This window comes from Pteronotus mesoamericanus, unplaced genomic scaffold, assembly GCF_021234165.1.
Source record: "Pteronotus mesoamericanus isolate MK-2021 breed Mesoamerican mustached bat unplaced genomic scaffold, CSHL_Meso_final contig_272, whole genome shotgun sequence".
NCBI lineage: Eukaryota > Metazoa > Chordata > Mammalia > Chiroptera > Mormoopidae > Pteronotus > Pteronotus mesoamericanus.
In genome coordinates, this window is record NW_026555116.1 from 1,399 (window position 1) to 268,350 (window position 266,952).

Sequence of the window (266,952 nt, forward strand, 5' to 3'; positions counted from 1 at the left end):
TTCAATCTCCGGTCAGGGTACATACAGGAATTAATCAATGAATGTATAAATAAGTGAAACAACGAATCGATATTTCTCTCTCCCTGCCACCCCTTGCCTTCTCTCTCTCTCAAATCAATAAATTTTGAAAAGTCAGTAAAAAAAGTTTAAAAAGAAAAAAGAACTCCTTATGATTAACTGGGCCCAAATTTATAATCAGGGTCTAGCAGCTCCTGTTTACAGGGGGCCTCTTATGTACTCTGTACTGCATTTCAGGGAAAAGCCACAGACTGGGTTGCCACACCTCCGGCACTGTATTCCTACCATCTGAGCTGACCCTTACAAAGAAACTCCTAGTAATATATCAGATCAATGAGATTAAGATCGCAGTCCAATTGGAGCTTCATAGCTATTCTCTTACTTGCATCAAAACAGATACAAATAAGATACAGATCTGAGAAGCTCAATAAGGCCAATGAGAATGGACAACTCTAATCAATCACAAATAGTGTTCTTTGGACCATTCTAACTGTTTAAATTTGTAGTCCTCATCTGCGTAGAAATGGATCAATCAGGGTCCACAGGCAGGAACTTCACTCCATATAAGCCAGCCTTCCCAGGGTCTTTGTGGAACACACTTTCAACTGTATTTCCCCTGCACTGGCTGTAACACAGAAGCTGTAACACTTGAGCTGCTTCACTTGCATAAACTTCCCCTTCACCACACCCCAAATGTGGGCATCCTGTTGGCATTTGGGTTGGTGGCAGTGAACTTGGTTAACGTTTTCAGTTGTATGCCTTTCCATGCTGTTTTTTTTTTCTCTCACATGCATGCATGTATTGCTTTAGGCTAAATAAATAGCAAAAATGAAAAGCATGTAAGAAAAAATATACTAAAATGTTAATAATGGTTCTCTCCCGATGGAGAAATCGCATATGATTTTTTTCCCTTGTGCTTTTATTTATTTTCCAAATTGTTAACTTTGAATAAGTAATCAGAGGGAAAATATCCTTAACATGCTTAATGCTCAGCTCAATTGCCACATTGCAGTTTATTTAAAAAGTACTTCATATGCCCTGGCCAGTGTGGCTCAGTTGGTAGGAGCATTTTCCCATAGACCGAAAGGTAATAGGTTTGAGTCCCAGTAGAGGCACATACCTAGGTTGCAAGTTTGATCCCCATTTGGTCAGGATGCTTACAGGAGAGCAACCAATTGTTGCTTCTCTCTCACATCAATGTTTCTGTCTCTCCCTTCCTCTCTCCCTTTCTCTCGCTCTACAAGCAGTGAAAACAATTTTCTCAGATGAAGATAAAAAATAATATAAATAAATAAATAGTTAAAGAAATTTAAAAATTTAAAAAATAAAAACCAATTCTCAATGGTTGCTTTGAGTTTTTCACTATTGTCTTATTAAAGAGAAAACCACAGCCTTTTCACCACCAACACTTATGTTTTGTATAACTCCTAAGAACAGTTTTCTGATTACTAGATGGGATGTTCTCCAATTAATGAAACATTTGATAAAACCATTTGGATCTTTAAAAATAAAGTAAAAGAAAAGAACCACAAAGACCTAAAATGATGTCACTCATGTTAAAAGCCCCTGATACCAAACCTAGAATTAATCCTTCCCCCGCACCGCCCCGAAGATTTTATTTATTTATTTTTAGAGGGGGGAGGGAAACATCAATGTGTGGTTGCCTATGGAGCGCCCCCTACTGGGGACCCAGCCTGCATCCCAGGCATGTGCCATGACTGGGAATCAAACCGGCGACCCTCTGATTTGCAGGCCACTGCTCAGTCCACTGAGCCACACCAGTCAGGGCATGATACTTGATCTAAATGCAATTTCAGCCTCTCGAAGCAACACATTTAATCATCCAGTATGGAATATCCTGGTCAAGTACTGGTAAAGTAATTTGTCACATGGTTCCTCTCCATCCCCATAAAAAGGAGAGGCAATCTGCATGATAAAAACCCTTCCAGGTTTCTTCCCCCAAAGAAAAGATGTTCCAGCATACGTATTATCCTTTCTTTTCTTTTGGTTAATAACTTCCTTGCCCCAGCCTTTTTCCTATAAAAGCTTCAATTTTGTACAACCCCTCTATAAGCCCTTCTAGTTGTTATGTGGGAGGCACTGCCTAATTTATTGAACAAAGCCAATTAGATATTACTTAGTTGAATTTTGTTTTTTAACAACAGCAGTGACTTTTAAATGAAATGTAAACTCCTTCCTGGAAGTATTAAGTTTTTCTATCAACTGATAATTTGCAAGACAGTGATCTATACAGGGCTCTATAACTGTACCTGTGAATGCTAAAAATTAACTAGATGTTATCAGAGTTTCTCTGAACATTGATATCCTTCAATGAGACATAAGAGCTTTAGACAATATTAGCATCCATCTCTTTCTTAATGACCAAAACTCTGAGCTTAAAAACTAAAAGTTTACCCTGAACGGAGTGGCTCAGTGGGTTGGGCGATGCTCTGCAAACTGAAAGGTAATAGATTCAATTCCCAGTCAGGGCACATGCCTGGATTTCAGACCAGGTCCCTTGTTGGGGGGCAATCAATCAATGTTTCTCTCACGTATAAATTTTTCTCTCCCTCCTTTCCCTTCTCTCTAAAAATAAATAAGATCTTTTTTAAAACAACTAAAAATTAAACAAGCAAAAAAATCTTTATCTACAAAGCTTAAAAAAATTAGAGTGATTAAAAAAATCTGAATCATGACATCTGCCTAGTGGTTTTGAGGTTGAGTACTATTTGATTTTAAGTATTATTGACCACCTCATATTTATAATAATAAAGATAATGGATAACTTTCATTAAGGAAATATCATGTGTGAAGCACTTTTCTAAAAGTTTGATATAAATCAGTTTATTTGGGAATTTTATTATCTCCATTTTACTTTAAAAAAAATTTATTGTTGTTCAATTACAGTTGTCCCCATTTTTCCCTTATTGCTCTCCCCTCCCACATTCATTCTTTCCCTGCTCCTCAACCCCGACCCTCCCCACCTTGTCCTTGTCCATGGGTTCTTTATGCATTTTCATGTTCCTTGACTTGACCCTTCCCCTTCTTCCCCTTTTTATCCCCATTTCCCCCCTCTGATCATTGTCACTTTGTTCTTTATTTCCATGTCTCTGGTTCTATTTTGCTCGTTTGTTTTGTTGATTAGGTTCCACTTACAGGTGAGATCATATGGTATTTATCTTTCACTGCCTAGCTAATTTCACGTAGCATAATACTCTCCAATTCCATCCATGCTGTCGTGAAAGGTAGGAGTTCCTTTTTTCTGCTGTGTAGTGTTCTATTGTGTAAATGTACCACAGCTTTTTGATCCATTCATTTACTGATGGGCACTTAGGCTATTTCCAGCACTTGGCTATTATAAATAATGCTGCTATGAACATTGGGGCGCATAGGTTCTTTTGAGTTGGTGTTTCAGGATTCTTAGGGTATAATCCCAGCAGGGGAATTGCTGGGTCAAAAGGCAGTTCCATTTTTAGTTTTTGAGGAAATTCCAAACTGTTTTCCACAGTGGCTGCACCAGTCTGCATTCCCACCAACAGTGTCCTAGGGTTCCCTTTTCTCCACAGCCTCGCCAGCACCTGTTGTTTGTTGATTGTTTTAAGATGGCCATTCTGACCGGTGCGAGGTGGTATCTCACTGTGGTTTTAATTTGCTTCTTTCTTATGGCCAGTGCTTATCATTCTTTCATATATCTCTGGGCCCTCTGTATGTCCTCCTCGAAGAAGGGTCTGTTCAGGTCTTTTGCCCACTTTTTAATTGGGTAGTTTGTCTTCCTGGTGTAAAGTTGTGTGAGTTTTTCATATATTTCAGAGGTCAAACCCTTGTCCAAGGTATCATTGGCAAATATGTTTTCCACATGGTTGGTTCCCTTTTCATTTTGCTGATGTTTTCTTTAGCCATGCAGAAGCTTTTTAATTTGATGTAGTACCACTTGTTTATTCTTTCCTTTATGTCCCTTGCTCTATGGGACATGTCAGTGAAACTATTGCTGCAGTGGTATATCTGAAATTTTCCTGCCAATATTCTCCTCTAGGACTTTCATGGTGTCACAACTTATATTTAAGCCTTATTATCCCCATTTTAAAGATAAGGAAACTAAAGCACAGTGAAGTTAAGTAATTTGCGTAAGGTCAGTGCATCTAGTGGACTTAAATAGTCTGACACTAGGAGGTCTGATTTTAGAGTGTACATATAACCATTACACAATTATTAATAATATCAGGTTTTCCTGAGTGGAAAAATCCTACTTTTTTTTCCCCATGGTTAAAATTGTTTTTCATTTCATAAGCACTTACATATACAATGTTCTCTGGCACAAGCAAATAGTTGTATTCAGGATAGATAGGAACAAAATGTTTTCAATTGCTTAGTTAAAAACTAATGGAAAAATCAAATGTATTTTTTACTTACGTGTTTGGGTATGAGGGTTTCACCAATAGCTAAGTGTATATGAAATCAACTATTGTAAAAAAATGCCTTCTGCCTGACTGGTGTGGCTCAGTGGGTTGAGTGTCAGCCTGTGAACCAAAAGGTTGCCAGTCTGATTCCTGGTCAAGGCAGATGCCTGGGTTGTGGGCCAGGTCCCCAGGGGGGGGCATGTGAGAGGCAACTGATCTATGCTTTTCACGCACATTGATGTTTCTCTTCTTTCCCTCTCTCTAAAAAATAAATAAAGCCCTGGATGGTGTGGCTCAGTGGATCGAGTGTGACCTGCAGGTCAGAGGGTGGCTGGCTCAATTTCTGGTCAAGGCACATGCCTGAGTTGCAGGCCTGGTCCCTGGTTGAGGGCGTGGGAGAGACAACAACACACCATATTTCTTTCCTCTCTTTCTCTCTCCCTCCCCCTCTCTCTAAAGATAAGTAAATACAATCTTTAAAAAAATAAAACCTCTTTTAAAAATGCCTTCCTTAGTCAGCAATTAAACAACTTTAATGTAACATCCACATTACATTAAGTCAATACATATTATACATATATGTATTAAATTTACATATGTATGTATTAAATTTAGTTATTGTCTGTAACTAATCTTTCTCCTACTTGATTATCAGACCAGGCAGAAGAACTTTGTGGGTAGAGGAAATTTTGTTCCTCTCCCACGGGGCTTTGAGACATGTAATACAGACTCCAGTCCCTTCAAAGAGATATTGTAAATATAAGTCACTTAAAAAGAGTTTCTATTTCTTTATTTCCTCAATTTCTTTTTACCCCTTCCTACTGTGGATGGAAAACTGGGCCACATACTAAATCTGACAAGCTCAGGGGAGGCATGCATGGCAGGCCTTACGAACTCAGAGACCTAAAGTAGCAACAGAGGATGGTCTGAAATTGAAACTTCCTAACAAAAGCAGGTCCTGGCAGGCAGTCTGTCCTGGGTCTGTATCTTCTTTGACAATCGTCAGTCTTTACATTAACTGAACCTAGTGTCTTTTGCATCTAAGATAACATACCTTTAGAATGTCAAAGTAACCCCCTTTTTCAGACCCTTCAAGGCACAACCTCCCACCAAAACCAAGGACCACAGGACTCCTCACTACTTTCTTATTCTCCCTCATACAATTTATGCTTGGTAAATTTTTAAAATATTTTTAATTTATTGATTGTAGAGAGAGAAAGAAGGGAGAGAAGAAGAAACATCAATTGTTCCACTTACTTATGCATTCTTTGGTTGATTCTTTTTAAAAAAAGAAAAGATTTTATTTAATTTTTAGAGAGAGGGGAAGAGGAGAAAGAGAGGAGGAGAAATATCAATCATTTGCCCTGGCAGGGAATTGAACTGGTGACCTTTCAGGTTTCAGGCTGGCACTCAGTCCGCTAATCTGCACCAGCCAGGGCTCATTGGTTGACTTTTGTATACGACTGACAGGAGATAGAAGCCACAACCCCGGCATATTAGGATGACATTATAACCAACTGACCTACTAGGCCAGGGCTATATGCTATAAATGTTCATTGTTAACTATCCTGTATTCACCATTGTAAAAGGGGTGAGTGTCTATTAATTTTTTATCCAATCCTATAGATTTCCCTTTCTCCTTTGCTTTCTCCTGCCTCTCTGATCTATCACCAATGAATTTCATTAAACCCCCTTACATACTCTCTTCTGATTCTAATGTATAAAATAAGTGGTAAATGCCACTTTCAGGAGCATTTTCAAAATCTGTTAAGATTTTGCTTCCCAGGATATGTCAGTTTGGCTCAAAGAAACTCCTAAAAATTCTTACAGGCTTGGACAATTCTTAGGTCAACACTGCTACATTTTCTCCATCCTTTCCTTTGTCTCTTTGCTCACCTTTCAATTATCATCCTAGTAATGACCTAAATCTGGTTTCTTATAGGTTAAGCCTTCTTAAACACACTTGCCATCTGTTCTCCTTCTGACTTTGAAGCACAAGATTTTATCCTGTGGTAATTTTTCATTATGCTAATCTTTGTACAGGTTACAAAGTGCTTTTCAGTTGACAAGTCTTACATTTCATAATTAGTGCTAATTTTACTATTATGGAAGAAATTGACCTTTTGAGAAAATATCTAAATGTAATAAAAATACCATATAAAATGGCTGGTTCAGATCCTGTCAAATATGAAATTACATTTCATATAGTAATTATCTTTCACATTACTGCTAATTGTACAATTTACTCAGAGACGTTTTTATATGTAATTTTGGAGACACGTCTTAACGTTTGAGAAACACTTCCAATAACTCCATCTTTTATTAAAAGATGAGAATAACTCATCTTTTGTTACTATCTGTTCCGCAACTCCACCCCAGAATACTGCCATTTTGTCTTTTCAATGCACATTCAGATGCTTAAAACCCCAGAACTTACTTTCTCGCTCACTACCTCATGTCCAAAGAACCCTGGCTACCATTCCCTTCTGGTAAAGCAAAAGGTCAAAAGGTGGTGAACTTTGGGCATGTACAGAAATGCAGAATTTGGGACAATAATATCACAAAGAAAGGTAAACCACGTCATAGCCTGCATTTCAATTGGCAGATTCAAGGAATGAGAAAAGACCATTTAAGTCCCTTTCCTTCTAATGAGTCCCAAAGAGCAAAAGAAAGCCTCATTAAACTTCTGTGAGTAAAAGTTTTCAATAACTGAATCAATTATCAGTTTTCAAATTTAAATTCTTAAAATAATGCAATGGTAGAAAGGTTTTATTCTTTAAAATTTTTATTGTATTTATTGGGGTAACACTGGTTAATAAAATTATATAGGTTTTAAGTGTACAATAATACATCGTCTGTATATTGTATTGTGTGTTCACCACCCGACGTCAAGATTCCTTCAGTCACTATTTATCCTCCCTTTACCCTCTTCTATCTCTCCCTACCTCCCTTTCAAATTTAAGGTTAAAGCAAATAAAATTTGGGATAAAAATGTCTGAAAACTAAATTATGGTGATGGTTACATTAGTCAGTGAGGTTACTAAAAAAAATTTTGTATTTTACACTTGAAATGGGTATGTTTAAAATATACGCTAACAAAGTTGTCTTTTAAAACGGCAAGAAAAGATGAAAAGGAAATAACATTAAGAATGCAGTCTTTTAGTTATACTAGCTACATATCAAGTGTCTAATAACCACATGTGGCTAATGGCTATTGTTTTGGACAGCATAGGTCTATGACACAAAATTCTCCATGCTGTTTTAAAATACTTACAGCATATAGCCCTGGCTGGTATGGCTCAGTTGGTTGGAGTATTGTCCCCTAACTGAAAGGTTGCAGGTTTAATTCCTGGACAGGGCACAAAGGTAGATGGCAGGTTTGATCCCCAGTCTAGGCATGCATGGGAGACAACCAACTGATGCTTCTCTCTCGGTGGTTCTCTTTCCGCTTCCTCTTTCCCTTCCTTTTTGTCTAAAAGCAATGGGAAAAAAAGGTCTTCAGATGAGGATAAAAATAAATAAATTTTAAAAATACAGCATATATAACAAGCAAAATAGAAATCATGCAAACATTTAATGTCTTCAACATATCAAGGACTCTTTCTTTTTTTAATTTTTATATATTAATTTTAGAGAAAGAAAGAAAAGAGGGGGGAGAGAGAGAAAGAGAGGAAGAGAGAGGCATTGATTTGTTGTTCGACTGATTTACATATTCTTTGGTTGATTATTGTCTGTGCCCTGACCGGGGATCAAACCTGCAACCTGGACATACCAGGATGACACTTTAACCAACTGAGCAACCCAGTGAGAGTGACATCAGGGAACTATAAAAAATGCAATAATAGATATGTTTTTAATATATATTTTTAAGATTTTATTTATTTATTTTCAGAGAGAAGGGAAGGGAAGGAGAAAGAGAGGGAGAAAAACATCAATGTATGGTTGCCTGTTGCGCGCCCCCCCTGGGGACCTGGCCTGCAAGCCAGGCATGTGTCCTGACTGGGAATCGAGCCGGAGACCCTTTGGTTTGCAGGCTGGCACTCAATCCACTGAGTCACAGCAGCCAGGGACAAGAATAAATATTTTTTAAAGAGTTTATTTGTTTTTATTTTTAAAAAATAGTTCATTTTTATTGTATTTTTTTCATTACCATTTACCCCCACTAAATGTCTTCCACCTCCACCCACCTGCCTCCTCCAACCCCACAATCACCACATGGTTGAATTTTTTGGAATAGTTTGAGGAGAGGCATTAGTACTTCTCAGAATGTTTAATAAACCTCACCCATGAAGACATCCAGGCCACAGCTTTTGTTTGTTGGGAGTTTTTTGATTAGTTCTTCGATTTCACTAGTTGTAACCTGTTTATAACTGAGCCACCTGGGGTCTGGCTGCTTGCCACCATGTATAAGCATAACATGAATTTTGTGGAGAAGGACAGAAGTTTTTATTAACAGAGTTTCCTATTTGAGGGGCCTGGGAGCATTCCTGCTCCCAGTAGTCCTCTTTCGCAAAGCACAGAAATTCCCTTGTTCCAAAAAAGGTAGAAATCCAAAACCAAACCCAGAAGTTCCCCCATGATTCCTTATCTATAGCCCAAGGTTGTTACTCGAATGGGTCTCTGTCTGTCTAGCTCCAGGCTCTTTCTCTCCAGTGCCAGAATCGCCTTCTCCTCATGGCAGCTTTCTCTTTCTCTCAGGGCCTGGGGTTGGCTGCCAAATCACTCCAGGCTGTTGTGCAGGGAAAGCTCCATCCATGGGGCCCCAGTGCCTGAGGCTGCCTGTGCCCCTGGGGCTGGGGAATGTTTCCAGCTCACACCTCTGTGTGCTGCCCCCAGCTTCCATGTGGGGCAAAGAAAGAGACGGAGGCTCCTGCCTGTGTTCGGTTTTAAAGTCCCCTCCCAAAATTCTATGCACATTGGAAGCCAGTGGGCGTGTCCAGCTTTTCAACTAATGTGAGCTTATGTCAGCTATGCTTACCTTTGCCCCTCTTCCAGCTGCCATGTTGCACAAAGGGCAGAGTTCCTGGTAATGTGCAAAGGGGCACAAACGTCTTGGCCCAAGGTGGGCACCTGGCCCCTTTGCAGCTTGCTGACTTCCACCAGACACTGTGTTTTGACCTTCTCAGCTCCTCACAGTCTCAGTGCAAGCTCCCTCCAGCTAGGTTACCAGCTGCTCGCTGCTAGGCACACTAGCTAACTGAGAGTTGCCTCAGGCAATCTCCCTTTTCCAGAAGCCCCTCCTTTCAGAGAAAGCAGGTTACTTCAATCTGCTACCTCAGCAGCAGTTTCAATCCACCCTTCTGAGGAGAAGTGCTAGCTCTGGTGGATTGGGGTTCCCCTAGACTGGGATCTCCCTCACGTCCCAGCAACTTGGGTAGACGACCCCCCACCATTCCCCCCACCTCCCGGTTACATATTGAGATTCTTTCATTCTTCCTGATTTAGTGTTGGAAGACTGTATGTTTCTAGGAATTTATCCATTTCTTGCAGGTCATTCAATTTGTTGGCATATAGTTGTTTGTTACATTAATAAGTATTTTTAAAATTCAAGGCAAATGGCAATCAAAGAAATACAAATTAAAAGGAAAGTGAATTCATTTTTTATCTGTAAAATTATACTTTTTAAAATAATGCTCCTGATATTAAGATGAGAAAAAATGGATACACTGTTAAGAGTGTAAACTGGTATAAACTTTCTGTAATTTGGTTGAAAAACTTGGAAATAAGTAACACAGACCTTAAAAATGGGCATTCTCATCCTGGCAGGGAGCTCAGTTAGTCAGAGTGGCATCCCCATTCGCCAAAGTTGTGGGTTTGATCTCCAATCATGGCACATGCAAGAATCAACCAATGAATGCAAGATGAGTGAAAAAATAAATTGATGTTTCTCTCTCTCTCTAATCAATAAATTAAATAAAATACATACATATGTATGGGAACCCCACATACATGAGAGAGTCAAAGACCTCGCTTGCCGAGAGGTTCAGAGATAGAAAGGGAGCATGGGTATCATGAGACATCCTGAGCTAAGGATGAGGTAAGGTGACTTGGGGGCTTCAAAAGGTGATTGCAGATTATAAGATCAGAACTTTAACAGATAGAACTTTGCTCTGCCTTATAGATAGGTCAAAAGATATTATCGCAGGTTATAGCTTATTATGGATAAAGCCCCTAATTCAAGTTCTCCTAGGTAGTTAAATAGAGGAGTAAAATGTTCTTTTGAGCCTGTGGCTAAAGTTGCCTTTAGCTCAAAGTAACCTGCATACCACTGAGGCGCATATTGTGGTGGCTCATTCTAAACTCCCACAATGTCTACCATGAACATGTATTATTTTTCTAATCAGAAAAATGTTATATTTCCAATTCCTTATTGATGACCAAAATTCCTTTAACATGGATCAAAGCCTACGTTCCACATTCAGAAGTAGTGGGGGAAAGGAGCATTCTCTCCCTTCCCATCTTGGTTCTTATGGCTGGTCGAATAATTAAAATGACATAAGGCAGATTAACAGGAGAAAAATAAAGTTTGAATATACACACATGCACTAGAAATTCACATAAGCATGAAAATTCTAAAACTGTAAGGTAAAGTGAGGTGTGTATGTCATTCTGGATTAAGGAGAAGGAGTTAACAGTCTGGGACTTCAAAAGGAAATAAGGCAATTCATAGGGAGTTGAAAAAAGTTAATGTTTAGTAAACAAATATTTGGTGGGCCAAATAGAAACAACAGGTCAAAGACAGGACTTTGATTCAGAGGAGCCTGCTAGGTTTCTCCCCATCTACCATACCTAGCTGTTATTCTACTGTGGTTATCTACGGTGGTAGTTCTTCCTGGAACATGCCATCTATCTTAAATTCTTTTATGTAGTTTGGGGGAAGGTCAATTATTCTTCCTGAGTTTTTTTGTTTCTTAGTAATAAAATAATCCTCAAACTTCCAGCAAAGATGGAGGTGTAGGTAGATACAATTTTCTTCCTTGCACAACCAAAAGAAGGACAACAAATTTAAAAACAAAAAACAACCAGAACCGCCAGAAAACCAAACTGTACAATAGTCCAACAACCAAGGAGTTAAAGAAGAAACATTCATCCAGAGAGGTAGGAGGGGTGGAGACAGGCATCCAGGACAAAAAGGATGCACAGCAAGATGGCAGCTGGGGAACTGGGTGGTGCCACATTTGTGTGCAGATAAACTGGGAGGACCAACAGGGTGGTAAGACAGACCGCACAACCAAGGGTTCCAGCATGGGGAACTAATGTCTCAAAACCTCTGGCTGTAAAACTTTGTGGGGGTTGTGGCAGCAGGAGAAACTCCCAGCCTCACAAGAGAGTCCACTGGAGGGACACATGGTGTCCTAGAATGTACACGGACCCACCTACCCAGGAAACAGCACCAGAAGGGCCCAATTCACTTGTGGGTAACGCGGGAAGTGACTGAAAGTAGGCTGAGAGCTGAGTAAGCAGTGTTGTTCCTTTTCAGACCCCTCCTCCACATACAGCACCACAACCCAGTGAATTGTGTTGTCCTGCCCTGGTGAATACCAAAGGCTCTGCCCCTTATAACATAATGGTTGCACAAAGACAAAGAAATATGGCCCAAATGAAAGAACAGATCAAAGTTCCAGAAATAGAACTAAACGATAAACAGACAGCCAACCTATCAGGTGCACAGTTCAAAACAATGGTCATCAGGATGCTCACAGAAATGATTGAGTATGGTTGCACAATAAAGGAACAAGTGAACGCTATGCAAAGTGAAACAAAGAAAAATATACAGGGAACCAAGTGTGAAGGGAAGGAAACCAGGACCCAAATCAACAATTGGGAGCAGAAGGAAGAGATAAACATTCAACTAGAACAGAATGAAGAAACACGAATTCAGAAAAAATGAGGAGAGGCTTGGGAACCTCTGGGACAACCTTAAACAATCCAACATCCGAATCGTAGGGGTGCCAGAAGGAGGAGAGGAAGAGCAAGAAATTGGAAACTTATTTGAAAAAATAATGAAGGAGAACTTCCCCAATCTGGCCAAGGAAATAGACTTCCAGGAGGTCCAGGAGGCTCAGAGAGTCCCAAAGAAGTTGGACCCAAGGAAGCACACACCAAGGCACATCCCTAATTACGTTACCCAAGATTAAAGATGAGGAGAGAATCTTCAAAGCAGCAAGAGAAAAGGAGACAGTTACCTACAAAGGAGTTCTCATAAGACTATCAGCTGATTCCTCAAAAGAAACCTCGCAGGCCAGAAGGGGCTGGCAAGAAGTATTCAAAGTCATGAAAGGCAAGGACCCACATCCAAGAGTACTCTATCCTGCAAAGCTGTCATTTAGAATGGAAGGGCAGATAAAGTGCTTCCCAGATAAGGTCAAGTTAAAGGAGGTTCATCATCACCAAGCCCTTATTATGTGAAATGTTAAAAGGACTTAGCTAAGAAAAAGAAAAAGATCAAAACTATGAACAGTAAATTAATGACAACAAACTTACAACTATCAACAACTGAACCTAAAAAACAAAGTGAACAACTAGAACAGGAACTGAATCACAGAAATGGAGATCACATGGAGGGTTATCAGTGGGGAGGGGTGGGTGGAGAATGGGGGAAAAGATACAGGGAATAAGAAGCATAATTGGTAGGTACAAAATAGACAGGAGAAGTTAAGAATAGTATAGGAAATGGAGAAGCCAAAGAACTTACATGTATGATCCATTGACATGAACTAAGTTGGGGGAATGCTGGAAGGAGAGAGGTGGAGGGCAGAGGGGGAGAAAGGGGAGAAAAAAATGGGACAAGTGTAATAGCATAATGAATAAAATATACTTAAAAATAAAAAAGTAAATAAATAATTTTTTTAAATAAATAAATAAATAAAATAATCCTCATGCCAGACAGATATATTTTGGTGTGGCAAATTTTGCTTCCCTATAAAGTACATTAGGCCTCGTGGAAAAAATATGAAATAGTCTACACTCATTCTAAGATGTGATGACAATGTCAAGTATAAAAATAGGAAGTAGCTGGTTGCCTGTAAAAGGTAAAAGGAAATATTTTTAAAAATAAACAATAATCAGAGATTCAGAAAAGAGAGAGCAAGATTACCAAACACAAACTTGGCCTACTTCAAAATTTTGGCCAGCACTGTTGTCAGGGTGTTCAGAGGATATTCCCCATAAACCCGGCTTGGGGGATGGGAGAAGTAGAGCAGGAGGATTGGAATATTTTGCATATCTACAGCAACTTGGCTATATTCAGATTTATGTTAAATAACTGTGCCTGCCAGGCTCTGAGCCAGGCAGATGGGTGTGACTGACTTTAAACTGTGTGTAGCTGGGGGCTTGCTGCACCTGCCCAGATCTTGGAGACAGTCACTCTGCTTCATGGGGCCACACCTGTCCAGACTAATAATGGCAGATGGAAAAAGGTAGAAGACACAGGGAACAGACAGAGGTAGCCCATTGTGGGAGGAATTGGAAACGGGGTGGAGGTAGAAGCTCCAGGCCTGGATTTAAACTAGGTGCGGCAGTCATGTGCTCTCTTTGCCATGCTAGGAGCGGCGAGGGAGGAGGCACGCTGTCTGTAGTAAAGGGTTGGTGCCATGCTGCTTGGAAGGGAGTAGGAGAGCCATGAGGGAGGGATGATGTAGCAGCCGCAAGGCTCTCTCACTCTCTCTTGCTCTGCCACAGGGCTTGGGAAGGAGAAGGGGAGTTGACCATGCCATTTGAAAGAGAGAAGTGAGAAGTAAGCATGCAGCTATGTACTTTACAGTGAGGAAGGGGGCCATGTGGCCTGGGCTAATAAGAAAAGAGATGTTGCTGCGATGCTCATTCCTGCTGTAGCTAACTCTGAGGCTGCAAAGGGCCTCCTTACAAGATCCTGCTACTCCTGAATTTTACCTGGACTTTGGGGACTTGTGCCTTTTCTGGACTATTACACAGAGGCTGATGACCACACACCCCAGATCCTAAAGGAGAGAGCTGCTGTGTGAGGATGGTGATTTTGGTTCCTCCCAGAGGGACTGGAGAACTGTTTGTGCAGCTGGACTAAGACCAGATAGGAATAGGGGAAATTTGGGGGATGTTTTTGGCCGGTAGCCTGGTGGAGAGCATGGGAAGTGCTGGGTCTCGTGGGATAGGAGGGCTCTGAACTGAGGTGCTCGAAGCTCTCCCAAGGCTGGAATGTTATAAATAAAGACCTGCTCCTTCCAGCATTAATTGTTGGGTCTTATACCAAGGTGACATGTGAATGGGCCCAGTCTGCTCAGTAACACTATCTCTGCTTAGCTCATCCAATAAAGGAAAGAAGACCCAAGATTCATTGAGAAATAGCTTCAGCAAGAAACAATCTTGGGTTCAAAAAAGGCCAGTTTTGCCGTAACTGGTGTGGCTCAGTGGGTTAGACAAAAGTTTGCTGATTCGATTCCTGGCCAGGGCACATGCCTGGGTTGTCAGCCAGGTCGCCAATTGTGGGTGTGCAAAAGGCAACTGATCGATGTTTCTCTCACAATTTATGTTCCTCTTTCTCTCCCTCCCAACCTTCTCTCTCTCTAAAAATAAATAAATCTTTTTTAGAAAGGCCAGTTTTTATAACTCTGTCACTTCAACTTCGGAAAATATGATGTTGAGTTTTCCTGTTTTCTTTGGGAAATTTGTGTTCTGGATGATTTCTATACTTTCTAATAGTTTCCTCCACTTTTTTAAAAAGAGAATTTATTTGCTTATTTTTAGAGAAAGGAGAAGGGAGGAAGAAAGAGAGGGAGAGAAACACCTATGTGTGATTGGTTGCCTCTCGCACGCCCCCAACTGGGGACTTGGCTTGTAACCACGGCATGTGCCCTGACTGGAAATGAAACTGGCGACCTTTTGGTTCGCAGGTCGGCACTCAATCCACTGAGCCACACTAGCCAGAGCATTGCCTCCACTTTTATTTTATGTTGTTATTTGACACGGTATAGGGAAGTCACACAGGGCCCATTAAATATTTGTTCACCTTCCTGGGAAGCCCTGCATTTCATGTCAATAAGCAGAATGAAAACTTTCCCAATGCACACAATGAGTGCATGAAAGAGAGAATTTCATGTAACAGTTGAGACCATATTCCACTTAGTATATAATATGAATGCAGTGACTAGCCATGTGGGATTTTTAAGAACATCTAATTTTCAAATATCAAGTCCCATTGTTGCCTAATTACATCCCAATGTTTGGTTTAGAAACTATAATCACAGTAAAATGGGACACACACATTCTTTTACTTGAGAGAGCACATGTGGACTGAACAGACCCATTGATCCCACCGATGGAGCAGGGTTTGTTCTCTTCAAGGATATCTTAGGGCTCCAGAAAAATCTCGCCCTGTTATTATCCTTCAGGGAGAGATTTAAAGATCATTCTCCTGCCCTGGCCATGTTGCTCAGTTGGTTGGAGCATCATCCCACACACCAAAATATTGTGGGTTCGATTCCCAGTCAGGGCACATCCCCAGGTTGTGGAGCCCTGGTCGGGGTGCATGCAGGAGGCAATTGATTGATGCTTCTCTCTTTCTCTCCCTTTCTCTCTCTCTAAAATCAATAAACACATCCTTGGATAAGGTTTTAAAAAAGTGAAGATCATTTCCCCAACATCGACAAATTTCTATTAATCTCAAATGAAACAAATCTATTTTCAGCTTTAGTTTTACTTGAGAAGTTGGTATGTTAAGGAATCTTTTAGCTACTCTTTCTCCAACTACAACATACATAGAGAAAAGGCAGAGCCTTCAAGCTCTGATCTACAAAGAGTTAACATCTTAAGAGCTAAACAGAACTGTATTAACTCCTCTCTTAACAAGCCAGGCAGAAAAGAGGATTCTATAGTACTGGAGGACACCACAAAAGCCAGAGGAAAGAATTACAGAGAGTTCTCTGGAAGAGGCAAAAAACTGTAAGTCTGTATCTAATACATATTTATGGTCTCTCATTTCTTACAATGGGGTGTTTTTCGAGAACAGTGAAATAACTGTATTCATTTTGTATTGTACCACCAGTCTCCCAGGCAGCAAGCACATTACTAGGTCATCTTTAATCCTGTCGCCATCTTTACTCCATCCCACATCAAACAAATTGTACAGTCTTCTGATTCTCCTTCCTCGTGGTCTTTGTGATCCACCGCACTCTGCCATTCACCAGCCACTATCCTTTCTAGTTAAAGCCTCTTGCCTGAATTATGGAATATCCTCTTAACACTCCTCCTCTGTGCCAGTCTTTCTAACTCATTAATAGCAGATGAATCTTCCCGAAGCTCTTCTGCAGCTTTAATTTTAATGTTCTTGTGCTCAAAATGTATAAATTGCTGGCCATTTTGACAGAATAAATAAAACACCTCTATTTTAAATGCAAGGCCTTCCAAAACATGCACTTAAATTCTCACAACTCTTTCTCAAACTCATCACGCCTACATGCTATTATGCAAGACTATCCTGCTTTTTGCCCAGCCCTGACTCCATTCAAACTGTCCCCTTTATACAGAACACTCTGTATTTCTACAAGCCAGTCTTTCCCAGACTACAACAACCATCCCTCCATAATGCTTTATCTGATCCTTCAAGTGAATGTGAATCTCAGTCTTTCTTTCCATTCTCACTTTGTTTTGTTCTTCTTTGATTGACGTCATATGTTTTACTTTACAGTTAAACGTGTGCTTTTCTCATTTTTTCTCTTAAATATTTAGTTTCTGAGCGCAAGGGCTCTGTTTTTCTTCTTGTAGCAACTGAACAAAATGAATACACAATAATATTTGTCAAATTAAGTTCAATCCAAATTCCAGGAGTTCTTATCATCCTTTCTGAGCATTCACACAATGCACGCTGTAATTATAGAGCCTACTCTATTCTCCACAGCTTCTCTTCAGGACTGCTCCAAGTTTCTTCCTCAGTGCTTAGCTAAGTCCCTTTAACATTTCACATAATAAGGACTTGGTGATGATGAACTCCTTTAACTTGACCTTATCTGGGAAGCACTTTATCTGCCCTTCCATTCTAAATGACAGCTTTGCTGGATAGAGTACTCTTGGATGTGGGACCTTGCCTTTCATGACTTTGAATACTTCTTGCCAGCCCCTTCTGGCCTGCGAGGTTTCTTTTGAGGAATCAGCTGATAGTCTTATGAGAACTCCTTTGTAGGTAACTGTCTCCTTTTCTCTTGCTGCTTTGAAGATTCTCTCCTCATCTTTAATCTTGGGTAACGTAATTAGGGATGTGCCTTGGTGTGTGCTTCCTTGGGTCCAACTTCTTTGGGACTCTCTGAGCCTCCTGGACCTCCTGGAAGTCTATTTCCTTGGCCAGATTGGGGAAGTTCTCCTTCATTATTTTTTCAAATAAGTTTCCAATTTCTTGCTCTTCCTCTCCTCCTTCTGGCCCCCCTACGATTCGGATGTTGGATTGTTTAAGGTTGTCCCAGAGGTTCCCAAGCCTCTCCTCATTTTTTCTGAATTCGTGTTTCTTCATTCTGTTCTAGTTGAATGTTTATCTCTTCCTTCTGCTCCCAATTGTTGATTTGGGTCCTGGTTTCCTTCCCTTCACAGTTGGTTCCCTGTATATTTTTCTTTGTTTCACTTTGCATAGCGTTCACTTGTTCCTTTATTGTGCAACCATACTCAATCATTTCTGTGAGCATCCTGATGACCATTGTTTTGAACTGTGCACCTGATAGGTTGGCTGTCTGTTTATCGTTTAGTTCTATTTCTGGAACTTTGATCTGTTCTTTCATTTGGGCCATATTTCTTTGTCTCAATAGGCCTGTTACTTTGGACGGGGCAGAGCCTTAGGTGTTCACCAGGGCGGGGCACCTCACAGTAATGTGTTGTGTCACTGTATGTGGGAGAGGTGTCCCAAAGGGAACAATGACCCTTGCTCGGCTCTCAGCCAGCTTTCAGTCACTTCCCCCGCTACCCACGAGCAAATCTGGCCTTTTTGGTGCTGATTCTCAGGTGGGTGGGTTTGTGTACATTCTAGGCTCCCATGGGTCTCTCCAATGGACTCTCCTATGAGGCTGGCAATTTCTCTGGCTATGTAACCCCCACAAGTTTTTGCCTCCAGAGGTTTTGAGGCTTTCTTTTTCCCCACTGCAACCTTGGATTGCGTGGTCTGTCTCACTCCCCAGCTGTTCCTCCAGTTTATCCGCACACAAATGTGGGACCACCCGGTCTGCTAGCTGCCGCCTCGCCACCTGGTTCTCCAGTTGCCACCGTGCTGGGCATCCTCTCCTCCCTTGCTGCCCGTCTCCGCCCCTCCTACTGGTCTGGATGTTTCTTCTTTAGCTCTTTGGTTGTTGGACTTCCATACAGTTCAATTTTCCTGCAGTTCTGATTATTTTTTGTTTTTAAATTTGTTGTTTTCCTTTTTTTTGTTTGTGTGAGGAGGCAAAGGGTGTCACCTACACCTCCACCTTGGCCAGAAGTCACCTTTTTCTCTTCCTCAGTGCTTACGACTTATTTCCCTCTATCCTCTTATATAAGGTGAGCTCCACCCAAGTTCCCTGGCTCACTGGAAAACCATGTTCTTTAAGGATCTCTTCATAATTTGTTGCTTTCTTCCCCCAGAACTTTAACTCAAAGGAGCCCAACTGCAGTTCTTTCAGAAACTTGAGTACTTACCGGAACTTTTAAAATTAATTCCTTGTACAGGAAAAATTGATTTCCTAATCCATATTAAATTGAAATGTTAAAACCCTACTTCTATATTTTGTCACACAGGCCTACTTAACCCTTGAATTTTTAAAGGATAGGAATTTTTTTTTTTGCAGCATTATTTCCTATACTCCGTTAAAATGCTACTGACATTCCTTTAAGCAGATTTATCACCTGATTTTTGAATTTTTTTTCTTCTCTCTCCTACTCAAATCTGTGTTCTGGGGGGGGGGGGGGGGATTGATAAAAAACTTTGTAAAATAATTAAAACCAGCAGTCCTTCGTTTCATAGGCCAGCACTCAATCCACTGAGCCACACCAGCCAGGGCCCATTCTGTTTTAATTCTAGGGTTATTGTCTAACATTTGGAAGTACATTAACTTTTGGGTGATTGTTCAGCTTCTTTAAAATAGGCACATTATGAAATCTGTATAGACCCATTTAAAATTATGTCACTGGAAAGATGTTCTCCACTTACTGTGATTTAAAAAAAGGAAACTGCCCTGACTGGTGTGGCTCAGTGGACTGGGTGCCGGCCTGCGAACCGGAGGATCGCTGGTTCGGTGCCCAGTTGAGGTGCCTGCCTGAGTTGCAGGCCGGGTCCTCGGTGGGGGGTACGTGAGAGGCAACCAAACAGTGATGTTTCTGTCCCTTTCTTTCTCCCTCTATTCCCCCCTCTCTAAAAATTAATAAATAAAATCTTTAAAAAAATGAAACATTAGAGAACAGAATATGAATGACTCAATTCAAGTTAAATTATTTAGAAAGTAGATCAACAAAATGTTAATGTTTTCTCCCAGTCATAGAATATCATGTTTTTTTACATTCTTTTCCATATTTCTCTGTTTAAAACAAGCTTGTGAACAAACTTCTCAGTTTACAAGTCAAGCTAGCTTCAGAAGAAGGGGAGCATGTGTTGGACACAGGACTTTCCTGTAGAACCTAAGGAAAGGAACAGAGACAGGCCTTGGAAAAGGCTGAAAACAAAAACAGAAAACTTCCAGCACTTTTTGACTCATCTCAGCCACTCACTATCATTCTTTCTTGATTTGTTTATTTATTTGCTTATTCATGTGTTCAACATATATTTGCTGGGTGCCTAATATGTTCTAGGAGCTGTTCAGGTACTGGGAGAAAGAGGTAAACAATATAAAACAATTTTCTGCTTCCAAAGTCCTTATGTTTTTGTGAGACAGACAGTAAACATGTGTAAAAAAAAAAATGAAGGTTGTTTCTAAGTATGGTAACTGTTACAAGGGAAATAAATAGGACAGCATGACAGTAAGACTGAAGAAGGGCTTACTTAGCTATGAAGGTCAGAGAAAGTCCTCTTGGCAGAAGAACAGATGCTGAGAGACTGGACCAGCCCTGTAAAGAGCAAGGAAAGCACATTCTAGCAAGGTACAGAGGACCTGAGGCAAGAAGGAGCTTGATGGGGGGCGGGGGTGGCATGGGGGCAGAGCAAGGAGGCCAGTGGCCATGGAGTGCCAGGAGCTAGAAGAGGAGAGGTGCAAGGTGTGTGATCTGAGAAACAGAAGGAGGTTCCGGTGGAGGGCTCTGTAGGCTACAGTAAGAAGTTTAGATTTTATTTTAAAATAAAGAAAATCCATTGGAGAATTTTAAGCAGGAACTGCAATGATCTAGTTGTTTTATAAAGATCAATCTGGTGTTTCAGGGAGAATTGCTGGGAGAGGGATAGGAACAGAAAATGGGGAGAGCATTAGGAAAACATGGTATTGAAATTGAAGTGAGAGACACAGATGGCTGGAATTATAGCGATAGCGATGGAAACAAGGTGATATTTTTTAGAAAGTACATGGAGGATTTGGTAATGTTTGACAGAAGGGAGAAATCAAGGCTTTGGGAACTGGTAGGATGGTAGTGCCATTTATAAAGATAAAGAAAGTCTAGGAGATCATGTTTGAGAGAGAAATCAAACTTCCTGTGTGAGACAGGTGACTTTGAAATACCTAGTAGTCATGCAAGAGGAAATATTTAAAACACAGGAAGATCAACAAATCTGAAAGACAGGCCTGGAGATAAAAACTTTGGAAGCAAGAGCAAATATACACATAGCATTTAAAGCCAGGAGATTGGGTACAATAATCCAGAAAAAGAGTGTTGACCAAGGTGTCAGGTGACTCTACAGATAGGATTTCCTTGGTTAGCCAGGCTACAAAGCTGAATATTACCATCTTAGAACTCCCAATTTTATGTAATAGTTCTAATCATCCACTGAGACTAATTTAACTTTCTCGGTCCCATTTCCAGCCAACTAAGATATAGAATCTGCCCTGGCTGGTGTGGCTCAGTGGATTGAGCGCTTGCCTCTGTACCAAAGGGCCACCAGTTCAATTCCCAGTCAGGGCATATGCCTGGGTTGCAGGCCAGGTACCCAGTAGGGGGTGCATAAGAGGCGACCACACATTGATGTTTCTCTCCTCTTTCTTCTCCCTTTCCCTCTGTCTAAAAATAAATAAATAAATGAAATTTAAAAATCTTTTTAAAAAGCCATTTAAAAAAGAAATATCTGATTGGCCCAGCTTGTGTCACTTGTTTACCCATGGTCCAATGAACAATGACTGTGGGGACTGGATCACAGAATATAAACTGGTTACTGGGCATTGAGTCCCTGTGAATGGAGAGGGAATGAGAGGTCAGAGGCTCATTTCCCAAAGTAAGGGTACGGTTGTTGGCTTCCAGGATGACCAGACACTTAAAGAATGATCCAAATTGATATACATCAATTCAATAATCAGAAAAAATTGATTTCATTTTAAAAAGTGATGTCATTATTACTGAAGCCTTGGTCTTATTCTTTGGTATAGAGTGATCCCATACTATCACTGAAAGGCTATGATGCGTCATATAACATCATAAAAGTGTTGAGAAATTCCTGATACAACCTAAGTATAACCTGAAGACGGTATTCTAAAATTGCATGTAGTTGGCTGGAGTTGTTTTTTTTTTTATTTCAGTATCTTCTGGGATCGCTTACAGCTTGTGAACTGAGATGACTTCATATCTCTTGGTGAAGAACACATTAAAGAGCCTGTTAAGGACATAGATTCAATACCTTCAATGGTACCACCATTGAAAGGTAAATACAGTGCCTGAGGGTGGTTGCTTTTAGAATTAAAACAACTCCGTCTGTTGCTGTGAGAACATGTTGAACATGCAACTTTACTTCTGGGTACAAAAGTTGCAGAAATTTAAAGATCATTTATTCATTCATTCATTTATTTATTTATTTTTAGAGAGAGGGAAAGGGAGTGAGAAACAGAGGAAGAGAAACATCCATGTGAGAGAGAAACAACAATCAACTGCTTCTCGCACGCGCCCTGACTGTTGGACAGAACCTGCAACCCAGCCTTGCGCTCTGACCAGGAATCCAACCGGCAATCTTTCGCTTTGCAGGATGATGCCCAACCAACTGAGCCACACTGGTCAGGGAAAAATTTGCAGAAATTAAAAATATTTTCTTTAAATTAATTTTAGAGAGACAGAGGAAGGGAGTGGGGAAGAGGGAGTGGAGGGGGAGAGAGAGGGAGAGAGAGAAACATTGATTTGTCGTTCCACTTATTTATGCATTCCTTGGTTGATCCTTGTATGTGCCCTGACTGGAGAGTGAACCCACAACTTTGGCTTATGAGGGGAATGACACTATAACCAACCTGGCCAGCACAGAAATTTTTTCATATGTGTACCAGGAGACATATACCAAAATGTTCATAGCAGCATCATTTATAGTAGTAAAAGATGGAAACAATATATATGTCCATTGATCAGAAAGTGACTATGCATTGATATGTAGTCATACAATAAATAATAAATTTATTTTCCTTATAATAAATTTGACTTTTTTTACAAACTCATAGACAATATAAAGCAGTTAATAATACAACATTCAAAATGGTGGTCACCTCTCAGGGAAAAGGGGGTAGTATGGGTGAAGAACTTACAGGGAGCGTTCTTAGTGTACTAGTAATGTTTTTGTTTCTTAAGCTGGTATTTGTTTGTGTACACTTCCTTCTTCATATGTTTTATTTCCTCATTTATATGTGTGAAATAAGTATAATAACATATAAAGGAACATGATTATATAACACATATATAATTTATGTTGTACATAATACAGAAAGTATCCAGCCATGTAATATGGAAAATAGAAACATTTATTAAAGGAGATACAAGACACAAGAAACATTGTACATAGGACAATGGCAACTCAGTCCTCTTCAAAGTAAGCTCCATGGGACCTCACACAGCTCTCCCATCTTTGTTGATTGCAGCCCACACACATTCAACGTTCTCAGGTGTTCTGCCTGTTGCAGGCCTCCTAGAACGTGGATCACTTTCAGTAGATTCTCAACTATCTTTGCAGCATTTATGCCACACTTTTATTTGTGCTGCAGTCATTGCACCATTCCCGAAAACTTTCTGAATCATCTGAATAGTTTTCGTGGAAGAATGTTTAAGTTTAACACAAAATTTAATGCAGATTCCTTGCTCTACTCATTCAGTCATTTTGAGTGTAACAGCCACACAGTACACATGCTCACTCAATGGTGTCTACTGCCCACGCTGACTAGTACATGAAGCCATCATTGTCCATGCACGCACATTCCAGTCCATTCCCATTGGCTGCCAGGTTACGTCAATGTCACACAAATTATTCTCGTTACACTAACAATGGCTGGACTTTTCTGGACAAACCTTGTATATTATAAATAACTTTTATTAGGAATAATTTACATATCATAATATTCACTTGTTAAATACATACAATTCAGTAATTTTTACTATATTACAGAGTTGTACATTTGTCCCTGCTATCTAATTTTAGAACATTTAATTACCCCAGAAAGAAACCCTGTAGAAGACTTTCCCAATGTCTCCATATCCTGCCCCTGATAATGTCTAGTCTGCTCTCACTCTCTACAGATTTGTTTATGCTGAATATTTTATATAAATAAAATCATATAATATATGGGGTTTTTTTTAGTCTAGCTTCTTTCATTGAGCATTCTGTTTTCAAATTTCATCTATGTTGTAGCATTTACCTTCCTTTTCATTGCTGAATAAAATATCATTGTATGGATGGGCATGCCACATTTTGTTTATACATTGATCGATTGATGGACATCTGGGTTGTTTTCAATTTCTGAACAATGCTGCTATGAACATCTATGTACAAGTTTTTGTATGGACATATGTTTTTATTTCTCTTAGGTGTATACTTACAAGAAATTGCTGGGTCATATGGTAGCTATATGTTTATGTTTTTTATTTTTTAATTATATTTTATTGATTATGCTATTACTGTTGTCCCAATTTTTCCCCCCTTGCCCCCCTTCACCAAGCACATCCTACTCACTCAGGCAATTCCCACACCATTGTTCATGTCCATGGGTCATGCATAGGTTCTTTGGCCACTGCATTTCCTATACTGTACTTTATGCTCCCATGGCTATTCTGTAACTACCTATTTGTACCTTTTGTTAAAAGATTTTATTTATTTATTTATTTATTTATTTATAGAGTGAGAGGAAGGATGGGAGAAAGAGAGGGAAAGGAACATCAGGTGTGAGAGAAACACCGACCAGTTACCTCCGAGGACCTAGTCTGCAAACCAGGCATGTGGCCTGACTAGGCATCGAACTGGCCACCGTTTGGTTCACAGGCTGGTGCTCATCCACTGAGCCACACCAGCCAGGGCTCTATTTGTACTTCTTAATCCCCTCACTTCTTCACCCATTCCCCCAAACCCTGCTCCCATCTGGCAATCATCAAAATGCTCTCCGTATACATAATTCCATCTGTGTTCTTGTTTGCTTAGTTTGATTTTTAGATTCAATTGTTCATAGATAGGTATTTGTTGTCATTGTATTGTTCATAGTTCTGATCTTCTTTTTCTTAAATAAGTCCCTTTAATGTTTCATGTAATAATGGTTTGGTGATGATGAACTCCTTTAGATTTTTCTTGTCTGGGACACTCTTTATCTGCCCTTCAATTCTAAATGATGTTTGCTGGAGAGATCAATCTTGGCTGTAGGTCCATGCTTTTCATGACCTTGAATGTTTCTTGCCAATCTTTTCTAGCCTGCAGTTTCTTTTGAGAAATCAGCTGATAGCCTTATGGGGATTCCCCTGTGGGTAACTAACTGCTTTTCTCTTGCCACATTTAAGATTACCTCTTCATCTTTAGCTTTTGGTGTTTTAATTATGATGTGTCTTAGAGTGGGCCTCTTTGCATCCATCTTGTTTGGAACTCTCTGTGCTTCCTGGACTTGCATGTCTATTTCTTTTGCCAAATTAGGAAAGTTTTCTTTCATTATTCTTTAAAATAGATTTCCAATTTCTTGCTCTTTCTATTCTCCTTCTGGTGCCCCTATGATGTGAATGTTGGACCTCTTGGAATTGTCCCAGAGGCTGCTTATACTATCTGCATTTTTTTGGATACTTTTTTCTTCTTCTTGTTCTCACTGGTTGTTTTTTTGTTTTTTTGCTTCCTTATGTTTCAAATCACTGATTTGATTCTCAGCTTCACCCACTCTATTGTTGTTTCCCTGTAAATTTCTCTTCATTTCAATTAGTGTATCCTCCATTTCGGACTGGATCTTTTTTATACTGTTGAGGTCCTCACTGAGTTCTTTGAGCATCCTTATAACCAGTGTTTTGAGCTCTGCATCTGAGAGCTTGCTTATCTCCACTCCATTTTGTTCTGTTCCTTCATTTGGGCCATGTTTCTTTATCTCTTTGCTTTGGCAGCCTCCTTATGTTTGTTTCTATATATATACGTATATGAAGAACTCATATAATTCCACGCCAGGAAGACAAGCAATCCAATTCAAAAATGGGCAAGGACCTGAATAGACACTTCTCTAAGGAGGACATACAGATGGCCCATAGACATATGAAAAGATGCTCAACATCATTCACCATCAGAGAGATGCAAATTAAAACCACAATGAGATATCACTACATTTCTGTCAAAATGGCTATCATTAATAAATCAACAAATGCTGGCAGAGATGTGGAGAAAGGGAATCTTAGCACACTGTTGGTGGGAATGAAGATTGGTGCAGCTACTGTGGAAAACAGTATAGAATTTCCTCAAAAAATTAAAAATGGAACTGCTTTTGATCCAGCAATTCATGCAGAAAATATACCCTAAGAATCCAGAAACACCAATTCAAAAGAACTTACACACACTTATGTTCATAGCAGCGCTATTTACAATAGCCAATAGTTGGAAATGGCCTAAGTGCCGACCAGTAGATGAGTGGATCAAAAAACTGTGGTACATTTACACACTGGAATAGTACAGAGCAGAAAGAAAGAAGTCCTACTTTGTGTAACAACATGGATGGAACTGGAGAATATTATACTAAGTGAAATAAGCCAGTCAGTGAAAGACAAATACCATGTGATCTCACTTAAAAGAGGATTCTAGTGAACAAAATAAACTAACAAGCAAAATAGAACCAGAGACATGGAAACATGGAACAGAATAACAGAGGCCAAAAGGTAGTGGGGAGGGGAATAATGGTGGAAAGAAGGGAAAAGGGCTAGTCAAAAAACATACGAATGACCTATGGACATAGACAATGGTATGGGGATTGACTGTGGGAGCAGGTTGTGTGCTGGGCAGAGGAGGAGAAAGAGGGAAAATTGGGACAGCTCTAATAGAATAACAATTAAAAAAAAGGAAATGCTTTTATCCTTTTTCTTATGGAAGATTTAAAGACAGTTATGGGCATAATTCTTGTCTAGGTCTAATTATACAATAAGGAGAAAAAAATAGAAGAATAAATTAAAAAGACAAATTAGGTAGACTAACAGCCCCATTTGATATTTTTTGAGAATGTACTTTCTAGACAGGAAGTTGAGTTATACCTCATACTGGAATAGTATGGAATGATATTCTTTATGCAAGAGTGATATGGTTTGATAAAGAGGTCCATTAGCACATGTTTCATATACTTCTTCATTTCTTCTTAAATACTTGACTCAAGAAAGACTTAAGCCTTCTGGACAAAATGTGATGACAAACCTGATGGGTTTTTTAAAATTTCATGTAAAAATAATCTCTATTTACTCTCTCCTGGAACTTTAGGTAAGAATATAAAAATTCCACCAACTTTTAGCAAGATGAGCCAGGAAGAATTAGAGGACAGTTTGTTTCGTCTTCGTGAAGAGCACATGCTGCTGAAGGAGCTTTCTTGGAAACAACAAGATGAGATCAAAAGGTACGTCAATTACCTACATCTTTAAAAGCTCTATCTACATCAGGCCTACACCACACTAAACCAAAAAGAATACATTTTCCTGAGTTGTCTTCACCAGAAAATAATTCAAATGTCAAAAATGGTTAACTGCAAGAATAACTTTTGAAAGCAATATTGCTTTATTTGGTTTTCTTGCCAAGTAGGTCGATAGACTGTGGCCATTGGCCAGGAAGCATCATCAAGAGCTATTTTCACTCACAGAGTAAGATCCTGAGCAGGATCCTGCTCTAGTCACCAAAGAGGGAGTAGGGACAGGGGGAATGGTCAAAGTCTCGAGGAACAAAGACTATGGGATTAAGTAAGAGAAGAGGTTTTTTATTTTTAATTTGTAAAACAAAACCAAAAATTATATTGATCATTTACTATATGGAGGTATGTTGTAAGTGCTTTATATGTATTAACTAACCAAGAGGTTAAGCAACATGCCCAAAGTCACAGCTAGTGAGTGGCAGAACTGAAAGCTCTTAAGTCAAAAACCTATATACAGTGACCTTAAGGTATTGGCTTTTAAAAGTGCACCGGGGACCTGGAGAGGACTCTGAGATGTAGTATGGGTACATAGACAAATGGGAAGAATGAAAGTTACAGGATTATCTCTAGGACATATTTTGAAGATATTGCTGTCAGTGACTTCCAGCCAAAGATCAACAGGAACACGCCTATAGGTGAGCAAGTTGAGTTTACCACTCATTGCAGCTAGAAAAAAATGCACACCATGGGGAACTAAAGGCATCTAGGAATGTTTTAAATTTTTAAAAAAGATTTTATTTATTATTTTTAGGGAGAGAGGAAGGGAGGGAGAAAGAGAGGGAGAGAAGCATCAATGTGGGGTTGCCTCTCACATGCTCCCAACTGGGGAGCAGCCCACAACCCAGGCATGTGCCCTGATTGGGAAGCTAACTGGCAATCCTATAGTTCGCAGGCTGGTACTCAATCCACTCAGGGCTCAGTAGGAATGCTTTAGAAAGAACCTTTTATAGGATTTGAGCTTCAGTTGGGTGATTTGGAGAAGAGTCCAAGGTAACAGGAATTTGCTCCAGATTTGGAAATTTCAGGAAGTAGAGACACTTTTATGTTTGCATATCTCAAAAATCTTATCTATAGGGTGGGTAGACTATAGTGAGGCTATACCTGTAATAGGTAAAGAAGTAGTGGTCACTAATATTAGCCAGGAGAGAAGGATGTTGCATATTTTGTGGTGGCACAGTGACCTCGCTTTTTGTCTGTGCTTAGACAATATTATGCAGTAGACTTATTTTGTATCATTCTATCTTGGTCTCAAGTGGCCTTGTCTGATGTTTGTATTCTGTGAGATTGTGTCCAACAGGACAATAGCAGGACCTAGTTGTAAATACCAGGAAAACTTCAAACAACACTGAGGACTAGCTATGTCAGACCAATTCTCTCATGTCAAAAGCAGCTTTTTGATTTTTTATGGTAATGCCCAACAGCGGTCAGAACTTCATTTAGAATCTACAAGATCAAAAGCTTCTACTGTAAGCCAGTGCTATTCAGAGCTGGAGATTCTTTTATATTGTGGAGAACTCAAGAATCTGAAGTCAGAATGTTGCATGGGTCAAAAAATCTTGCTTCTTGGTTGGTAACCAAAAAGTCCTTGAGATTATAGATATTAAGTGGCTAAACTGGGTTCTATCCCCCGTCCCTGGCTTTGGGCAGGTTACCTAGCTACTTTATGCCTTGATTTCTTTATCTAGATATAATAATAGCTATCTCATACAATGCTTAAAGTGTACCACCACTGTCCTATGCACTCTATATATATAAACTTATTTAATCCTCATAACAATCTAATGAAGCAAGTGCAGTTTTTGTCTTTATTTATAGATTAGGAAATTGAGCACAAAATGTTAATGACAGGCCCAAGGACACATGGTCAGTAAATGCCAGAGCTGGCAGGCAGAGGGACCACAAAATCTGATGGTAATAGTAAAAAGCATGATTTTAGGTCAAGACAATAAGCAATGATTGACTATCCACTGTAGACAAAGCTCAGTGTGTACTAGGGGCTGTAAAATAGTAATCCTTAAAGTTGGGCACATATATGCAGGTGTGCAGACAATTGGAATGGGGAAAGTAAGTATTAAAATTTCTACTTACATTTAATTATTTCCCCTTTAAAATTAGTATTTTGTTTATGTTTTATAATGGCCATAATTTATTAGTACAGAAGTAAATGTATATGATTTAAAACTAAATATATACACAAATATATTGTGATTGCTACAACAGAATGGACAAAGATGGAACGAATCACTATGTCCCTGGCCTCAAAGTGTTACAGTGCATTCAGGACAGAATTTTTTTTCAATAAAAATTTTAAGTGTAAATAATGGACTATAGTAGATAAATTTATATCACAGATCAATTCAGGTTATTTGCCACCGAATAAACTGTAGAAATACCCATCACAGATGTCACATACCACGAATTCTATTGTTGCCCGTAGGATGAGGACAGCCTTGCTGCGGTTGACCGCTGTGCGTCGGGACCCAATAGCAGAGGTGGCGACCTTGAAGCAGCTCTCCGAGCCCGCTAGGCGGCGGCAGAACACGGGGTGGCCGCAGCGTCCCCCTAAGCACCGGCGTCCCCTAACGCTTGGGCCACCACAGCAATTCCAGCGCGAAGGCAGCCCTGTTTCCCGCCGCATGCAGCCGCGGGCCCACGTGGGACAGAGACAGCCCCGCAGCGCCGGGGCGCCAGGGCCGGAGAAACCCAGCAGGGGTGAGGCTCAGGCAGGGGCGTGTCCCCGACAGGGCTGGAACCCTGGGGAAAGGCTGATTTGACGCCCGCATTCTCCTCCTCACTGCTTTTATTCTGTCCACCATCCCATTTTGTTACTTGTTCTCTTATTCTCATTCCTTTCTACCTCCGCAAAAGGTTGGGGGGTTCTTTTCCCTTCTGGGTGGGATGTCAAGTTCAAAATTCTCAGTTCACCCTGAAATACTGCAAAGAGGAGAATCCGACAAAGGCAGCGGGAATTTGCTGGTGAAGTCCTGCAGCAGGCCTATAAAACAGACGTAGAGATAACATTGATGTCCCTCCCACTCAGGTGTAAGCCGCAGTGATCTTAAAGATAGGTCCCTCTTCTGGGACTCTGGGACTCTGGGACTCTGGGCCAAGTGACTGTGCCTCTAAAACTGGGGTTCGGAGCCTCTTGGGGGAGGTGAACTCCTTTGAAACCATGATCAACCAAAGCGAGGCCTCCTCCCAAGAAAAATACACAACACATAGACAAAACTTTGTGTGCAATTCCATGGGTTCAGAGATTCCCAAAGCCCATTCCTGAAGCCCAGTCTAAAAGTCAAGCTGTGAGTGAGGAGCTGCAATTTCTCCTCTTCCTGTATTCCAAGAGGCTAAGAGTTTCTGCCTGTTGTGAAACACAACATTAAATTAAGTAAAACTTTGTGTGTAAATTTCCTTCTCTTAGACTACTCAGCCCTGATTTAGATCCATAGGAATGGAGTGTCTTTACCCTGGGGATTCAATGTTAGGTTTTGTTTAATATGCTCCTCTATTCCTAAGCTCCCTTCTTGAGCCAACCAAATCTTTGCAAAAACAGCTAAAAGTAGAAAAACTAAATAATTCTAAATTTTAGTTCAATTTAACTTCAGCATTATTGAATATCAATTATACACCAGGCACTAGAAATAAAGATGTATTAGAATTAGACATAAAGTCTCTGCCCTGGACAAGCTTGTATTTTCTCCCGTTTTATACTCACTTGAGACTCTGTAGTCCAGTTGACTTAAAAATCTGTAGTTGCCTATCTCTGCAAGGGTAGAGACCAAGAACCTCTTCTCTGGGATCAGTGGTCACATAAAGATTTCCTCAGTCGCAGGGCTCCCTATTTCCAGGGCTTGGTGCCCCAGCGGTATTCTAGAGAAGTCTGCTGCCAGAGTCTGCATCCTCTGTCTCAACTTTCAGAGCCAAGGGACAGACCGAGCTACACAGCCCCTCCTACCTTAAAGGAGCGTGTGACAAATGAGAAAACCAGAGGGGAAATATCCAGTGAACCCAGCGAAGTGTGAGTGTTTTCCATTCAACCCGCATGGTACTCTTTCAGCTTTAATTGAAAATACATCATTAGGGAACAAGTAAATGTTGGTATTTTTTAGTCTTTTGAGCATAATCAGAGAAGATGAAAGTCAACCATAGGTCAAATTCTAACTTCATTGCTTAAAAATGGAAGTTAAGCATTTCTCCTCTTCCAAGGAAAGAAAACTAAAGGCCTTGCCTTAATTGAAGCTATTCCCTCTTTTTCTCTTTATTTTCTTGTCCCTTAGGCTGTAATTCATTTACATTTTTTGGCACTTAAAAGCTATATTTAGTCAGATTATCTTCCACACATACCAAGATTACTAAATCCTCTAACTTCTTTTTATATATTGAGAGCCCAATTCTCCATCTCTGTACAGCAAATTCTATTTCTTCTTTTTGTGTTTAATGTTCCGAATTCTAAAAGTATGATTTATTTCAGCAAAGTCATAATTATGAGTAAATTTATTGGTTTATGCATGCTTGACAGTGCCCACGTCATGACCAGCAATACCACGCAAGCAGAAGAACCATCCAAGTCTCCTGAGGAAATATGGTCCAGAGATGAAGATTTTAAACAGAGAGGCTCTTTGGAGTATGCTCAGAAGGCCACAGAGCTTCGGTAAGAGTGTGGCCTTCCATGCCTTAAGCCATAATAAACTGAAAAAGCAAGAGATTCTTTAAAAAAAAATTGTATTTATTTATTTTTAGAGAGAGGGAAAGGGAGGCAGAAAAAGAGGGAGAGAAACATTGATGTGTCAGAGAAACATTGGTTGCATCTCATATGTGCCCTAACCTTTTGCTTTGCGGGACCATGCCCAACTGAGCCACACCAACAAGGGCAAGAGATTCTTATTTGCATTTTTCCTCAGTCTCAGAGGAAAAGAGAATGCTTGAGATTAACTTCAATTTTAAAAGTAGACCTGGACCCCCAAGTCAGTTAAGAAGTGGATTAACCTAAAAGGGATGCTTATGTACAATAGAAGATTTGCTGCTTCACTTCATTGAAGAAAAACATTTTTATCCTCATCACTGTGCATCAATTCCTAGAGAACTTTTTTTTTAAAAAAATAGACTTTATGCCTTGGCTGGTGTGGCACAGTAGATTGAGTGCCAGCCTGCAAACCAAAGGGTCACTACTGGTTCAATTCCCAGTCAGGGCACATGCCTGTATTGTGGGCCAGGTCCCCAGTAAGGGTTGCATGAGAGGCGCCTACACATTGATGTTTCTCTCCCTCTCTTTCTCCCTCCCTTCCCCTTTCTCTAAAAATAAATAAACAAAAGCTTTAAAAAAGTAAAATAAAATAAACTTTATTTTTTAGGATAGTTTTAGGTTCACAACAAAATTGAGCAGAAAGTACAGATTATTTCCCATTAACATTAACCCCCCTCTGTCACCTCCACACAGCCTTCCCCACTGTCAACAGCCACACCAGAGTGGCACATTTGTTATAATGGATGAACTTGTGCTGACATATCACTATCACCCAAAGGCCATAGTTTGCCTTAGGGTTCACTCTTTGTGTTGTACATTCCATAGGACAAATGCATTATGGCTTATATCTGCCATTATAATATTATACAGAGTAGTTTCACTGCCCTAAAAATCCTCTGTGCTCTGCCTATTCATTCCTTTCTATCCCCTTACCCCTGAAGCCACAGATCTTTTTACTGTCTGATTTTGTAATTGTCAGAATGTCATATAGTTGGAAACACAGTATGTAGCCTGTTCAGGTTGGCTTCTTTCACTGAACAATATGCATTTAAGTTTCCTCCATGCATTTTCATGGCTTGATAGCTCATTTCTTTATTTTTATTATTATTTTCATTAAATTTATTGGGATGACATTGGTTGGTAATTCATTTCTCTTTAGTACCAAATAATGTTCCATTGTCTGGATGGACCACAATTTGTATACCTATTCAGTTTCTGAAGGACAAGTTGGTTGTTTCCAAATTTTTGGAGATTATGAATGAAACTGCCGTAACATCTATGTACAGGTTTTTGTGTGGCCGTAAGTTTTCAACCTGGAGACTTTTTCAAACTGCGTATGCCTGGGCCCCACCCCAGAGATTCCCTTTCAGTTATTTTGGGGTGGACTAGCAGCGGTCCCCAGCCTTTCTTTGCACGAAGGACCAGTTTCATGGAAGACAGTTTTTCCAGGGACCAGGGTAGGAGTTAGGGGGAGACAGGAGGTAGAGCTCAGATAGTAATGCATCTGCCTCCACGGATGAGGAGGAGGGAGGTTGGAGACCACTGGACTACAGACAGTGTAATTTTAAAGATTTTTCCAAATGATTCTAATAAGCAGCTAGAATTGGGGATCACTGAGATAGTCTAGTGGGCCCAAATTCTCCCAATACTTTCCAAACAATCAAGAAACCATGATCTCCTAGGATCAGAAAGTACAATCTTCCCTTGTGTCTCCCATCCATAGCCACACTTTTTTTGTTTCTTTTAGGAAACACTGCTCAAACTTGGTAAGTTTTTGCAAGGCTTATTGGAAACTGTGAGCACCATAATTTTTAAAAACAGCTGTTATGTTTTCTCAGAACACAGAATTTAAAGTTGGTAGTCTCTCAAATCTCAGCTGGTGTGAGTGGAAATGGGATAAAAGAGATTATTACAGGAGTGTGTATACACTTCCTGTTTCTGGTGTGTTGTGGGGGAGATAGGCAAGAAGCAAGAAGAAGAGATTCTTATCACTGCAAAATCATGGGGAAAATCATTTTGTCAGTTCTCAGACATAATATTTTAGCACTGTCTTCTTTCTCTAGAGCTTCCATTAAGGAGAACATTGAGCTGATTCGGCTTAAGAAGCTCTTACATGAAAGGAATATCACACTGGTAGCCACAAAAGCTCAATTAACGGAAGTTCAAAAGGTGAGTTGCCATCATTAGCTCTGCTTTTGGGGAGAAAAAACAATCAGTCAAATGATGAGTATTGCCCTGACCAGATCGTTCCGTTGGTTGGAGCATTGTCCTGTACACCAAAAAGTCACTGGTTCGATTCCTAGTCAGGGCACATACCTGAGTTTCGAGTTCAATCCCCAGTTGCGGTGGATAAGGGAGGCAACCCATTGAAACTTCTCTCTCACATCAATGTTTCTCTCTCTCCCTTCCTTTCTCTCTAAAGTCAATTTAGAAAATATCCTTGGGTGAGCATAAAAAAAAGAAATAGGAGTATTATTGTCTCCGTTTTATACATGGGAGACCACAACTGAGAGAAATCAGGTTACTTGTCTAAGATCACAAAACTTATAGGTGACATCCAAATCCAAGCTTTGCAACTCAGAGTCCATTCTTTTACCATGGCTTCCCATTGTCTCTCTATTAGGAAGAAGGCTCAAGCCCTACCCGATAAGATGGAATTAAATGGGATTAATTTGTATCAGGGTTAATGTTCCAGCCAAGAGCCACAAGCAGAATGTACTTAAGTTAGGAAGCCAAGAGCCGTGGCAGGGAAAGAGAAGGAAAGCAGTTTTAAGTGAGTGCTCTAAATACTGGACCCTACACTAGATACTTACAGGCATAATCTGATTTAAGCCTGACAACCCTCAAGGAAAGTACATTTAACAGATAAAGGCACTGAGCCTCAAAGAAGCTCAGTAACTTGCTCAAGTCATGTAGGTGGTAAGGGGCAGAACAGGCTCTGAGTCCAGGTTTATCTGGCACAAATGCTTATGCTCTTTTCTCATTAGCACACAACAGACACTCCTATCTGAATGGTGGAAGTAGGGCATCGAGGGTCTAAGTGATAGGCTGGCACCATTCTTTTATTGAATAAAAGGGAAGAAAAGACAAGGGTCCCAACCAAGGTGGTTAGAGAGGCTCACAGAGAAAAGAATGTACCGGGAGACGTCCAGGAAGTAAAATATGGACTTTATCACCAAAAGAGAGTGGATGAGGGAAAAGCAGAAATGAAACATGAGCCTGGGTTTCTGGCTTGGGTGGTTAGAGGGTGGTGGTGCTATGGATTGAGAGTGATGACAGTTAGGACTACCCTTGGTGTGTCTGTTCTGATGGAGACTAAAAGCATCTCTGCAAGGCCAGCGTCCAAATCTATGTGTTGTAGAGAACAATGCACACATATGTTTGTATTCTTTTGATTTGGTTAATTTTGGTAACACTTAAAGGATGTAGAAATATGGGAGGGAAGATAATTTCAAATTGTATGGGTAAATAGTTGCATAGGTTCTCCTGCTATCTGAAAGTAGAGCATTCTTATAAGGCTTTTAGAAGCTGAAATGGCCTAAAGCAAAGAGGCAATTACTATTAATTTGTATAGAAAAATTTTCGAGAGTTCCAAGACCCCCAAAATAACCTACCAAATCATACCAAGTAACACTAACATCCCAGCGAACGTTAGTATATACCCTGAAATCCAGGATGAATTGTGCTAATTCAAGGCACCTATATGTTGAATCTATACACTACTCCTTGTTACTTTCTGGGATTTGTGCCCTTCAAATAAATACCAACACCTTGTACAAAATAAAGTAAAATAAAATTAATTAATTTGAAAAATAAATAACTAACATATTAATGCAAGAATGCTATGATACACACCGCTTTTTACACACCCATCAAGCCACTCAAGCAACAGACTGCATTTTATTTCTTATTGGATGCTGACTAATAGAGACCACTTTGCAGCTAGCAGAACCAATAGTAACTTTTGCAGCTTTCAAGATTCTTCCTCTTTGCCTGTAAACAGTACGAATGGTGGATGCAGGCACAGTCAAAGCAAGCACAATATCTTTATTTTATTCACCACCATTGAAACGTTTAAATTACATCCAGTTTTACACTGTGTAACACACTGGTGAGCTCTCTTAGGCCTTTCTGATACCTTAGGACGCATTTTGCTAACAGATGCACAAAACAAATCAAGATAAAGCACAGATGCACACAAACACAGTTCAAGCTCTGGCAGCTCGATGCTGAGACGCTGAGGACCATTCTAGGGAAGGAGCCTGGCTGTGCCACTCTTGCTGTGTGCTGCTTCTGTAAAGACTCATTGCAAAACAAACGCTGAATGCTATTCTTGATATTCATCATTCTTTCTAAAAGAGAAAATCCTCTTTGGATTTCTATCAGTTAGTGAAAACAGGTACTGGTGCATAATACCACTTTTGTAAATGCTATGTGGCAGAATATGAACTTTCAAAAGGCAGAGGATACCTGTCCATGTGGGATTAGATTTCAATAACATTTACCTATTCTTCTGTTGCATTAAAAGAAAAGAGGAAGAAAGCCATTCTAAAATGAATGTCCTTATCCATGTCCGTGGTAATAGTAGAGATGACCTAAAATGGTGAATAATCATCCACAGTTTTTTAAAATGTAGGTTTTACAATTTGTTTTTCTTTAACAATTTACCTTTGAGTCATACTTTCATACACATGTACTAAAACAAGTTTCATTCTCTTAATGCCTTAGCAGTAAAATATAATGGTCAATAGTGCAGAGCCTGGAGTCTGAGCAAAGTGACTTAGCTCTCTGAGCTTTGGGTTACTCATTTTTCAAGTGTAGGCAGTACTACCTACCTCTCAGACTTGCTATAAGGATTAAATGAGATAATATACGTGAAACAATTATAATGATCATAACGTAACATATAATGGAGCACATAGTAACATGCTCAACCAATAGCAGCTGTTGTTAGTTTGGCTATTATTATTTTTTCCTATTTCTAAAACTGGAAAGAGACCTTTCTGAAACATGCTAAGTAATAATGCCTAGTCTGAAAATAAGTATTTTTCTTGGATAAACCACCAGGTGCAAGGCAAATTTGAATAAAAGACCCTTTCTTTTTTTTTTTTTTTTTTCCTTTTTAAGAAATGGTGTGGTCTATTACATTCACAGACTATCTGGCAAGCTACCACAAAGGAATAGTAGCAGCAATTAATTAGTAAACAGGTATTCAAGTTGAGTTGATTTATGGGAATTTTTAATAATGTCTTTTAAAATAAATATTTATCCCTGGCTGGGTTGCTCAGTTGGTTAGAATGTCATCCTGTACATACAAAAGTTGTGGGTTCAATTCCTGGCCAGGGTCTGTATGGGAGGCAACTGATTGATATTTCTCTCTCACATCAATGTTTCTTTCTCTCTCTCTCCCTGCCTCTCTCTCTAAAATCAATGAACATATGTTTGGATGAAGATTATAAAAATAAATAAACAAAATAAATATTTAAACATTTGTGTTATAAATATCAAAATAATAAAATGACATTTCAATAGAGTAATGTTTATTTTTTTCTTTCAGGCTTATGAAACTCTGCTCCAGAAGGTACTTAATAAGAATCTCTCTTTCTGATTAATCAGAGTAATGAAACCAAAAATATTCAGATTCATCTTCAAGTAATGTGACACCAGAATTTAGCCAACTAAATCAAAGTTATTATCTCATATTTTCTATTAAGACAAATGACACTACTACTATTATCAGAAGCTACTTGTTATATTGTTTTCATAAAAATTGAAATATGAGATCTGAGCTGAAAAATATTTAGAATAGTATTTTTCAACACATTGCTAGAGAGAATTACAGCCTTGGCTCAAAAATCCCTAAGAGTATTCTTCTAGCATGTGTGAGATGATGAGCTATAACAATGTTGTTGCAAATCTTCTCTGGTGTTATATATTCAGCCCTACTCACCCCTGTGAGTGGGGTACTGGTGAAGCTGGATCAATGTTCATTATTAAGAATCACTAAAGCAGAGTTCAGTCACTGTAGTTCCTCACCATAGGTGTCCACCAGAAAAATGCCACTTAACTTGTCATTTTGCTGGGTCATTATATGTCATTATAAAAAGCATTCAAATAGCTTAGAAAGTAAAGGCACTGTGAAAGGTGGCACTTCACTTAGAGCCAGGGTTTAATTTGAACCTCGGGAAGATTAAGGCTCGAATTATGAGTTAGAGTTTCTCAGAGTGGGAAAACGTCACTAACAGGGAAACAAGAATTTCTGAGAAATTCTTGGGTGGAAAACAAGGTCAATTTACAGTGCAAATGCAACCTGCTATTAATCAAAGCCATTCTTTGTAACATCCACTAATGAGAGCTAGGGTGGCTGGTGTCTTGAGTCCTGCCCTGGTCGGTGATGCGACCATTCTCAGAGCAATTTTCCTTTTGTCCCAGAATCAGGGAATCCAGAGTGCAGCCCATGATGCCCTCCTCAGCCAAGTGAATGAGCTCAGGGCAGAGCTGCAGGAGGAGAGCAGGAAAGCTGTGAGCTTGAAGAGCCAGCTGGAGGATGTGGCCATTCTGCAGATAACGCTGAAGGAGGTAATTAATGAGAATGGAAAGATACCATCAATTGTAAGTTACATTCTAATTTTAAGGTTGTTAAAGAGTGTGTCTTAACAACACTATGGTTGTTTTATTTTTTCAAATGAGAAAAATGAGGCTGCAAGTGGTTAGATAATTTGCTTAAATTATACTATTAGGAGAAAAACTGGGATTTATATTTACATCTGTTCTCCAAAGTCTTTGCTCTCTTTTGGTGTTCTGCTTCCTTAACAGCAGAAACTCAGACACCATGTTAATTTACTTCAAAGAATCCTCATTAATTCCAAGAAAAGTTTCTATCCCTCTTTTAATTGGTTCAAGTCTTCGAGTTGACTGGCCCCTTGTAGACGGGGAGATGGATGTAGAAAACCTCCCACCCAAGCCCCACTTTGCAACAGAAAAGGGAAATCTTGTGCAAGACAATAGATTTTCAAATTTTATCTCAATCACTCTATTATCATTCTTAGTTTCAGGAAAGAGTTGCAGATTTGGAAAAAGAACGAAAATTGCTCAATGACAATTATGACAAACTCTTAGAAAAGTGAGTACCAAGTTTGCATACCAAAGCTTTGTTTGTTATAAAAGGTGATGATAAAAAAGTGCCTTTCCATTTTAAAAAATAATATATAGTGTTGATAAGGATGTGGGGAAATTGCTATTCAATACTGTTAGATAGAACATAAAAATTGGCACAGTCTTTTTGGAAGAGAATTTGACACTATCTATCAAAATGTTAAATCATTGTATATATTTTGTGCCAGGAATTCCATTTTTTTGTAATCAGAACTAAAGAAATCTTATTGTATATATGCAAAGATATTGTAAAATAACGGTGTTAATTACTGCATTGTTAGTAATAATAAACAATAATTAGAAGGCATCCAAATTTCCTTTGATAGGGATTGACTAAATAAAATCATGCTGCATTCCCACAATAAAATAAAATGAAGGTGTTAAAAATGAGATAGATCTCTATGCCTATTGTTAAATAAAAAATTAAGTTGCAGAAGAATACATTAACTCTGACTTAAAATGATTAGAGTAGGGTAAAGAGGCACCTTTATTTCTGTTCTACACACTTCCACATCATTTTAATTTTTTATAACACACCTACATTCATGTATTATCTTTGAAATTAAAAATACCAAGAATTTTTAAAAACTTAAACGTGCCTTCTTACTCAGTTGTAGGCAGCAGAGGGTAGATTGGGGAGGCTGTATGAGAGCATCCTAGAAACAGCTGATGTTTTTCAACTCTGTGAAATGTATTAGTCTGGGGGTTATCCACGTTGAAGCGCCCCTGTTATAAACACTATTATTGGCCTCTTGCCTCTATCATTCAGAACGTATCTTCTTGGATCATCATGTAATGTATGACCCAGACATGCCAAGAAATCTCTATATTAGCCTAAGTAAATTATTTTTACACCACATTTATTCAAATGATAAGGGGGAAAAAAAGACATAAGCAGAAATAATAGTTCGATTATCTATATCGCTTCACTTGTGTAAACAATCAAGGACTGCCTTTGTGTGTTTTACTTTCAAAATGGGTCTCCCCTGACAGCTAGATAAAATGCGTGCAGGGTACAGTTACTGTAAAGTTGAAGCTTTTGGTTCCTGCCCTTTAGTGTAATAATCTATCATGTAATTCAAAGGCAAGTGCTCTCTATACCAGCCATTGATGATGGTAGGCAGAGGAATGAAGTAAGGAAAAGAGGAACATTTCACTCCCCATTTCTAATCCAGCAGGCCTGAGACTGTCTTGTTGCACAACTCCCGCACTGAAGAAAGCCATCATGGTGGAGAAAGTCCTTGGGAAATAGATATGACTTCGTTGTTTGTTCAGTGGGCTATTTGAGACCTAAATAGAAGGGATACTAAAGAACTCAACAGGACCCCAGAATTCCAAGGCAGTTGGTAAATGACAGTTAGAGTTAAAGCAGGGGCAGAAAAAACATGTAGGGGAGTGAATGATGAACTAGGCCCAGGAGATGCTGAAACTGTATAATAAAGACATTTTATCAAACACTTTCGAGTATCCATCTGATAAGACCCCGCTCCCTCCTTACATGCTTTCCGTGGTCAGCATGCTGGACAGCAGTAATCAGCCTCACTGGAGCAATGAGCTTGTAGAGGAACAACTGCAGCAGAAAGTCTCTCAGTTGCAAGATCAGCTGGATGCTGAGCGGGAGGAGAAGAGAAAAGTCTCACTTCAGCTGTCCAGGGAGAAAGGTAAGTGGGGTCTTGAAGAGCTGTCTCAGTTGGTTTGGGAGAAGGGAACATGGGTTCCTGCAAACCCCCACTTGGCCGCGGATAACTGAAATAAGAGCGCTGACAGTCAGATCAGGCTTCCAGTCTAGAAATCATGATTCCCTACCTCGCATGTCTACTTGTTTCTACATAATGGGTTTCCACTGGAAAGGATGCCAATTCTTAACTTACTATGTTTTTAAACATTTATTTATTGAAAGTATTGAAAATGAAGTTGTCTGCCTTTTATTCTTATTAATCATTTTAGAGGTGATTGAGAGCCTTTTTTTTTTTTTTTCCTTTTTAAACATCTGATACCTGAAATAGAGAAGCAAGTTACTGCTCTTTGTTCCCACTACCATTTCCCCCATCCGAACTCTTGGGTCACAGTAGACAGTTATGCCAAAGATTCTTAGGGGCTTACCGCACTGAGAACAGCACGTTCTGTGTTTCCTGGCTGAGGAGGCAATTGGCAGGCAGGGTAGTGGCCCAGCATTTTGTCCTTTTGGCTGAGTTGTTTTAGTTGCTTAGTTTGTATAAGCTGCATCAGAGGCCACATGTCAAAATATTAAAGCCAAAAAATTAAAGCTGATTAATCCCCACATTAAGATTCGCATGGAAAATAGCCATACTGGACTTCTGGAGCACAGACTTTAACTTTGTTGTATTAAGCCATAGAGATGTAGCACACATTTGTTACTGCAGCATACACATTTTAGTGTATCTTAAAAGTGAAACAAATATAAAGTTTGAAAAAAAGACCCTAAAATTTTTAACTACTATCAAAAAGACTTTTGTAACACTTCTTTTTGCTAGCCTAGACCTTGCTATTTAGTCTTATCAAACTTCTGTTTCATCATATTCTAGTATATTCACATAGGAGAGTGAAGAAAGAGAACTATCATGTCAAGAAAAATAGAGACAGTCCCAGGGATTTAAAGCACAGCACAAGGAGTTAGTCAATAATACTGTAATAATTATATGGTGCCGTTCGGTTACTGGAAATATCAGGGGGATCACTTTGTAAAGTATGTGATTGTCTAACCACCATGCTGTACACCTAAAACTAATACAAAATAATATTGACTATAAACTATGATTGAAAGAAATAAAAATAATTTTAAAAAAAAATAGAGGCAGGAACCATGAAAGGATAAAGCTGGGAGAACATGTTGAGGACCTTGTAGTAGGTATGAAGTACAAGTGAAATCTAACAAAGACCTTAGAGTGCTCTGGCTGCGTGGCTCAGTGGATTGAGTGCCAGCCTGACCTAAAGGTAGCTGGTTTGATTCCTAGTCCAGGCACATGCCAGGGTTTGGGCCAGGTTCCTAGTTGGGGGCATGTGAGAGGCAACCAGTCGATGTACCTCTCACGCATTGATGTCCTCTCCCACTCTTTCTGCCTCCTTTCCCCTCTCTCTAAAAGTAAATAAGTAAAATCTTTAAAAAGAAAAAAAAAGACCTTATAATAATATAATATAACCCCTTGCTTAATGCATGATAATGGAATAATCACCTTTCTTCCCTAAAGCACACACTCACACATACACAGGTGCCCAAATGCCCACCCTCCCTCCATAGGGTGGGTGTGGAGTGGGTGCCATAGAGAGTCAGTACCATATAAGTCCAAATGGATTTGGAGAAGAGTTGTTGCAATACTGATTTGGGTGGTGCTCTCAAAAAGTTTGAACTGTCCCATTCAGTCAACTGGTTCTGTTTTTGTTTGTTGTTGTTCTCCCTTTCACTCTACAGTTCTGCGGGTGTTTTTGTTTTGTTTTTGTTTGGAGTCCAAAAGTCAACTACATTTACTGGGTTAATAAGCTAGAACTCCTTAGTAGAAATAAGAGAGAACTGCTACTCTAAGGACAAATTTATATACTAAATTAAAAATTAGTGGGAAATTTTTATTTATACTTGGTCCAGCTTTAACCACGGTTACTGATAACTGCAGAGTTTCAACTTTCCATATTACCTTTCCTCCAGATCAAAACAAGGATCTGAAGCTTGAAGTCACCAACCTGCTTCAGAAACATAAACAGGAAGTAGAGATCCTCCAAAACAAAGACACGATTTCCCAATCTCCTGACAGTCCCTCTGAACCAGCCACACACTCAGCTCTATTCCAAGAGGCCACTCCAATAGAGGTATGTGCATCTTTAATCAAGCAAGCCCCCTCCAGAGAGGGACCTCTGAAAAATATCCCTAGAAAAGATGAAGGGATCAGAACACTAACTGAATAATATTTTGTCTTGATTGAGGACAGTATTTGGAAGAATATGAGAAGACTGAGAACAGAGATAGCTTCATGAGCTCCACACGTTTCCCTACCCTTCACAGCTTAATTTTTTTAAATCTTTTGCAGATGAGGACTTGAAATGATTTGCTGCAGAGCAAACAGCCATTAGAGACTGTATAGAGACTGTATGCCTTCCTCACTGCTGTTACTGAGCCTGAGGATCTAGGAGAGAAAGAGAGCACTTGCGAATTGACACAAATCCTCTTTTACATTTTGGAGTAGATTCTGCAGCTAGTATTTTACTATTACCAACCACTGCTTTATGGAGAATATGTATTGCTGTACCTATTATATTTATGCGCCCTTCTATCAATGCTTTTCCCTCTCTAGCTCTGTGAACCAAAAAACCAAGAAGAAAAGAAACTGTCCCAGATGTTAAGTGAGTTGCAAGTATCGCATGCAGAGATCACATTGGAACTAGAAAAGACCAGAGAAATGCTTATTCTGCAGCACAAGATCAACGTGTGTTATCAGGTGCAAGAAAAGGTGGTACAGGAAGGGGATAGATAAATAAGCACATGGGAACCAATTACAGGCCTGGGAATGAAGCAAGACCTGAGATTCCAGGGCTAATGCAAGGTGATATACACTGTCCTGTGCAAACACAGAAAGTGCTGTCCTTTGAAAAACCTGAGGTCTCACACATGCCCATGGCACCCTGGCAACAGGAGCCAGTGAAGGGGCCAGCTAATGAAAATGGCAGGTGTGAACCTTCTGGGTGTAAATTTTGCCAGTCCCAGAAAAATTCTACCCTACTAGCAGTACCCGTCCTGGAGGGGTCTGTGAGGAATCCAAGGTTTTCCTAATGGATGAATTTGCTCTGTTAAGGAGGGAGTCTCCTTCACACAGCAGGTATCAGCTTTTATCTAGGTTCTTTATTTTTGGGCCACTGAGATAGAAAAGTTTAGACATTATCTTGTTTCAGGAAGAACTGGAGGCAATGATGACAAAAGCTGATAATGAAAACAAAGATCACAGAGAAAAACTGGAGAGGTTGAATCAACTCCTAGACCTCAAGAACAAACGTATCAAGCAGCTGGAAGGTATTTTAAGAAGTCATGGCCTCCCACTATCCGGCAAGTCTTAGTATTTTGTTCTCCTCACTCTGGGACCTGTCACACGGCTAATGTCTGTGCTGTTCTCTGTGTATGTGTCTGGAAAGCCACCTCTTATGTCCTTGGCATATAATTTATCTCTCCTGTTCTTTATCCTTTGTGTTTCGATACATGGTTAACAGCTTCTTTTGCTCCATCACATCATGGTTAACAGCTTCCTTTGCTCCATCACATCAGCCTCTTTCTGATGTTTCTGGAGAGTTTCAGCAGGGCCCAGCAATTGCTAAATCTATTTTGAGAATGAGAGCGGATCACTGTTGGTCCGCAGGGTGGTATAAACACTACCTCTGTCAGGACTGATTTCCTCAACCCAGGACTATACAGAAGTTTTTGTGAGATTATACAGCTTCATCACTCATCTCTCATCATGCTTTTAGGCGATTTCTCTCTAAAAGTCTCTAAACTCTTTGCTGTGGTTTGAGGATGTCGGCATAACAGGGCAGCTAGCTGGCACTTAATGCAAATCTCATAATGTGGACCTTCCTATATTTAGTACAATCACTACTGACCAGGATCTGGTCTCAGCCTCCCATGTCAAGAAAATTGGTTTTGTTATTATAACCAGTGGTGAGAGATCTGACTAAGCAAAATTCACCAAAGACTGATACTGAAGTCAGAATGTTCATTTGCTATTTTAGGGATAGAGGCTGTTTCATTGATGCCATGAGAATATTTGGAACCATTGTTCAGGGCAGCCCTCTCCCTGGAATGCAGAGCCAGTGAGCAGGTTACTTAGTGAAGATGGAACTAGAGTAAAGGGAAGTGGGACATTCTGTGGCATGACTTATCCATGCCAGGGTGAGTCTGTTATAAGGTCACTGACATATAACAAAGGCTATCCGGCCTGGGATTGAAATTCTCATGTCTTTCAGACTCAGGGTCTTTCTCTTGGGACAGTGCAGAATAAATTCCCTTATCTACTTCTGAAGATTCATTTGCTTTAACTTTATAATTCTTTCATTGTTGTTAAGGCTAAAGAGTTTTTCATATGTTTACCAGTTATTTTATTATTTCTTTTTAAAATTTTAAATATTGTTTACATTATTTTTATTGTATTTTTGTATTATTACTTTTGAGAGTTGCCTGTTTCTGTCCTTTATCTGTTTCTTAATGGTATTTTAGTGATTTGTAGAATTTCTTTATATGCTAAGATTGTTAACCCTGTTTCATGTAACGCAAAATTGAAAATTTATTTTATTGAATTACATTAATCTTATCAATTAAGACACCAGTGTCAATTTCTGTATTCCACTTATTTAGGGCAGGAAGAAATTCTAATGTATCCAAAATATTTTTATTCTGCCACTGTAACTCTTTAAATGAGACCTTCAGCATCAACATACTGAAGACTCAAATACTCCTCATATGAAAGTTTCTGATTGGTTGAACATGGGAGGTAATGCACAGATTCGGTAGACGGTCTTACATATCTCTGCATTCCATTGCCAATATTTCCAACCTCTTTCCAATGTGTCCTCCTCCACGTTTTAGCTCCATTGCTCTTTAGCTTAAACTGGATTTTGTTTTTTTGCCTTCTTATAACGAAATCAAATTCTTAACAGAAGGAAGATTTGTGACTGACCTGGCTGAAGAAGGGGATTCATTTCTTGGTGGGGTCCAATGTAATGTAATAGGCATCGTGCCTATAACTTCTATTCTTTCTGTGGCCAGTATCCCAAACTTTTGGAAATACATTTTCTGTTTCTAGCGCCTCTCTGAAGGAATTACCAATTAATTCATAGGACCTTGCCGTAAGCCAAAACATCATTTGTAGAAAAAATTGTGCCTCCCATGTTTTCCTAAGCTTAATATTTACTTTCCAATCACTCGTTTTGAACCATATCTCTAAAGGAGACATTGGATTATTTAGCCACCAGAATTAAAAGTTCCTGGTTGTCACTCTGCTGCTTTTCCTTTTGAATCCCATAGTTTCGTAAATAATCACAACTTGGACTTTCAGCATGATTCCTATTCTCCTTCTGTCCACCTTCCTTTATTCTGAGAGAGCTCCCTGCCCTTTAATGGATAGGCAGTTTTCTTTCCCCTCTAGAACAGCTCAAAGATGTGGCTTATGGTACCCGACAGATGTCACTGTGTCTGGAAACACTGCCAGCCCACAAAGATGAGGATAATGTGGACATTCCTCTGCGGCATCAGAGTGAGAATCTTTTTGAGCTGCACATCCACCAGGCCTTCCTGACATCTGCTGCTCTGGCTCAGGCTGAAGACCCTCAACTTACTACTTTCTGCACCTATTCCTTCTATGATTTTGAAACCCACTGTACCCCGCTAGCTGTGGGGCCACAGCCGCTCTATGACTTCACCTCCCAGTATGTGGTAGAGACAGATTCCTTTTTCTTGCACTACCTTCAAGGGGCTTCAGCCCGGCTTGATCTTTACCAGGCGCTAGCCAGTGAGCACCACACCCTTGCAGCTGGATGGATTTGCTTTGACAGGGTGCTGGAGACTGTGGAGAGAGTCCATGGCTCTGCCACACTTACTGGTAAGTGCTGTCGGCTTCCCACAGCTCCTGGGACTAATGCAGAATTTCCCAAAGTTGATAGTTGCTTTTCTAGTGCTTTCCCATTTCCTCTGCCTTTATTCTTAATCTTTGCCACACCATCTATATTCTCCGTGCCTTTCATACTTTCTGCTACCCAGGAGCTGGTGGAGAAGACTTCGGGGTGCTAGAATACTGGATGAGGCTGCACTTCCCCATAAGATCCAGCCTACAGGCATGCAATAAGCGAAAGAAAGCCCAGGCCTACCTGTCAGCCAATGTGCTTGGAGCCTGGAGGGCCCAGGAGGATGAGGTGAGAAAAAGGATGAGCCCATGCATCTCAAAGGAGCCTCAGTAAAGCAGCTCGTAAAAACAGCTCATTCTCCCTTTCTCGCATTGAATGTGAATGAAAGAGAAAAATTGTCACACCGCAACTAGTTCAGATTCTTTCCTTGGTCAAGCCTGAATTTGAAATGAAACCATGCCCTTGAAACTAGCTACCTCTCCCTGCTGTGAACAAAATAGCTTCTCTGTTCCATTCTCTGAGATAAGGCCTGAGTGCCAGCACTGCCCTCAGATAACCATCTGCCAGAGCCAGTTTGCAGACAGGTGAAAGTCATTAGGTTTCTCTGTGACCTAGTCAGGATTCACAGTTTCTCTGGATCATAGATCTTGCTTGTCAGGGTGCTGGGTTTCACCTACAACAAGTCTCTCAGGCTGCCCTTTTCCTCCATCCAAGACCCTCATCTCTCCAGTCCAGATTGGAGACCTGGAAGCATCAGAATGAGCTGCGGGTGGAAATCACCAGATGCTGTGGCCTCCAGAGTCCAAGACTGGGAAGCCAACCCAGTCCCTACGCCATGTACCGCTTTTTCACTTTCTCTGACCACGACACTGCCATCATTCCAGCCAGTAACAATCCCTACTTTAGAGACCAGGCCCGATTCCCAGTGCTTTCAAGCTCTGACCTGGATCAATATCTGAGGCGAGAGGCCCTGTTTATTTACGTTTTTGATGAAGAAGACCCAGAGCCTGGCTCCTACCTTGGCAAAGTTCAAGTGCCCTTGCTGCCTCTTGCACAAAACAAATCCATTAAAGGTGGGAGTTCCAGATTACTGCATCTTTAAAGTCTCTGCCCAGTGCTGTCTTTCTGTCCTAATTCTGTCCTTTTCTTTGATTACTTGCTTGGAACAGTCTCTCTTAAAACCTGCTGAAAGTATTCTAGCATATTGCCAAGAGCAACAGAGCAGACTTAGAACCTCGCTAATCACATGGAATCATTGGTTTCTTCTGCTTCTTTTCAAAAACGAAAGCAAGATTCCCAGGTTGGTAGACCCACCAGCCTGAACAAACATTTTGAGATTGTGTAGTGCTTGCCAGTATTTGTCTTTACTTAAGGCCTATTGTATCTTAGCACATGACTAGATATCAGTTATAAACGGTGTCCTTAATGTTCCTCCATCATTTTCTTGCTTCCTTTACATTAGACACGTGTTAGCAAGATTTCCATGCCATACCACGACTAAGGGAAATTTCTTGAAATTTTTTTTCCTTCAATATGGAGCTCATCTTCCTACATTACTTTCATACACAGGGTTGTGAGGCACACCCGGGAAGGGTAAACACTCTGGAAGGTGATGCAGGGGTATCCATGCTCTCATTAGGAAATGTGGATGGGGACAGCCAGTATACCAACCATGTTTAACAAGCATCTGGATGTTCCAGGAAGCGTGTGAGGCCTCTCTCCTCACAATACCACAGTGCTTAAAAAAAAAACAAACCAACAAAAAACGCTGGCACTTCTCACAACCCTTCTTTTGCCAAAGAGGAGACACAACATGAATCGTCTGTTACATTAATCAGTGTTACAAATCAAAAGTCTGGCATTTGGGAAAAGCCATGTTGCTTAAATTTTCTTGGCTTTCATTATTTTAGAAATAGGGACCACTTGAGCAAAGACCATGGTTTTCTTGGTATGCCTAAGACATAGCAAGTATTAGTAATAGTATTGTGATTTTGTTTATTGACTGGGTGACTGATGACAAGCAAGCTATACCTCTCCATAGATCCTATCCCCTCCTGAAACCTGGAGATACCCATCATTTCCTACAAATATTTTAAGATAATAATAGAAGTAAATATTCTATGGGGACATAAATATGCAAGGCCATTCTCTGTTAATTCTGAATGTATTATCATCATGATTATGTGATGAATGTTAATTAATTACAAACAAAATATGGTGAAATTCAAAAGTGGGGGAATAGATAACGTGCTAATAAATGCTCACTTGCTTATTTTATTTGATCAGCTCTCATTAACATCTGTGTGTCTCTCAGGTGATTTTAACCTCACCGACCCTGCAGGGAAACCCAATGGGTCTATTCAGGTACAACTGGATTGGAAGTCTTGCTACCGACCTCCAGAGAGCGTCCTGAAACCAGAAGCTCAGACTGAGGAGAACAGCGCCAACCACAGTTTAGAGACCTCGTCTGATGAGGAAAAGGCTCCCTTTCCTCCCCAGGTAGCAGAACTCCCCCAGTCCTGTGGAACATATTTGAAGAAAACAGCATTGAAACTGGAGCAAAAGAAGTTTTCTGTGAATGTCACATGTTATGAAGACTTAATCAGCATCCCTCGTAATGCCATGAGGCTTTTGATGGAACCAATCTCTGGGTTTTATTGTGGGGAGAAGAGAGAGATGGCATCTCTCAGCTCTGTGGCAGGAGAGAATTAAAGTCTAATGCTAGCCTATAAATTCCTATCTGAAGTATCAAGGCTGTAAAACTATCATCTTATGAGGTTGTCTCTGATCCTTGTATTTAGGACCAGCGGGTATCTGCTGAGATTCCCATTGAAGCTGACCAGTATCCAGCTAAGAGAAAACTTCCTCATGTGGGAGAAAGGAAGGAAAGGGAACACCAGGTTGCAAGTTACTCAAGAAGAAAGCATGGCAGAAGAACAGGCGTCCAAGGAAAGAACAGGATGGAGTATCTCAGTCGTAACATCTTAAATGGAAATACACTACAGGTAAGGCCTTAGAAACCCTGAGGAACTAAAATGCTGGTTGTAGTATCCCCAAATATGTTACTCTCAGGGGAAGAAATAGAAGCAGACACACGAGATAAGCAATAGTCATGGCTTTTTGTGGTTACTGTGTGTTTCCACAAACACAAGTAGTTAATTGCACCTCTAGACTGTTAGTTTCAATATAATTTAAGTCAAGAGATTATGTAATCTGCAATTTATATTTAGAACTTTAGTGCCACAGTTTTAACTCATTCACTTCAACTGTAATCAAAAGAAATTAAAGAACATGTATTTATTGAACACCTGAGCTTCTGGTTTCAGGATGCTCTCTGGAGGTCGGTAGCAAGACTTCCAATCCAGTTGTACCTGAATAGACCCATTGGGTTTCCCTGCAGGGTCGGTGAGGTTAAAATCACCTGAGAGACACACAGATGTTAATGAGAGCTGATCAAATAAAATAAGCAAGTGAGCATTTATTAGCACGTTATCTGTTCCCCCACTTTTGAATTTCACCATATTTTGTTTGTAATTAATTAACATTCATCACATAATCATGATGTTAATACATTCAGAATGAACAGAGAATGGCCTTGCACCTTTATACCCCCATAGAATATTTAATTCTACATGCTTGATATTGCTTTTTCTTCATAAGAAACTGGATTAAAGTTACTGTGTAGAAGCTAAAATTATGTATGTATGAGATTATAAACATGTACTGTATGTTATATAATTATATATTACATTATTGTTATAATTTGTATTATATATTAATGTGTAATTTTATGTGATTATTAATTTTGTTAAGTTATTATAATTATACACTATAATTACATGTACTTTTATTTGTTGTTTCTATTCTGAAGCAGGTGAACTACACTGAATGGAAGTTCTCGGGGATTAAGATCCCCGCAGATGATGATTTAGCAAATCGGCAAAAGGAAGAGGAAATGACATCATCGGTTTCAGCACTGATACAAAATGAAGCCCTACATCCTGTAAATGGTATTGTCTTATTAAAATCTAATTTTCCTATTTAATCATTGAATTATTTTATCAAGACAGTTACTTTATTTACTCATCTTCATTGCTAAACTTTTCATGGAAAATTAGTACTGGAGACCCTAGGCTCTGTGTGCTGGTTAGGCCAATTAAGGCTGGAATTCTCAAAGACAGTAGCTTTCTACGTATTTAAAGCTAGCTATAACAAGTTTAGTTACCTAGCAATTATAAGATGTTAATTCATTCCAGGGTCTTTGTGATTGTGAATTATGGTCACAAAGAAATAGGAGGAGTATGATTGGCTCCTTTGTAATGTTAATCCAAATTTCTTTTAAATTAAAGCAAGGCTTTTGTGTTACAATGAGAAGTAGACATGATTTCAGGTTATAGTTAGAGCAAACTAGGCCATTCAGACCAACAGTCCCACTGATGACAACTAAAAAGCAGAAGTTAAGATCCTGGCTGGTGTGGCTCAGTGGAGTAAATGCTAGCCTGTGAACCAAAGGGTCACTGGTTCGATTCCCACTCAGAGCACATGCCTGTATTGCTAGCCAGGTCCCCAGTAGAGTGTGCATGAGAAGCAACCACACAGTGATCTTCCTGTCTCTCTCTCTGCCTTCCCTTCTGTCTAAAAGTAAATAAATAAAATGTTAAATAAAATAAGAAGCTAAAGTTAATATATTTTTTAAAATCTTAATATTTCTTAAAAGCATTAAAGAGCCAATAAAAGGGAAGAATTACCAAACCTAGATCAAGGAATGATTGGAACTCTGAGAGAGTGAGCTGGAACTGCCTCAGCCCTGGGACATTGCTGGCCTGGAAGAAGTTCGGGAGAGATAGAACCATGCTTTTTGGTGGGCCTCGGGTTAGGGAAATAGGATGTAGTCTGACTCTGGTGTCTGCCCCAGGCAGAATTTCCCATCCTCTGGTCTGGGACCTCAGAAGGCAGCCCCATTCCGAGCCTCTTCTGCTCTGAGAGGCAGAACTGTGCTTTGGGCACTGGCAGGACGAGAGGGACAAGGGCTGACTCAGTGTGACGAGGATACCAGATATTGGAGTATCAGACACAAGCTGCATGTGTGTACTAGCTTCATGGAGATAAAACTGAACTTTAAAATTTCAGAAAGGAACTGGAACTATGAAAATTGATAGTGGAAGTTTTAAAAAACCCTTTGGTTTAAAATAATTTCAAACTTACATAAGAGCTGCATGAATAGGACAAAAAAATAATCACATAAACCCTTCACACCAATTCATCAACTTTTAACATTTTTCTGCTTTTTGCTTTAGCATTTTTTTCTGAAGCATTTGAGAATAAGATGCAAACATTATACTCCCTTTCTGCTGTCTATTTCAGTATGAAAAAAGAGATTATAAAACCAGAGTATAATTATTAAGTTTGCAAATTTAACATGGATATGTTATTACGTAATGTCCAGTCTACTTTCCAAATTTGCAAAATGTCCAAATAATGCCCACTGTAATAGGCTTCTTCCCCCTTATCTAATCTAGGACTATATACTGCATTTAGTCATTTCTCTTTAGTTTCTTTTAATCTGGACCACTTCCTCATTTTTTCTTTGTCTTTCATGATACTGACATTTTTGAAGCATATAGGTGAGCTGTTATGTAAAGTGCTCTTCCTCAATTTGGATTTGTCTAGTGATTCTTCATAACTACATCCAAGTCATGGATTTTTTACAGGAATAGCACAGAAGTAATATTGTGTCCTCACTGCATCCTAAGGTGATGCAGTGAGGACACAATATTTTTTTTTCTGTAAATAAAATATTTTAATTCAGTTTTTTTCGGTAAATAAAATATTTTAATTCAGTTTCACTTAAAAAATAAAAGTAGTTTCCTCACCCCCACTATGAGCACATTAACCACATTTTCACATAGAAAAAGCTTAGGTACATTCAACTATTTATAAGACAGGTCTCCACATAATACATTTACGTTCACTTTGTCCCATTATTGGTGATGTTAACTTTGATCACTTCGTTAAGAAAGCATCTGCCAGCCCTGACCAGTGTGGCTCAGTTGGTTGAGTGTTGTCCCGTGAAGAGAAAAATCACTGGTTTGATTCTATGTCAGGGCACATGCCCAGGTTGTGGGTTCGGTCCCTGCTTGGTGTGTATTTGAGAGGCAACTGATTGATGTTTCTCTTCCTCCTTTCTCCCTCCCTTCCCATCTCTCTAAAAATAAATAAATATTTTTAAAAAATTTTTTAAAGCATCTGCCAGGATTTTTCACCATGAAGTTATCATTTCCCTTTGTAATTATTAAGTAATCTATGAGAAGATATTTTGAGGCTATATAAATATCTTGTTCCTCATCAAATTTTACATAATACTTTTGCCATCCATTTATAGGTTGTTGCTTTCTTTTTCTGAATGAATTGCAAAATGATTGCAAATAAAAAATTAATCATAGAAATGATGGAACTGCTAAATGCAGAAATTTATGAGAGAAATATATGGGTTATAAGTAGATTAAACACAACTGAAGTGAGAGTTGGTGAAATATCCAGAATAAAGCAAAAAGAGAAAGCAAGATGGAACATACAAAGAAAAGAAAGGAGACATAAAAGATAAAATGAGGATGTCTAAGTGACACAATTAAATGTAGGAGAAGAGAAAGAAGGGGACAAATGCAATATTTAAAGAAACAACGACTTAGAGTTCTTCAGAACTAATAAAAGATATTAAGATTTAATTAAGTGAAACTCCATCAAGATAAGTAAAAAAATAAAATCTAGGCATATCAGGGTAAAGTACAAAAAATAAAATTAAAGAGAAAATATTAAAAGCATCCATTTAAAAGGAAAAGACAGCTATGAAGCATTGGTAAGATGCTAACTGACTTGTCAAGAGCTACAACTCTAGTTGGAAACCAATGGCAAGATACCTTCAGTGTACCAAAAGAAAACTGCCAACCAAGAATTCTTTGCATGCCAAAAATATCCTTCCAAACTGAAAGCAGAACAGACCTTTAAAGACAAACTTAAATGGAGAGTTTGTGTCCAAACTACATTTTAAAGAAAACTTTAAGGTTTTTCTTTGGGTTGAAGGGAAATGATCTCAGAAGAAAACGCAAAGATGCAACAAGGAATGAAAAAGCAAAGAACATGGGTTAATTTAAATGACTGTATAAAACAAAAATATTAGCTTGTGGGGTTTAAATTATATTCACAATTTAAATGAATAATGTAGTGGGTTCAGTGGTGGCCCCCCACAAAAGATATGTCCATGTCCTGAACCCCAGGACCTGCAAATGTGACCTTGTTTGGCAAAGGAGTCATTGCAGGCGAAATAAGAGTCTCTAAAGATCTAGCGATAAGGAGATCGTGCTGGATTATCCGAGTGGACTCTAAATTTAATGGAAGTAATTTTGAGGTTAGACATGTGCAGAAGAAGAGGAGGCAATGTGATCATGGAGTCAGAGAGTAGAGGGATGTGACCACAAGCCAAGGAATGCCTGGAACCACCAGAAGCTGGAAAAGGCAAGGGTAAAAAAGAAAGACAGATTGTCCCCTAGAGCCCTTGGAGCGAGCATGACCTTCCTAACACCTTGATTTTGAACTTCTGGTCTCTAAACCTGTGAGAGAATAAATTTCTGAGTTTTTTTCCTTCTTCATGAATGCTTTAACTTTATTTCTCTTAATATACCTGAGATATAGACATTTCATTAATACAAGGTTAAGTGATTTGTACATGTTTCATGTAAGCCAGAAACACAATCAAATCTAAAATAGCATCCAACCCATCAACTAGCATGACTGAGAGAATTAATAGTCCATTCACCATCACCTTGAAGATCTATTACTTTACTGTAGAATGAATGACTCTACAGAAAAGAAAAAAAAGGCATAAAGCATAAAATGAAGAAGTCTAAGTTACATTTAACTTAATGTACAAGAAGAGAAAGAAGGGGGACAGGTAATGTTTAAGGTAATAGGTATAATTCATATCTACATTCAAAAAATGAAGTCATAAACAGAAACTCTGTTTTTTTCTGGTACTTTGATTGTCACTCTCAATAGTCAGTTGTGGGTTGCTTTCTTTGATTTCCTTCGGTAGCTTCTGGATTGGAGCATCAGATTTATCTGTCTTTAACCTGCGTGTTCGGAGGGGACAATTTTGAAGTTTTGAGGCTTCACGCACCTTATTTACTCCACTAAACCTCTAAGAAATTCTGGCTCAAGTCTAGAGTGGTTAGGTTCTTGCTCCTGTTGAGGTCTATACAACTGAAAGAAATGATGGTACATACCCACAAACACAGACACTTCAGGTTACACAGAAAAGCCTCACACAGAAACTTCAGTAATTCCTATGTGATTCAGCCCCAGATTCAAGAGTGGTAGGCTGACTTGTTTTAGAGAAGCTTTGAGAAGTAATTGCAGCCATCATTGGTTATGTGCAACACCATAGTATCAGGATCTGTAGTTTAGTTTGGGGATAACTCAAGCCCTCACACAAATGATTCACCCTGCCACCCACAGGGCATTTTTTGCTAAGCACATGCGTGTCAGCCTCTGGTTGAGGATCAAAGCAGAAGGGAGCTCCTTGTTGTCTTCTGTAAGGTTTCTGTACAGTGTCACTTTTCCAAAGACAACCTCAGGAGGAAACACTTTAGGTGTCCTAAAGTCATGCACAGCAGCTTGACACCTTTATCCAGGAGCTCATTAGCCTGAGGATCAAGGCACAAACAATGAACTATCAGGAAGAGAAACTAAGAAAGAAAAATTCCACTTACCATAGCAACAACAAAAAAGTACCTAAGAATAATTTGAACCAAGGAGGTAAAAGATTTGTACATGGAAAACTACAAAACACTGAAGAAAGAAATTGAGGAAGACACAAATAAATGGAAGCATATACTGTGTTCATGGATTAGAAGAATTAACATTATTAAAATGTCCATACTACTCAAAGCAATCTATAGATTCAACACAATTCCTATTAAAATACCAAGGGCATATTTCACAGATCTAGAACAAATACTACAAAAATTTCTATGGAACCAAACCTCTCTCCCCCGAATAACCTCAGCAATCTTGAGAAAGAAGAAAAAAGTTAGAGGGATCACAATACCTGATATAAAACTATATTACAAGGCCACTGTAATCAAAACAGTCTGGTACTGGCATAAGAACAGACATGTAGATCAATGGAAGAGAATCGAGAGCCCAAAAATAAATAGTCAATTAATGTCTGACAAAAGAAGTACAAGCATGCAATGGAATGTTGAGAGAACTGGACTGATACATGCAAAAAAAAATAGCAAAACAACAACAACAAAAACGAAACTAGGCCACCAACTCACACCATGCACCAGAATAAACTCAAAATGGATAAAAGGCTTAAATATAGTCATGATACCATAAAAATCCTAGCGAGCAACATAGGCAGAAAAATCTCAGATAGCTACATAGCAATATTTTGCTGATATATCTCCTAGGGCAAGGGAGATCAAGGAAAAAAATTAAGCAAATAGGACTACTTAAAAAGCTTCTGCATGGCTAAAGAAACCTCATCAAAAGGAAAAGGGGACTGACCATATGGGAGAACATATTTGCCAATGATACATCCGACAAGGGTTTCATCTCCAAAATATATAAAGAAATCATACGACTCAACACCAGGAAGACAATCCAATTAAAAAATAGGAAAAGGAACTGAATAGACACTTCTCCAAGGAGGAGGTAAAGAAGGCCCATAGACATACGAAGATGCTCAACATCACTAGCCATCAGAGAAATGAAAACTAAAACCACAGTGAGAAGGTACCACTTCACACCTGCCAAAATGGCTATCATTAATAAATCAACAAACAGCAAGTGCTGGTGAGGATGTGGAGAAAAGGGAACCCTAGTGCACTGTTGGTGGGAATGCAGACTGGTGCAGCCACTGTGGAAAACAGTATGGAATTTCCCCAAAAAATGAAAAACAGAACTACTTTTTAACCCAGTGATTCGACTGCTGGGAACATACCCTAAGAATCCTGAAACACCAGTTCAAAAGGACTTATACACCCCTGTGTTCTTAGCAGCGCTACTTATGATAGCCAAGAGTTGGAAACAGCCTAAGTGCCCATTAGTAGATGAGTGGATCAAAAAACTGGTACATTTACGCACTGGAATACCGCGCAGCAGAAAGAGGGAATTCCTGTTTTGTGGGACAGCATGGATGGAACTGGAGACTATCATGCTAAGTGAAATAAGCCAGTCAGCTAAAGACAAATACCATATGATCTCACTTATAAGAGGAATCTAATGAACAAAATAAACTAATCATCAAAATAGAACAGGAGGCATAGAATCATGGAACAGACTGACAGCTGTAAGAGGGGAGAAGAAGGAGGGGCTGTTTGAAAGAAGGTGAAGGGCTTAGTCAAAGAACGTAGATGAAGGACTAATGGACAAGGACAATGTGGCGATTGACTATGGAAGTGGGGGGCGGGCTGAATGGAGGGGAGCAAAGGGAGAAATAATTGGGACAACTGTAAAACATAAAAATAAAAAACAATACGGTCTAGCTGGTGTGGCTCGGTGGATCGAGCGCCAGCCTGTGGACTGAAAGGTGGTCAGTTCCATTCCCAGTCAGGGCACATGCCTGGGTTGTGGGCCAGGTACCCAGTTGGAGGCACACGAGAGGCAACCATTCAATGTATCTCTCACACATTGATGTGTGTCTCTCTCTCTCCATCTCTCCCTAAAAATAAATACATAAAATTTAAAAAATAAAAATAAAAGGACTTTTTTCTATACCTTGCACCATCTTCCATTTCCATTAAAATAAGACCTTTAAGCCAGTATTTCACATTCACACAATTAAGTTGTGAATGTCAACAGCTTTCATGAAAATGAGCAGCAACCCTACTGAAACCTGGGCTTGAACCAGAGACCCTTATATTGCCAGTCTAACGCTCCTTCAACTGAGCTATTTCAATCAAGGCCCATTACTTTCAATTACTTGTCAATTACTTTTAAATAGTCTTTTTTAGCTTCTTAGTTTCCCTTTTGAATGTCATATCTCAGAAAAATTATGATTATTTTTTGTCTTGTTTCCTGAAAAAATAGCATTTTGCCCATTCAGAAACTAAGTGTATCAACATAACACCAAACTGGGGAAACCCACTCAAAGTCTCCTGGGTGTGGCAGGAAGAATGAAAAAACAGAGTGATGAAGGGCACTGCAGCCGGTTCCTCAGAGAACCCACTGTCTGGCCTCAGGGCTGTGGAGGTTCAGAGCTTCCTGCTGGAGTGGACACCTGCTAGCATCCAAAATAACACCATCTGGGATCATGTCTATTTCTGTGCTCAAATATACTTTATTCTTTTAGGTGTTTCCATTCCTTCCCTTTCTGTTCTGTTAAGATATAAGTTACATCTGGTAAAGCAGGTCATAAGTATACGCGTGGTGAACCTTACAGATTTACATCCCTGTGTAACCACCACCAGCTCCCAGCTGATACCATCCAAAATGAGCTACTGTTTCAAACTTGTTTGCTAGATGGAATGTCACTAGTCTTAACTTCACAGACACCAAATCAACTAGAATCTGCACGGTCATGTTTGGCTTCTTTTGCTCAATATTATCTTTGAGATTCATCTATGTTTTTATGTGTAAAAGCAGTTTGTTCCTGTTCACCGACTTCCATTTAACAGACATACCACGTATTTATTCCATGTTAATGGGCATTTGGATGGCTTTCAATTTGGGGTTATTATAAAAAACACTGAACTTTCTTGTGCATGGCTTTAGGTGAACATAAACACTCATTTATCAGAGAGATAGATAGAAGGAATTGCTGGGTCATATGGCACGTGAATGTTTAACTCTATTAGATGCTGCTAAACAGTTTTCAAAAATAAATGTACCAGTTTATACTACTAAGAACAATCACAGGGCTCCTGGTGGCTTCACAGCCCAGTCAGTACTCAGTATTGTCAATCATTTTAATTTTAGGTATTTGACTAGCATATAGTGATATTGCTTTAGGATTTTAAATTATATTTTTTGATAATAATGATATTTTATGCCTTTTCATATGCTTTTTCCTATTAAGAATTTAGGTTGTTGCCAGGTTCTTTAAAAATATAGATTTATAGTTCATTAAGCATTATGAATAGTCCTTTGTCAGATACATGTGTTACAAATATCTTCTCCCTGTTTGTGGCTGCTTTCAGTGCTCGTAATTTTGTATTTTGAAGTTTTAAATTTTAATTAAGTCCAGTTTATCAATCTTAATGGTCACTGATTTTTGTATTCTATTTCACAAATAGTTGATTACACTAATGTTATGAAGCTATTTTCCTGTGTTTTCTTCTAGAAGTTTTACTTTTAATCCTTAAGTTTAATTTCATCTTGAATTTATGTATGGAGTAAGATAAGGATTGAATTTATTTTTTTCTTATATGAGTTCAATTGACCCCACACTGTTTATTGAACAGTCAATCCTATCCCTACTGAATTGCAATGTCTCCTAGTCATAAAACAGGGAACTGTAAAAAAAAAAAAAGAAGAAGAAGAAGAAGAAGAAGAATGTCAGAGACTGGTTGATTTCCAGGGAGGGGGGAAAGATCAGCTCATTGATAACTTGTGGCAAAACAATATACCTACCTCAGATAGTGCCGATTACAGTTTGTGTGCCTCGAGACCTCACACAATGGAGAAAGCATATCATTTTGATCATCTTCTTGAAGGACCAGATATGATGGAGTCTCATGGTCACCAAAAGTGAGACAGAAGTTCTGATAAGCATCAGCTGGAGAAATGTTTTTGAGGACTATTTTCTGGAGAGTACAGGTAGCAGAGCCTATCTTTTCCACAAACAATCTTCATTGATGAGGTACTAAGGAAGCTCTGACCGATATCCAGAAATATTAGATGTGTGTTTGAGCCAAACATGGAACAAAGATCTATCCAGAAAAGAAGCAATTTTGGGGACCTCTCACCCTGAGCACCTGATTCTGATGCAGTACCATTCTCCAGGAATACCTGCTTTCCTACTTGGAGCAACATTTTCTGCAAGTTTTAACAATGTTTGAGGCAGAACAAGTGCACGATGTTCATTTTATTTTTCAAATGCAGGGACATTTCCTTGACTTAGCCCATTGCATCCTTCACAAGCTGCTCCTTCTGAGATTTGTAAAGATAGTGAAAAACCACATTCATGTCCATCATTGAGGAGAAGTGTTTGTGCTCATTGGACTGTGCTTTGTTTGCATTTTAGTAAGTCCCTTTTGACCTCCATAGACATTTGGCAGTCAAAACCTCTTGGCTCTTTTTTCATTTGAGAAGCTGAATAAGAAATACCTTACTTGGGTCATTTTGAGATTCTTTAGTCTTTCTTCCTTGGATAGCAGTTTCTGCACATCCCCAATGTCCCACTGGAGGTTGTCTCTGTTTTCCTGCTCCTCACTCTCCAAAACATAGAACATAATGACAAGAAAGTGCTGGAATGTGAGATAGATAAAGGAATAGCGGCCCTCACAGTCTTTGCCCTTCTAGAGGATATTCTTGTCCAGGAAAGGAGGTAGATCAGACTCCTTTGACCCAAGTCTCCTGAGTCTTCTCCATCAAACACAGATGTCTGTGTCCTCATGCTCTCAGCAGCTAGGAGACACAGAGCCTTCATTGGAGCTTGGAGGTACCGAGTAAGACAGCTGCCGGGTTCTTGCGTGAACTGGTTGTAGAGGAAACATAGGAAGAGCAATGTGGTGATTTGGCAAGTCAGGGCAGGATCCTTCTCACTTCTCCACTTGCAGCTTTAGACAGGTGCAGGTGATCCAGCACATGGAGGGAGCCAGGCCCATATGGAACAGGGATGCATCGCTCCTCATCAAGGTGAAAAATCAGAGTGCTTGATCCTCATCTTTAAAGTATTTCAAGAAATATGTGTTCCTGTCCAGCTCTAAGAACTCCTTCATTTCTATGAAGAGGAGCTGTTTAATCAAGAGTCAGGGATCTCTGAGCCGTGGGTCACATGGTGATCAGTAAAATGGCATTGGGTAACAATTTTCTCTTCAGAAAACTATGCAAGAGAATGGGCACCAGCTTCTGCTTCTTTCAGTCACCACATATATCATAGATAAGTCCCCACAAGGGGGCTCTCAGCCCATGGAAAACAATAATGAACAAGATTTTCTATGCTTGGGCTAGGATCTCTGGAAAGCCATCCTGCAATTTGGGCTTGTTCTTGGAGAACAGCTCTGCAAAAGTGCATGACCCATTGTGGCTGAGTTCTTCGCAGTTGAGAGGGAAGGCAGCATTGAATGGTTTTATGAGATTGTCCTGTAGCTGATGCAACACAAACTTCTTTTCCAGGGTGGTTTTCCCAATGCCCTCAGGGCTGTGCAGTACCACCGTGTGTGGAAATGGCCTTGCAAACATTTTAGAATTACAGAGTGGGATCGGCGTCTCATACCCCTGGGTGACAATATGAACATTTTCACTGGCTGCAGGACAAAAATTTCTTGTCAATTTCTATTGTTTTAACCCACCAAATTTGTGATATTTTGTGACAGCAGCCATAGAAAGCTAATTAGGAAATAACTAATATTTGGTAATTAATCAATATGCTTCTAAATAATACTTGCATCAAAGAAGAACTCCTAAGGAGTTCTCCCTTAAGAAAATTGGAAGATATATTAACTGAATGAAAATGAAAACACATTATACCACAACCTATGGAGTGCAACTGAAACAGTGCTTGTAAGATGATTTTTATAGCTTGAAATGCTTATAAAAATAGAAAAGAATAAAGATCTAAAGTCAATAACCCATCTTCTACTTCAAGAAGCTAGAAAAAGAAAATAAAGTCAAACCCAAAGAATAAAACAATGAAGATCAGAGCAGAAATCAGTGAAATAGAAAAGAGAAAAAAAAACAAAAGAGAGAAAAATCAATGAAGCCAAAGTTGTTTGGGAAGATCAACAGACATGACTTGTCTTTATCTAGAATGTCTGCACTAATTTTGATCCAACCATGAGACAGAAACTACATAGTAATTTGAACAAGAAGAGTTTAATATAAAGAGTTATTATCTATAACAGGGGATTGAACTGGAGAGATGAGGATTGACTAATAAGGAGGCCAGAGAACTCTAAAGAATACCTGAATAACAGATTTAAAGGGCATCCACAAATCCCCAATTCTCCCCGGGAGCTGAGATAGAGCCCAAAATAACATATGGATCTGGTAGAAAACCTCCTTCTGGGCTGAAATCCAGATCTTGCTAGAGGGAATGAAGTCAAGAGAAGTTTGCTGTGGCTGCACATCAGAACTCAGAGGAGCCCCTAGCTGATGTGGCTCAGAGATTGAGCACCAGCCTGCGAACCAAAGAGTTGCTGGTTCAATTCCCAGCGCAGGGCACATGCCTGGATTGCAGGCCAGGTCCCCAGCAGGGGGTGCACGAGATGCAACCACACGTTGATGTTTCTCTCCCTCTCTTTTTCCTTCCCTTCCCCTCTCTAAAAATAAATAAAATAAATAAAATACTTAAAAAAAAAAAAGAACTCAGAGGAACTGGAACTGTCAAGTTCCCTCTGGAATGTTGGCAGTAAACCACTCACAAACAGGTGCCAAACCAGTGGCATTTCACTGTGAACCCCGTGTGCTACCAGCCACTGGAATTGGGTATTGCAGAAGCCACAGAAACCACATGCTGCTAGAATTGTGTTCTGCAGGAAATCATGTGTGCTGCTGGAGGCAGGCCCTAAGGTGCAGGAGCCTGGTCTGCTGAGTCCACACCTGCTGCAGGAACCTGTCTAAGTGAGCACACTCGGACCAGGAAGAGACATCTTTCTCTTCTCCAGTGATCTTTCAATGCCCTCTGCTGACAAAACTTAACATAGTGCCAGCTGGCAAAGAAGACATATTTACAGGGTCCACCTCCATTATTGCAGAGCAGACAGTGAAGTTTTTATTTTGAGCTGAGAAGCAACAAATTGATAACTGGTGTGTTGATAAAGAAAAAAAAGAAAAGACAGTAGTTAGCAAAATCAGGAATGAATGTACAGTTGTTAAAGACCCTACACCTAAAAGGACTGTAAATTTATATGATGAACAACTTTTTGCAATTTAGATGGAAAAGAAAAATTCCTAGAAAGTTGCAAATTATCCAAATTGAATCAAGAAGAAATAGAAGATCAACATTGACCTATAAAAAAATAAAGACTATGGCCTGATTGGTGTGGCTCAGTTGATTGGGCATTGTTGCTAGTTCATTTCCTACAACCTTTTGATTTATAGGATGACATTCCAACCGACTGAGCCACACTGGCCAATTCCCACTAGGAATAGAAGAAAATTGCTCTAGGCTAGTAAAGAACAAAAAAGGCTGTAGCTAACATCCCACTTGGGTGGTAAAAGACTGAATGCTTTTTTCTTAAGACAGAACAAAGAAAGGATGTCTGCTTTCACCACTCCTGTTGAACATTGTAGTGAAGGTTTTAGTCATTGCAATAAATCATACAGATTGGAAATAAAGTAGTGCTGTCTTTATTTGCAATTGATATCATCTTGTATTTAGAAAATCATAAGAAATCTACAAAAAATGAAAGAAACAAACAAGCCCTAGAATCAAAGGCAAGTAAACAAGTTGTAGGGTGTAAATCAATATTTCAAAATCAATTACATTTATATATACTATCAGTGAATAATCTAAAAATGAAATCAAAAAACAATTTTATTCACAATATTATCCAAAAGAATAAAATATTTAGTGGGAATAAATTTAACAAAAGACCTGTATATGAAAAACTACAAGAGAGAAATTAGGAAAGATTCAAACAAATGGAGAAATGTACCATATGTATGAACTGGACCACTCATAATTTATATAGAAATGCAAAAAACCTGGAATAGCCAAAAAAATTGTGTAAAAAAAAGAACAAAGTTGAAGTTTTTATATTAAACTGATTTTATTTTTAAAAACATTTTATTGATTGATTTTTAGAGAGAGGGGAAGGGAGGGAGAAAAAGAGGAAGAGAAACACCAAAGTATGAGAGAAATATCTGGCCTGCAACCCAGTCATGTGGCCTGACTGGGAATTGAACCAGCAATCTTTTGCTTTGTGGGACAATGTCCAATCCCCTGAGCCACACTGATGTGGGCTGTACTAATTGACTTAAAACTTAATATAAAGCTACAGTAATTCAGACAGTGTGGTATTAACATAAATTGAAACTTATAGATCAGTGAAAAAGAATTGTAAAACTAGAAATAAATCTTTATATTTATGGTCAAATTGTTTTCCATCAAGATTCCAAGGCAATTCAATGGGGAAATCTTGAATGGGGAAGTTCCAGTAAATGGTACTGAAATCAAATATCTACATACAGAAAGAAAACAAAAACTTAGACCCTTACCTCACATTATACAGAAAATAAACAAAAATAAACCATAAATCTAAATATTAAAACCAAAAGTTTAACATTAGTAAAAGCAAACACAGGATAAAATATTTGACCTTAGATTAGACAAAGTGTTCTTAGATATGATAGCAGAAGCATGATCCATAAAATAAAAATTGACAAATTGGACTTTAGCAAAGTAAAAAGTGTATGCCTGCTCTTCAATGGACACCATTAATAAAATGAAAAGATAAGTTACTGACTAAGAATAAATATTTGCAAATCACATTTCTGATAAAGAACTTATATCTATAATCTATAAAGTCCTCTTATGACTCAATAATAAGACAACTTAAGTTTAAATGGTCAACAGATTTGAGTATACTCTCACTAAAGAAGATAAATGAATAGCTAATAAGCATACAAAAAGATGCTCAACATCATTAGTCATTAGGAAAAATATAAAATAATACCACAACAAGACACCAGTACATACCACTTCAAGAAGCTAGAATTGATATGTTCCCAAAGCTGATGGTACAAGTGTTAGTGAAGATGTGGAAAAATTAGAATCACACATTACTGTTGGGAATGTAAAGTAGTACAGCCACTTTGAAAACAATATTTGGCTGTTTCTTAAAATGTTCAACAGAATTTTTTGGAGAGGATGGTCTTTTAATAATCTTTACCAACTTGAGCTATTAGGGAGAATAAAGAAGACCACACTCCACAGTGGGCTATATCACTAAACATATAGTTCACTATTATTTTGTGGCCTATATTACATAGAAAACAGAAAAAGAAAAAAATATAAACATAGTTTACAACCCAGCAAGTCTACTCTTAGGTATCTGTGCAAGAGAAATGAAAACATTTCTGCACTCAAAGCCTTGTACACAAATACTCATAATAGCATTATTCATTATTCAAAATAAGGAAAGTTTTAATAAGAAACCAAGTGCACGAATCATAGAGAAGAACATTGAGCCCTGGCTGATGTGGCTCAGTGGACTGAACACTGGCCTGTGAACTGAAAGTTCTCAGGTTCATTTCCCAGTCAGGGCACATACCTGGGTTGCGGGTCAGGTTCCCCAGTTGGGGGCATGCGAGAGGCAATCAACTGATGTATCTCTTGCACATTGATGTTTCTCTCCCTCTCTTTCTCCCTCCCTTCCTTTCTCTCTAATAAAAAAGTAAATAAGTAAAATATTTTTTAAAAAGAAAAGAAAGAAAAACATTGACAAAGTTGACTACCTTAAAAGTAAGAACTTTTGTTCAGTGAGAGATTAAATAGGCAAGTTACAGAGTGGAAATGACACTTGTAACACATGTAATCAAAAAAAGGGCTCAAATTCAGAAAATATCTAGAACTCCTACAAATCAGTAAGAAAAAAAGACAAACCTAATAAGAAAATGAGCAAAAGATTTAAAATGCACTCTACAAAAAGGAAATGGCCAATAAAATGTGTCAAAAGTCACATTGTAAAGAGACTGTGTGGGATAGGAGATACTGTTTGAAGCTGTCTTTGGAAAATGCAAACTTCCATACCCTGATTGCTCTCCTTTTCCTGGTCTTGGTCGCTTCCTTCAGCTTCTACAAAAGGATGAACAACCTCCCTCCTTCCCTCCCCCACTTCCTTCCTTCCTTCTCCTCACTCTTCCTTCTTTCCCTTTCCTTTTTTCAAGTGAACTCTGAGTGTTCGGCAAGCTTCAGAATAAGTGTATCTTTGAAAAAGAGGATTTGATTCTTAATAAACACAGCCAAAATCTAAGTACTCAGAACTAGTGACCAGGCAGTAGATTGAGGTTGTAGGTACAGGGTCTTTTCTTGGGGTAGACAGGGTCCTCTGAAACAGTCCTGTAAGTCCAGCTTCTTTTTTAGCAGATAAAGAATCCTGTGAACAGGCTTCTGAAGCCAGTGAAGCACAAACTACAGACAGTGACGACATAGTGACACCAGCATCTCAGAAATGTCCTAAGGCAGTAAGTACACTGGGATGATTACTAAGTGTGTGACAAGACTGTAAATAATGACAGTGTGATCAATGACCATGTATGTGAAGTTCAAATATAAATTTAATGAACCTTATGGGAAATTCAAGTTAATTTAGTGAAATATACATTGAGAGTGAATAGAACTCTGTTGATGCAGTTAGATGAAAAGATCATTTTCTTGATGTGGTGTAAATGAAGACTTTGCTTCAGGACTTCTCTGTCCTCCTTGGATTCCTTACCTGCCTTCTTCATTGTGTAAGGAGAACAGGTTTACTTAAGGAGGTAGAGGCTGGAATAGAGAAAAGGATTCTTCCTGGGAGGGCTCGGAGGGAGCATTCAATTTCTGAAGTTTTTGACCCAGCCTTTAAAACCTGTCATTACAAATATTTATTAAGCATTTCACCCTCAAATCTCTTTTGGAACTAATAGAGGATACCCAAACACAAATATATATGAATAAATATCCACAGGTATATTCAACAATCATTGTATTAGATCTTGCGGGGTTACAAATGATATAGAAAACAATCACTCTCTCAAGCCACTAGAATGTTCCCTGCATGTTTGTAGGTGCTCAGTAAATATTTGCTGAATGAGTGACTGAATGAAAGGTTAAAATATAATTGGAAATTATGAACTTTATTAAAAATAATAAAGAAATGCATAAGTGACCTGGAATCAAGTGGGTATGTTATGTGATGTAAACTCTAAGGTTTTTAGTAGTTTAGAAAAGGGAAATTATTGTTGCTTTTGTAGAGGTCAGAAAACTTTTCTTTGAAAGTCAAAATCTGTACTGAGGATTTGCAGGGAAATGAAGGATATTGGAGTGGGAGAAACAACTCAAAATCAGTAGACTTGAACAGTTAATATGGCAAATAGTTAATTTTATTGTTTTTTGAACTTTTATCTGTCATATCTTTTTTAGATGGTATGTAATTAATGTCTTGAGAAATGTTTACAAGACAGATCAGAGCCATTGAATGTAAGAACTAGACACTAACACCTTATAGATCATAAAGGTGAAAAAGATTAAATGATGTTTCCGGGATCACAGAGCTAGCTAGTGAAGGAACCGGAACTCCAGTCAAGGTTTCTAAACCATGCCACTTCAGATCAACCCAAAAAGCAGCCAGGTGGTCAGAAATTTTTGAACTATAAGGTAGACAGATTACATTAAAATATTACTCTAAATAAAAAGCAGCTAATATCTCCTTTTAGAAAACCTATGTGTATCCAAATATGTTACTTGAGAAACTAAACATGAAAACTAAGCCTACGTAGCAAAAAATTAGTGTTATTATCAAATTAAATGTACAACACAGGCATGTATATACACAATCATGATTATATTTCAAAACAGCTAGGCATAAAAGGTTGAAGGAATTGACGGCCCAGATACATGACTTGAGCTCTGTTAGTCTTCTGCCTGGAGTCATCCTGGATAATAGAGGAGGCAAAATTGGGTAGTGTTTAAGATCATGGAGATTTGGTTCAGGCAGAAGTAGTTTAGATCGGGCTCTGTTACTTACTATCTGTTAGGCTTGGTTTCTTCATCTGTAAAGCACTGATGTTAAGTATACCTCCTTTACAGTGATGAGGCAAGATTTAAATAAGGTAACGTGTGGTGAGGGTTCAGCACAATGCTGGAGACAAATTAAGCACTAAATGATAGTGATGATGATGTTGATGATGGCAATAGCCTATCCTCTCTGAAATATTCCAGTTCTCAAGGCCAAGATTTTATAATCTGGTGGTGATCTCTACAAAGAAGGACCAGGCCCTAAAGGGAGGGGATTGAAATTGGGGGCTTCATTTCTCTTTCGCCTGCCAGGTCAGTTGAATAGGTTGGACAGTACAACTTAAAAAAGACCCTTCCAAAATGCTTTTCTTTTATACTGATAGTAAAAGTTAAACAGTAACAATACATATCAATCTTTATCAGCCTTTCTTGAGTCCTGATTTAGGACAGTTTCTGTGTTCATAGGATGTGTGTAGGACCATACCCCAGGAGGCCCTGTTAATCAGCACAGGGTTCCTAAGGGCCCTCTGTATGTATCTTCTCTCTAAGAATTGCCAGGAAATTATCTGAATCCAAACATGGTTTCCTCCAGATGAAGTCCCATTCCTGGTCCCAGGAATCAACCTCCCATTCCAAGTGGACCATAGAAAATCTTTTCCCTCCCCTTCTAAACAAGCTTCTAATGACATGGGAGCAATCATTTGCATTTGCTCTATGGCCTCAGGTTACTGTCTTTCAGCTGTAGTATGTATCAAGAACCTCAAAATTTATTCTTTTTTTTTATACTCTTAATTTCACATATGGAGGATGTGTTCACCCCTTATATATGCTAGCTAGTTAATTTTAGCAACTCCAACCTCCAGCCAAATTAGCTAGCATACCTGAGCTAATAACCTGAAGGGAACTGTCTGTCTGGCATTAATGATGAATAACTGACTGGTGTTAGAGTTTCTGCCATCCAGTTCAAGTGAGTTAGTATATACAGTGGTTAATGTGCTTTAATACTAATTGTATATATAAATATTTGCTATATATGTATATAATTGCATATATATAAAATATATTTGCTATTTGGTTCCAATAAAATTACATAATGGAACTAGCTCATGTAAAGGATTCTGGATCATACTGAAACATCAAACCATATCTTAGCCAACTTGGGCTGCTATAATGAAATACCAGAGTCTAAGTGGCTTATATAAAAAAAAAACAAACAACCCAGCAATTTATTTCTCACAGTTCTCAAGGCTTGAAGTCCAAAATCTGGGTACCAGCATGGTCAGATTCTGGTGAGGACTCTTTTCCACGTTGCAGACTGTCAACTTCTCACTCTGTCTTCACATGGCAGAATGAGAATGAGCCAGCTCTGACCTCTTCTTGTAAGGGCACTAATCCCACTCATGGGGGCTCCTCCCTCATGACCTAATTACCTCCGAAAGTCTCCACCTGCAAATACATTCTATAAAGTGCTTTCCAACAGAATTATAATGTGAGCTATAAATGTAATTAAAAGTTTCCTAGTGGCCACATTAAAAGTGTAAAAAGAAGCAAAATTTTTAAATATATAAATTTAAAAATATATTGCATTTAACCTAAATATCCAAGGTATTGCCATTTCAACATAAAATCAATAGAAAAAAATATTGATGTACCTTACATTCATTTTTTTTTATGCAAAGTCTTCAAGGTCCTGTGTGAATTTTACACTGATGGCCAATCCCAGTTCAGATTAGACACGTATCAACCTGTGGAGAATGGCTATAGTGTTATATCCCATAACTCTGGTGCAATATTTTTCAACTGTGATGTGGCATCCATTAGCGGGGAATGTAGTCAAAATATGGGGGTCCCAGCCAGCACTAAAAAAAAAAAAACCCAGATATATAGGTTAGAATACAGAATAACAGTATGCATCACACACAATAAGGTTAAGAATTGTTTCAGGAGACTTTTATTTCAGTGATCTTTATACACACATGGATACACATATAATGAGACTTGAAGTCTGGTGGTTGCTGTTTACTAACTATAGGGAAAATGTTCATCTGTATTAATTATGTAAGGGTGTTTTTTGTTTGTTTGTTTGTTTGTTTGTTTGTTTGTTTTTGATAAGATGGAGACCACAGAACCATTCATTAGTAAAATAGCTGTTCCTCAGACACACCTTGAGAAGTTCTGCTTAACTTTTACTGAGACTACAGCATAGGGTTTACAATTTACAAATAATTGCAACACTTGTCAAATGGGAGAAATTTGACTGTGAATCCCTCAAGAAAAAGAAAAGCTCATCTTCTTTTGCAATACAGCCTGGCCCCAATATAAATTGGGCAACGGAGAGAGAAACTAGGAAGGAGATTTGGAGCTGTTAATGAATGTTTTATATTTTATGAGAAGTGTGTCTCCTGAAATTGTTACAAGCCCTACTTGTACTCTGGAAATACAACCCATTGCCCACTTTAGACACCCTGGCAACTTCCTTTCATGCCCAGGCCTCATACCCAGTCTCTCTAACAGAGAGCAAGGATCACTTGGCTCTGAAGGAAATCTCTGACCGTCTTCTGCAGGAAGCAGCTACAGAAGAGACCCTATACCCCACTCCCTTAAAGAATTCAGAGCCAAGAATCCTTGCTGCAACACTGTGGGAGGAGGGGATTTACAATGGCCTCAGCTTATTTCCTGAAACTAGAGAGACCTCAGCCTTCCTCCTGGTATATCTAATGTGAAGATAGACACAGGGATAATTAAAAGAAGATGGTGGTAGCTGTGATGCTGAAGTGGATCTGAAAGTACTGGAGTTGCTGTGAAGGGCAGCGTGGTCTGATAGCCTCCTCTGTGGCCTGCACTTAGGTGGGTGCAGGAAGCCCTGGGCAGCTCTTTGCTACAGTGGCTAAAACAGCTATTAAATCAACCAGCACAGAAATAAACGATTAGATCAATGAAATAAAATGAGCCAGCATGTCTCTTAGGAGCTAATCTCGGGAGAATGCTGGATTGGTCTTCATCCAGAAAGCTGAAGGAAAGCTATCTGCTTAGAAAGTCTTGTCTTGTCTTTTTTCTTTTCTTTTCTTTTCTTTTCTTTTCTTTTCTTTTCTTTTCTTTTCTTTTCTTTTCTTTTCTTTTCTTTCCTTTCCTTTCCTTTCTTTTCCTTCCCTTCCCCTCCCCTCCCTTCCCTTTCCTTCCTTCCTTCCTTCCTTCCTTCCTTCCTTCCTTCCTTCCTTCCTTCCTTCCTTTCCTTTCCTTTCCTTTCCTTTCTTTAAATCATGTTTATCCTATTAGAATTGTCTCAATTTTTCCCTCTTTACCCTCCTCCACGTATCCCATCCCACACCCCTGCTCCCACAGTTAATTCCCACTCTGTTGTTGTCCATGTCCTTTGGTCATTCATACATGTTCTTTGTTTAGTCCCTTCTCCTTCTTTCCACCATTGTTCTCCTTCCCCATCCCCTCTGGTCACTTTCAGTCTGTTCCATGTTTCCTTGCCTGTGGTTTATTTTGTTCATCAGTTTATTTTGTTGAATAGACTCCACTTACAGGTGAGATCATATGGTATTTGTCTTTCAACAACTGGCTTGTTTCACTTAGCATAATATTCTCCAGTTCCATCCATGATGTAGCAAAAGGTAGGAGTTCCTTCCTTTCTTTTATTTTTTTAAATGTGGATTGATTTTATTTATTTTTTTAAACATCAAGATCCATTATAAAATATTTAAAAATTTAAATCCATTATGAAGTTTCAGAAATTAAAACAACATGACACCAGCACAATAATAATCAAGTAGATCAATGAAATAAAATGAGCATTCTAGAAACAAATGTTTATATCTAACAATGTAATATATGATTAAATTGATATTTCAAATCAATGGGGAAAATAAGGCTTATTCAACAAATAAGGTGCATGGACCACTATTACTTGAAATGAAACAAATATAGAGCCCTATTTCACACATTATACAAGAAATATTCATGTAAGGTAAAAACCAATATGTAAAATCTAAGGAGTTTTAGGAGAAAATTCAAAATAATATTTTTCTTACCCTGAAGTTACATATTCAAACCCAGAAACTATAAAGTAAAATATTGACAATATGACTATATTAAACATTTAAGACTATATAGTTATACATATATAAAAAAAGTTAAAGGACAAGTGATAGAATAGGAAAGTATTTGCAACACATCTAAAAAGGGTTAATAGTTTTGTTTTTATTTTTTTAGGGAAAAAATTATACAAACAATAAAAAAATGGATAAAGAATACCAAAAAGTCATTTAAAGCTTTTTAAAAATAATAGAAATAGGCAAGAAATATAAAAAACAGGTTTAGTTTCAATAAATAATAAAGTAACAATTAAAATAACACATCATTGTCACAATCAGATTAATAAGTATTTAAAATATTGATAATATCAAGTATTGGTGACAGTGAAAGGAACTGGGTATTCATAGACTCTTTATCTTCATCTTCTTAAAGCAGTCCCTTTAGCATATTTTGCAATGCTGGTTTGGTGGAGATGTATTATTTTAGCATTCTTTTGTCAGGGAAACCCCTTGTTTTGCCTTGCATTTTAATTGAGAGCCTTGCTGGGTAGAGCAGTCTTGGTTGTAGGCCTTAGCTTTTCATGGCTTGGAATATTTCTTGCCATTCCCTTCTGGCTTGCAGTGTTTCTGTTGAGAAGTCAGCTGCTAACTGTACTGGGTCTCCCTTATATGTTACTACCTCTTTCTCCGTTGCTGCCTTTAGGATTCTCTGTTTGTCTTTGATATTTGCCATTTTAATGATGATGTGTCTTGGAGTGGGACTCATTGGTTTCCTCTTGTATGGGAATCTCTGTGTTTCCTGAACTTGGGTAACTTTTTCTCTCCTTAAATTAGGGAAGTTTTCCATCATTATTTTTTCAAACAGGTTTTCTATCCCTTGCTCCTCTTCTCCTTCTGCTATCCCTAGTATACGGATATTATTACTATTATTATGTTTCAGGTTGTCCTGCATTTCCCTGAACACCTTTTCATTTTCTTTGAGTCTTTTTTCATTTTCTTGCTTTTTCTGGGAGATTTTTTCTACCTTGTCCTCCAGCTCACTGATTTGATCCTCTGCTTAATTTAGCCTGCTTTAGATGCTTTCTACTGTGTTCTTCAATTCAGGAATTGTATTCTTCATTTTCTCTTGTCTCTTATTGATAGTTTCTATGTCCTTTTTCATGCAGATATAGTTTGCAGTAAGTTCCTCACAGTTTCCCTGTAGTTTTTTGTAATTCTCTCTGAGCTCACTGAGCTCACTGAGTTTCCTTAGAACCATTGTTTTGAACTCAATATCTCATAGTTGACTTGCTTCTATGCCATTTAGTTCTTTCCAGGGATCCCTCCTTTCCCTTCGACTGGGGGGTGTTTCTTTGTCTTCCCATTATTTGTGAATTTCTTCTCTTCTGCTCCTGCTTCTTAAATTGATCTGTCTTGATTTACTGACTTTGTGGTGTGAACTTCTATGGTAGGAGACTGCTGCTTTTTCTTTCTGGATATACCTCTGATGATGTCAGATGTTGACGTTGTCTGACGTTAAGCAGTCTGTTCGAGACTTCCAGGAATCTACTGTCTGTGGCTGTCTCCTTCAGCTGCTAATCTAGTCACTCTGCACTCAGCAGGCCGGCTTAGACACCACAGTGTGTGGCAGAGTCCCTCCTGGGGGCGGGGTCATTGGGTCTTCTCACGCTGCTGCCTCTCAGGGGAGTGGTCTGCCTGAGCCAGATGGCTGCTGCCATATGGGGGAGAAGTCATCACCGGGATCCTGCCAGCTACTCTCTCCGTTCTCTCCCCAAAGCTTCTGTCTCCAGTCTCTCTTCAAGTGTCTCTAGACCACTCCACATCCCTTTAGCCAGGGATCTACTATCTGTGGCTGCCACTCTCTACTCAGCAGGCTAGCTTAGAGCCACCACACGGCAGGGCAGAGGCCCTCCTGGGGGTGGGGCTATTGGGTCCTCTCGCACTCTTGGCGCTCAGGGGAGTGGTCTGCCTGAGCAAGATGGCTGCTGCCATATGGGGGACGAGTCAGCACTGGGATCCTGCTGGCTACTCGCTCAGTTCTCTCCCCAAAGCCTCCTTCCCCAGCCTCTCCTCAGGCATCTCTAGTCCACTCTGCCGCTGCCTTTGCCAAAGCCCAGGGTAAGGGGCTGCAAATAAAAATTTATGCGTTGGCCCTTTAAATGACTCTTTGCATCCCCAGCTGACTGTCTCTGGCAGAGAGCAACTCTGCCACTTTTTGCAGCTGGCTGTTATCTGTGTACTTTTTGGATTCTGGTGCTCTAGGCTGGAGAGCCCCACTAATGGTTTAGACCCCTCTCTTCTCTGGGGGATCCAACTGGCTGGTTCAATATCCATCTGGTCCTGCCACACGTGAGCACCCTGCCTGCCTTCTCGAGTCTCTACCACACTCCTTACCAGTGAGGTTGTACTAAAGCTGACTCTTCTGTCTGTCCAAGGTTATAAGGCTCCTCTTTTGCTATTGTTCAGTTGTTTGTTCCAGGTTATTTCTCCACAATTTAGTTGTAATTCCAGGTTGGTCCTGGGAGGAAGTCAGTGTGACTTTCAGTCACTCCTCCGCCACCTTGATTCTCAGAAAGTCTTTCTATATGAGGAGATGGCTCAGAAAGGCTGGCTGAGAATATGAGTCACTGGACTTGGAGGTAGAATGACACACTAGACGACAGTTCAGTCAAGTTCTCTTGGTGCCAGTTTTACATGTAAATTGATTCTCAAAGAGTAATATAGTAGATGGAGCATGCCTGTGATTGATGGAGAGTAATGTGCTAATTAAGTTGAGTATATATCCTGGGAGTATCACTAACCTATAGGAAATAAATGTCCTCCTCTTATCAGAGTTCAGAGAAGATGTGCATTGAAATTGTCAGCCTGGCCTTCTACTCAGAAGCTGAAGTGATGTCTGATGAGAATGTAAGACAGGTGTATGTGGAGTACAAGTTCTACGATCTACCTTTGTCAGAGACAGAGACTCCAGTATCTCTGAGGAAACCGAGGGAAGGAGAAGAGATCTACTTCCACTTTTGCAAGGGTGAGGCATCCCCTGTGGTCCGCGGGAAGAGGGGGCTGACAGATGTTAAGAACAAGGGGTTAGAACTACTCTGGACTTCTGATGGGGTAGATCCAACCCTTTTTTGTTCATTAAAATAGTATTTGCATATGTTTAAAATGATCAAATAGACTTAAAAAGATTTTAAATTAAAAGTAAACAGCTCTGGCTGGTGTGGCTCCATGGACTGAGTGCTTGTGAATGAGAAGGTCGCTGATTCGATTCCCAGTCAGAGCACATGCCTGGGTTGTGGGCCAGGTCCCAAGTTGGGGGCATGTAAGAGACAACTGATTGATGTTTCTCTCCCTCTCTTTCTCCCTTCCTTCTCCTCTTTCTAAAAATAAATAAATAAAATCCTCTTAAAAAAGTAAACAATCCTTTGCCCCACCCCTTCTCTAAAAATAACTCCTTTGCCCTTCCCCTCACCCCTCAGTCCACCATACCACTTTTCACTTTTTCTGTTATTTCTTCTGTTATTTAACTCAATATTTCTGAGTAATGTTTCTATTGTAATTTTCTGATTCACCAACTTTAGAGATTATCTGCTGGCTTCCTATCTTGGAACATAAAATTTCTCTCACACCACACCTGTTTCCTTCCTCCTAAATAATTGGATCATAATTTTTTATTTAATTCAATCTTAATTGTATCTATTATTATCAACATATAAATATTAATTCTTGCAGAGCCAAGGAAAACACCATATTTCCTTTTTTGTTTATTTTTTTTACTTGCCTCCATTTTTCATTTGCTTTATTTTTATTATTACTTTTGTAATTCTCTTTACATCCTCTATTAGCCTTTCCAAATGTTCCAATAATCAGACTTGCCAAGTAATTTATCTATTTTTTCCTGAAGACTTCTCATCCTTTCTAGCCTACAGTTCAGCTACTGCCACTGCTGCTATTTAGAAAATTTATTTTATTCTCTCTTATTCTAGATTTCCTGTCTCCTGTCCTTCTGACTTGCTTTCTTATTTTAATGGATCATAATTTCCAGTAAATATTTTGAGACAGTCATGCTTGAAATTTCTTTATTTTACCTGTATATTCAGTTGATAATTAGACTGAGCAGAGACACCTATTCTGAAAACATTTTTATGAAGAATTTCAAAGCAGTTGGTCTGTGGTTTTCTAGAGCTAGGCCAGCAGTGTAATCTTGGTGTGAACACTATCCTTTCCCTCCCCAAAAGATTTTAACATTTCCTCTTTATTGCCAGTGTTCTTAAATTTCAGAGTAATGTGCATTTTTTTTTCTTTAATTGTTCTGGCCACTCTGTACACTCTTTTAAATCTGGAAGCTCGTGGCTTTTCGTTCTGGGAAGTATTGCATTTCTTTGATAATTTTCTCTAACATTTTCTTGTTTTCATAGTAAAATTTGCATCTTCCAAATTGACCCTCTAATTTTATCATTTTCTTCCTATAATTCTACCTCTGTTTTTTCTTTCAATTTTTGAGAGATTTCCTTAATTTTATCATTCAGTCATTGACTGAATATTTTAAGTTTATAAGAGCAGTTTCTTGTTTTTCATATTTTTTTTTTTTAAAAAAGCATATCCTCTCAATACCAGATAGAAGTTTATTTCACACTTGTGTAAAATGAGTTCACAGGTAGGCAGTTCAGAGCTGAGGCTCTGTAATACCATCAGGGGTCCAAACTTCTATCTTGTCATTCTACCACCTAGGTGCCTGTCCTCCATCCTTTTACTCAGTTACTCCATGGTCCTTAATGGCTGCTGGTAAAAGGAAGAATGCCTCCCAGCTGAGCCTATTAGGCAGGTTTCATACAACATAGTGGTTAGAACTTAATCATGTGGCCAAACCTAGCTGAAGAAGAGGCTGGAACACATATGTCAATTTATTGGAGGCTGAAACATTCCCGTATAAAAATGAGGAGGAAAGGGCGGACTGCACCTTAAGTTGAACTGCCACAAAACCCAGATCTCTAGGTGGTTTAAAAAGAATGTCTCCCAGAACTCTTCTGCCTGTGAAGTGGTGGGAGCACATTTATATTGGCATATGGCAGAATAGCTTTCAGTGCAGAATGTATGGCTTCCTTTATATCAAAGGTTGACAAACTGTTCCTTAAAGGGCCAGAGTAAATATTTTTAGGCTTTGTGAGCCAAACTGTCTCTATTCACAACTATTCAACTCTATCATTGTAGTTGTAAAGCAGCCACAGATAATTTGTAAATAAATCAGCACGGCTTGCTCAATGAAACTTTATGAAAACGAGTGTCCAGACCATGGGTCCTAGTTTTTCCAATTTCTATTTTTTATACATTGCTTATGGAAGTCTTAGTGCCCAAATAGCAAAAGTGTATGATTGCTTTTTTCCCCTCTTCCCCTAATACAGTGATAGACCTGGACCCAGTGGAGCAAAAAGGCCGAAGACAATTTCTCTTCTCCATGCTGAACAGACAAGGTCCTGAGCAAGGATGGTAAAAATTTACTTTCCAGTTTGAAACAAAGGGGATATTCACATGGGAATCAGAGTTTGCTTGGTTTTGTGCTGATATTATATTTTAAACAAGTTCTTTTACATTAATTTACTCTTAATGAGTTTCTCATCTACTTGAGTCTTATATTCATGGCTAACTATCTGATAAAGTATATAATCTCATATGTTTAGTTCATTTCTCACACATACCAGCACCTAAGTATTTTTTTTAAGCCAGCAATTTACTTGAATACTGACAGTGCACTATATGGAATGGACAAACTGCTTCAGCATTTTAAGATAATTTGATTCATTTCTCACAAACGCAGAAGCATTGCCAGCTTACCAAATATTATGTCTTTATAATATTACCATCCCTTTCCTGGGAGAATTGGGGTGTGGGAGTTGCTATTATCCCTTTTCATTGTCGAAGTCCTTGGTAATCATAACAGAAACATAACCATAAATGAGTATTGCTTTTATTTAGATTTTAAATATTGTTTCTCTACAGGCAACACTTGGGTATAACTGAAGTCAATTTAGGTCTACTGTGAGTTTTAGTAAAGTCAATTGTCATTATTCCTGTAATCTGAGGAGGCCTCCTTTGAGAGGTTCCAGGTGAAATGTAAGGGACATACTTATACCTAAAAAAAATTATTCATTGTTTAGCTGAAATCTGAAATTGAAATTTAAATAGGCATCTGTTTTGGGTTCCTCCCTCCCTCCCTTCTTTCCAAAATCTGGCAACCCTACTTCCTTTCCATGTGTGTGATTAAGAAATAATATAGGGACAGTGTTTTAATTCATGATTTTTCAATCAGCCCAATAAATTTATTTAATTTTCACTTACTTTGTCTTCAGTTAGTCATAGAAAGAACCGAAACAAGAGGTAGCTTAAAAAAAAACAGTGAAGCTGACTTCAGAATCATGACGAACTTTTAAAATAGATATAAACTTACTGGCAACTTTTGGAAAAGAAAAGTGACTTGGTTGTTTCCCTTTTGCATTATGTTAAATTTAGCTTTTTCTTTTTTCTCTCAGCATTCCTAGAACTCTTTCTTTATTTCCATATGCTAGTAACTTTCTTTTTTCTTTTTCTTTTTGTAACCTCCCAATCAATTTTAGATTTCAGTTGATTTTACCTTTGACTTTCTTTTTGCCAGTATGGTGCAGTGGACAGAACATTTTCTTTGTAATCAGACAGACCTGGTTTTCAATTCTGACTCTTTCCCTAACTAGCTTTATGATCTCTAAGTTATTATTTAACTTGAAGGCTCCTGTGAGTATAAAACTGAAACATAGTTTACCTAAAGCACTTGGTATTGTGCCCAGCATGTAGTAATAATAGTTACCATCCCTTTCCTGGGAGAATTGGGGTGTGGGAGTTGCTATTATCCCTTTTCATTGTCGAAGTTCTCGGTAATCATAACAGAAACATAACCATAAATGAGTATTGCTTAATGGGCTAAGAATGTATCAATTTCAGAATTTGTATTTAGCCGTGATTTTAAGGGCTTTTAAAAAAGTAATAGGATTATGAAATGTCCAGAATAGGCAAATTGAGAGACAGAAAATAGATTAGTAGTCACCGGGAGTGGAGGTGGAGGGGAATGGAGAAGGACTGCCTAATGGTTGTAGGGTTTCTTTTGGGGATGACGAACATGATCTGGAATTAGATAGTGGTGATGGTTGTGCAAGATTGTGATACTAAAAAAACACTGAATGGTACACTTTAAAATGGTTAACATGATGAATTTATAGCATTTGAATTTTTCGAAAAATATTTAGTAGGTGCCAGTCTGTGGAATTCGGTATCATTCTTTGCTGGGCTAAATCAAGGTAATAATAACTGTTGACTGCTCACTGTGCTATGTGCTTTACATCATCTTCCAAGACTTACAACTTTAAGAAATACTCTTTTTATATTTGTTCTGCAATTCTGTGTCCCTTCTGTTCTTTTCACTGTGCTCAGGCTTAGTACCCAGCTTTTACTTACAAATTTAAAAACTTTTCTTCTAAATTCTCCTGTAATATTGGTTTTTGTGCAACATCTCCACTGCCCACATTAAATCTTTCATCAAAATTGTAAACCATCTTACAAGGAATTAAATCTCAACTGTTCTGAGACAACTTGATCAATGACATTATCTTGAGTCTCATAGTCCCTTCTCCTCAAGGCCAGTTGTTACTTTAATTATACCAATTACTTACTATTTTGCTGTTGTAGTTTTGTAAAATGAAGGCAAAGAAAAAGTGATTCGAAGAAGACATTGTCTAACTTATGATTACTTTTAGCCTTATTTTTTTTAGGCCTAAAGGTATCAGCAGTGCTAAGCTAAGTGTAATTTCTGCCCCCCCCCCCCCGCCACCCCACTCACAGTTTAAAGTTTACAGTGGTGAGTGATCCTATGGATGATGAACAGAAAGAATGTCAAGAAGTAGGATACGCGTATCTGGAACTGTGGCAGATCATGGAATCAGGAGGAGACATTCTAGAGCAAGAGCTAGACAGTGAGTAATATATTTTCTTGTGCTTCTCAGTTTCACGTGTTTCTATGGAAATCGTCCTAATGACAAATACTTTTCCTGTTTCATCTTCAGCACATAATTACTGCTACAAAATTTATGAGACGCAAGCTGGATTGAAATCCCTACAGCTCTATTTATTTCTAGATCAAGCCTGAGAATAGTCAGTTGTCTATTTTAGCCCATATACCTCATGATGACTAGAATCTCGTATGAATCCCCAGTGATTCAGATAGGAAAATTTTGAAGACAAGTTCTTTTAATTTCAATCGAATTTAAACACCAGAATTTCTGTCATCTCCCAAGTATATAAAGTTTGTAAAGGCAGCTAATACCCTTTTTCTTTTAATGCCTTATCATGCATCCGGTTTATTAAATAGACATTAACTCTCCTCTTCCCTCACATCTTGCAATATTGGTGACCAAGTCTTATCCACTCTACTGCAGAAGTGTCTTAACTACATCCCCACTGCTGTAATAGTTTCTGAACAGGTTTCTGGGCCCCTGGTTTCTTCCATCCCATTTCCATATACAGTGTTCCTATACCTTTGATCACCACGTTCTTCTTAAATCCATGTTTAAGACTGTTTGCTCTAAGACCAACTTGTTCTTAAAACATTTGCATTTGAACGCCTTTAGGTGGGCCTGCTCTGTCCAGTCCTCACTCCTCCGTTACCTGACACACCTGCTATTTCACATTTACCTTAGCTGCTAGGCTGTAGGAGGCACTCATTTCAGACTACCCAGTAGACCAATGCTTTTCGAACTTTACTCATGTAAAGTGGATGGTGAAATTAAGTTAGTAAGATTTTGAAGGGAAAAACTCAAAATATCAAAATACATTGCACATAGTAAATATTTTGTGAAACTTATGTCCATATTTGAGTCATACAATTTTTACTAATTATACATTTTGAGGAAAACTCTTCAGACCAAGGGTTACAAAGTTCAAACTTTTATTGGTAGACAAGATTCATTAAATTCCTCTAGTTAACTGTGATATTTGGCAAATTAAATTTAACTGCTCTGTGCCTGTTTCAACTATGAGAATGAGAGGCTCCTATCTCGTAACAGGTGTCATGAGGATTAAGGGAGCACTTGAAGGATAAAGGGAAGATTAAGTAAAGTGCTTGGCACATCGCAGGTGCCACCTCTGTTAGGTTTTTCTCCCAACTCTTGCTCCCAATTTCTATTCCTGTCCCTCCTAAAATGTGCCATGTCCTTCCTGGTCTCCATGCCCTTTGTACGTGAGGGAAATACTCTTAAGCCTTTTCTAGTGATCCCTAAAGCCAATGAATGCTTCTCAATTTTCTTTTTAATCATCAAAAGAAAAATTTATAGTGATTTTCTTATTGTTATGACTCCTCTTCCATTCAGGCTTCCAAACGTCTAGCTCTGAAGCTAGATTTTCTCTTACCACTTAAAAACTCAGCTCCTTGAAATGCAGAATGGTCAGTCAGCCTACAATACTGTTTTGGGATCTCTTATATTCAATTAAGATCAAGTTTCCATCCAAACACTTCAGATTCTGTTCATACTAATTTTCCTTACTGCCAAATCCAGTTGGTTTTCTAGTCATCCTACTTGAATTTTCTCATTCTTTAAACTCTTCTCCCTCGATTTTTAGGCCATTTTAGGCCATTCATATCACTCCCTGGAGGATTCTTTTGTTTCCTTCGCAGGTTCTTCTTCCTGCATTTGAATGTTGGACTCCTCTGGTTCAATTCTTGGCTTTATTCTACGTAATACCCTTTTCTAGGTGTTTGCGTCTTCTCATGATTTTAATTATAACCTAGAAATGATCCCAAGTCTGGGTTTCTAGACCAGGTTTTTAAAACAATCTAGACTTACAGCAAATAGTCACTACCTCTATGCTCTTAATACCTCCCCGGCCCCCACTACCTCATACCTTAATGTTCCCTCTTATCCACCATTCATCTTCTCTCTCATCAAAATGGTCATTCTTGATTCCAACCTTCTCCTCACTCCCCAACATTCAATCACAAAATTCTATTGTATTTTACCTGTTTAAATATTCTGAACCTGTCCCCACCTCCCTACCCTCAGTGTCATGCTTCAGACCCCTTCATTTCTCTCCTGAATTACTGCAACAGTGTCTTAACTATCCTTCGTGATCTATTTGTGCCCCTTTGAATACACTACCCAAATAATGGAGTCATTTTTCTAGAACCTAAAACAAATATCATCACTAATATGTTCAGTTAAAACCAAAGTCCTTGGAAGATAAATAAGGCCCTTTATGATCTGGCCCCTGCTTATCTGCATAGCTTCATTTCTGCCACTGCTTGCAATTTTCAACTCACCATGTTCTCATGTCTTGGCATATGTTTAAAATCTTTTACATTTTACATTTTAAAGACTGTTCAGGGATTGTCTCCAGAAAGCCTTTTCCAGTTCCTCCATTCTGGGTTACGTGCTGCTTCGAGTTCCCAAAGCACCTTGGGTTTCCATCACAGCACTTACCATACCGTAGTAACTATGCTTTCCTCTGTCTTCCACTAGACTGAGTCCCCCTAAGAAATGAAGTAGTTATTATTAGTATTGCTAGCATGCAACGTGTGATTTTTCACTGAATAATGGTGCTGCCTGCCTGACACGGTTTTTTACCTTTCCCAACAGTTGTTAGCCCCGCAGACCAGGCTACTCCAATAGGAAGTCTGAAGGTGTCCCTTCAAGCTGCTGCTGCATTCCATGCTATTTACCAGGAGATGACTGCAGATTTGATTTCATGATAGAACAAGTGCTATTCCACTCTATACTCTGAGGGAGCCATAGTAAAAAGTCTTTTATACAGCAACTTGCTATACTGTGAATTTGGTTTACTGTGATCTCTCAATCTAATCATGAAAGCTTGGAATAGGAAAGTTTATTTTTGTGATACTAGCTGAATAAAGGCATTATCTTCTAACACCTTAGCAGGAACTGAAAAAGAACTGTCACAAAAATTGAATTTACAAAAACACCACCACCAAAAAAAAAAAAAAAAAACACCACAGTTTATTTATCTTTTAGTTCTTCCAAAATTGAAAATATCAAGTCCTACTGCTAAGGAGAAAAAAACAAACAAACAAACAAACAAAATCTGAGACCCCTCCCCCCTCCTCTCTTAAAAGTCACAGAACACAGAATGAACTGCAGTGGAACAGGTGGGTGCAGAGAACCAGGAGGGGGAGGATGGCAAGATAAACTCCCCAAATACTTAAAAAGCTGTTCAACAGAAACTGTGATAAATACAGGACAATGCAAGACAAATAAAAATAAGCAGCAGTGAAGAGAGGTCATGCTGTAGATGTGGCCTCCCTTCCTCTTTTCTTTCCTCATCAGGGTATTCTAGGCCCAAGGCATGACTCACTCTTGCCCCTTCCAGATCTAAACGTTCACTCTTTTGAGCCGCCTCCTAGATTTCACTAGAAGCATTATATACCATTCTTACTCAGGTATATCAGAAAATAAACAATGGTAATTTTGTTTCTACCAATGTACCATGTGTGAATTTGAAAGGAGGGTGAGACCAACCCAGGGAGTGTCACTGCTTCTTATGTCTTCCAAGGCAGCAGAAATACCCCAGAATCTGCATGAGACAAGAAAGCAGGAAAACTCAGAGATACCACCTGATCTGCCTCACTAGCTCAAGTTGTATGGTTTATCACAATCGTTGGCAAATTCTAAGAACCTGTTCTTGAGTATTGAAAAGATGGAACTTAAAGAGATGTGAGGAAGGTCATGGCAGTAGGGTAGGATGGAGGATTGAATCTGCTGGTTAAGAACTGTGGTACAAGTAGTTAAAAGTCACCTTGTACCAACATCTTCAAAATACAGCTTTGAGACATCAAAGAATAAGATGTCAGAGCCACTGATGTCCTGGCAGAAGGTGACAGGAAGAGAGAGGAATGGAACGGTATTAACAGCGGAAGCCTCTGCCCTCCTTCAAGAACACCTCCCGCCTTGCCAGCTGGATGGGGCCATTGGCACGTGTCCTGGTGGGCCTGGAATTCCCCGAGTAAATTGGTCCACACAAATGGCCCCCTAAACCCATAAACACAAATGGCGAAACTTCAAAAGAAAAAAAAAGGAAAAATACAGTTTCTGTCATGTAAAATTTTCAGGGATTGGCAGGAGAAGAATGGAACTGAGGGCCAAAGTTCAGAAGTTACTTCCTCTTTTTCTTGGGGGGTGCAGAGCTGTGTCTGGAACCACGGTTAGAGCCACGGCCTGAACTGTGCACAGATGCCTTCCTCTTCCGGCTCATACTTCGACTCTGTTCTTCTTCTTCCTCATAACGACTTTCACGGTCCGCTAAATAGAAGAAGGAGGTATTTCTAGTTGGATATAAGTTAGCTTTAGGTAACCTAATGCTACTGGATAGCATGGAATAGTACAGAGAACATAGTCTGGAGTTAGACCTAAGTTTTAATCTTTACTCAGTCACTCACAAGTTGTGTGATCTTGGGCAAGTACTGAACGTTTCTGAGCCTTGGTTTGTTTATAAAATGGAAAAACTGTTTTAGGATTAAATAAAATAATCTATGCAAAGTACCTATCATAATGCTTAGGATACAGTAGATAATATTTCCTTTCATCTTTAATTTACATTTGGTATTTGATTTCAGAGTAATTAAACTGGCACTATAAAATCATTCCTAACCTAGAAGAGGCCTAGAAAGCTAGACTATTACAGGACTTAGGTTTGGAAACTGAGTGGCCTAATTCTGGAGCCTGATAAGACTTGTGGCTGTCATGGCAATGGGTCCATTGGGGGCTTGCGTAGATCAAAAAAGCATCCAATTAGGCAGTCACGCCCCTTGGAGAATAAAGACACATCCCAGACCTTGTTTCCTCTGATGGGGTAAGGACTACAATCTGTTAGATACTGGTGCCTCAAAAAATAAAACAAACAAACCCGAATAAAAAAATTTACCTTTTCGGGCTTCTTCCTCTAGTTCATCCCAATCCTTTCCGCTTTCTTCTTCACTGCCCAGTGATTCCTTGGAATAGTCTGGAATAAAATTGATTAAGCATTAGTCATTAGACTGAAATGGAATGAAATGACAGAATTCTTCCCTTCTAAAAAAGTAGTTTCCAGAAATGACATTAGATTAGAAGCCACAGAAATTTTTCCCTGTGAAGACTAACCTGATTCTTCAGCTTCTGATGAATAATCTTCATCACTGTCCTCTTCTTCTTCCTCATAGTCATCCTCTGAAGGATTAAAAGTCTCATCTTCGATTTCAGACTCTGAATCCCCTTCCTCAGCATCACTACCCTGGTGAATTAGAAAAAGAATAATATTATTTCCTGTGTATTAGATACCCTAAATATCTAATTCAAAATTAATATTTCTTACAGATTTGCTTCACCCTTCCTTGCCCAGGAACAGTAACTGCAGAAATACTCTTGGTAATAATGCATTAGGCAGAGGTGGGAGGACCATTTTTTAGAAAACAATTTTTGCAAAATCCTCTTAAGGATTTTTTCCCAAATACTAAGACATTCATCGAAAGAATCGTTTTTGTAATTTCAAGGAAATCTTGTCAATGGCTACCGATAACCAATTGATTTATCATTTACCTGTAAAAATTTGAAGAAACAATAATACGAAGATGTGTTCAGAGATTTTCCCACTTGGGCTTGTCCCTTATGCACTACTTATATGGCATTATCCTAAATGCCCAAATAATAATGGGCAACTATATAGCAGAAAAGAAACCCCACACTCACGCACCTCACCCTCAGGCTCCAGGAAAGACCAGCCACCTTGTTCGAAGAAGCCTTCAGGGTCATCAACAATAGTCTTCATGATTTTAGTCCAGTTGAGGGACTGTACTCCCTCTGTATACTTTATGTCACAGGAACTGAGAGAAATAACATTACAAAGTCAAAGTCAATCCTCTACATTTTCTGAGAATGCCCCGTGTCAAACTGGTGATTAGATCTCTGAAGAGCAAGTAACCTTTTCTTAAATGTATGGGAACAGGTATTCTGTGCACTGTGCCATCAGAACATGCCCCAAATGGCTGCTATGTGGACTCCCAGAGCACTACCCCTCACATCAAAGCAGCATTCCCACCGAAGCAAGCTCTGGCCCTCAACCAAGTGAGTCTGAGTTCATCTCCCTCTTTTCCATTTTCTTCAGGGAGGAAGACCCTAACTAGAACTCAGTAAGCTGTTGGGGTGGGGGAGAGGGAGGAGGGTTTGGGGAAGCTGACACAGCTAGACTTTGTGGGACAGAGTACTAGAGTGATAGGGAAAGCACTGGAGATTTGCTAAGGGATCTCTTCAATTCTATGGCTGAGGACTGATCTGAAAAAGCATGAGAGGAAACTAATCATAACTGGGCAAAGAAGCACTGCAAAGTGGTAAGCCACACCATTCCCAGATCTCACACAGAGTTGGAGATAACTCACGTTCCCATCAGCTTTAATGCAAAAACCTTGTAACACACAGGGAATCAGGTAAAGTCCTCAGAAGAGTGTTATCTCAGCCATGGGACCACTTAGCCCCAGACTCAAGGCGGTTCTGGTCCAGTACTCATGACATTTGAGAACAACTCTTGAAAGAGAAATAGAATCCAAGTAACAACTATACCTTAGAATAAAGTCTAGAAAATGTAAAATAACAAAACTTAGCACCCAAAAATGTGGAGTCACAAAGTATGGCAAGTAATCACAAATTACCAGGCATAAAAAGGAGCAGGAGAAAATTCAACCAACAAAAGCAGATCCAGAAAATACAAAGATGATGGATGAAGTAGCATGTAAAGATGTTAAAAAGCAATTATAAATATATTCCATACATTCAAGGAATAAGAAGGAAACTTGAAGATGAGCTAAGAAAATAAAATTTGTTTACTTACTCTCAGAAAACAAGAGAGGGGACTACGGAAAGAGCAAAAATATTTGAAGATTCGTGGCCAGAACATTCCCAAATATGAGGAAAATAATAAAGCCCACAGATCTAAGAGGCTGAACGCACACCAAGCAGGGATGATAACAAAGAAAACCACAGCAAAAAAATACCTAGTCATCAAAATGCTGAAAACCAATGATAAAGAAAATCTTAAAGCAGTCTGAGAAAAAAAGGCAGAACAGAGAATAACAGCAGGTATCTCATCAGAAACCCTCAAAGCTGAAAGACAAGAAGCAACATCTTAAAGAATCAAACAAAAGACTGTCAACTTAGAATTCTATATCCAACAAAAACACTTCTGAATGAAAGTGAAATACTTTCAAGAAATAAGCTAAGGCAATTTGCACAGAAAACCTGAATCTCAAATGCTAAAGGTTTATGAGGCAGAGGAAAATTATAGCAGAGGGCACCAGGAATGGTAAATATGAATCACACAAAATATTTTTACCCTTATTTTGTAAATTAAAAGACAACTGTTTTAAAGCTAAAATAATGACAACAAATTGTGGCACTCATAGCATATTAGATGTATAGTGTATGATGACAGCAGCAATGACAGGAGAAAGGAAACAAACATTAAGAACTTTCCAACAGTAGCGATGTATTATTTGAAAGCAGGCTGTAATAAGATGTATAGGTAAACCTTAGAACAATTATTAAAGTAAAACAAAGAGGTGTAGTCAATCACCAACTATGAAGATAATATAGTCACAAAATGAATCCAAAAGTAATCATAAAAAGAGGAGAAAAGCAACATAAGACAGACAAAACAAATAGCAAGATGTCAGATTTAAACTCACCCATATTGATAACTACATTAAATGTAAACATTCTATTTTCAACAACCCAATGAAAAGGTAGACATTCTCTGAATGAAGTAAAAAACATGAGACCCAAATGTATGCTATCTACAAGTAAGCCACTTTAATATCAAATAATGCAAGTTAAAAGTAAAAGGACAGAAAAAGATAGGCAATGCTAACCAAAGCTAGAAGTCTATAGTAATATCACACAAAGCCGGTTTCAAAATAGGGAATATTACTAAGAATAAGGAAAGACATTTCATAATGATAAAAAAAAATCAATAAAATCTATAATCCTCTAGTCAGATTGACCAATACAATAAATTGAAAACAAATTATCAATATTGGGAATAAAAGGGGACATCATTATAGATTATACATATACTAAAGTTGGTAACTCAGATAAAACCAGTTTGTTGAAAGACACAAGTTAATTCTAAAATTTATATAGAACAGCTAAAATAATAATAGCCAACTGTGAAAGAGAACAAAATTGGAGGACTATCCTAACCTGATTTTAAGACTTAACTGTAAAGCTACAATAAAAAAGACAGTATGGTATCAGTGTAAGGACACACACATACCCACAGGAACAGAATACAATCCAGAAATAGAACCTCTCCTACATGGGCCATTTATTTTTTTTGGACAAAGATCCAAGGTAATTCAATGGGTAAAGGGTAATTTTAGCAATTCACACTAGAATTAGAGATGTGCGCGCGCGCGCGCACACACACATGAATCTTGACCCTTAGACCACAGTAAAAAATTACCTCGAAATGGGTCATAGACCTAAATATAAGACCTAAACCTATAATACCCTAGAAGAAAACAGAGAAAATTTTTTATGGCCTTAGGTTAGGCAAAATTTGTTAGATAAGACATAAAGGCACAGTTACAATAGAAAAAGTTCACTAAATATTTCATGAAAATTTTGCACTATGGTTCTTAAAAGATACTTAAGAAAATGAAAAGGCAAAGAAACTACTGGAAGAAAATATATGCAAAAACCTGTATTTGATGAAGGCCTTGTATCCAGCCTAAAGAATTATTCCAACTCAAGATGGAGGTACAGGTAAACATGCTTCGCCTCCATGCACAACTACAGCAAAAATTACAACTAGACTACAAAACAAACAACAGCCAGATTCGTCAGAAAATCAAGCTGTATGGAAGTCTGACAACCAAGGATTTAGAGAAGCCACACTCACCCAGACAGGCAGGAAGGGCAGAGATGCAGAGGTGTACAGATGCAGTGCAATGGGCAGTCCCACATTCATGAGTGGTGGATAAAAACTGGGAGGGATACTTTGGGAGCAAGTGATCCCAACCCTAGCCCAGACCACATAGCCCAGGATTCCACTGCCAGGAAGATAAATCCTCCTAACTTCTGGCTATAAAAACCAGTGGGGGTTGGGGCAGCAGAAGAAACTGCCAGATTTTCTGGAGATTCCTCTTAAAGGGCCTAAATGGACTTAGAACTTACATAGATCCACCCCTTCTGGGATTCGGCACCAGGGTAACAGCCGGAAGGGCCGAAGTGGCATACGGGGCATACGGGGTAACAGCCGAAGTGGCATAGGGGGAGAAGGGGAGAAAGTAAAGTGACTGGCAAGGGGGAGAGTGCCAGGAGATACCTCCCTTCCAGGCAATCTCCAGAGGCCAGGAAGTAGCACTGACTCCTCTCTGAGCCCTCCCCAACACAAATCTGCAAAGACGTGAAATGAGTTGCCCTGTCATGGCAACTACCTAAGGCTCTGCCCCACACAATTTACAGGTGCCTTTTCTACAATAAGCCATACTACTAAGATAGGGAGTCAAAGCAGCTCTACCTGATACATAAAAAAAGAAAAAGAAGGAGGCTGCTAAATTGAGGAGACAAAGAAATATGGCCCAAATGCAAGAATAGAACAAAACTCGAGGAAAAAAACTAAATAAAATGGAGATAAGCAACCTATCAGATGCAGAGTTCAAAACACTGGTTATTAGAAGGCTCAAAGAAATCATTGGGTACTGCAACAGCCTAAAAAAGATGCAGGCAGAAATGAAGGGTACATTAAGTGAAATAAAAATCTATTGGGAACCAATAGTGAAGGGGATGAAACCAAGATTCAAATCAACAATTTGGAACACAAGAAAAAAGCATTCAATCAGAACAGCATGAAGAAAAAGATATTTTTAAAAAAATGAGAATAGAATAAGGAGCCCCTGGGGCATCTCCAAACGTACGAACATCTGAATCACAGAGGAGCCAGAAGAAGAGGAAGAGCAAGAAACTGAAAACTTATTTGAAAAAAATAATAAAAGAAAACTTCCTTAATTTGGTGAAGAAAATAGACATACAAGTCCAGGAAGCACAGGGAATCCCAAACAAGTTGGATCCAAAGAGGCCCACACCAAGACACAATATAATTAAAATGCCAAAGACTAAAGATAAAGAGAGAATCTTAAAAGCTGCAAGAGAAAAGCAAAGAGCTACCAACAAAGGAGTTCCCATAAGATTGTCAGCTGATTTCTCAAAAGATGCTTTGCAGACTAGAAGGGACAGACAAGAAGGATTCAAAATGATCAAAGAGATGAAAAGCACAGACTTACAACCTACATTACTCTATCTAGCAAAGCTATCATTTAGAATTGAAGGGAGATAAAGTGCTTCCCAGACAAGGTAAAACTAAAAGGGTTCATCATCACCAAATCATTATTATATGAAATGTTAAAGAGAACTATACAACAAAAAAATCAGAACTATGAACATTAAAATGGAAACAAATGCACAACTATCAACAACTGAATCTAAAAAAACAAACTATGCAAACAAGCAGAACAGGAACAGAATCATAGACATGGAGATCATCTGGAGGGTTGTCAGCTGGGAGGAGGAGAATCAAGAGAAAAGGTGCAGGAATTAAGAAGTACAAATTGGTAGGTAAAAAGTAGGGGGACGTTAAGAACAGTATAGGAAATGGAGTAGCCAAAAAACTTATACACATGACCCATGGACATGAGCTAAGGGAGGAGACTGATGGAGGGAACGGGGGTACTGGGCAGAGGGGGGCAGAGGGGGAAAAATTGGGACAACTGTAATAGCATAATCAATAAAACATATTTAAAAACAAAAAAAGACTTAACTATCTAATTTGTTCCAGGGTCTCACATTCTTTTCTTTTTTGGGGTGGGGGGGGGGTGTCTCATTCTTCTGAGCCCTGGATATATGTATACATACAAAATCAATTTGGCAATTTTCTCCTATTAATCTGTCTCAGCCAGATTAACTTAGACCAGCCAGAAAAACTTAGAAGGATAGAAGGAAATTTCTTTTTCCTCCCTCACAGACGTATTTACAAGCCAAGGAATGCCAAGAATTGTCTGTAGCCCTCAGAAGTTAAGACAGCGTCATCGAACAGATTCTCTTTCAAATACTCCAGAAGGAACACACCCTGATGACACCATGACTTTAGGCTTCCAGCCTCCAGAACTGCGAGAGAATAAATTTTTGTTGCTTTGAAGCAAAAACAAACAAAAAACAAACAAACAAAAAAAAACTTCTTCCAACTCAGTAACTGATTTTCAACACGGGCAAAAAATATGAAAATACTCCAACAAAGGTACCCAATGAAGCATAAGCATATGAAAGGGTGCTCAGTATCACTGGTGGTCATGGAAATGCAAAGTGAAATCACAATGAGATAGAACTACACACCCAGTATAATGGCTAATATTAAAAAAACTGACAACAGAAGCAAAGGGTTGCTGGTTTGCTTCCCAGTCTAGGACACATGCCTGGGTTGAAGGCCAGGCCCCCAGTAGCGGGTACATGAGAGGCAACCGCACACTGATGTTTCTCTCTTTCTCTTTCTCCCTCCCTTCCCATCTCTAAAAATAAATAAATAAAATAAAATAAAAAGAGTTCCCTTAAAAAAAAAAAAAGAAAGGCTGACAAGTGCTGGTGAGGATGTGGAACAACTACCATTCTCACACTGCAGGTTTCCTAGCACTCTAAAAAAATAATTTTATAATTTCTTATAAAATTAAACATACATTTAACCATATTACCAGCAATCCCAATCTTAGGCAATTTACCCATGAGAAATGAAAATGTATACCTATACAAAGACACGTTATATAATGTTTATAAGCAGCTATTCACAATAGCCCCCAAATGGAAACAATCCAAATGTCTATTAACTGCTAATGGATTAAGTATGGAATATCCACAGTGGAATATTCCTTAGTAATAAAAAGGAATGTAATACTGATGTACAATAACTTTGATAAATTTCAAAAGCAGTATGCCAAGTGAAGAATGCAAGACAAAAAGAGATTACATCCTATGTATTTCCAATTACGTAGAACTCTAGATTCTTCTGCAAAACGTACAGTGACAGAATTCAGGAATGGGGTTAAGGGGACTGACTATAAAGGGGTATGAGCACTTCTTAGGGGTGAAGGAAATGTTCTATATTCTGATTATGATGGTAGATAAGAGATTGTATACGTTTGTTAGGATTCATCCAATCAGCCCTGGCTGGTGTGGCTCAGTGGACTGAGAACCAAAAGGTTGCTGGTTTGATTTCTGATCAGGGCACATGCCTGGGTTGTGGGCCAGGTCCCTAGTTGGGGGCGTGAGAGAGGCAGCCAATCAGTGTATCTCTCCCACACAACGATGTTTCTCTCCCTCCTTTCCCCGCTCTTTAAAAAAATAACAAATCTTTTAAAAAACTGTCAAATCATATACTTATATTGCTAAATTTTTGTTACAACTTATACCTCAATAAAGCTAATTTGAAAAAGTATTATATTTGTGATCCTGTATTACCTCCATGTTTCTCGGGAAAATCCTCTTGAAAACCATAAATCTCTCATTTCCTCAGCTTATTTCTAAGCCCTCAACATAATTCTATGAAGAGACTACATTTCTAGCACTTCCCCTTCCCCAATAATAAGGGGAGGGGGTGAAGTTTGGGGGCAGAGCAAACTACACTCATGGCTACTCAAGCCTCACCCCTTACCCTTTACCTAGGGAGTGCGAGACATCTCCCCATTTATTGAGGTTCTGGTACTTCCATTAGAAATACTTTTAGCTGATGTGTAAGTATATGGTCTCAGCAAGTACAATTTTATTTCAATTTTGAAGATTTTATTTATTTGTTTTTAGAAAGAGGAGAAGGGAGGAAGAGAGGGAGAGAAACATCAATGTGCAAGAGATACACTGTTTAGTTGCCTCCTGCACATCCCCCGACTGGGGATCTTGTCTGCAACCCAGGCATGTGCCCTGACTGGGAATTGAACTGACAACCTTTGGATTCACAGGCCCACACTCAAGTCCACTGAGCCACAGCAGCCAGGGCAACAGCTACGATTTTTAAAAAAAAATTTTATTTTTCATCTTGGTAAGAAGAAATACTCCCCACTTTTTGTAAATATTATTGTAAATGTGTACAGATTTGTGTATACATGTATCAAATAGGGTCAGAAAAGACCTAACCTTGGTTTTCCTTGTATAAGTAGTATCCATAAATTATTGCTGGGTATTCAGAAAAGTGAATAGCTCTTATAGATCCCAAATTTTCAAGTCACAGTCTATAACCCAACCCACTGACAGTCTCATTTTTAGAATTTCAGATTTTTATGTCCAACAAACCATATTTATACAGGGTTCATGGGGTAAATGGGACGTTGCTGGCAGATTTACTTACTTCAACCATTCCTTGATGGGGTCAAGAGAGGCTACAGGAATGGCGTTGATCATTGTCACTTTCTTGCTGTAGTCCTTGTAGACAATTACCATATCGAAGTTCTTCAGGTGAAACTGAACCCGCTCAAAGTGAATCAGCTCCACTTCATCCAATGTCACCACAAAAGGTGGCTGTCAAGGAAGAACTGGATCATTATCACATAAATATTCTTCCTAAGCACTGGCATTTTCAAATACTTTCAGACTCTAAATCACTACATAAAAAATAACTGGTTTTTTTTTTGGAAAAGAGTAACAGCAATACAACATATTAAGGAACCCCAATAAAATAATATGCGAGATCAAAATCTTCTCTCAAGAAGAATAAATTTAAGGAAACTATGTAAAGAAACTATGAAGAAAACTATTTAAAAAGGCTTTTAAAGAATCATTGTTCATTAAATTTTATATCTAAGATAAGTGAATATCAAAAGTGAAAATCATAAGAAATAACAAGAATCAAGTTCTCAAAATACTGACCTTTCTTTTTCCCTGATAATTTTCTTACTAAAAGGAGCTAAGAAATACTCACCCATTCTGTAGTATTTACTAGTGCACTACTAGTGGGCTGAAGGAGGCAGGTACTCCTATAGGGAGCTCCATTAAATCTGAAAGAGAGTAAGAAAAGAAACTTAAGACTAAACTCAATGCAAGAGAAACCAACGCTGCCACAACAAACTTACTTCCTTTTCTCATTCCCAACAACTCAGTATAGACTCAATTCTAGAGGATGCCTCTCAGCCTTGGCCACTTACCTCAGCCCTTAAAGTTTTAAGAGGAAACAGATATTTCAAATGTTATATTATATGAAAAAAGAAGAATAACTGATTTTTCTAAAAGGCAGACCAGGGAAACTTCAGGCCAAAAAAAAGATGTTACCCCAAGTCCCTAAAAGGCACTTCAAATTCCAGTTCTTCCTTAGTTAGAGCCTCTACTTTCTCAATGAAATTTTTAAAGGCAGTTTTCAGTTTGTGCCTCATTTCTCGTTCCATCTGTAAAAGAAAAAAAATTCCAGTTAATTATATCCATCACTTCACTTTTTAATAGTATATCTATTTAAAAAGGCTGAAGTGCTTTTGTAGTCATATCTCTGATACTAATGGGTATACCTAACTAAAGGCCACCGTACCATTAGCTGTAGAGCTGAGTCTAAAGCCTAAGTCTAATCCATAAATCACTGTACCACACCAGCTCAGAAGATATCTAAGTTATTCCGCAGACATATTCAGGGGTTGTTTACAAAATAAAACAATTACTGAGCTCAGATCTGGACCACATCCTACTTCACTACCTCACGAATAAAATACTAAATTTCACTGACCTGCTCAGCGTAGAGGTCATCTCGGTCATGCATATGCTGATGTTTCCCCAAGTCTGTGGTGATCTCTCCCACTTCCGTGTAAAACTGTACATCTGTGTGCCGCTTCTTCCCAAACATGATGGCATTCTGAGGGCATAAGGCAGAAAGAACAAAAAAAGTCAGAAGACTTTAGTCTACACACAGACAAGGAGGCAAGATAATAAACAAAATGTGAAAATATAAAAATGACAGGAGTTACGTAAAAATAGTTAAAACATTCCTGAAGTCACCATAAATTAGTGACATTTGGGAATGTGAAAGAGTGTAAGTTAAAAAAGTACTCCTACTTATTAGAATGAACTTTGGAGATTATGTTGGTAAAAAATGGTGTCTAAAGCAAAAACGTTCTATTTCAGAAAGAGTAATTTGGAGACTTTATATGTTTTCGTGGTCTTTATATCACACCGAAGGAACAAACATGCTTACCACCTCCTAGGTGTTAGGCACTGTGAACTTTATAAAAATTATCTTATTCAATCTTCTTAATGACCTTATGTGATCGGTGACAATTTCATCACTATTTTAAGAGGCTGACAGAAAGATCTTGCCCAAGATCACATAGCTGATAAGTAGGAAGGTATACCTTGAGGTGAAAGTGCAAGACAATAATCATTTCTCCATCACAGGGCTGGAACAATGCATGCTTGATGTTATTGTACAGAATGTCCACTTTGTCTCCTCGAACAGATGTGAAGCGGAAGCCTGGGGATGGGGGAGTGGAGGAAGCAGCTAATTACCAAGCAGCTCCATTAGATTGGCCAAAAGGCACTGCACCTTTCCTGACTTGAACAGGGTCAGAGGAAATGCCAGCATCTGTATAAAGCTTTCCTTCCAGTCTATCCATACAGCACCATAAACAGATCCCTCCCAACATTTCCTTCTCATACTGGATTGTCTGATCTGTTATTCCTAAAATGTGCCCTTGCTGACAAAGCCCAGGCACATGAGACATCATCCATACCATTGACATGGGCCTCCAGTGAACCTTGCATCCTTTTTTGGGCAATGTTTGGGCGAATGTACAAATCTTTCAGTTTGGGGTTACTCCGATTTAGATTGATCACCAGGGAGTCTTGTTTCACAATGCCCTAAGCAGAATGAAAATCAATGTGAATCTTCAAGAATGTGAATCAATGGGTATCTTTACACGTTCCCACAACCCATGTATCCTTTTGTAGAAAGGCACTTTGTCTACGTGCATGCTCACCTCTTTCTCTTTCTCTTCTGCTTCCCGAGTCTTATAACGCTTCTGTACTTCTTTTATAATTCGGAAAGCATTCTGAAGGTTCAAGGCTGGTACTGTCTGTTCTCCGGGTGCCTTCATATTTGAAGCTCGGTATGTACTATAGAAAAGGGGAAGCATTTATGTAAGTTTCTTCATCAGGCTAAGTAACCTGCACTCGTTACTATATTTACAACTGGCTTAATATTTTTAGAAAAAGTACCATTGACTGGTGAGTGGGACAATGTCTGGAAAGCTAAATAAATAAATAAACAAACAAACAAACAAACGGTCTCTTTCCCTTTCTTCTCTCTTAAACAGAGGATGTTTTGAATCGCTAATCCATTGGATGGGACAATCACACTTATTTTTCAAATCTGGCACAACCTTCCAAATTATCCCATTCTGCACCAGAAGGAAACAGACTCCAATCTGGCACGTATTTCCTTGAAATTCTATTGCAAAATATGTGTAGTAAGTATAAAATATTTTCATGAGGATTCTATATATTTTTTGGTAAATTAGTTTTAGAAGTTTATTTTTTAACCTTTTATTTTTCAATTACAATTTCAATTCAATACAATATTGTATTACTTTCAGATGTATACCCCAGCAATTAGCTATTGTATAAATTACTAAGTCATCATCTCGAGAAATCTTATACCCATCTCAGGAGGACTCTGAATTATGTTTCATTCTCAAGATAGTACAAAGCATGGTGATCCTAAACGAGTGCCACTGAGGGGTGCTTTGCCATTCAGTAGGTGGGGAGGACAAAGCACAGAGAATGAAATGTTGCTGAGAGTGCTACCCTAGCCAGCAGGGATCTGGGGATGGTTGTTTTCTTGGGGACTCACATTTCCTTGACAAAAGTGGCTTCTGGGTTGGGAAAAATGTTGCCCTCATTCCTGCCCAGAGCACTGCCTGGGCAATAGAAGTTAATTCGCAAGTAAGTATAATCTCCTTCCACTGACATACTTATATTCTGTGGAAGAGAAAAAAAAGCATTAAAATAAACAAATAAACAGGATCATTTTGATAAAAATTAGGATGCTAAAATTAGGAGTTACAAGCTGACTGCTAAATCTAGCCTGTAAACTTTAACCTAAATCTAATAACCACCTGCAACCTGTATGGTTTTGCAAACCAATGTCACCCTAATAAATTCAGTCAATCAATCTAATTATATATTCAGCGTATCTTCTTACATGACCAAATATGCTTCCAAAAGAATCGCGAGTTCCCCAAGTACTTTATGACATGTATTACAGGTTAAAAAATGCTTAAAAAGAAGTTCAAGGAAAGAGAGAAAAAGCATGTTTCTAGACTAGATCATTCAATCTTCTACTACGATGAAAGCTGCAAAGAAGGAAAATGATAGCAGGAAAAAAGTGAGAAGGGTAGAGTCTGAAGGAGTAGAGTGGGACAGAGCATTTAGATATAACAATAATCTATTTTAAGAAACTGTTTGTAGGAAACCTAATTCAATGTTAGTACCTTGATCGTGGCAATGTGAAAAGGTGTTGCTATGCCAAACACGGGCATTATTACAGTCTCATATTTCTTATCAATATAGATCTTCATTTCTCGAATATGTGGTTCCTTAGGCATCAAAGATGGGTTTTTGTAGGACACATTAGATTTGCGAGCTCTGGAGTGAGGATAAAAAATTTTTATGAGAAATTTCTGCAAATTACATATAATCCTGAGACAACCTGACTGCTCAATGCAAAATCTTACTTCTGAATCTGCTGTTCTCCTTTCTGTTCAGTCAATCGCCTCTTTGCTTCCTCATTGAGTTGAGCTGCTAGTTCTTTTTGGTGTGCTCTTCGCTTCTCTTCTGCAGTCATCTCATTCTAGAGAAGAAAAAAACCCAAACTATCATAACATGTGAACCATATGACAGATAAAAGATCAATGTAGTTTAAAACAGTAAACTCACTCGTGTTCTTTCAGTAAGTAATGCTGTCCGAGAGCCTCTTCCCAACAGGTCCTCGGCCTCATCTTTCTCCTCTTCCTCTTCTTCTTCATCCTCATTCTATGGGGAAAAAGCCATAATCAGAAAGTTGTATTTTAATTTTTCAACCAATATTGTTTATCTTCTTCACTGTATCCAAACTTCCTATATCATGCATTTATTCTCTTCCTACCTTTAGAAAAATGCCCACATTCTTTACTTTCTTCTTCACAGAAGTGAGAACAGTGGCTGGGCCATCCTAGAAAAAAGGGAGAAGTCAGATACCTACAAGAACATTTAAATGAAACCCTCTCACCTTTCAACGTAGTATGTACCTGGGCAACGCTATGAACCTCTGGATACTATTATCTTTGATTAAAAATAAATACAGTTCTTAGGTCCCAACCTTTCAGTAGGAACTGTAAGTTCAGAGGGAACATTGGGTTAATGATTACGAATACAGGCCTGATCTGAAACCTGGCTCAATTACTATGTAGCTGTGTAATATTTGACAAGTTACTTAAACTTCTCTGTGACTCAGTTTCTTTTTCTGTAGATGAGGGTAAGATTATGTATTGAATACAGTTATTCTAAGGATTCAATAAATTAATGCATCAAAATGCTTATTAGCTTATAAGAACGATGAAATATTTGCTGTTACCATCACCACCACCACCATCATCGTCATCAAGAGCCACTTCTGGCTAAGTGGAACAAACCAGTCACAGAAGACCACAAATATTCAGAACTGAAAAATCCTTAGAGACAGAAAGTAGTTTAGTCATGTCTAGCCCTAGAGGACTTAGGGGGGAAATGGGGAATGACTGCTAATGGGTGCAGGGTTTCCTTTCTGAGGTGAAAATGTTCTAAAATTAGATTGTGGTGATGACTGAACAATGTGACTATAATAAAAATTACTAGACTGTACACTTTTAGTAGGTGGATTATATGGTATATAAATTGAAGCTCAATAAAGCTATTATTTAAAAAAATCAGTTCCGCTCTGCCTGGTGTGGCTCAGTGGACTGAGCGTCAAAACCTGCAAAGCAAGCGGTCACTGGTTTGATAGCCAGTCAGGGCACAGGCCTGGGTTGGTGGCAAGGTCCCCAGTAGGGGGCATGAGAGAGGCAACCACACATTGATGTTTCTCTCCCTCTCATTCTCCCTCCATTCCCCCCCCTCTAAAAAATAAACAGATAGAGATTAATCTTTAAAATAAAATAAAATTTAAATTAAAAATAAAAAAATTTAAAAATCAGTTCCATTATTAGAATCAGCTCCTGATACTGTCAAGGTTCAAGCCACAATGTTTAAGTTTGGCTTATATCATTCTCTGTACTTGAACTACAATCTCCATGCCTAGCTGCATTAGGTCAGGCTGTCACATGGAGTTCCTCCCCTTCACTAGCATTTAACAGACCTTTAAGAAGTACAAAATGGCCCTGGCTGATGAGGCTCAATGGGTTGAGTGTGGGCCTGAGCACTGAAAGGTTGCTGGTTTGATTCCCAGTCAGGGCACATGCCTAGGTTGCGGGCCAAGTCCCCAGCTGGGGCTGGGCAAAAGGCAACCCGCCAATATGTCTCTCACACATTGAGGTTTCTCTCCCTTCCTTTCCCTCTCTGTAAAAATAAATAAATAAATAAAACAAACCTTAAAAAAAAAAAAAGGTACAAAATGTCCCTCCAAAGTCAATTCATGATCACTCAAAATACACACCTCATCCACAAGCACTGTGTCACCAATGAATAGGGCATAGGTCTTCTCCTCTGGTTTCTTCCCTTCCTTGTTAGTCAGGTCTGAGAATCCCAAATTGATGCTGAAAACCATCCCTAAAGTAGCAGAACAGAAATCAGACCATGATTATGAAAGGATAGAGAAATGTAGATTTTATATAGAAAAGAAGGAAAAATAAAGCTAAAGGAAATTATTCAAAACAGAGTTTTCCTATTGTATGAATGTAAAACTTACCTTTCTTCAGTTTGTACTGATTCTTACTATTAATTACTAAAGAGCCTTCACGGAATTCAATTCCCATTCCAAACCTAAAAAAGAAGAGAAACTTTAGCAATAGGCCAGAAGTCATACAAATGCAATATATTCTCTTTTCTTTCCTTTTCCTTCTTCCCTCCCTTCATTTGAGTTTAAAGTGAAAGTTTGTTAGTGAAGCAGTAGGACAAAGAGGGGGCTACTCCACAGGCAGAGGAACCTCTCTTTTTTTCCTAGTATGAGTTTGAGCCAAACTGATGACATATGCCAGGGAGCAAGATCTCAAATGCTCCCACAATATATCCTAATTTAATTTATCTTTTTTAAAAGCCTATTTTATTGAGTATGCCACTGCAGCTGTCCCATTTTTTTCTCCCCTTTATCCTCCTCTGCAGTGTACCGCACCCCCCCAACCAGCATCCCTCCTCCCTTAGTTCATGTCCATGGGTCGTACATGTAAGTTCTTTGGCTTCTCCATTTCCTATACTGTTCTTAACCTTCCCCTGTCTATTTGGTACCTACTATTTATGCTTCTTATTCCCTGTACCTTGATCCCATTCTCCCCTCTCCCCATCCCTGCTGATCTCCCTCTATGTGATCTCCATTTCTGTGATTCTGTTCCTGTTCTAGTTGTTTGCTTAGTTTTTGTTTTTTAGGTTCAGTTGTTGATAGTTGTGAGTTTGTTGTCATTTTGCTGTTCATAGTTCTGATCTTCTTTTTCTTAGCTAAGTCCTTTTAACATTTCATATAATAAGGGCTTGGTGATGATGAACTCCTTTAACTTGACCTTATCTGGGAAGCACTTTATCTGCCCTTCCATTCTAAATGACAGCTTTGCTGGATAGAGTACTCTTGGATGTGGGTCCTTGCCTTTCATGAGTTTGAATACTTCTTGCCAGCCCCTTCTGGCCTGCGAGGTTCCTTTTGAGAAATTAGCTGATAGTCTTATGGGAACTCCTTTGTAGGTAACTGTCTCCTTTTCTCTTGCTGCTTTTAAGATTCTCTCCTCATCTTTAATCTTGGGCAATTTAATTATGTATCTTGGTGTGTTCCTCCTTGGATCCAACTTCTCTGGGACTCTCTGAGCTTCCTGGATCTCCTGGAAGTCTATTTCCTTGGCAAGATTGGGGAAATTCTCCTTCATTATTTTTTCAAGTAAGTTTCCAATTTCTTGCTCTTCCTCTCTTCCTCTGGCAGCCCTACAATTCGGATGTTGGGTTGTTTAAAGTTGTCCCAGAGGTTCCTAAGCCTCACCTCATTTTTTTGAATTTGTGTTTCTTCATTCTGTTCTGGTTGAATGTTATCTCTTCCTTCTGCTCCCAATTGTTGATCTGAGTCCTGGTTTTCGTCCCTTCACAGATGGTTCCCTGTATATTTTTCTGTTTCACTTTGTGTAGCCTTCGCTTTTCCCCCCATTTTGTGACCATACTCAACCAATTCACTGAGTATCCAGATTACCATTGTTTTGAACTGTGCATCTGATAGGTTGGCTATCTGTTTATTGCTTAGTTCTATTTCTGGAGCTTTGACCTGTTCTTTCATTTGGGCCATATTTCTTTGTCTCAATAGGCCTGTTACATTGGGAGAGGCAGAGCCTTAGGTGCTCACCAGGGCGGGGCAACCCATGTCGTTGCATTGTGGTGCTGTATGTGGGGGAGGGGTCAGAGAGGGAACTATGCTGCTTGCCTGGCTCTCACCCCGCTTTCAGTCACACGCCCCCATTCCACAATCAGATTAAGCCCTTTTGGTGCTGGTTGCCAGGTGGGTGGGTTTGTGGACATTCTAAGACACTGTGGGTCTCTCCAACGAACTATCCCGTGAGACTAGGAGTCTCACTAGCCTCCACAACCCCCACAGATTTTTACCACCAGAGGTTCCGAGGCTTTAGTTTCCCATGCTGGAACCCTGGGTTGAGCAGTGTGTCTAACTCCCCAGTTGTTCCTCCCTGCTTATCCGCACATGAATGTGGGATATCCTGGTCCACCTCTGCTGCCTTGCCTCACATCCTTTCCACTCTGGCTGCCTGACTCTGCCTCCACTACTGGTCTGGATTAATGTTTCTTTTTTAACTCCTTGGTTGTAGGAATTCCATACAGTTTGATTTTCTGAGAGTTTCGGTTGTTTTTTGTTTTTAAATCAATTGTTATCCTTCTTTTGGTTGTGCAAGGAAGCAAAGTGTACCTACCTATGCCTCCATCTTAGCCAGAAGTCTAAATTAGTCCGTTTTATTTTAAAGATAAGGCAGGCAAACATGGTGAATGATTTGCTGTTGCTCATCAGTCAGTTAAGGAAGATTAGAGAATAATCTTTGTGTTCTTATTAAGTTGAAAATAATATCCAAATTAAGTATCCCACTTAACATTTTTTATATCAAGCAGTCTTTATTTTAAGCTTATTCACTCATATGTAAAGTTTTAATCTCTATCCTGAAATCAAGTTAGGAGTTTTCTTATAAGCTTAGCAAAGACTATTAAGGGGCATATTATTAAGAGAGTAATAACTGCATTAAGAGAGGCAATTTTTAATGGAGTGCTGATAACTAGACTCATTAAGTCACCTGCACCAAGACTTGGAATTAAATCAATATATTTCCTCTTGTCCATTAGAGAAGTCCAAAAAGTAACTATATACCCCACACTAATTTGGAGTATATCTCCATCTAAGGAGATTGTCTACAGCTTTTGTTCCCCAGAATGTCTTTGATTCTGTAAGATGTTATCAGTTATTTCTAGGTGTTTAATGGTCAAATACATTCACAAAACACTGGGTTAAACAGAAATTCAAACTTTTTTTTTTTAAACAACGGGACATCTCTGAGTAGTTAATTTTCAGGGTTCCTCCCGCAAAATTATTTTATTTTTAAATTATTTTTTTCAATTACAGTTTATATTCAGTATTGTTTTATATTAGTTTCAGATGTACAATCACATACTTTACAAAGTGTTCCCTCTATTTCCAGTACCCGACTGACACCATACGTAGCTGTTATGATATTACAGACTATATTTTATAGTTCCTATGCTGTACTTTACATCCCCATGACTATTTTTTCTCTACCAGTCTCAATCCCTTCACTGCCCCTCGCCTCTGGCAACTATCAGTCTATTCTCTGTATCTAAGAGTCTCCTTCTGTTTTGTTTGTTCATTAGATTCTACATATAAGTAAAATCATATGGTATGTGTCTTTCTCTGACAGACTCATTTCAACTAGCATAATAACCTCTAGGTCCATTCATGCTATGGCAAATGCTTAAGATCTTGTTACTTTATATGGACAAGTGATATTCCATTGTATGGATGTACCACAGCTTGTTAATCTACTTGCATAGTGATGGGCACTTGGGCTGCCTTCATAGCTTGGCTACTGTAATAACGCTGCAATTAAGATAGGGGTACATATATTCTTTTGAATTAGTGTTTTGGGTCTCTTCAGATATATACCCAAAAGAGGAATCAATGGGTTATAAGGCTCACAGTATTTAATTTTCAAATGTGAGGTGAGGTGCTCTAAGAGAGGCATATAGCATGCAATGTTTCCTAACATTTGTAATTTAAGCCTAGAAAACCTGGCATCTACTGTATCAGTCTAGAAAAATCTCCACCCCACTCTTCCCAGAACTTAAACCTTTTTCACATTTTCAGATAACACTGTGTGTCTGGCACACAGCTGATAGTCCATAATAGTCCATAAATGTTGGTTGAATTAATCTAAGAATATTTTGCCTGACCACAGTCAGTCATGAAATATGACTCAGAGCAACAATGTACATCCATAGCATCTTACCCTAGGTTTTTGGTAATTTTGTTCAGCAGTTCAGGCTTCTGTTTTTTAACCACGTCCATGACAGCATTATACACATCACATATTTTCACACCTAATGACAAGCCAGAAAGAGAACATTATCTTCCAGAAAATGAAAAAACAAAATGACATTTTAAAATCAACATTTCCTCCCACTTATTGTATCTCCTAAAGCAATGTTTCTAAAATTGTAAACAAAAGAATACAGTTCCTTTCAGAAATGGAAAGACTTAGAAATTAGTATTTTTTAAAACAATCCACCTTGTCATTCTTAACTACACTATTTGAGAATCACTGACCTGGGTGACTGTGGAACATCAGGTGGTCTCAGTGAAGTTTTTGAAGTGCTGATAAATAGCAGCACATTAAAGTTACTATACATTTTAAAAAACAGAACTACAGAGGGACTCTGGCCTTGATTTTTCAGGATTTAGGATATAAATAGATTATTTCAAGCTAGAGTAGTCCAGATATGGTAGCCTCAGAAGGATCTGTATCCTCATTAAACCACCTACAACCATGATTTCCAGTAGGATTTCTCTAAACTGACTTGAGATATCATGGAGAAATGATGTCTGGAAGCTCTGGGCAACATGGGCGGGCTTACAAAGTGGTCTAAAGGTGATAAATATAAAGTTCCTTTTAGGAGGTTAGCGAAAGAGTTGGTTCCTTGCTTAACAGGGTTGCTATTCTGCTCTTACCTTGAGATTTATTTCTATCCACTCAAGGTAGAATTAACATCATACATTTTGTTGGCATAATTACCAGTTCTCAGAACATTCTAAGATTCTTCCAAATTCAAAACTACATTAAAAAGATCATTCACTGAGATCAAGTGGGATTTATTCCAGGAATGCAATGATGATTCAACACACATAATCCAATCAATGATACACAATGTTAACAATATAAAGAATATAAATCATATATTCACCTCAATAGATACAGAAAAGGCATTTGACAAAATTCAACATCCAGTCTTGGTTGGGTGGCTCCACTGGTTGGAGTATTGTACTCTACATCAAAGGATTTTAGGTTTGATACCCAGTCAGGGCACATACAGAGGCTGTGGGTACGATCCCCAGTCAGCACACAAAGGGGAGGCAACAGATCGATGTTCCTCTTTCACATCAATGTTTCTCTCTCTCCCCCGCTTCCCCTCTCTCTAAAGTCAATAAACATATCCTCAGATGAGGATTAAAAAGAATCAACATCCATTTACCAAAAACTCTCAAGAAAGTGGGTACAGAAGAAATGTACCTCAATATAATAAAGGTCATATATGACAAGGCCACACTTAACATCATACTTAATGGTGGAAAGTTGAAAGCTCTTCCTCTAAGATCAGGAAGAAGACAAGGATGTCCTCTCTCCCATTTTCATTCAACCAAGTATTGGAACTCTTAGCCAAAGCAATTAGGCAAGAAAAAGAAATAAAAGGCATCCAAACTGGAAAGAAAAAAGTAAAACTATCACTATTTTAAGAAGACATACTATATACAGAAAATCCAAAAAACTGTTAGAATAAACTCAGTAAAGTTGCAGGATATAAAATCATTATACAGAAATCTATTGAGTTTGTAAACGCTAATAACAAACTATCAGAATTAAGAAATAGTCTCATCTTACAACAGCATCAAAAAGGATAAAATATCCAGAAAGAAGACCTGTACACTGAAAACTGTAAGACACTTATGAAAAAACTGAAGAAACAAAGAAATGGAAAGATATTCCATGCTCACAGACTGGACGAATGTCCAAACTACCACAGCAATCTACCAATTCAGTGCAATCCTTATCAAAAGTCCAATGACTTCTTACAGAGAATTAGAACAAACAATTCTAAAAATTTGTATGTAACCACAAAAGACCTGAAACAGCCAAAGCAATCCTGAGGGAAAAAAAACAACCTGCAGGTGTCATGCTTCTTGATTTCAAACTGTATTACAAAGCTACAGTAATCAAAACAGCAAGGCATTTACATTAAAAACAAACACAAAGATCAATTTAACAGAAAGCCCAGAAATAAACCCACATATATGATCAATTAAATTATAACAATGGAACCAAAAATATAAAATGGAGAAAGACACTGTTTAATAAATGGTGATGGGAAAACTGAGCTACAACATTCAGAAAAATGAATCTGGACCACTATTTTATATCACCCACAAAGAATTAACTCAAAATGGATTACAGACTTGAATATAAGGCCTGAAACTATAGAACCTTGGTATACCGGGAAGACGCTCTAGTGAACTGAGCTACCCAGCCAGGGCTAGCAGTAAGCTTCTTGGCATCAGACTTGGCAGTAATTGTTTGGACTTGACACCAAAAGCAGAAAATCAGTAAGTGGGACTATGTCACATTAAAAAGCTTCTGCATAGCAAAGGAAAACATTAACAAAATGAAAAGGCAGCCAAGTGAATGGAAGAAAATATTGCAAATCACACATCTAATAAGAGTTAATTTCCCAAATAAACAAAGAACTCATACAAGTCAATAGTAATAAAATAATCCTATTAAAAGTGAGCAGAAAATCTGAACAGACATTTTCCCAACGAAAACATACAGATGGCTAACATGTGCATGAAAAGATGCTCAACATCCCTAGTCATCAGTGAAATGCCATTCAAAACCAAAAGGTATCACCTCATACCTGTTAGAATCACTATTAACAAAAAACAAGAAACAACAAATGTTGGAAAGGATGTGGGGAAAAGAAAGCCCTTGTGCACTACTGGTGGGATTGTTAAGTTGGTAGAGCCACTATGGAAAACAATATGAAGGTTCCATAAAAAATTAAAAATAGAACTGCCATATGATTCAGCAAGTCCACTTCTGGGTATTTATTAAAACCAACCAACCAACCAACCAACCATGCAAACACTAACTGAAAAAGATACATGCACTCTGAGGTTCACTGCAACATTATTTACACTAGTCAAGATGTGGAAACAGCCTAAATGTCCATCAACAGATGAATGGATAAAGTAAATGTGGTACAGTTGACCTTTGAACAACACTAATTTGAACTGCATGGGTCCACTTGTATGTGAATTTTTTCAATAAATACTACTGCAAATGTATTTTCATTATGAAAATTTTACAGCTTTAATTAATTGTAAAAATGCAGTATATAATATACAAAATAGGTGTTTATGTTACTAGTAAGGCTTCTGGTCAACAGTAGGCTATTAGTAAAATTTTTGGGAGTCCAAAGTTATATGTGGAATTTTGACTTTGAAAGAAGTCAGTGCCCCTAAACTCTGAGTTGTTCAAGGGTCAATTGTGTATGCGCGCGCACACACACACACACACACACACCCACACACACACACAGAAATAGTAGTTGTAAGGGATAAAGAAGAATGAAATCATTCCATCTGCAACAACATGGATGGCCGTTAGGGTATTACACTAAGTGAGACAGAGAGACAAATACTACATGATCCCTCTTATACATGGAATCTATTTTTAAAGATTTTATTTATTTACTTTTTTTAAGAGAGAGGAGAAGGGATGGAAAGAGAGGGAAACATCAATTGGTTGCCTCTTGCATATCCCCAGCTGGGGCCCTGGCTTGCAACTCAGGCATATGCCCTGACCGGGAACCAAACTGGAGACCTATCGGTTCTCAGGCCAGCGCTCAATCCACTGAGCCACCGCTAGCAAATCAAAAAATCAACAAAGCTCACAGAGAAAACGGATTGGAGGTTGACACAGGCAAGAGTAGGAGGTGGGCGAAATGGGTGAAGGGAGTCAAAAAGGACAAACTTCCAGTTATAGTCAGTCAGTCATAGAGATGTAATGTACAGTGTGGCAACTAGAGTTAATAATACTGTATGGCATATCTGAAAGTTGCTAAGAGAGTAAATCTTAAAAGTTCCCATTCATCACAAGAAAAAAAACAACTATGTATGGTGACAAATGTTAACTACACTTGCTGTGGTGAGCATTTTACAATCTATACAAATATTGAATCAGTATGTTGTATACCTGTAACTAATATAATTCTGGATGTTAATTATACCTCAATTAAAATAAAACTTTCTAAAGTTCTAAAGAGTAATAAGGCCACAATATTTTATGAAGAACTGGACATAGTGGTCTAACCAGTTAAAGGGGTTTTCGTAAACATCAGTGTAAAAACACAATAATCACTCATGCCCAAAAGAAAAGTAAATTCAAGAAACAAATGCTAGGATAATTAGAGGTTAGTAAAATCTAATTCTATTTTTAGTATGAGAGCCTGAAGGATATCAATTCACATGAACGCTAATAACATTCTTATTACATGATTTCCAAACCTTCTTTTATAAGGTACCTCACCATGTCTTAATTCCTTTAGCAGCTCCTCTTGAAGCTGGAGCAAAAAGTTGTAATTTTCTTGAACTTCCTGAGAAGGGTCAACCATCAAAGTGCGAACAAGATTGGAGCAGTAAGATTTGAAGCGAATACCCATGGCACAAGTGATGGCCCCAAAATGCATGTGATTCTTATCACTAGAGACCAAGGGAAGAAAGCATTTCATTCATTACCCACACTAGTAAAGTCTTTAGTATCACTGACACATAACATTTGTAATCACTAATTTCCCTGCTATATCCCAAAGCTGAACCAGAAGGAGGACTTACACTTTTTTAAAAAAATAAATAAATAAACCAATTAATAAAGGCTCTGGAGTAAAATTAGTGACCAAAATTTTTAGCATAAAAATTCAGTGAAAACTTGAGTTGTGTCCTAAGTATACAAAGGATATACTAAATTTTATTGATAATATTCTAACAGTATGGTAGTGAGGAGTCACTTACCCACCAGTGCACTATGAACTGCAGTATTCACTCTGAATTAGTCCCTTCAGACTAACCAGGAAAAAAAGCATTTTTAAAAATTAATATTTTTAAAAATTAGAAGGGGAATTACAATACAGAATACCTACTAAGATTTTTATGTTTTGGGTGTGGCATGTTTTGCAATTTTTTGCCAGGTCTTTTTAATCATCTGGAAAAATGCTTACAATCAAATGCTCAAGAAATGAGTAACTATGTGAAATAAAATAGAAATATGCATGGAATAAGACAAGAAGACAATGCACAAGGCAGACTAATAGTTATTCTGTCTCCTCCAACTTTTCTGAACTCCAGAATGAGTCAAAGGAAAAATAGGCTAAATGCTGAAATGCTCTGGCTGCTGTTTTATTTTGAAGCTCTTACTTACCTCACCACACTGAACTTGAGATTATAGTTGCCACCACTCTGAATGATAGGAGGATAACACATTTCCACAGTAGAGGGGTCTGCCCCAGCTAGGTATTTTTTCTCTTCAATGGCCTTTTCCACAGACTCAGCCAGTTTGCTGTGTCGAACTTTCTGTAAGTATACCCAAAAATGAAACACTCACTAGAGGGTGGCAAAAAGGGCTGTTGTGATTTACCTGGTATCATTTAAGATGCTGTAAAAGTCTTATAAAATGATTTATGCACCAGATAATATACTGGTATACATCTAAAGCAAATTTAGAGAATAGTATATAGAATTTACAGCTATTCAAGGAATTCTCAAATAAAATACTGGGTAACCTCAAGAGACTATAGTGTAGGCTTATGGTTATTTTAGAAGAGAAGCTGGCATAATGACATACCACCAACTTAATTATCAAAGGCTTAATTTCAAAGGAAGCTGAATGCATACCAAAACATTGCATGGTAGGGACTTACTCTTGCTTCATTAAAATGATTGAGACTTTCCCCTCTCCATTTACCTCATCTGCATCAACTATTTCCATGACTCTTTCCTTGAAGAATTTGTTGAAGACCTCAGAGGTGATGCTGGCTGCTTTCTTCATCAGGTTGAGCTCCCCATCCTCCTTTACAGCAATGGTATAGGCCACAACTGCACTGATGTCTATCTGCAGCCAAAGTGATAAGAGCTTCTAACATGCAGATAAAGACTTGCTAAAGAAATGAATATCTCCCAGTGTGAATGTTTTAAGTAATATTAGGTTATTTAGCAAGCAGCTCATCAGCAGTTTGCAGAACTAAGTATTTGTTTCTTGGATTGAATAAACATCTGAAATAGCTCTTTACCAGGTCACTGCGTATATTTTAAGAGGCATTAAGCTAATGCATCATTTTATATGTAAATGTTCCTCTGTAGAAGTTTTTGTACAGACTGAAGAAAGATAGGCAGATCAGGGGAAAAAAACAAAATTTTTCTGGACAGAAGCCTTTTCTAAGTAGCTGAACTATCTCCTGAATGCCTCACACTTGGCTGAACAGTACAACTGGCTTACTGCTCAGTGAAAGGGAATGTTAAATGGAAATGTGAGTGAATGTAGTTTTCCCATATTCTCCGCACTATCTATTATGGAAGCCGATCGCACTTTTGCCTTCTCAACTCTCAATTTGTTTCCAGGAGAGTTCTTACTTTGTCAAAGCCCTCTTTGTTGAGGCAGTCATTCCAACTCTTCATGAACTCGCCAGGGAATTTGTCTTTGCTGAACACTCCAATCTTCTTGCCATTCTTGCTTTCTTTAATGGCTTCAATCATTTTGTCAAAGCTGCTCTTATTACTTTCATTCTATCAGTGTCACAGGGAAGAAGAGGGGTTTGTCAAGTGGTTTTAGAATTAGACATCTTATGTTCTGCCAGTAACAAACAGGCAGAGACAATATTCTAACCCTAGAAAGAATAAATTCTACCCCCATGCTCTACCTACTTCTTTGGGGGAAACTGTAACACACAAAATTTCTTTGGGTATTTTTATATGATTAAGTGAAGTGCCACAAACTGACAGGATTTCCCGCGGCCCGCCCCCCCCCGCCCCCGGAGCAGCTAAGAAACTCAAACACATAGATGAACAATAATCTGAGGGAGAAAAAAAAAAAAAAGATAACATTTAGCAAGAATTAGAACTGAGGTATATCTAAATTTCCTTAAGGATATTTAAAGATATTTGTTCCAATTAAGGTACTCAAATGAAAACAAACATTGACAGTGTCCTCAAGAATGGACAGATAAAGTTAGTATTAACCAGAATTTCATAACCTATTTGTTTTGCCACTAAACTGATAGGGTTATTGAACTTTTTTATTCATAACAATGAAGATGTGACAAAACTTTTTAATTACAACCACCATCAGCTAAAATCTTCCCCTCATATTCTTTTAAATTCTTAGAAGGCATTTCTGTTATTCACTTTTAAACATTCCTTTACATTTACGACACATTCTTTATTAGTTCTGACCTTTTCTCGTATCAGCAGTGTGATGGCGGGGGCTCCGTTAGCATTCTCATTGCCCTTGGTGTTGGCGATCTGTTTTAAGAACTCCACTTTTTTCTTGCTGGCCATAAAAATGATTTTGTCATCACAGAAGACCATGATGGTATCGGTTAGTTCGTAACCAAAGAGCCATGTCTATGGGGAAAGACAATAATGACAACAGTATTTAGAGGGAAAAAATTAATGTACTTATATAGAAATATTTATAAAATAAGATTATATGGAATTAACTTCAAAATAATTTGGGGTAGGGGTGCCTGGATGTGGACAAATGAAATAAGATTAGCCAGCTGACAATTTACTGAAATTAAATAATGGGTAAACAGGAGTTCAATATTATTGCTTTATCTACTTTTATATGTTTGAAGTATTTCGTAACAAAGACCATCAAATCATTGGGACAACTTGTGTTTATAGAAGCTGTCTTACTGTCTAGAACAGAATAGCACCCTAGGGAACTGTGCCGTCTACCTCCCCCAAAGACTGTTAGTTTTGTACCAGTTATTCATTTCTTCTCTCTCAAAAAAATGGGAGTTTTAGTTGGGTACACTGCTCAGCATGAAGACTTATTTACCATCCTTTCTTACAACTAAGTATGGCCAACAGATTAAATTTTGGCCAGTTAAGTTTTAAGTGGAAGTATTCTGTGGCACTTCAAGCAAGTCTCCTTAAAAAGGGAAGATCTCTCTCATTTTCTTTCCTTTCTCATTCTTTTTGCTTGGAATGCAAACATAATGACTGGAGCTCTAGGAATTTTTGTACCATGAGCACAACAGCTAAACTCTACGAATATCAGAGGAGAGACATAGAAAATAAAACTGGATCCCTGAAGGCTTATCAAAGAGAAAATTAGTTATTTTGTGTAACCCACTTTTTAGATTCTTTTGCTATATAGTTAAATCCATCCCAGTTTATATACTTATCTTTTCCTTATGTTCTAAATCAGTACTGTCTACTGAACTTTTTGTGAAGATTAATATTCTATATCTGCTCTAATATGATAGCCAGTATAGAGTACTTGAGACTTGGGACTGAGGAATTAAATTTTTAATGTGGTTAAAGGCTGCTCTACTAAGCAGTGCATTAGATGATTCAATGGCTGTCAGGGCTAAGAAGTACTGTAACCCCTCACCTGTAAGGCAGTTGACTTGGCATAGACAATTTCCTCATCAACACCCACTGATACAACAATGGCATCAACGTTAGCATACTCATCTTCTCCTTTCTGAAAAATAAAGAGTCGGTAATTTGGTCATTTTCTTTTTACACTAGCAAAATAGGAACAGAGATTTCAGGATTTAACCTTAAGACAGATATAATTTCTTCCTAAAAGAAATTCCAAGTTTAAGGTACATGGTTACTTGATAACCTCACAGCCATTAATTACTCTATGCAACTATCACCACAACCTAGAACATTTTCACCTTCCCAAAACAAAACCATTAGCAATCATTATCCATCTTCCCAGAGCCCTAGGCAACAACGAATCTGTCTCTATGGTTTTGTCTATTCTGGACATTTCACACAAATGGAGTAATAAAATATGTTGTGTTTGTGTCTGGCTTCTTTTATTTAACAAGCTCTCGACGCTCATTCTTATTGTAGGGAGTTTCGGTACTTCCTTTTTATTGCTAAATAATTTTATTGTATGTATATACCACATTGTATCCATTCATCAAGAGCTGCACCTTTGGGTTATTTCCATTTTTTAGCAGTTATAAATAATGCTTCTATGAAAACTCATGTAAGTTTCTGTGTGGACTTATTTCTCATGAGTATATGCCTAGGTGAGGAAATTGCTGGGTTTTATAGTAACTCTATGTTTAACTTTTTGGTAAATTTTTATTTATTTATTTTTAGAGAGGGGGAAAGGGAGAGAGAGAAACATCAATCTGTTGCCTCTTACATGCCCCCAACCAAGGACCTGGCCTGAAAACCAGGCATGTGCCCTGACTGGGAATCAAACCAGTGACTTTGCAGGACAATACCCAACCAACTGAGCCACACCAATCAGGGCTCTATGTTTGACTTTTTAGGGAACCACCAGATTGTTTTCCAAAGTGACTACACCATTTTGCATTCCCAACAGCAATGAATGAGATTTCCAATTTCTCCACATCTAACATTGTTCTTTTTTTATTATAGCCATCCAATAGGGTGAGGTATTGTAGTGTCTCACTGTAGTTCTGAGTTGCATTTCCCCGATGGATAATGTTTGGTAGCTTTTCATGTGCTTACTGACCAGTTGTATATTTTTTTGGAGAGGTGCCTATTCAGCCCATGTGCCCATTCTGTAACTGGGTTATTGCTTTATTATTACATTGCAAGAGTTCTTTTTCTAGTCTAGATATGTCTCTTATCAGATATGATTTGCAAATTTTTCTGCCACTTAAGAGTTCTTTTCACTTTCTTAATGATGTTGCCCTTTGAAGCATAAGTTTTAATTTTGAAGAAATCCAAATTATTTTGTGCTTTTGCTGTCATATTTAAGGCTTTACCTAACCCAAGGACATAGAGATTTACACATAATATACTTTCTTCTACAACAGTTTTACAGTTTTAGGTTTTACATTCAGATCTATAATTCATCTTCATTTAATTTTGTGTATGATGTAAGGAAGGGGCTTAACTTCATTCTCTTGTATGTGGATATGCAGTTGTTTGAGCACCGTAAGTTGAAACAGCTAGTCTCTCTCCGCTGAATTGTCCTGGCATCACTGTCAAAAATCAAATGATGTAAATGTGAAGGTTTATTTCTGGATTCTCAGTTCTGTTCTAGAGATCTACATGTCTATCCTTACAGTAGTAATAGCATGTTGTTTTAGTGACTGCAGCTGTGTAGTAAGTTTTGAAGTTGGAGTTTAAGTGTGAGTCCTCTAACCATTAACTACTTTTAGCACTATAAGACTAAAGTACTGGTAATTATTTGTGGGTTATAAGGTCAAATCTCTGACTTCTATAAAGTCAAGAAAAACATTTCCATAAGACTCCTCTCCACATTTTAAGGGTTCTGGTTGCCAAGGAATCCAAATAATAGCAACTGAGGGTTCTGCTGAATTTCTCTATCACAACGTAACATATATCTCAAAGAAGTTACTACATAGAAACTGTATGCATCTCCCCAGTGATTATCAGTGAGAAAATGTTTTTCTTCACGTTGGTAAAGCTGCATCATCAGTTTAACTATTAGTAGTAGTTTAACTAACTACTAGTTATCATTTACTAGTAGTTAAAACTGTGAGTTCCTTATAATGAATCAAGGCAGTGGCACCAAGCTAATTCTTCATTAAAGCATGCTCATGGAAAGAAAGAAAAGCCAGTTTCACTAAAGAATGTCCTTTGACGCAGTAAAAATATTATGAAATTCTAACTCTTAAGTGTGTGTGTGTGTGTGTGTGTGTGTGTGTGTATTTTTTTTTTACAAATTGTGTAAAGATGTGGAAAGTACAAAGTACTGCTCTATTCATTCTAAGTATGATGGTTGTCTCAAGGAAGAGCATTTGTACAATTCTGAGTAAAAAGCTGAACTAGCCATTTAAACAGACCTGGGTATCTGGCATACATTTTCTTGAAAATAAATGAAGTTTGAATCTGTTACTTCAAGGAAAATAAATGACATATCTGCCAATGATAAATTTTGAATTTTCAAGCAAATATTAAAAATTTGTACCCACCACTGTGAACCTGACAGCTTCCCTACTTGACTTTTCTGATGAGACCAGTAGTGATATTAACATGTGTGATTCTTCTATACTATATAATGAAATGTGTAATATTTAGAAGATCTGTACAACTGAGGAAACCAATACTTTCCAAATAAGCACTGCAGTGATATCACAAAGTTATCAGACATGGGTAAAGGAACAAAGGTACAATACAGACCAAAAACTTGAGTATGAAAAAGGCATTGCTGTGGTTTCAGATTCCACATTACAACTTTTAAGAGATAACCTCTTCTTGAGTTTTAGTGTAGTAACAAAGAATACTGATAATCATTTTAAAAGGCTATTCAAATGTCCCTCCTTTTCCAGTTGCATGTATGTATGAGGGCAGACTCTCTCTACACACTTGATACAACCTATGCAAAAAAAGGCTCTTTGGGGTCCCGAATAATTTTAGAATTTAAAGGGTCCGGATATCCAAGAGTTTGAGAACCACTATGCCATATGATTCCTGTGACATATTTAAATCAGCATCAACTTTGGCATCAAACATTCTCTCCTCTTGCAATTTTTGCTATGTATACTCCAATTCTTTAATAAACATGGATTTTTATGTCAACAATATTACTGTTATCTTGATAACCTCTCAAAATTATTAACAGGCACTCCCCAATATTTAATGCTTATGTGTTCTAGAAATTAAAAACAACACTGAAACTAACCAAAAGGTCTTTTACTATTTTTTTACACTTGCAATCTTGGTCGAGTCAAAATTTTTCAACGAAGAAAAAGTCAAAATACATAGCAATACATTTTTGAAAAGTATACAGAGTACAATCATGTAACTTAATCATAATAATATGGGAAAATCATCCAAAGGGATCTTAATACAATTAAAAATAGGGGGAGAGAAAAAAAGGGACATATTCAGCTTTTTTATGATAGGGAAAACAAACCCAGTAAGTCTTGAGGATTTCAATCCATATAAAATGTCTAGTTTTCCACTGCTGATTAAAAAAAGTAATAGGATGAATCATAATTCCTCTTGTAACCCAGTTGCTCTGACCATTTCATAGAATATTTTTCATTGATTCTTTACAAAAACTGATGGGCTCTAACCCTAAAAGAAAGAAATATAGTAACACCAGAATTTAGGGTATCTAACGATAATGAATTTGTATAGAATTTTTCTTAAAATCTAAGTCAATGAAAAAAGATTACAACAAACCAAATATTTTGACAAAATCTGGAACAGCATTTTTTTCTTTCATTTTTATTTATTGATATAGAGAGAGGAAGTGGGGGAAAGGCAGAAACAATGATTTGTTGTTCCATTCATTTATGCATTGGTAATAGTATTTTGTATTTTCAGACCTTATAAGGTGTATAAATACTCATACAAAATTACATTTAAAAAATCTTCTGAAACTCTGGGAGATTTTAAATAATCTTGTAAAACTTACATATTACTACCATATTTTGATTAAATAATATCTAGAATTTGTTTTGAAATATTGGAGTGGAGGGGGCTGATTTAAACAAAAAAAATGCCAAGGCTGGGATAACAGCCCTTTGTCCCAGGGCCAGCGCTACAGCCGTCTTCAAATGCCAGCCTGGCTATTCAAGGAGGTTGGGGCTCAACTCTGCTGCTCAAAAGGCCCCAGATTCCTGCCTGGTCCCTTCTGCTTTGGCTGGTCTTCAGGACTCAGACTGGAGCCCTTATCAAATCTGCACTTGCAGCTCCGGTAATACCCTCTCTAGATGGATTATCTTGGCAGTAGTGACCCCTAGTACTCATAGACTCTCAACATCCACCAGATCCTTTCTGTCTCCAAATTCTGCCACCTTCCAGTCTGTCCAGTTCAGCTGACACCCAAGTCTGACCAAAGCAGGTGTTTCAGATGGGAATAATAGTATCTCCTGAGCAGCCATTTTCTATATGTGCCTTGCAATTATTATCTGTTACTCTCACAATAAAACTTTAGGTGTAGAATGCATCATCATATTCAAAGCCCCAAATCAAGCCACAAAAATACCAAAAGTCCCACAGATATATGTAAGCAGTCCTCACACTAATGACTTAGGCTAAAAAAACAAAAGGTGCTATTAAGTCTAACTAAAATACACATATTACATTTAAAATAGGTATTTTTCATTAGGATACAATTATTATATTAACAGGCAAAGTTATACTTTTTCTACCATTTCTAACTCTACCTGTTAACAAATCAGATAAGGGAATACATTCATTAAGGGCCTAAAGATAAAAATAAATTCCTTTGCAAGGTTTCTGATTTTTATCTATAAGGAGACTTAGGGTCATTTGACAAACTTTTTAGTTAAGATGTTACTTCTTAAATATACCAGAAATTTCTCCCAGCAACTGTGTATCAAGTCATCCTGTATTTAGAGACAGTAATGCCTATCGGGTAAGGGCTCACTCTGAGGCTAGACTGCCTGGTTTTGAATCCTTGACCCACCACAAACCTCTGTCTCCTTGATTGTAAGAATATATAAAGTGCTAATGTGTAAAAAGTGCTTAGAACAGCGATAATCTCATAGTAACTACTCTGTTTGCCACTATTACTAAGACTGAAATGGCCATTTGTTAAAAATTTACTGCATACCACACCACTGGTATTGATGTCAAAGATTAGCTGTTGATTACATAATCAGTACAGAATATGTACAGTAGAACAGACTTTCTGAAAGTGTACAAGCCACATAGATGATTTTAGGTGATTCCAGATGTGGCTTTAAATAGTCAATCACAGAACAAAACAGTTACATACTTTTCTCTTTTAACATACTTGATTATGTGAAGAATAGAGTGTAATGCTAATCCTTAACACCTGCTACAATTTAATGATGCAGTCGTGCTTACATTATCTTTATTTTTTAACAGCTGTTTTATTTTTGGAAAGTGATGCAATTTTCCATTTACAATGAAGTATTCTCTCTGAATGTATTTAGGTTTAAAGAGTTCAACAGTTTTGAAAGAGGAAAAGGAGAGAGTGGTTAAGTAACCAAGCAGAGCTGGGGTGGCAACACCCTATGCTTTATAAGTCTTCTCACTGGCAAGATATTGATAAGTATACGTATCTCCTAGAGCCCCAGTGGGCTCAGGATTCAGGAGGCACCACATATCAAGGAAGGGGTATGGGATTTATTGTACATGGGTGAGTTCAGGGCTAAAAACAGAAGATCTGGTCAGAAAGCTTAAGAGATGGACCCCTCCAGTTCTTGGAAGTCCTAAGATAACTAATATCTCCACAAAGAGACTTGCATTATTCTCTGAAGAACAGAACTCAGAAAGGCTCTAGGCTCAGATATTAGGCCCACCAGAGGGCAAGTGCTAAATGTTGGGGAATTAAATAAAAGTCTATATTTTGAATAACAGTTAGGAACAAATGCCCCAAAGAAAAGATTTAAGAGAATTTTTCTTTGTGCATCTTCACTGACTTCAGAGAAAACATTCCAGATGCTGACATTCAGGGGTCTCCAATAGAATGAGCCAGTCTACTCACTCTAGAGTAAACCCTGCTAGCTGAGGCCCCATTCATGCAAAGCTTCCAACCAGTCCCTTTTTTCCTTTTTCTTTATACAAATGAGTATAAGGAAGCATCATTTTGATTTTTGCGAAGTATCCAACAGGTAAGAGAGAAAGCTAATAAATCCAGAACAAACAAGACAAGGCAGAGAAAAATAAAAATTATGCCAAAAAACCCATGAGAGAAATAAACGAAGTACATACATGAAACGAGAAAACAGGGAATCAGAAAAAATTCTTAGAAATTTAAAATAGATGATGTATTAAAAATTCAACAAAAAGTTGTAAAATAAAATTGAGAATCAGTATCTGAAGTCAAAGACAGAGAGACAGAAAATGAAATCAAAAGATAATAAATTTGAGCCACGAGGTCTAAACTATACTAAATAGGCATTTCAGATTTTAAAAAAAAAGGAGAGACACAGATGACTCAGGACATGAAGGGGAGAAAAATCATCATAGAAAGATTCCAGCACCACAGGATATAAATCAAGACTAAAGGGGCTCCCCACCTCCCAACTCAATGTAGTGAAATTTCAAAATATAAGGTATAAAGAGATGATTCCAAATGTCCAGAGAGAACAGGCCACATATGGTGGAACAGGAAATAGAATCACTTCAGCCTTCATGGGGAGTATTACTGTAAGCCTAAAGACTGACAAACATTAGCTTCAATTCTGAGCAGAATTCTGAGTGACTTACACCCTCAAATTTTATACTCATGAACTGTATTATTAACTAAAAGATGAATAAAACTTTCTAAGAAACACAAAGGCTCAAGAAATGTTTTCTGTATCCTTCCTTAAGAATCTCGTAAAAGAAAATTCTCTAACAGCCGTGGCTGGTGTGGCTCAGCAGACTGAATGCTGGCGAGAACCAAAGGGCTGCTGGTTTGATTCCCAGTCATGGCATGTGCCTGCATTGCAGGCCAGGTCCCCAGTAGGGGGTGTGCGAGAAGGAACCACACACTGATGCTTCTCTCCCTCCTTCTCCCTCCCTTCCCCTCTCTCTAAAAATAAATAAATAAAATATTTTAAAATGTCCTAACAAAATAAAGACAAAAACCAAGACATGGGCTGTAGGATACAGGGGACTCAACACTGGAAGGTCCCAAGGTTCAACAGGCCTGGAGAGCAACATATTCAGATAAAGCAGCATAATATAAGGTTGGGAGGGCTGGGGAGATGGTGATGGTGGTGGTATTTAAAAAATCAACACAGAATAAAATATTTTAAGACGTAAGAATTTTAGAATACAGGATTGATGAGATTATGACAAACCTACAGGAAAATATTATGGCTAAGGATGTTTAAAAAGGGAGAAAAATTGAGGCATTATTAATGCCAGGAAAAATAAAAACTATAGAGGAAAAGGAAAAAGGTAACTGTTCTGTTACTTTACCAACCAGTGAAACTATTTACATGAGCATTAACAATGTAAACTGACTACTGATTTTACTAAAAATTGTGGAAAAAAATTTCATCAAGGGGGGGCAATGTGTGTTAAAGCAAGCGTAGTAAAATGCTAATTGTATAATCTAGGTGATGGGTGCCTGTATTCACTGTAATTCACTGGGTATTCACTGGGTGTTTCTGTATGTTTGAAAGCTGTTATAACAATGTGACAGGAAGAAATTTTAAAAGTAGAAGGAGATAAGGAAGTTAAAATGGGGATGATGGTGTAAAAAAGTTAAATTTAAATCTTAATTTACCAAAACAGTTAACATGACAAACTGACAAATTAAGAACTAGCAATATATACAATAGATATTACTTCACAATACAAAAGAGAACTAAAAGTGGTTGTTTCTGGGGGAGGTGACTTTTGTTTTAAGGCTTTCAAAACTATTTGGTTTTTTAAAACCTACAAATGTATTACTTGATAAAAAATAATTTTTAAAGTGTAAGGCAAATAATATAGGTAGTAAGGAATCAGCAAGAATTGTGAAGGTAGTATATTAATGATAAAAGTTGGGGAAATACTGTCGCAAAGGAACAACTATCTTCCTTTGAACCAACTGGGTTCTGCATTAAGAGGAAACATTTTTGCTTTGGTTAGAGCTAGAATATCCATATAACTTACCAGCCAAACCAAGGCAATTCTGAGAATAAAAGGTATGCCATTAATAATTACATAGGGACAAAAGGTGAACAGTTTCAGGAAAGGGAGGACTTACGGTCATCATAAATATAACATGGGTAAAAATCCATTCAAACCAAAACATGAGGCAAGAAAGCTCAGAAATCATTACCATCATTCACTGGATGCGTGTAACAGGGATAAAAAATAAATATTAAAATACTGGTAACTAGACTACAGAAGATGCGTAAGCAAGAATAAACAAATCCCAACCTGTTCAAGCATTTTACTTCCATCTTTACTCCTCTTTACTCAAGAGGCCAAAGCATTATTTAAATCTTTCCCTTTCTCCCTCCAGAGATAAAGGTGCCATAAAGAACTGAGATGAACATTATCTTGCTGAAAGTAGTAGGGGAATTGCCTGTATTTCCTAAGCCATGGAATATAACTGCCTAGTCTTGGAGAGCAATCCAGAGCAAATTTGTCCCTGACAAAAATCAGCAAAAAGCCAGAGAGTGGCATTCAAGAAAGGCACTGACACTATACCTTAGTTTTCTCCAAGGGCGTTTAGTTTTCTTTTTAGGGTTGCAGCCACCCACTACCTCAGTCCTGACTGGCAGAGCTACGTGAATGAACACATTGGATCGGCATTCCTTTTGAAAACAGCTAATGTGATATTTTACAGAATTCTTTTAGGATAGAAGGCAGATGACTGAAGTCAAGGTTCACTCATAGCAAGATGTCCTAATAGGTACTCGCAGGTCTCAAAAAAGTTATAGTTGTGCCTGGATATTGTATCCCTCAGTTTTCAAAGCAACTAAGACCCCTAGCCCTTGTATTCCATGTAGTGCTAATCCCATTACTTGGTTAAAAATAAGTACAGCCCTAGCTGGGTGGCTTAGTTGGTTACAGCATCATCCCTTACACCAAAAGGTTCTGGGTTCTGTTGTATTTCTGGTCAGGGCATGTACCTAGGTTGCTGGTTCAATCCCCAGTAGGGGTACATACAAGAGGCAACCAACCGACTGATGTTTCTCTCACATCGATGACTTTCTCTCTCTCTCTCTCTCTCTTCTCCTCCCCCTCTAAAATCAATAAACACATCCTAGGGTGAGGGTTTGAAAGAAAAAGAGGAAAAAAGATCACAATCATGAAAAGGCTTGGAAGCCCAGAAGAAAGACCCAGTTAAGTTTAAGAGGACGGAGAAGCCAATAGCCCCTCTTATGACCCACCACTACCACCTACGGTTTCCTGATGCAGAAATACAAAGGCGCTGCAAACAATTTCTGCTTGTAGCAGTTCTAGTTTAAAAATAAGAGGCAGGACTGGACTAGAGTCAAACATCCAAGAAGAGTCATAAAACAGTAAGTTGTATTCATTATGCTGGTCTCCTGTTTGATTTTTGGCTGAGTCTATTTCCTCAGGTATAAAATTTGTTTTAGAAATTCCTACTCAAACAGTTAAAAGTGTGTGATACTGAAATTGTTTTTAGGATATATTATGATAATTGTAAGAAATAATATATCTTATTTGCAGTAGCTCCACAATGTATTCCTAACCCAAACTCAATTTGCAGATAGGTGAGATTAGGAGCTGCATTAGCTCCCACTCTTATTTTAAAAAGTTGGTGAAAATGGTAGTAGCTTCCTGGTTTTCTATAATTCTATGTAGTTGAGGAGTTTGATCTATCTTGTGTTAGCTTGTGCAACAGAGTTCTGAAAAATTTTTGCTTAAAGGTATCCAAAACTATAAAGTGAATGTAAAGCCGAAACTAACTTTTTAGTTAACTTCTGTTAACAGAGACTTACATAGTTAACTTCAAGTTCTCTCACTTCAATGCTGTTTTTCTTATTAAAGGAAAAAGTGTGAAAGACAAACAGTATAGTGCGTACCTATATATATATCTCTCTCTTTCTAGACAGCTCAGAGGATAACCAACCTGAAATTATCCCAGAAAACTATGATCTCTGCTTAAGTAGATCAGAATGAAAGTACTCTACTGGAAAGATGGTGCATATAGAAAGAAATTCTACAGGTTGGTTCTGAGAATAGTTACTAAAATTTAATTACTTAAAAAAGGCCATTTAAATAAGACTTTTACAATTAGACACAAATTTTGCTAATGAGTAATTTTTATGACTTGGGTCAATTTTATAATGCCAGGATCTTAATCAACATCTAACATCCCCTCTTCAAATGATGCCATTAAGTTAAATAGGAAAGCTGACATAAATTTTAACAATTTTTGAGAAGCAAAAAAATGGGAGCCATTAAATGAGTTTTCACAGATTTAAAGACTGTCATTTGAAATTAAATTTGTCAATCTGTCTTCAGACCTCCAAGTTTTCCCTAGTTTCATACTTTATATTTATTTCATCATCAGGTAGGGGAACAGTGAGCTCTAAATTAATCTTAGCTTTCACGAATGGTTTAGAGAGGATGCATAATTTGATAAACTCTGAATCACTGAGACCAGAAATAACCTCCACATAAAAGGTATATAATTTCGGGGTCTGTGGGTAGAAGAGAGGGCTTCTGATTACTTCCCACACATCAGCACGTATTGCTCTTTAAAAAATGTCGGAACTTTTAGAGTTCTTCTAACATGGATCACGTTTAAATTTTAAAATGTGACGGTGAGAGAAGCTATAACATTTGGTAAAAACCAATAAAAATTTTTGAAAACAAAATTTGTTTATCACTTGTGTAGCACAGAGTCCTTACTTTTGCTTTTCATAAAATATTACTTAGAATCCACTTTATTTTCAATTATCTATGCAATTATGCTCAAAAGAAACATGCACAGGAAACTTTAATGTGAATGGAAGAGAAATGACCAATTTTAATATCTTGGTTTTTAGTAGATCAATTTGAAAGGCAACTTACAATGCTGAAATCAGAATTCAACATTTTGTCAGGACATTTTTCAGGTTTTAAAAAGTCTTTATTCGCTTATCTTCCCTGGATGACAGCGAGAGGCCAGACTTAAGCTAGACAACTCAGGCTAGCTAGAGAATCACAGAATACAACCAAACGTCTCGATTGACAAATTACTATCATAAGAAGAAATTTTAACAGTGAACGTTTTTCAAGCATCACAACTGCCCAATCTTTAAAAGACTGGGAACTGCAACAGCTCTTTTTCTGTAGACGCGCCCCAGACACTCAACGAAGCAGGAAAACTAATCAGGTTTCATGCATCACATCGTTTTTTGATATTACTAATGCCTGCAGGTTTTCAGCGTTAGGTTTGTTACGGCAGGGCCTAGAACATGAGGCGGCTGCGCGTGAACAGTATTCTTTAACTCTAGTAAAAGCCCCGCAAGGAATTAACGCAGAGAGTCGGATTTACATCCTCATTGCCCCTCCATCATCCTTTACGAAGATGGTTGTAATTTTGGCGGGACCTGGATGGAATACTCAGGTCCTGGAAGGGCAGAGCGAGTGCGTGGGTGTGTGTGAACTGCAGGAGCGGGTAGCAAGACGTGATCACGAAGTGGGAGGGAATGATGATGCCTCCTCTAGGGCGGGAAGAGACTACGAAAGGTGGCTGTTATGCTTGACGGCGGCCGGCACGCGGGTAAGATGGTGGTGGCCGCAGGGCAGGGGGATTCCCTGGTACAGGTGGTGCTCGGGGCCGCTTGCGGTGAGTGATCCTGGAGCAACTAACGGGGCGCGACACTGAAACCGGGAATTCTCGAAGGAAAAGGAATATAGGGCGCTGAGAAACGAGGTTATTATGGGATGTAAGAGAGGGGCTCCCCTGGGAAAATTACGGGATCTATCTCACCCGCCAATTGCTGTACAGTCTCTTCACTCTCCGGTAATAAGCATCTTTGTCCAGAGTCACAGCCATAGCCACAGACGCCGCTCCGCCTCGGGTCCCGAGAATCACGCGAGGTCCCGGCTCCACCACCCGCTCTGGGCCCCGGAATCCCGCACTCTCCTAGTGACCCGGAAGTATCGACCTCAAAGATGCCCTTTCCGCTTCCGGGTCCCGACAGCGCTGGGTTTTGTTACTTTTTTTTTTTTATTCCTCCCTCCGAAGGTTAGCGGGAAGAAAAAGTGGGGAAATCAACAAAACGTGCAGTCTATATTTTCGCGGGGTTTTCTTGTTAACTTAGTAACAACCGCACGCAAGGCGACGTCATCACGTGACGCTCTGCCTCCGCCCTTACTCCCCGTAGGCGCCGCAGTTTCCAGCTCAGACTTTTTGCCGAGGCGACAGGGGCCAGACTGTCCTGACGCGGGAGGGCTGTCACGCGGGCTCCGCCCCTCACAGGCTGCCGTGCGCGGGTGGAATGGCCCCACCCATTAGCAAAGGAAAGGGAAGCAAAAAGAGCGGGATCTGGCGTAGGAGGGAAGTGGGAAGAATACAGTGTAAGTGGGCACGTTTCCCTCCTAGAAATGGTGAAGCAGAAGGCTCTGCTTGTGCAGAGCTTAAAGAATCCTCGATGCCAAGACTGAGTCAGGGGCTCTGCGCAGACACAGAGCTCAAACCAGGGAGAGGGAGCCCATCCTCCCGACGAACCTACCACCCAAGCTATGGGGTAAAGACTTCGCCTTAGAAAGGTAGATAAAATGTCCAGGCTTCATCTGAGCCCTGGAAGGGTCGCAAGAAACTGGCTTAAAAGGGTTCACTCAATCCTGCACCCAGGGCCCAAGTCATTATATCGTCCTGTCAGTCTCCTTGCCGCAGTTCATGAAGTAACACGACTAAAGCATGATTACTTAATTCAAAACAAAATGTTCCTGGTTTTTGCCAAAATTCTTCCTTCTCATCCCTTCTAACCACCTGGAGTTTGAATGGAACATTTTGCCTATTTGGCTTAAATCTCTTGCCCTTAGCAAACCGGACAGCCTACACTTAACAGTGTGCAAATAACTTGCCTGCCCTATCCAAGTTAACTTCGCCTGAACAGTAATGAACTTCAGGAAAGTGGTGAAATTACCCATCTTGAACAGCAACTCATAAAATAAGTATTTATGTTGGACTTGAGCAAATGTAGAACAGGGAAAAGTGGAAAAGGATTAACTTAAATTTATTAATGCCAAGGGAAGGAAGGTAACAGTTCCTGACCCTCCCGCTGTATCCACAGTTCGGCCAGGAACAGGCTCTGCCAGAGGCTAGGGCCAGCGCTACATAGTCTGTGGTTAATGGAGGTGTCTAGGGAGGGGTGAGCGCCTCAGTTGCTCTAGTCTCCTTTCCTTCCCCAGAAATGAGGAAGTGGTCATGTATTATTTTAGGAGTTCCCCTGCCCACCCAATCCACTCAAATATGGAAGCAATCAGGTACAAGTTTTCTTTTTCCTTTTCACCTCCTGGAGTGGGAGTCCTGGGTCTCCCCACATCTCCCCTGCCCCTCCCACTTTTCCATAGTCCAAGGGCCAGAGTAAATGAAAATACAGCAGCCACCCAAGCAATGGGGGACCAAGCTGAGGCTTCAGTCATCCGCATCTTCGCTGGAGTCTGAGTTGGCTGGCATCATAGGATCATCAATGAGTGAGAAGTCCCTTTCTGAGCTATCGTAGCCCTGAGATAAATCATCATCATCATCTTCATCCTCATCGTCCTCGTCCTCCTCAGGTTGCAGTTGTGGCAACCTCAAGGCAGTACCAGAGGTGGTAGTGGCTGGTGAAGAAGGGTAACCAGTGGCTCTCAGGCCTGGATGGTGATGGTGATGATGGTGGGGGTGGGGGTGGTGGTGGTGGTGATGAAGCATGGTGCTGGAGTCTACATGAGGGGATGATGTTGCACCACCCATCATAAATGGCATAAAAGGCAAAGATGCAGAAGTGGCACTGCTATGACCCAGAGATGACACAGACTGCAGGCCACTATTGCTGTGCTGGAAGCTATTATGCAGAGATAGGGAGCCAGTGCCTCCACCCTGCATCAGGGCCATCATCTTAGAAAGGTCTGGTCGCATCCTACGGGCTCGCTTCTTACTGTTGTCTGGTGCAATAGGCCCTGGCAAAACCCGGTTGAACATAGTTTCAGCAGGGTGACCCTGGAAAGAAGGAACAGAAAAAGACAGTAAAAAGAAAGGAAAAAATGAAACAGAAGTGAATAATTCCAGCTTGTATAAGCTTTTTCACTGAAACTATCTTTAGGAGGGGCAAAACAAGGATAGTCAGAGGCAGCTTAAAGGTAATGGGGAAGAGATGCTGGATGTAGCTGGTTGGAGAATTCTGATGCTAAGATCAAGGAATTGATACTGATGCTCATGTGAACCAGAGTTTTGTTTTTTTCCATGACAACATTATACCTTTACTCTAGCCAAGTACTTCACAAATGCTTACCTTTGTTAATGAGGTGCCTAAGTAAGACACTGAATAAATCGGTACTTGCACAGTAAACTTTACCAACAGCAGGTTGTTCACATGATCTTATCATGTGAAAGTGCCTCAAGACTGTATTGATATTCACGATACTGTCCTTCATTATCGAGTCAGAGTGGGTAAACTGAAGAGAGGTCAGATTACACTTTTGGATGTCTGGAACACCAAAAAGATTGTGGCTAGCTCCTCGCCAAATTTAACAGAATTAAGCTTTTCACAATGATAAAAAAACTTATCTGCCGAATTTTAAATTGCTTCTTCTGGATGTTCTGACTATAAATTTTGATTAAGTTCACTGATGCTGGAAATTATTACTTTTAGTGCCTCTGCTTTGCTAGACATAAGTATATTACTGGGTAAATTGTCATGGAACTAAGACAATTGGTAACTGTGCCTCTGGACATTGCCTAATCTAAGTCTAGCACCTAGCATCAGAATGTGCCTTTATATCTTGCAAAAACAAACATCTCGAAACTCTATTTGTGAAGACTTTAAAAATACTGTAAGAACACCTAAACTCCTGTAGGTCTCAGTAGTAAAGTATGTAGTCCTAGATACACTGTAGATACACTATCAATTCTGCATTAAGAATTCTGTACTAGTCATGATTTTCTGTGATTTCCTATGGTCCTTCCTTTCTTAGAGTAATCCACTGACTACAAAGTAGCAGCAAAAGTACTTGAGGTAAAAATAGGTAATATTAGTTTTTGGATGAAAGGAGGAAAAGCCTTTTTTTAAGGCTGCTCTATAATGATAAATTCAAGATAGAGAATGTACTAGCCTTCTAGGCATCAGCTTCCCGTATCAACCATTCTGCTTATTGCCTATTTGGTCCCATAGAGGCTAAGAGGGAAAATTAAAATATTTTTCTATGATAACAAAATTTACATGAAACCACTTTCACCAATATAAACCTCATAAATTCATGACACAAATAAATATATATTATGTGCAAAATAATGTTCTCAGAATTTAAGTGCAAAAGATAGTTACTCATTTGGAAATCAATTTTGTTAAAAAGAGAAATCATGTAAAAAGATGGATATAAAGGATCAAATGAGGAAATAATTAGATAAAATGAGTACACAAAAGTGCTAATTCATTACAAATGATTGCTTACCAAACCAAGCCATGATCCATACATGTTTAAAAAATACAACTACTGCTCGAAGTGAGGCAAACACAACCAAGAGAAACTTTTGTATTATGTTTTGGTAGAAAGGATTATGGGTACTTAATCTACCAGATTATCTATAACCATGATAAAACATAGGTATACCTGAAAATAAGTTAATGACCAAAGTTGTTATGATAAACTATAAAACATGATTTCCTGTCCTTTTTTCATTACTGGCGTTATTATTAGTGATTCTCAACCTCTTATATGTTGTGAAACTCCATCACTGTTTTTCTTAGTAGACCTCCAAATCATTTCTAAAATAGAGAACCATAAAACTTTTAGAGATTATCTGCTCCAAAACCCTCACTTCTCAGGATGTGTAAACTGAAAAGGTTAAAGGACTTGCCAAAAATCCCCTTAGTTGGTTGAAGAGCAGGTTAAGGCCTTGAATGTTCTAACACATCTTACTAATTAATTCCTGTATTTTAATATCCTTAAAGTGAAGTTAATTTTTAGAATTTAATGTTGTTCTGGAGATGACAATGCTATAAATTATTAAAATACTACAGAAATACCAACAAAAACACTCTGGCTTCCTTATTTGTGAACTGAAGATACATTTTCTCATACATTGGGAAAAAGGTAAACAGCATTAAATAATTTTTTTGGTCACATCTAGTGTGGGAACAGAGCCATAAATGCCTCAGTCTTACTCACCTTTTTTCCATTCCTAGAGTTGGCGGTCTGTACTGGTTCCATTCCCAAACAGTTCAATTCTACCTTATTATTTTTTTTACATCTCTGCCACTTCTGTTTTCTGCGATCCTCCATGTACTGCAATAGAAAAGTATCAGTTAACATAGGGGAATAAAAATCTTCTCTCAACTAATTACTAAGGTATTTGTGTCTAGTTAAACAATAAGTGATTACTGCACTGGCAAACAAAACATTAGTCTTAATGGAAAATTGCCATTAAGCATATCTTTCCAAAAATTTTAGATGGTTGTATAACAGCTTAATAGTAAATAGTTGCCTTGCAATTTAACAAGTGCTTTAACATTATTTTGATCCTCACAAATTCTGTGAGGTAGGATGATTGGCAGGTACTACTACTCCTATTTTGCAGATGCAGAAACAATGACATAATATGGCATGCTTCCTTCCTCTCACACAGTTTAAAAATCAAGGAGATGATTTTTAAATCTTGCTGGATGGAACTGCCACTCACCGCTAGAAATCGGGGATCAACAGCAAATTCTGGATGACCCTGTAACCACATCTCCAGTTCAGCTCGGCGAGGAGCATCCTCACCCACCAGCAAAGTACCATCCACCTTATTGATGACAGGGATCCGAGTCTCCAGGTCCACATCAAGGTGATTAGGCTCTTCCATGCATTCCTCCTCCAGCTGCAAACCCAGAATCCACCCCCATGAGCACATACTCTTCTTTGGAGCAGGGAGGGAAGGGGAGCAGAGCCAATGGTAGCCATAAAGTAACTCTTAACATCTTCTAGTCCCTCAATCCCAACTGCCTTCATCAATTACTGAGCATAAAGAACTCTTATCTAATCATCACATTAAAGACTTTCTCTACCACTCACCTCAACTAGCTTCTTTCTGTTCCCCTTCTTCTTATGAAATAGAGGATGTCCATCTCCCATTACTCCATTAGCCATCAACTTGTGCTTCTGGAATGTTAGTTTCAATCCTTCTTCCTAGGAAGACAACCCATCCCCCCAAGATGTCATATGGCACCACACAGCACATGTTTTTAAAGTAAAGATTAATCTTTGGAAGACTTGGGGTAAGAGTCATCTTCTGGCTCAATGATGCTGAGAAGACCATTAAACTAAAGGGTACAAATTAGAGATAAAACAAAAGATATATATACCTTTTCTTTAGAAATGTTTCATTTTTTGACCTAGTGCCCCTTAGGTGGCTTTGAGAGAAGGAGAATGTATCTCAACAACACCCGATGCAGGGTAAAAACCCCCCTACCTGGTATGTCAGCATTAGCATGGAAATGCATCAGAGGGGTAAAATTCAGTTATTCCTGTCACATACTATTAGGTTGGGCAAAAGTGACAGCCCCACGGCAAAAGATTATTTGGCCAAAATATCAATAGTACCAAGAAACTTCACAAACCACTTTTGACAAGTTCAATCAGTCACAGCACCTTCTCCATATACCGCACAAAATTTTTTTGCCTTTCAGTAGCATCTTTATCTTTCTTGAAACAATAAAGCATAATATGCTGAAAATGCTGCACATTTTCTTCCATCTTCAGTATTAAAATGGCTGCACAAAAATTCACCAATTTTGATGTCTTTTAAAAAAACGTATGTTGATACGACAGCTTTCACAGTACAATCTAACAAAATTGTTTCGAATGAAGTTAAAAACAACTAAGCAGTACTAGAGCCATTTATTGGGAAAAATGTACAGGCTTTTTGACCAACCCAATTAATTTAAGAACTTTTCTTTTTGAATACTTAATAACCAGCTAATAGAGTTCAATATGGAAGAGGATTAGGAAAAATAAAAATTTCCATCTATAAAATAACACTTTCACTACAGATGAGTCCTTTTTATTTTTAACTTAGTAAAGCCCATAATACTTAGGTGTCATTTTATCAGTTTTCCTACAATTTAAACTTTTAAAAAATAGGTTTCTAGGATCTAGAAGCAAGCCACTCAAAAGAAGCCTCTGCCAATTAAACATCTTTTAAAAATATGGTTTCTTTTAATCTAGTCCTCAGGAGATACAAGCTATAAGATCTCCTCCTTTACTGCAATGACTTTTCCTACATGGATCTTTGTGAACTCTAACTTTTTTTTCTCCTCTCATTTTTAAACAAAATGAGTTTAGTGAAACTAGTTAGCAAGAACTGTGGCCTCCTTTCCCATTTCCCAATACCTAAATGCTAAGCTTACATCTTTGATCTGAACCGTAAACTCCTTCTCATCCATGCCTCGGCGAAGTTTGGTGAACTGAGCTGCTGCTGTGGTGGTGACTGCAGACACTTCCTCCTCTGCCATGGAAGCTGCACTGCTACTTCGAGGTGTGGGGACGGGGGAGTCACCATATTCTCCTGGAGTCAATAAGGGACTGTCTAGTAAGTGGTTGCCTGGCTCCAAAATTCCTCCTGTTACCATTTCCTGGCTCCGGCGGCTAGAAGGCCACTTCCCTGAGAGTACAGCCTGGCAGACGAGGTCAATACGGTTTATCAGGACACGATCCTGAGTGGGGAAAAAAGAAATCAATACTGGTTTTAGGGCCCAAGTACTAGCTATGTGCTCCTGTGACAAACAATAATGCCATCATTATCAGAATGGGTAAAATCATAAGGTAGGGAGGAGGGAGGCTGACAGTATCATATTCCTAAGTGAAATGGGAAGAATTTCATAAAATGACTAGTAGCACTAAATACAAAGAAAATCAGAGCCATCTGTTCCTTATTCCCTGTGAGTTACACTGTATTTCTAAACTCTGCCTTTCAAGGAATGAGGCTGTTACCTTGGGCCACTCAGAGGCTCTTTGTCTTTCTTGTAGCAGCAGAAGCTCAGGGGTCATTTGTTCTCCATCTTCATTTGGGAATCCATCTTGGGACATAGTGAGGGACAGGAGGCTCTCTTCATCATAGAGCTTTGAGTGGGGCCTGTCAGCAGCTAGAGATCATACAGAATGTGTGAGCAAACATGAAAGAATAAAGTTACACAGGAATGATATTTTTATATAGGCTTTAAATAAAGACCCAGGGAGTTCTGATATTCTATCAAATTAAAATTCGAATCTTCCTCAAGAGGATGCATTTACAAAAGGGAAAGAATAGAGAGAGGAATGATAGGGAAGAACTCCAACAGACTGTCACATGCACTCACTTAGCTTTTCTTCCTTCTCGTCCTCACTCTCATCAGTGCTGGAGCTGGAGCTCGATGAGGATGAGGAAGAAGAGGATGATGGTGACAGCTTACTCAAGTCCAGCTCAGAGTCTGAATCATCCTCATCCTCCAGTTTGACTGGCGGGACACTCCGGGAAACCAGAGGGGTAGTATCAGAGGGGGCTACTCGCATCTCATAGACTTGAGGGGTTGCTCGGCTCCTGGCCACCACTTCATGCTCTAGCTTTAGAGTTAGACTGTCCAGACTGGGAACCTGGGCAGCCGTCTCCTCAGGTGGCTTTTCAACAGGAGCATCTGTGCGCAGGGGCAATGGTGAGGCAGTGCGCGAATTATACTGCTGGTGCAGCAGTGGAGTAGAGCAGCGTGACAGGGAGGGAGCTGCTGCTCCTGCCTGATGGTTCTGCATATAATTCATTCGGGCAGCCAAAAAAGAGAAGTCTGGGTCCTGCATGATGTTGCAGTCTGTTTGGCTCACCCCATGGCGGGCTGCCCCTCTTAGAAGCTCCCCATCATGTCGAACAGGTTCCCACCATTTGGGCAATTCAGGACCTGGAGGCTGACATAATGCCAACCGGTCCTCTAAAAGGGGGTGGCATAAAACTTGTTCCCGTAAGCGCCGAAGCAATTCGATACGATAGAGAGTCCGTGAAGCCCTCTCCTCCGTGATGGGCTCAATAAACAGATTAGGGTCCGGAGGCTCTGTAAGAGAGTGGAAGAAGAAATGAACTAAGAGTTGGCTCTGTCGCCATCCATCCCCACTCATCCCAAAATCTCTCATCTCGCTTACCATCTCCAGCTGCTGGGGGAAGACGGCACACTTGGCGGCACATGGCCACAAAGCCATGGAAATACTTGGTAAGGCTTTCATCTGTTTTTTTGTCCAGTCGAGCAAAAGTGCGGAAGCGATCCCAATGGAACTGCATGGTGTCAGGATCGTACTCCACACCAAAGGTAGACACTACTCGATAGAAATCCGTTTGTTCTCGCCTTGTCCAACTACAAAGGGAAGAGGAATCCGGCAGGCAACAGTGAGTAGAAGAACACATGGAAGCTCGTTACTTCTTAGTGCAATTTCAAGTACTGTATTTTGCCATGTATAGTGTGCCCCCGTATTTTTGGCGCAAACTTTCAGGGGGAAAAAAAGCCCTCATGTTTTTTTAATTCAATTCTTTTTTTATACTTAGATTCCTGTTTTTTGTATTTAAAAAGAATTTTAGCATTTATTTTTGAACATATTATGGTAAAAGAAATTTTCTGTAACGATTACAAAACAACAACAAAGTATTTCAGGCACTACCCATGTATAATGCACATCCTTATTTTTCCCTCAAAAATTTTGGCAAAACAGTGTGCATTATACACAGAAAATTATGGTACCTGAATACACAAAAATTGAAAGGGGGGAGCAAAAAAAAGCCCAGAAGATAACAAAAGAGGTCATAAGAGGTACTCTGTAACATCTAAGAATAAGCAAGGTAAGGGGGAAAGTGATGTGGGCAAATAATGGGAATGGCTATATAGGGTATCTTCCTGGGAGTTATGACTATGCAGTAAGTGAGGTTTTTGTCACAGAGGTGTAACAACTAAGGGCAAAGAAGATGGTCCCTCTGTAATGAATTCCAAGTAATTTCTTCCTAAGATGGTTTTCAATATAGGGCCTACAGTTGAGGACAAGCTTACAAGTTCAGCCCAAATTCCCAGCCATATCTTACCGTTGCTGTTTTTCACGCCGTGCAATTTCTTTCAGCTTGAAGGCTGCCTCACAACGCCGCCTTCTCCGGTCCCCACGTTCGGCAGCTTCTATCTTCATCTGTTCTCTCTTGTAGCTGCGTTGATAGGCTGTAACTAGGCGCCGAAGCCTGGCTGTCAGAGCAGAGCCTGGAGGCCAGAATAGATGGCCTGGCTGCTGGGTTACCTGGGCTGTGGGAACCAAAGTTAAATGAATAAAAAGTACAGGAAAAATAGTATAGCTAATGCTCATACTTCAACCCACCCAAAGGCAAAGCTTTTAGAAATCCCAGGATAGGACAGGATTTAGTCAGTAATACCCCAAACCCACCACCCAACACAAATTATACTGGTTGACCTAGAAGTTTACCTTCATCTCCATCAATCACTGAGATCTCCTCATCCATCATCATCAAGGGATCACCCTAGAGAAGGAGATCCACCCCACAGGATGGAGGGGGAGGGAAAGGGGGGGAAGTTGGTACTCTGAAATCACTCTCTCATGTGTGTCCTTCTATGGCACCAAGGGATCAAGAAAAATTTCTAATGAAAGGAACCTTCACAAAAAACTGGAAGCAACCAACTCTAAGAAAGAAGAACCTGAAAAGTCAATTCTTACTAATGGCTTAAAGATAACAGGACTCAGGAATTTATTAAAAAAATATTTTCCAATGTCCAGGTGGGGTCCCACCTCTTCCACAAAGTCATTCCTGATCTCCCCCAGCTGGCGTTACAATCTTTCCTACTAATACTTTATATTCTCAAATGGTGATTACTTTTCATTTTGTATTATAAATTAATCAATATACTTCAGGGTTTAAGGAATGACAGAATGTTTAACTATTTAGTCATAGAGAAAACAGACTTAAATGAGAATCCTCACCTCATCATCTTGGTCCTTTGGGGGACCCTGGAGTGGTTTATATTCAGGATCTTCACAATCCTTATCAAAGTCAACCCTAAAATTATCCAGAGGCATTAGCAAATGTTAGCAACATGTATTTTTTTCATTAAGAGGAACCTAGGATAAAGAGCTGGTCAAATATACACTTCAGCAGGGAATAGTCTTTTCTTTCATGCTAGAAGGAATGGCAGGCCAGATCCTAAGCTCTGAGTAAGTTAGGTACAGCATCCAACAGAACAAAGAATTGGGAAAAATTGATGAAGTGTACTCTAAATTGCATTAATTTGAAACAAAACACTGACCAGCATACTTGGTGTCTCTTCATGGCCTTTTTAATTACTTAATTAATTTCCCACCTCCTTCCCAACTATTTACTTTTATTATTTCACTTGAATGACCCATGCTTGCTTATTTTTACTATTTTGCTCTACTGAGCAGAAGGGTGACATAATAAGTGATTTGCAATGAAAAAATGGCCCAATTTCCCAAGGATTGAAGCGGGGGAAGAGGGAGCAGGGGAAGGTGGTGGCGGGAAAATGGAGACAAATGTATTTGAATTAAAAAAAAAAAGGCCCAATTTCCTTTGCAGGTCCTTCACTAAGCAAACTGAGTTTGTGATCATCAAAGAGACACCTCTCAATCATGAAGGTGTGTAGGTATTCATGAATAAGCTAAGTCTTTCACATGCCCCTCAGGTCTCCATATGAGAAGTTTTGTTTAACTCACTGGCACCCAAACCAGGGCAACAATGCCCTACCTGGTGGCTCAGTATTAGCATGGCAACTCATCATTGAGGCATGTACAGGCAGAATAATGTTTTATGGGTCAACCACCCTTGGGAGATGATAAACCAGAGTTAAAATATCCTGAAGCTCTACCACATAAGAGGCATGGAAGAGCTACAACACTATTATCTTTCAAGAAGATCAGTTATCCTCTCAACTACTGTGGCTGTAAAGAAAAGCACTGCAAAAAAAAAATGGATAGTACATCAAATAAGTCATTTATGAGTTAACATTAATTTTCACTTGTATGGTTTTAGGCCAGTTTATGAAGCCCTTTCTGCTGGTCTCAGTCTTTCTTAAGAATTTATCATTCATAAGTATAACCACCATTAGGAATCCCAATGGGTTGGGTCAAGGTTAGTGTTATCTCTTAGCATAAGCTATTAGTAGCCTTTATAGAGCAGACCTGGCATTTTAAAAGAACTAAACACCAATGCTCACCCTTCTACTATGTCAGAGAAATTATCCAGCACTCGATGTTCTGCTGCAATAGCTTTGTCATCTGGTCGGCCGGCCTTTTCCAGGAAGCATAAAGCTGGGTCTGCCCTCATTGTATTATATTTTTCATATCCTAGAAGAAAAAGCGCCATAAACTTAAAAAAGTTATGCATTCATTTTGCCTTTAAGCTTATTTTGTATGCTGCTGGAATAATTAGAGTGTATGAGCTACTTACTTAGCACACAATGCAAAATATAGTTTAAATGTTATTTTGGACAGCTGTTGGGTTATATTACTACATTTAACATTTCTGTAGCAATTAGTTATGAAGCGCTTTAATACCAGTTACTGAAGATTAGATTTAATCAGTTTGTATAAAATGGTAATAGATTTACATAGCCATTTAACTGGTAGTCTTTCTATTATTCTTACTACATAAATGGGAAACTAAAAAAGTCAAATAATTTAAGGAAAAGTCACACACTCTCAAATGAAGGATGAACAACTCATACCTGCAGACACTGAACTTTTGATTAATGGTTAAGTAAAGAAATGAACACACTTCAGAATGTCTGTACTCTTCTAAACCTCTGTGTCTCATAAGTAAATCTAAGACTGCAAATGCTCACGCTTTTCCTTGTCCCATTAAATTTTTCAAAAACACATGGACCACTGCCATTTACTTTTACTTTACAGAAGTAAACAGAAATGTATCTTCTTTTTTTATTCTCACCCAAAGACATTTTTTCATTGCTTTTAGAGAGGAAAGGAGAGAGAGAAACATTAATGTGAGAGAGAGGGAAAAGCATCGACTGGTTGCTCCCATACACACCCGGGCTGAGGACTGAACCTGCAATCTAGGTATGTGCCCTGACCCAGAATTGAACTCACAACTTTTTGGTTACAGGAAGATGTTCCAACCAAGTGAGCCACAGCAGCCAGGGCAGAAAATTATTTTTAAAAAGAAATGATATTCCAATTCATTAAGTCACTGAACTGGAATTCAGCACTCACTGCTTTTAATGTCTGGATTTGTTATTAGGTTAGAATGAACAAGCAGTACTTTTCATTTTTATATTCTATTTTTATTTCACTCAAACACTATTGTTTGCACCTACATCAGAGTGCTGAACATTTAGACAAATGAGATGTTATACAAGTAGAACACCTTCAGCAAGCCACAGGAAAGTCATATAAATAAGTCATGGCTAATGACAGTGAGTACATTATTACCTCCCCTGACTGGTGGAACCTTAACTTAGATGCCACAATATACAGATTGGTAACACTTATTAGAGAACAGATGGAAGACTCCCTACATGGGAATTTAACTATCCATCTGGTGATCTTTCTTGAACACATATTTACAGGGACAAATTGCTCTGCTCTGGATATTTAAGAACTCAATTCCCATTCAAATATAAGTTTACTGAAGATCATTTACAGAACTCAGTTATTGGTCATGAGCATTTTGCTAAATGCTCCATCTGTGGCCATAAATCTATAATAAGAAAGAAACAGACTAAGTAAGAGAAGGTACCTACCATGCTTAAACACACCAATGAGCAGGGATTTGTCAGCTTCACTGTCCCACCACGTTGTTGGAACCTCCAGCTGATCCACTACTGGGAACCATATGTCAATCTCACTAAAGGTATAAGAGGGCAACACCAAAAAATCAAAAAGGAAACTGAAAGATAAAACACCACATTTCTATCCAGAAGATGGACAACTAACAGTATACTTGGGGAAAAAAAGACTACAAATATTACCTAGATGTTGGTAAAGTTAAAGGGTATATTAAAAATGTTAATGATAATAATCCTAATTTGGGAGGGAGGAAATCTATTAATGTAACCATAGACAAGAAAAAGGGTGGAAGGAGTAATTAAAAAGCCTAGAAAACAAGATGGCAGAATTAGTTAATTAAATAGAAAAAAATGCAAAAGTTGAAGTCTTATCAAAAGGAGGATATTTAATTTTATCATAATCATAATGTGACTCGAATCTTTACATGAAACATTTTTCCTTTGGAGGGAAAAAAGGTCTAAGAGGGCAGAGTGAACACAGCAATGCAAGACATTAAAATGATAATCTTTGGAGAGATTACTGTAAGTATCTTCTTTTATCTGTTCATTTAAATGCTCACGCAGCTGCCTATTTCCTTCCACTGGTATCTGGTATAGAATTAAAGACCTTACATATAGATTTAAATTATCAGGTATCCCTAAGATAGTGGGTTGGCCAAAAAGTCCATTACATTTTTTCCATATGATGGCGTTAGTAGCTTTTAGGTGTCTATAACTTCATTTGAAATAATTTTATTAGATTGTATTGTGACAGCATACATTTAAAAAAAATTATCAAAATTGGTGAATTTTTGTGAAGCCATTTTAATACTGAAGATAGAAGAAAATATGAACATAGAACATTTTCAGCGTATTATGCTTTATTTTTTCAAGAAAGGTTAAAACACAACTGAAATGCAAAAAAAATTTGTTCAGTGTACAGAGAAGGTGCTGTGACTGATCAAACTTGTCAAAAGTGGTTTGCAGCCCTGGCTGGTGTGGCTCAGTGGATTGAGTGCTGGCCTGTGAACCAAAGAATCATCGGTTTGATTCCCAGTCAGGTCACATGCCTGGGTTGTGGGCCAAGTCTCTGATACGGGGTGCGCAAGAGGCAACCATACATCGACATTTTTCTCCCTCTCTCTCTCACTTCCTTCCCCCATCTCTAAAAATAAATAAATAAAATCTTTAAAAAAAGAGTGGTTTGCAAAGTCCATTGGTACTACTGACATTTGGCCAAATAATTCTTTGCTGTGGGGCTGTGTTATGCATTGGAAGATGTTTAGCAGCACCCTTGGCCTCTTACCCACTAGAAGCCAATAGTGGGAGATACCTGGCATACTCAAAACATCCCAATCAATAAAGTTATTCGTGAAAATGAAAAATGTGTCTTTTGTTTTATAGAAAAGATGTAATGGACTTTTTGGCCAACCCAACAGTAGAAAATGAAATAAGCAAAGCAATCTTTCCTTCAGTACGGCATGGCATGAAGAAAAAGAGCAGAACTTTACCTTGCAGTGGCACCCCCTAACACCTTCTCTGCCTGGTCTCCAATCACCTCCTGCCTCAGATAATAGAGCATTCGTACCCGTAATAGCACCCTATAAAGGAGAGAGGGAGAGCTGACTCAATAAAAGTATAGAAAATTTGAGGTGAAATTAGTCTTTGCTCAATTCCATCCTTACTTGTTACACTGATGTTTCAAGTGCTTCTTATAACTTTCATCTTGGAATAGAGTATCAGGGTTATATTTCCGGATCCAATCTGCCTTATGGATATCAAAAGTGCTTTGTGACTTTACTTTTTTCCCCTTGCGTCCACGGGGCACAGGGATAGATAGACCTGGGGAAGGGGAGACATTGAAGACTTGGATTGAGAAAACCCTTTGGACCTGAAAAGGATTAGATAACCTACAGAAAGAGGAAAAGTAAAGAGTTGATAATTACCTGAATGATTCTGCAATTCTTTTGTCTTGCCATTTTCAGCAGGGCTAATCAAGTCCCAAATGAAGCCTTTGATATTTTCGTCCCCACGGTAGTGTAGAAGACAGTACACAAGGATGGCTCGGCAAATTGTCTCCACATCTCGTTCCGTCATACGTCTCTTGAAGCGTCCATGAGACAAGATATCTCGCCACCGTCCCCATCTAGAAAAACAGAAAGGAGTTATATTAATATATTCCAGGGGAATCTAATTCAATGACATTCCCCAGTCACCCAGAATCACATCTCCCAAAAGGTGGAAGGCAAAAATATCGTGGGAACACATGGTAACCAAGTAATGGAATGAAGTTTTTCCCATTATCCCCTCTTTGAAATCTCCAACTTGAAAGGTAGAATGTCTATCAGGATGAAGATGTACGACCTCTGATGGCAAGGTGGGTTCTTACCCATATACCAATAGGTGCTTTTCCACCCGAAAACAGTCAGTTCGCCCATAGGTATGATGACGGTCATGCCGGCGAGAGCGTGGCCGCTCGTCGTCTTCACTTTCCAAATCAGAGAATTCCACTAAGTCATCATCTTTTAGAGTGCTGAAGTGGCGGGTCTGTTTTCGTACTCTAGGTGTGTCAATCACCAAGTTATTCTATGCAAAGAACAGAGGAAGTAACTATGATATGATTATGGGAAAGGCATTAAGACAATCATGGATTGAAACAGCCTTGGATGTAACATCTGTAGATGCTCAAAGAGAGACATGTATATTTTTAGGACATACAAAATAATATAAGAACTCGGGAAGCAACATTAAGTGGTAGATATCTAGGCAGTTTTCTGGGGCCTACTATGTAGAAAGTTTTCACAATAGCCCTTGTATATAATATACCATAATAAATCAAGGCCAGCATCTAAGAATCAGAACAGCTATAAAGACTCCTAAGAGTACTATGCCTTTTGCACTACTTCTTCCCTATAGGAAAAGGAAGCTCACCTTGCTATTGAGTAGGTCCATATCGAGGTCTGCCTTTTTGGCCCACTTCTGCCAAAAGTTGGGGTCATCCAGAGAAATATCTGTCCTATTTTCAGAAGCAACAAAGCTTGCCTAGTAATGAAAAAAGGAACAGAGTAAAGTTGACTATATCACTTTTCTGAGCAATGGGAAGCGAGTTAACTACTTTTAAAAAATATAGTTAGCTCTTCCCAAAAGCAGCCTGTGGTGACCTCTGAAAATGGTTCACTTGACCCAGAAAACCCCACAAAATCATGTAAATCAAGATGTTCAAATCTTCACATTCATTTTAAGACCACTCACCAAAGTGCTCAAGACATCAAGGATATGCATATCCAAAAAGCGACCAAGTATCTGGTACATGTCACTTTACAGAAGCAATGTATGCCATGTTGTTGTTACTATGGTGGAGTTGATAGGTGTGTCAAGGCCAAACAGAGGGGCCGGACATAGGGATGGTAGCCCAAAAGAGTGCTGAATTTTTGCAGCACATGCTTAATTCAGAGAATAATGCTGAACTTAAGGGTTTAGATATAGATTCTCTGGTCATTAGCACATCCAGGTGAACAGCAGCACAGAACTTACAGAGATCATGGGTGGGTTAACACATACACAAACTCTCCCTGTCATATTGAGATGACCCTTAGTGAAAAGGAGCACAATGAGCCTAAACCAGAAGAAGAGGTGGCACAAAAGAAAAAGATATCCCAAAAGAAACTGAGAGGACAAAAATTTTTGGCCCAGGAGTAAGTTCAGCATAAAACAAAGCTAATAAAAGTTTTTAAAAAGTGTATGTATATGTGTGTACACACACACACACACACACACACACACACACACACACACACACACGTTCTAGAGATTCCTGTATCTTTCCTCTGCTTCTCTAGCCTCTGACACAGATACAGATAGAACATACCTTGGCAAAGGTAGAACCCTTTCCTTCAGACTCAATGGTGATGGTTGTGGTTCGTCTTAACAAGATCTGGTCAATGTCTTCTTCACAAAATTTGGAGCCCTCATCGTCTTCCTCCATTATGGCTGCATATGCTCCTTTTCGTAAGAGATCTTCAATTTCCTTTTTGGAGAATTGCTGGATCTACAAAATCCAATAGTAAGATGAAAAGACTACTGAGATAATATAATCTAACCATGTTTTAGTTTGTTACATTTTAAGAAGTAAAAATTGAGAATCAAAATGAGGTAGTCCGATTCTAGTACAAAAATAGTTTTTGTCTCCATCTATGTCTATGACCTGCTACAGACATTACCAATAATAGACTAAGAGGACTCACTCCGGTAATGTTGCCATCCCGACCACTCATGGACTGAAGCACAGCTTTATCCAACCCCAACTTGAGGCTGGCCTTATCAAACATCTCTCTCTCATAAGAATTCCGAGTAATAAGACGGTACACCTTCACAGCTTTGCTCTGCCCAATTCGATGACAACGTGCTTGGGCCTGGTTATAAAACAATGGAAGGAAAGGGCAGACAACATTAAATTGGGGTGATGGGGAAGGAAGTGGGGAATCTCAAAATATCAATTTCACATCTATAAAGCTGCCATGAGATCAACTCAAAATCAAGCCAATTTCAAGATAAAATTATTACCCTATCACATAGACTGGGGTCAGCAAACTATGGTCTGTATGACCACCCATTTCTGTAAATAAAGTTTTACTGGAATATAGCCCTACCCATTCATTTATATTCATTAACATATTGTCTATGGCTGCTTTTGTGTTTTAAGAGCAGAGGTGAGTAGTTACAACAGAAAGTAAATGCTCCACAAAGCCAAAAACATTTACTAACTCTTCCTTGCAAGAAAGTTCGTTAACCTTTGATCTAGACTGCCACCTCTAAGTAAGTAAACAATTCCACATTCTCTAAAGGACAAGTCTTTCTAAGAGATCCTGATCCTGTTGAAAAACCTCCCAAATTAGGTAGTTAATCCCTAAGACAATGATTTCCTTTACCTGCAGGTCATTTTGTGGATTCCAGTCTGAATCAAAGATGATGCAGGTATCAGCAGCTGTGAGATTAATACCAAGTCCACCAGCTCGGGTGCATAGCAAGAAGACAAAGCGGTCTGAGTCAGGCTTGCTGAAGCGGTCAATAGCTGCCTGTCGAAGGTTACCTCTAACTCGCCCATCGATACGTTCATATAAGTATCTGTATGGGAGTCAGAAAAAAGTTTTAATTGACTAAGCAGAAACAAAAAGCAAAAGAGCAGAGGAGGATCAATACCAGTACCTTCATATCTTTAGCTGACCAAAACATTAACAGAAGGTTGAGAGTGAGAGTCCTAAATACTTCTCTTATCCCAGTACTGACCAAAATCAAATGCTCCTACTTTTTTGCAGCCTTGTTAGGATATAGCAAACACAAGGCAAGGGATGACTCTTTGCTTACCTTCTCTGGATTAGATAATCCTCTAGGATATCCAGGCAGCGTACCATCTGGGAAAAGATCAGAACCTTATGGCCACCAGCTTTAAGTTTTGGAAGTAACTTGTCAATAAGAACCAATTTGCCAGCAGAACGAACCATGGCCTGCAAGTGGAAGTCATGAGGTATAATATGGCAAGCTTCTCTAAATTCTGTTAGGATTTTTTCTTCTGCACCTGTCAAAAGAAAAATTAAACTTAATGGTGAGATCCAGAATAATACACTAAGGCTATAGGTTATTAACTAAGATAAGGAAGCAAAGCAAAGAGAAATCTGATTTGAGGTCAACCTACTGCACACACAGAATTCAGCACTCAAAAAATCCTAAATCATCTTCAACTGTTACACAAAATATTACAAGTAAGGATTACAACTATTAATTGGGTAAAAAAAAAATTATGTAAGTGTGTGGACATGCAAACCACTATTACCATCCCACTGGCATCCGAAACAAAGAACAGCAAAATGGAGTATCAGTAAGGACATTTATCGAGAGAACAAAATGACTTGAGTGGTTATTCATGAAATTCCAAACAGCAAATCCTATTTAATTTTGGAAATTATGCAGAATCAAGAGGGTAGAAAGAACTAAAGAAAGATATTTCACATAAGAGTTGTTTCAAAAGGAGAACTCCCCTCCACTCCCAACTCTGGCTGAATCTGTCAATGCATCCATTGTTCCTGTGAAATATAATTTAGAAAGGAAAAAGCTAACACAGAAATGTCAGGTATTTCCCAGAAATTTCCTCACCATTGATGAGATATGGGTGGTTGCAGCATTTACGTAACTCCATCATTGTGTTGAGTAGATTAGGCATGTTAGTATGACCTGCCCCTTTGGAAAGAAAGGAGAAATTCTTCTCCAAAATAGCCCGGTAGTATTTCTTCTGGATGTTGGTCAGCTCTACTTCAATAATAGTTTCCTGTTTGGGTGCCAGGTTTTTTTCAACATCCTCTTTCAGTCTTCTCAGCATCATTGGCTTGAGAATGGCCTGTAGCTTCTGAACCTAAAACAGAAAGAAAAGAAATCAACATGAGGACAAACATTCTAACATAATGTGGAAAAACTGAGAAACATGAGTTTCCCAGTGTCTGAAAAATACAGATTTTGGACAATGCCACAAATGATGTAGGCACAGGTTATAGGAAGATCAGAAAAGCCCTTGATGCTTATGGCAATAGATACCTGTCTTGTACGAACTTTACCTCTTTTGTCTGGGGTTAGCACCTCATCATATACAGGTTTCCTACCTGTTCCTCTGTCTTGAGATCCCCAAAGTCCTTGAGAAACTCTGATTCTGAGGGAAACTGTGATGGCTCCAAGAAATGAAGCAAACTAAACAGCTCTTCCACAGTATTTTGCAGTGGTGTTCCTGTGAGTAGCACTTTGTGTTCCTAGTAATGGAGAAAACAAGATAGAGAAGACTCAAAAATCACAAAGGACTTTTTGGGTTTTCTTTAGCCATAAAATTACAGGAGTGGACCAGATTTTTGTCTTCACTTTTCTTTAGCTTATTCAGTCTTTAAATAAACACAAATCATTCGAGAAAATCTTTGATATTATTTAACATGTTGAATTAACTTAAATATTGTAATTATAAACAAATAAAGAAATATTCAGAATATGAGACTATGTCTTTTTTTTCAACTACATATGCCTCTCCACACTCAACTCCCCCCACCAGATATACTAATGTCCCCCTCTACAGAAGATACCTGTGCTGGATTAAATATGGCCATTAATTCTTTGAAGGTCCTCCTATCAAAGTTTACCCCTTGAATCTGGGCTTGCCTTGTGACTTGCTCTGTGTAGCAGAGTGATATTGTGTGAGTTTCAGAGACTATGCCTCAAAGGCACTGCAGCTTCTGCCTTTGCCCTCTTGGAACACCACCCTGATTCTACCCTTAAAGAAGCAAAGTCTGGCCAACTGGAGGATAATAGGCCATGTGGAAAATGACCCAGGTGCCCCAGCCAACAACCAGCACCAACTACTAGATGCAGCTGCATTACTGACTCCAGACCAGACTACCAAAAGGATGACCGAGTTGAGCCCAGCCCAAGTTGCTGAGCTAGAGAATCATGAAAAATATAGTTGTTGCTGCTGTTATTTTTTAAAAGATTTTATTTATTTACTCTTAGACAGAGGGAAAGAGAGGAAGAAAGAGAGGATGAGAAACATCGATGTGTGGTTCTCTCTTGTGTGCCCTCTACCGGGAGCCTGGCCCACAACCCAGGCATGTGCCCTGACTGGGAATTGAACCAGCGGTCCTTTGATTCACAGGCCAGTGCTCAATCCACTGAGCCACACCAGCCAGGGCTAAAGTTGTTGTTTGAAGTCACTAAGTTTTAGGGCAATTTGTTAGGCAGCATTAGGTAACTAATATAGTATGCCACCTTTCCACCTGGTTGAGAACCACTAACCTACACTTGCCTTCTAATTCTAAAATTTTCATGGCTTTCAGGTTACCACTCCCACAAACCATACCCACCATCCAATTATCAAGTTTCTCATTATTTTTTATTCTCTGCTGAATTAGAGGTATAGTAATTTCATAGAAAATTAGGCTTATTTTCATTCCAGGTATTTCTACCTACAAGTCAGTGTGAGGAACTCACCAGGTCCATGTGCTTGAGACTATCAAGCAGCTTGCAATTACGGTTCTTCAGTCGATGGGCCTCATCAATGATAACACAGCGCCATTCAATCTCACGAAGTTCAGGACAGTCTGACAGTATCATCTCAAAAGTGGTGATTAGGGCATCAAACTTGTATGCACCTGGGATAAGGCGCCCCTAAGCATGAAGGTAGTGAAATCAGAAAAGGCCTAAAATGTACCTAAATTAGAAGCTCTTCTGAATTATATCACCTTTTCTATATCCAGGAAGGCTAACCAGGAAGTACAAATTGCACCACCATCCTCTCCCGCTGCTGTTTATGTTCCTGATAAACAGTGCCAAATCACTCAATGTAAGATATATTGCCTCAACATATTCAGCTTTTTAGAAAAATGATAGACCTCAATCAATGAGGTTGGACATTTTCAACTCTGTGGTATGCCTAGCTCATGTACCTCAGACCTAGATCTTTTGTTGTTTAACACTGAAATCCACAAATGCTGGGCACTGATAAAATATACAAGACAAAACTCAAAGTGAAAAATCACTGACACAGTATATGATGGCGCCGATTTCTGTCTAAAAAGGGACAGGAGAATTGGATCATCTCAACAAAATTAAGAGCTGCAAAATAGAACTTGAGTAAGTTCCGATCAGCAGAACTGAAAATCACAGAAAACTAGCGGTAGAAAAACAATTTGTAAGATCCAATGTTAAGAAGGATGGATGATTAAAAATTTTATTTTCAGATTTACACAGAAAAAGGAACTGATCCTGATAAAAATTTTAAATGACTTTCAAAAAAAAGGAAATGGTTAAGTTTGTCACTGTATGGATCAAGGAATTAAAGTGACTAAATAAATTTCATTCTGGAAAATACTTTCTTGATGAAAACGCATTGATTCTGGTAAAATTCTATTTAAAATGTATGTATTCATAAAGTTAGAACTTCCACTGGTTCAGAATGTCCACAGGATCAAAAGAGCAAAGTCAAAAAAATGTCCTGCGGAATCTAGATAAAAATGCCTTATATAACAGAGCCTCCACAAATCATTTTTGTATTAAAGCCTCTAAAATACCAGGTACCATGGCCCACTCTCTTTAAACTGTAACATTTATATGAAATACAACTCACCCGTGAATCTTTGCAGTACATTTCATATTGTTGAATCATCTGCCGGCTGGCCAGACTACCATGGTACACAATAGTGTTCATCTCTGTCCATGTATTGAATTCTCGTTCCCAGTTAGTAATTGTGGACAGTGGGGCAATGACCAGGAAGGGACCGTGGATGCCTACATTATATACCTCCTGCAGGAAGGCAATGGACTGAATAGTTTTGCCCAATCCCATCTCATCAGCCAGGATGCAATTCTGCCTGCAAATTCATCATGGAAAATGAAAAGCATGTCAAAAGATATCTTTTTAAAAGTATGATGAAAAAAACCCCTGTTTAAACAGAAACAAAAAATAACCCCAGACTAAGCTTCCATCTATAGGCCCACTCTTTTCTTTACCTGTTATACCAATTAAAGAGCAGCCAATTGACCCCTTCCAACTGATATTCCCGTAACTGGTTTCTGTTTTTATACTCATGTGACAGCTCCAACTTCTTCCAGGCACTTGCCTGCGGACGATTCTTAAAAATAGGAAATTTGAATAAATGGGGTGGAGACATTAACAAAATTACGCAAACTTACTAGGTAGTTCTAGTAGTTGAAGTCAATTCAAAATCATTATTTCTTGGATTAAAACATGTTAAATATATTCAAATTCATGAGTTTATAATGACAGTTTAAAAAAGAAGGAAAAGCCCACTGGTCACTTTTGGAAAATGCTAAGAAAGTACTTCATTATTTTGAGAACTAGGAAAAAAAGAAAAGAAAGTATTTATCCTCCTTTCCTATACAATCTGTACCTTAGGGTAACCAAACAGTAGAGGAAATACCTTTTTATAGAAGATTCTGGCTAATAAATGAAGGATGGTAAGAGTTAAAATATCACCATTTAAAAGCCGTTACATAATGGATGTAGGCAATGATGATAAATGACTGATATCACAAAAGACAACTTAGAAGAACCACCTATGAAGCAGATTTAATGGTTTCCCTCCCCAATCAGATCAAGCCTCTAGAACAGTGATATCTAATAGAACTGTCTACAGTGATAAATGTTTTACTACTAGCCACATGTAACTACTGAGCATTTGAAATGTAGGTAGTGGCTACTGCAATGGACTGCAGAGCTCTACAATATTCTACTGAACAGTGCTGCCCTACATGTAACTGTCATGTGAAATATAAGGGACAGAGAACATGTTAAGAGGTTCCAAGGGGAAGGCATTTGGCCAACTTCAAACTATGGAAAACCCTAGAGAACAAATGAACTGGTTTCTTCCAGAGAAAAATGGTAAAGGAGAGAAAGGAAGCCAAGAGAAAACTATAATTAAGAGAAGTTTGAGACATATTAAGTAATAATATATGGACCTTATTTAGAATCCAACTCAAACAATTTAACAAAAATTAGAAAAGAATGAGAGAAATATATACAGTAAATTGGTTACTTGATGATATTTAGGAATGGTTAAATTTTTTCATTTATAGTAATGGTATTAATAATCTTTAGATATATATACTGAAATATTTACAGATAAAGAAATCTGGGATGTTTTAAAATAATTTGGGAAACGTAAGTGAGTGGGTAGAGAAATACATGAAACGAGACTGTCTACGGACACAGATAAGAGCGTGGTGATTGCAGGGGGGAGGGAGTGGGTGGAGGTTGCAGAGGGTACAGTGGGGATAAATGGTAATGGAAAAAATACAATTAAAAAAATTGGCTATGTGTTAATTACGAAAGTTGAGTGAGTGATGGGTACATTATACTACTTTTTCATCCTTTGTATATGTTTGAAAATTTCCATAATAAAAAGCTAAGAGAACATAAACTTCTATAGGGGAAAAATTAAGTCACCGTCTATTTGGACTTTAAATTCTAAATGCAAGTGTACTTACCACTCTTTTGAGTTCTGGGTGCCTTGACTGGATCCGTTTAAATTCTCGAATCTTGCCCTCATCAACATCCTCTTTCAGCTCCCACGTACTATCCTCATAGGGCAGAGAGCACCATTTCACCAGGTAGTAAATTACAGGCTAGGAGAGAAAAGCCAAAGCCTTTATACACTGGTTTTGTTATCTCCTGTTCTAAAAAGATAAGAATTTAACTACAGAATCAGATCACAAAATGTAAATACCTAAAAAAGGTGCAGAAAACAGTCATGCTGAAAACACCAACCACAGGCTCACCTGCTGATGCAGTATGGTTTTTATCATTCTTCTAGGCAATTTATTAGAATCTGTTCTAAAAGTAAAATTTCTACCCAGCACTTTCTAGGACAGTAAGCACTGAAACAAGCTCATCAGCCAAGCAGATGATAAAAAAAATTATTTTCCTACATTGTGTTGAATCAGGTTGAAGTTAAGACATTACTCTGTTCCATACTATTCTCCTGGCACTAAATTTGATAAGAGTAGAAACCATACTACTTTTAGAAGCAGGAAATAGGTTAAACCCAGAGGAGCTCTGAGTGCAGATGCCACTTCAAAGAGCAGTCACAGGATGGTAAAGAGATTTCCTTGAAATCTTTAGAAAGCTAGGAGGTTACTATGAGAGGTTTAATTGAAGAGATGTAGTAAGAGTGAAGAGAAAGCAGCAATGCTGAAGCTCCAACTGCAGTATTACGCTGTATGTAGACAAACCACTGCATGGGAAGGGGCACTGACCAATGGTAAACGGCTCCTATTCTTACTACTCATAGTGATCACTGCATAAACTGCATTTCCATTTTTGGCTGATATGAAGCAAGAAGGAGTAGAATGGACCTAGTGTGATCAACAGAAGCATCTAATTATAAATTTATAGAACAGCCAGAAAGTTCTCAGTCACAGATCAAGAATGCCTGCAATTAGTCTAGTGTGGCACCTGTACATTTTTCTTTATTGTAGTGATGCATGTCGTTTTCTATGTAAAGCCATTTGTCCTGGTCACACATTTCCAACATCGTAACTTACTTTTCCATGGACTTTAATATTTATTATACTTATTACCACTAACAGGTGATGTAAAAAAGGATGATAAATTAAACTCGTTTTGGAGAGGGAGAAAATGGGTACACAGAATGTCATTATTCAATATTGGGAGCATAAATTGAGGTACCAGCATACTAAAACATTTTCATGTCATGCCCATTGCAACACATCACACAGGGACCAAATCAAAAGCCAATGGTGGCAGAGAACAAGGCTGAGAAGGCTGACATCCTTACAGTAATGTTAACACTAATCTGTCCTGACTGATAACTGGTCCATTCCCCACTCACCTCTAACAAATAAAATATAAACAATAACTCCCAACCTTAACCCCCCAAAAGCAGAATATACATTATCTGAAGCATGCTTGTTAGTATTTGAAGACATTTTGAATGGTAATAGGCTTTGGACATCTAAGGTTCTATTTGAATGACCCTGCAGGCTTTTAAATGAACTTTGGATTTTACAGGGGGAGGACTGACTCTTAGGTCCTATCAGGATGGTGTACATGAGCGAGTCACTAGCTCTTGAGTGAGCCCAGTTTACCACTTAGCACTGACACCTTAGTAAGATTCTGTTGTTTTCTACCCATCATTGTTTAAACAGTAAATGTCAGAAGTGATAAAAACTTTATGAGATACAAACCTGCAAAGCTAACCCAACAACTACTTAAAGTGAAAAGAATATAAAGAGTTATAAAGGAAAGGTCAGTCACAACCTAAGTAAATTTGAAATAAATTTAAAGGAGAGAATGTTGAATTCACTGGTGGCTTAGGTCTATATGGCTCCTACTTGGAAAGTGAAAGAAGTGATTTAAGAAACTGTATTAACAAGTGTTTTAGCATATTTAAAATCTGCTCCCCAATCTAAGAAAACTTTACTGCAGTGATTCCCAAATCAAGCTATATGTAAGAACCCACTGACACACCAACTTAAAAATACAGATCTCTGCACCCCACCCCAGACCTAGTGAATCTGAAATTTATGGGCCTGAGACCTCACTATCTGTTTAAAAGGACAGATTTAAATGCAGTAGATCTGTCTTAATAAAAAATGAAAATGCTTTTAACTGATGTTAAGTTCACGAAATAAATAACTCTTAACAACATAAAGAAAACTATGTGTCTCTACAAGTATTTTTATATTCATAAGTTTAGGTATTTGTGAGGTATCCCCATGCCCACTTCTCACCTCTGAGTGAATGTCAATTTCCCATATAAAATCGGAGAGAAAATGAGACCAAGGTGAGTAAGTACTTGTAAACATAACTCCCAGTAATCATATAGTTCCCATATGTTTAATTTTATGGGAATCTTTCCTTTTAGACTCTCTCCTTACTCTTTTACCTTTCCAATATCACTCTAAGAATAATCTCAGAAAAACTTAAAAATATCTTTTCCATCTAAGGGACTTTTCAGCCATATCTGTAAAATGAAGGAAGGGGCAGCAGGCCAGCAGAAATCTGTAAGAAGTCTTTCATGTTCTTCCACGACCCAACTCACCTCCCCATTGTCCTTGTCAATACTGTGAGACTCATCCAATATCCTATCCACCTCCACGTAGTCTGGATTGAAGGGCTCTTCATCCTAGAGGAGTTATGAAACCCAAGAGTAAGATCAAAAGACCACTGTTTGATAACCCTATTTATTAAGAAATCAGAAACAATCAAAGGGAAGTTCCACATTTTCATAATATCAAATCCTACAAATCTACCTGCATCTGCATACATCTTGCCTGTTACCAGAGAAAGCGTCTCTTCTCCCTAACACAAACCATTCTCCATATATGCTCTGGATTCCATCCCTTCTCACCTTTTTAGGAATCCCTCTCTACTGTATCATTCCCATACATATACAAATATGCTCTATCTCAAATTTTAAAAAGGCCTCTCTTAAAAAAAAACAAAACACAGAAAACCTCTCCTGACTCTACATCCTGCCCCCTGCAACTATTTTTCTGTTTTATTTCACACTCAAACTTCCCTAAGAGTTGTAAATACACGGTATCTCAATTTCATCACCTCCTTCTTTATTTCCTGGCACTTATTACAATTTGAATTCTTTTTTAATTATCTTCTCCAGGCAGTGAGGTACATGCACACAATTACTTTATCTGGTTTGTCTACCACAGTGACTAGCACATAATAAGTGATGAATGAATCATTAATTTAGTTAAACGTCTATTTATAAAGGCAGATTTAAATGACATATGAGGCCCTGGCCAGGTGGCTCAGTTGCTTCAAACATCGTCGTGTACACCAAAATATTGTGGAACAAATTCCCAGTCAGGGCATATACCTAGGTTGGGGATTCAGTCATCTGTGGGGGCATGTATAGAAGGCAATTGATCAATGTCTCTTTCTCTCTCACCCTCTCTCCCTTCCTCCCTCTCTCAAATCAACAAATATATTCTAAAGTGAGGATAAAAAAAAAAAAATTACTTTAAAAGATAGTGGTTCTCCCCAGTCATTTAAAAAAAAAAAAAAATTACATGAGTCAGTAGAGCTTAGTTCAATGGCCACAAATTGTACTTCTAACAACAGGCTGAAGTGAAATTACAGTTTCACTATACATTTCACAAATTAGACTTCAAAAGAATATGAAAAGAAAACTTTGCAGAATTTCCATTATTATTACATCTTTCAATCTTTTTTACTAGACCTTTTCCCTTTTACCTCTAAGAAGCTTTGAAATATAGTTCTTCTCTAGGCATTTAGTACTCTATAAAATGCATGAAGATGGTAATCCCAGTTTGGCAAAGGGATATGTACACAAAGTTTTCAAAGCAAAATGGAGAAATAAATATGGCACAAGAGACCCTTATGCATGCTCTAGTGTTTAGTAGTAACACTAGATAAAAGAAATTAGAGTTCCTTTAACACCATTTCTACTTATACTGGGTTAGAAATCTGAGAAAATAAATGTTATCTCTTAATGATATGGTTGCTTATGGCTACAGATACCATCACAACTGCTAAAAACTTTAACACCATTTCTACTTATACTGGGTTAGAAATCTGAGAAAATAAATGTTATCTCTTAATGATATGGTTGCTTATGGCTACAGATACCATCACAACTGCTAAAAACTGACACTACAAGAAGAATGCCTCAAGTATACTAGAACCTGGGTTATCATCTGTTGTGAAAACACTTCACGAATACCAAGCAAGTCAGTATCAAGATACCCTGTAATTTGTTTTTAAAAGACCACATTTAGACCTGGCAAAACTAAACATGGCGCAATTAAGAAAAGTCCAAAGTCCAATGTATATACCTATGTATACAAAACAACTGCAAGTCTTTTGAAGGATCAGACAAGGTTGATAACCCCAGTAATTTATATTTCTATGAAACGAACAAGCAATAGCTATTCCTAATTACCTCATGGAAGAAATGTCTCATCTGAGCCATTTTGGTTTTGAAGCGCTTTAGTTTTTGATGGATCCTCTTATCTTTCTCTAGCTGGGAGATGGTAGCCCATTCACAGTGCAGATAGGAGCTGAAGGGGATGAAAATAGTCATCACGGTGTAGGAAAGGGGACTGGTAGGCCAGTGTTTGGAGATATGGGATTAGTCAGAAGCAGATATAATGACTACATGCTTAAGTGGCGACATACTCTTAAATCAGTGATTCTTAAGACTTGAATTTGCACACAAACCACCTAGTCTGTGGTGAGCTTAAGGCCGCCATTCAGATTCTGGATCAAAATATATGCCTGGGTTGCGGGCCAGGTCCCCAGTTGAGGGTGTGCAAGAGGCAACCTGGTCGATGTTTCACTCCCTCTATCTCCCTCCCTTCCCGTCTCTCTAAAAAAAATAATAAAATCTGTTTAAAAAAAAAGTTCAAACTTCTAACAAGCACCCAAATGATACTAATTCTGCTGGTCCATTGATTACACTTCAGGGTATCAAGGTCTTAATGTTATGTTAAGGTATAGAGGATCACAAGGGATTTTATCAGAAAACACTCTCAACCCACTTTCCTGCAGGAAACAGTAACAGCCATGTCAATTCCTGAATTTCTCTCTAAATAGCCATTTTTCTCACTGAAGACAATAAGTTGGGCTAAGACTTTTAAAAAAGGACACATTCCCACCCAGGATAGACTGTACAGGAGAACTTTTTACAACCCTGTGGAGTTTGGGGTGAAAAGCTTTTTGCATGGATCACATACTAGTTCTTGTACTTGACAAAGAATTCTTCTGCTTCAGTATATTGTCCAGAAGGAAGCTAAGAAGAGAAAAATTATAGTTACTAATATTTTATTTGTCAAAGAAAGAACCTTTAATTTTAACCACACATGGTAAAGAGTTCCAAACCAATGCTCCCAGAATAAATTACTGACTGAGGGATTAAAAAACTAACCTGATACTTCAATACTAAAGGCCCGATAGGAGAAAATAAGTCTTTACCCATTTTAAACAGATAAGCAGAATAAGAGGCAATCTGTTCACCCATTTTAAATAAGCAAAACAAGAGTCCCTAATTTCTAGTTAACTTTCCATCATCATCTCTCAGATGACTACACTGTAGCAATTATCCTGACATCCAAAATGCTCATTAAATAAAGCCTGTTAATGTACCATTATGGGCTGACATAAAGATAGAGGCTTCAATGTGCAACAACATGGGCAGATCTTGAGGGTATCATGCAAAGCAAAATAAGTCAGATAGAAAAGGGCAAAAACCACATGATTTCCCTCATATATGGGCTATGAAACAGAAAGCAACAAACAAAATCATAGACACAGTATGGAAATTACCAGAGAAGAGGGTGGGGGGAGGTTGAACACGGTGAAGGGGGGTCAAATACATGGCGATAGAAGGAGACTAGACTTTGGGTAGTGAGCATACAATGCAACACACAGATGATATAAGATAGAACTGTACACTCAGAATTTACACAATGCCATAAATCAATGTCACCCCACTAAATTTAATTTCTAAAAAAGAAGACAAAGGTCTTACCTCCTTCTTCACAATCCGCATAGAAAGCACTTTGTCCACAATGGCTGCATCTTCTTCACTGGGATTCTCCTATGATAAAAGATGCAGTCAGTCAACAGAGATTGTGAGCAAGAGGACAAACCTGTCAAATTGTTTAAGTTCTCAGCTTACCACAAAGAACTGCATGGAAGGCAAAGTCTCGCCATCTGGTTCCTGCACTGGTTCAGGAAGGATAGGCTCAGTTTTTATTGGACCAGTTACATCCACTTCTTCTTCTTCTTCATCGTCTGTGATCTTTATGTCCAAATCCTCTGTATATTTTTTTCGCTTAACTTGACGGTTTGAGCGTCTCTTCTGTAAAGGCAAAAACTGTTAAAATAACTGCTTACTCTCTCAAAGAGAGTACCTTTAAAACTATTTGTCTGTTCCAGGTCCCCAGTTGGGGGAGTGTGAGAGCCAACTGATCGATGTTTCTTTCCCTCCCTCCCCCTGTCTCTAAAAATAAATAAACAAAATCTTTTTTAAAAAAACCCAAAACAACATGCCTATTGTATTGTCATATTTTACTTTAAAACCCCAATGAAAAAAATCAAACGAAAGATAAAAAGCTAATTTATCGCCCTGGCTGGTGTGGCTCAGTGGATTGAGCACAGGCCTGCAAACTGAAAGGTCACTGGTTCAATTCCTGGTCAGGGCACATTCCTGGATCTTGGGGGTCAGTTGGGGGCCTGCAAAAGGCAACTGATCTATGTGTCTCGCATACTAATGTTTTTGTCTTTCCCTTCCCCTCTCTAAAAGTAAATAAAATCTTAAAGAAAAAAAAAAAAGGAGGTTGGAATAAAAAAATTTCATCAACTATATCATGTCAAACCATGTAATTTATTCTATGTATTAAATATAGAGGGTGAGGCAAAAGTAGGATTATAGTTTGGAGTATATCAAACACAGTTCATTCTTGTATTACTATTTAATCATTGTATTATTTTCCATATAAACAACTATAAACCTACTTTTGCCCCAACTTGTATATTATTTTGCTGAACTATTTTATCAAAGAACCATAATCCATCTGAAAGAAACCTGGGTACTTCTGGCAAGAAGCCACGGGATATGAAACAGGACTCTTAAGTCTGTAGGGTGTATAATTACTTCATACCAGGAGCAATCCTAAAGTGCAACAGTGCAAGAAGAATATTTTGTTTCTGCTGTTTTAAAGTTTTTTTGTTTTACTAAAAAGGACTATATGTATCATTTTTCTGCTTAAGTTTTTAGTTAACAATATTTCTTGGAGATGTTTTCCATACAGATATACTTTAGACCTACAGTATTCTTTTATAGTTGATACAATCTTTTAATTTAAGTAACACTTCGAGATCATAAAAAATTAGGAAGGATGGAGAAAAAAATTATTATTTTTTAATCATGATTTTATCACTGGAAAACACACACACAAAAATCAAGTGAGTTATTATAAGCATAATTACTGAAATCAAGCAGAGTTGCATGGCATAAAAAAAATTAAAAATTAATAGTATTCCTACATAGACTCAACCAGAAAATACAATGTATCTATGAAAACAAAAAGATTCTATAAAGGATTAAATTTAGTAAAAAAAAATACATATACTTATATATTTACATCATACATAAAATCTGTATGATGAAAGCTTTAAAACACTACCTGAGGACACAGAGAAGACTTGAGTAAATAGTAATATATACTGTTCTGGAATAAACAGACTTAATTCTCCCTAATTATGTCACTTTGACAAAAAGGATTAATAAAACTTTTAATTAGACAAGCTGTTTCTGAAATTCAAATGGAGAAATAAATATCTAAGATTAACCAGGAAAAATGTGAAAAAAAACCCCTGAGCCTTGGCAGGTATTAAAAACAATATAAAGCTATACTAATTAATTAACACACCTTGCTCTCTCTCCAAGGAGAGATAAACAGGTCAATGAAATAGTGTCTAAATATAGACTAAAATATTTAGGTGGATTTAAAACATGATAAAAAAAAAGTAACAGCTCTAACCAGTGGAAAAAAGTAGATATTCTATAATTGGGATTGAAAACAAATGGCTAGTCATCTAGAGGATGAAAGGAAAAAATTATAAAAGGATCAAAGATTTAAAAGTAAAACAGAGATGTTAAGACATAACATTTCTTCTTTTTTTAAAAATCCTCACCAGAGGGTACGCTTATTGATTTTTTTTTTTTTGAGAGAGAAATATCAATCAGTTGTCTCCTATATACATACTGACCCGGGATTGAACACACAACCTAGGTGTGCACCTTGATGGGGAATCAAACCCACAACCTTTTGGTATACAGGACAACGCTCCAACAAACTTGAGCAACCCAGCCAGGAACTGAGACATATTTCTAAAGGCAAATGTGGGAGCATTTTTTATAATCCTGAAATAGAAAAGGTGTTTCTAATAAATTGATCAACTGCATCTTAGAAAAAATTTTAAGATATCTGCATAAGCCATTATAAACAAGTTGAGACAAATAGTAAAACCTATGCAGAAAATGCTATATGATACACTTCCTAAAAATAAAGAATTTTTTTGAACTAAGAAAAAAATCAATAATACTATAGAAATATGGGCAAATATCATGGATAGATACATCACAGAAAAAATGCAAATGGTCTTTCAATGTAAAAAGATGCTCATAATAAAATAAGTACACTCATAATAAAACAATTACAACTGCAAACTAAACTGAAACCATTTTTTTGCACATAACAGACTGGCAATAATCAGAAAGTTCTGATCAAATGTTTGAAACAGGAACTCATACACTGTTGGTGAGAGTATACATGGCATGACTTTTATAGAAGAAAATTTGACAACACCCTTTGACCCAGCAATTCCACTTCAAAAATATCCTACACATAAATATGTACAAGTGTACAAATCTCTGTAACATTACTTGTGGTAGAAGACCAGAGAAAATCTAAATGCCCAACAACAGAGAATTGTTTAAACAAATTATAATATAGTAAAAAAATGAAATACTATCAAACTAAAAAGAATGGAGTAACCCTGACTGGTAGGGCTCAGTGGGCTGGGCATTGTCCCACACACCAAAACACTGGAGGTTCGATTCCTGGTCAGGGCATACTGCCAGAGTTGTGGGCCACGCCCCTGGTTAGGGGGCATATAGGAGGCAACCAATTGATGTTTCTCTCCCTACCTACCCCCCTCTCTAAAAATAAATAAATGAATGAATGAATACAATCTTTTTAAAAATAAAAATGAAAAGAATAGGGTACACTGACAACACCAAATTTTGAGGATGTGGAACTGAAACTCTCAATACTGGTGTAAGTTTATAACTCTGTAAGCTTTGAAAGCTGGCATATTCTAATTAAGTTGTACATCTGTATGTTTAACTACCCTACAATCTATCAGTTCCATTCCTGAGTATTTAGCTATCGATATGCAAACCTGTATCTACAAAATACTTACACTAAGACTGTTCATGGAAGCCTTATTCATAATACCTCCAAACTGGAAACTACCCAAATGTCCACCAATAGGAAAATGGATAGACACTGTGGTGTATTCATAAACTAAAATATTCCTCAAGGAAAACGAAGAACGAACTACTGGCACATTCAAAGACATTAATGGATCTCAAACACATTATGCTGAAACAAGTGAGACTCAGGGGTACATACTATATGATTCCATTTACATGAAGTTCAAAAACAGGCTAAATTAATCTATGTTAACAGAAATCAGAACACTGGCTGCCTATGGGGGGAGGGAGGGATTGACTACAACAGGGTACAAGGGAACTTTCTGGGGTGATGAGACATGGAACTTCATTAAAAATCTATTTTTGTGTATGTTTCAAAAGTTTCATTATAAAATGACAGTGGAGGGAAGAATGGGCTAGATGTATCTTTTCTGATAAAGAACAACCTCCAAGATGTATTACTGGGGAAAAAAAACCCACAGTCTAGAAGAGTACGTATGGAATGCTAATATTAAGTGGAAGTAGAAGTAGAGTGTTCATGAAAGTGAACAATGTTTCTGAAACACACACACACACACACACACACACACACACACACCCCCCCATCACCTACCCCCACCCCCCGATCTAGTAACAGAAACACCTCTGGGGAAGAGAACTGTGGGAATGTGTGGCTGGGATCTAGATTGTGAGACTTTCAGATTGTCTGCTTTTCTGTACTGTTGTAATTTTTCCCACATGTATGTGTATATTTTTTAACCTAAAAAAAACAGAATGATAAATGGTCAAGGAGTTCTAAAAAACCCTCATGATTCCAAAGAACAAAAATAAAACTACAGCCCTGGCTGGATGGCTCAGTTGGTTAGAGCGTTGTCCCGTACACCAAAAAGTTGTGGATTTGATTCCTGGTCAGGGCACATACCTAGGTTCCATCCCGCATTAGGACATGTTTGGGAGGCAATTGATAATTCTCTCACATTGATCTATCTCTCTCTGAAATCAATAAGCATATCCTTGGCTGGGATTTAAATTAAAAAAAGAAACTATAGTTATCATGACCCACTTACTCTTTTACCCCTCCCCTCAAAGGTAGGTACGCTGTAAAAATAGATCTTGTGTATACTTCCAGGTAAAAAAACCCCCAAAAAACAAAAAGGATGCCTATACATGTACACAGTCTCCCTAAGTGCAATAGCATCATCCCTTAAAAAAAAAAAAAAAGAAGAAAAAGAAAAAGTAGATTCCTTAATTTAAAAAAATGCCTTATTGCTAAAAAATTTTAACCATCATCCAAGCTTTCAGCAAGTCATCATCTTTTTGCTGGTGGAGGGACCTAGCTCCAATTTATGTAAAAAGCAGTATATGTGGAGTACAGAAAAGCAAGGCATGATAAAATAAGCTATGTCACCCTGGCTGGTACGGCTCAGTGGACTGAGTGCCAGCCTGCAAACCAAAGGGTCACTGGTTTGATTCCCAGTCAGGACACACACCTGGGTTGTGGGCCAGGTCCCCAGTAGGTGGCACACAAGAGGCAACCACACATTGATGCTTCTCTCTTCCTCCTTTCTCCACTCTAAAAATATATAAAACCTTAGAAAAAACAAACAAGGTATCCCTGTATTATATACACTATTCTACTACACCTAGCTTTTTCCATTTAATGTGGAGAGTTTTTCAGATTAGCGAACCCTACTCTACTTCATTGTTTTTAATTGTCATGCAGTAGTCTATTACAAGGATTTTCACAATTTTACTTAACTGTTTCTCCACAAATGGACATTTAATTTTTGAATATTTTTGTTACTGCAAATATTGCTGCAATATACACATCACTGCATACTCCTGAGAACATATTCATAAAGTAGTTTCCTAGGTGTAGACTTAATGAGTCAAAGGGTACTAACATTTTTAAATTTTGATATGTACTGATTTGCCAAAAATAAAGTCTCAACATTCCCAATAACTATGCATAAAGTATCTGTTCCCTAAATCCTTTGCCAATGCTGGCAGTGCCATTTGTTATGGCTAAAGTGTGGCCCCCTCACCTAATTTTTTTTTAAAGATTTTATTTTTTTTATTTTTAGAGGAAGAGGAAGGGAGAGACTAAGGGAGAGAAACATCAATGTGTGGTTGTCTCTCGAGTGCCCAGCAGTGGGGACCAGGTCTGCAACCCATGCATGTGTCCGGACTGGGAATCCAACCTGCTACCCCTTGGTTTGCAGGCCAGCACTCACACTAGCCAGGGCCCCCTCCCCAAATTCTTATGTTGAAGCCCTAATAACCCCTAGACCACAGGACACAACTATATTTGGAGACAGGGCCTTTATTTAGTTAGTTTTAATTTTTTGCTGATTAGTTTTCATTTCATTAAAAAATTTAATACTAGCTTTTTAAAAAATTACATTTCAGTTGCAGTTTAAATTCATTACTACTTAGAATTAATTTCAAGTGTAGAGCATAATGGTTGGACCATCATATACTGTACTTTATGAAGTGACTCCCCTTGATATTTCCAGTACCCAGTTCCAGTACCTGGCACCATAGTCAATGTTATTGATTATATTCCCTACACTGTAATTACACCCCTGTGACTATTCTGTAATTACCAATTCCTATCACCTTTTTCACCCAGTCCCCCAACCTCCCTCTCCTCCGGCAACCATCAGTCCATTCTCTGTATCTATGAGTCTGTTTCAATTTTTTATTTTTTTAATTCCACATATAAGTGAAATTATACGATATTTGTCTTTCCCTGACTTATTTCACTTAGCATAATACCCTCAAAGCTCTATCAAGGGCCATCTATGCTGTTGCAAATGGTAAGATTTCATTCTTTTTTTTCTTTTCTTTCCCCTAATTCTCACAGGAGGATATCCAGAGAGAGGACAGGACAGAAAGGGGGAGCAGAGGAAGGGAAAGAGAGACAGAGAGAGACATCAATGTGAGAGAAACATCGATTGGTTGCTTCCCGAAAGTGCCCCAACAGGGGACCAAACCCGCAACCTAGCCAAGTGCCCTGACCAGCAATTGAACCCATAACTTTTCGGACCAACTGAGCCACAGAGGCTAGAGCAGATGTCAATCGTTTTACAGCTGAGGACAGAGAGAGCTTTTAAAAGGTGATTAAGCCCTGGCTGGGTAGCTCAATTGGTTGGAGCATCGACCCATGCACCAAAAGGTTGCGGGTTTGATTCATGGTCAGGGCACATACCTAAGTTGCGGGTTCGATCTCCAGTTGGGACATATACGGGAGGCAACCAACTGACGTTTCTCTCTTTCTCCCTTCCTCTCTCTCTGAAATCAATAAACATATCCTTGGGTGAGAATTAAAAAATAATAAAAAATTTTAAATAAAAATAGAGGTGATTAAAATGAGGCTGTTAGAGTAGGCCCTAATTCAGTTTGACTGGTGTCATTATAAGAGAAAATCTGGACACACGGAAAGACACCAGGGATATATGCACTGGGGAAAGACCATGTGGGGACAGAGTGAGAAGATGGCCATCTGCAACTTAAGGAGAGAAGTCTGAGAGGTATAACTCAGCCTGCTGACCTCTTGATCTTGGGCTTCAGACTGTGAGAAAGCAAATTTCCACTGTTTAAGCCACACAATCTACAGTATTTTGTTATGGCAGTCCTAACAAACTAATACACCGTTTAAAAAATTTTACTAATCTCTGTATTTCCTGTATTACAAAGATTTGCCTTCAGTTTGTTTTTAATAATTTAACAAACACTTTATTTAATCCTGTATTTATTTAACAAATATATATATCTCTAACTGTCCTCTCTTAGCATGAGCTAAATATTGTTCTTTCAGTGTGCTTTATAAATGTTTACATTTACTATTCCTAGTAACCCTACTAGATAGGTATTATGACCTGCTTTTTAGAGATGAGGAAACTGAGACACCAAGAGGTTAAGTAAGTTGCCTGAAGTGACAATGTTAGCAAATAGCAGAGTTAAAATGAGAACGCAAGGAATCTTGCTCCAGAGCCTGTGCTCTTAACCACTATGCTGTTTATGAATTTTTGTTATACACACGTAATTTTTATAGGAAATGAATCAATCTTTTCCTTTATGGCTTCTGAATTTAAATCCCTTCTTAAAAGGACCTACCCCACTTTATAATTTTTTAAAAATTTCATCCATGTCTTATAGAAAGTTCATGATTTCAATTTTTACTTTTAGGCCTTCAATTAAACTAGAATTTATTTTTGTTTAATAATTGACACAAGAAGTCCAGTTTTATTTTTCCTAAGTGGGCAGCCAGCTATTCTGGCATATTTTATTAAATAATCTTTGTCTTCATTAATTTAAAATTACACTTTAATTCATAAACTAAATTCTCATAACTATATGTATATTTCTATACTCAATTATCTTTTATTAATGTTTTGTTTTCTCTAATTACAAACTCTTAGTAATTATTATTTCATAATATAATGTCTGTTTAATCTTGTTGTTGCCTCATTTTCCTTTTCAAAAATGTCTTGGCTATTTTTATTTGTTAATTTCCCCCAGAAGAACCCAAGCATCAGTTTGTCAATGCAGTGAATGTATATTATTCTTAAGGGGAAGCATTTATATTAATAGTTAGAGAGGTACTTAAGGTTTGTTTAGTCCAAACCTCTGTTTACAGGTGAGCATTTTAGACACAGCTAAGTTAAGTAAATGGTCCAGGCCCATAGTCTCCTGAATTTTAATACCAGGTTCTATCTATGGTTGGAAACTAGAGCAAAAGGTGATATCCTAAGGCAACAATCAGAGACAGAGAACTGAAGTTCTTCTGGTTCGGCTTCTTTTATTCTCTTCCAGTGCATCTCATCTTCAAAAGGTAGGAAGAAACATTGTTTAAGCACCCCAGTTCAGAATCAGAACCCTAAAGCGTAGAAAAAGTAAGGCAAAAGGGATAGTTGGATAGTTCTAAAAGAAACCAAAGTATTAAACATGGCCATGACAATAATTGTAAAGCATAATTTCACTTTTGTTTAGCGTTTGAAACACTAGAAATTAGGAAAATGAATACTGCTATTTTTACAGTGATATGCTTTTTGCCTAAAAAGACAAACATTTAAAAGACATGACCATGACCAGATCCTACCTCTTTTACCTTTTAGGCCTACCTCTGGACTAGAAAAACTGTTGAAATATGCATAAGCTTATTAAGTCTCAGTATCTACTCCTGGTTTGTTTCTCAGAATTTACCTTGATTTTTCTACTAAGTTCTTCACAGATTCTTTTACCTGAATGCTGCTTTCTTCATCTTCCCGGGGTGACTGTGCAGGCATGATTTCCACATCTGAATTATCAGAGGAGGTATTACGCTTTCTCTTCTTACCCACCACAGGAGTGATGGTGCTAAATGGAAAAAAAAAGACCAAAATCATGTTCAATGGCGGCAAGGAAAATCTAGGAGTAAGAAAATATAATTAATCTAAACCACTGCAGATGAAACTTCCAAACAGAAGTATCTACACTTCAGTCTGTGGAACATACAGCTGTTGGGGAGGGTGTATGAAAAAAGGTTACTGAGGTTTCTAAACCAGCGGGTGATCTTGACACCAGATTTTGTCAAATCCTTACTACCACTGGATTCACAAGTACCTGAGGGGAGGTAACTTAAGAGAGCAGCATGAATACTAGACTAAGAATTACTAGGTCTTATTTTAGTCCCAGTTCTGTCACTAGCTGGGCAGTAGTTTCCTTTTTTGTAAACACTGACGCTACCTGGCCTGACAGTTAAGGATCAAATAAGATAATTGATATGAAATTTATTTTTTTAAAAGCTAAAAAAATCCTGTATCAATATAAAGCATTATTATGATTACATGACAAATGCTGAGAAGTCCTAGGGAATTGAAGCTAGGCAGAAAGGAGTGAAGCTGTAAGACATGAAAGGGAAAGAGAGAACACTCAACTGTGACAAGAATTACATGGCAAGCCATGGTTCTGTCAACACTGGTTAAGACTGACAGTGGCTGCTGAAATCTTTTCTACTTCACAGAGGAGATAAAAGAACAGGGCAGCTATGCCTCCAAGCAGCTCTTTTACTAGTGTGGGTGGTAGGGAAGTAGTGAGAAACCCTTCACACTACAGTGATACCAAATCAGGAAGAATATATAAAATCGTAGTCACAGCTTTTAAATGTAACCCCTAACACAATGATCTTTTCCTGTGCCTTAGTGATTCTTTCAAAATATGCAAACTTGCAAATTTTTCTTTAACAAATAAAGCAAGCACTGACACAGAGAAAATAAAGGCCTTCTTATCTTCTCTGACAGATCACTTTGAACTATGTCGTTGCTGAATATAAGTATTTCCTCTCAACACTAATTTAAAAATGAATACACTGCCCTTGAATGTCCTATCAAAATAGCAAAGGGCAGTACTCACTTCAGCTTACTCTTGCCCTTGGTTTTGGAGGCACCAGATGTTTTGCTCTTCTTTGGCTTTTCTTCCTTGAGCCTCTCGCCACTGCTCTTTTTCCTGCGTTTCTTTTCACCTTCCTCCTCAGGCCGAACGCTGGGCAACTCATCTTCATTCAGGACTCGAGGTATGTTCTGCTCACCTCGAGCACGGGCCCTAGCAATGGCCTCTGCTACAATCCGATTTGCTTTCTCTTGTTTCTTCTGGTGCTCCAGCCTGCGGTTTTCCTCCATTCCTGTCTTGCCCCCCGTATGAGGGGCAGAGCTTGCTGGTGAGGACAGAGCTGCCACTTCACTGGCACTTAGGACTTTAACTACAGAAAGTCCAGAAGAGGCCCCTTGGGAAGAGCCAGCCTACAGAAATGAAAGCACTAAAATGTCAACATGTTGTAGGTAAATGGCCTAAATAAAACCCAGCTCTGAAGCAGGTAGACTTGAAACTTCAGTTCACTAACTCCTTAAGAATCACACTCAGACCCAAATCTCACTAAACCTGGACACATATTTTTAAAAACAAGGTTTGTTTGTTTGTTTGTTTTGGTAGGAAACGGTAAAAAAAGGCAATAATCGTGCCAAATCAAACTGCAATATCTTTTAACCATGCTCCTAATGTTGAAACCCATCTTCATTATTCTAGAAAAATTCCAAACAATATAACCAATACAGTACTGGTCTCTGGATTAAAAAAAACCTCAAATTCTCCTCTTAGCTTACCTTTACCTTGGGGGGAGGGGAGTGATAATCACTTGACCACTTTAACACTACTTATCTTGCAAATGAGGATATTTAGAGCCAGTTTTATTTTACAAGATTGTAAATGAGACAGTTCAAAGACAAATACCAGATAAATTACCTCATCCCAACCCAGTAACAACCCTTCAATCTTCTCATGATATAATTAAAACAAGGTTTTCATGGGGAAAAGAAAGAAAAGTATACACCTCAGTTCAGATGTATAAATCTAAACAGGCCCCATACTCAACAATGAATGGTTGCTGAGGGTAGTAACTGGGGACTTAAGTCTATTTTCCCCACCTGTGTCAGTCTCACCTGTGGCTGTAGTACCACCTTGAGTGGTACTGAAAGTCTTTGTCCTGGGCTCTGTCCTGGTCCCATTATCTGAGCCTGCTGCACAGAAGAGAGTGTCACTGGCTGGGTTGAGGGTGGCTGCTGGGGCTGAGGCTGTGATGATGGAGGCTGTGGTACAATCTGGATTTTCTGCTGTGGCTGCTGAACCTGCAGCTGGATAGTTACTACTTTGGCAGGCTGCCCCTGGGCATTCTTGGCTTGAGTCAGGGCTGCTAGTTGGTTGCCCTGTAACACTATCTTCCCTGGTAGACTCCCTAGCACGACACGATGTCCTTGGGGACCTCCAGACTGTGGCTGCTGGAGGACCAGGGTGATGCGTTTGGATTCACCCTAAAGAAAGGAAATTGCAAGGGGTACATTAAAGGGTGGCATACCCTTAAATATTTACACCAGTTTCCCTCATCCTAGAAAAGTAAAACTGAGGGGGATTAGACAGTACAATTCATTTTGCTCATCCTCTTCTCTGTCTTGATAGACTCTTTTCTGTAACACCTCTGCCCCGTGGGTATCAAGGCTATTTTTGAAAAACTCCTGATGGGAGGCTATCTTCTAAGACAGTCATTCCATTTTTTGGAATTCTATTAGAACAAAAGTATTTTTACTGAACTGAAATCCACCGCTTCATAGTTTCTTTCCACTGGTCCTACTTATCTTAATGCTGCTGCCATCACCCCCAAACTCTTTGGTCCTTTATTCAGAGGTGAGACCCTCTATTTTCTTAGAATAGAAACTGGCCTTTTCACTGAGCAAAGCAGGAAGACAATCTTAGTAATAAGAACAGGGAAAAGAGACACATAACTTCTATAAATCTTACAAATATAAATTGTTTTCCAAAAATTCTTTTTTCCCATAGCATCCTGTATTTCTCATAAAACTTTCTATCATACATTATTGTGAATTCTTGTCTATCTTGCCTGGCAGACTGTAAGCTCTGTAAGCAGAGGGACTGTGGCTGTCTGGTTCAGCATCAGCATCAGTAAGAATTCAAAAAAGTATGTTAACACTAACTGCTTCCACCTGATAGGCAGTAAGTATGTGGCTGTCAACATTAACTGTTAAAAAGCAAAGATGGGATTTAAATAGGATTTCCTAGAGCTAACTCTCATGTGTTCTCTCTCACACAATTACTGGGCCCTCTACTAAACCAAAATTCACCTCCCCCTTTCACTCAAGTCACCTGAGTAGGTGTAGAGGTCAGAGTAACTGCAGGCTTCAGTGGGGGCCCTGTGGCCCCAGGGTTTCCAGCAGGAGCTGAACCCTTAACTGGCTGTAGGACCAGCTGCTTTACTGGTCGGCTGGGCTGGACAATGCGCTGAACAGTAGTAGCCTGGTTCCCAGGGACCTTGGCGGCCAACACTGTATTACCAGAGACAATGGAAACACCTGGTCGAAGGGGAGTGCCGGTCAGCACTTTGGTAAAAGTGACTTTTCCACCATTGGCTGTGCCAGCCACCAAGGGCTGAGCTGTGCTGGTGATACCTTGGGCCTGAATTTGTGCCACATGGGCACCAGTGACTGAGGAGCTTGGTGGGGCTTTAAGGATAACAATCTTAGGGGCTGACTGAGGTGGTTGCCCTCCAGCACTACTAGAGGACACGGCTGTGGCAGAGACACCCATGAAAGGATTCCCTTGGCTCAGGATCTCCTGGTTCTTGGAGACCTGTAAAAGTCCTGATGTTGGCGTTGGTGTCTGTAAGACAGGTTGGGCTGGCTGCTCCTGGCTGACAGGCTGAGTGGTATAATCATGCAAGGTTAAAGATTCTGGAGCTGGAGCTGTCGATTCCTTGGGAAGTTCTGTGGAGGCTGTTTCCTCTGGTGGGGGGACCAGATCAGTTGCTGATGGATTCCCCACGTCACTACCTCCACCATCCTGGTTCATCTGATCCAAGGAGTCCAGAGAGCTTGGCAGTCCAAGGGCTTCCTCAATGGGGTCTTGTGTGACCTGGTTGAAGCTGTCATCAGTCAGAGAGTCCAGGCCAAATAAATTTGGGTCATCAAACAGATCCATGATGGGGTCTGCCATCTTGGGACAGCAATGGAGGATGCTTCCCCAAGGTCTAGGAAGGGAAAGGGGAGGGGGGGTACTGGCTCTCCCCTCCCCTCCCCTATTAAGAAAAAATGTACACAATGGAAGACTACTCTTCAGGTAAAGAGGCAAGAAACAAGTGCATGTCAGATTGTCCTGACCTTCATGGAGCAAGATGGCTAGGTCTTCAGAGGAAGATGGTGGAACTCCTGTTGTGGGAAGACAAATGAGAAATAGGCAAAGTAGGTGAGCTCATGAAAAATTCCTCCTTCTTAGGTATCAACCTTTATTATCAAATCACATCAAAATAATAAAAGAAGGGGGAAATATGAAGTAATGTGAAAGCAGAGACAAAGAAGAAAACACCCACATATCTGCTTCAAAACTGAAACTCAAAAAGTAATAATAAAATAAACCTACCCCCTTTTGGGTCCCAAATTTCTCATCACTTCCTATATATACCCTATATTTCAGTCCAACTAGATAACACAGTTCCCTTTTCATGATTCTTATCTATATGTCTTTGCCTATTATGCTGTAGCTTCTGCCTCAACACCCCACCACACCCCCAACATCTCTCCCAGCTGAAATCTTTCCCACCCTCCAAGTTCTTCATAAGGTGAGGCCCTTTATAAGAGCAATTTGTGATTACTTGGTCCTTTCACCTCCTTTAAATAACCCAGCATTGTTTGCACCTTATCGAAAGCACTTACATTTAATATTATATACTAAAATGATGAGTGTTTTGTCCATATCCTCTGAAGGCCCAAATGGTTCCTTCATGCAAATTTTAAAAAGCTGCCTGCTCCTCAAGATGCTTGTCTGCCCTCTGCTGGAAATTTGTCATATTATTGATGATAACAAATTATGTGCAATGCACACCCTGCACAACCCTGTATGGTGGCCCAGTTCCTCCTTCCCAAAAAGACAAAAAAAGTTCCTTATGATGGGGGACCATGTATTATATATGTGTGGATCTGTAAAGAACCATCAGGATATTGCATATGTAGTCGTTGCTCAAAAAATATTTAATGAATTAATATATTTGCTTGCAGTAACTGGAATGAACCATTCAGGCCTTACAGACACTAATCAGGGGAGTCAGCAGCCCACATGCGGCCCATGATGGCTACAAATATGACCCAACACAAAATTGTAAATTTAGTCAAAAGCTTTTATTTTGCTTATCAGTGTTTGCTAGCTAGCACTTGTGTATTTAATGTGTGGCCCTGAGACATCAAAAGATTGGATACCCCTGCATGGTAATCCCTGATTCTAAAATGAGACAGTATAAAGTGTCCCATCTTGAAAAACTTCTATAATAACTGAAAGTATGTTTACTAAATCCACATCTGGGGCTTCAAGTCTATGAAAATGCTGGAAAAAGGAAAAACTAATAAAAGGAATTAGTGTATCAGCAATAACTAAACTACACAAAAAAGTTGTCTATCTGTTCTTTGTAATATGATGCCAGTATATGACAATCCAAGAAAGCCTTGTTTGATAAAACCATTTCTCCTAACTTTTAGAAGACACCACAGAAGAAATTTGTCAGTGACATAGAGTATAAACTTGACCGAAGAAAGCTTTTCCACACAACCCCCAAACGTTTTCTCTTCCATAACCCATTCCAGTTATCCTTACAAAACAATATTGCCATGCGGGTAAATATCCCGGAAATTCACTGACTATCTGTTTTTAAGATAGATTAAAAAAACACTTATTGGTAGCTGGCACATCAGTCAAAATTGGAAAGTACATGTGTGACATCTCCACCAATTTGTTAAACAAGATCTTCCTTACTTCAGTAATTATGTACACTTACATCTCACACAGGATCCCTATCACTTCCCACTCCTGGGATAAACTATTCCACCAGCTAATTCCAGCCTCTCCTATCTAATTCCCTGCCCCAGCTACTCAAAATGATGACCAGAAAGTTATCAATATTTCTTGATTAAATAAAAATCTACTCAATAATTTTATAATTTTCCTCAACACTGCCATCAACTTATTCCTAGTTATACCCTTGCTTTGCTACTTACTATCTTTCATCTCCTATTCACTGTCAGAGAAGCTACACTATCCAAGGGAAGTTACACTAAATATCTAACAGTTAGGTATCATATAAACACTACAATGAAAGTTTTCACTAACTAGAAGTTTATGCTGATAATAGTTTATAACTTCCCTTTTCTCCCATGGGGTATTTTGCCTTTTCCACAACTTCTTGCTATTTATTCACCCAAATGCTCTTTCTTCCTTCAACAACAGCCCAATCTCAGTCAAAGATCTCTTTTTTTTTATCCTCACCTGAGGATATGTTTATTGATGAGAGAGAGAGAGAGAGGGGGGGGAGGGGAAAGGGGGAAAGATGAGAGAGAGAGAGAGAGAGAGAGAGAGAGAGAGAGAGAGAGAGAGAGAACACACCATCGATCTGTTGCCTCCTAAACACACCAACCCAGGATCCACTGGGGATCAAACCCACAACCTTTTGATGCATGGGATGATGCTCAAACCAACCAAGCCACCTGGCCATGGTGAAAGATCTAATTTTTTTAATGGAGAAACATGACTAACAGTTTCTGAATTATTGCCTTATTCTCCCCTCTCCCCAATGATTCAAGTATTATACATTTGTAAAGATCAAGGCATTTATCATTTTTCTCCCTTCCCAGTTTTAGGGTCAAATTTCTGCTTCCCCTGGTTCAGTCTGGGCCCAATAATTTAAAAAACCTCACCACTGACTTAAAGCTCCACCACCAAATCTAATGGCCTTTCAGTCCCATCCCATCAACTCACTTCTACTGACCTAATTCATCTTGTACGTATCTTAAAATCATAGTCTGCTGCTCCTTTCTAACTCCCACCTTTAAACTGTCCTTGCCTCTCAAAAAAATTAAACCTCTCCCAACAAACCTCCAACTTTCTTCACCCCTCCTTCTATTCTTTCTTGTGGGTCACCCTAGCTGTTTCCACATCTGGCCTATCCTACTACACTCTTCTATCCCATGCTTCAAACCTTGGTAGTAAAAATAGAGCTTAAGCATTGAAATATATGAAGCATTAGATACCCCAAGTAAAGTGCCTATATAAAGAAGTCATATCACTGCCCAAAAGAGAAACACATGTATATGCTCAAAAGGAAAAGAGAGTTTAATGATTGCAATTACTCACTTTCGCTAACTCCAAACTAATGACAGAAACCTTGAGGGGTAGGAGTTAGGGAGAAGAGGAACAAACTAGTCAGTTAAGGTTAAAATCCAAGACCTTACCCATATTCTCCAAACAACAAGCCAGCTAACATTAAGAAATACTTTATATAATTGCCCCTCATCTCACCTCTTTCTTAAAGGGGTGGGTAACTACTCTTTCCCTTCCGTGTAAGTCTAAACTGCTGTTCTTCTGCAGTTTTATTGCCTTTAATATACTTCCTCTTGTTTTTATTAAAAATCTACAGTTCCAACTCTCCTCTTCTAATTTTCATGTTTCCTCACCCTTGCCAATTTCGATAGCAACTTTTCTGTCCAATCATAAAAGACTTTATTTTAATTCTACTCTATACTTTTCCATCGCAGTTTTCCCATATTTTTCAACAAAGCAGAGATTCTCAGCTGGGGGATGGACGGAGTAGTAGTTTGTAAATGTGTGTTCAATGTCGTAATTTTATATTTATCAAATGGAAAGGAAAAACACACTTCATTGTTTAGGTTATTCATATTCAGTAAAACTGGACAACATCTTCTTGGCTAGTGAGGATGTGTAAAAGACAAGGGGAGTGGGGGAAGCAGAGAAAGAAGCAGCGTGCCTGGCTTGGAAGGGTTATGAACAGCTCTGTGGTAGGGTAAGATTTCTTATGGTCTCTCAAAAGGGAGTGTACCAGTTATTGTTTATGATGGATGAGAAGCACTGCAACAGAGATTAACCCAGTTGTCTAATAGGTAAATTTATATAAACTCAACTACAGACATCCATTCTTCATTTACAGATTTCTCTGCACTGCCCACCCTCTTAGAAGATAATCAACAAATGCCATATTGATTGACAAATGCAGGCCTTTTTTGGTAATATGTACTTTTACAAAGTACCACCCATGCCCATTTAACCTCTAACTGCTCAAAGATTCAGAAAATAACAAACTATTTTACTTCAAAGTATGAATCTTGTTATTGGAAACTGTATCCTTTCAGGAGTATCAGCTGCCAACCGGCATAAACATGTTATTGAAACAGAAGATGCTCAGAAGCAGCTTAAATAAGAAATCCCTTGAAAATAATCAGAAGGCCTAAAATGAAAATCACTAACATACTCATAAAACAGAAGGAGTTAAAAACTGTACTGTGGAGACATTTGTGAGACCCAAAAGGTCTCATACCTTATAAAGAAATGGGAAACACACACCCAAGGTGAATGTAATCACAACTTAGGGTCAGCTAGGGATCAGGATGGAAGGACACAGACCATAAGAAATGGAGCTTTTAACTTGGAGTCACTCAGAAGATCTCCCTGAAGAAGACTGAGATCCCAGGCCATTTCCTCTATCTTCACCATTCTCACTGCTAAACGTAGCTACTGTTTTTGTTTTCCCGATTACTTAAGGAAAAAGCACACCTCAATCAGGGGTATGGACATTTGGGGGCAAACATGGCTGATAAAGTGAGCCCTTCTGAATAAACAAGAAAAGCAGAATAGGCAACTATGAAAGCTAAACGCATGTACGTATGTTCAGGGGATAAAGATGAAACTACAGAAATTATGTACTCATGTGAAATAAGGGAAGGGGCAAGGTAAGGAAGTCAGGGGTTTATGAACAGAGAAACGCGACTGGGGGGGTGGGGGTGGCGGGGACCCGGGTACATTACCTGTTCATACTGCCGGGGTTGGTGCCAGTAAGGCCCATACAGCAGAGACGGGGGATTTCTGGCAACTGGCGCCCCAAAATGGAGATGAGGTACATGCACTTGAAGGAGGGAGCCCTCCAGAGTGGGGATGGCCAAGACGGGAAGATGCGGGGGGGGGGGGGGGTAAGGGGGGGTGTGGATGCCGGGGTGGGAGCAATGTTAGGGCGGAAGCTACAGGCAGGAAGGCGCGACAAGCCCTGAAGGAGAAAAGGAGCTGTGCCTCACCCCCAGGGGGGCAGAGAGGTGCCTTTACCTGCAGCGGCGTGGGAGGGGGGGCCGGTTCGCCCCTCTCGCTGTCTCTCCAGCACCAGTTCCCCCCTCCTCCTGCGCAACCTAACCTGATGCTCCAGCCCGCCCCGCGCCCTGATTGGCTAAACGTCCCTGCCACTCAACAGAAAAGCACACACGCAAAACAGCGCAAAGGGTGGGACTTGGGAGAGCTCCCCCTCCCCCGCAAGCGCGAGTTAGTTTGAGAGCGCACGGAGAGGCCTATCCGGTTTCTAAGGCCGAGGAAAGCCTGCAGCTTGCTTGAAAAAAAAAAAAAGGGGCCTGGCCAGAGGAACCGTCTCATGCTGCAAGAAACTAGTCCTAGGGATTAAATTCCCTACAACCTACACTATATTCTGCACACCAAAGAGCATGAACTCAGGAAGGAAGGTTCCACACTAGGCCAACTCTGCCTCCCCCTGAATTCCCTGCCTTCCAGCAACCCTGTCAACCCTCCTGCTGTAGTGACTGCACCTTATCCTACCCATTAAAAAGGGCTAAATCCTCCCTTCATCATGGGAGTGAGGCAGCCCAGTTGACGGATATGGGGCCTTTTTACTCTTAAAAGATAAAGCACTCTTTCCACCACAACTCCAAATACTGGTTTGCATTCTTGACACTACAACCGGTGGGCAGCAGCCATCTCTTTCCAGGAGCTCTCTAACAACTCCCAGCCCCACCCCTCCAAACACACACCCAACTCCTCACCTCAAAACCTGGTCTCCTGCCCCTACCTCATTTCCTTTGAAACTCAGCCTCTTTGATATACTAGCTATGGTCCACTTTGCAATGCCACTTAAGACCACTCATTCCCAATGAGGCTAGTCAACTCCAGAATGATGCATGCTTAAATTCCCCAGAGTAAACTGTTATTAAAAACAGTTGCTGACTTCCTGACCATGATTCCCCTGAAATGTAACCATTCTCAACATTGAAATCCTACTTTCTGTACTCTGGGACACCAATGAGGAAGCAGATAACTTGGTTGTAAATCTCCTTTTTATACATCCTAGCATTACCACTATTGCTAGGAACACCCAATTACCACTCCTGTAAACAGCAACACTATTTTCCTATTCACTCAGGCTCAAAACCTCAAAGGTGTCTCTGCAACCTTCTCTTGTGTCCACCATTCAATCATTCGCCAAGTTCCATCAACTCTTGCAATATATCAGGGCCAAACTTTGGAGTTGGCAAAGACTTCGGCAATCATACAAAGTCTGCCCTCTTGTACAGAGGAGAAAACTGAGGCTTAGAGAGTAGAGTGATTCAACTATGAAATTAAGTGGCAAAGTTAGGATTCATATATCTTGACTCTTCTGTCTCTGTTGCCTCTTTATTTATTCAGTTGCTTGTGTAAGCACCCCCCAACTAATCCATTCTGCTACCAATTTCCTAAAACACAGTATGGCCAAATCAGTCTCCAGCTTAAAAACTTTCAAAGGTTCCCTGTTACTTAACACATAAATTTTAAGATCACATTTTGCCTTTCCAGTCTTATTTTCTACTATTCTTCCACATATACACTTATAAGCTAGGAAAAAAGACAACTTACTATTTATTATTTAATCATTTATTGAGCACATGATATACCAAGTAATCTGGTAGTATTAGAGAACCAACGATGAATAGACATGATCTCTATCCTCAAAGAATTCATAATACGTAGGAGTATATTTGAGTATATATGTTGGGAGAAGGTAAAGAGTATGGATTATGACAGCAGTGACAAATGTAAACGATTACAATACAAGATGATATATGCAATGAAATAAGCAGGGGGCTATTACAGAAACAAAAATGAAAGGAACTTAATAACTTAGTAGGATAAGGTATCAGGGAAGTAATTTTTTTTAAAAAGATTTTATTTATTTATTTTTAGAGAGAAGGGAAGGGGGAGAAAGAGAAGGGAAGGGAGGGAGGAGAGGGAAAGAAACATCAGTGCTTGATTGCATCTCGTGTGCACCCCCTACTGGGGACCTGGCCTGCAACCCAGGCATATGCCCTGTCTGGAAATGGAACCATTGACCCTTTGGTTCACAGGCTGCACTCAATCCACTGAGCCACAGGGCTCAAGGAAGCAGTTTCTTAATGGACAAGGAGTAAACTAGGAAAGGTAAGTCAGCTACAGGAAAGTGTATTCAGGCAGCAAAAACAGTAAGAGGAAAAGCAAAAAAAGGACAGCAATGAGAAACAACATGAAACATGTAGCAGACATTCTAATGTAGTTCAGTCTTGCCAAAGTATAGATCACAGAGAAGAAATTAGAGAGAGATGAGATTGAACGGATAGGTAAAGGCCAGACCCTGCAATGAGGGTCTTGAATACCACATTAAAGCATTTTTTCCTCTTTTCAAAAAAAGATTTTATTTATTTATTTTTAGAGAGAGGGGAAGGGAGGGAGAAAGAGCAGAAGAGAATCAGAAATGTGAGAAACACTGACCCGCTGCCTCTTGCAGGCCCCCAGCTTGGGGATGGGCCAGCAACCTAGGTATGTGCCCGGACCAGGAATCAACTGGTGACCATTCGGTGACCATTCTGTTTGAGGGAGGATGTCCAACCCACTGAGCCATGCCAGTCAGGGCAAAGCATTTTCTTACAGGTGGATGTGGAGCCACTGAAACAGGGAATGACATGACCAGAACTGCACTTTGGTTAGCTAACTCTGGCTGCTAGAGAAGAGAACAGATTTGGGGGATGAGGGGACAGAAGACACAGAAGTAATTAGGAGGCTGCTATGGTAGTCTCAAAAAGGGTTGTATAGTAGATATTTGCTGATTTTCTTTCTGCCCAGCAACCAAAAGCTCTCTTCCTATATTAGGGGAATAGGCAGGTAAGAGTCTTCAATGGGAGGCTGGATATTACCTCCCACTGTAGAGCTAGGGGGTAGGGGGAATGGAAGGTGGGAGGAGGAAGTCCCACCTTCTCTTCCTGACAGATAGAAAATACACACAAGACCTAGGCTACTTTAACTGGACACTTCCTAGGGAAACTTTGACTTTGAAGAGGTAATACAAAGACCCCGAACCAAGCAGTTAGACAACATTCAGCATCTTAAACAGATTGTTCAGTGGTGTGACCTTAACTATGTTCTCTGTTTCCCTAACTTCCCTTGGTTTTAGATCATTTTCTATACCAGGTTTTCTAGCATCCCCATTTATTTTGTGAGCCATACAATGTCCTTCCAATAAATCCCCTTTCTACTTGAGTTAGCCAAAAAACTCAATGATGATTGAGTTTTGATGATTTTTGTGGTTTGCAAACAAGAATCCTAACAAGATGATTAGGGCCTGAATCATAGCAGTAAGTTTCAAAAGGTAATGATGCGAAGGAAGGGATAGAGCCAAGTAATACTTATGGGATACAAATTGGAGAATTTGGAGTTTTGAGGCAAAGATAACTTCAACCATGTTGAGTATGAGTTACCTGTGGTATGTTAAGTAGTGATATTCAATAGGAGGTTGGATGTATGACTCTAATTGTTGGCTTGGTGATAGGTTTAGCGTTACCAATATCTAAATGGTAGTTTCAAGAGTGAAGATTACCCAGGGAATGTGAAGAGCAAAGCAAGTGTACAAAAAACTGCATTAATACTGTTGGGGTCTGTGAAGAATTGGAGAACCCATGTCAATTCCAAAGAGAGTAGCTGCTACCAGCTCTAGTTAAGTGTTGCCATGTGGCAATATACATCCAACGCTGAGTGAGAACTTCAGATTTTTCAAAAGCCAGAAATAAGAGTTTTATGTAAATCTTCTAGGTTTTAAGTGTACACTGCATAAAAAAAAAAAAAAGAATGTTTTAAATGTTGTACAGACTAAACAACGCTTAGCTGGACCACCAATTGTTGAGATTTTTTTTATGTAGTGTGAGAAAAACTAAGGAAGAACCCAGGAGAAAATCAGGATTTAAGAATCAGAATAAGCTACACCTAGCAAGAAGGTAGAGAAGGAAAAGTCAGAGAAGCAGAGAGCGCAATTTCACAGAAGCAAATAGAGCAGAGTATTGCAGGGGAAAAGGGTGAACAATTATATTGAACAAAACAAAAATGTCCAATAATATAAGAACTTTAAAATGTCTACTGGATTTAATAATTGAAAACCTCTTGATCCCTACTTTTCATTGTCAAGCCAAACGTTATCAGTCCAATATGAGCTTTCATAGCATTTTAAAGTACTTTTTAAGAGTAATTATCTTTGCCCTGACTGGCATGGCTCAGTGGCTTGGGCCATGTGCTGGAAACTAAAAGGCTGCTGGTTCGATTCCCGGTCAGGGCACATGCCTGCATTTAAGGCCAGGTCCCCAGGTGAGGGCATGTGAGAGGCAGCCATATCAAAATTTCCCTTGCACATGAATGTTTCTTTCCCTCTTTCTCTGTACCCCCCCCCCTCTAAAAATAAACAAATAAAATCTTTTTTAAAAAAAGAGTATCTTCTATTTTGTATTTTATTTACATGGAAGTATAATGGGCTTTCAAGTCAGAGGGATGTATGTTCAAATCTTTGGCCCACCAAGCATATCAACCTTTTTGAGTCTAGTTGATTCCTCTCTACAAAGGAGGGTCAAGTTACAGTGCCACTATTTAGGATTAATGAAACACCTAGCACGGTATTTGGCATTTAACCACTAAGTTCTAAGACGTAGTCAACAAATGTTGCTAGACAGACAGCTGGTAAAAATTTTGCCAGTGTATCTACCTAATCAGCTTTAGTGGGGATTACCACTCAGATTAATGGCCTCCCAAATAATTTGTTAATTTCAGCAGGCTAATTCCTATGAACTTGAATATACACTCTTACTCTTTTCCTTTATATTAAATCTAATCTAAGGCACATGGGAGTAACTGCACTCTAGATTCCAGAGTCTGAAGATCATGTTCAACTAACCAGCTTTGATCAGTCTAAACCCGATATAGATGTTCTAGATCACTAAAATACAACTTTGAGAGGTGAGACACCTAAGTTAAGACTCTCAGGGGTCCAAGGAAAGGCCATAAAGATTTGAGAAAAACCAGTCACACCTTCAAACACTTTTTTCAGGTGGCTTCCAGGACATGACACTTTTCTGGTTTTCCTTCTACTTCTTTGGCCATTTCTCCTTTGCTTTGCTATTCTTTTCTTCTATCAGCCTTTAGCTGTTGAAATTCACAAAGATTTGGTTCTAGGGCCCTCTTTACTTCTTCTCATTCTATGCTTTCTTTTCAAGAATATCTAATTCAGGTTCATGACCTCAATTATTATTCATTATTTTTTCTGCCAAATTATCTATATACTTATGTCTCTCATTGATATCTCCAGACCTGTATATCTACTTACTTACTCAATAGCTCTTCTTGGTAGTCTCTCCAGTCTCCTTGGTTGACCTACTTGTCCAGCTTTTCCTATAAGGAACTTATGACCTCAAGGAGACTGATTCCTTGGTAGTTTCTCTTGTTTCCTCCATCACCACTACCAGGCACACACATACACAAAGACAGAAATCACCCTCCAGCATCTTCTGTTCAGTCATGGCTGCAGAGACCAGAAACCCTCTTCCTTACCACCCATATCCAATATTTGTAAATTCTACCTTTACCTCCTAGATATCTCTCCAATCTATCTACTTGCCTCTATTGTCATTCTGGATCAATTTACCATCCTCATTTCCCTGAACTAGTGCAAATGCCTTCTAACTGGTTCCCTTCCATTCTACCTATTTGATTTTTGCTTATCTTTCAATGTTCATTTCAACATTTCAAAAAAAAGCGTTCCTTGACTTCCCATACAAAAACCAGTCAAACTTATGCAGTGTACATTACATGTCAGGTATTCTTCTACTCTTCTGAACAATACAAATACAGAGTCTGGCAGAAGTAATTGCTGCTTGAGTGTGGTTGGTAGGGTAATAAGATGGGTGTAATAATTTATAGCTTTAATTTGATCATTTCACCTAAAATGTCACATGGTGTGCTTGGTGTGATAGTGTTATATTACAGAACTACATGCTTATGACTTTGTAATAAAACATTCTGTAATAAAAGAAGGGTGTTATTTGTGCAGGACCCTATGTGTAAACCTATTTCATTTTCTTATGCATGAAATAACTATCTTTATTTTATAGATGAGGACACTGAGGCACAGAAAGTAATTTTCCCAGCATCCCACAGCTAGTGAAAAGTGATGCCAGATTCAAATTTAGACAGTGTGGCTTCAGAAGTCACAATCTTAACCTCCCTACTAAACTAGGCTCTAGGTTACATGCCCCTATTATATATTGTCTTCCAACATCCATAACTTCTTTTTTGTAATAGAGATTCAACAATTGATTATAGTATGATTAATTGTTTCATGTCCCCCTGCCCATATTACAATAGAATGCAAGTTCCACAAGGGCAAGAGCTGCGTGTGACTTGTCCATTACAACATTCCCTTTGTTTATGAGGTGGTGGAAAATGGACATTCAACATAACGTTTGTTGAAGGAACGCATTTTCAACCTCCAGCCAAAGGTTTGAGGGAGCGAGGCTCTGGAGAGATAATGGGGAGGTCTCTGAGCAAAAGTAAGGGCTTCCCTCAGACTGCAGTGATAGTAACTAATGGCAGTGGTACATTTCCTACGAGGAACACTAAGAAGAGGCATTATAAAATCATAAGCATCTTCATTTTTTAGGACCTGAGGCAGACACAGCGTTTAAAGGGGCTGCAGGTAATACACTTAAAAGACGGTTTTCTATAGTGTGATAATCACTGTTGAAAGCAATGAAATTTCAGTCATCTTCTTTAAGCTTGGGACCAGAAAGCCTCAGTGGAGGCCAATTTAAAGCTGTGGCAAGAAGCAAAATGGGTGACACTGTATCCACATCCTGAAAATAGAACATGGATTCATTTTTAAGTCAGCCTCGTTATAGATGCTTTTTTTTCCAGTAAAACCCCAGAGTTTTGGTCTAAGTCTGAAACCGAAAATAAGAGCCTAATCCTTATGCCCCTAGGTCAAGTTAGACTGGACCTGGAGAAGTTCTTCTCTGGCACAGAGTCACTAAAGTGAACATAATACTCTGAGTTCCAGATGAGGCGTATCTAACTGAATCAATATATCCTTATATGTGATGATGCTTTTGGTCAATCAGCATCAGTAACTTAAAGTATATACATAATTTAAGTAACAGAATCCTGCTTCTATGTTCCCCCACACCACTCTTACATGCTCTACTTTAACTGAGCCATATACATACATTTGTTCACACTCACAGAAAAATAAAAATATTTTATTTACGAGGGATTGTTTTCATTGCAACATTTATGTTAAAAAGGTGTGTGTCGCAGTGGAAGGAGAAACATTATAAAGCACTGTTATCACACTTGTGCCTCCAGGCACAAAAATGACCCCGGTGACATGGGACTAATGAAAATTTAGTGTGCCAGTTTGATGTGCCTTGGCGAAAAAATGGAGCTATTTACAAGACTGATCAAGTGATTTTCCTCTGTGGAGCTTAAAGTATTTCACATAACCTTATCTTCAAAATAACTAAGTTAAATAAAAGAAACAAATTATTAGTTTGCCTTTTAACAGGCAGGGATACAAAGACAAAAAAAAATTTCCATTCTCAAGGTCCTACAACTGCCAAAGGTACAGCTCTAACAGGCTACTGGATTCCTACTTGTCTCATGTTGTGGTCAAAGACACTTCTGCACAGGGGTCAGTACTGAACTTTTAAATAGGGGGAGGCTGGATAATGAATGGAGCTTTAGAATCCAACAGATCAGAGTCCTACTCCTAGTCAAGTCAAGTTACTAACCTCACTGTCTTATTTTCTTCTCTTCCACAAAATGAAGCTAACTTCACATACATTTCAGGATTATTCTGAAAATTAAAAGACACTGTACAATGTTTGGCACACAGCAGACAAATAAAAAGGAGTTTATTATTCTCCAATAATTTAAAAGAGTACCAGTAAAGTTTTCTCTCAAAGCAAAACTACTCCTCTGAGACTTGGCTGAGCTGATCTTGCTAGGCAGAACGGTGGGATACTGAAATAGATGTAAAAGTTTCACAATTAGAATAGCAGCACTGCGGGGCAGGATGAAAGGACTCTAGCAATACTGTGCTGAGAGAGTAGTACGACCCTTTAACCTCAAAACCATGGAAAAGATTTCAACCAGCACTAGTGTCTAGGGCAACATCCAGATAATTCGATCAGTCATCTTTCATCTTTGCAGGAATGATGCCGGTGTCTGTCTCACACTACGCCATCCACTTCACAATACCTGCCTGTGGGAACCTACAGTTTTCCAACTAACCAGGCTGCCCCTTGGTAATTCATATGCCCAGATCCAGCTGCCTCAACTTTTGATGCCCATGACTTTCAGGAGAGCAGTGAGTAGATGTGACCATTGATAAAGATTGTCCCTACAGGGGACATACCGGAAAAGCAGGCAAAAGCACATTTTACAGGACAGTTGATGTGTTAACAAATAGCAGACTAATGTACCCCACTCCCCAGACAAGGGGCAAAAAAGAGAATAACTAAGTACTGAGTAGAAGCAAAGAAGAAGAAACCACTGAGTAAAAAGTTCAGTATTCATGCATCTTAGTAGTCCCTATTCAAAAATTCAGAAAAATGTCCCCATTCAGTTTATTTAGGCAGATACATATCTGATAAAAATGTTCTATTACAAAATCCTGCGATGATTTGGGCTCTAAATAGGCAGCTCAACTACTGAAATCACTGGTTTCTTCTAGAACTTACCAAAAAGAAATTCCCATATCATTAATGTGTCAATGTACTTCTGAAAACCCACGTCCCAAAAGGAATAATTCCCAAAGATGTAGTGGGCTCCCAAAGTATGTAGTGGGAACAAAAAATTAACTCTTTGGATATTCCAAGGGTTTCTATAATGACAGTGAAAGACAATCTGAGAAACCTGAGACATTATAGCTCTTGAAATTCTTTCTCTCAGATGAAATTTAGAATTAAGTTAATATACTTCCTTTCTCAGAAAAGTACTGACATAGTTTTAGGAGAATTACAAACTCTCAAAACAAAAAGATGTTATTACAGAATTGCTAATTACTGGTGTATTGGGACATTACCAAAAGAATCAGAACTATCACATTTAATGTGCTGCCATACAGGGGAGAAAAGAAGCATAGTCCTATTATTACCTAGTAATTTGAGTAGCATGTCACTTAATTAAATAAATTTATTTTTTTAAATAAAGTCCAAAAATGCCATATAAAATGAAGTCATACACAATCAACTTCTCTGGAAATACACAGAGGAAATAAAATCAGGGATGTTTCATTCTTTCAATGACAAACCCAGTAATTTCTTAATAATTATGCTTAAGAATAAATATTTTTAAAAATCCTTGATTTATCTTTGAAATTTTTATTTGAATAGGAGTGGATCTGATGTTCTGGGAACTCTTTGCAAACAAACTAATAAGAATGTATTTAGACACTCTGAAATTGAAGAAGCTAGAGCACTGCCTAGGTTCCACTGTTTAGAATATATTCCTGGACCATCCCTGCTGAAAGTGAATGTAGAGCAACTATCTATACCAATCTAGTTTCTGATGAATTTTAATTATCATGTAACATACATTAGTGGGTAGAAATTAAGCATTTTATTTTAAAAAATCACTTGCTGTAATGTGAAAGCAAGAATTAAGACATTTTAAAGTTGTCCATTTTGCTTCATTAAACAGCCAAGAGCATGGTGAAGAACAGAAAAGTAATGAATAGTAAAACGGCAGCACACACTCACGTACATACATATATATGTATACACACACTATAGAAGAGTATAATGAGAAATCTCAGAGACTAACATACTTTGTGGTTTAAATTTAAAACATCCAGTAACTACAAAGAGGCAGACTTATTTTGCAATACAAATACAATGAACATCTTAAAGGCAATATGAAAGAGTTAGACAACACAAAAAAAGAGCTAAATAACAACTTCATATATATGCACATAAAAGACAAAACTGAGAGGAAAAGATTATTCAGGATAAAATTTAGAATGTAATAACTCGTTAAATAAACACTTAGGCAACGGTTAATAGTTCACACAATAGCTTTATACAGAAACACAGCTATCACTTGGGTACTAGGTACCAAAGGAACTACACCAGTATTTCTTTACATTCCTTAAAAGGCCTTGGGAAGACAGAAGCAAAAAAGTGCAAAGTCAGTGAATAAAAATACGTGAACAAAATCCTAACGGGAGGATGAAAGAAAGACCACCAACTCTGTGAGGAAAAGAATATAAAATTAATTAAAGAGGAGATCTATAAAGTTAAACTGAGTAAGATACAAAATAACAGCCTATCAAAGAATCCAATGTTAGAGGTAAAATAGTAAGTGCAGTCCTTAAAGGTTGGTCACAGTAGGGTAAGGGTAGGAAGTTTTATGCAAAGATTTGCAGATCAGGGATTTGCTCAAATACAACTCCAGAAGAGGACTGACTTCTAGAGGCGAGGGTGAAAGGCCCAGAAATATACTTATCTTCAGTTTATCCCTGAGGTATTAGGCTCAACGTAGGCTGAGAAGATAGCTTAACTCTTTCAGGGCTTTGGACAAACAGTATCTTCAAAGAATTTGGCATCTATCTGAATGCTCTGAAAACGTTACAGTCTTTCTCAGCAGATGAGAATACCAAATCTCATTCTTTCAGTAAGCAAGCACAGTTCTTGGCGCCCAGAAATCAATCTTAAGTGGTAGTTTTGCTTAGAAAAATCTCACCTTTTAAAACTGTGTTGATTTGAGAGAGAAAAACATCGATTTGTTGTTTCACTTATTTATGCGTTCATTGGTTGATTCTTGTATGTGCCCTGACAGCGGACTGAACCCACAACCTTGGCATATGGAGATGATGCTCTAACAAACTGAGCTACCCAGCCAGGGCAAAATCTCACCCTTCTGAAAGGAAATGTGTGCTCTAAACACTGATCCCCCTCACCACCCTACCTCACCCATCAGAAACTCGACTCTTCATGTAAAACGTCAAAATTTCCTTTTACAACTAAAACTCTGCAGTAGTGGTTAATACAATGCCAAGATACTTCCACCCTAACACCTGGCAGTGCTGCAGAGAAGGCCATCTTAAGAAATACAAGATTTGTTTTCTGGTGATTCACAACCAGCGCAGAAGACTTCTATCATTTTCTACCCATGTCTAAAAGAATTTTGTCAATTTGAGAACTGACAAAATCAAAAGACCAGATGTACAGGATAGATCAAACAGAGGGGAAGTGTGAATTGTGCAAGTTGCTCCATCAAATCCGTTATCCCGGTCTATTACTCCTTTACTAGTTCAGCTTTAAACCTCCCACCAAGCCTGTCTCTTCACACACACACGCCTACCCTGTCTTGGCCAGTGTCCTTCATCTTGTCTTGCAGACCCACTGGCATGCCACTCTTGTAACCCAGGTCTTCTTAAATGAAAATGTTGTGTTTTTTTCCCTTATCATAACTCTTCTTTTATGAGCCGGGGCAATTTCAAAATACTTGGAACAAAAAGCTTCTCATGTTCTGGCCCTAAGAAGTTGACAATTTGTTCTGAAACCTATTTGGGGACCAACACAAAAGAAATTCTTCAGCAGAAGACATTATCTAACTAACTAACTAACTAACTAACTAACAAGAAGACCTATTCACATCACAAACTCCTAGTGTCTGAAGTGCCCCACACCAGATGGGTCCTCAGCTGACAATAAGGATAACCTAGTCAGAGAATCTCTGGCTGAGCTGAAAGACTCAGAAGAAAACTAAATAATCTGTGCTGCTGGTGTGCTGGTAGGTTGCAGTAGCCACCAATTATGCAGTTCCTCTGACTTGTGCTCGGGACTTTCTTTAAAGGAAAAAGACATCAAATACTAAATTTATGACTTTTGGCTCAACTATGCTGTTATTGAAGAGTGCTCCGCTAAACATCTGTAAACCTATATATCCTCCACTACACATATTTTCTTTGAAGACTTTTAATCACTTCAAGGCTGCCCCTTAAAAGGTAGGAGCTGCTGCATTTGCACAGCTGCTGCAATGGCAAGGAAATTTCCTGCGACACTAGAGACAGGTAAATAAAGGAACTGCATTCGCTCTGAGGCAGGGGGAAGGGGTCTTCTGCCAGTGAAGAGATTAAATAATGCAACTGAAAACCAGAAAGCTCTGCAAGCCTGTCAGTGGAGATACAAGGCTTGAGCTCCTCTTTTCCCCCCACCTCTAAATACTCTCCAAAAGCCTGCTCTTCTCTCCCAAAGACCCACAGAAATTAACACCTAATAATGTATCACGGTCTGCACACGGTTACCCTAAACGTTCCTACCCGACTTTATTATTAAAATACAAAAACACAAGCCAAAAAAGAAAAAACAAAAACCCTAACCTCCCGCTTCTGAGTCCAAAGTACGGAGTAACCAAACGGAGCCGGGGAGTTTTCCCTCCTCGGAAGGTACAAGGAGAACAAGGAGCTGCCCCCAAACCTACACCACGCCCAAGAATGCGGTGACAAGCCCGAAAACTCCACAGCGGTCGGGGCAGATCCCTTCGCGGCTTGGCGCGGCTCGGGCCCCGCGGCCAGCGGCCGGCCTCTCCCCCAGCCTCTCACAAAGGAGAGTGGTTCAGTCCAGAGCATCACTCCGCACCTGATCCCTCAACAAGCGGCGGACGGGTAGGGGACGGTGGATCGCGGAGGAGGAGGAGTTATTGAGACCAATTCTAAGAGCCTTAGCGTTATGCAAACACCCTCGAACCAGCACTGAGGAACAGGCATGAGCGGGAACCTACCTGAACCAGTCCCGATGCTTCCTTTCCAGCCAGCGTTTCCCGATGCTTCCTTTCCAGCCAGCGTTTCCACTCACCCTTTCGGAGAACAAGGGGCCTTCCGGCGGAGCATGGCCAGCCCTCGCCTCAATCTAGCTTGCTAGTAGTCCATGCTCTCTCGGCTCCGCCCACCAACTCTCCCACCCACCAATAGCAGGGCCGACTCCCGGCCTCTTCCAGCAGGGTTGTGTGAGTACCATCCAGGAAGTCTCTCGAGGGTGGGAGGTCCTAAAAGGCTCAGAAGTGTACGTAGGCAACCACAGATATGCCTGATTGAAAATAAAAGCTGGTGGTACCTTGCCTCAGAAGGCTCAGTTCACAGGCGTTTAGGCTTCTGGGCATTTCTTTCGACCCCCGCCCTTGGGGGCGCTCTAACCTAAAACATTTAGTTACCTGTTTCTGGGAAGCCATCTTGGATTGGGCTGGTGCCTTGGGGACAGGGAGGAGGGAATGCTTAAAGAAATTGGAGCTCTTTTTGGCTTTCTGTCGAAACTGCTTAGGTCCAGCTCCAACATAATCTCCTTTATAAAAGCAAATGGGGAGAAACTCTGGAATAATACCGAATGCGGTTAGAAGCAACCACCACGACGTCTCATCGGAGTAAAGTGAACCTTACACCAAATCAAACAAGCAAAAATGAGTTCTTAGAGAGATAGTTGGTTTTCCCAGTTCCTGGAATAATCCTTTATAGTTACATTACTCCTCAGGATATCAGCAGAAGAGATCAACATAGGTTATTTATCTATTCCAGATTCTTCTAATCCAGTGTTCTGATTTTGACAGTGCAGAGGACTGACTGGGAATCAATATGAAATGAACAAACAGCATTCAGGATAGAATTTCATGTTTTTTTAAGGCCTAAATTCAATAGACACAAACTACTCGTGAATACAAATAAAGCAAATGATGGAAGCCAATTATGGAACAGCCTTAAAAATATAAGCTGCAGAGTAATTTTCTAAAAACTGCATTTAAATTGGAAAAGAAATAATTTTATAATGGATGAAACTCAATGAGAAGGAGTTTCCTCTGTTTCCTAGTCTCAACTACTTGATACAAGAAGTTTCTGTTTTTTGAACTGGGGAGTGAGAGTAGTTCCGGATCATGAAAGGAATTTCTCAAGGAAAAACATATTTGCATGGTCACATAGAGTCAATATTTTACCACAGAAGTGATAAGACTTGGCCACATACATTTCCTTGTATATTGCACAAAGTCTGTGGCCAATGGCTCCCCTATCATTGTATCAAATTTGAGGTATTAGGATTTGCCAGAATGATGTTTGTCTGTAAATGCATATGCAGATATGATCTTAATTATTGTTTTTAGAATGAGAACCTCTTTTACTTCTGCTTGTTTGATACAAAATAAACTTGCTGCCCTGCTGCTTGGTGTGGCTCAGTGGGTTGCAGTAGCTGGTTCCATTCTGATTGCAGGGCACATGTGTGGGTTGCAGACAGGTTGCTGGTAGGGGTTGTGTCAGATGCCAACTGCTCAAAATTTCTCTCCCTCTCTTTCCCTCTCTCTAAAAATATATAAATAATTTTTTAAAAGTAAATAAATGAATTTGCTATCAAAGGAACCAGTTATAGGCATTATAGAAAGAAAGGATATATCTGGTCTAATAATTTCTGCTTTCTGCAATGGTCTGTAATAGTATGATTTAGACTGCTTTAAATAATATGGTTTGCAATGGTCATGGCCTTGAAAAAGTAACCAACACCCGTATTATCTACTATTCTTCATCGGGGTGGGAGATCCATTTTCTATGATAATTTATGAGCATTTTACTCAGAACATCAGCAATAATCAACTCAGATCATGAATTTGTCCAGAAACTTGTTTCTCATGCTGATCTTACAATTGGTTAAATAGCCAAGTATTGAAGGTTATCAATAGTTTGGATAATAGAACTGGATGTAGGATTTTGGATTGAAAAGATAGGCTCCAAAATATCAAAATGATATACTTTAATGGCTCTGAAAGCAGCAGCTCTTTGACCAGTGCTCTGACATCTATAATCACTCGAGACTTTTTTTGGCTGGTAAAGAAAAACTATACAGTACAGAAACTATAGGGTTATATATACTTTAGTTTTGTCCCTGATATGAGGGTGCATGCTAGCCCCAAATTCAACAGCCTCAAATAAGTCTTTTTTGAAATAAAGTAGGATTTTAAAAAATATAATCAAAGCATAATCAAAGCAATACTCAAAATGTCTTCCAGCTTCCTGTGGTGCAGTGTTAACTATTACTACTACTACTGGGGGCAGAATCCAGTACAGAATGAATGTATCTCAAGGAGTACTTCTTCTCATACCTTGGATATAGTTCCCTAGAAGGAGAGTATCTACTTATGTTTGGGATACAATCAGAAATGACACATGAAATGTGAGCAGCTTGGATACATGCATATATTTAATAATGAAACAATTCACCACCAACAACAAAAAAATTTAGAAAAATTCATGAGACCTCAGTACTGTGTAGTAGTATGGGACATCACAGCAAAAAGATACAGCAACTGACCCAGAAGACCAAATGATGAGGGAAGCAAAGGCAAATTTGGCTAGGATAGTATTATATATGCTCATGAAAATGAGGATGGCTGGAGAAATACCCACTTATTAGACTGCTTAGAAGCAGACAGCCTTACTGTACACTTCATGGAATGGAAGCATAGAGCTAGGGGAGGAAAAGAGAGGAGAGGGAAAAGAGCAATATAGGATAACCCAGGGTACACAGATGGAAGAGACTGAGATAGAGTTAGAAATAGATGACTTTTGTTTCCTCTGAAGTTTAAAATAGACTTGTTCCAAGTCTTTAAGTATGTCAGTTAAATTCAATGACCACATAAATAACACTAGGCACTGTGAAGGAATGATGGAGGGAGTGATTTACAAAAGTATCAGGATAATGTGGTCCCTGCTCTCAAGGAGCTTACAACTTATGTGGGGACACAAATTCCACACACAAAACAACTATAAAACATATTTACAAAGCAACATAAATACAAATAAATATACATCTGAATAAACAACATATGAAAGCTAAGGGGTCCTGTATCAATAATTGTTTAGAAGTCCCTAGGTCAGTCAAAGAAGACTTTTTGAAGGAAAAAATTTTGGACTTGGAGTATAATGTTAGCAGAGAGTAGGACATGTGCAAAGGCATAGACGTGGAAGTAAATATGATGTCCGGTAAGTAAGCAGATTAGCTTGATTAGAATAAAAAGTCTCAACAGGTCTCGTTAAGAAGTGAATGTGATGAAACAATAGGGGTCTATTCAGTGAGAGACACTGCAATGTTAGGTCTGGTCCCTAAAACAAAATAAAGAGGGAAAGATGTTTTCTTTAGGTGATGATAATAAGTGGCCACAGGTCCAGGAGCAACTCCACTATTCTCAAAAGTTTTGTAGTTACTCTAAGACAGGGAAACTAGTAATAGAATGGTAGAAAAGTATTCAGCATCCTTGAGCAGTTCAAGAAGAAGGAACTGCAAAGTGGCATGTGGAAAAACTCAGTAAGGCTCCTAGACTGAGGAGCTAGCCAGATCCCAGTAACCTCAAGTGCTTAAGCCGAACGTGCCAGACCCTTGTTACTAATTCCTGGTGGGGAGCATATTATGTATACTTCTAAAATAATTTATTTTTTAATTGCCAGGACAGTCAACTTTTATCCTAACATTTTAGAAATTAAAACAGGAGGCTAAGAAGAGCCCTAATCTATAGGTAATTCTCATGTCCCTGAAGAAGGGACAGTTCAGTAAGGGCCCAAATTCTCCCCTGGTCTTTAAGTGGAAAGGCAAAATATCACACCTTGAAAATAGGCTTTTCTCAGCCAAAGTAAGACCTCTTTCTTTAAGCCTATTGATCTGAAGCTGTTCCAGGAAGGGAAAAAAGAGTCCAGGTCAGATGTTCAGCAGCAGCCAGAGTTGGACTCTGTATCACCAGAGTTCCGCTGGGAGGTGCTGGGTCCAACTGATGTTGAAATACACTGTTGAGGACCGATCTTGATGCCATTTGCCTGTAAAAGAAAAGAAGCAAGAGTTCCCACCTCAAGTGCTAAAGTAAATGGGAGAAAGAAGGAACATAAAAAGAGAAATCATTAATTACACTTTCTAGAAGCAGGTATGACCTTGGCAAGCAACCATGTGTCCCAACCACATGGTTGTAGAACCACCTGTGATGGGGCAGATGAGACGACCAGCTGTGGTGTAAGTATTATAGATGGCTAGAATTGGCCTTTGTGCCCTTTTTTAAGATGACTGTTGTAATTAAGGTTCACAGCTATGTGCAGAATCAGGATGTGATTAGGAGAGAGCAGGAGCAGGCAAAAGAATAAAAGTTGTATATTAGCATATTATTCTTTTTTGTTTTGCCCCAGAATTTGCCCTGCTGAGCATTAAGAATTACACCTCTTCCAAGGTCCGGAATGGTAAAGAACCCAAGTTGAGAAAAAAACCTCCCATATTGTATAAGCCTTTTAGATCACCACCTAATAATCACATTAAGCATTCCTAGGCCTCAGACTTGAGAAAAAACAGAACATAGTGACAGGTTTCTGGGCACCTACATAAAAAAACCAATTGGCATAGGGATGACTTGTCATGGCTTCAACTAGTATAATGTTAGGCAGGGGATGCTTCCATTCTAGGGAGCTTCCTGTCCTCTTTAAGACAAAGCAAAGTTAACTGTCAGTCCCACCCTTTCTCACCTCATTGTGGACATCAAATAAACCCTGCTGGATCTTCCTATATATTTCTTTGGCTGTGTTAATGAAGGCCTAAAGGAGACATAAATAAGGCTCAAGTTTAGGTAGTGAAATTAGAAAAAAGAGAATACAAATATTATCCTTATTTGAATTTTTAAAATGATTTGGGAACCATTAGGAGAACCAAATGAAAATGCAGAAGGTCCCTCAAAGTCCTTGTAAAAGCCATGAAGAGTATGTTCAAAAAGGAAAAAGGAATTACATGGCATTTTGGTACTGACGCAAGGTACTCCTAGGTTGGCACCCTCTACGTATGAAACAAATGGGCTTTCTTTTTAATCAGTTACTGAAGATACAGTCAACACCAGGCTGAGGATGACTACAGTAGAACCAATCAGCCTCTTCAACTACAGTAATTTACAAGTAACAATGGTATCTAATCCAAATTTACAATTAATGTTGCCCAAAGCAAAAGTATAATCTTAGAAATCAAGGTTAAAAAATGGGGCAATTCCTTTAAAGGCAGACATATGGTCACTTTGACCACAAGACATCCTTTCTTTACCGACATCTCTGAATAAAAGGACAAAGATAAATGATGTAATCTCTGAAAAGCTTTCCCTACTTTTTTTCCATACAGTACCTCTTCAACATTGCAGGCTGTTTTGGCTGAAGTTTCCATGAATATAAGTCCATGCTCACGAGCAAAGGCCTCGCCTTCTTCTCTCTTCACATCCCTGCGGGACTCTAAGTCACTGCAAGAGATTAATTGGGGAGAAAACTAAAATAAGATCCAAGTGTAAGAAGAAACTCTTGTTCTAAAAGAATCCCATAGCTGTTTCAACTGCCAGTTAATCCATAAAGAATGTAGATCCTACATGATATTCTCTTAGATAAGGTTACTCATTTTTATAGTCTCTTGGAAAATATTCTTCAGATCCCTGACAGCTGCTGCACAGTTGAGGATAATACCTTACTCTATTACAGAGAAAAGGTTCATAAAGGGTTAGGCAAGCCCCATAGTTGCTCAAGGCTTAAGTCCTATGCTTCTTTTTCGAATGAGATCCAGAGAGCGCAAAGGAAAGAAGATGAAAGGGAAATTCCAATTGTCAGAAAAGGAAAAAATTCACCGATGTCCAATCCCATCGTGAAAAGTATCTTCTTCCTTTACCAGAATCAATCCACAGGAGAGAAGGGCAGTCACCTTAACTTTCACTAGTCTCATTTATAATGTGTATAATAGCAGCTTGCCATCAGGTAAATGAAGGATTCAGAAAAAATTATAAAGTCAGATAACATGGGGGTGGGAGAAGAGTCACGGACTGAGAAAGGGAGTAGAGTGGCATGGGAAAACGTTATGAAAGACAGGATAAAACGCTGTGAAACAAGTTAAGGACGGACTGTTTGACTTTTCACTTTTCAAATTAGAAATTTTCATTTGGGAGGCTTCTAGTATTTCAACCATGAAAAAAATATCAAGGAGTAAGTCCATTAAAGAGCAACAAATCTACAAAATATAATTTACTATTCATCAGCTGTGTGCAGACCAGGGAAGGACTATCCATCTAAATGTCAATACTCCAAAGCTGTTCTTCTAGTCCAGATACTCCTGTAAGCTTTAGATGTTTGTCCATTTGCCTGTCCTTCATTTCCACTCTGATGTGTAAAAGGCACCTCAAATTTGCATCAAAATTGAAATTGATCTTTTCCTCCCAATTTGCTTCTGTCCCAGGCTTCCACAACTCAGTAAATGGGGCAAGCCCAAAACCAAGATTATCATTATTAACACCTTTCCCTCCTTCCCTCCAAACACCCAATCCATCCCACAGTGAGGTTCTTCCAGAATGTACCTTAAAATTATCCTTTTCTCTCTCTTTCCAGCATCATCATTCTAGTCCAAGCCACCATTCTCTCACCTGGAATACCGCAACTGGGATCCCACTTCTACCTTTGCTCCCTTCCAGAGAGATCTTTTAAAATGTTATCAAGCCACTTCTCTGCTTGACTTTTAAACACTTCCCACTGTGCTTAGAATAATACCCAGACTCCTTACTAAGGCCTGTTAAGTGCTAAGCGATCTGGCCCCTGCCGCCTCCACGACCTCATCTGGCACCATTCCTCCTTGATTTAACCCAGCCATATCGGGTTTCTTTCAATACCATAACTTGCTCAGCTCCTTCCAGTTCGAGGCTTTCACACATTTTGTCTTCCCTATCTAATATATGGGTGTTTGTTTTTTTTTTAAACCTTTGCCCACCAAACTCTTACCCATCCTTCAGATTCCAGCTTAAATATCACTCTTAATCAAAAACAGGTATCTTGTTACTCTTTCCTAGCAGTCTTTTTTCCTTTCACTGCATTTACCATAATGTATAATTAGATACAAAAAATTTACATTTAATATGTTTTCCTCACTAAACTCTATAGGAGTAGGGGCATGAGTTATTTTTGTTTTACCTTGTACACTCAAGGTCTGGCAGAGCGTCTAGGACACAGATTTTGCATAAAATTGACTAACCCAATAACTGAGTACAGTTAGTCTATGGCCGGTGCTCAAACGGTGCAACCTAGGGACTACTACAAACTTACAAGGTTACCACAGGACACATCAAATTTTTCAGGGAAACACAGCAACATTCAACATCAGAACATTCAACATCAGAACACCACATGAATTATAGCTTAAGATAGTTCACAGTGTCAACATTAGATCACAATAGATGCCATTTAATATCTTCATATCTTTGGAAGCTAAGTTTTGGCAGCTGCTGTCATACAAAGCAAGTACTGTGCAAAAGCAATTTGGAACAAGAAATGAGTAAGTATCCAATTTTGATTCCAAGGTTTGAGAAGCCCAAAAGGCATGTACAGGTCATTAATAACTAATTATGGCTATTTAAGAATGAAAATTTTACTAAAAATTGTTTTCTTTTAGCCGTGGTCCGGTAGCTCAGTTGGTTAGAGTGTCGTGATACACCGAAGTTGCAGCTTTAATCCCTGGTCAGGCCTCATACAAGAAGCAACCAATAAATGCAGAGATAAGTCAAACAACAAGATGATGTCTCTCTTTCTCTCTTCCTCTCTCTCTCAAATCTATAAATTAAAAATGTTTAAAAAATTGTTTTAATTTTGTTTTTCTTTTTCCTTCTCAGCTATAACTCTGGATGGAATCCAAAGACAAGTTTTACCGTCTCTTCTCGTGGGTTTTATGAAGACTTACTTCACCCTTCTGTGTTAGCTCCTTTAGGCACTGCATGTTTTTCATTCCTCAGTTACTGGGTTATAACAAAAACACTTACATTGTTTAGATCCAACTATTTAATAACAAAAGAATTTGCCATTTCTTTTGTGTTATGTTTGCCATAGAAAATTTACTGAGAATAACAAGTTTTGGGGGCGATGTGGAGAAATTGGAACACTATATTGCTGGTGGAAATGTAAAATGGTATAGCCATTATGGAAAACAGTATGGAAGTACCTCAAAAAATTAAACACAGAATTACCATGAGATCCAGCAATCACACTTTTGGCTATATACCCAAGAGACTCGAAAGCAGTGACCCAAACAGATATTTGTATAACCCATGTTGACAGCAGCATTATTCACAATAGCCAAAAAGTGGAAGCAACCCAAGAATCCATCACTGGATGAATAGATAAACAAATGTAGTAGATACATTCAATGGAAAACTAATCAGCCTTAAAAAGGAATGAAATTCTGACACATGCTACAATATGGATGCACCTGGAAGACACTATGCTAAATGAAATAAGCCATGATTACAAAATGACAAATACTGTATGATTTCACTTATACGGGTGCCTAAAGTAGTCAAACTCACAGAGATAGAAAATAGAATGCTGGGCTGGTATGGAGATGGAGAATGTGGAGTTAGTGTTTTATGGGAACAGGGCTTCAGTTTGGGAAGATGAAAATATTTTGAAGATGGATGCTGGTGATGGTTGCAGAACATGAACATACTTAATTCCACAGAACTGTACACTTAAAATTAATTAAAAGTGTAAAATTTATGTTATATCTATTTCACCACAAAATTTTTTTTACCAAAGATATTAAGAGCACCATAAACTAAAAAAGTTTGGGGACCAAGTGATTCAATGTCCATAGAGTACTCAGATGACTGTTGGTACTTATTATTTATTCAAATAAAACTTTACCTCTTATTTCCAATCAGCATGATAACCATGTTGGAGCTAGAGTGTTGCCTGGCATCCTCTAACCATGAGGTCAGGTGGTTGAAGGTTTCACGCCTACAGCAGAAAAGTTTAGAAAGTGGGTCTGAGGTCCATTTCAAAATGCCAAAGAAATTCCAAATGTATGGGAAAAGGAGAAAAGCAACATGTGTAAATCAAAAATAAGATGTCATTCTTCTTTAGCATTCTGATTTCTAGAACTCAGAGAAGAGTCTCTCTCCCGCCCACCAGTTCTGACTCACCTTGTGATGTCATACACCAGCAGTGCTCCAGCTGCTCCCCTGTAGTAGGAACGGGTGATAGAACGGAAGGATTCTTGCCCAGCCTTTCCCACCAACATGGCAACAAAAAATATCCCAACAAAACCAGGTTATTTCCAGAGAACTGACTTGATCACATGCCATAATTTTTTTTTTAATTTCTATAAGAAAAAGGAATTAGCAAAAGGAAACATGACTGTCCAGGGAGAAACCCAGGAGGGAAATCAATATTTTGGAAAGGGAATGCAATTGATATTTTGGGTGGGTCAATTCTTCCCATGAGACCACTTATCAAATTGCTGATTAACATCCCTGGTCAATGTGACAAACACATTTCAATACATTTCCCAATATCCCCTAGGAGAAAACTAGAAATAGGACAAGAAACTCAGTGCATGTTGTATTGTCAATCCAAATGTGATGTTGAACACATCACATTAACCTTTCTTTTGATTCTATTCCTTTATCTTTAAAAAAGGAAAATTATCTTAGAATGCCAATACCCTAATGGAAGTTTCATTTCAATGAATCAATGCAGGAAATTAGATACAAAGCACTTAAATTGGGTGTATGCTGATGACCTGTACTATTTTACTAATAAAGGCAGGACTACCAAAACATCCCTTGCTGGGATCTTGTCATGGCAAATAGAAATAAGAAACAGGGAAAGAAGTCCAGGGCCCAGAGCAGAGTTTTCCTTTTAAAAAAAAAAATTCAACTGTTCACACTCTAATCTCATTTCCAGTTGAGGTCAAGATATTTTTATTTATAACTAAGCAATTTACTAATGCCCCTTACAATGGGTATTTTTGCTTTCTTAATGGAACAGTTCTCTTCACCTCCCTCCACTTTAGGGGAAGGAAAAGCATCTTTTAAATAATAGTATGAATACATGAATACCCTGGACATTGAATCTATCCTATTAGGAAAGTGTTCACCTTCTTGAAATCAATTAATCTCATATCCCTACATATAGATTGGGAAGGAAGGTTTAAAGATGGGAAAACTAAAATGTGGACATGGGAAAATAAATGGCTTTCTCATAGTATAAAAACAGTAACAGTGATGACACTAATAATACCACAAATGGAAAAAATTAGGTTCAAAGTAGTAAGTTCAGGAACTGGCCAAAAGTTTATAAATTCTGAACCCATAGCTTAAACTTAGGATCCTAGCACAAAACTTTGTTTTCTTGGTCATTATATCATATAATCTAAACCTGGGTTTGAGGATGAGAAGAGAATTCCAGTAGACAATTCTAAGGTTACTCTTCCAACAACACAAGAATCTCTTCCCGGAAGAATCATACAAATGTTTTGTTGAGTTGTCTACCTGTTAGAACATCAGAATCAAAAATAATTCTAAAGAATTTGTTGGTAATATTAGTAATACTTTAAGATTTAAAATACGTTTTCTCTCCAAGAACTCAAAGTTTTATTTATTCCCTAATAGTTTTATGTCTTAAATTGATTCCTGTTTTGCTTTTATCTTACTGACTTTTCTCTTTTTTTAAAAAAATGTATGGAGTTTTCCATTTTTAATACTTGGTTAAGCAAAATACATCTTTTTTAAGTAAAAGTGATGTACTTTTACTTCACTTTACTTCTTCATCTCAGTTCACATCGTGAACCAAAGTTTGTAGGCCAACAAGCTGGAGTGACTGGATCTAGGCTGGTCTGCTTTCAGTTGGAGGTATCTCTGTCCATCCCCAATAAAAAAAAAATCTGAAGCAGCAAACACTAAGATGGAGGTTTGATAAAGAGAATTAACAGTTTTCTAATTTCTCCCAAGTGAAAGCATAATATTGCAATTTGAACTTGGAAGTATCAATTCCTACAAAGGCTGATACACTCATTTCCTAAGAATCAAAATGCACTCCAAAATAAAATACAAATGAATTTGGGATTATTTAATCAATATTTTATATTAGCCACATTACAATTCCTCTTCAGTTAGCATAGTTATTTGTGCAACTATAGATACAGAATGAAAGAAGATAAAAAGTAATATGGCTCTCTAAATCCTTATCAACAACCAGAACAGTGACAACAAATCACTTTGGATAACTTGTTCTCTTTAAAATACCCTTCCTGGTAATCCCTAAACATCTGCATGTAGGATGGCTTTGGGAGTGAGGAAATAGGGTCAACAAAGTGGAAGCCAACGGAAGGGGTAAACAATGGACAGAAAATCAGGGATGACAAAGGAGAAGTGTCAGGAAGTATCTTACCTGGAGAGTGGCAGAGGAGACAGAAGCTACATTATAGGTAGAAATCTTTTTTAAAAATTACACACACACACACACACACACACACTCTCTCCAGCAGAAGTAACGCCTGCTTGAGTGTGGTTGAGAGAGTAATAATATGGGTGTAATACTTCATAGTTTTATTTTGGCTATTTCTCATACAATGTCCTATGGTGTGCTTGAGTGTGATATTGTTATGTTAGAGAATTATATGCTTATGATTTTGTAATAAAAGATTTTGTAATAAAAAAGTGGTGCTATCTGTGCTGGACCCTGTGTGTATGTAATTTTATATATATATAGATTCAATTATTAACTTACTTTTATTTCTATTTATAGGGGAAGGAAGGGAGAAAGAGAGAGTGAGAAATACTGATGTGATAGAGAAACATCAATGGGTTGCCTCTCATATGGGCCCCAAACAGGGAACAAACCTGTAACCCAGGCATGTGCTCTGACCAGGAATCAAACCTTTGTGGGACAATGCCCAACCAAATGAGCCATATTGGCTAGGGCAGTAGGAATCTCTTAAAAATTTCAAAATAAATGAAAAACTCCTGTATTCTGAAACCTGGTATCTTTTAATAATTCAACAAAGATTAATCTAATCTCAGAACAATTACTAAAAGGGAACAGAGCCTTGCCTGGGTGGCTCAATTGGTAAAAGCATCATCCCGTACACCAAAAGGTTGCAAGTTCGATCCCCTGTCAAGGCACATGCCTAGGTTTCAGGTTCAATCCCTGGTGGGAGTGTGTGTGTGGGAAGCAACCAATTGATGTTTCTCTCTCACTCTCTCCCTTCTTCTCTCTCTAAAATCAATGAACATGTCCTCAGGTAAGGATTTAAAAAAGTGGGGAACAGAAAAGAACTCGGCCAGCTGCATCACAAGTGACTATCAGGTCATTTAGTTCTTGAGGATCCTGTCAATAGAGCAGTCACTCTCAACTTTCTCTCTAGGGAAAAAAAGAAAAAGCCAGCAAGCCAATGCTAAGACACTCTCGTGACCATGAACATACCACTAAATGGCAGCTATTGGGTGTTTTGGCATCAAAAGACCCAGTTTTAGAAATTATAGAGGTTTAAGTGGAAAAGGCAGAATTTAGCTAATACCAGTCCTGATACCTATAGGCTTTTCACTCTTTGTCACCTCCACAGATTTTTGTCCTGTGGCCTCTTTAGGGGGGCAATTCTATCTCTGTGAGAAATACAAAAACCAGGGATAATAGCAGGGAAGTTGCAACACTTACTTGGATTAATAGTGAATAAGAACCCCTGGGTCCCAACAATAAAATAAGAAGGGAATAAGTGGCAGCTGTCTAAGAAATATATGAACTGAACCTTGACAACAGATATAGAATAATACCTTTCAGGCTTTATTGGGCGGAAAAGGCTAGAGACAAAACTGGTCGAAAGAAGCTGGAAGTTTTAGAGGTTACCTAGCTAGCGCTACCACTATCACAGATATGCAAGGATTCATTTTCCTATAATAAGGGTAAGTCAATATAGTAAAATGAAAAATCTAATCAGAAGGGCGAAACATTAATAAAATGTTTGCAAATACAACAAAAAAATGTACAGGAGAACATAATCACAGTTTTGGAAGCATATCAGTCAGTGTATTCAAAAGTGGTAACAACCTTGGAGACCACCGGAGAAGGGCTCAGGGCAAAAAGGGCCTAGAGCACCAAGTAGTAACTATTTTTCAGACAGACGTCTGCCCTGTCCAGGTAGCTTAGCTGGTTAGAGCATCATCCCAAAATGCCAAGGTGTCAGGTTTGCTCTCCAGCCAGCGCACATATAAGAATCAACCAGTGAATGCATAATTAGTGGAACAACAGGTCTATGTTTCTCTTTCTCTCTCTTCCCCTCTCTATTAAAAAAAAAAAAAATCAATTAAACAGAAAGAAAAAGACATCTGTTGGGGGATGTTGGGAAAATACAGAATCAAATAATAAAAACAGATTTTAGCTGACTATTAGGAACTATGTGCTAGCTCTCTTTAACTTAAAAATATAGATAGAATATTATTTTTCTTAGGGAAACAAAAGTACAAACCAAATGAGATAATGCACATGAAAGCAATTTTATCAAGATAAAATTACACAGTCAAGCTAAATTTTGGCAGTACTAAATTTGTCAAATTTTAAAATATGCGTAACCCTTGACCCAAAGTTTCCATTTCTGGGCAGGTATTTCACAGAAATCCTCACACATTTGCATAAAGATGTAGTAAATAAAAATGATCGATAAAACTTTGCAAAGGTAAAAAACTGGAAACCACCTAAATTTCCATCAATGGGCACATGGTTAAATTAATTGCGGTACAGACATTTTATGAAGTGGTTAAAATAGATGAGGTAGATCTATACGTACTGACATGGAAAAGTCTCCACAACATAGAGATCGTTAAAAATACCTAAGTCATAAAGCTAGGTCTACTTTGTCACAATTCTAAAAACAAAAACAAAAGCACTACCATATTATTTGTTTCTATTTCTGTATCTAAATACAGAGCAAAAGTCTTAATCATTAATAGTGTTTTACTCTGGCAAAGTAGAAACCAACATTGGGAGGGAGAGAGGTTTATTGTGTATAAAAAGTGGCATGCTCTTTTTTTATACACTTTTTCACTAGAACAAAAGTATGTAGTATATATTATTTGAGTAATTTAAAACAAAATTTAAAAAATAGGGCATTCTAAATTTGTAACTGTAACAGAAGGAAATGAAAGCTTCCCTATTTCTTTGATTTCACTCTTCCCCTACTCTCATCTCCACCATGAGCCCCACCCAAATAGCCCTTTTCCCCTGCATCAGCCTTTCGTGTTATATTTGGATCTTAGTTAGGGAGTAAATTATTTTGTCCTCTCTCACCGTATCCCAGATTTGTAGTTTGATTTGTTTTCCATCAATGTTGACCATACGGGCCCCAAACTCCACACCTGTCAGTGAAGACCAAGAGAAAGAATGTGATTCTCATGAAGAGCCATGTTGAGTAATAGGTTCCTGCTTTTCTTCACTAGGCTAATGACTTATCCTGTCTGCCCTCTGTGCCCTTAAGTTCATTATCACTGCCTATTTGCCCTAATTAATTTTGTGTTTCCTGAAGTTTCATTTCTTTTCTAAAATTAAAAACAGTGTTCTGGAGGATAACCTCAGGAATGTAACCAAAAAGCAGGTATGTGGATAAAACAAATTGAGAAGCCAATTAGAAAAGGTGAATAAATTTTTACCAATGTTAGTTAATGCTTAAATTTGATTAGGTAATGTTTAATTTCATAGCTTTTTAATAAACTTCTAAAAATTTTGAAACTATTTCCTAGCATTTTATCAAAGTCACTCTGTAGTCCTCTATATAAAACAATATTTCTATTTTTTACAATTTTAGAATTTGAGAAAAAAACATATCTAAGAAATAGGTTCTCAAAGATGATACACTTCAGACTTCCAATAATTCCCATCCTCCTCACAGAAGTATGGAAATTGACAGTATGAATAAAAGTTTTGGTTTCCTGGCATTCACCTTCTTTCAAGGTAATGTCAAAACAAAACTTAGAAACCAAAAGTCATTTACATTAAAAACACTTGATTATAATTCAAACAATTTGTCCTATTTTCTATTTTTATACAGTACTTTACTGGAGGAATTGATTTCCAAGTAAAAAAAGGGGCACTAATCTAGCTTCTGTTAATGGGCTTATAAGTGCCTATTCGGTATTCCACAATACACATATACTTGGAATCTCTCTTTCAACTCTAAGATGCTGCAGTCAATAAAATTAAAAAAGTGTTTCTTACTACTCTAGACTGCTTCATCACGAATAGTGATAGCTATTGAAAAAAGTCCCTAATGGCTTTTTTTCCCCCTTCTGGAAAATGGGAATGGAATTCTAACGGGGAGGAATTAAAAAAATAAAACTTCGTTTCCTTTTATGCAACTTTTAAAACTTTCTCTGGTTATGCCCTCAGAGACCCTTATATTTTGCACATATTTTCTATCCAACTGCCCTGTTTATGTTGGTACAGAGGAAAAACTTTATTGATCACATGATTTCTCTGACTTAAAACTTGTCATTTATTCCTATTTCCTTCAGGTGTTTGAAAACCTGGTCCCTAATTTATTCTCTAGCTTTAACTTTTTCCACTCTCCACTTCAAACTCCATGCTCCAGCCATATTAAATTACTTTCAGTTTTCCAAAGGTAACCTGATCTGTCATTCCTGAGCCTTTGCACGTTACTTCCTCTTCCCCAATTGCTTTTCCTTCATCTCTACAACCCCTTTGCCCAGCTAACTCCTGCTCATTCTTCAATTTCCTGCCTTTCCTGATAGAGGTGGCACTCTCTCCTCCCCTTTTGCAATAGAAATTTACTTGTCAGGACACTGTATCTACCCCCAGCTCCACCTCGTACATTGGAAGACTGTAAGCTACCTAAGAGCAGCAATGTTTGCCTTGTTAATGAAGCGATGTATCATTAGCACCTATCACAGTGTGGGTGTCCACTTAATATTCATTTCCAAAAATATTTTCCTGGTGATACTATCTTCTAAATCCTTTTGTAACCACATTAGTTATTTGGCTCTGAATAAGTCCTTTAGAAGCAGCAGTAGCTCCAGATTTTCATAATGCAGGTCCTGGAGGTGACAATATGGTAAGAATGGGAGTCAGAGATTTTATTCAGAGGCTGCATTTGCATGGCAAGAAGGCTAGTTTTATATAATATTTCTTTGTTTAGGCCGAAGTTATGGAGATTATGGGGAAAGGGTTGTATTTTATCAAAGTCACTCTTTAGTCCTCTATATAAAACAGTATTTCTATTTTTTACAATTCTGGAATTTTTTGAGGAAAAAAACATATCTAAGAAATAGGTTCTCAAGGATAATATACTTCAGACCTCCAATAATCTCATCGTGGAGGCCATGCCCTACTACACATGTGTGGGAGATATTTATACTTTCCAGGATCACCAGTGTGTTTTTGGAACTCTAACATACTCTTTTCCTTATAAATTAGTTTAATCTACCTTTCAATTTTAAGTCTGGGATGGCTCTTCAACTTGCTTCTTCCTCTCCCACACACACAAAAACTATATATTGATAATTACTTTTCAAAACGTACGTGAGGCTGGCCCTAATTTACCTCAAAGCGAGTATTAAAGCAAGTATGTTTTCGTGGGATTTTTCATAAACATTCAAACTGCATTTGGGAAAAAAGTCCTACAGCAACAAATTCATATCTAAACCTCATTTCTAAAGTTACCTTTCAATTATTTACTCCCCATTACACTACATCCCATGTAGAACACTTGACTGATCGTTTTTCATTTAACATAATTTTGGCCTAGTTGAAAAGAAGGGAGAGCTAACTTTTTACTTCAAACCCTGAAGGCTCCTAACTTTCCACTTTAGCTAGTCAGGTTTCACTATTGTTCTCAGACGGGTAGATGCAATTACCTATTGTGAGGTCGTGGACAGGCTGGAACCGCTTGTCTGTAAACTGCAGGAGGAGACATGACTTCCCCACACCTAAAAGAGGACGGACATTCTAGCATTCACGCGGTCTGGGAGCAGTACAGAGTCTGGGCGTCCGGGACTGAGGAAGAGGAGCCCCCGAGCCCCGCCTCCGGCCGCCCCGCCCCCGCCCGCTCTTCACTTAACCGCCCAGCCTACTAAATGAGCCCCGCCCCTACGACATGATTTGGGAGCTTGGGATCCCCGCCCCAGCAATGAGGGCAGTCGCCCGCGGATTACCTGTGTCCCCGATGATAATGTATTTGAAGAGATAAGCATAAGTCATGGTCCTGTTTCCTCTGGATTCCGGGTCCGCCCGACTTCAACAGCCACTTACCTCCGGCCTCTCTAGCCACTCAACCCGCCCAACTCCGACCCCTCTAGCCCAGATCACGTCTCTATTGCTCTCCCCAGAAATCCTCTCTGGGTCAGATTGACGGTAATACCCAGACACCGCATCCACGGACGCCTCTAACACACCTACGTGCCATTATCCCACCAAGCTCCAGGGGGCGATAGTTAGCCTTCCCATTTCCTGGGCCTTCCCGGGTCTGACTCCCACCAGCCCCATGAGGCTCCTTCCAATCAGGGGAGAGCGACGCACGTCCTTGCGGAAGTGACGGCAGTGCCAAGTCCTGTGGGGGCGGTGGGAACGATGAGGGGAGTGAGACGGTGGTAGTCGTTGTGTGAAGATGGAGGTAGGAACTCGAGCACTAAGAAGACTGGCAAGAGTGCGCAGCAGGCCGGATTGAAGCAGAGGCGGGAAGCTGGGCGGAGAGGCAGTTGATGGGGCGGCAGAAAGAGCGGGGTTTGGGAAGTGTTTGAATGTCGGGGTCAGAATCCATCTTTCCAAGCTAACTCCCTTCTCCCCCCTAACTTATCCTCGCGGCTTTCTTTTGGTTTCCAGTTTCCCGGAGGAAATGACAATTACCTGACGATCACAGGGCCCTCGCACCCCTTCCTGTCAGGGGCCGAGGTGAGCACGAGCTGCCGATGCTGGGGGAGGGGGGCGCGAGAGGCTGCGGTGGGGTACGGTGGTGGAGAGGAGAGGACCCCAGGAACCGGGGGCTGGGAACCAGAGGCCGCTAGTGGTATGGAGAGAAAAGTGGCAGCTGCTTCTGGAGCCTGCGAGGTCTAAGGAGAGGCCGGGGAAGCTGCTGTCATCAGAAGAGCGGGACGTTGGAAAGAGCTAATCTGTTTCAGAGTGATTCTGGATTGGATGACAGTGGAATTGTCTCCTTTAGTTGGAGAGAGAAATAACTACGACAATCTTGGGGGATCGCAAAGGGAAGATAATATTTCAGCTAAAAAATTGGGCTGAGGGTACCACCTAATCAGGGGTTAACTGTGGGCATGTGTTCATTCTTAAAAAGGAACTCTGCTGAAGGGATCTTTGTTTCATTTAGATTTCCCACTCGGTGATAAAAATTAAAAAGTTAATACTTATTTTTACGTACACGTTGTTAGCTTGTTTTGCTAGTGGTGGGATGAAAGGAAATAGATGCTAGAAAACATGAAGGGAGTTGAGTAGAACGTGTGTTTCTGTTTGCCAGTGACTTAGTTTAAAGCAGGTTAGTTCACCTTTGTATACAGTTTCTCCAGCTATCAAGTGGCTGTGTGAATAGTTTCTTGTGATGTTGAGAAATAGAAGTAATGGTTATGGTGAGGTCTTACACTAATTGTGGAAAAGTTTCCTATGAAATATTGTCATAGATATGTATCACTTAAGTAAGGCAAAGAGAAAAATGGAACAGACAAAAATAAATTTCCTGGTGTTTGAGAAACTGTTAAGTATTGAGCTCTACTGTCTTTTAAGACTTTAATTTTTTCCCAACAGTGGTGTGAACCATTTGCATCAGTTTTTTGTTTGTTTGTTTTTTTTGTACCAAGAATTCTCAATTGCTGTTGAATAGGCTTATCCCATAATAAATCTTAACATTTTCATGCATGAGAATGAGATTGACATGGGGGACTTGCTAGTTTCTAACTTTTTAATAGTTATTTATTATTCTCCTAAGCAAGGGAAAGGGTGAATCAAATGAGCAGCAGGATTTACAAATTATATAAAACTAAAATCTGTTTGATGCTTTGCAGTCTCATTGCCGGTTTCTTCTAAGTAGTATCTCCGTGGTTTAATTTCATTATTGCAAGTGTTGTAAATCTCATATTTACCTCATCTACATAAAAGTGCATCATTGCCAATTTCTTCTCTACGTAATCAGGTCTCCACAGTTTTGCCTTTATGACTAAGATATTTTAAAAAAAAAAGAAAAGAAAAAGTACTTTGCCAAGAAGCTGATACTACATTTCAATGGCTTCTACTAGCTCAGGGCCCTGTCATTGATAAAAGTTCTCCTCCTCATTGCAACTTCGCCTTCCCTTCCCCTGTGTGTGGTTTTTTTAAGCTTTACTTTAATCAGTTTGTGGTATTTGTTGTATCTAGTCTTAATGCTAGCCACCTAGAACAAGTAAATGTAATTTTTAAAAAATTTATTTTAGAAGAAATGTGAGTTTTAGAGTTTTCTTGCAAGAAAAGGATGTCCACAGAAGTATTAACCATAAAAAATTGAAAAACTGGACTTCATTGAAACTGGACGTCATCAAAACACATCATTAAGAAATTACGTAGGCATTCTGCAGAGTCTGAGAAGATATCTTAAGTACATATATCTGGCTTATATTAAAAATATATCAAATACTATTGCAAAATTAAAAAAACAATTTAAACATGGAGAAATGATTTTTTTTTTTTTGGTTAATGTTAAGGATTTATTTTTTTGAGTACTTTCTAAGTGCTGAATTTTCTGCAAATACGTTATGGTGGGAGGCAGTACACAGTGCTGGAGAGACCGCTGTTTTTTTTTTTTTAATTACAGTTGACATACAAATATTAGTTTCAAGTGTACAATATAGTGATTACACATTTATATAACTTAGGAAGTGATCACCTTGAGAAGTCTAGAGTGGGCACAAGATTTTAACACATACTTCATGAAAGATTTGAACACATACTTCATAAAAGAGGGTATCCAAATTACCACTAATCATATGAAAAAGGGTCATTGTCACTCCTCAGGGAAATGCCTATTAAATCATAAGGAGATACCATTACACATTCACCAGAATGGTTAAAATTAAAAAGACCGACAATTCCAAGAGTTAACAAGGATATCGATAACTCTTAATCATTATCGGTGAGAGTATAAATTGATTCAACCACTTTGGAAAACTGGCAGTATCTACTAAGAATATCCTGTGACCTAGTAATTCCATTCTTTGATATATACATGAGAGAAATGAGTGCATATATAATCACCAAAAACATGTATGTGCACAACTTTATTCATAATAGTTAAATGAAACAACCCAAGTGTCAATAAACTAGTGCATTTGTAAAAAAGAAATACACGGCAATAAAAAGAGAACAAACACTAACAAATGCAACTTTGATGATCTCAAAAATATGTTCTTGCATAACAGAAGCCAGGCATAAAAGAGTAGACATGAGTTTATTTTTAAATGAAGAACAAGGATATACAAAACTAAACTGTAGTGACAGAAATCAGAATAGTAATATCTGTTGTGGAAGGGAGGGAACATTGACTGGAAAGGAGTATGAGAAACTTTTGGAGTGATAGGAATGTTCTGTGTATTTGATCAAGTGGTGGTTCATTGGATGTTGACATACATTAAAAAAAAAATCATTGAACTATACACTTAAAATTTGTGTACATAAATTATACCTTAGTAAAAGTTACAAATAATTTTGAAAGAGTACATGTCCAGAGAGGCAAGCTTAGCATTTGTTATAACATTGCTTGAAATAAGAAAGCTCTATAATCTGAAGGAACTTTAATCTTTGTTTCATTCAGGTTGGCTCTAATATAATGATATTGTACTTTTAGCACTTTGGGAAGTAAGTCATAAATAACCTATGCTGAATTAGAAAAAGTGTAACATTAGAACCAGTTAATGATTTCAGGTTGAATAGTTAAAAATTTCACTACTATATCAGTTTTTAAGTTTAATAAATTAATAACTTGTAGTACCAGTGTACTATTGAATAAATAGATGTCGGATTACATTTTTTTATTGAATAAGTTACACAAGAAACTAAAAAAATACTAGATTGTGTGTTTTGGTAAGGGAGAATGTGAAATGGGAGGGAAATGGTATTTTAAATTTTTTGATTCCTCAATAGGTAAGCATCCTTATTTTATAAACTGTAATTCCCATACTGCTTCCTCCCCCTAAAAGACCCAGGAATTTAACAGAGAAGGAAAAGAAAGCTGAATGAGAAGGTAGCTGCATCTTGTTTGTGTTTTCTCCTTCTGTGTCTACATTATTTGTATTTAATATTTGCCAGTTTTATCTTTGTTTTTTTGACAGTCTAGGGTATGATTTAGTTATGTAGTAGATCCACTAAAATAAAATAAATTGAGATTTCATTTTTGGATTTTAATCACAATCTTACAGATCACTTGTAGTAGTAAAAGGAATTTAGAGTGAATCTCTGTTTATTCTAGCATGTGGCTTATTTACCCTTTTGTACTTTTAATCATTGTCATTATTTTACTCTTCCTACTTAAAGGGAAAAAAACAAATAAGTAAAACAACCACCTCCCCACCCCCAAAAAAGAAACCACCATTAAAGTCATAGATAGTGACTAACAAAGCTGTTTCTGGGAGATAGTACTTAGAAAAAATGCCTTGTTAATTCGATACAGTGGAATCTCTGCAAGTCTGGTTTTTTAGTGTAGTCCATGAGAGCACTCCAGATGGTTTGTGATGGCAGGTCTTTTGTAGAACACTGGTTTCTTGTTTGGGGTATGAATTTTTATTATTTTTCATTTCTCATTAACAAATAATATCATTTACCTATCTCAGCAGAGTTGCTTTTTTGTGTGGTAAATATCTTTTGTTGTGAATAGGCATCTTTTACTTTGCCAAAGCAATCTGTGTCTTTAAAAAAAATTAAAAACCGCTATTATGTAACAGTTGATCTAGCACATTAAATATTTCCCCAGTCCTTTTTCCTGTCTTTGTAGCTTGTTTGTTTGCATGAGAATTTGGTAAAAAGATCTTTGTACCCACTTCCTGAAAAGTGCTCACATGAATCTAAACTGAAATTTCAGTGTCATGGACCTAAAATTAAGAACTTCCACATAATAACAAAAATTATGAGTTGTGTACTGAGAAAAGTTCAGTTCTTGAGAGTTTTAGTTTTTCTATCAAGAACTGCTTGCCCCTCCGTTCCTTTTATTACTTGTCATGATATAGCCCAAATAACTACCAAATTTTTGCCATGCTAACTAAAATAGTGAGGATCTTAGAGGAGAAAAATACAGAAATGAAACTATATACATGTCTTTTTGTCTTCTAGGAAACGTATTTCTGTTTGCTGGTGTGATTCAGAGCAGTTGGGCATTTTAGAGATAAACCTTTTTCTCCCTCGTTTGTACTAGCTGAAAGTATTCTTCTAGCACTGTCTTCATTAAAATAAAAATGGTATTAGACCCTTTCTGGGTTTAGAAGAACCTTGATGACCTCTTAGAATGCGTTGTTTAATCATGATAAAAATGTGGGTGTCTATTGGAGTTGATCTGGACCAGTTGACATTAACCATACCATGTGACAGGTTGATAGAATTTAAAGTTTCCAAAATTTCAGCTACCTGTGATAATTGGTTGGGGCAGTTGGCAAGTTTTAATAGCTCAGATATTAATATTATCATTAGTAACAATTGGTTAATAACAGGTCTTAAGCAAATGTTATGTGTATGTGTGTATATATCAAGGAGTGCAATTTTAAGCTTTGTTGTACTAAATTCCATTATTCCTCAAAGAAACCATGTAAGGAGATTACCATTACAACTCCCATTTTATAGATGAGGAAAGGTCATTTAAGGTCCTGTAGTAAGGGGCAGAGCTGGGACTTGAACCCAAGTTCTCCCTTGATGCTGTGCCTCTTGATATTATTTACAGGATTGGGCAAAAGTAGGTTTACAGTTGTTTGAATAGAAAATAATACAATAATTAATAAATAATACAAAAATAAACTGCTTCATGTGCTCACAACTGTAAACCCATAAACCTACTTGCAGATGCCATTTTAGTTTTTTGGTGACAAAAGGAAACCATACCATTTAACATACCTTACATCAGCCGTTAGTCTGTTAGCTCCATGAATGGTGGCCCCATTCAGAATAGAAAGAGGATATTATTTTTGTAGTTGGATTTAGAGAAAGGAATTGAGTCTTTAGCCAGCTGGAGTAATCTTTTTCTTACTTGCTTGTAGAAAGGCTTGGTCAGAGCAAGACCAAGAATATTTTCAGTAACTGTTAGAAAACTGTTTTGCCTTTTTTTTTTTTAAACATGGAACACTTCACAAATTTACCTGGTATATGTGCTGCCAAAGTGAGCACCATATACTAAATTTACCTTTTGACTGTAACTGTTATGTTTTTCTCACTATTATTCTTATTTGGAATTGTGGGTTTTCTAAAAATACTGTACAGATGGGAATCTTATTTGTTAACATCTTGATTTCTAAAATGAGAAAGAGGTAGGAAACTCTTAAGTGCATACATTTTAGAGGGGGATAAGGTACCCATGTAGGATAAGCTTTAAAGGAACCTAAAACAACAAAGTATAATTGTGTGGTTGACAATGAGTTTCTGTGGTCTAACAACTCAGGTGTAGTAAGTGTGAAATAACTGCTGTCACAATATTTGGAGCTTAAACATCATAGCTAAATAGGTTATAAAGTCTGGGGCCTTACTAATGGTGCTGAAAGAATCACTCATTAGAATAATAGGCATGATAGTTCAGGATAACTGAGATGATAAAGGTAGAAAAGAAATAAAAGAATTAAAAACTGTGATTCATGTTGGCTGCCTGTATGTGCCATATGACCAAGAGTATGAGAAGAGAGGTTTATTTGTAAAATTAAATAGGTCCTAAGATATTTAAAACAAAAATAGGATTCAGGTTGGAAAGAGGTACACTGAGAATCTCCAGTACTCAGCATGTTCTTCCCTTGGCTGTAGGCCGTTCCTCCACTTTCCACTAATTATTTGTCTTTTTTTTCCCCTCTACAGACATTCCATACACCAAGCTTGGGTGATGAGGAATTTGAAATCCCACCTATCTCCTTGGATTCTGATCCCTCACTGGCTGTCTCAGATGTGGTTGGCCACTTTGATGACCTGGCAGACCCTTCCTCATCTCAGGATGGCAGCTTTTCAGCCCAATATGGGGTCCAGACATTGGACATGCCTGTGGGCATGACCCATGGCTTGATGGAGCAGGGCGGGGGGCTCCTGAGTGGGGGCTTGACCATGGTAAGGGGCAAGACATTTTCAAGCTTACCCAGGCTCATGGGCATGGTATTAGGGAAGACAGAAGTGATTCTCCGTTCTCTGCTGTACTTGGGTATTACTTGTTTCTCATTCTTGTCAATGAAGCCTCATCATCAAAGACTTAATTCCCCTGAATGAAGGAAATTTAATCATCTGAGTCAATTTTACTTGAAAAGTGGTTTAAAATTGTAAAATATCCGATGTTAACACTGAATTAAAAATGATTTATTGTGATTTCTGGGAAAAAAAAAAAGTCTTTAACCCCTCTCCCGCCTTCTAACATGGACTTCACATCCTAGGATTCAAATGTGAGTGTGATAGTTGGCACACAGAGATTTATCCCAAAACAGACAGAACCAAATGTATTAATTGTGGGTTAGTATGTGTTACAAGTCAGTATAGTGAGCTTTTAACACATCTCATCAGTAGCACATCTCCATACATTATAGTTGACGCCAAACATTTTGACTTTGGCCTTATTTACTCTGATTGCCTGTGTATTGCAACTTTTTTAAAGCCATTATTTTAGCAGAGTGTAGGGAAAGTTTTTCATTACCCTTTGGGTCTCACTACCTCCAGATTACCAGATAATTTATTTGCTCTTTAACTTGTCCAAAATTAAGACTTCTCTGGTTGTTTTTAGTTGTTTTGGAATAGGCCTTTGGGTACAAAGAAGTGACTTTACTAATTTCAGTACTTTATTGAAAAGCTTAATATATTTTATATGTAGACAAATCATTTGATGTTAGAGTTTAAACAGTGATACAATGTGGATGAGTAGTGGGTTTAGAAACTGTCCTGAACTCAGGGTGGTGGGGAAGCGTGGTGTTCTTTATATTTAGTGTTTAATTAGTCCTTCTGCTTCTCTCAGGACTTGGACCATTCTATAGGAACTCAGTATAGCGCCAACCCACCTGTTACAATTGATGTACCAATGACAGACATGACATCTGGCTTGATGGGGCATAGCCAGTTGACCACCATTGATCAGTCAGAACTGAGTTCTCAACTTGGTTTGAGCTTAGGGGGTGGCACCATCCTGCCACCTGCCCAGTCACCTGAGGATCGTCTTTCAACCACCCCTTCACCTACTAGTTCACTTCATGAGGATGGTGTTGAGGATTTCCGGAGGGTGAGGCATTCCCTGCCAAAAGTCAAATCTGCCATGATATTCTGGAATAAAACTCTTGGCATACAGAACTACTCAGTGTCTTTACTCCTGTCCCGCCATCTCCTCTGCTCTTTTCTGGGTATGGGGTCCTGCCTCTCAATTTACAGTTTATAACTCTCCTCCCAATCTCCATTTTTATTGGTCCTCACATACTTTACTAATGCCTTAATTCTATTGCCTCTTTTTAGCATTTCTGAAATTCCATCCATGTAGCTAGTTTCCCCCATATAAAAGTCCTTTTCTTACAGTTCTCCAGAAATGATACTTCCCTTCTTCCTTCTTGTAATTCTCTCTTTTTCTCCCCTACAGCAACTTCCCAGCCAGAAGACAGTTGTGGTGGAAGCAGGAAAAAAGCAGAAGACCCCAAAGAAGAGAAAAAAGAAAGATCCTAATGAACCTCAGAAACCAGTTTCAGCATATGCTTTATTCTTTCGTGATACACAGGCTGCCATCAAGGGACAGAATCCCAATGCCACTTTTGGGGAAGTTTCAAAAATTGTGGCCTCCATGTGGGACAGTCTTGGAGAGGAGCAAAAACAGGTGAGCAAATAATGAACTAGTGGATAATGAATGTTCTAGAAGTTTTTAAGTAAGGGGGTAAAAAGTTTTAACTTTCTTACATGGTCTTACTTAATACCAGATCTTTGTTAATAGTATTCACAGATTATCCTTTGTCCTAGAAGCTGCACCCATACACCAAGTCCAGAATACCCACCTAAAAATTATAAATCTTACAAAAACACTGAATCTAACTTTCCCAATCCTCATTTTTTTTTAACTGTAAAATTAGGTTATTCCTTGATAAGTTGCATACTGTGGATAACTCTAAAATCCATTACCAAGTTTTAATTTAGAATATAGTCCCCAAGATTTTCTCATTGGCCTACTTTAAATCTGAAAACTATAATCTCCCTAAATTGAACTTGGATTTAAAAAAATGAAAATTGTGATACTATACAATAAAATGTAGACTTAAAACGGCTATAATTATCCCATACTATCCAGGTCGTGTGTCAAAATGAGTCTGCTACTTAATAATTTGAAAAATATGGATTTGTTATAGATAACTTGTATCGGTTACCTATTGCTACTCAGCAAAGCCACAAATTTGGTGGCTTAAAACAATGGCAATTTATTATTTCTCATGATTCTGTAAATTGGTTGGGTGGTTTTCCTAGTGTTCTTGCCTGGGCTTATTCTTGTGGTTGTAGTCAAATGACAGCTGGTATGATTGGCCAAGGTGACTTTGCTCCCATGTCTGTCAGTTGGTGCTACCTGTTTGTTGAGCTGCCTTGGTTCTCTTTCACATGGCTCCTGTCCTCCACATAGGCTAGACTGGCTTCTTTACAGTATGACAAATGTAGATCAGTGTTCCAAGAGGACAAAAACAGATGATCCAAGGTCTCTGTCAGTCAGGCACATTTTAACAAAGCACTTCATAGAGCTAGCCCTAGCCCAGATTCAAAGAAAGGGGAAATAGGTTTCAGCTCTTGATGGAAGAAGTACACAAGATGGAAAGAAGTTTGGCCATCATTCCAAACAATTTAACACATTCTTTAAGGGAGAGTATAGGCACAATCCCAGGCTAGGTAGACTACTGATCTTAAATAGTTTTGGGATCAGGATTTGTTTTGCTAACAGAAGTAGGCACGGGTTGGTGTTAGCTTTATAAGTGGAGTTATTCTGGCTATGTTCTTATTGATTGGCTGGCTTTCAGATGCTTAGTCACTGGAAGTCTGACATGAAGTCTGTCTTCATTACTAGCTTTCAGAAATGTATTCACTAAAAGGAGTTGTCAATATTCAGACTGAGATTGTCATTCATTGATGAATAATAGAATTATCAGTCTTTTCTGGGAATATGAGGACTTCTTAAATGATTTCTCTTTCTGCAGGTATATAAGAGGAAAACTGAGGCTGCCAAGAAAGAATATCTGAAAGCTCTGGCTGCTTATAAAGACAATCAAGAATGTCAGGTAAGAGGGTTAGGGTAGGTGGATATTAAACCAATAAAAAGAGTTTTTGAGCTGTTTATTAGCAGTTAGAAGAATACCACCAAGAACCTGTGGAACTTCTTAATACTGTATATAGTATTAAAAGCTTAGAAACACGAGGTCTGTTCAGAAAAAATCCAGCTATCATTAATATAACGGTAATAGTTTGCACAACACCTATGTAACCTGGCAGCCAAGAAGAATGGACTTCAATGTACGTGAGTAAACAATGATGACTTCACTGTCCTAGTCAGTGGGGGTGGTAGACACATACCATTGAATGAGAATGTGTACTGTGTGGCCGTCGTGTTCAAAATGGCTGAGTAGAGCAACAAATCTTCCATCAGTTTTTGCATCGAGCTTGAACATTCCTCTATGGAAACTCTTTGGATGATTCAGAAGGCTGCACCTATGTGCAACTGGTGATGGCGCTTCATTACAACACCACGCCTGCTCATGCATTGTGTCTTGTGCAGTTTCTTGGTGAAACATGAGATTACCCAGGTGACTCAGCCCCCTTACACCCCATATTTGGTGCTCTGCAACTTCTAGCTTTTCCCAAAACTAAAATCACCTTTGAAAGGGAGATTTCTGACCACAGATGAGATTCAGGAAAATATGACAGGGAAGCTAGTGGTGATTGCGAGAACTGGGGGAGGTCCCAAGGTGCCTGCTTTGAGGGGGACAATAGCATCATTGTCCTATGTACAGTGTTTCTTGTATCTTCAATAAATGTCTATTTTTCATATTACATGGCTGGATTACCTTCTGGACAGACCTCCTGTTTCCTGTTTCCATTATAACGTGGTTTTCTGGTTTCATCATAAACCTTGCTAAACAGTCTTTCTGAGTGTATTTTCATTGTTTACTTTAGCCAGGGTGGCACCCACAGCTGCTATTTTCCTTCCCCCCATCTTTTTTTTATTTCCAATTTATGATGTATTATATCTTTTGGTAAGTGATTAAAGTGAATATAGCTTGCAGAAAAGAGTAAATTTCCCAATGACTTTTTGTTTTCTTTTAGGCCACTGTAGAAACAGTGGAGTTGGATCCAGTGCCATCATCACAGACTCCTTCTCCACCTCCTGTGGCTACCGTTGACCCAGCATCTCCAGCACCAGCTTCAACAGAGCCCCCTGCCCTGTCTCCTTCCATTGTTGTTAACTCCACTCTTTCATCCTATGTGGCAAACCAGGCATCTTCTGGGGCTGGGGGTCAGCCTAATATCACCAAGTTGATTATTACCAAACAGATGTTGCCCTCATCTATTACCATGTCTCAAGGAGGGATGGTTACCGTTATCCCAGCCACAGTAGTGACCTCCCGGGGGATACAATTAGGCCAAACCAGCACAGCTACTATCCAGCCCAGTCAACAAGCCCAGATTGTCACTCGGTCAGTGTTGCAGGCAGCAGCAGCAGCTGCTGCTTCCATGCAATTGCCTCCACCCCGACTACAACCCCCTCCTTTGCAACAGATGCCTCAGCCCCCTACTCAGCAGCAAGTGACCATTCTGCAGCAGCCTCCCCCACTCCAGGCTATGCAACAGCCTCCACCTCAGAAAGCTCGAATCAATTTACAGCAACAACCACCTCCTCTGCAGATTAAGATTGTGCCTGGACCCACTCTGAAAATGCAGACCACCTTAGTACCACCAGCTGTGGAAAGTAGTCCTGAGCGGCCTATGAATGCCAGTCCTGAGGCCCATACAGTGGAGGAAACCTCTCCTGATACAGTCTGTGAGATGATCACAGACGTAGTTCCTGAGGTGAGCTTGTTTTCAGTTCTTTCCTGTAGACCAGTAAACATGAAGAAAAAGTTTGGTTGATGCTGTAAAAGTAGAGGTTGCTACTAGCACTTAATGCCTGGCAACCAAAAGCAGGGATCCTCAGCCAACCTCTGGGCCTGTTAGGAACTGGGTTGCACAGCAGGTGAGCTTGAATGTAATGCGCTTGAGCCATCCCGAAACCATCCTCCCAGCCCTAGTCCACAGAAAAATTGTCTTTTGTGAAACTGGTTCCCGGTGCCAAAAAGGTTGGAGATTGTTGCCATAAAGTACAGATCCTTGCAACTGTGACTTGTCCCACCCGTGATACTCTGTAGTGTTCTTGGTGAAAAGCATTAGGAGGACATGGAATCCTAGAGGATTCAACCGAAGCCTAGAATTATTTCTTTGGAGGTATCTACCCAGGGATCTTAAACTTCGGAGATTGAAGTGCTGCTTTTTTCCTATATGTGGCTTGGCTTGATGTTTTTAGTGTGGGACTAGATAAGGACCTAGGTGGAAAAATTCAGTTGGTTCATATCATTGAGTCCAAAGCAACATAAATAGATGCCCATTACCCTAGTTCTAACTTACATGTGACCAGTGGTCATTTCAAAATACGGGATCTATTTGAGACCAGCTCCATAATTGACGAAGTAATAATTTTAAAGAAAAATAACTATGAATCTCAAAAGTTCTTTCCCTCTTTCTAATGGCATATTGTCTTGTTGGCCCTCGCAATCTTAGTTGGGGTGACCTAACCTCTATTTACATGTTACTTTTGATTTGATATTTTCAGAGGGGTATTATTCAAATGTGGAATAAAGTCAGTGATGGCAAAGATTAAAATTAAAGAGTACAGTGACCCACCATGCACATGTAAAACTACTGGCTGGCCCTCCACATACACAGATTCCCAACCATGTATCAAAAGTAATGGTGCTTAAACTGCACAGGTAAATCTGCATGTGCTAGAGCAGACCCATGCAGTTCAAACCTGAGTTGTTAAAGGGTCAACTATGCTAGCATATGGCCGGCCAGTGTTCTCCCTATGGGAAGAATCATGTCAGTCTGCTTGGTAAGGTTCTAAAACTGGATAAAAAAGGGGAAGACCAAAAACTCACCTTCATTTGGAATGTTACCTCATATCTTAGGGACTTTAACATCTGTTGCTCCATTGGGTCCCAGAATTATATTCACTAGTGGCTGGCAAGGAAGGTAGCAAATCTAATTCATCTTTGGTGCTCTCTTCCTCTCGTAGGTTGAATCTCCTTCCCAAATGGATGTTGAATTGGTGAGTGGGTCTCCTGTAACACTCTCACCCCAGCCTCGGTGTGTGAGGTCTGGTTGTGAGAACCCTCCCGTTGCAAGTAAGGACTGGGACAATGAGTACTGCAGCAATGAGTGTGTGGTGAAGCACTGCAGGTGAGTTACAGTTTCTCTTCTTATAATTCAGGTATTGCTAAATTAACTGTTGGAAAACATGGTAACCCTGAGCATATCAGTATTACCTTACCTTAAGTAGAGTAGTTGTGTATGATTGTAGAGGCTATTAGAAAAGTTCCCCTGCTTAAATAGAGCTTACATTTGCCACATAGACAAAGATGACATAATTAGCAGTTCGCACTTTTCAGGTGCTACGTTTACGTTTATGTATGCTCTTTAAATGTATGATGACACATTAAGCAGCTAGCGACTGAATATTAGCTTTACTTATCTCCTTAGTACAAATCTCACCACTTAGGGAATTAGAACTTGAGAAGGAATGGATAAGTGATAAGTAGCACAAGAAGGTGCTAAGTATGGCAGCAGTTGGGGGGGTCCTGAAGATTTTGCCCTTCTCCCTAAATTTTCCTGGGATTTATCTACATCCATGAAACAAGGCATTGGTATTTCCTATTTCAAATCCTCTGCAGTAAATTAGGATTGCCTATACTGCTGACTTTCAGACCCAATGCCTATTATTTTTATAGAGTGATACCATCTCACCTTGATGCTATAGGACGCTAACTGGGAACCTATTTATTTAAGACAGTGAAACAAGATTACATCTAAGCTGTAATTCTTTGTGTGTCTTTTTCTCTCTTAGGGATGTCTTCTTGGCCTGGCTAGCCTCTAGAAATTCAAACACAGTGGTGTTTGTAAAATAGTCCTTCCTGTTCTCCACACCAGTGAAGATTTACCTACCAGGAACATGCCCAAGACCCTGCTTTTAAAACTCAAGCTGTGCTTCTGATAGTGCCTGATCTCAACCCTTGATGGTCCCTTCATGCTTCTCCCCTTTTCTCTCTTCAGCAAGGGGCTAGACTGTGGAGCAGGGCCATTGAGTTTCCTATAATCTGGAATTGCTTTTTACTTTCAAGTACAAGCAGAGATGCCAGTGATAATAGCAGAGGAAAGGGTGAAGGGAATATGGACAAGCAGAACATAGGGGTGGTGGTGGGGGGTTGTTTGAGGAAACTTCTTGGTATAACTGTCATAGGACTTGTCTAAAAGATTATTAAAATTATGAGAGTACAAATCAGCTTTGAGCCTACCACAGTATGCATCCATTTTAAAGGGGATAAAAGCTTCACTAAACAGAGCTAATAGTATCACATCTATACATTGCTTTTAGAATAAAGGTTTTCAACACAGTAGGCACACTGGGCTGTAGGTAAAATAACATCACCTAGGAGGTTATTTATTCCTCTTTACAATTATTTCTGTAGTCAGTGTCCTTTCTTATCTCAGTTATCAGAGTTTCTGAATTTAAAAGGCAGAAATCTACAAAGTCCAAAGCTGTGTTCACTTGCGTTTGAAGAAATATCTTTTAAAAGGTAGGCCAGAGATGTTCTCACTTACATGATACATAGAAGCTAATTCTCTGTACACCCTAGGCACTTACTTAAAACTTAAAATGTACTTATTTCACTGTTCTTGAAAATAAACCAAAGAATAATAGACTAAGAAAGCCACAGAGCTGTGATAGAATAAGCAAATGTTCAGAGCTTGATAGCCCTAGATTAGATAATCTAAAGTGAAGCTCAGAGTTTACCTTGAGAGGTGCTGTCCCAGACACTCCATCCCTTTTATTACCATGTTCATGTAGTTCTCGTTGCTAATCACACTCATCCTATATTACATAATCAACATTTTAATGCTTTCCATGCAGTCATTTAGTTTGAACCCTTACAACACAATGAGGTAGGTAATATTTCCTGTTTACATATCCGGAATCATACGAGAGATGAGTTACATGAGATAACAGTGTTGAGTGGCAAAGCCAAAATTTGACCTCAAAATCTATAATACAAACTTTTATTTAAATAAGGAAAAGAGCTATTATACAAAATATTACTCTTTAGATGCAGCCTGCAGAGCCATAGCTATGGGTGCTTAGTTCTGTAGGGAAGTGCTTCTATAGATTTTTAGGTTTGGAGATGATACCATCTGGATACCTTTGCTTGAACCGGGCAACCACATCAGGGTCTAGTAAGTGGATCCCATCCAGTTGGTTTCCAAGGGTGATCCTGAAGCATGGGGAAAAATAAAGCAAACCAAAATTCCTGGAATTAAAAGGCCTTAATATTGTTAAAAAATGAATACCTTTTATTAAGACTGCCTATGGTTTTATCAAATATTCATGCCAATGCTTTTAAAAACCTTATAATAATATATGGGGTAGCATGACTAGTTAGGAATTGGGCACAGATTCTGGTGTTAAAACAGGCAGGATCTGTATTACTTAAGGGTTAATACCTGATGGCTAACCAAGACTACTTCACAAAGTTGCTGCCAGGGAGTATTCCTTGGATAAGTAAAATGCTAGCAGCATAGCATGTCTATTTTAAAGCTCTACTAACAGGATGAAAGATGTTAAAATTGTTGACAGATTACATTCTTAGTAAACGCAAGGGGATGAATTGAAAACATCCATAGAATAACAGGAATGTCTTTAGCTTGTAAGAGAGTGGAACCGAGAACAATGGTTTGAACCCTAAAACCTGTGGAGTTTCCAGTGAGTGTTACAGAATTCTGTAAAACAGTCTAAAATACAAGCGTGGATGGCTTATGAATTTTCTGAAGCCCATTTACAGAATATTAGAATATGATGTGAAGCTCTACTAACTTCTGTCTTTGACTATTAATAGTTTTGCCCTTGAGGGCTAGCATGTTCTCTGGTCACCTTACCAGTTGGGTTGCACATTGTGAGGTCGTCCAAATAATTCAATCTTGCGAGTACCAGGGGATAGTCTCTCAATCATGCCATAGATTTCATCTGGTTTATGACTGGTGGAACGAACCTAGGAAATAAAGGGTCTAGCTACTTCTAAGTTACCCAAGAATGCAATTCTAACCCTTTCCATTTATGTTTAAGATCCAAATGAAAGAACACAGGACAAGAATACCCCAACCTCAATAACTAATAATTTTAACAATTAAGATGTGAAAGCTTTGGATGCTTGGGGAAGCACATACCTCAGCTACGATCACATCACAATCCAGACCTTGGTTGAAGCCTTGGGGATTTCCTTTGACACCAACCTGCTCACCACAGAGAACAGATTACCTTAGGAAACCCAGCATTTGAACTTTTTCTCAATAAGAAATCAAACAATTCCTCTTTTTGCTCCACCTAATGAATTGAACCCCACTGCTGCTCACCAAGCAGTGTTCCTTTCCATGGTTCAACCAGTGGCCTGTGCGGCCTGTCCGAATGATGCGCTGCAGTTGATTTGTCTTCACCCAGATAATTTCATCTACCCGTTCGTAACTGTGGGACATAGGAAAAAGTAACTAGAGCTTTAATCAGACTTCTACAGGTTAGGAGTAGTACCATCTGCTCTGTAGAGGCAAGGAATCACGGGGAATACTCTTGAGAGAAGTAAACATGTATCTCAACTGTAGCATGTATGTATTTACCTCAAAAGAGTAACATGATTGCTACTTACCCCCAGAGGTTCAGACATTCTCTGCCCAACTCCATGGCCCTAGAAAGAAATAGGGGTTAAACAGCTACGTTCATGTCTGTATTTTCTCTCCAAGATACATGTTAAGTATTGTTTTCAGTAGACCTTCAGTGAACATTTACATACAAGACACCATTAGGACAACAGTATGGACCTAAGATCATGAAGATAAAACATAGTATCTATTCTCAATGGCCTTACCTTTCACAACATAGTTAAATAGAACTCAAGGTATAATTTGTTACAAATACGCATTAAGTCTCAGTAGGAAAAAAAGCTGACTCAATCATATAGTTAATAATAGTTAACAGCACATCTAGGAAAACCCAGGATCTCCTAGGTTTAACTATAAACCTACGGTTTCCTAAGTTTCCTATTTAAGTACAATCATATAGTTAATAGCACATCTAGGAAAACTCAGGATTTTATCCCCACCCAGTACTCACTCTTTACTCTATCTGCCCATAACTACGTATCTTTGAACTGCATTACCTGCCTGTGACCCAGAGGAAGAGAAAGCCATCATCCTGCAGTACTGGTATGTTGAGCCTGCGCATCTCATCATCTGTCAGGGTCCCATAGGGCAGCTCCATGTGAATATCCCAGGGTGGGTCAGCCATCACAACTGCAAACTTGCCCAAGATACTGACGTCCAGGTAGCGGATATCACAACAGATCCACTGCATGAGGTGGCATTTGGTCATCTTCCCTTCCTCCACTCTCAGATTCATGGCCCCAGTCCCTCTTTTCCATTTGATTTTCCTACTCCCTTCTAAGCATATCTATCCCACTCCATTCCCAATCAGCAAGATAAGATTACTAATTATTTCCTGCTTTCCTAAATGTATGGCTGCCCTATTACAATTAAGTCCCTAAGCTGAGATAAGTTTCTGAGCGGACAGGTACCTGAGGTGGGAAGAGTCGATCTGCACTGGAGTCACCTCCAACACTTTGTGTAAGCGCAAGCTCCTGGCTTGGTGTATGGTCTTTGCTCCCAGGAGCCTCAGAATCCATGCAAGCATCAATTTCATAGTGAACATATTTGCAGGTATCCATGTGGAAACATGTGTTAAGGAAAGAGCAGTCACCTAATGATTCATCAGTGTGTTTATTGATTATTCGTCTGGAGAAATAAAATGGGAGAACCAGAGTCAAGATGGTGTTCCAAAGTTAGAGCCCACAATTCAAGTCCAAATGGGTTCAAAGTTTCCTATCATTTCCCCCTCTCCTAATTTTCTCTATCTTTAGAGCTTCCTCCACGAGTTTTCAGAGAAGGAGGAGGCAGATGACATAGAAATCCGTAATTTACACTGAACGAGTTTTAATTACTCTCTGAGCAAAGACATAATTCGCTTATGGAAGGAAAGGCTTGCTGGTTAAAGCAGGATAACACTGACCTAAGAGTCCAAGTCCTGTTTCTCCTAAGATTGTCTTCCTTCCAAAGAGCTTTAACTTCCACTGGGGCTCAGAGAAAGAGATGCCTTGCTATTGCAAGAAAGCTATTGCTATTAAAAAAGACTTGCATTTATTTGGGAGTCCATTCATTTATTTGTATCCCCTCCCACAGAACACTACTTCTAGAAGTATACTGTCAGAGTCCAGAGGTCTTAGACAAACCATATTAAAACCATTTAATAACAGGATTAAAGACAACCCTAATGACAGGAAGCAATGTGCTGGAAAAGAATGACCGTTCCTAGAGACCCATCCCAAAAGACCTGAAGTGCAGCTTGCGACAGGGCCGATCAGCATCACTGGCTTTCATGCACTCCTCCTTGGTTCCATAGTCACAGAACTCTTGCACTTGGGCTCGACCTCGTGACCGAAACTTTTCAACAATGGATTGTTCCTTGGCTGTTGTAGTATTTAATAACTCTAGGATCTCCTGACTGACCTGTGACAAGAAGCCTTGGACTTAACAGGGTTTGTTGATAAAATTAGCCCTTAAACCACTTCTGTAGATTCTACCTGACAATAATGCCTACCAAAACTACTTCTATTTTATTTAGGTACTGAACCATGGCACAATGTTAAGCACTTTGCTGCTTAGCAACAAATCTATAAGGGAGGATACTCTGGTTATCCTCATATTATAGATGAGAACACTAAGGCTCAAGAGAAGTTAATTAACTTGTCAAAGTCACCCAGTTAGAAGTAGCAAATGGAAGAGAACTCATATGGGTCCAATATTTATACTGAGAACCACTAAACAGTTTAGTCCTCAACGTCACTGATTGGTTCTTTGACTTTCAGTGAAATGGTGTATAACAAAACCAGTTTTACCACAGGATAACTGATATATACAAAAGTTAAGTTCCTAAGGTATTTCATCAACGTTATGACAAAATAGCATTAAAGGAAATGACTTTGAGGACCTGCTGTATTGTCAATTAACATTATTTAATCAATGTCCATAATTATTGGTCCATATGACTACCTTTCAGTATTCATCACCATTCATCTCACTCTATTCCTTCTATATTTGGACTCCTCTTTTTTTAAATTTTATGTATTGATTTTTAGAAAATGGAAGGGGTGGGGGGGGAGAGAAAAATCTCAATTTGTTGTTCCATTTATTTATGCATTTGTTAGATGATTCTTCTATGTACCCTGACTGGGGATCAAATCTCAAACCCTGGCATATCAGAACAGTGCTCTAACCAACTGAGCTACCCGGCCAGGGCTAGATTCCTCTTCTCTTGATCTCATGACTTTTCCAAACAGATCCAATGACAAAAATTCTCTAAATCAAAGTTTCTCAACATTGGCATTATTGACATTTTGGGCTTGATAATTATTTGCTGTGTGGGAGTTGTCCTACTATGGCTATTGGATGTTTAGCAGCATCCCTTGCCTCTTACCCTCTAGATATTTAGCACTCCCCTGTGTTGTGACAACCAAAAATGTCTCCAGACATTGTCACATCTCCTCTGTGAAGAGGGAGGACAAAATCATCCCCAGTTGAGAACCTCGGCTCTAAACCTTCAATTCTAAGAATTGCTCCTTGCCCTAGCGGTAAATTCCTCTCAACCAAAGCCATAATTCAAAGTATATGTGTGAAAACATTTCCATCTGCCCCTACCTTCTTGCTCTGTTGTTCCTTAGTAGACTGTTGGTTCAGAAGGCTTTCTATCTCCAGATCAACATCTGAGGCAGCATGTTTCCTTGATTTTTTCATTGGCTCCTTGACTGCTTCTGATGCTGAAGAGGTCAGACCAGAGGCCAAAGAGCTAGCAAAGGCAGCTACTGTGGTCGAGTCCTGTTCTGCACGCCGCTTCTGCCCTGTGATAGTCCCTGTTACCTCCCCAGGGCCCTTCTTTTCTGCCACAGCGCCCATCATGGCAGAGAGCTTAGAATGATCAGCATAGGTCACAAGAGTAGGATGTGCATCATCTTGTAGGAGACCTCGCTTTACCTCAATCAACTCCTGAGCTGCAAACTTCTGTAGGAGGCTTTCCACCCCATCTTGAGTAGCAGGGGCATCTGGCTAGTGAAGAAAGGGAGGGCAATAAGACACTGACCGTGAGCTGAAGAAAAGAGGTGGTAAATCCCAACCCTGTCCTATCAGGTCATTACCGTAGAGATGGCAAGACAGATGGACACAGCATCAGTGGGCAATGTTAGGGCTAGATCAGAGAGGTGGTGTAGCAACTTCTTCTCTAATTCGGGGTCTGTCGCTAATTCAGGAACTGCAGAAGCTGTGCTGGGCTTGGATCCACCAGAAGTGGGTGCAGTAGGCACTGGGCTGTCACTGCGGAAGGTTGGAGACAGTGCTGCCTCTGGATTCCGTAGATCTAGTAATGTAGAGAATAGAAACTGAAAAAGGGCAACCATATTCATGCAGGAATATGTCAGACTACGTATTCCTCAGGAGTCAAATTCTCCAGCATTCACAGTACACAGTTCTTTCATTTCATGCAGGAAATCCTCTGACCAACTTTAGCACTAGATAACTTTTCCTCAATCATATTTAAACATTTACTGCTTTGCCAGGATAATCCTCGATTTTCTGGGAACAATTTGCTTTTTCTCGATTGGATGACAGTTTTTCTAATTCCTTAGCCTTGCTGTGTTTCAAAGGATATAAATTAGCAGCATGGTAGATTTAAATGTCCGTATCACCCCCATTCAAGTCACTCTAAATGACAACTGATATAATCAACCTGAGTTTACAGGTTAGAAATATTTTCAACAACCTATGTTGTGATTAAATCTTTTGGAGGAATGGAGTTTGAATTTTTATGAATTAAGGCCACTGATCATCAGAAAGTACATCAAATGACAGTGTTAGAGGTTAAAATGATGTTACCTTTAACATCAAATACAAAAATCTTATAAAACTTTGCTGAAGCTTAGTCACAAAATTATATTCCCTGACTGCATTTGTATCACCTATTCTAAATCATAAACTGGGCAGTCATCATAACCTTAATAAGAATTAAGACGCTAAAATAAATACAAAATATTGCCTTTGGGAAGGCTTGATATCTGTGATTATTTAGTTAAAATACAAATGAAATATTAAACTCAGGACCTATACTGGAATTCTGTTCAATTAGATTTTAAAAGATATAAATGAGCCATTAGTTTACATTTAGAAATATTTTGGTTACTTGGAAATTTCCACTCAAATGGAACTGACTTTAGTAAAATTTGACTCAGAAATTCTAAGGACAATGGAGCTGAACTACCCCAAACACCTTGCTGGAATAGTTATATTTTATGAAAATAAGTTACACCCTATTTGGAAAATAGACGCCACAATTCCATATTACCTGAAAATAATTAAATAATTAAATAAATGACTTAACTTTCTTCACCTGACTTATGATTCCTTTACATTCTGCTGAATCTTAAAGAGACCAGAACTCAGATGAACTGATAAAAATTCCTTGTTTTGTTTTGGCAAAGGGGTATTATAAACATGGAAGGGTCATGGAAGCACTCTGAAGGTCAGGATAAGAAAGAGTTTGAGAGCAACTGATTTAAGCAAAAAAAAAAAAAAAAGTAGTAAATATAAGGGACAACATTTAGGTTGTTTTATATCTTGGCTATTGGAAATAATGCTGCAGTGAACGTGGCTGTGCAGATATATCTCCAAGATCCAAGATCCTGATTTCAATTATTTTGATTATCCAGAAGTGGAATTGTTGGAGCTTATGGCAATTGCATTTTTTATTTTTTGAGGAACATCTATACTTGTCTCCTATAATAGCTATCGCAATTTACACTCCCACCAATAGTGAATCAGGGTTCCCTTTTCTCTTTACCAACATTTGTTATCTTTTGATTTTTTTAATAACAGTCACCCTAAGAATTAGGAGGTAACATGTCATTATGGTTTTGATTTGTATTTCCCTAATGATTAGTGATGGTGAGTATCTTTTCACATACCTGCTGACCACCTATCTATATGTCTTCTTTGAAGACCTATTACAAACTGATTTTGCTTGTTTCTTGCTCATGTAACTTAAAAGAAAATAATTAAAGTGTCATTCATTAAAATAAATGCCAAGTTATTCCAAGATTTCAAATTCTCACTCAGTTCTTCAAAAACATTCTTATTAATGTAATCTAATCAACATTCTGTTTGGGAACATACTTATTCACTACCATATTATTTTTCATTACACACATGCGCGCACGCATACACACACACACAGTTCTTGAGACACTTGGCTTAAATATGCAATAACACTACATTATTTTGATAAATGTTTTCTCTATTAACTTTATTTTAAATGAAACCAGGAGCTAACAGTTCAAATGGGAAAAAGCAATCTATTTGACACTGTTATACCTGCTATTATTAAATTTGGTTAGATGTTAATGCTCTCAATTTCTTTCCTACCAAGTTTTCACACAAATGTTATTTGCTATTTCTAAAATAGACTAAACTTTTTATTGTATACTTTATACACCCTATCAAACATTATCTCAGTGAGAAAAAAAACACTGATTTTGTTCCAGGTTTAGGGTCAATAAACTGCAAATGGGCTTTTAAAAAAATTAAAATAAAAGGTAACATTGATTAATAACATTGTATGTCTCAGTATTGTAATACAAGATAGATCTGTATAGTCCATTGTGTGTTCAAGAAAATGTGTTTTTATAATTAACCTACTGATACTATTGAGGATGTAATCACATAAACATTTTACTTTCTCCAATTAGTGACCAAATATAGATGTTCTTTGAGTAATGTATAATTTTTCTTAAAGTAAGCAAGAAGTCTATAAAATGAGCCACTTTAACATATATTTCCAATCTCTATAAGTAGATATTGACTTTTTTCGCCTTTGTAATTTGACTAATCACTTGTTTTAATACTGCTCTTTTTAAAAAAAAAAAAAAAAAGCAGGTGATGTGATTCTGGTTAGGAATCCTTGTGTTAGTAACACTTCCTGGGAGTTGTCTTTTCACCGCAATCAGGACACACTTAAGTTCAAAATATCTCATTTAAGGTTATTGGGAGGAGAGGGATCTTATTCAATGTTGTAAACAAAATTTAACAGCTAGTTAATGTTATAAAAATTTAAACAATTTTTATCTAAATGTTGTGAACAAAATTTAAAGCTAGTTAATTTAACAGCAGTTCCTATTTATGAATGGGCTTTAGCAACTCTGTGAATTCTATGAAGTCATATGCAAATTTCTGTATGTGTGTGTATGAATAATAATATGTATGCATATATGTATTTGGGGGAAAGACTCTAATGTTTTATCATTCTTAAAGTGGGTTAATGTCCAGAACATGAATAAGAACAGCTGGGTTACAATCCTTCAAAAAGTGTTCATTATTAATTCAAGGCATTTACTGACTATTTCCACTATGCTGGCAACTATGGTAATACTCTGCTTCTAATGAAAATTGTATGTGTTGTGTTCAGCAAAGTAATACAAATTCTTTATTTCATTCTTTGCTGAAGAGCTCCATTGCATATAAAGAAAGCATTAGCTTGAATATATGAAAACATGGTCAGTCTACTAATTTGCTGACTCCTATAATATATCAACATCTACACACAATCTTCAATCTTATTAATGAAGTATATTGAGCAGTTCGCAAAATTACCATGTGCTAAGCTTTGCCAAGTCTATTTTGTTTCAATTAAAATAAAATAAAATAAAGATTTATTAAAAGTAACAATCTTTACTTCAAAAAGCTGTACTTTACCTCTATGGAAAACAGTATAGTCGTTCCTCAAAAAATTGAAAATAGAAATACAATTATTCCCCACTTTTTCTTTTTAAAGCCTCACCCAAGGATATGTTTATTGATTTGAGAGAAGGAGAAATAGCATGTTAGAGAGACACATTGATTGGCTGCCTCCCTTACACACTCCAACTGGGGATCAAACTCGCAGCCTAGGTCTGTGCCTCAGTGGGGGATTGAGCCTGCAACCTTTTGGTGTAAGGGAGGACGCTCGAATCAACGGAACCACCCGGCCAGGGCTACCCTGCTGCTTCCAAGTTTGCTTTATGCCTCTTGGCTTTTATGAAAGACCTACATTAGTACTTGTTTTTGCTAACTAAAAGAAATCCAAAGAGGATTTTTGCTTTTATGAAAAAAGGCAAAAAGTGAATGTAGCGTGATATGTCCTAAGGTAATTGCTTTTTCACAATTAAGCCATTTCACCTTATAAAAGGTTTCATAGGAACACTCTACTTCTGGATAATGGAGAAACCTGTACCATATGATCCAGCATTTCCAATTCTGGGTATACCTCCAAAATTTGCAAAATGTCTCAAAAAGATATTTGTACACAAAGCAGCATTATTCACAATCACTAAAAGGTAGAAGCAACCAAGTGTCTACCTATCACTAAATGGATAAACAAAATGTGGTATAAATATATAATGGGTAATTATTTAGCCTTAAAAAGGAAACTCTAACATATGCTACAACATAGATGAAACTTGATGACATTTTGTCGAGTAAAATAAGCCAGTCATAAAAAGACACATACTTTATGATTACATTAATAGCTATCTGGAGTAGTCAAACTCATAGAAACAGAAAGTAGAATAGTGGGTTGCCACAAACTAGGAGGCAGGGAGAACAGGGAGTTATTATTGAATAGGTACAGTTTCAGTTTGCAAGATAAAAAAGTTCTGAAGATTGGTTGCCCAACAACGTGACTATACTTCAAACTACAGAACTGCATACTTAAAAATGGTTAAGATGGTAAATTTTATATGATGTGTATTTTGACACAGCTTTTTTAGAGTTGTACTTTAACAATGACAACAAAGGTCTCCCAATGATTCTTTGGCCATACTATGTTGCATTCATTAATGACATGGATACATTTTAATCATTTAATATCCTTGTCTTTTAACATTGAGCTCAGTAGTAAACAATTAAGTATGGTATTTCAGTAATACTATAAACCAGTGTAGTAGGAAAATTATTTCCCATGAGGAAAAAAAACTGATGATCTGACCTTTAACCAATTCTTTTGATTTATCTAACAACCTGATCAATAAACTAATAGAATATTTTTCACAACATTTTCCTAAGAATCCTAATCAAAGAAATATATTCTTTGGAATAATCAAAGTAATTGGAAGAAGGAGCTGTGACAGGCTGGATTAATTTGTGTGTTTCATCTCCGTCTATTCTCATAGTAACAAAGGGGCCAGCCAAGCCTCAGGGACAGAAGACAGCATATATTTAATCAGAACCTCAAAATACTCTTACAGGAGTTTTAACCATATTATTAGGTGGATGTATTAGGATTCTTAACCATATATTATTAAGATGGATATACAAGCCAAGAGGTATTTATATCCAAAAAAAGAAAATTACATTCAAGGGAGAATATAATCTTGTCAAAAGTATTAAACATGCTTAGCAAGGACCTGGATGAAATTGAGGCTCTAATGGTTAGGTTTCCACATGGCACAAAGTTTGGTTAATACCAAAGTATGGTTAGTACCATGAAAAAATGAAGTGGAAGTTAAAATTACCAAGAGCAATTAGAATCATCCATTTGAAGAATATGAATTTAGAAATGAAGAAGTATAAAGAAGTATGGTGAGGAATAATTATAACCAAAACCAAAGAAAGCCACAGATGGCATTTGTCACAAAAATGACAACGATAAAGCTGAACACAAAGTAGTCAATAATGTAGTACAATGGTGTCAAAGATTTTTAAAATTTGTGTAGATTATTTTGTTAAAGGAAACAACTACTTGAATCCTCAGGTCCCATTTTCAGGTTGCTACTGGTGAAAAGAAAACAAATTTTTCTATACTGAAATTTAAAAACTATCCCTAGAAGAAAAGCACTTACACAAGGCTGTCACATCTTCCCACACTGCAAATGAGGACCAGGGGACTTAAAACAGAGTGATAAGACTATCCATGTGTATAATATTGTGGGGCAGGCGGTGACAGAACAAGCTACATACATTACCTCTTACTGAAATATGTATGAAAACTGAATAACCTAGTGTCTAAAAGTAGTAATTGGAGAGTTTCTAATTATGAAAGAATGGAATCATTAGTCCCTCTTCTTCTTTGCTGATTGAGCAACGCACTATTGGATGGTCCACATCCCACTGTTTCTTTCCTAATGATCACTTGAAAGACCTCTACAACAGGTTCCATAGAACAGATGTTTTTCCCACATCTCTCAAATATTACCCAAGTACAACCTGTTTTGCTACAATGTACTTATTCAATGCAAGTCAGCTCATATGCAATGGGTAAATAAGGGGACGTCAGAATAACTTGTTGGCTCAGCCCTGACCCATGTGTCTCAGTTGGTTGGGCGCTGTTCCCCAAAGTGAGAGATCCCTGGTTAGATTCCCAGTCAGGGTAAATGCCTGGGTTGTGGGTTTGGTCCCCTATCTGGGTGCATTAAGAGGGGCAACAGATTGATTTTTCTCTCCCTCTCTTTCTCCCTCCCTTTCCATCTCTCTAAAAATAAATAAAATCTTTTAAAAAACCTTGTTGGATCCCAAGTGATTTTTTTCATCATGTTTATGTTTTGAAGTAGTCAGGGGCAAATATTCTAATAATTAAAGAAAAAAACTTGGCAATATATGAATGTCTTAAGAAAAAAAGTTCAAAATCCTACAGAAATGCCTTTTTAAAAAATTAAGCGGGTGATTTGATGGTTTCCAGAAGTGCTACATTCTGCACTATGTTAAGCTGAGAAGGTAGCTACTAGTCCAGAGAAAGAAACTGCAAAGGCATTTCCCTTGGTTAAACAAAAAGACCAGTGAATAGAAGCAGAAGTAGGAGCCCCAGGGTATAGGCTATGGGTACAGGATGACTTTAATTATAGGTCAAAATACCAATGGAGATTTGACTATGCTAACATTTATAGTAAAATATTATAAGGGCCCTAACCCTATTTCTTCTATAAACTCTACTTTAAAAAAAAATTTTTTTTTTCTTTTAGAAACATCAGGATCACAACTTACTCATAGATCCACTGGTTGATTCTTGTATGTGCCCTGACCAGGGATTGAATCCAGAACCTTGGTGTATCAGGGCAATTCTCTAAACCAACTGAACTATCCAGCCAGGGCTTAAGATTTTTTTACTTTTTATTGAATTTATTGTGGTGACATTGGTTAATAAAATTATATAGGTTTCATGTCTACAATTCTATTAATACAATATCTGTATATTGTATTGTGTGTTCACCACCCAAGTCCAGTAATTTTTAACGCAGGGTTTTGCAGAAAACAAAGTTTTTCAGGAACACACACACCTACATAGCAGAAATGCTTCTAATTGTATCCTTTCAGAATGCTGTTCTTGAAAAAGTTGATTAAATACTTAAGCTCAGTAAGATGAGTCTATGATAAATTAAGCAATTGGGGGCCCTGGTCCTCTAGCTCAGTTGGTTAGAGTATCGTCTCCATACGCCAAGGTTGTGGATTTGATAACTAGTCAGGGCACATACAAGAATCAACCAAAGAATGAATAACTAAGTAGAAGAACAAATTGATGTTTCTCTCTCTCTCTTCCTCCCCCCCTTTAAAATCTGTAAATTAAAAGAAAAAAGTTGGGTCATTTGTTTATGACAGTGATATAATTGTAATATTTTCTATCAAAATTGATATGCATAAATAAAATGCTCAGAAACAGAGGAAACCAAAAAATAAGAAAAATGAAGAGAAAACTGGATCTACAAGAGGTCAAAGAAGCTGACGTTTATATATCAAGAAAAAAATTCTCCTTGGGTAATTCGGTAACTTCTCCAATGCTCGACTGACTACTAATTAATCCTTGATCATATGACTTGCACTTCTTCCTGCCCTTCTTTTTAATCATCTAAGTCCTAGATAGCCCTCAAAACCAAATTCTGAGTGCCAACTCCTCCATAATGCTTTCACTGACTAAACCAACTTTTGTTTCTACTCCATTGACTCTACTCATTGTGGACTCACACAATTGGCATTTTACATGCATCATATTGTATCTGACTTTTTATAAGTATCAATCCTTTATCCCCAATTAAATTTCAAACTCCTTGAGAGAAGCGTCAATGTCATACTTATTTTTGTCTAACTAGACTCATGCACACTGTAGAAATGCAATAGATATTTATTTATTTATTATGGTGTGAAAGTCCTGCCAGGGCATCTTCTAGTTCCAGGGGCCAGAATACATGCATAGACCTGATATGTATCAAAACAAGATTTAGTGATGGATTCGAATATACTAAGAAACACTGGAACAAGCTAGTACAATAGTGGTATAGAGATTCACTATAAAGTTGAACTTTCTAATTGACTTGTAAAAAATCCCTTAAGTAACTCAGGGATTGTGCTGGGAATGGGTAGTGGGTAGGACTTGAAAATCTTTTGAGGTTCGTTGTTTAAGACTGTGACAGGCGGTCAGGAGAAGTAGTTTAAAAACAACAAAAAAAATGTTTTCAGGTTCCTGCTCGGTAGGTAAATGACTGAAACAATGCCAGATCCTCAACTCATTTGGCAACGATGAGTGCCAACTCTGTGAGGGCCACTGAGATGGGCACTGTGGATAGTAAGGTTCAGGGCTTGCTCTCACGGTGCCCACAGTCGCAAAAAGCAGCCCACTACAAACCAGCACCAGAACCTAGGGGAGAACAGAACGCCACGAGAGCAACAACAAGAGGACTTGATGGTTCAAGGAACGAGGCTGGGAGACCTAGCAAACGCGACGATCCTGGAGACTTAAGAGGACTCTGCCAGGGGACCCGGGCGGGGCCCGGGTATTAGTGCCGAGAAAGCGAACTGACAGGACCGAGGCCCGGAGTAGGAACCTGGACTATTTGCAGGAAGGCGAAGTGTCTGTGTGGCTGAGGGCAGAAAGAGAGTACCAATGCTCGAAGCGTTAAAAAAAAATAGCTGCCTGGATGAAGGCGTCCACTCGAGGGCTTTTTTTTCTCCAGGGTTCCCTCCCTCCCTTCAACCCCGGCTAAGAATGAACCGTGACCCGCGCCTCACCCAAGTGCCCAGAGTCCTGCTTCCGCCTCCGCTGCAGCCTTTCCCGCAGCGAGTCCAGTTGCTTTTTGTGGGCCTGAATAGAGCTCCACGTGTCCGACATCCTAGTCCCTCAGCCTGGACAAGTCTCGAATCAGGCGCGGCTGACTAGCACCTCCCAGCTGGAGCTCCAGAAAAAAAAACAATTTTCACGCGGACACCCCAAGGCTAAACGGAAAACGGTGGGCAGATGCGCTAAAAGGAAAAACCATTTCCGGTTTTGCGCTTGCTTTGACGCTGAAACAGGAGCCATCTTAGGTATTGGCAGGATGGAGGATGTTTTTTGTTTGGCGCTCTTTCGTGCTTTCGGGTCCAATGAGACTGTGGTTACCATGTTGGTGCCTGGCAGAGCGGCCATGTTGCTTATAGGCGCGCATGCGGCCATGTTGAATGTTAAGATGAATGTGACAGGAAGACAGTATTGTAGAACAGTACTTGTAGTACAGATATTTAAAGTGGAGAATCACTTCGGTGACCAGTGTGGCTCAGTCACTTGGGCGTCCTCCAGCAAAGCGAAAGGTTGTTGGTTCAACTCCTGGTCAGGGCACATCCCTAGGTTGTGGGTTTTATCCCTGGTTGGGGGGTTGGGAGGCTGGGGTGCGTAGAGGGGCGGCAGATCTCTCTTCCTCCCTCCATTCCCCTTTCTCTAAAAAATGTTTTTTAAAGGAAGGATCACTAATTCTCGTGACAGTTTGATACATACCTTTTCCACTGAAGGTGATGTAGGTTTATGTTTCCATGCAAGGCAGGATAGTAAGAAGCTAGGTAAATTCCTTGGCAAGTGGAACGGGGACACTGAGGCAGATAGCCGAACAGACTGGCCAAGCATTATCTAGGTCTCAGTGGTATATCAGCTCCAGCCCCAGAAAAGTAGCAAAACCAGGTGGGTGACGCCAGTACCAGCTGCAGTGACTAAGGACCCCCTGCCTTGGCACTGACCAATCAATAGCGATCATGACCCTGAAAGGGCACACCCGGAAAACTGAAGAATATTCTGCTGAAACCCTCCCCTAATACCTCCCCTAAGGTACCCACCTATTAAGAGAGAGCTAAAGTGTTCAAGAGGAAGCACCCAGGTCTTTCTGGGGAGCAGCCCACTCATTCCCTTCCCTATAGGTTAGTAACCTATTGTAACTAAGCATTTGATGATAGTAACCTCAATTAGCTGAGAAGCTGGTTATGGATAGTAATGGAAAGGAAGGGGTGAATATGAACAGGGGCTATTGAGAAAGAACATGTATGTGTGTGGAATGTGGCAGTTACATCCATTCAGTAAATACTGTGTGAGTGAGTAGTATGTGCTAGATACTGTAGAGATTTAGTAGTGATCAAAATATTCATTTCTAACTCATTTTATGAATTTAATTTACTTAATAGGTAATTTTCAGTCTTTTGATATGTGTACCTTTGTATATGAGCCTAGAAGTAGAGGACACAGAAATGAATATGCGCACACGTCAGCATCTCTGGACATTTAGTTCTCAGGATTACACTTAATGAAAGGCAAAAATGCTATCTTCCTACCTGAAATACTCTTAGGAAAGCTGGCTGATGTGAGATAATGAAAGACTGCTCCACCTAAGGGTTTTTGCTTCCTTAATAACTTTGGTATAGCAACTGTCCTCAAGAAAGTTAACAAGGGATGCTTTTGTACTTTATTCGGGATGTATCCTGGGTGGCTTTATGTTTAGACACAGGTATTATTACTAAAGTAAGAGTGCCCCATTATTGCTATATTATAGAACTGTTAAATTAACATTTAATAGTTCACAAATCTGAATTTCTCATTTATTATAACTGTTTCTTTCAAGGTCTGGAACATATAGAAATGAAATATAAATTTATATAGCAGTAAAACTAAATAGTCTTGGATGACGAAGAGTACTGGATACATCCTTGCAGAAGATGAAGAATTCTATGGGTCAACCCCTAAATGGTATAAGCATTTTTGTCTACAAAAGGAAAAATTTTATAGTAGAAAAAATTTTGTCTCTGGCAGATTTTGGGATATCTAAGTCCTGGATTGCCTACTCTCACCTACAGAGGAAGCCAAAGAAAAGCACAGGAACTTCTGAAAATCATCCAGACTGAGGGCAGCTCACAGGTCTTTGCTTTGACTTCCACTTTGGGTAAACTATTACAGTAGTAAATTAGGAAAATTTTAAGAGAACAGGAGGGCCACTTAGCATGATTTGCATAGATTCTTTCTAGACTCCTCATGAGCAGTTTTCTGCTCAAAAGAAAGGTGCTCCTTTCTTATCTATCTTAGTCTACATACAACCTTAAGCACTGCAGAGAGGAAGGAGCCTCATCTAGACCTCTTCTAGTCAAAACAGAGTGTAAGCCTAGTTATGAGCAGATGAGTGCTGCATATGCTATATTTCTTAACTTTTCATCATATCTGCTGTGGTACTTTCCAGAGTTAGCCACAACAATGCCTGAAATCCCACATGCCCTTATGCAGTGTAACTTTATCACTCTTCCTGTTAACAGGTAAAGCTCATTTCCCCTCCTTTTGAATGTGAGCTGGCCTTGTGGACCAGCTTCAGCCAACAAAATGTGTCAGAAGTGATAATGAGTTTCAGAGCCTAGGCCTTAAGGCCTTGCAGCTTCTGCTTTGTCTTTTCAGAGACCTGGTCCTTCATGGATGTCCAGTTATCCTGATAGATAAACCATCTGAAAAGAGTGAGGGAGGAAAGAGAGAGAGAGAGACAGAGAGATCTGAAGAGACAGAAAGAACTTGAAGGGAAAGAGATCCTGGAGGATGAATCTATGAAGGTGCCAACATTCCAGCCATTCAGCTGAGGGGCCAGAAGTAAGGCCAGCTTGGATCCTCCAGCCCAATAAGTGCTGCCTGGGTGAGCTAGGTCCTCACCATATGGGACTTAGACAAACCATTTTAGCTGAGGCCTGCTCAGACCCATGGAATCACAGCAAATAAGTAATTATTAAGACCCTAAGTTTTCGGATTGTTTGTTACATAGCAATGAATTACTGAAACATCAGTAGTACTAACTAAAGGCTCCTTGGCCAAATGGGTATTTTTCCTAAGTTTTTGCTCTTAGTTTTTTATTTTATGATCAAAAGCAAAATGTCCACTGGAGTTAGGCAATCTGTTATTGAATTAGACATTAGAAGAGCCAAGAAAGGACATGTAAAAGGAAGTCAAAGTTGGGTCTAATTGAAAGTAGCACCAGTGAAGTCTGTTTTAGTAATCAGGAGACAGATGTTCATTGGTCCAGGGATGGTAACCAGAGTCCCAAAAGCAGGAGTTTGTGACAGGTGAAAATGTGTCAGGCCCTGGCTGGTGTGACTCAGTAGATTGAGTACCTGCCTGTAACTGAAAGGTTGCTGGTTCAATTCCCCATCAGGGCACATGCCTAGGTTTCAGGCCAGGTCCCCAGTTGGGGGCCTTGTGAGAGGCAACTGATGTCTCTCACACACTGATATTTCTCTCCCTCTCCCCCCTCCACAGAAAGAAGAGGTAAATAGCCCTAGCTGGTGTGGCTCAGTGGACTGAGTGCCAGCCTGCGAACCAAAGGGTCACCGGTTCGATTCCCAATGTAGGGAACAGGCCTGGGTTGCAGGCCAGGTCCCCAACAGGGGGCGTGTGAGATGCAACCACACATTGATATTTCTCTTTCTACCTCCCTTCCCCTCTCTCTACAAATAAAGTCTTAAAAAGGAAAATGTGTCAGAGAATTTAGGCCTTTTCACAGGTGACAAAAGTTGTAATCTCTGAGAAGCAGATGCTGAGACAGAGGAGTTCAAAAGTTTTTTGGGAGAGTAAGAGTTGTAAAAAGGGGGTGAGGAGTAAAGTTGGGCAGGGAGAGCTGTCAGACTATGATGAAGACCTGACAAAGTCTCTGCCAGCCCAATAGAGAGTTCCTGAGGAAAAAATTGCTCATTAGAGTCCCATGTTCTATGGGAATGGCTAGGCCCCTGTGCCACTCACCACCTTGTTCTGTCATTGGCCAGGGGCTGGTGAGGAGTGGGACAGCTGGAAGCTGTCAACTAACTAGGCTTTCTGCAGCTAGGTAGCCATTTTATTCTTGAAGGGACATCTCTGAAGCAGCACATCTCCACATCTGCCAAAGGAAACTCAGTTCAGCATATCTTGCGGAGGTTCTTAAGTGCATTGGTCCTTAGGTTATTGTATGGATTGAGTTGGTGTATTTTAAAGTGGATATTATGAAAGCTAAATTCAAGAGCGTTATACACCTCCTTACCCTTTTCTGCCTTTGCACTGAGTTGATTATTTCCCTCTGGGAACCTGCAGTCCATTGTTTGTGTCTATTACAGTATTTACTACCACCACGTAAAAATGTTTACATTTTTCCTCTTCCTAGACCAAGCTCCCATAGGGACAGAGGTGTGTCTTATTTATAACTTTTGTACCTACTCAACACTTGGTCTCTGAAAGAAAATACTCAGAAATAACTGAATAAGCAAAGAAGCTATCTCTCACCTGTAATAGTGATTTAAAAAAAAATAAAAACTATCCAGTTTGAAACCTACCCACTGTTTATTTCACCTAGTATTTTGTGAGCTGCATTTATTTACACAGTTATTCCAGCAGGTTATAATTAATTCACCTTCTAAAAAGATGACCAAATGAAGTGACTTAGAGTGAGAAATGGCTGGTGTGGCTCAGTTGTTTGGAGTGTTGTCCCATAGACCCAAAGGTCACAGGTTTGATTCCTGGTTGGGACACATATCTAGGTTGCAGGTTCAATCCCCAGTCAGGGAACATACAAGAGTTAACCAATGGATGTTTCTCTTTCTCTCTAAAAACAATGAAAAAATGTCCTTGGCTGAGGTTAAAAAAAAAAAAGTGAGAAATGGTGGGGCTTGGAGGCTGCAATTAGGGAGACTAAAGGCTCTAAGAAAAAAATTTAAAGAGAGAAAAGAAAAAGTAATAAAAACCATCAGATAAGAGAGGTTAATGAAAGAAGAGCAAGCAGGACAGGTAGGAAAAATAATGAAAAGGAGACAGAGAGGGGGCGGGGAGTCAGACTCAGTGCTGACCTGACAGAGAAAGTACATAACAGCTGAAGCTTTACTAACAGCTGTTACCATAATGGGAACTGGCTTCTAAAGAGAGGACAAGTCCAGTTTAATTAGTTAAATGGCACTATCTACATCCAATAGGAATAGGGAAGGTAAAGAAAATTAGAAGGATTGGTGACCCATCTCCTTCCACAGGCTGACAGGAAAAACAGATTTATAAGGCTTTGCCAGGAATGAAAGAGACAGGAGCTATTTCTCCACCAAATCAAGTTCACAAGATTCCCATGTGTTCCTATTCTTCAGTAGTGGTTGTTTTTTTTTAAATGCTCACCTGAGGACATTTTGTCATTGTTTTGTAGAGCTAGAGGGAGACAAAAAGGAGAAACATTGATTGGCTGCTTCCCAAACTGGGGTTGTACGCACCCAGACTGGGAATTGAACCCGCATTTACACAGCTCACTGATGGGAGTATCAATCCTGCAACCTTTGTTATAGAATGAAGCTCCAGCCAACTAAGACACACCAGCCAAGGCTCATCAGTACTTTTTAAAGGGACCTGTACTGTTCTGGTGGGGGCAAGTAGAATAAAAAATCATTCTTTACCTTGAATCAAGCCAAGAATAGGTTCACTTACCTTCTCCCTTCTGTCTTCTAGCCAGCCTTATATAAGGAGTCCTTAATGATGTAGCAGGAAGCCAGCACCATTGCTGATCACTGTTGGTAGCACTAAGACTGTGATTCTGTCAACTTGAGTTCTTAATCCAACTCTGCCACTAATTGATTGACTTTGAGCAAATTATTTTACCAGTTCCATCTCTTTAGCACTAAATGCAGTGATATTGTAGTCTTAAAAAAAAAAAAAATCTGGAGCATCTTATTTATTTTTTAAGATTTCATTTATTTATTTTTAGAGAGGGGAAGAGAGGGAGAGAAACAGCAATGTGTGGTTTCATCTCACACGCCCCGGACCAGGGACCTGGCCCACAACGTGGGCACGTGCCCTGCACTGGGAATCAAACCAGTGACCCTTTGGTTTGTAGGCCAACACTCAATCCACTGAGCCACACACCAGAGCAGCTTCTCTTTATGAAACTAAGGTCTTAGAGTCAAATCTGAACCTTACCATTTCCTGCTTCCACCCCCAATGTACTTCCTCTACTAAAAATCTTCCTTTATCTTGTTTGTAAAAATTATTAGGGTTGAATTACTTTTATGTTTATCTTTATCTCAAGGATCTCAAGGATCATACAGATTAATTCATCTTGGTTCTGCAGATTAGCTGATGTCAGCCAGGCTGGCCTGGAGTTCAGTAAAGATTGATAAAGAGCTTCCAACCTTTAAACAAAACAAAACAAAAAACCCAACAAAATAAAATGTAAAAGCCTGGTGGTAGAAGATTCTAGGCAAAGAGAAAACCCAGGCAATAACTGTACATAGTGGACAAATTCCCTACATTGTGAGAATACAACGTCCATTTCCACAGGGAAATTACATTCACTGGAGGTTGTTTTAAAACAACGCTGACTAAATTAGACATTTTAACACCATATGTTCAGCTTTTGGCAGGACATGTAGGTGGGAAGGGAATTTCAACGGTTGGGAGTGCCATATCGCACCCCAGCTGGCTATTTAGTCATAAAATAAGGAGAAACACACAAATATTTGGTTAAAACACCTTTAATGAAAAGGGAAAGACACTAACATCTCCCTTGTCTGCTCTTCACATTTCACTATGTTAGGAAGCTCTGGAGCCTACACCTTCGGAGAAGCCATCATTCGAGTCAGTCACTAACAGAACCAACACTTTCTCCTCCTCAGAACTGTTCCAAACAATCCTATGTTAAGAGTAAATACTACATCTCATTATAAGATGAAGAGGCAGGGAGGACACCACCTGGAGCTCATCTCCCAAAGTCTGGGACTGTAAGAACCAGACAGTAGCAAAGACAGAAGCCCCAGTCCATGGACAAGCAAAATGGGCAGGAAATGGGCCTTGAGAGGGAAAGGTGAGAAAAATACAAGGGGCCAGGGAATAAAGGAGGGAGTTATCTAAAACTAGAAGCACACTAGTGCTAGGAAATCTCCCATGATCTGTGGTGCACTGCTGCACACTAAGTCACTATTAATCCAGAGAAACATTCATGAGATCCACCCAATCAAGAATTCAAGGTCCACTCCCTTACATCATGTCCCTTAATCACGTAGGTTCCCAGTATAAAGCCCTATACTTTAGTAACACTCAATTCTCCATCATTACTTCTTCAACTACCCTTACTAACAGTGCTTCTTAAAGTTATGTACTAGCTTCACATTTCCCAAAACATTCCATAGGAGACCTCTTGGCAAGACATCCGCTTGTTTTCTAACTTTGAGAGGCAATGATGAAAGAATAACAGAAGGTGGAGATGTCTTGGCATATCCACCTTCACCTTAATGTAATTATCAAGGAACTTACTGGCAAGAGTCTGCCCTTCACTTCTCAGCCCCTAGGACTGAGTTACAGATACAGATATTGCTGCAGCATCATTGCTAGCACCTTCTGGAGAAGAGGGAAGGAGAAGGAACATACAGTTTGCTACTTCTATAAGCTGCTCAGGCACTGCCTTGGATGCAGGAGGCTGAAATAAGAGGAGGGCTCTTTTTTCCTCGGCCTCTCTGGATCCCATTGCTGGAGGCACCTTCCCAGCCAGTTCTTGGGCTAAACAGCCCTGGTGGTGCCAGGTCTGAAGTGGCAGTGGAGGTGGAACTGGAACTCCCAGGCTTGGTGGGTAGATCACTTGACCGGAGAGCCGTGTACTAGTTTCAGAAAGGCAAGGGACCCACACTAACCAGCTGAGCAGGAATGTCTTGGGACAAAAACTCACCAGAGAGTAGTGGCTCTGGGCCCTCCAGGGACGGCAGCCAGCCCCTTTGGGCTGGGCTGCAATTCCAAATGTGTGTGTTCAGATGCACTTGCCAAAGGGAAAGGAAGAGGAAGGGAAGAAAGGGGAGAAGTCACCCCAGGGGAGCTGGAGAGGGTTTCCCTTGGGAACGTGAAAGCTGTAGAGAATTTATTTTCCTCAGGAACAATGAAAGGAGAAGAAAAATTCCTCAGGGGGCCATCCCCCCTTGAGCATAACAATTTCTAAGCTCAGGGACTAGAGAAAAACCACTTGGGACATGTCATATAAGAACTCAAACAAAAAGACAAATAAGGGCTCATAAATCTTCGAGGTCTTTCTACAAAGCTCTTTGTTTCAGCAACCTAGGTCAAAGGGCAGCAGGTACAAAAAAAAAAAAAAAAAAAAAAAACCAAACAGGCTTATGGGATCGTAGGGTCATCTTTTCGAGGAAAGGGGGAGAGCCCTGGGGAAGTGATAGAGGGTGAACAGCCTGGAACCAAGGAAAGAGCAGCAATATTCTGAGGGCCGTGAGGGGCAAAGGGCTGTACCTGGTGGTGAGCCAGCAGCATATGCTTCTTGAGGGTAGCCCTCTCCAGAAAGCCCTGCCTACAAAAAACACAAGTGAGGAGTGGCCCCTCCTTGGGGTGGGTCTTCTGATGCTCCTCCAGAGCTGCCTGGGTGAGGAAGGTCTGGCCACACACCTCACAGGCCTTTCTGCTGCCGCCCTCTCCTGGCTCCTTTCTCATCACTTCCTGCACGCTCAATTCCTCCACTAAGGTGGTGCTGCTGCCTTCTCCTTCGAGAGTGAGTGCTGATGTTGGGCTTGAGCTCCTCTCTGGTTTGCCCTCCTCTCCCGTGCCTCCTGCAACATCACTGCCTCCCTGCTCCATTGGCTGTGTTTGATCCTGGCCGCCTGATGGTGGTGGCAGTGGTGGTGGTGGCGGTGGCGGCGGCAGAGAAGGAGGCTGAATCACTTTCTCATTGCTGTCCATCTCCTTCCCAGCTGTGGCTGCTGTCACTACCACCCCCACTTCCTCTTCTGCCCCAGATGCCTCTTCGGAATCGCCTCGCACTGATATCGCTTTCTCACCTCCACTCTCTGAGCCTCTTCCTGCCAAAGAATCTTCATCAGTTACATCTTCCTCTTCTTCCTCATCCTCCTCATCCTCTTCAGACAACTCCTCTTCTGGGGATGGCTGCTGGGATGGCTGCTGGGGGAAGCTCCCTGCCCCAGAGACTGTAGATTGCTCAGAGCCATTCTCCTGGGCAGCTCCCCCACCTTCAGGGAGGGTGGTACTGCCATTGGGGATTTGGCCCCCCAGGTGCATCCGAACATGCTGCTGCAGAGAAACTGCATTGGTGAACTTCTTCTGGCAGATGGGACATGAGTTCTGGGCCCGAGCAGCTGGACTGGACTTGTGGCCCACGAAATGTGCACGCAGATTGCCCCGGGTAGAAAAAGCTCGGCCACACACTTTGCATTTGAAGGGCCGCTCCCCTCCATGTTGACCATAATGCAGGCGCAGTGCTCGAGGACAGCTCAGCACCCGGAGGCAGATGACACACTGGTTAGGTCCAGATGAGGCTGAGGATGAAGCTGCTGGGGCAGAGGTGGTGGCAACTCCTGAGGAAGTAGAGGCCACTGCTACGGTTCCCTGTCGGTCAATCTTTTCTACCAGTTGCTGCAGCTTTGAAGTCTCAGAGGGTGAGGCCCCCAAGGGCTCTAGCACATAGGGGAAGGGGAAGCTCCCCGTGGACTTAAAGTGGTTGGTAAGCAGTGCCCAGCTGGGAAGTGAAGTCACCAACTTACTTAGCTGCATGCGAGTTGCTGTGCCACTTTCTGTCACCCCTGAGATAGCAGAGGCCTCAGTTCCTGGAGGAGTATTTTCATCAGCTTTACTCTTTGGCTCTACTGCTTTCATGAGCACAAACTTATTGAAAGCAGGGAGGGCAGGAGCCGCAGCTGTGCCCGCACCAGTGGAGAGCAGCGTCAGGCTCTCTGTGGCACTGAGTGCTGTGGTGGAGGCCACCAGAGGCTTACGTTCCACACCCCCACCTGGCATGGCCGCCTCCTCCTCAGCCTTCTCTGGTGGCACAGACATACCATAGGGCAGGCCGCTGCTGGTGATGACATAGTCTAGGTGCTCTGGCACTGGGTGAGGGTTCATCTGCACATGCGGGTACTTCTCACGATGCCGGTGAAAATGCACTTTGAGGTTGCCACGGGTGGTGAAGCGGTTGCCACAGACATTACACTTATAGGGCCTCTCACCTGTGTGTGAACGCAGGTGGATCTGCAGGGCACTGTCACTGCCAAATACTTTGGCACAAAAGCGGCATTTGTGCCGTCCACCAGGTTTCTCCAAGGGACCCATCACTTCCCCATAGCCCAGCTCACCACTTCCGTTCTTTGGCTTCAAGAGCCCTGGGGAGGCAGTGGCCTCGAGGCCTCGGGCTGCCCCAAGACACTGTGCTGCCAGCAGTCCGGTGGTGCCGGGGAATGCCAGGTGAGGTGAGGAAATCAGTTGATCTGTGTTGCCTGGCAGAGCTGGGGAAGGGGCAGGTGTTGGTTTGTGGCTCCGCCCAACCCCTCCAGCAGAAAAAGGGTGCTGTGACCCTAGTGGATGGTAAAGGTGAAAGAAAGCCTGCTTGGGTGTTTCTGCGCCTGTGGAGGATGAGGTGGAGGAGGAAGAAGGTGCCAGGGTCTTCCCAGTTTGGACAGGCTTGATGGGGCTGAAGAGGGGAAGCAGGGGCTTGGTGGAGGAGGCAGTCCCTGTCCCAGGTAACTCTGAGGGACTGGCAGGGGCACCCACCGTTTGGCCTAAGGAGCCAAGCAGTAGTACCTGCCTGCAGATTTGCTCAGTCATCTGCATCTGATGGATCTGGCGCTGCTGCAGCACCCGGAGCTCTTCCAAGATCAGAGGGATGTTCAAATGGCCGCTGCCTACACCTGGGGGCGGAGGTGGAGGAGGAGGAGGGGGCGGTGCAGGGGTGGATTCTGGAGGTAATGGAGTTGCTCCCAGCTTGGGACTGGCCAAGATCAGGCCCCCACCTCCCCCAGCTGCTGTACCTGTGGCAGCGACCAGGAAATGCCCTGCAGGCTCCTCTCCTCTCCGCTCTCCACCCCAGGTGGGATCTGTGGGCACCGAGGACCCAGAATCCGGAGGATTGCTGTGCTCTGTCTCCATGACCTGGGGACTGTTGTGGCCCTCAGGCCTGGGATCAGAAGAGGTCGAAGAGTTGCTGGGATTCTCCTGGCCCCCAATTATCACCATTACAGGGGGTTCAGTAGAACATGCGTTCTGGTGAGCGAGGAATTCAGCTGGGTCAGTGAATTGTGCACAGCACTTGGCACAGACTTGGGGGTGGTCCTCCTCGCTAGCATCACCTGAGGACAAGAAGAGGAGAAAGCGTGGGTGGTGCGGTTGGAGTGGGTATGGGGGCTCTAATTAACTACAAGCCCAGTAACTGCGAGTTGGAGGTGGGGAGATGAGCTCATCATCAGGCCATGCAAAAGGCTAGACGTCAGTCCTGACCCTCCTGGACCTCCGAGAACCCCAGCATGGGGGTGTGGGGGGCACGTGCAAGCTTCTGCCCTCCTCTCTCGTTTCCGCCCCCCCCCCCCTTACCCCACTTGACTAGCCCAGCGCGGGCCACCTGCGAGCGCAAGGAAAGGGCTCTGAGGGTCTGTGCAGAGAAACGTGCATTTGATCCCGTCCACCGAAAGTCTCCCCTCCCCCAGCGTGTCCCTTCCACCCCACCCCTGCCCAGGCCCCTGCCCAGGCCGGGCCCTACCGCACCTCCAAGCTCCGCTGGCTCCCCGCAGGGCCCCCTGAGAAGAGAGCTTCTCCCGGCTTCCTGCGCCATGGTGTTGGGGGAGGTAGTGGGCCGGGTGGAGTGGGAGACAATGGGGATGGGGGTTGGGGGAGGTGGCGGTGGCGGTGGCCGCTGGGGCTGCGGCAGGCACTGCACCCAGCGGCCCAGACTGCAGAGATGGAGATCGGCGAAGGCAGCGGGGGCAGGGAGCTGGGGAGGAGGGGGAGGGGAGCGGGGCAGCGCAGAGGTGGGAGGAGCAGGAGCGCGAGAGAGCTGAGAGAGGGGAGATGGGGTGGAGCTGCCAGGGAGGAGAGTTTGTGGGGAGGGACTGCTGGAGCGGGAGGCGGGAGCTGGGAGAGGAGCTGCCGGAGCGGAGGTGGGTGTGTGGGGGCGGGAACCCGGGGCCCAGGAGGGTTTCCGGAGGCCCAGTGACAGGTGCTGTGGATCGTGGTGGGGGTCCACCTTTCCTTGCCCTCTGCCAGCTCCCCCCATCTCCAGATGTCTTTGCCCAGTCTCGCCCCCTCCCCCTAGCAAGCTCAAGGGGGCACAGTGGGAAACACAACCCTGTTCAATAGAGCAAAGCGATAGGCTTCTCCTTTTTTTTCTTTGCATAAAGGATCCGCTGAGCCTGGAAAATGTGGACTCCAGAGAGTGTGGTCTGAGCTCCTCCGAGGCTCCGAGGCTGGAGCGCAGGGGGAACCTAGAACATCTCCCCATTATCAACACACCCACCCCAAAACACCCCAAGTTTTGTCCTGCCCTCCTCATCCCCGTTGCTACGCTACCCTCACCTCCCTCCACAAAAGAAATTTCTCAGGGTGGGAGGCTGCAAGGTAGAATTTTCAAGGAAGTCATTCCGGGACTCCTCTCTTCCAACACTAAGCCCCTTTACACCCTGCCCCTCCTCCTCCAGAGTAATAGCTAAATGCAAGTTACTCCACAGATCACCCGCCTTACACATGACTTACAAAGTTCATGCTTGTTGAAGGAGCCATCTCTTAGATGAGCCATCTTCTCTACCCTTCCTTCATCGTCCTTCTCTTGCAACCACACTGTCACCGCTAAGGACAGTTGGTGTTGGGGAGATGCTGGCCTACAGAGGCCCAACTAGCTCTAATCTCGGAGGGGGGGAGGCGGGGAGCTCCTCCTGCAACAATGAGAAAAATGCAGCAGGGGCTACCAGGCAGCCTCTCAGTTTTTAAAGCCCCTTTCAGCTCCGACCTGGTTTGAATGCCTGGAAATGACAACACCTGTTCCCTGCCTCAGGGGCAGCCTCCTGGTCTCCTACTTAAGAGAGACATAAATAGGGACAAGTTGCCTTCTTGATCAGGTACTCTGCATTCTCTTTCTACCTTGAATCTTAATGGATTTCCCACTTTCTAAAAGGATTTGTTGCACTTACAAGAGGTGACCACAAGTTCTGGATTTTGTGGTTTGCCTGGGCACCAGTAAACTCATGTTGTTCTAATTCCAGTTCTATTCTCGCCTGCCTGGTAAATTGAGAGGCACGGTGGTCAGTCACATCACACTATACCACCATTTACCTCTTTGTAAAGTGGTAATATTGTAGCTGTGCTATCATCCTCAGGAAAGTATTTTGGGGACAAAAACTTGAGTAACTCTTAGTATTTACATATGGGACTTTAAATTGTCAGGGGGAGTCCCAAATATCATGGATTAGAGAAGTTACATTGTCAGTGGCAAAGCAGTCAAACTGAAATACACATATGCTAAAGTTAGATCTGTTTGTCATGTTGCTTATTAATCTTATTAATTTCTGAGGTAAGATGTTGGCTAATATCATTGGCATATGTCAAGGGTAGGGAGTCTTTTGGAAGGAGCTGAAACAATCTAATAGTAGTAATATCCACTTTTAAACGGAAATTCTGCTATCTTTTTTAATTGAAAACACCTCACTGAATTATGTTTTGAAACATCAGATAATCATAAGGATTGTAACGTTAGAAATGATAGCACTGAAACAGATGAGCTAAGTGCTTCCAGGCCTTTAACATGAGGGAATGGGAGGGTCTATTGCAATTAAGGCAAGTCACAGGTTAGTACAATGTTGTTTATTTTTACACATAAGGAAATTGAAGCTTGGAGAGATTAAGTGACTTTTCCAAGCCCACACAATAATTCAGTGAAGGAAGCATTTAGAATTTTGACTCCTGTCCTGCACTTTCTGATGCACAGCAACATTGTGTGGCTTCCCTAATGCTGGAGAAAGGGCCCTGTGTGGCTCTTACCTGCCATTTGCTCTCTGGCCTCAGTAAGGGCGAGGGAGTCAGATGGAAGCTTTCTACTGAGCATTTGTTAATTAGCATTGAACATTTGATATCGAGTTGCTGTTTTGTCAGCTCTTCTGACAAGAAAAGAAATCCTTTTCTTTTCATCTTCTCCTGGGAAACACTGTCCCCTTTCTTGCTCTTTAATGAAACTTGCTTTCTGATGCGTAATTTGATCTGCACTCTTCTTTAAGGTAAATTTAGTCCCTGGTGAAAGGTGACGGATCAACAGCCACCTGTAAGAGGAATCCTCTATTTCTCAGCACTTTGCACTCACCGCCTATCTTCAAAAGGGGGGCAGGGTTCTTAGGCAGACACGAATGAAGTCATAAACACTGGAATAAACCAAGCTGGTAATGGTGTCTAGATAGCAGATAAGGTAAAGTAAGCTATCCTGGGTCACATGTAAAATCTGGGATGGATAAAGGCCTAAGACCTGGACATGATTGTTTAAATTTATAAAGAGATGAAATGATAAGGAAAAGGAAAACCAGGTGGCTCTCTAAACCTGGTGGCCCATCAAACTGCCGTTTTAGGCTAGGGAGAGAATGGCTGGTGAGAAAAAAAAGAGAAAAACAGGTGGGTAAGTACTCAGCAGAGTGGTCTAGTTGTACAATGGTTCTCAAACTTTGCTGCCCAGTATAATTACTGGGAGAGGTTTTAAAAATATCTATAGCCAGGACACACCTAGACCAATTCAGAATCCCTGAGGGTGGGACCGAGGCATCGGTATGTTTGTAAAGCTCCTCAGGTGATTCCACTGTCCAGACAACGATGAGAACCACACCGCAGAGTACTGCCCTTCCCATCAAACCTTCTACCCTTATCTGTGCTCAACCTGGCCAAAATGAGGACATTGGCACAATGGACTGCTTACTGCTAAATCTTCCTGGCAGGCACCCTCTCTACTCTGCCCGCAGCCACACTTTAGATCTCTTATATCCTGCTTCCATGAACAAAATTTGATGATTTAAACCTCACTGAATTCAGCGACTGTGTTGCCTTTCAAAATGTGCATCCTGAACCATGTTTCTAACTTTAAGATGAAAAAGGCTTTGTCCTGCAAAGAATTTGATAATTTTCCAGCCATTAAATAAACAAAACATACTACATAAGCATCTGCTTAAACTTCCTGTTTACATTAGACCAACACTAATTGGTAGTGTCCATGATTATGAATTGATTCTGTAACTGCTGCTATAGACTATTTCTAAGGGATAATGTCCCATCTTCTCCTCCTCAATTCCCTTTCCCAAATACACACAGATACTCCTTTGCACCCATGGCCTGTGCAACACAGGATAAACAGGCACAATGATTTGTACATCTGGTGCTGAGAAAAATACATTTGTTTCCAGAATAGGAGTATCTTAGATCAAACATAAAGCTTTTTAAATGGATATTTTTCTGACATCAAAAGACTCAGAACTTACCACAGAATTCATACCATTTTGGAGCTTTGAAAGGGACTTAGAGATCTTACCCATTCATTGAGCTCAGTCATTGAGAGCACCAGCTCAGAATCAAACAGACCTGAGTTAAAGTCGCAGTTTTAGCACTTTCGAGTTGTTGTGAAAATTTCTTATCTATTTCGGGCTTGGATTTCTCATCTTGAGAGGTATAGCCATAAGAAAGTGAAATTCTGACACATGGGTGAGCCTTGAACACATGTTAAATGAAAGAGGCCCGACAAAAAAGGACAAATATTAAATGCTTCCATTATATGAGTTACCTAGAATTGGTAAATTCATAGAGACTGAAAGTAGAATGGTGGTTGTCAGGGACCGTGGGGGGAAGGAAAGCGGGAGTTATTGTTTAATGGGTATAGAGTTTCTGTTTTACAAGATGAAAGAGTTCTGGAGATGGATAGTGGTGATTGTTGTACAACATTGTGAATATTCTTAAGGCCACTGAATTTTACACTGAAAATAGTTAAAGTGGTAAATTTTGTTATGTATATTTTACTACAATAAAAATGTGTTTAAAAATGGAGGTAATAATAGAGTAGTTGGGAGGAATAAACAAGAGGAAATACATAAAGAGCCGAGCATAGTACCTGACAAATAGTAAATGCTCCACAAATATTATTGATGAGCAATATTAATCACAGCCCAAAAGCTAAAGCCCTGGGAGAAGAAGGAACTTGCCCAAGGTCACATAGCTTCAAAGTACAAGATGGATTGAAAATCAGACTTGCTGCCTCCTTCTCCAGTTCTCTGTCACATCACGCCTGAGTTACTTCTGTGCACTCAGAAATGTTCTCTTTTTGACCCAGGGCTGAAAGGCTTACAGCTTAATAGCCTGAGAGATGATGCTCTCTACTTCTAGATATAAAAAAACAGAGCCCTTAAAACTCTATTTTTGCTTTCTTCCCCGTTTGCTGCTCTTGATATCAGCCAGCTTCCATTTCTCCCTCTAGATCTGTTTGGCTGTTGTCCTGGTTTCTCCTTCTCACTAAATATCTAGGTTTCTGATCGTTTCCTTTATTTCCCAGATGTACTAGTTTGCATTTTCCCTATTCATGTCCCTTATGTTCTTTAATCCAGATTTCTAGACTCTGTAGGGGAGAGAGACTTTTCTTCTTTCCAGAGCTTTTAAGTAAATAGACTATTTCCTTCTCATCACTTATGTGCAATGACTATTCTGTTAGGTTTTGGAGTTCTGGGCAAAGAAGCTGAACAAAATCAGGGCTGGATAACAGGTTTTACAGACTGTTTCTTGGTGACATCTTAGGTCACTGCAGAGATGAGGTTTTTAAAATGTGCAACGAAGGCTCAGCATTTGCTTATCACATAGAGGCAATGTTGCTTAAAAGAAGGCAAAGACTTCTGAAAACCTCAGTTGCACCCTAGCCTACTAAATAAATATCTTATAATGCTCATATTGATGGCCATGGTTTCATAGGTACACCAAAGAGCACATATAAGAACCCACCAATAAGAGCCTTGCCTACCTAATTTTGGGGCAACAGAACAAGAAAATGTCTCTGAGGTGAAAGGAAAAGTCAGGAGCCTGAAGATCACATAAGCAAACAGAAACCCTATCTTTGGAAAAGGAGGAAATGAGAAATTTACTTATTTCATAAGAGCAGGAAGAAATTTTCGATTTCATCAAAGATAGCTACCACATCTTAGAGATGAGACCCAGTGACACTCAGGGTAACCCCAGGCAGGATCTTTCACTTTCAGGACAATGCTGATCAGAAAACTTTTAAGCTTTCTTAAGGCAGATCTTAAGAGATTACTACTATGTACTTTCTTTTTAAGTATTAATTTTTTTAATCTTCACCCGAGGATATGTTTATTGACTTTAGAGAGAGAGGGAGGGAGGGAGGAAGAAAGGAAGGAGGAGAGAGAAAGGGGAGGGGGGAGAGAAACATCAGTGCAAGAGGGAAACATAATTGGTTGCTTCTCATATGCACCCCAACCCCCACCAGGATTGAACCTGCAACCTAGGTATGTGTCCTGCTGACCAGGAATCAAACCTACAACCTTTTGGTGTAGATGATGAGGCTGCAACCAACTGAGCCACCTGACCAGGGCAGGTTACTACTACTCTCTTGCTCCTTACATTTATGTTTCTGACTTTCATGGCTCAACGGCAATATTTCAACTGAAATTTGTTTCTTACATTGGATTCAAGCCTACACTGTTTCTATGGGGATAGCTTTGGAGCAGCATCTCCAGGCCCCCAAGTGTTCACAGCCCCAAGTGAGAGCTATAGTTTAGGGGGCTTGAGAATCCATTCAGGGCAGTTGCTAAAGATCCCTTTTAACTCCCTCACAGATTTTTCCTCAGCTATGGTATGAGAATGGGTGAGCAGACTTGGGAGGAGAGAGAGGATGCCTCTTGGGTTGGAGGAAATTCAGCATTGTTCCATAATCAAGCCAGCAGGGGAGCAGGACTGTGAGGCAACTCTAAGGGTCTGAGAGAAGTTTCCCGTAGAGCAGTAGGAGGAAACATCCCGCCTGCAGAGGCATTAAGAAGGGCTAATGTGTCTCAGGAGGGAACAATGTCACCACCATGAGCCTCTAAATATGGGCACAGTTGGGAGCCCAGCAAAGCAGAGACTCCAAAGAGGAGGTGTTCTACCCAAAACACAATATGTCTGTTAAGGTTGTTCCATAACACATGGAGCGCTGATATGATCAAGTCATTTTTTTTTTTTTTTTTTTTGCAACAGTGGAAAACCAAATCCATAACTTAGTTTTGGTCACTTCAAATACATTCTCTTAGACCTTTCCATGGTGCACATCTGAAAAAGAAATGCTGAAATTCACCAAGAGATTCCTGAGCTTTGGTTATATTTCAGCACTTGCAGGAAGTGCCACTGTCCTAACATGTAATGATAACAACAATGCTCACAAGCATTAAGTCCTTATTTATGCTAGTTATTTCCCCAAGTGCTATACATATATTAACTCCTTTTGATCCTCCCAATAACCTAAGGAGGTAACTAGTATATTCATCCCCATTTTACTGGTGAGGAAACTGAGGCATAAAGTAGCAAAGTTAACAAATTATGGTTACACAGCTAACCACGCAGCGGAGCCAGGACTTGAGTCCTGAAAGTCTGGCTTCAGAACTTTTGTGCTTAATCCTACATTACATTGTTGGGTGAATCAACTGTTTGCTAAGTAACTAGTTTATCCCGGAGCCAGGACTTTCAAACTGTTACAGTGAGAACACATGCAGCCATACCTCTAACCTGTATGTCCAATGCTTGCTTGATCCTAAGAATTACCTGGATGTTCGCAAAGACATGGATTCTCACACTCTAGCCCAGATCTACCCATCAAGCAAGTTTGGAAACTAATTTAGTTGAGTGAGCAGCACCAGCCCTGAGCATCAGGAAACCTGGGCTTTTTTTCTTGATTATGCCTCTGTTTCTGAGGCTTTGGGCAATGTCACTTCTCAGTACCCTGGTTGCTCTACTGTCTGCCTTTTACTGGAATGTTATGAAAATACATGAAATCTCTCCTCCCCTCCATAAGGAAAATCTGTTACTTAAAAAACAAATGATAATATCTATATAAAGTGATATGCATGTATTAACACGTATATTAACTCATGCTATTTTTCTTAGCTTGGCCTCCCTTGAAGCCCAAACCTAAGCTCCTCATCCAGACCTCTTCTTCGGTCTCTACCCCAGGTGACATGGATACTCATCCCAAACCTGGCTTCATCTGACCGACATTAGCTCTCTCCCTCTGGGAGCTCTGATCTGCTCTCAGCTCAGCCCAACAATGAGAAACTTTTTTCTCTTCTCCCTCAGGGGAACCTTCACGTTTATCCAATTCATTCCCTTGCAACCCAACTCTCCAGAAAGAAAAGGGGGGAAAATCCCACCCCTAAGAGACAGTCTTCAGGTCTGAGGACGTTACTTAGCAACGGCACAAAGACCAGTGAGCAAAGGGGGACCTGGGGAGAAAACTCTTGGGTGGGGAGACAGAGCCAGTTTGAAAACTCCATTTCATCCAGAGAAAAACAACAAGGAAAACACAAACAGAATCAATCCTGAGAAAAGCCAAGTGGCGCTTCTGCCCAGCACAGGTCATCTCCTTAGTCCCCACATCTCAACTCCTTCAAACACCCCCGGTGACTATGTCCTCCCCCTGGTTTTTCCCATGGCCCCGGTGCCCTCCCCTTGCCCTGGCCTGACCCACACAGGCTTGGACACAGAGCTCCCACCCGCACTCCCTCCCCAGGCACCCACCGTTGTCAGATGCGCTGGGACCTTCGCAGTCCGAGATTAACTGTTGGGGTTTCCGCTGCTTTCGCCTAGACATTCCCGGGTACAGAGAGGTGGGAGAGGGAGGGGCGACGCTCACTTAGTCTTAACTGCGGTGACCTGGTCTGGTCTCCCCCTTGGGTCTGAAGCCAACTGATGCCTCTACCCCAGTGCAAATCACTGTGAAGCAGAGATGTTCTCTCTTCCCAGAGATAGACAGACTCACCTCTCTCTCTCCTCTCTCTCTCTCTCTCTCTGTCTCTTTCTCTTTCTCTCTCTCTCTGATTCTCTGTCCCTGACTCTCTTTCTCAATCTCTGCAAGTCTTTAAAGGGGAGACGCCCCCTTTTTTTTTCTTCAGCTTCTTCCCTACGCTTCTGCAGCTCCCATTGTAAAAGCAAAAATCCTAATCTTTCCGCACACTCTTTTCTTTTGTACTGCAGAGGAAAGGATTTAACCCTCTCCTCCCTGCCAGGCCCTGGGCCTCTCCCCATGCTGTCTGTTCAGAAAATGTCCCTTACTTGTTTTTCTAATTCTTCTTCCAAGATCTTCACAGTGCTTTTGGTTCTTTCATGATTCTCTATCACCTTGTTTGATAGTGTGACTGCTTCTGGAGTATAATAAGCTGAAATAAGAACTTTCTGGTATATCTTGGTAATGAGGCCAAGAAGTCAAATATCTCCGGTCAACAATGGGTGTACAAAAATTTGGCAAAAAGAGTAAAGATGAACAGTCAGTATAATAATAACTTAATGTAGGTAGAGCTCTTTACAATTTATAGCATGTTTTCATGCACATGCCATTTTTTGATTTTTACAACTCAGATTAGCTTAGCAGGTTTTGCCACTCCCATTTATTGATGATCCTCTTTATAGATGAACCAAAAGGCTCAGTGAAGTTGAGTAACCTGTCCAAGATTGCTCAGCTATGATATTAACAGAGACGGGCCTGGAAGCCAGGTACATCTGACAGTTGGTCAAGCATTTCCCCCACCTCTACATTGTTAAAGTTATACTATGACAACAGATTTCTAGCACGGGAAAAAAAACACAACAAAACATTGATTTTAAAGCAGCTCATTTAAAATAACAACTGAGGTGAGTGGCTTTTCTGTGACTCCCATTCCTGTCCATCCTTCAGGTTTGAAGAGAGGCCATCTCTGGGAAGATGATGTAGTTTGGTGGAAGCAACAAGGAGGCACCTTGAGCTCAACCTAAAAGAACTTTCTCATAGAGTCATGGACTCTCCAGTGAATTTGTGAGCTTTCTGTAATATGTTCTCACAGAGGCTGAAAACAATTGTCAAGGATTCTGCTGGAAAAATGTCCTTTTGGATATTAAGTTTGACCTTGAAGAATATATTCCATCTCTAAAATACATCATTTGGCAACTAACCAAGTCTCACTTGCTATGCCTGCCCACTTAAAGGTGATTTTTTTTTTTCCTTTAACTTCTGGCCATGCTATTCTTACCTGAATTGTACTAATACTGTGCTACTGAGCATAGAATATCCAGATATGCCCTATGTTCTAGCCATAATGCCTAGGTCCTTTTCTTTTAAACATATTTTCCCTTTACCCTTCTAGCTGAGGTGAGAGAGCACCTAAAACACCATCAGTTAGGAAAGTGGGAATTATTTTCCCCTTTGGAGTTGAATGATGTAAATCTCTGATGGCTGCATCTTCACAGAAAAGCAAAGCGCAACTCACTCACAGTGTAAGGTGTAAACTTGAAGTTTCTTTCATTTCTTCACTTACACAAGTTCAGGCTGGTTTGGAAATACTAAGAAGGGGGGAGAGGCAACAGATGGTAGAAGGATTGCTGGTGATAAATGAAGCAGGTACCCATATCTGAAGTGATTTGGGAAGTACTCTGATCTTTGCTTTGGAGTTCACTGAATCTCCATTATTTTCCTGGTCCTTTGGGGTCAGGACCCTGGGTGGCTCCCTCACATCTCCCCCTTGGAGCTCTTGCTGACATTGTTTTATTCATCCTGCTAACTTTTCTGTGGTAAACAGGTGCAGTTATCACTAAGCTATTATTGTAGAAGAAACTGGAACACTGAGGCCAGGAAAGCTTAGAATTTCTCAGTGGAATTGACTGTCACTCTCTCATCCCACTGTTTTCATCATTTACTTCCTTTTTGAGAAATAGAAAGGAGAGAAGGAATATAGCTTTATGTTTTTCTCAGGAGTCTATAAATTCTCCAAGGGTAGGTTTGGCGGTCCAGTATTTGTCTCTTTCCTGTCTTGTCTTATCTTATCTTTTCCTATTTTTTTCCACCCTCCTTCTTGCTGGCTTTATTGTGAAAGGAAGGGCTCATCCCTTCCTCTCCTTTCTTCCGCCCTCCCCCATTTACCATTTTTTTTCCCTTTTACCTCTTTCCACTGTGGCCTCTTGACCTCTCCACAGAGTTACAAAAGTAAAATCCTTGAAGAGATGCTGCTGTGGGAATGTTAATGAGCCTTCGCCACAAAGGGGCAAAGACTTTACTTCACTGAGTTGGAAAAAAGCCCCTTTGAAAAGGGGTTTCTGTGTGTGGTGAAGTGAAGAGGGGAGGGGAAGGAGAGAGAGGGAGGGTGAGAGAGAAAAGAAGGGAGAGAAAGAGGAGGAGAGAATGAAAGAAGGAGAGGGAGAGGGGAGAGAAAGAGGGAGAGAGAGAGGGCGAAACTTAATAGCAGAAGAAAATATTGAAACAACACTTTACTTGTTTCAATTGGTGATTTGGTGATTTAATTTTTGGAAAACTTTCCATGGTCTTTTGACCTTGTAAATGAAGCACTTGCATTCCCAAGAAGGTGAAAAGACACTCAAGGGCACTGCAGATAATAAAAGATATGAAAAAGGGACCTATCCTGGCACCCTACCCCCAGTTTCTTTCCACACATGTGGGAATCTGAGAGACTCTAGGGAAAACATTCTGGATCCGGGGAGTTGGTGGTAAAGATGAGCTCTTTCTCCTAGCTTTGTGGCTTCATATATTTTCTAATATTATCAAGAATTTCTATCTTGGCTTCCATATTGGCTTTGGCCTAATAATATTTTCTCTCTTCAGGAATGGCTTAAAGTACTTTCAAGCCAGACTACTTAAGCATAATCTCTGTATTCTTCATTCGTGAGCACATGTTGCCTGTGATTTAGTTAGAATGGATGTTAAGGTATTTTTAGTGTCAACATTAAGTCCTTAAAAAGAAAGGTATGTCGTTGCTCTTTGAAAGAAAGCCAGTCATTATGTTTGACTTTCAGAGATTTTTCTACACATTGTTTTGTGATATCAGCCCAACATTCCATAAAGAAACCCAGAATTGTGAGGAACAATGAGAAGGTGATTGGAATGAGATCCTTGGAAGAGAGATGAAGAGCCAGTCGAGAATGCCATTTCTCAGAATTCTATACACTCCTCTGGATTCATGGTAAATAACATGGGGAACTCATCCAGAATTCACATTCCTGGCCTTCACTCCAGATCTATTTAATCAGAATCTCTGGGGGCGGGGTCTACGACATCTAAACAAGCTCTTAATGATTCTTTGCAGAGATTAAGTTTGAGACAGGTACACTTGACTGGTGGTTTCTAAACCATGGCCTCTAGACTCCTAGAGCACTGCAGTGCTGTTGCAAGGAAATCCAGGCACACGGGAAGTGAGCTTGGCATGTGGCCCAAATATATAACATGCCTCTCAAATGTACTCCTGTTGACCAAATGTTTGTCGATGTTGTTCAAATTAATATACTTGTAACTCATTTAAAGAGTTTCTAAATTCATAATGGCTTTTGCCCTAAAAATACAAATATAGTTGTATGGAGATCCAGGACATTTTTTGGCATTTCATTCAAGGCCTCTTCTCTCAAGACAATACTCTGCTCTTAGCATTTCTCTTTTACTATTTATAGAATAGGCATCGTGGACGTGATTCTTCTACCTCCAAAGGAGGTAGAAATCAAGCTTCTCGTACAAGAAGCTTGCAAGAGAACTAAACTAGGAATCTAGACCACATGTAACCATAACTTAGGTATGAGTACCTTCTCTGTGCCATTTCAATACATGATCTAATTTAATCTTCAAAGTAGCATTGCACCCTGGCTGGTGTGGCTCAGCTGGTTGGAGCATTGTCCTGTGCACTGAAAGGTCACAGGTTCAATTCCTGGTCAGGGCACCTACCTAGGTTTCAGGTTTTTCCAAGGTCCTAGGTTGGGGCAGGTGCGGGAGGAAACCTCTCCATGTTTCTCCCTCACATCAATGTTTTTCTCTCTTTCTCTTTCCTCCCTACCATGTCTCTCTCTAAAATCAATAAATTTATCCTTGGGTGAAGATTAAAAAAATAGCTTTGCAAAAGAAGCATTATGTAATCCCCATCTTAGACATGCAGAACACCCCATTTTGCAAATGAGAAAACCGAAACTTTAAGAAGCAAAGTAGCTTTCTTGTTAAGATCTTATAGCTGATAAATGGCTGATTGAAATTTGCCCAAGCAACGCCTGTTTGGACAGTCTGTGTGCTTTTGTTTTTGTTTTTGTTTTTCTTTTTTTTTTTTTTTACCACTATGTGGCACCTTATTGCCATTCTGCTGATTTTGGCTTCTGTCACAGGCCTCACTTTCTGACTACAGACCTGGGGGATGACAAAAGCTTTCAACTTCCAAAGAAAATTTGAAGAACTTCAATTAATATCTACAACTAGTTATGCTTCTTCTAATTCCATATACTACCACATGTTTTTTTGTCTTGTCTTATTAAGGGAGTAAGGCAATAAAGAGTAAGGGAAAAGTGCCCTTTTTGAAACTTCACTAAATAAGAAAGCAATGGCAAACAATCCCTGGTCTTATTAGATGATTTTCCGCCTGGCCTCTTTCAGGTGGCAGTTGCCATGGTGTTTTCAGGGCAGAGGGAGGGAGTGAAGACCAAGGAGGGTCATTCAGACTGAGTCTTGTCTGGTGTTTCTTTTTAGAGTTCATTCTGCAGAGGACTGTAGAAATTTAAACATTCATAAGAGGACAAATAGTACTTATTCTTTTTGCTTACCTGCATTTCTCCACGTTACTTGTGTTAAATAAAGGGGGAAATGGAGTTTGCGAAGAGGACAAGATAATGGAAAATGAAAGGGAGGTTGTCACATGGCGGGGGCCACGAGCCTGGCTGGCACTGGGAGAAGTCTAAGGCGGGGGCGGGCAGGAGTGCGCGTGTGTGTTTTCAAGGGAGACACAGGAACAATTTGTTGAAGTTCTGGGGATCCTGAGGTTGGTTATTTGAAAGAAAATAATAAATCAACAAAGGATGGTAAATTAGGGACAAACAAAGGTGAGTGGGGCATGATGAGAAAGACAAAGGAAAAAAAAGAAAGAAAGAAAAAAGAGAGAGAGAAACCAAGCCATGAGAAAGGAAAATAAATCAGAGTGATAAGAAAGAAAGAGGTAAGTCACAGAGGCAAATCTTTGGAGGAATAGGAACATATGGATGGAAATATGTCAGAAAATATGAATAATTGACAACCTATAATAGAGACATAGAGCCTCCAGAAGGAACCTTTAGGAAGGGGAACAAGTGGACTCCCAAAGACTTTGGAGCTGAAAGGGGCCATAGGGAACATCTCCAAATCTCTCACTTTTCACATAAGGAAACTAAAAACAAGAGAGTTTAAATGACTTCTCGAAAGATTCTCCAGAACCTTACCTTATCTCAGGGAATTTACCTTTCTCCTATACTATGGAACTGGAGAAGAAAGAAGGCAAAAATGAGTGGGAAGCCAAGCATAAGTAACAATTAAAAAAAAATAAAGATCTTAGCCTTGGCTAGTGAGGCTCAGTGGATTGAGTGTGGACCTGAGAGCCTAAGGATCACTGGTTCGATTCCCAGTCAGGGCACATGCCTGGGTTGCTGGCCAGGTCCCCAGTGGGGGGTGTGCAAGAGGCAACCACACATTGATGTTTCTCTCCCTCTCTTCCTCCTTCCCTTCTCCTGTCTAAAAATGAATAAATAAAATCTAAAAAAAGTACTAGAATAAAAATAAGAGCTTTAAAAATATATTTTTCTTTGTTTTTTTTTATCATTTTTTAAAATCATTATTCTATTACAGTTGTCTTAACTTTTCCCTCTTTGCCCTCCTCCACCCATCCCATCACCCACTTTCATAGACAATGAACTCACTGTGGTCCATGTCCGTGGGTCATTCATACATGTTCCTTGACTGGTCCCTTCCCCTTCTTTCCACCATTATGCGCCTTCCTCCTCCTCTCTGGTCACTTTCAGTCTGTTCCACGTTTCCTTGCCTGTGGTTCTATTTTGTTCATCATTTTGTTTATTAGATTGCTCTTATAGGTGAGGTCATATGGTATTTATCTTTTACTGACTGGCTTATTTCACTTAGCATAATGTTCTCAAAATATGTAATTTTCAAAATAGAAAGCACATTTATATGAAATCAGTTTGTCCATTCTTTTGGACAAACTATGGGTATTCACTCTATGCTAACTGGGCATGATATACTATATGTAAACATAACCTCATGCCTTTCTTATCCTCTAGGACCTTATATTGAAAGTCCACTTGACAAATAGACACATATTTCCATTTTTAGTGGAAAAATTATTGACTGAGGGCCCTGTCAGACTTTTTCACTTCCCAGTTAAATTACCTTGGAAAATATCTTTACCTCTCCAGACCTTAGTTTTCCCATTTGCACTGATTAAGTTAGACCAGATGATTTTCTCACCCAGCTTCAACCTCTGTGCTTTGTATGGGAATACCTATATCGATCAACAAAATGTGTCTATTGCAACAATTTCTATATAGGTTCCTGTGATAATTAATTCATAGGGGTCAGTTTCTAAAGGCATCACTCACGACAAAAGTCACCTAGAGTCAAAGTTGAAAATCCCTGAGAAGGGATTGTGCCAGAGACCAGTTTTGCTCTGGTTTTGGAACAGATGATCATTTTTTTGACTAAGTATCAGATGATGTAACTGGCCTGCATTAGTGGGCAGGTAAGATTGAAAAATATGCACTTCTCATTATAGAATCACACTCATGCTTATGTTAGAGAGGGGACAAGAAAGCTGACTAACTCTGTACTCATTTAATGGCACACCAGAGTGGGATTGACTCCATTCTTTACATTGTTATCGCTCCCTTTCTTTCATAGAGTTTAATGTAATTATAATTTGCATATTGAAATTTAATTTGAATTAAATTAATAAAAAATATTACAGTCTATCAACAGCCCTCAGGCTTGCTGATGATCTCTGTGGCCTCCAGAAAGAAGTCCAGTTAAAAACCAAAGTGTGGGGGCAGTCTCATAGACGGGTGACAGCAGGATGAGCGCTAGTGGAGGGGGTGGGCGGGAGGTGGGGGGGCGCGGGAGGTGGGGTGGGGTGGGGTGGGGGTGGGGCGGGTTGGGGGAAGGTTAAGGAGTGGAGGGATTGAGTGAAAAAGAAAAAGGACTCATGGACATGGATAATAGTATAGTGATTCCAGGGGGGCGGGATGTATAAGGGGACTAAAAGGTAATGTAAAAAAATACAATGAAGATTAAATTAAAAAACAAAACAGAAACAAAAACCCAAAGCAGCTTACAGATTCATGATTCTATATCTCCAGATGGCAGAATCACCTCAAGATTTAAAACCAAGCCCGGGCCAGAGAAATCCCTTCCTTCTTTTGGACATAAGGACTAAGCTAGATCTTCCAATTAGTTATACTCTCAACAAATATTTATTAAATGTACTTCATATTTCACTCACTGGACCTGCATTTAGGAGGAAAGAAGAATTAGAAAAATACCTTTCTCAACATAAAATCACATTCATGCTCATGTTAACGGTACTGAAATACTAGGGTTACAAAGCTTACTAGGACACAGACCCTGCCTCTACCTGAGAAGGGCAATGTTAAACAAAAATATATATAATATGATGTGAGAAAATTTCATAAAGGCATGCGTAAAGTTCCATGGGAAAAAGGGAGAGACTTGACTGATTGTCCACTGGCAATAAACCCACCCCTCCCCTCCCTCCATCTCTCCCTCCATCTTTCTATTAAACAAGTGTCCATGGTCAGTTACTATATATAAAACACTGTGCTAGATGTCATAAATGCACAGAGAGTAAAAACAGATCCTTCTTAAGAAACATTGCTTTGATATAGGAGGTACAACAGGTAAACAGGTAATGTGAATAGCTATTCTTTATGGGCCACTTCTTTGAGACAAGGCCATATGAGGCTCTTTAATTAAATTCTTTCTTACAGTAATCTTGTGAGGCAGACATTATTATCTCCATTTTACCAGTTAAGAAATTGAGGTTTAGGGAGGTTAGTAATTTGCTGAGGGTCATGCAGCTATGAATTATGAAACTGAAGCTCTAATGCATTTATCTTATAACAAAGTCTGTGCTTCTTAGACTATGTGGATTCTGGGATGTGAGTTTTTGGGTTTAAACTGCCTTCACCCCTTAGCAACTGTGTAATTTGGGGCATTGTACTTAACTTCTCCAAGGGAGGTTTCCTCATATAAAAATGAGATTAATAGTTTCTACTTCATAGGATTGTGGTAGAGATTTAGCAAAACTTAGTTAAAGCATTTGGCCCAGTGCCTGGCCAATCTTTCAAGCTCGCTACATTTGATGTCTAATATTATTATGCTGTCCTGTATAGTGCAGTGCGATGGAGATGCAGATCAAATGTGTACACATTTATGGAAAGGAAAGGTCACTTCCAGTTGGAGGGTGGGAGGGTTGAGTAAATGAAAGGAGGGCCATGAAGAATTCACTTAAATTGGAGTTTAAAAAAAATTAAGACTTGAACATTAGATTCCAAAATTTAGAGTAGAAGGCTCTGTGAGGAAGGCAGCAAGGAGGTTGTTACCTGTGGGAGGTGACAAGCAATAAAAATACAAGGATATAAATTAGATAATTACAGAGAGTAGTAATGAAACAGGACAATGGGAGAGAAAGTGAGGAGGAAGGGTGGGGCTGTTGAGTAAGGGACTAATAGGGAAGAATTGATTCCATCTCTAAGTAGAATGCTGTTCATATGTAGATCAACTGCAATCTGTGAATGGATACTTGAATGAATAGCCCAAACAGACAGAAATGCAAATGTTCTTAGAAACAGGGGCTATTAGTAATGCAAATATGAAAAACCTCTGATTTAAGCAGAACAACAAAACACTTTAATCAATCTTTGAGTTAATCTGTGAATGAAGACATTTACATTTTTATGTTTTTTGATGACAGAAAAAAACAACTTTTCGATGTCTCTACTTTGTCTTATATCAAGCTAGAAGTAAGATTAATCAAGGCCATCCTATTCTAGGGATCATTCATTCATTCATTCATTCATTCATACAAGAAATATTTTCCTGAGAGCTTTCTACGTGCCAAGCACTATGCCTTGCCTAGTGAATACAGTGATGGTCTTTCCTTGGAGTTCTCATTGCTTGCTATAGAGGGCTTTTGGAACTGAGGGGCACATCACAGGCAGGATCTGACACATGTCTATTGATGTGTTTGGATAGCGGTGGGAGTGAACCTGGTAATCTACAGGGCCCAGAGTGTGTCCTGAGATTATCTATGGTGAGTATCCTTGATTGAAGAGTTTTTGAAAAGACTTAATGTCTCCAATTTTATTTAAACTAAAACACAGTCTGCCTTTCACATTCCTCTGTGCACCCATTCCAAGGCCCACCCCATCACTCCTCCCCCTATACCTATCTTCATCATTTGCTATCCAGATTTACCAAATAAATCTCCTTTCCACCCATTCCAACTCCTGCTGCTCTTCACAGCTAGTCTCTGGGCTCAGCCCCAAGCCTTAAGGGGTAGTAAATGGATTCAGAGTTCCTGCTCAAACACAGATCCCCATGGAAACCAAAGGACTAAGAAAACAATGAGAGGAAGTACTGCCTGACCTTTTAGGCTCACTCTCCACATTCTTTTCGCTCTCTTGGTGTGAAGGCACTTAACTAGTGGAATGAAAGAACCTGACCCCTCCCCCGCACCCTCAAATGTCTCCAGAACCTATCTTTTCTTTGATTGTAAGTGAAGAGCAGTGGGACATCTCCACCTGGTGGTAGAAATACCAAATTACCTCCAGGAAGAGATGAATGAGTGAGAGCCTGTAATGCAGGCTACTAAGTAGCTGTAAAAGGAAGAGGGCGAAAAGGTGTAACATACAGGAGCTTCTCCTAGGAAAGTGTTTAGTGTGATGCATTTAATACTTACTCTTTCTCACATATATTTTAAAAATATTTAAATATTCTCTGTATGTTGATGATTCAGGTATTTGTTTTTACATCCAATCCAAATATGGGTACATAAGATTGTTTCATATCTTCTACCTTCATCACAGATATTTTCTACCCAAATGTTTTGTAGGGGTCACCACAAATTCAGCATAATTCTGAAGCTGGACGGTGCTCTTCTCTTCTTTTCCTTTCCCTTTCGGAGGGCAGACTTTGCTAGCTTTCAAAGGGAAACCAGAAGATTAATTCCACTGTCTTTTTGATGTATCCCGGAGTTGAAGTGCTAACATTCTGCCTGCTCCATCATGGGAGCACAAGCCCAGCTGTGTCAGGCGTGAGACTCTACTGCTGTCCTTGCACTCCCATAGCCATCATGCTGGACACCCATGTCTTCCATTTTTAGTATTATTGGGGGAGGATACGATAGCCCCTGTCAACAGAATTGAGTTGTTGACACCAATACAACACCAACAGGAATCTCCAATTTGCAGCGTGGTGAAGGGAGACTTTATTCAGTGAAAACAGCTCAATCCTGAAACAGCACAGCTGTGAGGAAGCCCTGGGGCAAGATGGCCCCGGCCTCTGTGTTGTCGCTCAGCCCCTGTCTGGTGAGATAGCTCTGCTGCACTCCAGTCCAATTCTGTTCTAGTCTGGCAAGACAGTTTCAGTGTGACTGTTTCAGCCGGGGTGAGGGGTCAATACACGGCTCTCCGACAACTCGTGTCGAGGGCTGGCCAGGGGGCCCCCAGGCCAGAAGAAATGTGTATCGTTTTGGGAACGGATTATAACTCCTTCTTTTTCTCCTTTTGGGAGAAGCTTCTTGTCCTGTGACTGCTTCTTGGTCTTTTACACACTGAGGTACTCTAGTTTAGAGTCACGCATAGGACATGTGCCCTCTTTGACTGGGGTCCCCTTATAATGAGCCTCAGGCTGGAGAAGGTGCCGTCTCTCTCATGCTGACCTGCTGCTGTTGGCGCAGTCCCCTGTGAGTAATAAACAGCATGTCCAAATCTGTTGGTCCTCGTGGTTTTTCCGAAATTTCAAGAACACTCAAGCAGCTCCCAGGTGTGGGGCTCCTGCACTACACAGGGAAACACGACCTTTGGTGGAAACAAGAAAGTGTGCTTTCTGAGCCAGAGAGGAGCTGACTTATATAGAGAGAAGTCCCTGCCCTGGTCCCTGATTGGTCCATTTCTATACAAAAGAAGACTCCAAATTCTCAGTTTCATTGGTTCAAATAGTACCATTCTGATTGGTCATAATGGAGCCACTCTGATTGGTTAGTCAAGATGTAAAGAGGATATAGCTGCACAGCTCCCATTGGATGGGGAAACTCTCAGGCTTTCTGGTTGAAGTATAATCCCAGAAACTCCTTTGTTAGAGCAGGAACACAGTGCAGACAAGCAGGCAATTCAGTGGGCTTCTCCCTGAAGCTTGGTGTGCATGAGAAACCCCAGTTTAGCGGTGGCTGCTAAGATCTATTTTTAGATTTGGAGCAGAGGAACTACAAGGAGTCCTTCTTGGTAGGCATTTTCTTTCTCAGGATCAGTAACAGAGTCTGTCAACTAGGCTAGAGGGTTCCTCTAAGAGAACTATTAGATTAGAACAACCCCATCCCCTTCTCATAGCTGATACTGTACCATAGTGCATGTTCTAGTCAGCGACCCATGCGGGGGACTCTGGAGCTTGTCACAGGACGAAGGCAAAAGACATGATCCACATTATCTTCAGAGCTGAATACTTTCTTCTATGAGTCTTTCAAATTGCAGCTAGTTTGCCCTTGCTGGTGTGGTTCAGTTGGAGTGTTGTCCCATACACCAAAAGGTTGGAGGTTTGCTTCCACGTCAGGACACAGAGCTAGGTTGTGAGTTTGATCCCTCGTAGGGTAGGGGTGTATATGGGAGGCAACCAGTCAATGTCTCTTTCTCACATTGATATTTCTCTCTCTTCTCTCTCTCCCCCTCCCTCCCTCTCTCCCTCCCTCCCTTCCTCTCTCTCTCAAATCAATAAACATATTACAAAAATTTGACACCAAATAAAACAAAATAAAAAAACAAATTGCTGTTTGCTCACCTTCCCCTAGTTTTCTGTATAAGTAAGATGAAATAAAAACATATGTAACATGTTGATTAATTGTTCCTTTATTAAAAAAGATTTTATTTATTTATTTTTAGAGAGAAGGGAAGGGAGGGAAAAAGAAAGGGAGAGAAACATCGAGAAAGAAACACCGAATTATTACCATTGTCATATGTGCCCCAGCCTGGGACCAAACCCGCAACCCAGGCACATGCCCTGAATGGGAATCAACCGGCAACCTTTCACTTTGTGGGATGCTGCCCAACCAACTGAGCCACACTGATCAGTGCTAATTGCTCCCTTTTACCTTTTTTTCCTGAAGTTCTACTCCCCCAGCTTTTATTTATATCTTTTGGCCTTCTCTGAATCTTTTCCAAAGTCTTTTAAAAAATATGTTTTGTTTTTCAGACCAGTTTTGGGTTTACAGCACAATTGAGCATAAGGGACAGAGTCTAATATACACCCCGTCCCCATACGTAGCCTCCCCATTATCAACAGTCCCACTAGAGAGGTACATTTGTTACAATTGAGGAAGCTACCCTGACACATCAAGCAGCACTCTCTGAACCAGCAGGGAAAGGAGACCTGAAGTGTAATTGATGATTTCCTGGAGGCTTAATCTGAGAGACGATGAACTCCAGGAAATTCAGTTATGGGGGACCTCCAGGATTTTGGGAGTTTTACCTGTGGGAGCTCTACCTTGGTCTTGCAATGTGTATCAGAGAAAAATCCCCTCATGCTTCCAGCAGGAGGGAAAATGAAACCATTTTGAAATATGCCAGAGCTTTCTCTTCCTTACAAATTCTGCCCTCAGGCGAAACTGTTTAACCAGAGCCTAACCTGCTGGGGGGTATTATCAGAGCCTAACTGACCTGGGAGAAGGGAAACACTCACCTCCATTCCCTTTTAGCCATCCTGTCCCTGGTGGAGAGAGGGTACTGAGAAGCACATGTCAAGTTCACATCCCACAGGTCCAGGCTGAGTAAAAGACTGAGACCTAATTATAAGACTATAGAATGCTTACCCTCTCCCCATCTTTCACTACTATATTACTAAAAGCATATTTACAGTAGACCTTTTTACTAAACATATTATACCTGGTTATCAAGAAAAAAGTACAGGACACACTAAAAAGAAAAACAAAACAAAATAAAAACAAAGAACCCCCTAAACAAGCAAACAAAGCACAGTTTGAAGAGACAAGTATTAAAATCAGAGTCAGTTATGGCAGGGATGTTGGAATTATCAAATCAGAAATTTAAAATAATTATGATGATCATTCTAAGAGCTCTAACAGATAAGGCAGACAACATGGAAGAAGAGAGGGGCACTTTAAGCATAGAGATGTAAATCCTAAGAAAGAACCAAAAAAGAAATACTAGAGATCAAAAACACTACAATAGAAATGAAGATTGTCTGCGATGGGCATATTATTAGACTAGAAACAGCTGAGGAAAGAATCTCTGAGCTTGAGGATATCTTAATAGAAACCTCAAAAACTAAAAAGCACACAGAAAAAAGACTGGGGTCTCTAACTGGTGTGGCTCAGTGTGCTGGGCATCATTCTGCTGACTGAAAGGTTACCGGTTTGATTCCTGGTCAGGGCACAAGCCTGGATTGTAGGTCAGGGTCAAAGTTTCTCTAGAACATGTTTCTTTCCCTCTTTTTCTCCCTCCCTTCTTCTCTTTCTAAAAATAAATAAAATCTTAAAAAAGGAAAAGAAAGAAAAAAGACTGGGGGGAAAAAACCAGAATGGGACACTCAAGAAATATAGGACAAAAGGTATCTCATGTTTATTTTTTTCTTTTTTAAAAATATTTTATTTATATATGTGTAATAGAAAGAAAGAAAGAATATGGTGCCTTTGATATAAAAGATATAAATTTCTTCTATGGCCATCATATGTATCCATATTACAATATCATTATACAGGGAAATTAAATGTAGTAAATCACAATGAGTTAAATGAAAATATTCTTCTTGGTGGAGATCACTTGTGGGATAACTGATCATAAGTGAAAGTTTAACTCTGTGTTCTGAATTTAGAAACAGATCAAAAGAGGTCAGTCCTATAAAACTGTAGGTTATGAACACAACTCTAATGCTGAAAACTCTAGAAAGAAAGCATTATTTAGTAAAACTCATCCCAGAGTTGTGCAAGCCAATTAAATTATTAAATATATCATTTGTTTTTCTTCAAAATAAAAGAAATTAAATTAAATTTATTGGGGTAACATTGGTTAATGAAATTATATAAGTTTCAAGTGTACAATTCTATAATACATCATCTGTATATTGTGTAGTGTGTTCACCATCCAAAGTCAAGTCTTGTTCCATCAAGGAAGGTTATTCAACCTTTACTCTCTTCTACCTCCCACTCCCCTTTTCCTCTTGTAATCACCATACAGTTGTCTGTGTCTATGAGTTTTTTTTTTTTTTGCTTAATATTTTCACCTTTTTCACCCAGCTGCCCAACCCTTTTCCCTCTGACAGCTGTCTGTTCTCTGTATCTATGCCTCTGTTTCAATTGTTTGTTAGTTTATTTTGTTCATGAGGTTCCACAGCTAAGTGAAATCATATGGTATTTGTCTTTCTCTGATTGACTTATTTCACTTAGCATAATAATAATACTCTCCAGGTCCATCGAAACTGTCACAAGAAGGCAAGATTTCCTTCTTTTTAATGCTGAATAGTATTCCATTGTGTATATGTACCACAGCTTTTTTTATCCATTTATCTACTGATGGCCACTTAGCCTGGTTCCAAATGTTGATTATTAGAAATAACACTGAAATAAACATGGGGTAGGGGCATGTTTTCTTTCAAATTAGTATTTTGGCTTTCTTTGAATATATTCCCAGAAGTGGAACTGCTGGATCACAAGGCAGTTTCATTTTTAATTTTCTGAGGAAACTCCATACCGTTTTCCACAGTGACTGCACCAATCTGCATTCCCACTAACAGTGCACGAGGTTTCCTTTTCTCCACAGCCTCGCCAGCATTTGTTGATTGTTGATTTATAGATGATAGCCATTCTAACAGGTGCAAGGTGATACCTTATTGTGGTTTTAATTTGCATTTCTGTGATTATTAGTGACATTGAGCATCTTTTCATATGTTTATTGGCCATCTGTATGTCCTCTTTGGAAAACTGTCTATTCAGATCCTTTGCCCATTTTTTAATTGGAT

General features: G+C 39.3%; 7 protein-coding genes and 4 non-coding genes across 16 annotated transcripts; 3 read left to right on the plus strand and 8 right to left on the minus strand.

The window, feature by feature from the left end:
• The first annotated feature begins 40,710 nt into the window (after window positions 1–40,710).
• On the plus strand, window positions 40,711–82,590 carry RPGRIP1 (RPGR interacting protein 1). Of its 5 annotated transcripts, XM_054575264.1 has the most exons (15): window positions 40,711–40,951; window positions 42,952–43,112; window positions 43,595–43,738; window positions 44,190–44,340; window positions 46,430–46,882; window positions 47,041–47,192; window positions 47,635–47,977; window positions 49,219–49,403; window positions 49,706–49,909; window positions 50,776–50,914; window positions 66,160–66,257; window positions 74,661–74,853; window positions 77,228–77,312; window positions 79,692–79,822; window positions 82,478–82,590. In XM_054575264.1, the coding sequence occupies exons 1-15, from the start codon at window positions 40,711–40,713 to the stop codon at window positions 82,588–82,590; spliced, it is 2,793 nt and encodes a 930-aa protein (XP_054431239.1). The 5 variants fall into 5 exon arrangements, with proteins under 5 accessions (XP_054431239.1, XP_054431240.1, XP_054431241.1 ...); XM_054575265.1 differs by lacking the exons at window positions 47,041–47,192; window positions 47,635–47,977 and having other exon boundaries at window positions 46,430–46,537; XM_054575266.1 differs by lacking the exons at window positions 46,430–46,882; window positions 47,041–47,192; window positions 47,635–47,977.
• Window positions 64,916–65,057, plus strand: LOC129071923 (small nucleolar RNA SNORA4). The gene has a single exon (XR_008529320.1). It is a non-coding gene; the product is annotated as a small nucleolar RNA SNORA4 (small nucleolar RNA).
• Window positions 82,591–82,841: 251 nt separating the features above from the next.
• SUPT16H (SPT16 homolog, facilitates chromatin remodeling subunit) lies at window positions 82,842–124,241 on the minus strand. The gene is made up of 26 exons (XM_054575263.1): window positions 123,994–124,241; window positions 112,045–112,137; window positions 110,877–111,047; window positions 110,058–110,210; window positions 109,393–109,539; window positions 108,850–109,001; window positions 107,962–108,134; window positions 103,612–103,702; window positions 99,810–99,883; window positions 99,558–99,670; window positions 98,034–98,099; window positions 97,826–97,921; window positions 97,624–97,739; window positions 97,381–97,534; window positions 96,741–96,868; window positions 95,869–96,004; window positions 95,623–95,749; window positions 95,245–95,363; window positions 94,623–94,748; window positions 94,181–94,293; window positions 93,834–93,909; window positions 93,264–93,433; window positions 85,581–85,710; window positions 84,992–85,121; window positions 84,777–84,854; window positions 82,842–84,154 (listed from the first exon to the last, which is right to left on the minus strand). The coding sequence occupies exons 1-26, from the start codon at window positions 124,057–124,059 to the stop codon at window positions 84,009–84,011; spliced, it is 3,144 nt and encodes a 1,047-aa protein (XP_054431238.1). The 5' UTR covers window positions 124,060–124,241; the 3' UTR covers window positions 82,842–84,008.
• Window positions 124,242–125,256: 1,015 nt separating this feature from the next.
• On the minus strand, window positions 125,257–185,100 carry CHD8 (chromodomain helicase DNA binding protein 8). Of its 2 annotated transcripts, none has more exons than XM_054575271.1 (38): window positions 185,020–185,100; window positions 166,237–167,294; window positions 165,021–165,389; window positions 163,939–164,324; window positions 162,789–162,903; window positions 154,219–154,401; window positions 154,069–154,137; window positions 153,275–153,330; window positions 152,482–152,599; window positions 150,601–150,684; window positions 148,025–148,162; window positions 146,528–146,649; window positions 146,145–146,388; window positions 145,010–145,186; window positions 143,644–143,787; window positions 143,144–143,399; window positions 142,358–142,568; window positions 141,922–142,117; window positions 141,238–141,405; window positions 140,862–141,041; window positions 139,925–140,035; window positions 139,383–139,579; window positions 138,940–139,139; window positions 138,679–138,835; window positions 138,505–138,594; window positions 136,970–137,073; window positions 135,428–135,557; window positions 134,181–134,256; window positions 133,668–133,722; window positions 133,282–133,489; window positions 132,357–132,565; window positions 131,549–132,268; window positions 131,184–131,335; window positions 130,601–130,906; window positions 129,267–129,380; window positions 128,893–129,072; window positions 128,382–128,498; window positions 125,257–126,213 (listed from the first exon to the last, which is right to left on the minus strand). In XM_054575271.1, the coding sequence occupies exons 2-38, from the start codon at window positions 167,080–167,082 to the stop codon at window positions 125,647–125,649; spliced, it is 7,755 nt and encodes a 2,584-aa protein (XP_054431246.1). In that variant the 5' UTR covers window positions 167,083–167,294; window positions 185,020–185,100; the 3' UTR covers window positions 125,257–125,646. The 2 variants fall into 2 exon arrangements, with proteins under 2 accessions (XP_054431246.1, XP_054431245.1); XM_054575270.1 differs by having other exon boundaries at window positions 138,679–138,859.
• Window positions 129,592–129,702, minus strand: LOC129071922 (small nucleolar RNA U6-53/MBII-28). The gene has a single exon (XR_008529319.1). It is a non-coding gene; the product is annotated as a small nucleolar RNA U6-53/MBII-28 (small nucleolar RNA).
• On the minus strand, window positions 134,888–134,997 carry LOC129071921 (small nucleolar RNA U6-53/MBII-28). Its single transcript, XR_008529318.1, has one exon. It is a non-coding gene; the product is annotated as a small nucleolar RNA U6-53/MBII-28 (small nucleolar RNA).
• Window positions 185,101–187,454: 2,354 nt separating the features above from the next.
• RAB2B (RAB2B, member RAS oncogene family) lies at window positions 187,455–202,339 on the minus strand. The gene is made up of 8 exons (XM_054575272.1): window positions 202,240–202,339; window positions 201,943–202,014; window positions 199,364–199,431; window positions 194,224–194,306; window positions 193,946–194,038; window positions 190,410–190,521; window positions 189,770–189,838; window positions 187,455–189,079 (listed from the first exon to the last, which is right to left on the minus strand). Exons 1-8 carry the CDS (start codon window positions 202,283–202,285, stop codon window positions 188,972–188,974), a joined length of 651 nt encoding a protein of 216 aa, XP_054431247.1. The 5' UTR covers window positions 202,286–202,339; the 3' UTR covers window positions 187,455–188,971.
• LOC129071924 (small nucleolar RNA SNORA26) lies at window positions 192,917–193,042 on the minus strand. Its single transcript, XR_008529321.1, has one exon. It is a non-coding gene; the product is annotated as a small nucleolar RNA SNORA26 (small nucleolar RNA).
• Window positions 202,340–202,606: 267 nt separating the features above from the next.
• TOX4 (TOX high mobility group box family member 4) lies at window positions 202,607–217,869 on the plus strand. The gene is made up of 9 exons (XM_054575273.1): window positions 202,607–202,697; window positions 202,907–202,975; window positions 209,099–209,341; window positions 210,231–210,491; window positions 210,840–211,070; window positions 212,425–212,505; window positions 213,548–214,291; window positions 215,550–215,713; window positions 216,378–217,869. The coding sequence occupies exons 1-9, from the start codon at window positions 202,692–202,694 to the stop codon at window positions 216,436–216,438; spliced, it is 1,860 nt and encodes a 619-aa protein (XP_054431248.1). The 5' UTR covers window positions 202,607–202,691; the 3' UTR covers window positions 216,439–217,869.
• Window positions 217,665–231,894, minus strand: METTL3 (methyltransferase 3, N6-adenosine-methyltransferase complex catalytic subunit). The gene is made up of 11 exons (XM_054575274.1): window positions 231,695–231,894; window positions 222,817–223,034; window positions 222,323–222,727; window positions 220,959–221,134; window positions 220,147–220,363; window positions 219,733–219,920; window positions 219,223–219,261; window positions 218,936–219,044; window positions 218,750–218,815; window positions 218,462–218,574; window positions 217,665–217,800 (listed from the first exon to the last, which is right to left on the minus strand). The coding sequence occupies exons 1-11, from the start codon at window positions 231,792–231,794 to the stop codon at window positions 217,689–217,691; spliced, it is 1,743 nt and encodes a 580-aa protein (XP_054431249.1). The 5' UTR covers window positions 231,795–231,894; the 3' UTR covers window positions 217,665–217,688.
• Window positions 231,895–239,304: 7,410 nt separating this feature from the next.
• Window positions 239,305–243,740, minus strand: SALL2 (spalt like transcription factor 2). Its single transcript, XM_054575275.1, has 2 exons — window positions 243,423–243,740; window positions 239,305–243,010 (listed from the first exon to the last, which is right to left on the minus strand). Exons 1-2 carry the CDS (start codon window positions 243,487–243,489, stop codon window positions 240,042–240,044), a joined length of 3,036 nt encoding a protein of 1,011 aa, XP_054431250.1. The 5' UTR covers window positions 243,490–243,740; the 3' UTR covers window positions 239,305–240,041.
• Window positions 243,741–266,952: the final 23,212 nt, after the last annotated feature.

Excerpts from the sequence above, each read along its gene's own strand:
- RPGRIP1 (XM_054575264.1), top strand. The coding sequence starts at position 40,711 with ATGCTGAAACTGTATAATAAAGACATTTTATCAAACACTTTCGAGTAT. Across the intron at positions 40,952-42,951 it reads TCAGCTGTCCAGGGAGAAAG|ATCAAAACAAGGATCTGAAG; the intron begins GTAAGTGGGGTC and ends CCTTTCCTCCAG. Across the intron at positions 49,404-49,705 it reads AGGCTCCCTTTCCTCCCCAG|GACCAGCGGGTATCTGCTGA; the intron begins GTAGCAGAACTC and ends CCTTGTATTTAG.
- SUPT16H (XM_054575263.1), bottom strand. The coding sequence starts at position 124,059 with ATGGCTGTGACTCTGGACAAAGATGCTTATTACCGGAGAGTGAAGAGA. Across the intron at positions 97,922-98,033 it reads ATGTGGGCATTTTTCTAAAG|AATGAGGATGAAGAAGAAGA; the intron begins GTAGGAAGAGAA and ends TTTTCCCCATAG. Across the intron at positions 84,155-84,776 it reads AGAGGAAGAAGCCCGAAAAG|CGGACCGTGAAAGTCGTTAT; the intron begins GTAAATTTTTTT and ends TCTTCTATTTAG.
- CHD8 (XM_054575270.1), bottom strand. The coding sequence starts at position 167,082 with ATGGCAGACCCCATCATGGATCTGTTTGATGACCCAAATTTATTTGGC. Across the intron at positions 153,331-154,068 it reads TGCGGATTGTGAAGAAGGAG|CTTCCTTCTGGACAATATAC; the intron begins GTAAGACCTTTG and ends TTCTCTTCTTAG. Across the intron at positions 140,036-140,861 it reads AGGGTTCTACCTTTGCCAAG|GCAAGCTTTGTTGCTTCTGA; the intron begins GTATGTTCTATC and ends TTTCATTACTAG.
- RAB2B (XM_054575272.1), bottom strand. The coding sequence starts at position 202,285 with ATGACTTATGCTTATCTCTTCAAATACATTATCATCGGGGACACAG. Across the intron at positions 194,307-199,363 it reads AACTACAAATCTGGGATACG|GCTGGGCAAGAATCCTTCCG; the intron begins GTGAGAGAGGAC and ends TTGGTGGGAAAG. Across the intron at positions 189,839-190,409 it reads CAGCCTGCAATGTTGAAGAG|GCCTTCATTAACACAGCCAA; the intron begins GTACTGTATGGA and ends TGTCTCCTTTAG.
- TOX4 (XM_054575273.1), top strand. Across the intron at positions 202,976-209,098 it reads CCTTCCTGTCAGGGGCCGAG|ACATTCCATACACCAAGCTT; the intron begins GTGAGCACGAGC and ends TCCCCTCTACAG. Across the intron at positions 214,292-215,549 it reads TCACAGACGTAGTTCCTGAG|GTTGAATCTCCTTCCCAAAT; the intron begins GTGAGCTTGTTT and ends TTCCTCTCGTAG.
- METTL3 (XM_054575274.1), bottom strand. The coding sequence starts at position 231,794 with ATGTCGGACACGTGGAGCTCTATTCAGGCCCACAAAAAGCAACTGGAC. Across the intron at positions 223,035-231,694 it reads GCAGGACTCTGGGCACTTGG|ATCTACGGAATCCAGAGGCA; the intron begins GTGAGGCGCGGG and ends CTACATTACTAG. Across the intron at positions 219,045-219,222 it reads GAATGTCTGAACCTCTGGGG|TTACGAACGGGTAGATGAAA; the intron begins GTAAGTAGCAAT and ends TATGTCCCACAG.
- SALL2 (XM_054575275.1), bottom strand. The coding sequence starts at position 243,489 with ATGGCGCAGGAAGCCGGGAGAAGCTCTCTTCTCAGGGGGCCCTGCGGG. Across the intron at positions 243,011-243,422 it reads GGAGCCAGCGGAGCTTGGAG|GTGATGCTAGCGAGGAGGAC; the intron begins GTGCGGTAGGGC and ends TCTTGTCCTCAG.